This window comes from Oncorhynchus masou, chromosome 13, assembly GCF_036934945.1.
Source record: "Oncorhynchus masou masou isolate Uvic2021 chromosome 13, UVic_Omas_1.1, whole genome shotgun sequence".
Lineage (NCBI taxonomy): Eukaryota > Metazoa > Chordata > Actinopteri > Salmoniformes > Salmonidae > Oncorhynchus > Oncorhynchus masou.
Genome location: NC_088224.1, coordinates 42,323,840 through 42,573,996, shown reverse-complemented (window position 1 = coordinate 42,573,996; position 250,157 = coordinate 42,323,840). Strand labels below are relative to the sequence as shown.

The window sequence follows — 250,157 nt, the reverse complement described above, 5'->3', positions numbered from 1 at the left end:
TACCCAGACAATGAATCTAGGCAATAACACCAGCCTGGTGCTAATTTCTTTCGGAATGAAAAACTTCGATTGGCTCACAAGTGTTGTCACGAACCGGTCTTTCACATCGCAAGTGAACACCTGGTTCCACCTGTTCCTCCCACACACCCATGTGGGATGGAACTCTCTCTCCATTGTGCCAGGTAATCAATCACAACCTTTATCACTGTCAACTGCTGTTAAAACATTCCACAAGTGATTACAGTGGGGCAAAAAAGTATTTAGTCAGCCACCAATTGTGCAAGTTCTCCCACTTAAAAAGATGAGAGAGGCCTGTAATTTTCATCATAGGTACAGTTCAACTATGACAGACTAAATGAGAAAAAAATCCAGGAAATCACATTGTAGGATTTTTAATGAATTTATTTGCAAATTATGGTGGAAAATAATTATTTGGCTGAAATGTCTGAAATGTCTGAATTACCTCCTTATGAAAAAAAACAGTATTTCATGGATGTCTAAATGGCTCAGAATCAGAAACATGATATGGGTACAAACATGAAAAATATCTCTGAAAGACACCCGGTGATAGAATCGTAAAATGTAAGTTAAGTTTCAAGTTTGTACCCATACATTTTTGAAAAACTGATCATACCGAAAAGAAAAAAAATACTTTAGCATTTCCGGCTGTGTCAATGCATTGCAAATAGGCTCAGGATAACGCTTGATAAAGTTGGTTAGCTGATATTCAGAGCTTAAATAGCCAAATTGATTAGTCACAGGAATCAGGACTAAAAAATCCAAGGCAACGGCCTGTTTTACAAATGTATGGGCATTCATATAAACTCAGCAAAAAAAGAAACGTCCTCTCACTGTCAACTGCGTTTATTTTCAGCAAAATTAACGTGTCAATATTTGTATGAACATAACAAGATTCAAAAACTGAGACATAAACTGAACAAGTTCCACAGACATGTGACTAACAGCAATGGAAAAATGTGTCCCTGAATAAAGGGGGTTCCAAATCAAAAATAACAGTCAGTATCTGGTGTGGCCACCAGCTGCATTAACCTCTTGAATCTATAGGGGCGCTATTTCAGTATTGGATAAAAAACGTGCCCGTTTTAAGCGCAATATTTTGTCACAAAAAGATGCTTGAATATGCATATAATGCTACAGGCGAAACCAAGATGAAACTTCAAACAGGAAATGAGCAAAAGTTTTGAAGCTCTGTTTTCCAATGTCTCCTTATATGGCTGTGAATGCGACAGGAATGAGCCCACAATTTCTGCCGTTTCCCCAAGGTGTCTGCAGCATTGTGACGTATTTGTAGGCATATCGTTGGAAGATTGACCTTAAGAGACTACATTTGCCAGGTGTCCGCCCGGTGTCCTCCGTCGAAATTGGTGCGTCATCTTCAGCTGCAAGTATTTTTACATTGTATTCAGAGGAGAAAGTAGACTTCCACGAACGATATATCAATGAAGAGATATGTGAAAAACAACTTGAGGATTGATTCTAAACAGCGTTTGCCGTGTTTCAGTCGATATTATGGAGTTAATTTGGAAAAAAGTTTGCCGTTTTGATGACTGAATTTTCGGGGGTTTTCGGTACCCAAACGTGATGTACAAAACGGAGCGATTTCTCCTACACAAAGAATCCTCCAGGAAAAACTGAACATTTGCTATGTAACTGAGAGTCTCCTCATTGAAAACATCTGAAGTTCTTCAAAGGTAAATGATTTTATTTGAATGCTTTTCTGGTTTTTGTGAAAATGTTGCCCTCTAAATGCTACGCTAAATGCTACGCTAGCTATCAATACTCTTACACAAATGCTTGTTTTGCTATGGTTGAAAAGCATATTTTGAAAATCTGAGATGACAGTGTTGTTAAGAAAAGGCTACGCTTGAGAGATAGCATATTTATTTCATTTCATTTGCGATTTTCATAAATAGTTAACGTTGCGTTATGCTAATGAGCTTGAGGCTATAACTGGATACAGGTTTTTTTCATAGCCAAACGTGAACAAAACAGAGCGATTTGTCCTACACAAATAATATTTTTTGAAAAACTGAACATTTGCTATCTAACTGAGAGTCTACTCATTGAAAACATCTGAAGTTCTTCAAAGGTAAATGATTTTATTTGAATGCTTTTCTTGTTTTTGTGAAAATGTTGCTGGCTGAATTCTAGGCTTATAGCTATGCTAGCTATCAATACTCTTACACAAATGCTTGTTAAGCTATGGTTGAAAAGCATATTTTGAAAATCTGAGATGACAGTGTTGTTAACAAAAGTCTAAGCTTGAGAGCAAATATATTTATTTCATTTCATTTGCGATTTTCATGAATAGTTAACGTTGCGTTATGCTAATGAGCTTGAGGCTATAAATAGGATCCTGGATCCGGGATTGCTCGACGCAAGAAGTTAAGTATTGCAGTGCATCTCCTCCTCATGGACTTGCCAGTTCTTGCTGTGAGATGTTACCCCACTCTTCCATGGACATTTCTGGGGGGAATGGCGCTAGCCCTCACCCTCCGATTCAACAGGTCCCAGATGTGCTCGTCGCTGGCCATGGCAGAACACTGACATTCCTGTCTTGCAGGAAATCACGCACGGAACGAGCAGTATGGCTCATGGCATTGTCATGCTGGAGGATCATGTCAGGATGAGCCTGCAGGAAGGGTAGCACGAGGGAGGAGGATGTCTTCCCTGTAACGCATAGCGTTGAAATTGCCTGCAATGACAACAAGCTCAGTCCGACGATGCTGTGACACACCACCCCAGACCATGGCGGACCCTCCACCTCCAAATCGATCCCGCTCCAGAGTACAGGCCTCGGTGTAACACTCATTCCTTTGACAATAAACGCGAATCCGACCATCACCCCTGGTGAGACAAAATCGCGACACGTCAGTGAAGAGCACCTTTTGCCAGTCCTGTCTGGTCCTGCGACAGTGGGTTTGTAACGATAGGCGAAGTTGTTGGTGGTGTCTGGTGAGGACCTGCCTTACAACAAGCCTTCAAAGCCCTCGGTCCAGCCTCTCTCAGCCTATTGCGGACAGTCTGAGCACTGATGGAGGGATTGTGCGTTCAAGGTGTGACGCAGTTGTTGTTGCCATCCTGTACCTGTCCCGCAGGTGTGATGTTCGGATGTACCGATCCTGTGCAGGTGTTCTACACGTGGTCTGCCACTGCGAGTACGATCAGCTATCCGTTCTGTCTCCCTGTAGTGCTGTCTTAGGCGTCTCACAGTACGGACATTACAATTTATTGCCCTGGCCACATCTGTAGTCTTCATGCCTCCTTGCAGCATGCCTAAGGCACGTTCACGCAGATGAGCAGGGACCCTGGACATCTTTCTTTTGGTGCTTTTCCAGAGTCAGAAGAAAGGCCACTTTAGTGTCCTAAGATTTCATAACTGTGACCTTAATTGCCTAACGTCTGTAAGCTGTTAGTGTCTTAACGACCGTTCCACAGGTGCATGTTCATTAAATGTTTATGATTTATCTATGAAATCTCTTTGAAAGACAGGGTCCTGAAAAAGGGACGTTTCTTTTTTTGCTGAATTTATATATCCATATACACACACATATATACATACGCATACATAAACATTCAAACATATATACGTAAATACAACATAGATACAGTTGAAGTCAGAAGTTTACATACACCTTAGCCAAATACATTTAATTATTTCTTACCCAAATGGGCGGCAGTTCGAAGCAAAGTACTAAGATTTCTGTGAGTATAGTTACAAGTGTATAAGTGTTGTCTCCCCTTTTCTCCACTCTTCCCTCTTTTTATAAACAAGCAGTCATGTTGTCGGTAGTCCACTAGGGACCGGTTTTCACCGTATGAAGTTTCTAATCAATAACCTATGCCATGTGTGTATCCTGTGCTATCATTTCATTAGTTAGTAAATAAATAATTAAATACATTTGTGTGGTACGGAATGATCAGTAAGACTGGTATGTGTGTAGATGCAAGAAGTATGTAACGTTCAGAATTATGAGACTGATATGAGGTAATGATTAATAAATTATATATATCTTATATCATCTAGAGTTTAATTTGGGAGATGGTAACTGGTTAAACAACTTCTTCCGTGGTGCCCCAAATCCTAATGAGTTAATTGTTACATGATTAATTTAATTGAGTAACAATTAAACATAGTTGATTCGATACATAAGTCATCAGATTAATGAAAAGGTACGTCGCAACATATTGGAGCCCCAGTGCAAGTAATCTAAAATAAAACAAGGCCTTACAGTTGAATTCAGTCTATATGAATTGTGTAGCAAATTACGTAATACACCAACAGCACTGTAGGCAGGATTATTGTTGAGAGTGGGGTGCGTGTGTTTCCTTTTCATCCATATACTAGGGAGAGATTGACTCTTGTGTTGTACATCTGACGAAAAGTCAGTGTGTAGGGTAAGTGAATCCTGAATTACTGAATGCCTATGAGCCTATGCCTATGGGCTGGCCGATTTAGGAATTCTGAGAAATAGACACTTTGGGCCAAAAGCGAAGTACTATTTCTGTCGTTCGCGTTTCAGGCGCGATCAGACTCGGTTGTTATTCATTTCTTAAGGACATATGCGCCGGGCTGGCCAATTAAAGAAATTTGAGTAGATATATTAGCTTGACCGAAGGAAAATTATTATCTCTCCATCTCTCGCGTTTCAGTAGCGTGAGTAGATCAAGGCGAGTATTTCTTTATGTTACCACATGTTCCGGTAAAAGATTGCTAGCAAAGAAACACTGATTGGGTTGAACATGAGACGTTGTTAGTTCCCGTATTGAAGGGAACCCTGTTGTGTTTGAAAGTGATATTCCTGTACAAGAAGGGCTAGCTTTGCACTAGATGCTAAGCTATCAAAGGGAGAGTAACCATTTTTCCTTTGTTCACAGTGAAATCCCGCTGATTTCAGCTTTCAGGGATAAATTGTGAAGGTTCGGCAGTAATTTTTGAAAAAAATAATTAATGTGAAGGCACATGCCTTCTCACATTTGTTACAACGGGTTACACTGTATGATATCCAACCAATCTCAACTACTTGCAGCAAGCTGAGTAAGTTATTGAAAATTAAACATGAACTTTCCAGTGACCAACTGCCATTAAGCCCCTGGAAATTGCACAGTAACCTCTTGAAGGGTAGGTAGCATAAACTTAACCACATGTAACATACAGATTTGCATTAGTACAATGACAAGAAAAAGTTTGTGAACCTTTTGGAATTACCTGGATTTCTGCATAAATAAGTCATTAAATTTGATGTGACTTAGATGAATATGAGAACAATAGATAAACACGGTGTGTTTAAACTAAGAACACACAAATTATTGTATTTTCCTTGTCTATATTGAATACACATTTTTAACATTCACAGTGTAGGTTGGAAAAAGTATGTGAACACCGAGGCTAATGACTTCTCCAAAAGCAAATTGGAGTCAGGAGTCAGCTAACCTGGAGTCCAATCAATGAGACGAGATTGGAGATGTTGGTTTTAGCTGCCTTGTCCTATACAAAATACTCATAACATTTGAGTTTGCTATTTACAAGAAGCATTGCCTGATGTGAACCATGCCTCGAACAAAAGAGTTCTCAGAAGACCTCAGATGAAGAATTGTTGACTTGCATAAAGCTGGAAAGGGTTACAGAAGTGTCTCTAAAATCCTTTACGTTCATCAGTCCACGGTAAGACAAATTGTCTATAAATGGATAAAGTTCAGCACTGTTGCTACTCTCCCTAGGAGTTACCATCCTGCAAAGATGACTGCAAGAGCACAGGGCAGAATGCTGAATGAGGTTAAGAAGAATCCTAGTGTCAGCTAAAGACTTACAGAAATCTCTGGAAGATAAATCAAATCAAATTTTATTTGTCACATACACATGGTTAGCAGATGTTAATGCGAGTGTAGCGAAATGCTTGAAACATATCTGTTGACGAGTCTACAATACGTATAACACTAAACAAGAATGGTGTTCATGGGAGGACACCACGGAAGAAGCCACTGCTGTCCAAAAAATACATTGCTGCACGTCTGAAGTAAACGTGCACCTGGATGTTCCACAGCGCTACTGGCAAAAAATTCTGTGGACAGATGAAACTACAGTTGAGTTGTTTGGAAGGAACACACAACACTATGTGTGGAGAAAAAAGGGCACAGCACACCAACATCAAAACCTTATCCCAACTGTAAAGTATGGTGAGGGAGCATCATGGTTTGGGGCTGTTTTGCTGCCTCAGGGCCTGGACAGCTTGCTATCATGGACGGGAAAATGAATTCCCAAGTTTATCAAGACATTTTGCAGGAGAATGTTAAGCCATCTGTCCTCCAATTGAAACTCAACAGAAGTTGGATGATGCAACAGGACAACGACCCAAAACAGAAAAGTAAATCAACAGCAGAATGGCTTCAACAGAAGAAAATACACCTTCTGGAGTGGCCCAGTCAAAGTCCTGACCTCAACCTGATTGAGATGCTGTGGCATGACCTCAAGAGAGCAGTTCACACCAAACATCCCAAGAATATTGCTGAACTGAAACAGTTTTGTGAAGAGGAATGGTCCAAATTCCTTCTGAGCATAGAGAAAACGTTTGGTTGAAGTTATTGCTGTCAAAGGAAGGTCAACCAGTTATTAAATCCAAGGGTTCAAATACTTTTTTCACCCTGCACTGTGAATGTTTATACGGTGTGTTCAATAAATACATGAAAGCTTATAATTGTTGTGTGTTATTAGTTTAAGCAGACTGTGTTTGTCTATTTTTGTGACCTAGTTGAAGTTCAGATCAAATTTTGTCGCCAATTTATGCAGAAATCCAGGTATTTCCAAAGGGTTCACATAATTTTTCTTGCCACTGTATATGCATCACTTGGGCTATACTCGGCCTTGTCTCAGGATGGTAAGTTGGTGGTTGAAGCTATCCCTCTAGTAGTGTGGGGGCTGTGCTTTGGCAAAGTGGGTGGGGTTATATCCTGCCTGTTTGGCCCTGTCCGGGGGTAACGTCGGATGGGGCCACAGTGTCTCCCGACCCCTCCTGTCTCAGTATTTATGCTGCAGTAGTTTGTGTCGTGAGGGGGGTCAGTCTGTTATCTGGAGTATTTCTCCTGTCTTATCCGGTGTCCTGTGTGAATTTAAGTATGATCTCTCTCGGAGGAGGAGGACCTGAGCCCTAGGACCATGCCTCAGGACGACCTGGCATGAGGATTCCTTGCTGTCCCCAGTCCACCTGGCCCGTGCTGCTGCTCCAGTCTCAACTGTTCTGCCTGCGGCTATGGAACCCTGACCTGTTCACCGGACAGGCTACCTGTCCCAGACCTGCTGTTTTCAACTCTCTAGAGACAGCAGGAGCGGTAGTGGTACTCTGAATGACCAGCTATGAAAAGCCAACTGACATTTACTCCTGAGGTGCTGACCTGTTGCACCCTCGACAACCACTGTGATTATTATTTTACCCTGCTGGTCATCTATGAACATTTGAACATCTTGGCCATGTTCTTTTATAATCTCCACCTGGCACAGCCAGAAGAGGACTGGCCACCCCTCATAGCTGATATCTCAAAGTGCTGTACAGAAATCCAGGCTAAAACCCCAAACAGGAAGCAATGCAGGTGTAGAAGCACGGTGGTTAGGAAAAACTCCCTAGAAAGGCTGGAGTCTAGGAAGAAACCTAGAGAGGAACCAGGCTATGAGGGGTGGCCTCTTCCTCTTCTGGCTGTGCCAGGTGGAGATTATAAAAGAACATGGCCAAGATGTTCCAATGTTCATAAATGACCAGCATGGTCGAATAATAATAAGGCAGAACAGTTGAAACTGGAGCAGCAGCACGGCCAGGTGGACTGGGGACAGCAAGGAGTCATCATGTCAGGTAGTCCTGGGGCATGGCCCTAGGGCTCAGGTCCTCCGAGAGAAATAAAGAGAGAGAGAAGGAGAGAATTAGAGAACGCACACTTAGATTCACACAGGACACCGAATTGGACAGGAGAAGTACTCCAGATATAACAAACTGACCCCAGCCCCCCGACACAAACTACTGCAGCATAAATACTGGAGGCTGAGACAGGAGGGGTCAGGAGACACTGTGGCCCCATCCGAGGACACCCCCGGACAGGAAGGATATAACCCCACCCACTTTGCCAAAGCACAGCCCCCACACCACTAGAGGGATATCTTCAACCACCAACTTACCATCCTGAGACAAAGCTGAGTATAGCCCACAAAGATCTCCGCCATGGCACAACCCAAGGGGGGTGCCAACCCAGACAGGATGACCACAGCAGTGAATCAACCCACTCAGGTGACGCACCCCTTCCAGGGACGGCATGAGAGAGCCCCAGTAAGCCAATGACTCAGCCCCTGTAATAAGGTTAGAGGCAGAGAATCGATAGCGTTGCAGGTGTTTTGCTTCCTGATTCTCAGATCATAACAATCGAGCAGGCCAGATGAAAGGGAAAGCTGATGCCAGGAACTGCACTGATTCTACTGGAATAGAACATTTTCAGTGGATGAGGAAGTGAAGGTAAACATAGTGGGGCCTGACCGTCATGGAACGCTGTGTTCAGCAGAGAAAGCAGTGACTGGTTACAAAGATCCATAACTGGCGAAACCATCTCTCTGTTCCAAGACTTACAAGACCATGGAATTTGTCTGCTGGAAGCACAGATTGCCACTGGAGGAATCATTGACCATGTTAACAGCCATCGTATTCTTGTCCATGTAGCCTTCAAGAGGCGCTATTTTGATGAGGAAATGGATCGGATTCTTTATGATCCCGGTAATGACACTAAGGGATTCTTTGACCCCAACACTCATGAGAACCTCTCATACCTGCAGCTTATGGCCAGGTGTGTCACTGATCCCAGGACAGGGATTTGTCATCTTCTCCTCAAAAGCAACAAGAGTCAACCTACAAGATCCCATAAAGGAGACATTCCAAGCTACAAATGTCACTGTTATGCATGGCAGGTTCAGCTTCAACCATGCAGCACTGGGATCTCATCAACTCTGAATATATGTGTGAGGACAAAAGGCAGGAGTTATTAAAACTGTACAAGTCAAGGATGATAAGTTGAGGAAATCATTGTAATTATCCTGGAAATCATTGAAAGCAAGGAGATAAAATGACAAGTTGGTCAGAAAAGACATACAAACGTCTGATTGAAGGGAAACTGACCAACAAGGATATAATGACAATAAACACTGTTAGAACCTATCAGAGAGGAAACAGCTGTGGAGCCGGTGTGATACGCCAACCAAAAACTGAGCATCTATGAGGCCAAGAAAAAGGGCAGCCTGACTCCTGGTATTGACCTCTCTCTTCTGGAAGAACAAGCTGCCACAGGCTTTATCATTGACCCTCTTCAGAACCAGAAACTGACTGTGGACTAGGCTCTGAAATAGAAGGTAATTGGCCCAGAACTGTACAAAAAGCTCTTATCAGCAGAGAAGGCAGTAACTGGCTACAAAGACATCTACACTGTTAAAAATCTCACTCTTCCAGGCCATGAAAAAATATCTGATCCTGCAGCAGCATGACATTAATTTACTTGAATCCCAGATTGCAACAGTTGGCATCGTCGACCCATTGAAGTGTCTTCATTTTCCCCTTGAAGTTGCATACAGAGAGGGATACTTTGATGCAGTGCTTAATCAAAACCTGACAGTCGTCATCTTAGTGATGACACCAAGGGATTCTTTGACCCAAGGACACAAGCAAACCTGACCTACATGGGAATGATGAAGCAGTGTATAAAGGATCCTGAGACGGGTCTGTTTCTTCTGCCACTGATGGACAAAACTAAAATGCAGGAGAAACCAGAGAAAATGTACTCAGACAAAACAGTTTGAAAAGACAACGGTTAGCATTTTAGTGGGGTGTTATTCAGGAATGATATTCTCTCTTTGGGATTTGATTCACTCTGGATACTTTACTGATGATCAGAGACTCCAGTTCCTTGATAAATACAGAACAAAGACAATAACCATACAAGTAATCATCACTTTGTTAAATTTCACTATTACAAAACTGGAGAAGAATCAAACTCTGAAAACAACAGGTCTGAGAAAGTCGGTCTCTGCAAAACAACTCTTGGAATCAAGCATAATTGAAGCCAGTACCTTCAAGAGTTTGGAGGAAGGAAAAGTAACTACTGAACAAGTGGACCAACTGGAATCTGTGAAGCAATACATAAGGGGTACAGGAAGTGTTGCTGGCATCTGGATTCTTCCATCCAAAAAAGTAATGAGCTTTTATGAGGCAAAGACGCAAGATTTGCTAACACCTGGTATTGCACTGGTACTGCTTGAGGCTCAGGCTGCAACAGGGTTTTTTATCGATCCAATCAAGAACAAATAACTATCTGTTGATGAGGCCGCAAGAGAACGGCTAATTGGAGTAGAAATACATGAAAAACTACTTTCAGCTGAACAAACAGTCACTGGATATGTAGATCCATTCACATGCGCCACAATATCTTTATTTGAAGCTATAAAAAAAATATATATCTGATCGAGGAAGGCCACGGGATGCATCTGCTAGAAGTACAAATTGTAAAAGGGGGAATAATTGAGCCAGTCAACAGCCACAGGATACCTGTTCATGTTGCCAAGAAAAAAGGCTACCTTTAAGAAACAAATAGAATAATGTCCAATCCAAATGATGGCAAGAAATGATTATTTGACCCCAATACCAAGGAAAACACAAACAAACCTTCAGAGTGAAAAGGATTCTCAGACAGGACTGTTACTTCTCCCACTAGATAGAGAAGGTGGAGGTGAGTTTCACAGATTAACAGAGAAGGCAGACAAAACTGTGGTCATCAATGCAGGTCAATTAGAAGGCAAACAAGTGTGTTTACTCTCTGAAAATATTTCAAAACTAAAGAGAGATCAGCAATAGAAGATCATTGACAATGGGTGAGATAATATAGTCACCCTAATACCAGAGAGGATATTTTGATGAGGAAATTAACCAGATCCTCGATGACCCTGACACCTACCTGCTGCTTATGGAGAGGTGTGTGAGAGACCCAGATACTGGTCTTAGCTTACTGTCCCTGAAAAAATGATCTTCTTATAATGATTTGTGCAGAAAACCTAGTTGTAATTAAAACTGTGGATATAATTAAAAACTATTTTCATATAATTTTGAATCTACGACATATTTTACTAAATATAATTCATTTCGGTGTTGTTAGGACCAAATTAATCTGAAATTAATATTATAAAAAAATGTTGAACTGAATTTCATAATTGTAAAATAATCCACAGGTATACTGTATCTGAGATACTGTGTACATGCAATAAATACTGACACTAATGTCAGCAAAAAGGTTAAAAAAAACTTATGCTTATTGATATCAATATACCACACACACGATTGTTTTGCTTAGCTCTGTACCCTTAAACAGGAATAATGACGGAGTAAAAATAGTGGAGTGTGCATAAAATATACAATTGGACCCAATTCCAGCACATTTGGTCCTCGTCTGTCAGACTGATGTCTTTTCACTTGAAATGAAACAAAGCCATTAGCAAAGACAAGTCATCCACTTAAGCAGCAAGATACAGTATATACTGGTATACTCATTTGAACAGACTATACCTCCCTCTTGTGGATAATTTGGCACTACTAGAAATAGGAGAAACCCCTGTAATACATTCACAATTATATACACTCTGGGTTTTTGTTACAGATTAGCCCAAGTTTATTTTCAGCTCTAAAGTTGACAAAATAAGTACACAAGGTTCATTTTCTTAATAGTAACACGGAATTTGAGACATATTTAGCAAGGTAATTGAAACCACATTTTATTCAACATATTTACACATCAGTTTAGAGCATTCCAGTCATGTTGAGAGAGTCAAGAATAAAACCAACATACAGATAAAAAAAATTACAAAAATCACAAATTGTGGATTGAGTAAAACATGGTAAAACATTTTTTTAAATAATTCAATAGTATCCATGTGTAACGGATGTGAAACGGCTAGCTTAGTTAGCGGTGCGCGCTAAATAGCGTTTCAATCAGTGACGTCACTTGCTCTGAGATCTTGAAGGAGTAGTTCCCCTTGTGGAGCGATGGGTAACGATGCTTCGTGGGTGACTGTTGTTGATGTGTGCAGAAGGTCCCTGGTTCGAGCCCGGGTATGGGCGAGGGGACGGTCTAAAGTTATACTGTTACACATGTTTTAAAGCTAAGCTATTGGGGGAGGGGGGGGGGATTCATGTTCACTTTTATGATTGGTTTGAAGTGAATGTCCTTTTGCAGGCATTCTTAGAACAAATAACTGGACCAATAGATTACTCTAATTTGTCTAGCAGCTGGTGAATTTCTTCTTGGCCACGATACAGTTTCTTCAGACCTCTTGGAAAGGTAACGGCAGGAAGACAAGTTTAAGTAATTGAGTGCTGTAGACTGGCCTATAACTAACCTGCAAAACAAAGAAAATAAATTTGATCTCCAGTTCAAGCCAATCTAGGTCAATCATATGCTGCAGTGATGTAGTGGTAAAAAAAAGTGGGTAAACACTGATCATGGTTCGCGGTGAGTAAAGTAACACTCCCTATACATAGTTTCAATATATTTGTCCACAAAAGGTGGGTGAACACTCACGCAAAAAAAAAAAAAAGGTGCACTGCGTTGACGTGCGCTTAACCTCCAGTACACCACTGATGTGCTGCCCCTACTTGTGACCTGTTTTAACTAGGTAGAGAAATTCAAATACTTTATATCACAAATTCATGCATCTGTTCTGATAATTCAAAAAAAGGTATTCTGCAGACAATAGATAAAGCGTAATGTATTGACTATTGCATTTCATAGTGAATTTTATGTTGAAAAGAAGACAAATGTGTTGCCTACCGGAGGGCAGGGGTTGTGACCTTGGTCCCACTAAGATTGAGCGAACGTAGGGGGTTTTCTCCAGTTCTCTGAGCTAGATGGCCCATGGCAATCTCCATGTCTTCTTCAGAGAAGAGCTGGTTGGCAAGGTCTAGCTCCTGCAAGGTACCACTCCATTTCTGGGTCAGCAGGTGAATTCCCTTCTTGGACAACGATACTGTGACATTGCTGCTGAAGTACAGTCCCCAGTACAGACACTCAAGCTCTAAGAAAAAACACAGCAGAGAATATAGTAGCATAAATCATAATCAATGTTATCATGAACCTATGTAATCATTGATATTTGAAGCATATGAGTTTACAACATTGACATGAACCAATGTAATTATTGATACAGTGGGGAGAACAGGTATTTGATACACTGCCGATTTTGCAGGTTTTCCAACTTACAAAGCATGTAGAGGTCTGTTATTTTTTTTATCATAGGTACACTTCAACTATGAGAGACGGAATATAAAACAAAAATCCAGAAAATCACATAGGATTTTTAAGTATTTGATACATCAGAAAAGGAGAACTTATTATTTGGTACAGAAACCTTTGTTTGCAATTACAGAGATCATACGTTTCCTGTAGTTCTTGACCAGGTTTGCACATACTGCAGCAGGGATTTTGGCCCACTCCTCCATACAGACCTTCTCCAGATCCTTCAGGTTTCAGGGCTGTCGCTGGACAATAGACTTTCAGCTCCCTCCAAAGATTTTCTATTGGGTTCAGGTCTGGAGACCTTGAGATGCTTCTTACAGAGCCACTCCTTAGTTGCCCTGGCTGTGTGTTTCGGGTCGTTGTCATGCTGGAAGACCTAGCTATGACCCATCTTCAATGCTCTTACTGAGGGAAGGAGATCTCCCAATACATGGCCCCTTCCATCCTCCCCTCAATACAGTGCAGTCGTCCTGTTCCCTTTGCATAAAAGCATCCCCAAAGAATGATGTTTCCACTTCCATGCTTCACGGTAGGGATGCTGTTCTTGGGGTTGTACTCATCCTTCTTCCTCCAAACACGGCGAGTGGAGTTTAGACCAAAAAGCTCTATTTTTGTCTTATCAGACCACATGACCTTCTCCCATTCCTCCTCTGGATCATCCAGATTGTCATTGGCAAACTTCAGACGGGCCTGGACATGCGCTGGCTTGAGCAGGGGGACCTTGCTTGCGCTGCAGGATTTTAATCCATGACTAATGGTTTTCTTTGAGAATGTGGTCCCAGCTCTCTTCAGGTCATTGACCAGGTCCTGCCGTGTAGTTCTGGGCAGATCCCTCACCTTCCTCATGATCATTGATGCCCCACGAGGTGAGATCTTGCATGGAGCCCCAGACCGAGGGTGATTGACCGTCATCTTGAACTTCTTCCATTTTCTAATAATTGCGCCAACAGTTGTTGCCTTCTCACCAAGCTGCTTGCCTGTTGTCCTGTAGCCCATCCCAGCTTTGTACAGGTCTACAATTTTATCCCTGATGTCCTTACACAGCTGTCTGGTCTTGGCCATTGTGGAGAGGTTGGAGTCTGTTGATTGAGTGTATGGACAGGTGTCTTTTATACAGGTAACGAGTTCAAACAGGTGCAGTAAATACAGGTAATGAGTGGAGAACAGGAGGACTTCTTAAAGAAAAACTAACAGGTCTGTGAGAGCCAGAATTCTTACTGGTTGGTAGGTGATCAAATACTTATGTCATGCAATAAAATGCAAATTAATTACTTCAAAATCATACAATGTGATTTTCTGGATTTCTGTTTTAGATTCCATCTCTCACAGTTCAAGTGTATCTATGATAAAAATTACAGACCTCTACATGCTTTGTAAGTAGGAAAACCTGCAAAATCGGCAGTGTATCAAATACTTGTTCTCCTCACTGTAACTAACCAAGAGGGTAGCAACAGACTTGGCCAAATTCTGCATTTGATCGACTGCACAAACAAAGGCCATCCACAGCATCAACAATGGATGGGTTTGTCTGGATATACTGTACCTTCACATGGTAGAGAAGAGAGCCCGGCTGCTGTGATCCGGGAACAACCTCTCAGGTCCAGCACACGCAGTTTAGGAGAGTCGTAGACAATCTTAGTCAAGTCTTGGTCAGTCATAAAGGAAACAGCTGTAGTGGCCATACACAGCTCCTCCAGTAAAGGGAAGCCAGATGTGGAACCTGACCCATTACGAGTCATTTTAGGCATCGGAATGACATTCAGCATCCGAAAAGTCTGAGCCACAAGAGAAAACAAATCAAAAAGGTCTGCAATGTGTTTGTCCCTTTACACAAGAAATAAAAAGCCATTCAATAAGATAAGCCACCCCCCTCTCTGACTTTGCTGATATCTAATTTATTGAGGAAAAGTATATTTACTATGCCTGTGATATATGGTTGTCCCATTTTAAGATGAATCCATTAAGTTGCTCTGGATAAAAGCATCTGCTAAATGACTAAATAAAAAGATGTAATCATAATAAGCAACTGGGTAAAGAATAAATACCTGCAGTTTAGGACAGCCATTTTGCAAAGCTTGGATGCAAATTGGAAGCTGGCAATATCCACTGTCCAGCTTTGTGTTAATTTCCAGCAATTGCAACTCAGGGCAGCATCCTCTCTAGTAAAATGACATACAGTATGGGACATATATTTCAAATATTAATTGAGTAATTGAGGGCAGCAATAATTTAAATCCATTGCTTTCAGAAAGTATTCACACCTTGACTTTTTCCACCTTTTGTGCTACAAAGTGGGATTAAAATGGATTGAATTGTCTTTCTTTTGTCAACGCTCAAAAATTGTAACATTGGTAAAACATTGACAAGAAATAAAAAAACAAATATCTTAATTACATAACTATTCATCCTCCTGAGTGCAATACATGGTAGAATCACATTTGGCAGTAACTATAGCTGAGTCTTTCTGGTTAAGTCTCTAAGAGCTTTGCACAATTGATTGTTGACCATTTAAGGCTTGCCATAGATTTAAGCCGATTTAACTCAAAACTGTAACTAGGTCACTCAGGAAAAGTCATCTTGGTAAGCAACTTGTGTACACCGAGTGTCAAAAATATTAAGAACACCTTCCTAATATTGAGTTAATTTCCCTAAAGTATCCTCTCGGTTTCTTCATTTTTCAATTTTTTTTACATTACAGCCGTATTCTAAAATTGATTAAAATCACCCCCCCCCCCCCCCTCAATCCTCACACACAATAACAAGACAAAAACTGGTTGCGACATTTTTGCAAATGTATTAAAAATAAAACTGAAATATCACATTTACTCAGGAATTCAGACCCTTTAAAATCAGTACTTTGTTGAAGCAACTTTGGCAGCGATCACAGCCTTGAGTCTTCTTGGGTATGAAGCTACAAGCTTGGCACACCTGTATTTGGGGAGTTTCTCATGTTCGATCGGGTTCAAGTCCAAGCTCTGGCTGGGCCCCTCAAGGGAATTCAGAGACTTGTCCCGAAGCCACACCTGCATTGTCTCGGCTGTGTGTTTAGGGTCATTGTCCTGATGATGCCACCAACACGCATCACCGTATCGACGGTATTGGTCAGGTGATGAGCGGTGTAAGTTTTCCTCCAGACATGGCGCTTGGCATTCAAGCTAAAGATTTCCATCTTGGTTTCATCAGATCAGAGAATCCTGTTTCTCATGGTCAGTCCTAGAGTCCCTTGGTGCCTTTTGGAAAACTCCAAGTGGACTGTCATGTGCCTTTTAAGGAGTGGCTGGCTTCTGTCTGGCCACTACCATAAAGGCCTGATTGGTGGAGTGCTGCAGAGATGGTTGTCCTTCTGGAAGGTTTTCCCCATCTCCACTGAGGAACTCTAGAGCCCTGTCAGAGTGACCATCGGGTTCTTGCTCCCTGACCAAGGCCCTTCTACCCCGATTGCTCAGTTTGGCCCGGGAGGCGAGCTTTTGGAAGAGTCCTGGTGGTTCCAAACTTCTTCCATTTAGGAAAGATGTAGGCCAATGTGTTCTTGTGGACATTCAATGCTGCAGAAATGGTACCCTTCCCTAGATCTGTGCCTCGACACAATCCTGTCTCGGAGCTCTATGGACAATTCCTTCGACTTCTTGGCTTGGTTTTTGCTCTGACATGCACTGTCAACTGTGGGACTTTATATAGACAGGTGTGTGCCTGTCCAAATCATGTCCAATCAATTGAATTTACCACAAGTGGACCCTCATCAAGTTGTGGAAACATCAAGGATGATCGATGGAAACATGATGCACCTGAGCTCTATTTCAAGTCTCATAGCAAAGGGTCTGAATACTTATGGAAATAAGGTGTTTATTTTTTTAAATAAATTTGCAAACATTATGGGGTAGTGTGTAGATTGCTTAGGATTTATTTAATCCAATTTAGACTATGGCTGTAACGACCAAATGTGGAAAAAGTTAAGTGTCTGAATACTTTCCGAATGCACTGTAGCAAGGGACATCAATAAGGGATCATAGCTTTCACCTGGTCTGTGAATGTCATGGAAAGAGCAGGTGTTCATAATGTTTTGTGCACTCAGTGTATATTTGGCCTTGTGTTTTAGGTTACTGTCCTATTGAAAGATGAATTTGTATCCCAGTGTCTGTTGGAAAGCAGACTGAACCAGGGTTCTCTCTGAATACAAAACACAAGATAACATACACACTATACACACACGTACACATGGATTTTGTGTTGTAGATAGATGGTAGTAGAGTAGGGGCTTTTCGGCATACACTTAATGTTGTGAATGTATTGTAATGTTTTTTTTAAATGTATAACTGCCTTAATTTTGCTGGTCCCCAGGAAGGGTTAGGAAGGACGCCTATGTCGTTGTAGTGACTGGATGCATTGATACACCATTCAAAGTGGTATGAATAGGGTTGCACATTTTAGGGAAAATTCAGAGGTGGTAACTTTACGTGGGAATATATGGGAAATATTCAAATTAATACCATTTAAAAATGTAGATTTTTTGCATTGGATATATTTACCATATCATATGGAGCCAAAAACAAACCTTTTACCTTATCATAAGTAGACAATTGCAAATGATTAAATCCTTCTAATAGAAGTTTTTTTTTTTTTTACTTTAATTAAATGAGTTGACTCTTCACATGGGACGATTTCATTGTACAACAAAAGGGAATATTGAATGATCCATCACATCTCCCAAAAACATGTTAGTCTAGAAACTAAAGCTTTGGTTGTCTACCTCTCAGGCTTCCACGTCTTCTCAATGTCCACCTCTTAAACATCAGAGTCTGAGGCATCATCCTCACTGTTACTTTCCAACCTTGCTGAGGATGGCTCATTGTCAGACTCAAATTTGCCCAGATGGCCACCAATTATTCAACCCTTGTATTGGTCAGCCTGTTGCGTACTTTGGTGTGTGCGATCCTAAACAAGGACCAGTTGCGTTCTGAGGAGGCTGATGTTGGTGGGATTTGGAGGATGGAGGCAACAGCAGAAAGAGCCTCAGATCCACGAAGTCCCTTCCACCAGTTGGCTGATGAGATATTGCATCTCCATCCCAAAGCCCTTGCTTGGAAGTGTACTTCACCAGACTGCCAAGAACCTTGCCCTCATCCAGGCCAAGATGGCAAGACACGGTAGTGATGACACCATAGGCCTTGTTGATCTCTGCAACAGACAGGATGCTCTTGCCAGCATACTTGGGGTCCAACATGTACGCTGCAGTGTGTATGGGCTTCAGGCAGAAGTCTTCACGCTTTTTGATGTATTTCAGACCTGCAGTTTCCTCTGCTTGGAGCAACAGTGAAGTAGGCAAAGTAGGCAGGGCAGTTTGGATTTCTTCTTACATCTGCAAGCGGAGTCTGAACATCAGACAGGATGGCATTGTCTCCCTCAATCCATGGAATGGCTACTGCTATAGGTTTCAGGAGTTTCAGGCTGCTTAACACTCTCTCCCAAAATACATCATCCAGGAGGATCCTCTTGATGGGGCTGTCTATATCGGCAGACTGTGATATGGCCATTTCTTGGAGAGACTCCTTCCCCTCCAAGAGACTGTCAAACATGATGACACGGGTGTTGCTGGGCAGCTTCATGGTGGTGCTCTCATTCTTCTCACTTTGCTTAGTGAGGCAGGTTGCTGCTATAACTTGATGACCCTTCACATACCTAACCATTTCATTGGCTCTAGAGTGTATCCATTGTTTTTAGTGCCATGATGTCCTTGAGGAGCAGATTCAATGCATGAGCAGCACAGTCAATGGGTGTGATGTAAGGGTAAGACTCCTCCACTTTAGACCAAGCAGCCTTCATGTTTGCAGCATTGTCCATCACCAGTGCAAATACCTTCTGTGGTCCAAGGTCATTGTTGACTGCATTCAGCTCATCGGCAATGTAGAGACCGGTGTGTCTGTTGTCCCTTGTGTCTGTGCTCTTGTAGAATACTGGTTGAGGGGTGGAGATGGATGTAGTAAATTATTCCTTGCCCACGAACATTCAACCACCCATCAGAAATGATTTCAATACAGTCTGCTTTCTCTAGGATTTGCTTGACCTTCACTTGAACTCTGTTGAACTCTGCATCCAGCAAATGAGTAGAAAAGGCATGTCTGGTTGGAGGGGTGTATGCTGGGAGAAGAACATTCAGAAATCTCTTCCAATACACATTGCCTGTGAGCATCATAGGTGAACCAGTTGCATACACAGCTCGAGCAAGACATTCGTCAGCATCTCTGACTACGTTCCTCCATTGAGTCCAAAAAAAAAACTTTGATTCCAGGAGGACCATGAGCTGTTGCTATCGATAAGGTGTCCGAATCATCATTTTCACCTCGAATAGAAGTAGACAGACTTTAGTCAGAGATTGCTTGTTGTGAGCACTGACGGAACTTGGTGCACTTGGCCAGATGATTCTAGATCTTTGTTGCATTCTTCACATATGATTTGGCACAGTATTTGCAAATGGACAACGTTTCCTTCTACATTAACTGCAGTGAAATGTCTCCACACATCAGATAGTGGCCATGGCATTTTTCTGTAAAGATAGAAAAAAAATGAATAAAAAATAAATATAAAACTAAATTCCATGTACAGTCGTGGCCAAAAGTTGAGAATGACAAATATGAATTTTTCAAAGTCTGCTGCCTCAGTTTGTATGATGGCAATTTGCATATACTCACTCCAGAATGTTATGAAGAGTGATCAGATAAATTGCAATTAATTGCAGTCCCTCTTTGCCACGCAAATGAACCGAATCCTCAAAAAACAATCCCACTGCATTTCAGCCCTGCTTACAAAAGAACCAGCTGAGATCATGTCAGTGATTCTCTCATTAACACAGGTGTGAGTGTTGATGAGGACGAGGCTGGAGATCACTCTGTCATGCTGATTGAGTTCGAATAACAGACTGGAAGCTTCAAAAGGAGGGTGGTGCTTGGAATCATTGTTATTCCTCTGTCAACCATGGTTACCTGCAAGGAAACACGCGCCGTCATCATTGCTTTGCACAAAAAGAGCTTCACAGGCAAGGATATTGCTGCCAGTAAGATTATACCTAAATCAACCATTTATCGGATCATCAAGAACTTCAAGGAGAGCAGTTCAATTGTTGTGAAGAAGGCTTCAGGGCACCCAAGAAAGTACAGCAAGCGCCAGGACCGTCTCCTAAAGTTGATTCAGCTGCGGGATCGGGGCACAGCCAGTACAGAGCTTGCTCAGGAATGGCAGCAGGCAGGTGTGAGTGCATCTGCACGCACAGTGAGGCAAAGACTTTTTGAGAATGGCCTGGTGTCAAGAAGGGCAGCAAAGAAGCCACTTCTCTCCAGGAAAAACATCAGGGACATACTGATATTCTGCAAAAGGTACAGGGATTGGACTGCTGAGGACTGGGTTAAAGTCATTTTCTCTGATGAATCCCCTTTCCGATTGTTTGGGGCATCCGGAAAAAAAGCTTGTCTGGAGAAGGTGAGCGCTACCATCAGTCCTGTGTCATGCATCTCAGCCTAGGGAGTGGGCTCACTCACAATGTTGCCTAAGAACACAGCCATGAATAAAGAATGGTACCAACACATCCTCCGAGAACAACTTCTCCCATCCATCCAGGAACAGTTTAGTGAAGAACAATACCTTTTCCAGCATGATGGAGCACCTTGCCATAAGGCAAAAGTGATAACTAAGTGGCTCGGGGAACAAAACATCAATATTTTGGGTCCATGGCCAGGAAACTCCTCAGACCTTAATCCCATTGAGAACTTGTGGTCAATCCTCAAGAGGCAGGTGGACAAACAAAAACCCACAAATTCTGACAAACTCCAAGCATTGATTATGCAAGAATGGGCTGCCACCAGTCAGGATGTGGCCCAGAAGTTAATTGACAGCATGCCAGGGCGGATTGCAGAGGTCTTGAAAAAGAAGGGTCAACACTGCAAATGTTGACTCTTGCGTCAATAAATGCCTGTAATTATACTTCAATATTCAATAGTAACATCTGACAAAAATATCTGAAGACACCGAAGCAGCAGACTTTGAAAATTAATATTTTTGTCATTCTCAAAACATTTGGCCACGGCTGTACAGATAACTCCTTTGAAAGATAAATGTTTTAAAATGAAACGTATGGAAACAGGTGAATTAACACTCAGTTAGCAAAAACTAACTAGCAGAAATTATTAACTAGTTAGAAATTATTTAAACACACTTTGCTGTAGGCTACTATTTACTAGTTAACAAAAACGCATGCATGTCATAAAATATATCCACCCCACCCAGTATTGTAATCAAAACTTACCAGAAAGCATGTAGTCCTTGGCTCAGACAGTGTAGTAGTGTGGGCTCAATAGCAGCTCAATAATCTCATTAGTGTGCAAGATCTTGAGAATCAGCTGTACATGTGATGGAAGACTGCACTGTGCATATAGATGGTTGCGATTCCATTGAATAGGGGATAGTTTAACCAAAATATGCTACATGACCTAAAGTTTCCTTATAAAAGTGAACCTTTGTGGGATACACATACAGTGAGGGAAAAAGTACTTGATCCCCTGCTGATTTTGTAACTTTGCCCACTGACAAAGAAATGATCAGTCTATAATTTTAATGGTAGGTTTATTTGAACAGTGAGAGACAGAATAACAAAATAAAATCCAGAAAAATTCATGTCAAAAATGTTATAAATTGATTTGCATTTTAATGAGGAAAATAAGTATTTGACCCCTCTGCAAAACATGACTTAGTACTTGGTGGCAAAACCCTTGTTGGCAATCAGAGGTCAGACATTTCTTGTAGTTGGCCACAAGGTTTGCACACATCTCAGGAGGGATTTTGTCCCACTCCTCTTTGCAGATCTTCTCCAAGTCATTAAGGTTTTGAGGCTGATGTTTGACAACTCGAACCTTAAGCTCCCTCTACAGATTTTCTATGGGATTAAGGTCTGGAGACTGGCTAGGCTACTCCAGGACCTTAATGTGCTTCTTCTTGAGCCACTCCTTTGTTGCCTTGGCCGTGTGTTTTGGGTCATTGTCATGCTGGAATACCCATCCATGACCCATTTTCAATGCCCTGGCTGAGGGAAGGAGGTTCTCAGCCAAGATTTGATGGTACATGGCCCCGTCCATCGTCCCTTTGATGCAGTGAAGTTGTCCTGTCCCCTTAGCAGAAAAACACCCCAAAGCATAATGTTTCCATCTCCGTGCTTTCTTAAGCAGGGGGACCTTGCGGGCGCTGCAGAATTTCAGTCCTTCACGGCGTAGTGTGTTACCAATTGTTTTCTTGGTGACTATGGTCCCAGCTGCCTTGAGATCATTGACAAGATCCTCCCGTGTAGTTCTGGGCTGATTCCTCACCGTTCTCATGATCATTGCAAATACACAAGGTGAGATCTTGCATGGAGCCCCAGGCCGAGGAAAATTGAGAGTTATTTTGTGTTTCTTCCATTTGCGAATAATCGCACCAACTGTTGTCACCTTCTCATCAAGCTGCTTGGCGATGGTCTTGTAGCCCATTCCAGCCTTGTGTAGGTCTACAATCTTGTCCCTGACATCCTTGGAGAGGGCTTTGGTCTTGGCCATGGTGGAGAGTTTGGAATCTGATTGATTGCTTCTGTGGACAGCTGTCTTTTATACAGGTAACAAACTGAGATTAGGAGCACACCCTTTAAGAGTGTGCTCCTAATCTCAGTTTGTTACCTGTATAAAAAGACACATGGGAGCTAGAAATCTCTGATTGAGAGGGGGTCAAATACTTATTTCCCTCAAAATGCAAATCAATTTATAACATTTTTGACATGCGTTTTTCTGGATTTTTTTGTTGTTATTTTGTCTCTCACCGTTCAATAAACCTACCATTAAAATTATAATAGGTGCCCATCTTTGCGTGGCATGGGAAAACTTCCCTGGTCTTTGTGGTTGAAATTCCCTGCTCGACTGAGGGACCATACAGATAATTGTATGTGTGGGGTACAAAGATGAGGTAGTCATTACATTGTTCTATGTTAAACACTATTAGTGCGCAAAGAGTGAATCCATGCAACTTATCATGTGACTTGTTTTACACATTTTGCCTCCTGGCCTTATTGTCTTGCCATAACAAATGGGATGAATGCTTAAACACTAACAGTGATTATTGAAGCACTATCTCTGAAACCATTAACACTTGTAGCCAATGCATTTACCACATGTGCCAAACTGAATGCTCGTTCTCTGCTTTAACCTCAGGTTGTAATTTTAAACACACTTTTTGCAAAACTGTAAACCTAACTCACTGCTTTACACTCAGTTTGCAATTTAATAACACACTTCTAGCAAAACTGTACACATTGATCTCTACAATGCTACAATGTTAGTTTCCACCGGGCTGCTGTGGTCCACCATTGGATCACAGGTCACCCACTTTTCATCGCACTCAATCTCCCCCTATACTCTCCATTCTTGAATCCTATTGGGGAATTATTCTCTGCATGGCGTTGGAAGGTGTATGATCACCAGCCCCACCAACACATACCCCATCTACAGGCAATGGAGGAGGCATGGATCAGGGGTCATGCCAGGCCTGGATACAGCACTCCAGGCCATACTTTCACTCCATACTTCCACACTTCCTAGCTCAAACAACATGGCCTGTGGATGAAGTCTTATGGCCAGTCCCACGAGATGTAGACACTTTTTTCTGTTGTTTTTTTTCTAGCAGAAATGTTTGTTTTCTCCTACTGTGCTTTTGTTGTTTGAGGAGTGTTAGAACATTGAGAGAACTAAAACCTTTTCCCCCTTATTTGTATTGATAAGACACTATGTTCAGAATACACATCCATACTTTACACATTTGGATACCTGTGTGCATGTGTGTTTACTACATATATGACAAAACTTCATTGTATTATTGACTGTATGTTTGTTTTACTCCATGTGTAACTCTGTGTCAAACTGCTTTGCTTTATCCTGACCAGGTCGCAATTGTAAATGAGAACTTGTTCTCAACTTGCCTACCTGGTTAAATAAAGGTGAAATAAATACAAAAAAAAATAAGAAATTGCAAACTGCTATGCCCTGCACACAGAAAAAGCCACAAGTGTTTTTCATTTATACTATCAGTGCGTGGTTGGTGCTTCGTGTGCTTATTCAAATGATGGTTTGTGTGTACTGTACTGATGCAAAAACAATTTAGAGTTTTGCAAGAATTGTTTGCTTTTGCAAGAGATGTATAATGTAGAATGTTTTGCTGGTTTGGTGTAAGGTTTGGTGGTTAGTGTGTAGAGTTTTGTAAAATCAGCATATAGTTTCAAAGATAAGCAATCATAAAAAAACAGTAGTTTGTCAATTTCTACAAACATAATTCCACTTTGACATTATGGACATTATGGAGTATAGTGTGTAGGCCAGTGACACAACATTTACATGTAATCCATTTTAAATGCAGGCTTTAACACAACAAAATGTGGAAAAAGTCCAGGGGGATAAATTCTTCCTGAAGTCTCTGTATTATACGCAAGTCGTCAAATACTGTAAGAAATAAAATGGCACCTACGGAGATAGCAGTGAGAAGTCGGTCATTCCTGGGCCCATGGGTGAACAGAATCTGTCTAAGTTGACTGCCATAGGATTCCAAGAAGGTGACAAGCCCTTCAACCTGTATCTATAGCAACAAGAGAGAGTATAAGATTTTAGGCATTTAATATATACACAAAGAAGTTCTACCTACTTTAATGACGGTACGTCTAATGAAAAGTGATACAATCAATAGGCAGAAGTGTAGATCATAAGCTCACTCCACTGTCATGTACAGTACTTTCAGAAAGTATACACACCTCTTGACTTATTCCACATTGTGTTAGACTGAATTCAAAATGTATTAAATACATTTTCCCCCTCATAATTACAAAGTGAAAACATGTTTAGAAAGGTCTGCAAATGTATTGAGAATGAAATACATAAATCTAATTTACATAAATATTCACACCACTGAGTCAATAATGTTAGAATCACATTTGGCACTGACTACAAGTGTTAGCCTTTCTGGAAAAGTCTAAGAGCTTTGCACATCTGGATTGTACAATATTTGCACATTATTTTAAAAATTCTTCAAGCTCTGTCAAGATGTTTGTTGATCGTTGTTACACAGCTATTTTTAAGTTGCCATAGATTTTAAAGATTTAAATCAAAACTATAACTAGGACACTCAGGAACATTCAATGTCGTCTAGATAAGTAACTCCATTGTACAGTGCATTTGGAAAGTATTCAGACACCTTGACTTTAACATTTTGTTACGTTACAGCCTTAGTCTAAAAATTATTATTTTATAAATCCTCAATCTACACACAATACAAAATAATTACAAGTATTTAATACAGCCTCATTCTAAAATGTAATGTAACAAACGTGGAAAAAGTCTAGGGGTCTGAATACTTTCCGAATGCACCGTATATTTGGCTTTGTGTTTTAGATTATTGTCCAGCTGAAAGGTCCATTTGTCTCTCGGTGTCTGTTGGAAAGCAGACTGAACCAGGTACACTACCGTTCAAAAGTACAGACACTTAGAAATGTCCTTTGAAAGGTTTAAGATAAAACAATATTATGACCCCATCACTGAAAGATAGGACTCTCAGGAAAATACGTGTGATGTTTCCCTCTACAATGCCCACAAGTCACGCACGGCTCATTAGAAAGGACAATACCAGGAACTAAATCAGAATGGGGGGAGATGATGTCCATCAATGATGGACTTTTCTACACAGAAGATCATACAAAATTGCCTGATGATCTTCTGAACTTTCCAAAACCATTCAGATTCTGATTTAAGTCACTTCGAACCACACTTCCTTCAGATGTAAATACTTGAAAAAGTACTGTCAGACTGATTTGCAATAGACCGTCTTACCCCACTTGAAGAAAAAAACATCTGAAGGAAGTATTTTTTTTTTACATGGTGGGGTTGAAAATAGTTATTTTTTAAATCAAATTGGGACAAAAAAATATTTGGGAACCCTTGCTGTAAAACAACAAAATGTGGAAAATTCAAGGTGTGTGAATACTTTCAGACGGCACAGTATCTGGCCTCCTATGGTGCAGTATTTGGACCTTTGTGTGCTATAGTGTGAGTGAACCATCATTATGTCCACTGACATGCTTTTTGGCCTACCTCAGAGTACTGGACGTTAATGCGATCCAGGGACCGGCAGCTGCCACTGAGGCTCTGAAAGGCCTTCTCAGTCACGCCTGTACAGTATGACAGCTTGAGTGAGCGGAGATGGGGGCAGGACTGGGACAAAACCTGTTAGGTAAACAGTGGGATGTTAAGCAATAAAGAAAACCTGAAACACAATCAGACTTAAACAGGACATTTCATACAGACATTCATGGTGTGAAGTTACTATCAAACACTTAACAGTGATAGCTTTCCTTTCTATGTCAAACTATTTCTTACAATTAGTCTACATTAGTGGAGTACATGGATCCAATAAAAATGTAGAACAGGTATGAAGCAACAAACAGCCTCAATGAGGCATTAAAATGGCAAAACAGTAACATCACAGTTGTATTGTGTAGATCAGAACTTACCTCCACAACATGGTCAACATTATTTTTCCAGTGATTAAGAGAAAAGTCTCTTAATTGGGAGAATCTTCAAAACAAAATAAGAGAAATGTACCATTACTACTTATTTATGGGCATAGTTAAGTCAGTTAATGTTATTTTTTCAATTACTAAAATTGTTGTTAGGGCTTAGAATACATTTACTCTATGGGTCAGTCTGTTACATGGACAAATTATGTCCTGGACTGAGTGCTTTTTAGTCCACGACTTGGCTTAATCAGTGTCCGTGAAACCCCAGAACTAGCCTATACGATCCACATTTTACTTAGCAGGCATACATAGTTTCAGACAGTGTGGGGGACTCTATGTTATTCTGTTTGAAATTTTACCAAATAGTACTGACCTGTTCTGTGCAAGCCAGCTAACAGTGTTCCTGATCTTCAGTACAGTTTTAGGTAAGTGGGTTTTACCAGGTTCCAACCAGCAGTAACCCACAGACACACTGCGCCAGAGAGCAGGACTGGCTGCAGCTGCATTCCATAGGTGGCACACCTTAGCCACCCTAAAACAGTGTGCAGAATATTTACATATCAGTTCGCTCAGATAGTTTCCATGTTCATTGCAGCTTGTATTGAGCTTGATTGTTTATTTCATCTAAGTTTTATGTCTAGAATCTCCCATTTAAGAGAGATGAGACAGAGGCACCGATGAAATTCAACATGAGAAGGGCATGCTACATGAAACATTGCATTACCTGCACAGGAATGGTACTGCACCATCTTGGTGAACTACCATCTTGAAAATATTAACTAACACTTCCACTGGTAGGCTCTGACCCCAGCTGTCAAAGCCCTCCTCTTGGTGGTGTTGCAGTGTGGGCTCCAGTTCACCTTTCTTGATCAGTGGCTTCTTTGTGGCTTTACCCTTTGGAAGAACCGTATTCTTCTTCTTTGCTGGAATGACTTTGGCTTTTCCTTTAAGGATTTTCTTTTTCTTTCTTCCTTTCGTGTTCGGCCGCCATATGTTATCATACTGATTTGTATTTGATATGATCAGAAGCATATCCTCTCCTTGTTCAACAGTGTAGCCAAGCCTTGCGGGGCGGCTGACTTTGGCCTTCTTTTTCTTCTTGGGCTTAGCATCTCTGAGCACATCAGACTTCCTCTTTCGTGTTGATGCTGCTGATGAGCTTGAGGGAGCATCATCAGCGTCTGCAATTCCCACAGATAGTCCTGCAGGTGTACCATCTTCCATCTCGTCCTCAATCTTCACCTTGTCTACACAAACACTTGACGTTTCCTAACTTCAATTATCTTCAAAAAAATCTGTAAGTGTAAACAAACAACAGATATGTAACAGCAATATTTAGAATAAATATCACATTAAAAGTATTATTGTTTATTTAGTTAGCTAAAAACAATGCCAATAATTACAGGGTTAGATAGAAACGATTAGCTAGCTACAGTAGCTACCGGTAACTGGCTAACGTTAGCTAGCTCAACATAACCGCACAACTAGTAAGTTACAAATTTATATAACCAATATTTAGTGGACATACCTGCATGTATCTTCCTTTAAATGAGCCACATCATACATTTTTACTTAAATTAATCAACAAAAGAGGCACGTCATGGAGTAGCTAGCTAGTCTACTTGTAAACAATAAAGGAGAAGCTATAAATACAGTACGCGCCTGCCTGGTGCCCACATTTATTTACGTTCGTCGCGCAGCAAGAGTCGAGTGGAGGGTACTGCCGCGTTCACAAAAACTGAGAACTCCCGAAAAAACGAGCTCCGACTGAAAATTATTTTGAATGGCCACCCAACTCGAAATTCCAGCTTGGAAACTCGGGCCTCTTTCTCGAGCTCAGAGTTTCCGACCTGAAGATCACCGAGGTAATGATTTGAACTCGTATTTGTCAGAGTTCCCAGTTGTCATGAAAGCACCAGACAGACAGAACAATGAGCGAGATATTTCACTGGATGTATTAATGTGAAGCATCTGGTTGACGTTTCCACTCACTACCAAATATGGCGATGAGAAGGAAGCCCAGTTGCCGGCAGTGGGAGAAGATAGCGCGAGATGGATTTTGGCCCAAATTCTGCACATTTTCTCATCATTAAACATTTGATCTCCATACAGTTTTCGGTTTCCAAAAATAGAATTTGTAACAGAGTAGACTATTTTGTAGACGTTGTTAAGGAGCGCAAAATGAGTCATTGCACACACGCACTTCTGAGTAGATGTTCCTTAACTGAAATATTCAAATAAATGCTAGAATATCCCAATTGGATCTCACTAGCTCGTGGTTGGCTCTGCTCACATCCTTTGCGTGTTCTGCCCACTATAATTAATTTGCTCCCATTGGAAACGATAGGCTTATACAAATCTTTGCTAACAGATTCGGGCCAGTCAGTAGTCCCGATGAGCCCTTCACGGCTAGTTACACTGAAGATAAATGCAACATGTAAAGTGTTGGTCACATGTTTCATGAGCTGAAATGAAATAACCCAGAAATGTTCAATAGTCACAAAAAGATTATCACAAATGTTGACATCCCTGTTAGTGAACATTTCTCCTTTTCCAAGATACTCCATCCACCTGACAGGTGTTGCATATCAAGAAGCTGATGAAACAGCATGATCATTACACAAGCACACCTTGTTCTGGGGACAAAAGGCCACTATAAAAATGTGCAATTTTGTCACACAACAAAATGTCAGATGTCTCAAGTTGAGGGAGTGTGCAATTGGCATGCTGACTGCAGGAATGTTCACCAGAACAGTTGCCAGATAATTGAATGTTCATTTCTCTACCATACGCCGTCTCCAACATCGTTTTAGAGAATTTGGCAGTACGTCCAACCGGTCTCACAACCGCAGACCACGCGTATGGCGTTGTGTTGGTGAGCGGTTTGCTGATGTCAATGTTGTGAACCCATGGTGGGGTTGGGTTATGGTATGTGTAAGCATAAGCTACAGACAACGAACACAAATGCATTTTATCAATGGCAATTTGAATGCACACAGATACCGTGGCGAGATCCTGAGGGCCATTGTCATGCCATTCATCCGCCGCCATCACCTCCTGTTTCAGCATGATAATGCACAGCCCCATGTCGCAAGGATCTGCACACAATTCCTGGAAGCTGAAAATGTCCCAGCCTGCAAACTCAAACATGTTTGGGTTACTCTGGGTCAACATGTACGCCAGCGTGTTCCAGTTCCCGACAATATCTATCAACGTCGCACAGCCATTGAAGAGGAGTGGGACAACATTCCACTGGCCACAATCAACAGTCTGATCAACTCTATGTGAAGGAAATGTGTTGAGCTGCATGGGGAAAATTGTGGTCACACCAGATGCTGACTGATTTTCTGATCCACGCCCCTACCTTTTTTAACAGATCTGTATTCCCAGTCATGTGAAATCCATAGATTAGGGCCTAATTAATTTTTCAGTAAAATCTTTGAAATTGTTGCATGTTGCATTTATTTTTGTTCAATATAGTTTTAGCCTAGCAGACATGCGACCCACCTGACTACACAGCAAGCTGTGACTCACTGGTCTGGTAACGCCAGAAGTAACATAGTAAATGTAAATCTGGGATAATCATACTAGGATGATATGTTATATTTGGTATAGTTACATTATACAGAAGGTTACTTAAGGCAAATCTAAAGGAGGGTGGTTGGTCGGGGTGAATGTATAACGCAAACGTCTAGCAACCCAAAGGTTGCGTGTTCAAATCTTGTCATGGACAACTTTAACATATTGCGCCTGCATATGAGAACCAATCTAAAAGTCCAATCCAAAAGTACTGACGTTGCTTCCAGGGGCAGTTTAGAACTTGGTAGTGGGTGTTGCAACCGAGGACAGATTATTTTTACGCGCTACCACAACAGAGGAGTAGAGATCTGTGGGTCTGAAAATGTGTTTTTTATGGCCCCACGCCCCTTGTAAATCTCAGGCCACAGACAAATTCCTTTGTCCTGTCACTATGGAGAACCAGCCTCAGAACATTAAACATGAAATAAAGGGACTTTGGAACAATGGTTTCCGTCAGCCACAATGGTGGTCATGACGATAGGTGGACTATGAAAATGTATGTAATTATTGTTCTGTTATTAAAAGGTTAATAGACGACGTTATTACGAAAACATTGTAATGTGAAGGGTTTTCCTAATCTTTGTTTGATGTTTACACTTTGTACATTGTGTGGAAAATATCCAAATAAAAGAGAATGTTTTGGGGAAGATGAAATGTTAAGTTAGTTGTCTAAAATGGGATTTGAGAAAATCTAGCCTTGCCTCATTAACTTGGTACGTCCAGAGAATTGCCCTCAAGGCGGTTACGCCCACTTCTGACCCAAGGGTATAAAACCTGCAGCAGGGTCTGAAAAGTCAAACAACCCAGAAGGCAACGCAAGTTTGAGGACAAAGAAATCCTTTTCTACCCAAGCTATGGATGAGTAGCTGTGTCTAAGCGGGTGAATTCAAGTCGAACCACCTAGCCTCCATCTGCCATCGAATTGTGGTATCTAAAGGGTTTCATTCCTATGCTGTGAGCTCTGAGCTACAGAGCTGTCTGTCCTCAGAAGACCCCTTCCAGAGAAAGGGGTGAGGGAACAGACTCCTAGGCCAAAAGGGACACTGACACCGGGAGGACGAGCAGGGAGGTGCACAGGAGAAGTGCGTCATCGAACAGAGAATCCACAGTGATTACATCATTATATTCTATATTCATCATTATATTATATTATTATATGCAAGGCTAGGGTTAGAATAGCATAGCTGACAAATTCACCCAAATGTATATTTCTCGTGTACCTCTTTTGAAATTCCCATTGTGGGTAACACGCGCCAATAGTGGGTAACACGCGCCATAGTGTGTTGGCCCGTTATTCTAAGTTCTAATCAATAGCCTATAATGTGTTTTGTCCATGTGTATCTTTTATCATCATTTTAGCTTTTTAGTTTTAGTAAATAAATATTAAATTAAGATTGGTGTGGTACGAATTCATTAGTGGGACCTGGGTCCGTGCAGATGCAAGGGCAATACGACGTACAGATCATGAGACTGATAGAGGCAACTGGTTAATTAGCGGCTGATGTAAAATCAATATTCTGATATTCTTTGAGTTAATTTGGGAAATAGAAACTCAATAAAAACTAGTTTTCCCATGGTGCCCCAGGTTAATGAGTTAATAATTGCTTGATTCAGTTCATCACATAATTAAAAACGTGTAATCATTCGATGAGCAACAGTCGTCACATTAACCAATACAACGTCACGACAGTATGACCTCTTATACACTATATTAGGCCCAGCCTTTGGAACTTTGGTTTTCCTAGATATGGCTACTATATTGTGATCACTGCATCCGATGGATTTGGATACTGCTTTAAAGCAGATTTCTTCAGCATTAGTAAAGATTTGATCAATACATGTTGATGATTTCATTCCTGTGCTGTTTGTAAATACCCTGGTAGGTTGACTGATAACCTGAACCAGGTTGTAGGCACTGGTTAGTTTGAAGCTTTTTTATTTAACCTTTATTTAACGAGGCAAGTCAGTTAAGAACAAAATCTTATTTACAATGAAGGCCTACGCCGGGCAAAACCCTAACCCGGACGACGCTGGGCCAATTGCGCACCGCCTTATGGAACTCCCAATCAAGGCAGGTTGTGATACAGCCTGGAACCCAAACCAGGGTCTATAGTGACGCCTCTAGCACTGAGATGCAGTGCCTTAGACCGCTGCACCACACGGTGGGCCGCTTGATGAAAGCCAGTAAATATTTAGGTCACCCATTGCAGCTTCCCACAAGAATGGGCAGATGAACCTGTAGCCATATTACTTCAACAGCATTTAACATGAGATACTATCCTAAGCTTTACAGGAATGTGGCTCTGAATATAGACAACAACACCGCCCCCATTGGTATTGATGTATTTTCTGTAGATGTTATAACCATGTATTGCTACCATGGATTTCAGAGATAGTCAGAATATGAATGTCATTTGTTACTAGCAAGCTATCAATTTCATGAGCCTTGTTTCTTAGGCTACATACATTAACGTAGGCTATGTTTTAGCACAATTAAAATACACAGTCCACGAATGTACCGTTATTGTAAAACATGATGACTTGTGTTTAGTAAAAAGCACTGATTAAAGGTCTAGTAGGTGGCTATTGCCTTACCGATGAATTAAAAGCCAATCTAATGACTTGTTAGGATATATTGCAAGTAGCCTAGTGTCTAAATGTTCTCCAGAATCCCCCTTCCCCAATTAGACTACTATAGTAGGTATGAACATACAATATACCACCAAAATAGTAGGCCTAACTGGCAGTAGTAATCTACATGATCTGTGTCAGTGTGCATGAGTGTGTCACCCAGAATAGGTTTTGCTCTATAAGCCAATATGTACTCCATATACAGTGATTCGCGTTGTGGCCATTTATTTGACCGTGGAACATTTTACAATCCACATTTAATACAAATGTCACTTAAATATGAAAAAAATATATCATTAATATATCAGGAATAAAAACAGGTTATTGACACGTTTCAACTATTACGTGGGGGACTTTTATTAAGAAAAAAATATGAAATTTGGTGCTTATTTTGTGTTTCTGAGGAGACAGTGCTTCAGTTTGTGCTGATTGTACGGAGATTGTGATAGCCAGTTAAATGGTGTCCCTTGGGAAGGCAAGAACAAGATGTTTGTCAGGATAAGTGCAGTATTATCATAAGGAGATGAATACGAAGGAATAATGGAGGAAAAAAAGAGCGGCAGAGGAGGTCTAAGAGGATGAGCTTGAGTCGGATAAAAATGGCGGTAAAAAGGGACATGGTTTGTTAAAGAAGAATGGTAAAAAGTGTAAGCAGAGTGAGCTGAAGACTGGAGGAGAAATGGAAGTGAATGAGGGCAAAGTATTGGAGGTGGAAGGTATGGTGAACTTGCACTGAGGGTAAGGATAAAGATGAGTCTAACAGTAGGAGTGAAGTTTTTGCAAAAAAAGTGGACCCTTGCCTTTTGGCTGATCCATTTGTGGTTTCAGGTTGGGTGAAAACAGAATCGGGTACTGTGGAATCTGTGAGGGTAACCAGAAGTGGTCTTGTGATAACTGTTTGTGTTTCAGCTGGTCAGAGGGAGAAGGCACTCCGTGTTAAACTAATGGGAGCAAGAAATGCAATTTGTTTTGCTCTCTAGAAAAGGGCACCATTGAAAGGAGTGAATACTGGGGTAGCAGTAAATGTAAAAGTTGACCAACATAAAGGGGTAGACTGTCATTGTTTGTGACGCTCGTTGTTTGGTGCGATGCAGACAGGGTGGCGTGAGTGGTGAAACAGAAGAGTAATTGTCTGTTCTTTTGAGTTTGATGTTGAGTCTTTGCTTGACAATGATGTTAGGATATATACAGTTGAAGTCAGAAGTTTACATACACCTTTAAACTCAGTTTTTCACAATTCTTGACATTTAATCCAAGTAAAAATTCCCTGTCTTGGGTCAATTAGGATCACCACTTTATTTTAAGAATGTGAAATGTCAGAATAATAGTAGAGAGACTGATTTATTTAAGCTTTTATTTCTTTCATCACATTCCCAGTGGGTCAGAAGTTTACATACACTCAATTAGTATTTGGTAGCATGGCCTTTAAATTGTTTAACTTCGGTCAAACGCTTCAGGTAGCCTTCCACAAGTGTCCCACAATAAGATGGGTGAATTTTGGCCCATTCCTCCTGACAGAGCTGGTGTAACTGAGTCAGGTTTGTAGGCCACCTTGATCGCACACGCTTTTTCAGTTCTGCCCACAAATTTTCTATTGGATCGAGGTCAGGGCTTTGTGATGGCCACTCTAATACCTTGACTTTGTTGTCCTTTAGCCATTTTGCCACAACTTTGGAAGTATGCTTGGGGTCATTGTCCATTTGGAAGACCCATTTGCGACCAAGCTTTAACTTCCTGACTGATGTCTTGAGATGTTGCTTCAATATATCCACATATTTTCCTCCCTCTTGATGCCATCTATTTTGTCAAGTGCACCAGTCCCTCCTGCAGCAAAGCACCCCCACAACATGATGCTGCCACCCCCGTGCTTCACGGTTGGGATGGTGTTCTTTGACTTGCAAGCCTCCCCCTTTTCCTTCAAAGATAACAATGGTCATTATGGCCAAACAGTTCTATTATCGTTTCATCAGACCAGAGGACATTACTCCAAAAAGTACAATCTTTGTCCCCATGTGCAGTTGCAAACCGTAGTCTGAATTTTTTTATGGCGGTTTTGGAGCAGTTGCTTCATCCTTGCTGAGTGGCCTTTCAGGTTATGTCGATATAGGACTCGTTTAACTGTGGATATAGATTCCTTTGTAACCGTTTCCTCCCGCATCTTCACAAGGTCCTTTGCAGTTGGTCTGGGATTGATTTTCACGTTTCGCACCAAAGTACATTCATCCCTAGGAGACAGAACACGTCTCCTTCCTGAGCGGTATAACGGCTGCGTGGTCCCATGGTGTTTAAACTTGCATACTATTGTTTGTACAGATGTACATGGTACCTTCAGGTGTTTGGAAATTGCTCCCAAGGATGAACCAGACATGTGGAGGTCTACAATTGTTTTTCTGAGGTCTTGGCTGATTTCTTTTGATTTTCTCATGATGTCAAGCAAAGAGGCACTGAGTTTGAAGGTCATACTTGAAATACATCCACAGGTACACCTCCAATTGACTCAAATGATGTGAATTAGCCTATCAGAAACTTCTAAAGCCATGACATAATTTTCTGGAATCTTCCAAGCTATTTAAATGCACAGTTAACTTAGTGTATGTAAACTTCTGACCCACTGGAATTGTGATACAGTGAATTATAAGTGAAATAATCTATCTGTAAACAATTGTTGGAAAAATTACTTGTGTCATGCACAAAGTAGATGTCCTAACCGACTTGCCAAAACTATAGTTTGTTAGCAACAAATTTGTGGAGTGGTTGAAAAACGAGTTTAATGACTCCAACTTAAGTGTATGTAAACTTCACGACTTCAACTGTAAGTTATCCTGTATGAGCTTTGTGCCGATTACATTACGTTGTTGCAGGTGTAAAACTTATGGGCATGTGGCAGCAGTGTGTAGGAGGGAGGTTCCTAGGTGTGAGAAGTGTGTCAAAGGGCATGAGACAAAGGAATGTGTAGCATTGGGGAAAGTAGTGCTAAGTGTTAATTGTAGGGGTACCCATGGGGCTGGGGATCAGAAATGTGCGAGAGAGGCAGGTTGAGGTTTCCAGGGTTAGAGTAGTGCAGAAGTTGTCATATGCTGAGGCAGTGAAGAAAGTAGAGGAAGATGGGTCAAGGGGGATGGATCTGAGAAGAGTGGTGTGAGTAGTAGATCTGTACCAGTACAGCAGGATAAACCAACAAGTGATATGTGTCAGTATGATTGGATTTTTAACATTTATAGCAATGGTTATCAACTGTACTGCAGGGATGGAACGTAAATTGCAGGAAATTGAGGTTGTGGTGGCAGCTGCAGAGAGGTATTTGGGTGTGCGAGACTTGTCATCAGAAGAGTTTCAGGGTGTGTTAAGTGGTGGTGTCCCATCCTTTCAGGTTGTTGGCCTGAGGTAGGACTAAATCTATTTAAATAGTGGGATTATTTTTTTGTTGTGAGTATTGTTATGGTGGGGTATTTGTTTATTTTTCAAGCAAAGTATAAGGGAGTTTGATGTGGGACTTTACCTTACTATTTTCTTCTGTTTTGTATTTATAACTTGTTTGTATTCTTAACCTCCTGGTTATTAACAAATCGACTTGCAGTCTGGTAGGTGGCAGTAACGCAGCATATTGGATGCCGACCGCCGTTAAACCTCATCGAAGAAGACACAGCTTCACATACGCCATCATGCATTGGCAGGATATCCCTAGCTAACTCTGTGGAGGGGAAACACAGCAGCTGTTACTAGCATTGCGTCTGAAACTCTTGGGGAAAAAATTGACGAGTCTGCCGCCCAAGTATTAAAATTAAAAAGGAGATACGCGGTAAGCGGTTTTGTCCTAAATTGTATGCTTGAAGTGCAGTGTCGATATTCCGAAAAATCTGTTCTCGTTCATAAAATAATACAATCGCACATATCTTTCAAGGTAACGTTAGCTAGCTAACAGTTATCTATATGTAGCATAGCGCGTTAGCTAACTAGCTTGTTCCTTATTTTATATAAAGCTATTTTCATAGTTAACGATATAGTTCCAGCTAAGTAGGTGAGCCCATGCTATTGCCCCTCTAGCTTGTCGCGCTAGTATATTAGCTAGCATTGTTTGGTAGCTAGTCAGTTAGCTTAGTCAACAGGCGTGTGTGTAGTTAGTTATCTAGCTATGTTGCTCGTTTGACCGAGCTCATATTCACGACTACATAGAAAGGTGACAGTTACCTCGGTTTTCCTCCAGATGTTTGTATAGCTGCCTCCAAATCATTCTTGAGCTATCATGGAGGAAGAACAGGACTTTACTCTGAGCGGTCCAAATGCTGCCAGTATTGATGCTGATCTGAGTGAGTATGGATTTATCTAGCTAAAGACAAACTACATGTGCAATTGCGGCCTGCAATTCGGTGCATTACTGCATAAGCAGGAATCCCTATTTGTACTTGTATTGGTCTATTTTTAAACTAAGGACAGGCGGGGGCGCTCCAGGAAAGTAGGTGGCGTTAATGCACTATAAAGTTGAATGCCAGCCGCCTATAAACCCCGCAGAAGAAGGGACGGATGCGACATGCAGGAAAACCCCTAATTGCGGACTGCAGTTGCACAATACTGCCTTTTTTAAGAGTTTAATGTCCAATGTCATGATGCATATAGTTTAAGTACTATTTTAAATTAATCAAATTATTGTAGCTAATCCTGAAAGCAAGTCAGTATTTTTTTTACAAGTCTTATAGGCTCCAGTTAATAACTGATAACGTACTTAACTATATTAAGATGATAGTTCGCTCCAAAATCAAAATGTGTCAGCCTGTTTAAAACCTCAATAGTAGTCCATCAAGTTTGTAGCTCAAGCTGTTCTTCAAACAAATAGGAAAGGTTTGTGCTGGATAGACCACAGGTGGAGTGGGACGTGGACTCCTCTTGACACGAGACCACCTTTGAGATCACTTATTGAATCTTCTGAACAGCATTCAAAACGACACTGTTTGTTGTAGTCTATCCAGCACTGTGTCAAAGATAGCTAATGAGACCCTCTTCTGATTGGTTGTCGTGCTTTGTTTAACTGATAATTAGCTGTGAATGTGATGGATGCCCAATTCTTCTTTGCTTTGTTTCCCTTGCTGATTTGAATGGTCTACCAGGATTTTATCAAATTCATGAAAACACGGTTGTGTGTATCAGTGACTTGTTTCAGGAAACTAGGCGTATGTCATTAACCGAATCTGATTTTTGGCAGAAATCCCTTCTGGAACTTGTGAACTTTCATGTGCCTTAATAAGAAACCTGTATGCCATCTGTAAATACGAATACAATTGTTAAATTTATTAGCCAAGTTGGTTTAGCCATGGAAAAAGACAACCTTCCCGCTAGCCATGATTGGCTGGACATGCTGAGAGATGAGTTCGGATGGTTCTGCCAAGTAGCATGCTTCTGTCTATAATCCTTTTTAATGCAGCTTTTTTGAAAGATATCATGTAGTAGAACTGAATAAGTGTTGCTCTTCACTTACTGGAGGACTGAGTTTTGAAATCATTGGAAGTAGAGTATGATACTAAGGAGATGGAGAATATTCTGGAGTTTGATTGCAAATATGAAGACTGAGTCGAAAAGAGAACACGCAGAAAGCTGTCCGTGACAAGAGGGTGAAGCGTCCATCCATGTAAAATAGTCTAGCTAGCAACAATTTCAGATATTACATGTTTCTAATTTTGTCATTCATTTTCATTTCAAGTTAGTGTAATGTTAGCTAGCTAGCTAATGTTAGCTGACTGGCTAGCTCAGAGCCATTTGCATTGCTAGTTATAGCCTAATGTTAGCTAGCTAACATTGAACCTGGTTGGTTAGCTACCTGCAGATTCATACGGGTAATGTTATGAGTTGGGATTATGGTTAATTGTTTAGCTAGCTAGCTACATGTCTAAACAAAAGACTTCGCTATGCAAGTAAATATTTTCAATAGATGTTGATGTCACTGCGACAACTGTTGATAGCCAGAGCGAATTTACCAGCTACATCTATCTACTCAGATTTCAGAGCACTCTTGTCTGATTGTGCCAGAACGCAGAATAACTGACGAACGCTCAACACCCGCTCAAATATGAAATATATTTAGATATATTTTACTACATGATTCCTTGAGTTAGTTAATAGTTTTGATGTCTTCACTATTATTCTACAATGTAGAAAATAGTTTTTTTTAAGAAAAAAATGTTAAAAGGGGTGGCAGGGTAGCCTAGTGGTTAGAGCGTTGGACTAGTAACCGGAAGGTTGCAAGTTCAAACCCCCGAGCTGACAAGGTACAAATCTGTCGTTCTGCTCCTGAACAGGCAGTTAACCCACTGTTCCTAGGCCGTCATTGAAAATAAGATTTTGTTCTTAACTGACTTGCCTTGTTAAATAAAGGTAAAATAAATAAATGAGTAGGTGTTCTAAAACTTTTGACCGGTAGTGTATATAATGTGTTTGTGGATGAATGTACCAGATGCCTTTTTATGAAGCTTTTGTGCATTTAGGCCACTGAGCTACATTTTTGCTCATTTAAAGATCCATTAAAAAAAAAGTACTAAAGTTGAACAATTACAGGTCTGAGGGGGAAGTCACTACTTCCTGGTTACTTTCAGTGTATTCTCATGAAGTTCAGCTTTGCAGAACACTGATAAATGCATGCCAAATCGACCACCCCTATGTCTTACGATCTTTGATTTTGGAGTGAACCACCACTTTAAAGAACTATCTTTTAGAATCTGTATTTTATTACTTTCTGTTCTAATATAAATCAATTTTTTTCAGGGGATGACAACTTCGATATGCTTGCTGCAGACTACTTTGGATCTCAGACTGGGGAAACATTGAATCTAAATGAAAAACCATGTAAAAACAAACTTCTGATCCAAGTGGGACTTCTGAGAGAAGACAACCAACTCTCCTGGGGGGCAGTGGTAGACTGGCTTCAAAAGATTTTCCCAATGTATCAGTCTGCAGATTTCCGTTGTCTGATTGAAAGAGGCATTGCAACAACTTTAAGTTTGAGTGGAGATGCAAGACAAGCCTTCCTTGAGTCAAATGTTAACTTTGAATTTGTTGGCCCAATATGTGACAGCATTGGAGTTGGTAGAGCTGATCTTTTGGAAATTACAGATTTTTCTGAGCAAGCAGAGTCTATTGAGGTCACAAATGGTTTGATACTTGAGTTGAGTAGCTTTGTCATCAGGGAGAAAATTGACCCCATTGTCTTGGTGTCTTGGTTACGTCAATTTGACCCAGAGTTCTGTAGTGATGGTAACATCCAGAAAGCTAGCAAAATCCTTCAGGCAAAGCTAAAAAAATTCAAACTACATTACCGCAATTACCGAACAACCAGACATAGAAGAAATGCTCAGATGGAAACCTTCCTTCAAAGTCCATTTGAACTTGTTAAAGACCCTACTGACGGAAAGAAATCAGGCAAAAGAGGAAGAAAGAAAAGAGGCTTTTTGTCAAAACTTGATACGCCGGTGGTGAAAGTCTTCAAAGAAGAAAATGAGACTTTTGCCATAGCACCAAACGAAGAGAGTGTATGGGAACCTTACTCTCAGGTGAAAGTGAAAGAAGAATACGAGTCTCCAAATGAAGAAAGTCCTCATGCAATGAACCAAAACTCGCTCAATTTGATAGAGAATCCTGATGCAAGCAAAGGAGAAGCCCTCACACTGCTTGACATCGCTATGCTCTCTGTCCAAAAACTGTCAAGTGTGTATGGTGGAAAAACTGATGCTTCCAAACAAGTTTCCCTTGATCTTCTCAAAAACCAGTACACACTAACATGTAAAGAAAATGTAGCAATGAAATTCTTTGAAGAGAAAGTTGCGTCTCTTAAAGATCAACATTCCATGGCATCACCCTTGCGTTTTCTACACTACAATGCCCATTTTCTTGTTGACATTCATGACGCAATTGAACAGCAGATGATGAGCTTCGAAAATGAGATCATGCAGTCTACTGGAGAAAAACTAGGCCGTGACAGGAACCCAAAATTCCGAAGATTTGTGAACTTTTCTGAAAGTTCTACGTCACGCTACATCCACATGGCCTGTGATGTCTTGAGTCCTCGTGCTGCATCAAAGCAAAACTACAGAAAACACTGGATAGCTTTCTGTGAAGAGAAGAACAATCCCTCCAAACTAACAGTCAACCGCTCAAATCGATTTAATAACTACTTTGAGGCAGCAGCGGGTCTCATTCACCATCATGGTGAGATTGCCCTTTTCTTTTCCGACCTGCTCTTACTGAACAATGATGAATGCCCCAATGTCATTCTGGAGAGTGTTACTGATGATGCCAATGATGACATCATACAGTCACTTGTATGCGTTCTCGCCATTGTTTACTGCAAAATCCTGGGGCCTTACTGGCAACTTCTGAAGAGCGGAGGAGAGTACTCACTTTTTAGCCAGTATATACTCTGCCTCTACCAAAAACTGCTTGAGTGGGCTAAGGATGCCTCAGCCCTCCTTGAGCCAGATACCATTGCAAATGTGTTTCTCCAGTTGCCTCTGCAAGAGAAGACCTTTGATGGGGTTTTTTCATACTTCACAACTGGCACGGGACACATCCATGTTGACCTAATAAGGGTCTGTCTGCAGAAGATGGTGAAAGTAATCGCGGCTGTCACTGAGGTCAATCTGAGTGATTTTCTGCCTGGAGGCGCACATTGTCACAACCCCCCTCTGGAAATTTCCACACAGCTGACAACCTGCACATTTTGCGTCTTGATGGCCGAATACCCCTTTGGTCATGCCTACCCATACAAAAGGAAGAGGCCAGATCGACTTACGAACCTTGCGTCAAGTACATACGAAGAACCAGAGGGCCACTCTATTCCATCTGAAAGTGGTTCTCCTGCTGGTACAACAAATGCAGAGAGGGCAACATCCGACACTGTTCCAAGAGAAGAGTACTCTCCTCCTTCCAAGAAAAAGTCTCTTGACCAAAGCAAGACCCAGAAGAGGCCAGTAGGACGTCCGAGAAAATATCCTGGTTCATTGACAAGGGACCAGCAAGACGAAACAAACAGAAACACGGTCATTGCAGCTGTTGCAAAAAACGGGGGACCTTGCACCTGTGAGCAAGATGTAGACAGACTATTGGCCCGATTAGATGGGACAAGCCATGCTCAAAAGCGCGAAGCAATCCGCTGTGAGATTACTTACCAAAAACTGGTCCTGGACTCCAGAGACACAAGCCTGAATCATATTGGTTTTTCACTCGCAGACATGATCTCTAAGCTGAAAAGTGTGTTGCCTGGCGACGTGTGTAGTTTGGATGATGTCTCAGCCTCTGTACAAGAGAATGAGTATGCCAATGAGGACAATGAACAACAGAGCGAGCATGACACTATCACTATAACCCCTGCTGATGCTCAATCTGGACAGAGTGTTGACTATGAAAGCAACAAAGGGGTTTTGGGAAAGGGTCAAAGTATTGACTTGGGTGGAAACAAAAACATTGTTTCCTACCAGAGCTACAGAGGTAACTTTGATGAATTTCCATAGCTATTGTAGGAAGTTAGCAACAAAACTGACACATGCAACTATAGGGAAAAGCAGATGGTTTTCTTAGACTGTTGATAACATGTAAACTATATTTAGTCTTATGTTTATTGAAAACAAAGTCTCTCAGTGAGCACTTGTCTCTCAAATACATTAGTTAGAGTTATTGGTTCGCCTGCTAGGTAGAACCTTTTAGCCATATTAGCATATATTAGACATCAGTCAAAACATCTCAAAACAAGGCATGGTATGGTATCAAGAACGAGATCAAACGAGCTTACAATTCACCACATGACAGCCAGCAACAATGACAAGAAACTATCTGGCCATCCAGAACCATAACACACAGCCTAGCTTCGCCCGAATCTCGTTCGTTGAGGCCAGCTTGATATGTCACCAATATTGGAGCAGAAGCAAGTAAAGCAACTTCCCTGAGTTTGACAGAGCTTATTGATAGCTGATGACTGTCATTGCTCTTTGTAAATGGTACATGCCCAATACGTCACCCACGCCAATTGTATTGGTTGGTCCTATATGCCCTTTGCCATTTTAGGCAGGGAAGTTTTTTTTGTGGGGAATGTGTGTTCAAGACATGTTTTTACCATCATAAAATTGTATGTTTGATGTTTAATCTGAACAGACATTATCACGTGTGTTGCAACTCCTGTAAGTGACTTGTTTTCTATCTATTTTTTTTATAAATCATCAATATTCTTGTTTGGATTCTAATGAAATGTGATGTGAAATAGTTTTTGTATGATTTCACCTAGATGTATATGTTGTACCTGGAAAGAGAGGATGGAATGCAATATAATAAAGTTTTGTATACTTTCCCTTTTGTCACAGTGTTAATTGATATACATGCACATACAGTCAGGTCCGTTATTATTGGCACCCTTGATAAAGATGAGCAAATATATATTACATTTGTTCTGTCTATCACACTATAACTTAATATAATAGTTAACTCACAGACAGTACCAAGCTTATCTTGTTTGTGGTGCTGGGAGTTACTGCCCCAAAAATCAACATTGTGGAAGAAAGAAAAATAAATATCAGGCCACAATTTCCAGGTGTAAGGTTTGACGGTTTTACACTGAGATGCCATTTATCTTTTATGCAACCTATATTGGACTATTTAAAAGTATTGAATGAACATTTAAACATTCTTTAGAGGGTGCAAAGTGGGTGTCTGTATTCAATTTGTTTTCCCCTTCATGTCACACTGGGTAATCTGCTGTTTAGATATGAACAAAGCACAACCTGCCACTCTTTTGGAAAAATGCTGAGGGATGGGGCTGGAGTAATGTAACCACACTCAAATTCATAGTGCGCTGTGGATACAGACTGACCACGCATGAGATCAAAATGATAGTTTCAGTCATGTTTAAAATTATATTGTTTCCAAATGTAAAACAAGCTTATTGTGGGTTCTGATGGGGTAGGACAGTGGAACTAAGGTCATGAGGCATGAATAGGTAAAATTATTCAAGAATCAATGGGTATCATTCATTTAACTTACATCGATGCACCAAACGCAGATTGCCACTTTTACTGAGTCAACTCTCAGTTCTGAATATTATTATAGGGATCACTGGACATTCTGAAGGGTTTGTTTATGTGGTTATATAGCCCAGTAGGTCAATTAGTTCATTATTATGAAATTATTTATTTGTTAGACGGTGTATTGGGAAGGTGAAGGGAATGTGTATTAGACATACCGACTATAATGCAGTTGTAGTCAATTATGTCAGTGCATTTATGTAGACCGTACTACAATACAATTGCATTGATAAATGATCGATCACTTCTTGTTGAGTAACTCTAATACGTATCAGTGCACTCGATATTCACACCAGCACACTAAATCGAAGCAGTGTTCACTCTGCCTCGGGAAATGTGCCGCACTTCTCCGGTGCCATGCGCGTCGAACTAAATCGCATGCACTGTATTCAGCCTCTGAAGTGCAGGAATGCCCGCCTTCACAATCCCTAGAAGCTCTCTGAATGGCTACATGGTAAGGGGAGGAGAATCTACTCTTCACATAACACGCCACAAATCATAGGCTGCGGACGCGTTTACTCAACTCGAACATCCTTCTGGCTGACATTTTAATAAGAAAGGGCCCATAAGACATCGGCCCCACTTTTCAAACGATACATAACGTACATTTTGTCTGTCTTCTTCGTCAGAGGCTAAATGGCGGGTACTTGGTGGAACAGTGCTGCTTTTACGCACGTCCTTGTGGCTCTTTTCGGTATGGGTTCCTGGATTTCCGTGAACTGTCTCTGGGTTGAGCTACCCGTGGTTGTCAGAGTTCTGCCTGAAGGTCAGTATCTGATTCCAAACATGTTTTCTTTTTTGATATTCTTTCGTTGTCAATGCATGGTACCCTCTTCGTTTATACCATTCTATAAGAAATACTGTTTTGTCCTTTCACAGTATTACTATTGAGTACAGGCACTGTTGCATGAAGTCTAGGCTAAAAGACAGTAGCTTAATCCGGCAGTGTATTCTGATTGACACTGACCATTGTTTTATATATGCAGGGTGGATCCTGCCAGTCTATCTGTCAGTACTGATAGCCTTTGGGAATATAGGTCCGATTGCTGTGACCATAATGCATCACTGTGCCCCAGGACAGTTAAACGAGCGCCTGGTCATCCACAGTATCCAGGTTCTAGCAGTGGTGGCATCAATCTTCCTAGCCATCTTTTGGTCACAGGTGGCTACTGTGGCAGGGGAAGTGAGATCCATACCATATCTGCTGCTCACGTTCATTTTGGCTCTGGTTTGCTGTACATCCAATGTCACCTTCTTGCCCTTCATGTTCCGCTACCCCCCCCAATACATCCGCACATTCTTTGTTGGCCAGGGGCTCAGTGCCCTGTTCCCATGTGTTGTGGCTTTGGGGCAGGGTGTGGGGAAATTGGAGTGCAAATTGAACAATGGCACGGTACGGGCACACTACCTGGATGAGAACTTCCCTGCCCAGGACTTCTTTTGGTTTCTGTTTGTAATGCTGACAATCTCAGCCCTCTGCTTCATGGCGTTGACGCGTAGAGAAATAACAGAGCCAGCATCACAGGAGACCCCAGAGCCTGAAGTGGTGATGACAAAGGAAAATGGGGAGGAGACCCACCCGCTCCAGAATGGAGGAACACTGTTGTCTGAGGACCAGGTGGAGTTGGAGAAAGCATCCCCGGTCCAAACCTTCTGGACACCACGCAACATCTACCTGCTGGTGCTCCTAGGTGTGTCCAACGCCCTGACCAACGGCGTCCTTCCCTCTGTCCAGAGCTTCTCCTGTCTGCCCTACGGCACGATGACCTATCACCTCTCTGTGGTCCTTGGCAACATTGCAAACCCACTGGCCTGCTTTGTGGCTATGTTTGTCCTTTGCAGGTGAGTGGATATGACTGACTTCGACTGCATGATTAGTGTGTAGGCCTATACCACAGTTGTGTGTTGCACCCTCATGTACAGTAATTGATTGATATATGAATATTATAATGTAAGTATGGATGGACACTAGGCCAAGATATGGTTTGGAATAATTGTACATGGTTTATTAATGTTGAGTCAGGAGATCTTACTTGTGGGTGTGTTTTCCCTCTCTGTGTTGCAGGTCATCTGTGGGTCTTGGTTTCATGTCTGTAGCAGGGGGGGTCTTCGCAGCCTACCTCATGGCTCTGGCAGTGCTCAGCCCCTGTCCTCCTCTCTTGAGGAGCTCAGCTGGTGCATCCTTGGTGGTAAGTAATTTCAACCATCATCTATTATTTTACCAGGCAAGTAAGTTAAGAACAAATTCTTATTTTCAATGACGGGCTAGGAACAGTGAGTTAACTGCCTGTTCAGGGGCAGAACGACAGATTTGTACCTTGTCAGCTTGGGGGTTTGAACTTGCAACCTTCCGGTTATTAGTCCAACGCTCTAACCACTAGGCTACGCTGCTGCCCCAAATACTTATGTTCTGTGTATTTGAGTGCTTTCAAATAATGTGTTGCCAAATCAACTACTTTTATTTGAACTATTTTAAAGTATTTTTTTTATTTAATTCTCTATAAATAACCTGCTATTTGAAACTATTTTCAAATAATTGTTTCCAAATACATTATTTCCAATAACCCTAGGACCAAACAGACCCGATATCGAATGTATGGGAGTATTTTAATATTTGCATTTTAAAATACATGCCAATACTTTCCAAGTGTATTTGTAAATGCATACCAAAATACATTCCAATATTGAACTATTTCTATTTTCAAAGAACAAAAACTCCAAATGCTTACTTTAAAATGTATTTGAAAGTAATTAAAATAATGAAAATAACACCCAGGTCTGGTGTGATCAACACAATGTGTAACAGATTTAGTATCTGTAACCCAAACGATTTCCACACAGACACTTCTCTGTTTCTACACAGGTGGTGTCCTGGATCATCTTCACTGGTCTCTTCTCTTATCTGAAGGTAGTTATAGGGACGCTGCTCCACGAGGCTGGCCATGCTGCTCTGCTGTGGTGCGGTGTCTTCATCCAGGCTGGCTCACTGATAGGAGCCCTCTCCATGTTCCCCCTGGTCAGCATTTACCACATATTTGCAAGGTCTGAGGACTGTGTGGACAACTGCAGTTAGTTAGGCACCAGGAACCACAGCTAGCTGGGTGATCACGTCAGGGATGGAAGATGGAACACCCTTTCCAGGCCCAGAAGGGTTGATGGGGGGGGGGGGTTGAGGAAAGGCATTCCGGGGGTAATGGGAGCATTGAGTTGCTGTGTCCTGGTTAAGGGGATGTAAGTGCCTGTGATGCAGTGGCGCAGGGGATTTTTACAATTATTGATCTAGTTTCTTGGTTTGCTGAAGGAGCTGCTATTACCGGTATGTTTTTCCACTAAATCATGTGACAAGACTTGTTTAATCAGGGACTGAATCAATAACACAAATTCATCCAGTTTGGCTGTCCCCAGGCCTTATGAGTTAAGAAACAAACACATTAATGGCCAGTTTCAGAGAGCCAGAATAAGCCCAGTCCTCGACTAAAAAGCATGCTCAACGGAGAATCTCCAGAGAATGCAGAGAGTCCTGGACAGGGCTTAATCTTTGACTTGGAAAGTGGCCCTATGAAACTCAAAAACCACGTTTCCATCCACAGCTTTCATGTGATTTAAAGTCATATCATTTAAAACAAAAATCATGACAGCTGTGATGGAAGCAGGACAGGTCGGTACAATTTTATAAATGCTGACAGATCATTTCCTATTTCGACAAGGTGGGATCTTTATGTCTAAAATTAATAATACGAGAAATGGCAAATATTGACAATCATCATATCGAAGTCAACTTGTGATGATATGGTGTGTGGTCCTCCCACTACGTCTTGTGGAAACCGTGCAGTTCATTAGGCTACAAATGATAAATTAGGCTATAAATGATGAACTTCACAGGATGGTGAAAGTGCAAGGTGATCTTCATGCTTTATCTTATTCTGGTGACATGATGATCGATGCTTGAATGTTGTTTGACAAATTAACAGATTCTCGCTCTTATTCATAATCATCTCATGTGGACTAGCCTACCCGCACAGCCTGTCCGCACTGTATCTGCCGAATGTTGGTACGTACAAAGACCAGAGTAAGCACATTTGCTATTTAACGCAACAGTTTTTGTGACAACTATCGGAGAGTTTAGAGTTTGAAAATGCGATGGAAACCCATTGTACTTTAGGTTTTTATTTGTTACATGAAAACGTACATTTTGTGTGCGCACCTCTTTTTTACCAACAAGTAACAAGTCCGTTTGGTGGAAACATACCACTGGTGGAATTATTTAGTATTTTTTAAATGCAGGTTTTTTAATATTTGGATGGAAATCTAGCTATAGACAGGTTTTAATATTACTGTTGGATGCCTGGTGTCCCAGGTCTAAATCAGTCCTTGATTAGGTGGGAAGAATGGAAATCAGCAGTGGAACTGGCTTTGAGGTCCAGGTTTGAATTTGCCTGTTCTAGGATATATTTACGTCTGTCACTTGGTATGTCATTGTATGCCATGTCAGAATCATCATTCCAGAGAGATTATAGTTGAAGCTTATTTTGTGTTGTCCTGATAATTCTGAACAATTACTTGTTTATTTCCCTCCAGATTATTTCTCCATACACAATGGGATTGTTTCTTTCTACTAATGCCTTCATCTCCTGTTGTGTATTATCATCCATGTAATTTGGTGTTGAATCCTTTTTGATGACCATTTTTTTTAAATGATTAACCTTTCCAAATGCAATGCCAAATGTTAGCCTTCCTTCAGATAACATTTAAATGTTATCTTGCTATCTAAAACATTTTGGTAACGTTGAAGCCTCTGTCTTTAGGCCAAAACACCAGTGCTAAGTCTGATAATGTAAATGCGACCTAAGTTAGCCTACTAAACACATCATGACTGAGACAAGGGGTTTTTGTGATTTCAGATTCGGAAGGAATAAAGAAAATTTAAAAATCTGCTACGCCTTAGTACCTCCTACAGTGACTAATATTGGAAAACTTGCTGCTCAATGGAATTTATAGACTTTATGTTGACAATATAGAAATAGTATTGGTCCAACATGCCTTGACTCTTCAGTCATGTTTATATCGTCACTATCTGATGAAAACATGTTCAGGAAAAAAATACCTTATTTCCCATTAACGAGAATACAATTATGAGACATCAGGCTATTTTGAATACACTTTCTTGGCCCTAGTCTTGAAATGTACATTGAGGGAAGTTTCTGCTTTCAATAATTGTATAATAAAAATTAAAATAGTCAAAAACGGAGTTAAAGGTTTTCGTCAGATTGCGACAATATTTTACTATACATTTTTTATTGATCATTTTTGTTTTATGTTTTTTAATGTGAAATGAAAGGTGGACTAGTTTTTCAGGCACTGATTTTACATTTCTGTTATTAAAAAAAATGTGGCTGTTTGTAAATCTTTCTTTCCTGCCTTCGTCTAAGTCATGTTTTGTTGCCAATAAGTTTATTATCTTTAGATCGCTGTATTAACAATCCTTTTGACTGCCTTTCGGATCTGGTGACTCAATCAATTGACAGAAGTTTGAGATGTTTGGAAAACCATTTTTTTTTTTTAAGAAATAGGAGTGTTGAAGAATCTGTTACATTTTGTTCCTCAGAATGTGATGTTTAATCGCCACATAATGCAAGTCACCTACTCAGAAAAATGAATCAACCTCTGATTCAATCTCAATTAAAACTTCCAACCAATAGCTACTTGTTTTGTAAGCTTTGACAATATGGCAAAGTAGTTACTACTTGGCTCAAATGAATGTACGGGTGGAGGTAGCAGGTTTTCCGTTGCCTCCTGGGACTCATTATTACTCCTCACAGGAATTGCCTTCTATGGCCTAAAGTTACATTGTTATGGGTGAACAAAGCCCTAATGCTAAGCACAGGTCTCATCCTGTTGCTATGCATTCTCAGGAAATGTTATAGGAATATATGAATGCATTTGACGTGCCTTTTTAACCAGGATGGTATTTTGGCCTACATTATCATTAATTATAATTGTTTGGGTCATTCGGTATGTATAAATGTTTCCTATGGAATTTTGTTCAGCTCTCTTTTGTTACATTCGGGACAGTTTTGCCTAGTCCTTAGTGTAATTTGGTCAACATTCCAGTAGATGTCGGTATGAAGAAAGCCAAACAGGGCTTTCACTAGCTTTATTGCTTTGGTTAATCCTTCACCTGTTACTGTGGTTATGGATTGCATTTCAAGATCACCAATTTAACTTTCTCTGTAAAGCAGTTTGTGAACCAAAGTGAAATGAGTGAAAAGTAATCAGATAAAACCTCAACAAGAGATCAAACCATTTTTAAAACTCATTTGAAAATGTGCTCTGGTTAAATGGACGGAATTTGTGTATATCGGGAATAACGAACATTCTAGGCCTTAGCTAGTTCTACTGTATTTCCAGCTTAGCTAGGTTCCCTTGATCTCCTTAGGGAGAATTAGAGAAATGCTTAGATACAAGAATGTGTTGACTCAGCCATAAGTTGAAAAGAAACAATGATAATCTTGGTGTTGGTGTAAACCATTACATATGATTTCTCAATGAAAAATGTCCTGAAATGTGCCTATTGAGGGAACTGTGGATGAAATATCAACTCAGGTGTTGAACAAACATGTGTCTTGGTTGGTTGACAAAAGCACACCCACCAAGGAATGGGGCTATAATCCCCAGGTCCCCTCAGAGGGATCCTTCAGTGCAAAGGACTTTGGCTTCTCTGCACTGCAGAACCTCTGACTGAACTCCCTGCTGTCTACCCAACGTGAGTATATGTGCACGGATGCATGCTATCCTCTTCTTACTGTTAACTTTTTTTTAAACGAAGTGAACAATCTGTACTCTCTCTATCTTTTTGGTTTACTTAGTTTACACTTTTGCAAGTGCACAATCATTTAAATAGATGGAATATATTTTATGATTGTGATGCATGCTTTGTCATGTATGTGTAGTCTACTACTTAGTCTACTTATTTTTTTACCTGAAAATGTTATTTCTGCTGACAAAGTCTGAGACATCTGTTTCAATGTCTTGCTTTTATCTCCTCTTACTTTTAACTTCGAGGACACGCTGTAACAAAATAATTTCCTAGAATTGTTTTCCATTCCTTTTGAGTTGTTTTTGTACCAGATCAAAGACACTGCAGCAAGCTGGTTTCCTTGTTAATAAACAATCTCCTGCTCAGATGTTTTTATAGTAGTTATGCAATACTTTTACATTATAAGTAACCAATGTTACCTTTTGGCTGCTTCTTGGTGATATTTGAAGTAAATTAAGGAAATGTGACCGTGTCCAATTAACTTTGTCATAAAGTATACTGGGCAGGTCTTTCAGTATTGGAAGCATCATAAAGTGATTTCCACTAAAGCATTTTTTACATAAATTTGTAACTTTACATCTGAAGCCTTGTAAGAATCTGTAATGAATTTGACATTGTCACCTTTAGCAGAGAGCTTCAACTAATAAGAATTTTCACCCAGATGACACTACAGGTTTAAGTGGCCAACATCTGTCAACAGTAAAATAACGTTTTACAACACACCTTCAGACAAGACGTTGTCTGGACCTTTTAGTTACAAAACCCAATGTTTAAAAAATGTGTTTGTCAGGCCGAGATTCAATCCGCAGCGCACTACACAGCTCTCATATACACAGCTCTCATATACACAGCTCTCATATACACAGCTCTGTAACACCTGGGATTGAATCCGGTCTTAAAATACTGGGAAATCATTTGGCATGTATTTTTTTACATAACCAGAAGTAGACTCTTCTCAATGAGTTGAGCCACTTAGCGCCTAAATATATTCAGCTGACTAATTAATAACTATCAGGAAAGAGTGTTTGGTATTTGCTTAGCTGAAAGGGGATGAAAATAAGGTGAAATGTGCGGGGTCTGCATCGGATGACTAACGCAATTTTATTACTTTTATGGTTAATGTATGGTAAAGGAACAATGGTTCCCACCCACCATAGGCATCAGGGTGTTTACTGATGTGACTGCATTTTAACTAATAACATCATGGTTTACCTGCATTTCAGTGGAGAAAGTAAAAACACTTTGATTCGAGTCAAGTAGACTTTTTAGATTTTGGTACGAAATGTCATACCAGAGCAATCGTTGAGTAAACAAAAGTCACTAAGCTGGAAGGAGTATTCCATACCAGCTGCACGGGGTGAGTGAGACTGTTTCCTTTTCAAATAGATGTGGTCGAGACGTGTGTTTGTGTCGGCCGTTGTTGTGGATTTGGCATTCTACACTCTTACCTCAAGCGTTGCATCAATTCAACATTGGAACACATTGCTTCTTTTCTTTACTCAAAGTACATTCCTGTGAATAACAGGCAAAGTATAAATATATTCTGTGTTGATTTCATTGTATTTTATGCTGCCCTAACTCTTATTTCTATCTCATTCTAGAATCCACTTCCGAGCGCACCAGTGTTCAATACCCAGATTCACAATGTCACTTTTCATCCATATATTGGCCTGCCTGTTTGGCATGGGCTCCTGGGTGTCTATCAACGGACTATGGGTAGAGCTGCCTCTCATCGTGTCCCAGATCCCCGAGGGTTGGTACCTGCCATCCTACCTATCCGTCCTCATCCAGATGGCCAACGTGGGGCCCCTGTTCATCACCCTCATGCACCGCTTCCGCCCCGGGGCGCTCAACGAGACAGTGGTCATCTATGTGATCATCTCCCTGGGCATGGTGGCCAGCTTTCTCCTGGCCTTCTTCTGGAAGGAGACGCTGGTGGTGGCGGGTGTCCCTCGCAGTGTGGCCCTCCTCCTCCTTACCTTCTTCCTCTCCACTGTGGACTGCACCTCCTCTGTCACCTTCCTGCCCTTTATGATGCGTCTGAAGCCCCAGTACCTCACCACCTACTTTGTAGGGGAGGGTGTCAGTGGCCTGCTACCTGCCCTGGTAGCCCTGATCCAGGGGGTGGGGGTGGTCCACTGTAACAACTGCACTCGGATGATAAATGACACTGGCTCAGTCAGTCTTAGCTACGAACTTCAGGCTCACTACCAGCCGGCCAACTTCTCAGCTGGGGTGTTCTTCTTCTTCCTCAGTGCCATGATGTTGGTGTGCCTGGGAGCCTTCATCCTTCTGAACTACCACCCTGCCGTGGCCCGGGAACGCCCTAATGCCCACTACCCCAACGGGGTCCTGGAGAAAGGCGAGGCAGCTCAGATGAACCCCACAGAGCAGAAGGCCATGATCAAACAGTCTGATATCAAGCCCAAAAGCTGCTTTGGGACCGGGACGTACAGCCGGATACAGGTGCTGTACATGTTCTTCATCCTGGCCTGGGTCAACGGATTGACTAACGTTGTGCTTCCCTCAGTGCAGTCCTACTCTTGTCTGCCCTATGGAAACAGTGCCTACCACTTATCGGCCACCATGGCTGCGGTGTCCAACCCTCTAGCCTGCTTCATTGCCATGTTTTTCCCAATAAGGTCAGCTTTGTTCAAATGCATTTCCAAAAAATATGAATGAATCGTTATTTAATTTACTCATTATCATCTTAATAAATATATACATATATATATATATATGCCTATTTGTAGGCTTATTTTATGGCCAACAAAATGGGACTTTTATTAAACTGCAACCACACTAATAATGGTAATGTTACTGTCATCCTGTCACAGGTCCTTATTGCTGTTGGGGGCTCTCACTTTGTTTGGCAGTGGGATTGGAGCCTACATTATAGGCATGGCAGTGCTGAGTCCATGTCCTCTGCTGGTCAATGAAACCTCAGGAACCTTCCTCATTGTACGTTTCCACAGCATAAATCCATAACTTCAGTGTGGTTGGAAATTATTGACACCCTTGATAAAGATGCACAGTAGACTATAAAATAAATCATTTTAATACTTAGCTGCTGTATATTGTAGACCAAAAAAGGGTCAAAGATCATACCCCCAAGAAATGCTAACCTCCCCCTCTAACTTTCTCATTGATTATTCACAATTCATTCTTATCAGTAATCATGGTAGCATCCACATTAATGTAGAAGTGTTTAGAAACATATTCTATTCATATTTACAATTAGTGACTCCAAAATGATGCAGTACATTATTTACCATGCATTTATATTGGGCACAAATTAATCTGAAACACAACCAAAGCTAACTGCAAATAGATCCAACAAGTTTGTATAGTCACAAACTTGATGTAGTCATTGCGTGCTAGGGACATGGGACCAAATACTGAACTTTTGACTACTTTATGTAAAATAATCTTTAGGGATGTCAATAGTTTTGACAACTACCTTTTTGAGAAAAATATTACGAGTTAAACAAAATCTCTTTCTCTGAGCAATTGTATAAGTATATAATTTCCCTTTAAAAAAAAGTTAGCTCAATATGTGGATTATTTATTTTATAAGGTCATTATTGCTCATCTTTATCAAGGGTGTCAATAATTTCAGAACCCACTGTAGTTCTATGCTACAGATGAAAGCATAACATAGAGGCCTACATCTCATAGAAATAATTATTACACATACAGTATATGGTAAACATTACAATAGATTGAATAAGTAAATGTTATACTTGTCCCTTATCTTAGGTGGGCTCCTGGATCTTCTTCATCCTCACTTTGTCCTATGTTAAGGTGATCATTGGTGTTATCCTCCGTGATGAGGGCCACAGTGCCCTCGTGTGGTGTGGAGCAGTGGTGCAGTTGGGGTCCTTCATGGGTGCAGTCACCATGTTTCCCTTGGTCAGTGTGTATAGTTTATTTTTATCAGGAGACCCATGTAATACAAAGTGCCCTTAAATTATGCTAAACAACGATGAACCAGGCATATTCTGAGAAACATATTTGATTAATTCTTCTAAAGCATGTGTACTTCATTAGTAAAATGCAATTGAACAACTAACTAGTGAGGTGAACAGAATTCAACCAACTCGTGGGAGTGAAGTAAGGTATACCCTATATAAGGTTCAGGGTGATTTACGATTTGGACAACACCCTCCAAGTATCTTGTCATGTGCTATTGATAAGCTATCGTCAGAGCCTCTTTTCACTTTACACTAGCAGCTTGTGGATGGTAAAATTAGGGACTTTTGTCAGCGCATGCAAATAATACCAGGCAGCGAATAAGCACCTTTAGAGAGTAGCGCATACCAGGTAGATAGAAAGAACATTCAGCTCTCCGGAAGATAAAAGCCTAGTGTTTTTGTAGCAGACGCTGTTGAATAAATGGACTTGTGATTCGCTATGTCAACTATTGTGGTTCCCCTAATCTAATGTTGACAGATCAGTGTCTGACAGTTTGGACTTCACAAGAGTTATGCGGAGTCTTGAATGGACCATTCTCACTGTGGAGAATCTTTCATAGGAATTCAGTGATTTATGTAGCAATTTTAACATTTGGTCATTCATTATTTGGTCATTTATTTGGTCATTTGTTTACTTGGCTCCCGAGTGGCGCAGCGGTCTAAGGCACTGCATCTCAGTGCAACAGGCATCACTACAGTCCCAGGTTCGAATCCAGGCTGTATCACATCTGGTCGTGATTGGGAGTCCCATAGGGCAGCGCACAATTAGCCCAGCGTCGTCCGGGTTTGGCCGGGGTGGCAGTCATTTGCTCGTAACTGAGTTAACTCTAATTTGCTCAACCTTTATTTTAAGTGCCTTGGCCAAGGGCACATCAACAGATTTTTCACATTGTTAGAGTATTCTATTCGAACCAGCGACCTTTTGGTTATTGGCGCAATGCTCTAACCACTTGGCTATACCGCTCTGTATTGTAGTATACTGTAAACCTATTACAGTTAATTAATATATTGCAGTGGCTTTAAGTGTTTAGAATGTATTTGACAGGTGATAGCAACAAACTTTACATATTCAAGCACAGTCAACTAAAATGTTTAGGCTATACAGAACCATAAAAGGCCACAAAGTTCATTATTCAAAAAGATAACTAAATTCTAGCTATATTCTAGATCACAATCAAAAGTACCCTAATTACCGCCTTTTCTCTATTCAACTTGTTTTGAACAGGCAAACAGTTTTGCTTGAGTAAATAGGTCAAATATTATATGCAATACAATGAATTGTACAGGTTATAGCAAGATACTAAACGTATTCAAGTGTAGTCAACTAAACTGTTACGGCGCCATAAAATGTCACAAAGTCCATTATTCGAAACGAAAAACCATCTCGATTCTTAACATTTTCTAGTTCACATCAAAAGGCTAGAGTAGACTGTTGCCACCTATACTATTAAATGTTGTTTTTTTAACAGGCATACCGCATTCCTTGAGTAAACGGGTACCGTATTGGATGTGCTAGGCTGGCAGCAGATAGCATGATCACACGCACAGGAACAACTAAACAGTTTAAAAGGTTTTCTGTATAAGTTGACTTTAAGACCAGTAAAATGGTTGTAACACATGTACAACCATATTAGTTATGCGGACAGGTCTATAGGCACACTTTTTGGTTGGGTGCATCTCATCTTTCCCTGGCCCTCATTTCTTTACAGCAAATATAATACTCATGTTGCACCACCACATCACTATAATAAGGAAATTCACAATCCCACATACAATCCATCCATTCTAATCAATTTCTAAGAAACTCTTTGCCAGAGCAGTTGGCAATACTATAACCCACACAGCCACATTGCACACCTCTGTAAACCTGTACATTTTCAGCGATGGGTAGATTGTGGGGTGTGTCAATTCATTGATCCCCCTATAAGCTAATAGCCAAACATAAATGCCCTAGTTCTAAATGAGTGGGAAAATGAGAGGAAGCCTATGAAAGACTGACAGTATTGCATTGCGAGGAAAATGGAAAGATTTAAATTGAGGATGTCCAATGTTCTCTTTGCTGTAATGGAGATACACAGATGTTTTATAATTTACTGGAACTCCAACAAGAACGGTGACAATTTCAACGGTTGAAAAAAGGGCTCCATAGGCAACCTGGGTGTGGCATTTTCCTGTGCTGATGATTGTCAAATTATTGTCATTTGTCAGATTATCAAATTGCTGGGTTACAAACTCCAAGTCTTCAGGTTATGTTAGAAGTCTGAAAGAATAGGTCAGCCATCTGTCACTTTCATTCTGTAGCTTAAGACATTCTGTTGAGATGAATAAAATACCCTGAGAACATTAAAGGGGCCATCTGCAGTTCAACTCAGAGGTTCAACCTAGCACTGTTTTGGTAAATAGCTGAGGGATGGAGCTGGAGAAATGTAACCACTCTCAAATGTATTGTCAGAGCTACAGGCAAAATGAATCTTATATTTTGGGTTCTGATAGGGAATGAGAGTTTGAGTTATATTCTTTAAGAATCAATGGGTATATAACATAATTTAAAGTCCAAAAATGTATGTACCAATCAGATTTTTCTGCATACACTAATTTCTTAAAATATCAGAAAATGTGATTTACACACCAGTGTGTTTAAAATATATTTGAATCTTCCAAAAATAAAGGTATTATAAGCAATTGTATACATTACTTTGTATAATAAAAATAGTAGTTCTTTAATTTGTTACATTCACTGCTAAAATGGACTAAATTTGACTACAAAGATGTCCTTAAGCTCAAATGGTGGTCCTCAAGCTTTTAACTGTGACATGGTGGTCCTTGGAACGGAAAAGGTTGGTAACTGTTGGTCTACACAAATTAATAAAGTTATGTTAATCCCAACATTTTAATTCAAAATATAAAGGTATAATGATTTATGCATCACATTGTTGCTGTGGATTTTCCTTGTACACACAATTTACAGTACAATATGTGAGTGGCAGACCACATGTAACAACACCTGCACAGGATCGGTACATCTGAACATCACACCTGTGGGACAGGTAAAGGATGGCAACAACAACTGCTCAAGTTACACCAGGAATGCACAATCCCTCCATCAGTGCTCAGACTGTCCGCAATAGGCTGAGAGAGGCCGGACTGGGGGCTTGTAGGCCTGTTGTAAGGCAGGTCCTCACCGGCTATCACCGGCAACAACGTCGCTGGTTATACAATGTACCGGCAGGATAGAACAGCAGCGTCTGGTAAGACAAGGGGCAGCAGGCAATGTATTTTTGTAAATAACAGCTGATGCACAATATCTACGGAAGTCTCAAACTGTTGCTCACCTGAGGTACAGTACAACTAAATCTCATGATAAACTGTAGACCACACTCACAATCTACCTGGAGAGTTTATCTGTATTCTTTGTAGTTGTTTACGTACCACCACAGTCAGAGGCTGGCACTAAGACAGCATTGAATGAGCTGTATTCTGCCATAAGCAAACAGGACAACGCCCACCCGTAGTTGGCCAGAAAACTCTGGACAACCTTTACAACACACAGAGACGCAAACAAAGCTCACCCCCCTGATTCCTGCTTACAACCAAAAATTAAAGCAGGAAGCACCAGTAACTAAATCAATTTTAAAAAGTGGTCAGATGAAGCAGATGCTAAACGACAGGACTGTTTTGCTAGCACAGACTGGAATATGTTCTGGGATTCATCCAATGGCATTGAGGAGTACACCACATCAGTCACTGGCTTTATCAATAAGTGCATCGATGACGTCGTCCCCACAATGACCGTACGTACTGACCCCAACAAGAAGCACATGCATGAGAGCACCAGCTGTTCTGGAAGACTGTGATCACGCTCTCCGCAGCCAATGTAAGCTCTTTAAAACAGGTCAACATTCGCAGGGCCAGACAGATTACTAGGATGTGTACTGCGAGCATGCACTGACCAACTGACAAGTGTCTTCACTGACATTTTCAGCCTGTCCAAGTCTGTAATACCAACATGTTTTAAGCAGACCACCATAGTGGCTGTGTCCAAGAACACTAAGGTAAACAACTACCGACCCGTAGCACTCACGTCTGCAGACATCAAGTGCTTTGAAAGGCTGGTCATGGCTCACATCTACACCATTATCCCAGAATCCCTAGACCCACTCCAATTTGCATACTGCCCCAACAGATCCACAGATGATGCAATCTCTATTGCACTCCACACTGCCCTTTCCCACCTGGACAAAAGGAACAGCTATGTGAGAATGCTGTTCATTGACTATAGCTCAGCGTTCAACACCATAGTGCCCACGAAGCTCATCACAAAGCTAAGGACTCTGGGACTAAACACCTCTCTCTGTAACTGGATCCTGGACTTCTTGACTGGCCACCCCCAGGTGGTAAGGGTAGGTAACAACACATCCGCCATGCTGATCCTCAACACGGGCCCCTCGGGTGCGTGCTCAGTCCCCTTCTGTACTCCCTGTTCACTCATGACTGCGCGGCCAGGGACGACTCCAACACCATCATTAAGTTTGCCGATGACACAACAGTGGTAGGCCTGATCACCGACAACGACGAGACGGCCTACAGGGAGGAGGTCAGAGACCTGGCCATGTGGTGCCAGGACAACAACCTCTCCCTCAATGTGATCAAGACAAAGGAGATCATTGTGGACTTCAGGAAAATCGGACCGAGCACACCCCTATTCTCATCGACGGGGCTGTGGTGGAGCGGGTCGTGAGTTTCAAGTTCAATCACCAACCAACTAACATGGTCCAATCACACCAAGACAGTCGTGAAGAGGGCACGACAAAACCTATTCCTCCCAGGAGACTGAAAAGATTTGTCATGGGTCCCCAGATCCTCAAAAGTTTCTACAGCGGCACCATCAAGAGCATCCTGACTGGTTGCATCACTGCCTGGTATGGCAACTGCTCGGCCTCTGACTGCAAGACACTACATCAGTGCATCACTGGGGTCAAGCTCCATGCCATCTAGGATCTCTATACCAGGCGGTGTCAGAGGAAGGCCCTAAAAATCATAGACTGTACCGGAGCCCCAAGTCTAGGTCCAAGGCTTCTAAACAGCTTCTACCCCCAAGCCATAAGACTCCTTAACATCTAATCAAATGGCTTCCCAGACTATTTGCATTGCCCCTCCCCCTCTTTTACACCGCTGTTACTCTGTTATCTATGCATAGTCACTTTAATAACTCTACCCACATGTACATATTACCTCAACTAACTGGTGCCCCAGTACATTGACTCTGTACCGGTACCCCCCTATATAGTCTCGCTATTGTTATTTTACTGCTGCTCTTTAATTACTTGTTACTTTTATTTCTTATCTATGTGTTTTATTTAATTTTTGAAAACTGCATTGTTGGTTAGCGGCTCATAAGTAAGTATTTCATTGTAAGATCTACACCTGTTGTATTCGGCACATGTGACTAATAAAATTTGATTTGATTTGATCTAAAGCAGCACTGAACACCACTGAATTCTATGTACACGAATCTTCCTTCCTTGCCATGGGTTGAAAAACATAATGTGTCAATTTCCTGAATGAATCAAACCACCGTTTTCTGTCTTTCGTGCATAAAGGCCCTCCAAACCAGTTTTTATGATTCATCAATACTTTCCTAAACCTAAATCTACAAGATCAGAGTATTTTTAAATCTACCAATTGGTGCTGAAACAGAGACGAGTAGGCTGTGCATAGCCTATATTTAGATGGCTTTCTTTCATTGATCCCTAATATTCTGGACCAATTCTCTTTATATCTAGTGAGTCTGTTGATAAAATTAGAACTAAAAGGTACAGCATATTTAAAGGGATGGCTTCATTTCAGATTACAAACGCTATTCAATCAAAATTCCACATCTGCTGGCCAGCAAGTGGGAGGTTTGTCAGCGGTTGCATTCAATTTATTCAGAGCACGAATGACAGCTACACCTGCAGAGCGCCTTACATGTCTGAATAAGATAAGTCTGAATACTAAATACTGAGAGGAAAGGCGTGCATAGGAAAGGTGTAATTGCTAAGTCAGAATCGGACACATTATGCATAGCAGGAAGGGTTTGGTGAAAGTCGTAGTGTAAGAGATTTAAGTGGAAGCAGTATATTTGTTCCATATTATGCATTCTGCAATTTTGATAAAGATTTCTTATGCTTTTCATATGCTTACCATGGGCTGGATTCAATACATATCGCGGAAGTATCTCAGAAGCTCAGCAGTATAGCTTGATTGAAATGTAATGTCAACATTCCCTAATACAACAGACAAGGCCTGGGTTCAAATATTTGAGTATTTTCAAACACACAGCCCAAAACAACTACTTTTCTTTGAATGACTATTTGTAAAAACTAAGTAGACTACCAAATTACATTTGACAGTATGTTCAAATACATATTTAAAATACCTGGGTTAAAATGCATTGGAGTGTATTTGAGTCGGGGGATCTGAGTTTTTCAAATACTTCCCGATTTGTATTTCAAAATACATACAAATATTCAACTACTTGTCTTTTCAAATGAAATAATTCTGAGTACTTACTTTGAATGTATTTGAAAGTAATTGAGGTATTTGAACCCAGGTCTGCACCAGTAACGAGTCATGCCTGACAGAGAGAAGCTGGCCACTGGAGGTCAGTATACACCATACTAACACCTTTTCACATAGGAGACATTGGACTTTCAGTCTCATTCAACATCTGTTTATTCTTCTGTTTATTTCCTAACATCTTACAGTAGCCGGAGATAATAAAATAGCTGCCAGTTGAGGACTTGTGAGGTGTCTGTTTCTCAAACTGGACACTGTAATGTACTTGTCCTCTTGCTCAGTTGTGCACCAGGGCCTCCCACTCCTCTTTCTATTCTGGTTAGGGCCAGCTTGCACTGTTCTGTGACGGGAGTAGTAAACAGCGATGTACGAGATCTTCACTTTCTTGGCAATTTCTTGCAATGAATAGCCTTCATTTCTCAGAACAAGAATAGACTGACATGTTTCAGAAGAAAGGTCTTTGTTTCTGGCCATTTTGAGCCTGTAATCGAATCCACAAATGCTGATGCTCCAGATATTCAACTAGTCTAAGAAGGTCACTTTTATTGCTTTTTTAATCAAGACAACAGTTTCCAGCTGTGTTAACATAATTGCAAAAAGGGTTTTCTGATGATCAATTAGCCTTTTTGTCAGGATTTGGCCATGGTTGTTCCGGGTTTTGGTCACTAGATGCCCCCATTGTGCTTTTTGACCTTATGTTTTTTCCCTTGTTCCCCATTATTATTTGCACCTGTGCCTCGTTTCCCCTGATTGTATTTAAACCCTTAGTTTCCCTCAGTTCTGTGCTCTGTGTTTGTATGTTAGCACCCAGCCCTAGTGTTCTGTGTATTCTTGTCGATTCCGGTGGATGCTCTTGTGGAATTCTGTTTTTGTTTTTGAGTATCTCTTGAGGCTTTTTTGTGCTATTCCTACCACCTTTTGGATTTGCCATTTTTTGTATTGAAGGACTTCTCCTTTTTTTCTTTATTAAATACACCGTCTTAAGTACTGCTGTGTCTGCCTCATCTTCTGGGTTCTGCTGACTATTCGTGGCTCAGTTGGTTAAGTGACTGTTTCTCACTCCGGAGACCCAGGTTCGTAACCGGGTCCTGACACTTTTAAAATGATACACTTGGATTAGCTAACACAATGTGCCATTGGAACACAGGAGTGATGGTTGCTGATAATGGTCCTCTTTACGCCTATGTAGATATTCCATAAAAAAATCAGCCGTTTCCAGCTACAATAGTAATTTATAGTATTAACAATATCTACACTGTATTTCTGATCAATTTGATGTTATTTTTATGGGGGGGAAAATGTGCTTTTCTTTCAAAATCAAGGACATTTCTAAGTGTCCCCAAACTTTTGAATGGTAGTGTATATTTACATTTACATTTAAGTCATTTAGCAGACGCTCTTATCCAGAGCGACTTACAAATTGGCTGTCTGTGTGTATATCTATATAATGTATTACTACATTTAACTGAGTGTATTAATTAACTAAATATAACTCTCTAAAATCTAAACTACATGAATGTAATATTCAATATAAATAATTGAGACAATTGTAGCATTCAAAAGAAGGTATTTATTATTGACAATACATACAGTACATGAAGCAGAATTAGAGCCCACAAAAAAAACTGTGAACAATTAATCTGCATATCTGAACAATATAATAGTCAACTTTTCAGTAAACATGGCTTCATGGCTTTGTTAATTTCCTTTAAATTCATGGATTAAGACTTAATATAAAAGAGCAGAAATAAATGCAGTTGTAATAAGGGAACTTATGTGAGCTAATGATACAATGAAGCAAAAATCTGATCATTTTTAGCATGTATTCAGTCTAACTATTGTGCATTCTACAAACTGAACCTTAGAATACTATATATTGTAGTGTATTATATAGTTAACCATTTGGTAATATGAGGAGCTACATGAAACACTTGAATAAACAAAGTACATGCTATAAGAATAAATACATACTTTTAGAAAAATGTAAAAGTTTTGGATCTCCTACATGAGAATATTGCTTTTCACCATTGTTACCAATTCTTTGGATTAAAGGAAATAATAAATGTACATAAGAGACACCTTTTTCTATTACAGTCTTAAATGTATACATTATTTGAGAAACAAACGCTATACCAGCATATTGCATAGGTATCGAGGAATTATTTTCTAATTGACAATTTAACCAAAGTGAAATGATTTCTTCCTTTCATATGAATAAAAGAATGATTGCTAATGTACGTATTATTCAATTTTTCCACTGTTTGTACAAGCGAAACCAAAAAAAATGAATTTCAGGGATGGCATGATTAGTGTGGCGAAAACCTGCTGTATATGCTCTATCCCATTCACATATTTTTTCAAGCATAATTCTTTCCCTCAGTATCTTGTAGACAAGAACTACACAACAATGTAATAACTATGTAAAGGAAATTCATTTGAGTTAGCATATGGCAACCATATGAAGCAGAAGCAAATCAAGCATTGGCCAGTAAGCAACAGAGTTATTATCACAGGCTGACTATTGGCTAATCAAGCATATGAAATGCAAACATTGCATTGTCCCAGCAGGACAGAGGCAGCACTGGTACTTGAGATGAAATTTTGGCTTTCCAAAAGGCACTAGCCTTGAATATCTTCAAAATCCTCTTGACAACATAGCCAACACATTGCCCTAGTTGTATTTCCTTAAAATAAATATACACCTGAGCAGATTGAGGTCTTTGTCTTTTATAAGGCATGTGCTTTTAACTCACTGTACTCAAGGACTCAATGTTGATGCCATTTCTCCGTCCTTGGGTGACATGAAGAGATGGCTCAAGTCACAAACATACAAAGCTGTACTGAACAACAGATCAAAAGTCAAATTGAACATGCAGGTAATGCTATCATTGGTGAGTGTGAACAAGTGCTTAAAGGTCAACTTCCCCTTGGAACCAATTTCACTGGTGTTAAACGGCCTATGTGACATCGATGAGTCAAATTCATTCTAGTGTCAAAATAGAGTGCAAAGTGTAAATAGATTTTTTTAAATTATAAAGTCAGTCTCGTCCAAAACAGAGTATTGTAAGTGCGTTCGTCACAATTTACTAGGAGGCTGGGTATGGATTACATACATGGCCACTTTTGTAGATGATGCCCAATTGCCTAGAGACAACACGTTGTCGTACCATGTGGACATTTGATGTCAAGTCTGCATATGGATACAACACACGCACATTTCGCTCAGCAAACAGGAGTGAAAATAGGCTTCCATAAAGTTGCTGCAAACTCCCAATGCATTTCAACAATATTGCCAGATTACCAGGAATAGATTGTACCCGACACAGTCAATTCTGCTGCCTGTCAACCGTCAAACGACTAGTGTTGGTGAGTATGTTAGCTAAATAGATAAGTGGTACTAGCTATCTAGTAGCTATTTTTGGTTATACATAGGGTGTGAAAAATGCCATATTTTGACTAATGTCGTATTTGTGTTGCTAATTGTGTAGCTAATCCTCTTAATGAAACCAATGGTTCAAACTGCATGTCTCTATCACAATCCGTTCAAAAGTTAATGGTGTTTTTTTCCCTTATAGGATGGCCAAAATTAGGATGTCTAAATCAATGGAGGCCAGAGAAAAAAAGTGGTCTAGTGATACCACTAAAGTTTGGAGGCTGGATCTAGGCTGGATTCTGTGCAAGAATTAAGGCTACTGGCTACCTCACTTTCCTGTTGAAATCATATCTTTTCTCGAATCCGCAGGACATTAAACAATATAGAGGTAAGATGGATATTGATTTTGAGACATGGCATGTAGTATTTTCATATTTTAGTATACGCTTTTCATATTAATTCAAAATTCCAATTTTTTTTTAAATACGATTTCTCACAAAAACAAACGTATCTCTGTGAAATGTCACTGAGCATATACCAAGCATTTTATTTTCAAAGCTTTTTATATTTAATTCACCGCTATGTCAACAGAGCTCGGTGCTTATTATTGGATGTATTAGGTTACTCATGTTAGAGAAAGACCCCATGGAACGATTCAGAACATAAGTAATCATATTTGTCTTGGTAAAATGTATTTTATAACATAAGGAAGTGAAATTTCATCACCAAAGCACGTTTTCACCCACGCTATTATAAAACCTGATTTGATAATGCTAGCGAGCCAGGCTAGCTGTGATACCACAGATGAAAGGGGAATTATACTGTAACTAGATAAATACATTTCTCTAACGTGTAATGTGATGTATAGCATGTCAGAGGAAGATGTGCATAGCTCACATTAGCTAGCTACCTTGGTAACAACTATTGGCATTTGGGGTCAATAGCAGGGCAAGCACTTGGATACTAGCTTGTTAGTCAATCATAGGATGTAGCCAGCTTGTTTTCATGTTTTAACTCGAACTGCATAGCTAATGTTACGTTAGCTAGCTAGCCAATTCATTGAAACTCGTACAAAGATATGATAACTAACCCGGATTTGCAAGTTAGGTCTCTAGCTAGCATTCTCTAGCTTTGTCTGATAACCCAAAACAACATGCCTGTTCTCAAAAAAGTTTATCATGTATGCTCTAGGGCCAAAATAAATGTAGGATGGCACTTGTCTAGTGTAAATATAGCTATGGCTCTGGTAGCAAATAGCAAAACATATCAGTAAACATTCAGCAATGTAGACTGCTGGTTGCATAGCATCAGCGTCACCGGCCTGAATCTATTCTGTAGTTACAGTCTCTCTATTAGCATATACATTACTTACAAACTAGAGAACATTATGTTTCTCGCTATATCATTCAGTGATGATATGTATTCCATTCACAGGCTACATACAAAACCTGGTGGATTTGTTGTTCAGCAGCTTCGTGAGTAACCCCATACCATATTAGGAGCTGTTACAGAAGGCTGAGGCAGTGGTGAGGCACCAGTCCTGCTTCAGAGTAATGGAGGTCACATTTGGTCTGGTCAATGGTCAAAATTACTATCTGTCCTGAAATTCACCTAATCACCATTCATACATAATACAATGAGTGCCATGTATATATATATGCATGTATTGTATGTTGTAAGGAGGTGGCCCCTTCCACTGTGCCAATGGACTACTCCTGGGCTCCAGTGAGTAATGCCAACCAGTCAGTGCCATGCTGGCACGTGTCTCTTGTGAATTAGCTATGAATCAGGATTGGCTATGGCTATGTTCAACCGTGAAATAACGGCAGTAGAGATGCTTTTGAAATGTCGTCCTCTGACTGAAAGACAAGTTGATACTGATGTCTGAATTGGGAGAGATGTTGCACTCAGCATTAAAATTATACAATTATACACATCTATTACTTTGTATCATATTTTGTTACTTTTGAATTGAATGGTACTATCAATAGGGGGGAGGGACCCTGTTTATTCTTCAAACATGTCAGGGACCTTTTGTCTTATACGGGTCACCATAAAGGAAGGTACAATATTTGCACATTATCAGAACACTTCTTCTACAGTATTATGTGAAGTATGGTTTATTATACATAGAACTGTTACACTTGAAAGTTATCAAAACACTTTGTTTAGAATATCTACATGTTTAACAATTGCACTCTTCTCATATTACTCTGTAGGCTCCTGGATGGAGCTTTGAATTGGGCAAACTCTGTCATATCCAGGATGGAGTGTCATGCACTCCACCCCTCCTGCCCCCCGACTGCACTTGTCTATAACCTGTAATACATTACATATATTAAAGGGACCTCCTCACCCAGAGTTTTGCATGTCAGTGTGTGGTTAGACAGCCAAATCTTTAGATTTGGCCAAATAGAATGCCATTCTGGTTAGACAGCTGAGTTGTACTCTACACAACTTATTTTTATTTGCTAGCTAAGTGTAGGCACATCAATATGATATCTACATTATACAATACTTTGTCTTTGTAACACAAACTCATCCCTTTGTGCAATGTCAAGATTTAGGCTAGGTGACACCTGTTGTAGGGATATTAGTAGTTTTGGGATTTGTCCCCCTGGGAAAGATGTAACAGTGGACACAAAGAGAGATGAGACAAAACTAGCCAGTTATAGAATATTGTGTTGGTGGACATCTGAGCTGACTTAAGACCAGGTGTTCAACTCTCGGTTTAAACCATTTCCACGGTAACATGCATTACATGACTTGATGAAACACTGAAACTAAGTTCTAAGCTACTTTCGTAGCAAGGTGTTGTAGAACGAGTGCCTTATGAAACACATTCCAGACACTGGCACTTGCTATTTTGGCATAACTGATTTGACAGAGAAATATTAGCTAGATAGCTGCAGCTGGCTATCCTATCACCAAGCTACGCTAGCTGCTGTCAGCTTGACTAAACACAAGCTCACACAAACTGTAGAACTGAATTAGCTGACCATCTTGAGAAGGTTGAGTCAGTCAGGAGGGGAGAAGTCCTCAACTTCAAATGTTGTTCTCTCCATAGCAAAGCTAGTTTGTTTGTTGTGATTCCGCTAGCATTTCTTTATGAGCATAGATGAAAAACAAGGCCAAATCAGGAAGTGCAGTCGCCCTTTAATTCTCATCATTTCCTATTTCCAGTCAAAGGCACTTATTTTGGATGAAATCATCTCATTGAAAGCCAGATACACAAAACAATCTAAAGCATTTTACACAAAACGTACACTTAGGCACTGAATCATTTACAATATCTGCAGACAGAAGTTAAAAAAAAAACTAAATTCTTGGTCCACTAAAAAGCATACTTATTGGGGTTGAGGCTGGAAGGTGCAGTGCTGCATAGTACGCCCGATTTATTTTCTGACAGATCAGCCCTTTCATTTCATCTTCAATTTGTATACATTGGTGAATCTTCTGAAACGGCATCTTCTGAAAGGCACACATTCGATTCTAATCTTCAAGATGCTCAATCTCTGTTCCCCTTGGTTGTTTTTTTGGCTTCCTGCATACTGTAGTCCAAGCATGCAGACGTTGTAAAAATTATTGGTACAGTATGGTATTTCCCTTTCTTCTGCTTCAGTCCTCCTGTGTCCATGATGAAAGTGGTGCTACGCATGACTGTGGACAGAGATGCTTGAGAGGTCGTTCCTGATGATCTCATTAACTGTGAAGAAAGGAGAAAGATGTCAATATCTCCCAATCTACATCAAAGCATCTCCGGTACATTCTTAGAAAAAAAAGGGTTCCAAAAGGGTTATTCGGCTGTCCCCATAGTGGAAAGGGTTCTACATGGAACCGAAAAATGTTCTACCGTGAACCAAAAAGGGTTCTTCAAAGGGTTCTCCTATGTAGACAGCCAAAGAACCCTTTTAGGTTCTCGATAGCACTTCCTTTTTTAAGTGTATAGTTCATAGTATTTGAGAGATATATCTAGGTGTTTTAGCAGGTAATACGTCATGATGCGTTCAGTGTGCAAAATATAGTCATTTGTTCAAACGGAAAAAATGGAGTCTTGTTAACACAGATAAATAGAAGTCTCAGACTGTTTGGTTTGGAGAGGATGCAGCTTCTTGCCCTCTACAAAGGATCCAAATGCACTTGTCATGCACTTGTCTCTCCCCCTTTCCTGCCTACTGCCACTCTTTCAGTGTTCCCACAGTCGTTGAGCCTGTCCCCTTTTATCAGCTGTGTTCTTTGGCTGATGGGAGGGAAGTGACCAAACACCGAAGGAACCAATTGGAACTAAACAAACAGCAATGTGGCAGTGTGTGCCTTCTGGAAAAGAGGATGGCAAAGGCAGCCATCTTGATTGAGGAGTCCACCATGAACCAGCAGTGTCAGACTCACCAAGAGGACCTGACTCCCTTTACAGTGCTTTTTCTGGCAAGCCTTATCAGATCTAGAGTCTGTCAATATTTCAGAATCTGGTAACATCTGCAAAACCTAAAGCTTTTCGCAAGAAAATGTCTCCTTCATATTAGAACAAGCTATGCCCCTTCATTACTTGTGAGAGCGAATCACCATCTGTGTTATAGTTGCTTCAGTATCTGTATTTAACCTATCTAGGGCTGGCTCGCCAACGAAATTGCAGGGCGCCAAATACAAATCAACAGAAATCTCATAAATCAAATTTCTCAAACGTACAAGTATTAGGCACCATTTTAAAGATAAAGTTGTTAATCCAGCCACAGTGTCTGATTTCAAAAATGCTTTACAGCAAAAGCTCCACAAATTATTATGTTAGGTCACGACCAACTCACAGAAAAACCCAGCCATTTTTCCAGCCAAAGAGCGGAGTCACAAAAAGCACAAATAGAGATCAAATTAATCACTAACCTTTAATGATCTTCATCAGATGACACTCATAGGACTTCATGTTACACAATACATGTATGTTTTGTTCGGTAAAGTTCATATTTATATCCAAAAATCTTATTTTACATTGGCGTGTTATGTTCAGTAGTTCCAAAACATGCAGCGATATTGCAGAGAGCCACATGAAATCACAGAAATACTCATTATAAATGTTGACAAAAATTCAAGTGTTATGCATGGAACTTTAGATACACTTCTCCTTAATGCAACCGCTGTGTCAGATTTCAAACAAACCTTACGGAAAAAGCATAATCTGAGAACGGCGCTCAGAGCCCAAACCAGCCAAAAGAAATATCCGCCATGTTGCGCAGTCAACATTAGTCATAAATAGCATTGTAAATATTCACTTACATTTGATGATCTTCATCAGAATGCACTCCCAGGAATCACAGTTCCACAATAAATGTTTGTTTTGTTCGATAATGTCCATCATTTATGTCCAAATAGCTTCTTTTGTTAGGTTGTTTGGTAAACAAATCCAAAAGCGAGTTCAGGTCCAGTCGGATGAAAAGTTCAAAAAGTTATATTACAGGTCGAAGAAACTTGTCAATCATTAGGATGTTTTTATCATAAATGTTCAATAATGTTCCAACCGGAGAATTCCATTGTCTGTAGAAAAGCAATAGAACGAGAGATAACTCTCATGTGAAATGCGCATGACTGAGAACGAGGCTGCTGGCAGACCCCTTAGTCAAATAGCTCCCATCCGGCCCCCCTTCACAGGAGAAGCTGAAACAATGTTCTACAGACGGTTGACATCTAGTGGAAGCCTTAGGAAGTACAAAATAACCCATATCCCACTGAATTCTATAGGGGCTGAGTTCAAAAACTACAAACCTCAGATTTCCCACTTCCTGTTTGGATTTCTTCTCAGGTTTTTGCCTGCCATATGAGTTCTGTTATACTCACAGACATCATTCAAACCGTTTTAGAAACTTCAGAGTGTTTTCTATTCAATACTAATAATACTATGCATATATTAGCATCTAGGATTGATTAGGAGTGTCACGCCTTGGTCTTAGTATTTTGTGTTTTAGTTAATTAGTTAGTCAGGCCAGGGTGTGACATGGGTTTATTGTTTGTTGTATTCTTAGTGGGTTTTTTTAGTTATTGGGATTGTAGCTGATTAGGGGTGTGTGTTACTTAGGTTTGGCTGCCTGAGGCGGTTCTCAATCAGAGTCAGGTGATTCTCGTTGTCTCTGATTGGGAACCGTATTTAGGTAGCCTGGGTTTCGCTTTGTATTTCGTGGGTGATTGTTCCTGTCTCTGTGTTAGTTTCACCAGTCAGGCTGTAATAGGTTTCACGTTCCGTTTGTTGTTTTTGTATTTATTAGTTATTCATGTATAGTTCGTTTGTTTGTTTCACTAATAAACATGAGTAACCTACACGCTGCATTTCGGTCCGACTTTCTTGCGACAAACGAAGAACGCCGTTACAAGGAGGCAGTTTACTCTGGGCACTCTATTCATCCAAAAGTGAAAATGCTGCCCCCTATCCCAAAGAAGATAAATAAACATTATTTTATTATTTTCCTATGACGATGATAGGATAAAGGGTCAATAGTACAAGGCACTTCTTTTCATTTACACAGACACCTGATTGAGGAGCTTTGAGGAAAATTCCTTCCTTTTTTAATTCAGAGGATATATCATTTAATAGTACTGAATGAACCAGCACCACTATCATTTAACAGCCTCTGTCTGAATCCCAAAATGGCACCATAATCCCTAAATAGTGCACTACTTTTAACCAGAGCGCTATAGGCCCTGGTCAAAAGTAGTGCACTATATAGAGAATAAGGTGGTATTTGGGACTGAGTCTCTAACCACCTCGGCAGCAGCTCCTCCTGGACTCAGGTCTAGCCACAGGCCAAGGATGTGTCTCTCAGCTCCACCAGATAGCAGCCAGATAGGAAATGAGTGAGGGGAACATCCCTGGAGCCTGGTGGTGGAAGCGAAGCCCACAAGCCTACAGAGGAATTCCCTTTGCCCGGACACTGGCCCTGCACCATTAGCTCGCTCCCATTACAGCCAGGAGCTGGGGCCTGGAAAAGCAGCCTGGAATTGTGAGATTCCCTCCCAAAAAATGGGGTGGTGCTTTTTCATCTATTGTGGTGCGGTACAGCTCTTCCCTGTGTGGACCAGCCCAGACACAGCCACTTCCTCTCAGCCTTCTCCCTTACTTCCTTGCACAATAAGAGTGACAGGGTGTGCCTAGCAGCGCTTGGCTGGTCCCGGAGGTGTTTACATGGTAGAGAGAAGTCTTTGTGGTCCAAACAATGTGCAGGTCAAACTAATTTGACATGATCACAACCGGTGGTATAAATGTACAGAGGACAGAGGTGAATGTGAGAAACCGATAAATGTGAGCAACCAATAAACTAAACGAAAGAGGCATTCCATAACATGTTCAGGGATTTCGAAGACAAATCACTTGAATTTTGATAGTAGGGAAGCTCTTTTCTTATGGCTACAGAGTACAGTACAAACGTCCCTGAATCTGAGCTGTCAAGTTGTCTAGACATAAAGTTAATATGTTTGGCTAGCTGATTGACTGCTATTAATAAAGAAATAGGAAAACGATCTGTGTTGGCTAAATGACGGAGTAGAGCTCTCATACGTGTGTGTCATAGAAACACACAGACACACTATTATGTGTCTTTGAGGACAGGCGTGTATTTCAATGTGATAGGACTTCATGAGGAACTTGGCAAGAGCAGATACTTGTTTGTGGAATTATGGCATTTTTATTCAGGTACATTAAATAGTAGATCTAGAAAAAATAGCTATTCAGTTTCTAACAGTTCACTTCTGTGCTTTAAAGTTATATCTTTGTAATACATCACCAGCAGACGATTTCCAAACCCATCTTTCAGATATTAGCAAAGCAATGTGCTAGGAGAGCAGGCTAGCCATCTTTCAGATATTAGCAAAGCAATGTGCTAGGAGAGCAGGCTAGCCATCTTTCAGAAATTAGCAAAGCAATGTGCTAGGAAAGCAGGCTAGCCATCTTTCAGATATTAGCAAAGCATGTGCTAGGAGAGCAGGTGGTGAGGGTAGGTAACAACATCTCCACCCCACTGATCCTCAACACTGGGGCCCCACAAGGGTGCGTTCTGAGCCCTCTCTTGTACTCCCTGTCCACCCACGACTGCGTGGCCACGCACGCCTCCAACTCAATCATCAAGTTTGCGGACGACACAACAGTGGTAGGCTTGCTTACCAACAACGGCCTACAGGGAGGAGGTGAGGGCCCTCGGAGTGTGGTGTCAGGAAAATAACCTCACACTCAACGTCAACAAAACTAAGGAGATGATTGTGGACTTCAGGAAACAGGAGATGATTGTGGACTTCAGGAAAGAGCAGAGGGAACACCCCCCTTTCCACATCGATGGAACAGTAGTGGAGAGGGTAGTAAGTTTTAAGTTCCTCGGCGTACACATCACAGACAAACTGAATTGGTCCACCCACACAGACAGCATTGTGAAGAAGGCACAGCAGCGCCTCTTCAACCTCTGGAGGCTGAAGAAATTTGGCTTGTCACCAAAAGCACTCACAAACTTCTACAGATGCACAATCGAGAGCATCCTGTCGGGCTGTAACACCGCCTGGTACGGCAACTACTCCCCCCACAACCGTAAGGCTCTCCAGAGGGTAGTGAGGTCTGCACAACGCATCACCGGGGGCAAACTACCTGCCCTCCAGGACACCTACACCACCCGATGTCACAGGAAGGCCATAAAGATCATCAAGGACAACAACCACCCGAGCCACTGCCTGTTCACCCCGCTATCATCCAGAAGGCGAGGTCAGTACAGGTGCATCAAAGCTGGGACCGAGAGACTGAAAAACAGCTTCTATCTCAAGGCCATCAGACTGTTATTGAGTGGCTGCTGCCAACACACTGACTCAACTCCAGCCACTTTAATAATGGAATGTGCCATGAGAGCAGGCTAGCCATCTTTCAGATATTAGCAAAGCATGTGCTAGGAGAGTAGGCTAGCCATCTTACAGATATTAGCAAAGCATGTGCTAGGAGAGCAGGCTAGCCATCTTTCAGATATTAGCAAAGCATGCGCTAGGAGAGCAGGCTAGCCATCTTTCAAGGGAGACCTTAGAGTATTCCCATTCAGTCATATGGAAGATCTGTGCTTCTGTGGGGATAATGTACCATACTAGGCCTCAGCTTGAATTTGATTGAAATCTTTAACAACTCTATTTAGGTTCATTGCAAGTCAAATTTACATCATGACATTTTCTAATGCATACACAAGGTGCATAGTTTAATTTCAACATGATCTTCAGAGCCCCGCACTACTTCTTAGTCTTTGTCAGCAGCAAGGTGTATAACTTAGCCTTTCAAAAAGAATAGCCATTAACCACAAAGTGAAGAAATAACCACATCCCCACCTCAATCCCCACCCTTTGACTTTATTCTCCCCAACCCCTGCCACGTGTGTCCTTCCCAGAACTCAGTCCACTGGCCCGGCCGTCAGTCGTCTATTTGATCTGGCATCAACCTTCTCTGCAGCTGGAGATTATGGGATATCCTTTTCCAAACTCAAACAACCAGGGACGAGTTGTGCTCCAACGTCTCCATACATACAGTACATACATCAAGTCATGATGTCAGACATCAATCTGAGACATTAATACATCAGAAACAGACACGCCATATCATCACCTTCCCATTTAATGACCAACATGGTGGATGGATTACGGAGGTTGAATAGATTTGCAGAAATATGCCACATATGGTTCAATAGGTTCTAGATATCTGCTGAATATAGAAAATACACATCTGTAAAAACATTGTATTTTAAACAGATTGACAGCCGTTTACATGAATCTAAATCTGGGATTGATTATTAAATGTAAGTGTTGAGTTTAACACCAACTATGTTGGTGGTAGATCCTACAGCGCTGTAACAAGAACAATGTCCCCCTTTGACTCTGCAAAAGCAAGCTGACCCACTGACTACAAGCAAAAAACACTATGGCTTACCCCCACCAAGCCCACACCGTTGTCTGTTTACATCTGTTGCCTTGGACTCCATTTCATTCTGTTGCCACATTTCATGCGAGGGGTCTAATTGAAAAATTCTAACCGTTGATCTGTGTATGTTTACGGATGATTCAGGCTCCCCGCCCTCAACAAAACATTAAAAATAGCCTCCCGTATGAAAGTGACAGTAGCATGTGGAACTGGTTACTATGCCGATGTTCAATACAGAGTCTTGCAATTGAGACATACTGAAAAAATCTGTGTTGTTCAAAGCAAACAACCCAGATGGGAATTTCCTGTGTGAATGGCAAAGACCACTACTGAAGGAACGGTGGAAAACAATGACTCTGAACAGCTAGAGAAACAAAGTCAGTCACACCATTCACAAAACAATTAGCAGAACAGTGCTGTTAGCCTCATTAAGGGTTCCAGAGCATCAACAACCGTGCCAATAACGAGTGTTTCTGTCAACACAATACTACAGGACAACCGGTCCACTAACATGCTAACTACCACCTTTAAAACCTATTAATATTCACAGAAAAAAACAAGCCCTGAAACAGTGAGGAAGGGTGGTGGACATGCACGCATGTACACACACATCCTCCAGAAGATGGCCACATGGCTGGGCCAGGCCACAAGATGTTCTTGGCCCGTGCGGGCTGGGGCTCCTGCTGTATTACTGTTATTCAGTTCCTGAGTGCAGTCGGCTAGTTCAGCAAGTCACCCTGTATTACGCCAATGAAAACACTTATCCAACCAGGTATTTTATACATGCAAATTGCCTGAACAATGGAGAAATACTGAAATACGGGAAAGGCTTAAAAATATATATATGAAAAAGGAGGGCAAGTGAGAGAGAGCAAAAATGTTACAGTGCGGATAACATTCCATGTCAATATCTGGAAATGCAGCATTGACTGGCTACTTTTCTGTGAACAGTATAAAACCAGTTGGTATTCAATATTGGATCATGGTAATCCAAAAGCCACATCATATCTCCTAACCAAAACTATAAAAGTGGTTTTGTTTCCTTCCTTGCATTGAGAATATTTACCAAAATGTTGAGGGAATCACAATCTCAAGCTATAGCCTTAACCTCCCTCCCCTTCTCTCCCTCGGGTCTCTCTCCTCTACTACCCCTGGCTCTCAGCTGTGACTTTACAGGAACAGTACACTATGTGCCCTGGTCCTCTACTCCTCCACTGCCTCAGGCCACAGTGGCAGCAGGCTCAGGCAGCATCCAGAACGCACAAGCTCCAGTCAGTAGCTTTTATAGCCACGTGGCCTAGTCAGAGTTTCCATGAATAAAGAGGTTTGGAGCCGCCTACAGGAGAATCTGAGAAATGGTAGACAGACAAGGGGGATCCTGAAACTGTAGGTTAAAAGATAGCATGGTGAGGGAGATGCTGGGATGATGGAAGACAGGGATACCTTTTGGTGGTGTGGTAGGACAGTTATTAAGCATGGGGCACAAAATATTGGAGGTCTGTTGTATACAGCTTTGTTTTACACTATAATTGAATGTATGGACATTCCATTAGGATATTCACATCGGGTGACATGGTGGCCTAGTGATTAGAGTGTTGGACTAGTAACTGAAAGGTACTGACAAGGTTAAAATCGGTCCTTCTGTCCCTGAACAAGGCAGTTAACCCACTGTTCCTAGGCCGTCATTGTAAATAAGAATTTGTTCTTAACTGACTTGCCTAGTTAAATTAAAATATATATAATATATATACACTGTCTCACACCATTTTAAACTAATAAAAAGCTAGGAAGTATGACTTCAGCGGCCACATCTAATGATCATTTTTATAAATCAAATTTCCTGTTAGTGCTGAAACTAATTGAACAGAATAAGTTACCAGTCCATATGGACAGTAGGTGTCTCTGCACAAAATAAAAATATTATATTTGTCTATGTGAACTTTAACGAGCATAGTCGACAATGAATTAGCGTACCACCACACCTGAGTGAGTCAAACAAATTCAAATCCACATGTACCCGTGCCAAAACCCCTGTCCACATTACTGTAATTATACCTCTCCTGGTCCAAATCCACATGTAACCATGCCAAAACTCCTGTCCACATTACTGTAATTATACCTCTCCTGGTCCAAATCCACATGTAACCTTGCCAAAATTCCTGTCCACATTAATGTAATTATACCTCTCCTGGTCCAAATCCACATGTAACCGTGCCAAAACTCCTGTCCACATTAATGTAATTATACCTCTCCTGGTCCAAATCCACCAAAACTCCTGTCCACATTACTGTAATTATACCTCTCCTGGTCCAAATCCACATGTAACCGTGCCAAAATTCCTGTCCACATTACTGTAATTATACCTCTCCTGATCCAAATCCACAAGTAACCTTGCCAAAATTCCTGTCCACATTACTGTAATTATACCTCTCCTGATCCAAATCCACATGTAACCGTGCCAAAATTCCTGTCCACATTACTGTAATTATACCTCTCCTGATCCAAATCCACAAGTAACCTTGCCAAAATTCCTGTCCACATTAATGTAATTATACCTCTCCTGGTCCAAATCCACATGTAACCGTGCCAAAACTCCTGTCCACATTAATGTAATTATACCTCTCCTGGTCCAAATCCACCAAAACTCCTGTCCACATTACTGTAATTATATCTCTCCTGTTCCAAATCCACATGTAACCTTGCCAAAACTCCTGTCCACATTACTGTAATTATACCTCTCCTGGTCCAAATCCACAGAAATCGTGCCAAAATTCCTGTCCAAATTACTGTAATTGTACCTCTCCTGATCCAAATCCACATGTAACCTTGACAAAATTCCTGTCCACATTACTGTAATTATACCTCTCCTGGTCCAAATCCACATGTAACCGTGCCAAGAATCCTGTCCACATTACTGTAATTATACCTCTCCTGGTCCAAGTCCACATGTAAACGTGCCAAAACTCCTGTCCACATTACTATAATTATACCTCTCCTGGTTCAAATCCACATGTAACCGTGCCAAAACTCCTGTCCACATTACTGTAATTATACCTCTCCTGGTCCAAATCCACATCCACATCTAACCGAGCCAAAACTTCTGTCCACAGCTAGCCAACGTCTTCCGAATTGAACTTCAACAACCCGGTCAACATTCCGCCTCGCTCCACAGGTAGTATCACATTTTCATTTCACTTCATTACAGTACAACGGTTTGATTTGTTTGATCGTAGCTAGCTAGCTACATAGCCGTCTTTGTATCTAAGACAATTGTGTAGTCTGGAGCGTTTTTCTAGGTTAGCTAGCCAGCTATTGTCGTTCTTTTAACGTAACGTTACGTAATCAACACTGCTAGCTAGCCAGCTAGCCCCCGAATAGCAGCACTGTAGAAACTATTACACTCGACGGAACGACTTGATTAGTGTAGTGTCAACAACGTAGCCACTGCCAGCTAGCCTACCCCAGCAGTACTGTATCATTTCAATCATTTTAGTCAATAAGATTCTTGCTACGTAAGCTTAACGTTCTGAACATTCGATAAGTGTAGTCCACTTGTCATTCCAATCTCCTTTGCATTAGCGTAGCCTCTTCTGTAGCCTGTCAACTATGTGTCTATCTATCCCTGTTCTCTCCTCTCTGCACAGACCATACAAACGCTCCACACCGCGTGGCCGCGGCCACCCTAATCTGGTGGTCCCAGCGCGCACGACCCACGTGGAGTTCCAGGTTTCCGGTAGCCTCTGGAACTGCCGATCTGCGGCCAACAAGGCAGAGTTCATCTCAGCCTATGCCTCCCTCCAGTCCCTCGACTTCTTGGCACTGACGGAAACATGGATCACCACAGACAACACTGCTACTCCTACTGCTCTCTCTTCGTCCGCCCACGTGTTTTCGCACACCCCGAGAGCTTCTGGTCAGCGGGGTGGTGGCACCGGGATCCTCATCTCTCCCAAGTGGTCACTCTCTCTTTCTCCCCTTACCCATCTGTCTATCGCCTCCTTTGAATTCCATGCTGTCACAGTTACCAGCCCTTTCAAGCTTAACATCCTTATCATTTATCGCCCTCCAGGTTCCCTCGGAGAGTTCATCAATGAGCTTGATGCCTTGATAAGCTCCTTTCCTGAGGACGGCTCACCTCTCACAGTCCTGGGCGACTTTAACCTCCCCACGTCTACCTCATTCCTCTCTGCCTCCTTCTTTCCACTCCTCTCCTCTTTTGACCTCACCCTCTCACCTTCCCCCCCTACTCACAAGGCAGGCAATACGCTCGACCTCATCTTTACTAGATGCTGTTCTTCCACTAACCTCATTGCAACTCCCCTCCAAGTCTCCGACCACTACCTTGTATCCTTTTCCCTCTCGCTCTCATCCAACACTTCCCACACTGCCCCTACTCGGATGGTATCGCGCCGTCCCAACCTTCGCTCTCTCTCCCCCGCTACTCTCTCCTCTTCCATCCTATCATCTCTTCCCTCTGCTCATACCTTCTCCAACCTATCTCCTGATTCTGCCTCCTCAACCCTCCTCTCTTCCCTTTCTGCATCCTTTGACTCTCTATGTCCCCTATCCTCCAGGCCGGCTCGGTCCTCCCCTCCCGCTCCGTGGCTCGACGACTCATTGCGAGCTCACAGAACAGTGCTCCGGGCAGCCGAGCGGAAATGGAGGAAAACTCGCCTCCCTGCGGACCTGGCATCCTTTCACTCCCTCCTCTCTACATTTTCCTCCTCTGTCTCTGCTGCTAAAGCCACTTTCTTCCACTCTAAATTCCAAGCATCTGCCTCTAACCCTAGGAAGCTCTTTGCCACCTTCTCCTCCCTCCTGAATCCTCCTCCCCCTCCCCCCTCCTCCCTCTCTGCAGATGACTTCGTCAACCATTTTGAAAAGAAGGTCGACGACATCCGATCCTCGTTTGCTAAGTCAAACGACACCGCTGGTTCTGCCCACACTGCCCTACCCTGTGCTCTGACCTCTTTCTCCCCTCTCTCTCCAGATGAAATCTCGCTTCTTGTGACGGCCGGCCGCCCAACAACCTGCCCGCTTGACCCTATCCCCTCCTCTCTTCTCCAGACCATTTCCGGAGACCTTCTCCCTTACCTCACCTCGCTCATCAACTCATCCCTGACCGCTGGCTACGTCCCTTCCGTCTTCAAGAGAGCGAGAGTTGCACCCCTTCTGAAAAAACCTACACTCGATCCCTCCGATGTCAACAACTACAGACCAGTATCCCTTCTTTCTTTTCTCTCCAAAACTCTTGAACGTGCCGTCCTTGGCCAGCTCTCCCGCTATCTCTCTCAGAATGACCTTCTTGATCCAAATCAGTCAGGTTTCAAGACTAGTCATTCAACTGAGACTGCTCTTCTCTGTATCACGGAGGCGCTCCGCACTGCTAAAGCTAACTCTCTCTCCTCTGCTCTCATCCTTCTAGACCTATCGGCTGCCTTCGACACTGTGAACCATCAGATCCTCCTCTCCACCCTCTCCGAGTTGGGCATCTCCGGTGCGGCCCACGCTTGGATTGCGTCCTACCTGACAGGTCGCTCCTACCAGGTGGCGTGGCGAGAATCTGTCTCCTCGCCACGCGCTCTCACCACTGGTGTCCCCCAGGGCTCTGTTCTAGGCCCTCTCCTATTCTCGCTATACACCAAGTCACTTGGCTCTGTCATAACCTCACATGGTCTCTCCTATCATTGCTATGCAGACGACACACAATTAATCTTCTCCTTTCCCCCTTCTGATGACCAGGTGGCGAATCGCATCTCTGCATGTCTGGCAGACATATCAGTGTGGATGACGGATCACCACCTCAAGCTGAACCTCGGCAAGACGGAGCTGCTCTTCCTCCCGGGGAAGGACTGCCCGTTCCATGATCTCGCCCTCACGGTTGACAACTCCATTGTTTCCTCCTCCCAGAGCGCTAAGAACCTTGGCGTGATCCTGGACAACACCCTGTCGTTCTCAACTAACATCAAGGCGGTGGCCCGTTCCTGTAGGTTCATGCTCTACAACATCCGCAGAGTACGCCCCTGCCTCACACAGGAAGCGGCGCAGGTCCTAATCCAGGCACTTGTCATCTCCCGTCTGGATTACTGCAACTCGCTGTTGGCTGGGCTCCCTGCCTGTGCCATTAAACCCCTACAACTCATCCAGAACGCCGCAGCCCGTCTGGTGTTCAACCTTCCCAAGTTCTCTCACGTCACCCCGCTCCTCCGCTCTCTCCACTGGCTTCCAGTTGAAGCTCGCATCCGCTACAAGACCATGGTGCTTGCCTACGGAGCTGTGAGGGGAACGGCACCGCAGTACCTCCAGGCTCTGATCAGGCCCTACACCCAAACAAGGGCACTGCGTTCATCCACCTCTGGCCTGCTCGCCTCCCTACCACTGAGGAAGTACAGTTCCCGCTCAGCCCAGTCAAAACTGTTCGCTGCTCTGGCCCCCCAATGGTGGAACAAACTCCCTCACGACGCCAGGACAGCGGAGTCAATCACCACCTTCCGGAGACACCTGAAACCCCACCTCTTCAAGGAATACCTAGGATAGGATAAAGCAATCCTTCTCACCCCCCCTTAAATGATTTAGATGCACTATTGTAAAGTGGCTGTTCCACTGATGTCAGAAGGTGAATTCACCAATTTGTAAGTCGCTCTGGATAAGAGCGTCTGCTAAATGACTTAAATGTAAATGTTAAATGTTATACCTCTCCTGGTCCAAATCCACATTTAACCGAGCCAAAACTCCTGTCCACATTACTGTAATTATACCACTCCTGGTCCAAATCTACCATTGTTCACTAAGAGTACAAGAGTAGCACAACTCCTGATAAATGTGGTTGGTGATAACTTGATTATTAGAGGAGTGATATAAATAACCTACTACAACATAAGCTCTGCTGCTTGATTTCCCCAGAAAGACAGAGCAGCCTAACAGAACTTCAGTCAGTGTGTTATTTAACCAGACTGAGCAGGAAGGGAGCAATTAGAATGGTTGGAGCGTAGCTCCAGCATAACAACCAATCCACCAGGGCTAGGAAGGCCCAGCCCAACCCAGCCAGACATTTGAGCTCAGTTCAGTTCAGCTGGGGTCTGGTGCAGATCACATCAAAGAGCTCTACTTTTACTGCTGCTGATAGCTGCTGGTTAGCGACAATCCCAGCTCCAGGTCTGAAGGATGGTTTCCTCCCAGTGATTGATATGGGGCCAGGCAGCACTGTTGTCTAGCTAACCCCAGGGAAGATCATTTATCCCATTTATTGCAAATCAGCACACAGCCCAGAACCCTTAGTGGTTGTGAATTCTGGAATCCCAGACCGGTGAGATCATAAAACTGGGTTTCTAAAATTCCCCAGCTTGCACTCTGCTTGGGAGGAATAAAATAGGTAGAGGAGAGTTGTTTATTTTATCAGTGGACTTTTAAAAGGCCTGGCCATTATTCAGTGGCTTCAAAGTATGATATTTCAACCATAGACCTACCAGGGTTCTATGATTTAACTGTAAGTCCCTGTTCTAGTCGCCGGATAGCAGTGGGAGGACAAGGACCAGAGGGTATTAATCATAAAAGCCTTACTCACCAAGTTCATGAGAAGGCAATTACTGTAAATAGTGACTGATAGTAGCATAGTATTACATCAAGTGTGCATTTACATAGCTTCTAAGCAGCTGGTTATACAAAAAAAATGATTTACTGTATGATTCAATGGTGGCTTTAATCAGAGTGCATTAGGATAATGTGGAGAGGTGTATGATTAATAACGCACCATCATCTAGGTACATCTGGTCCAGTTCCTCTGGCTCCTGTTTGATGTTAATGGCCAGCGTGGGGCTCGACGAGCGGCTGTCTCTCTCTGGCACTTTGGAGAACTGGGTCACTGGGCTGGAGCTGCCACTGATGGGCTGGGGCGGCGTTAGGCAGTGGGTGGGGGAGAACAGGGCTTCCGGGCCGCTGGTGTCAGGGGTGGAGGGCTGTGAGCCTGGTGAGGATGAGGCACTACTGGGTGGGTAGAGGACAGATTGCGGCTGGTAGCATCCAGAACTCTCTTGGATGATGGAGACATGTGGGATCGGAGACTGGGATGGGCCTGCTGACAGGCACTTGGAGAAGGGCGTGGTGGGTGACAGGTCATGCAGTTTGGGACTGGTGCTGGGGGAGGATGAGGAGGATAGTGAGGAAGGCTTCCCTCCCAGTCTCCGTTGGCAGGCGGAGTAGGTGCCCCCCACACATGGCCGGAGTTCTGTGGGTATAATGGAGGTCATGACCTGTGGGGTGTAGTAGGGCTTGGGGCGAAGCGCCAGGCCAGGGCCACGCTGGGGACACACCTGAGGGGGGTCGTAGTCATCATTCGGCTCCATTTTTATAATTGGAACTGAAAGAAGGAGAAAAGGGAGAGGAAAATGAGGAAAATGAATAAACATACAGTTCGATCTCCTGTCGAGGGTGAGTGAGTGAGTGAGTGAGTGAGTGAGTGAGTGAGTGAGTGAGTGAGTGAGTGAGTGAGTGTGTGAGTGTGTGAGTGTGTGAGTGAGTGAGAAAGTGTCAGTAAATGAGTGAGTGAATAAGTGAGTGTCAGTGAATAAGTGAGAGAGTGAATAAATGAGTGAATAAGTGAGAGTGAGTGAGTGTGAGTGAGTGAATAAGTGAGTCAGTGAGTGGGTTTGTGGCTAGGATACCCACAGCCAAACAAACACTCATCAATGAGACTCTGTGTCTTTTCCACCCTGCTGAAAATATTCAAAAATGAAAAAAGGGAGACAAAAGGGATGAATCATCACCACAAGAGACTTCCAGCTGGTTTTACAATAAAAATGCCTATTTTCTTTGGAACATACCCCGGCAATAATATCCTATAAACGTGCATTATGAAATATGTTGCTGCTGCAGAAGTTTCATGCTGTACCCAAACATGAGATACATTACTGCTCTCTCAAAAAAACACACACAATAAACATTTTTACCAAATATGCTATGTACTGCTCCTTCAAACCCCAATATTTCAAGACGTGGCTCAGTATTGAAACAAAATGGTGCCTGCAAAATGCTTTGAAGATTGCAATGATTATGCTTGTGGTGACCATGGTTGAGTTCAGAAGGGCCCTTTCTCCACCGTCTTGTTCTCAGTTCCCAGCCCTTGGCTACCAATACCAAATTCCTGTGTGGATCGTGTTGAACATTACATTTCAACAAGATCCACATGTGTTGAACATAACATCTCCTCCTGTATGATTCTCGGGTCAATCTCGTTAAATGGCTGATGCCGCAGTCCACTGACAACCGGCCGTTAGCACCGGTTTTGAACCTGAGATTTATCGTGCATCAAAAACTAAACTCGATTTGAACACCTAAAACGAGTGAAACCAATTTACATCCTGCAACACCCAGCCTTGCTGAGCCCGCTGTCAAGTGAACAAGGTGAAGTCTGATGAGAAGAGTCATAGCAAACCGCTTCTATTTTAGACCCAGTAGGAGGAGGTGTGTCTGCAAGCGACAGGATAGACTAATGCGCAGACACAACACACAGATGAGTAGGATGAGTGCAATGTTTGTGTTACCACAAAATCTGAGAGCGTGCCTTAGCATCTCCGCAATAACAATCTGTGATGTTGCTGTACTGTAAGCTTACTGTTAGAAATGCCTGGGTAAGTGTACTATAACAGAAATGTTTGTACTTCTGCAGATTTGATTGATATATGCAAGTAAAAAAAACAATAATAACAATAATTTCCATCTCATTAGGTGTAGGCTTAATCCACATATTTTTTTTGGAGGGATATCAAATCTCCTTTTACTGTAGGTTTAGCTGTCTGGACCTAATGTGTAGACTACTAGAGTGTGTGGCATGACACTGTCCAGACAGCTTGTTTAATGAAGAGACTTGAGTCTAACTCTTTAAGAGACACTGACCAGGCCCAGTGTCCCCTCTCTCCCCCCTCTCTGACTCTCACCAGAGGCTGAGGACAATGCTGCACTTTCAGAGGGGAAAGCAACTGAGGCACGTCAGCGCCCACATACAGGACTGGGACTGCAGTTGAATCAGAGCTTTGAACCACCCACTGGATACTAGCTTTCTCTGCAATTAGAAGTGTTTATTTTTTTTACATTTGATCTGGTGTGGCGTTTTTAATTTAGTCTGGCAACAGTTTGGCTATTCAGAAAACACTGTTCCGCTCCCCTTTTCCACTCTTGTGCAGTCCACTCCAAGTGTTCTTATAGCTGCAGGTATGGAAAATAATATATTTTATGGAGATCCATTTTTACAATGGGAATAACTGAAAAAACATCGCTTTGTTCTTCACTTGAAAACCACCAAAGACGGAATACAGAATGCTTGTGTTCTTTTCTTCAGATGTAAAAATTGTGCTCAAAGTGTTCTTATTGGACTGGGATATGAAAGGACAAGGATAGACAAAAGAGGAGTAGGGGATAGGGTGCTGGGTAGAAAAAGAGAGAGAGAAAGAGAGAGTTGGAGACAGACAGAACGAAAGAGAGTTTACCATTGGCAGACATGTAGGTGAAGTGCTGGTACTGGCTCCTTTTCCTCTTGCCATTGCACACATAGAAGTTCACCTGAACAGGATTGGATATCCTCTGGTTCCGATAAGGAGGGATTTCAATGAGAAGAGATGTCTGCAATATAAAGTCAAAGGCAATGCCATCCATAGTGAGACGCAACCGAGTGCCTTCAGAAAGTATTCACACCCCTTGACTTTTTCCAAATGTTGTTGAGTTAAAGCCTGAATTTAAAATGGGATTACATTTAGATTGTTTGCTCACTGGTCTACACACAATACCCCATAATGTCAAAGTGGAACTATGTTTTTCATTTGTTTTAAACAAATGAATGAAAAATTAAAAGCTGAAATGTCTTGAGTCAATAAGTATTCAACCCTTTTGTTATGGCAAGCCTAAATAAGTTCAGGAGTAAAAAATGTGCTTAACAAGTCACATGATAGATTGCATGGACACACTTTGTGTGCAATAATAGTATTTAACATGATTTTTGAATGACTATCTCATCTTTGTACCCAACACATACAATTATCTGTAAGGTCCCTTAGTCGAGCTGTGAATTTCAAATACATATTCAACCACAAAGTGTAGGGAGGTTTTCCAATGCCTCACAAAGAAGGGCATCTATTGGTACAGTGCTTGCGAAAGTATTCACCCCCTTGGCATTTTTCCTATTTTGTGACCTTACAACCTGGAATTAAAATAGATTTTGGGGGGGTTTGTATCATTTGATTTACACAACATGTCTACCACTTTGAAGATGCAAAATCTGTTTTATTGTGAAATTAACAAGAAATAAGACAAAGGAACAGAACTTGAACGTGCATAACTAATCACCACCCCCCCCCCCCCCAAAGTTAATACTTTGTAGAGCCCCCTTCTGCAGAAAATACAGCTGCAAGTCTCTTGGAGTATGACTCTATAAGCTTGGCACATCTAGTCACTGGGATTTTTGCCCATTCTTCAAGGCAAAACTGCTCCAGCTCCTTCAAGTTGGATGCGTTCCACTCGTGTACAGCAATCTTTAGGTCATACCATAGATTCTCAATTGGATTGAGGTATTGGCTTTGACTAGGCCATTCCAAGACATTTAAATGTCTCCCCTTAAACCACCTGTGTGGCTTTGGCAGTATGTTTAGGGACATTGTCCTGCGTGAAGGTGAACCTCCGTCCCAGTCTCAAATCTCTGGAAGTCTGAAACAGGTTTCCCTCAAGAATTTCCCTGTATTTAGAGCCATCCATCATTCCTTCAATTCTGGCCAATTTCCCAGTCCCTGCCAATTTAAAACATCTCCACAGCATGATAATGCCACCACCATGCTTCAATGTGGGGATGCTATTCTCGGGGTGATGATGAGAGGTGTTGGGTTTGCGCCAGACAGAGTTTTCCTTGATGGCCAAAAAGCAATTTTTTTGTCTCATCTGACCAGAGTACCTTCCTTCCATATATTTGGGGAGTCTTCCCCCATGCCTTATTTTGTTCTTTAAAACTTCTTAGAGATAGGGGGCGCTCTTTTAATTTTTGGATAAAAAACGTTCCCGTTTTAAACAAGATATTTTGTCACGAAAAGATGCTCGACTATGCATGTAATTGACAGCTTTGGAAAGAAAACACTGTGATGTTTCCAAAACTGCAAAGATATTATCTGTGAGTGCCCCAGAACTAATGCTACAGGCGAAACCAAGATGAAATTTCATACAGGAAATGGTCCAGATTTTGAATGCGCTGTGTTCCAATGTCTCCTTATAGGGCTGTGACTGCGCAAGGAATGAGCCTGCACTTTCTGTCGTTTCCCCAAGGTGTCTGCAGCATTGTGACGTATTTGTAGGCATATCATTGGAAGATTGACCATAAGAGACTACATTTACCAGGTGTCCGCCCGGTGTCCTCCTCCGAAATTATTGCGTAATCTCCAGCTCCATGCGCGTTTGCATTTGCTTCAGAGGAGAAAGCCAACTGCCACAAATGATTTATCATCGATAGATATGTGAAAAACACCTTGAGGATTGATTCTAAACAACGTTTGTCATGTTTCTGTCGATATTATGGAGTTAATTTGGGAAAGGTTTGCGTTGTAATGACTTAATTTTCGTTGTTTTTTTTACCCAAACGTGATGAACAAAACGGAGCGATTTGTCCTAGACAAATAATATTTTTTGAAAAACTGAACATTTGCTATCTAACTGAGAGTCTCCTCATTGAAAACATCTGAAGTTCTTCAAAGGTAAATGATTTTATTTGAATGCTTTTCTTGTTTTTGTGAAAATGCTGCCGGCTGAATTCTAGGCTTATAGCTATGCTAGCTATCAATACTCTTACACAAATGCTTGTTTAGCTATAGTTCGATAGCATATTTTGAAAATCTGAGATGACAGTGTTGTTAACAAAAGTCTAAGCTTGAGAGCAAATATATTTATTTCATTTCATTTGCGATTTTCATGAATAGTTAACGTTGCGTTATGCTAATGAGCTTGAGGCTATACATAGGATCCCGGATACGGGATTGCTCGTCGCATGAAGTTAAGCAATGGCTTTTTTCTGGACACTCTTCCGTAAAGCCCAGCTCTGTGGAGTGTACAGCTTAAAGTCCTATGCCAGATACTCCAATCTGCGCTGTGGAGCTTTGCAGCTCCTTCAGGGTTATCTTTGGTCTCTTTGTTGCCTCTCTGATGAATGCCTTACTTGCCTGGTCTGTGAGTTTTGGTGGGCGGCCCTCTCTTGACAGGTTTGTTGTGGTGCCATATTCTTTACATTTTTTATTAAGGGATTTAATGGTGCTCCATGGGATGTTCAAAGTTTTGGATATTTTTTTATAACCCAACCCTGATCTGTACTTCTCCACAACTTTGTCCCTGACCTGTTTAGAGAGCTCCTTGGTCTTCATGGTGCCACTTGCTTGGTGGTGCCCCTTGCTTAGTGGTGTTGCAGACTCTGGGACTGTTCAGAACAGGTCATGTGACAGATCATGTGACACTTCAGTAAACTCCACCTGTGTGCAATCTAACTAATTATGTCACTTCTGAAGGTAATTGGTTTCACCAGATCTTATTTTGGGCATTCATAGCAAAGGGGGTGAACCACTTTTCAGGTTTTTTTTGTTTTGTTTTTTGAAACAAGTTATTTTTTCATTTCACTTTAACAATTTTGACTATTTTGTGTATGTCCATTACATGAAATACAAATAGAAATACATTTAAATGACAGGTTGTAATGCAATAAAATAGGAAAAAAGCCAAGAGGGATGAATACTTTTGCAAGGCACTGTGGATGGTTAAAAAATAAATAATCAGACATTGAATATCCCTTTGAGCATGGTGAAGTTATTAATTACACTTTGGATGGTGTATCAATACACCGAGTCACTACAAAGATACATGCATATGGAATCAGTTGCCGGAGAGGAAGGAAACCACTCAGGGATTTGAGGCCAATGGTGACTTTAAAACAGTTACAGAGTGGCTGTGATAGGAGAAAACTGAGGATGGCTCAACAACATTGTAGATACACCACAATAAAAATATTAAATATTAAATAAAAATATTCCAAAACAATACTTCAAAAAGTTATTATCCTGAATACAAAGTGTTATGTTTGGGGCAAATCCAATACAACACATTACTGAGTACCACTCTCCATATTTTGAAGCACAGTGGTGGCTGCATCATATTATGGGTATGTTTGTAAACTGGGGAGTTTTTCAGGACAGAAAAAAAGAAACGGAATGAGCTAAGCACAAGTAAAAATCCTAGAGGAAAACATGGTTCAGTCTGGTTTCCACCAGACACTGGGAGATTAATTCACAGTTCAGCAGGACAATAACCTAAAACAAGGACAAATCTACACTGGTGTTGCTTACCAAGAAGACAGTAAATGTTCCTGAGTGGCCAAGATACAGCTGACTTATATCTACTTAAACATCTAAAGCATGATCTGTAAATGATTGTCTAGCAATGACCGACAACCAATTTGACAGAGCTTGAAGAATCTTAAAAATAATAATGTGCAAATGTTGCACAATCCAGGTGTGGAAAGTTCTTAGACTTACCCAGAAAGACTCACAACTGTAATGGCTTCCAAAGGTGCTTATACAAAGTAGTGCGTCAGGGGTGTGAATACTTACAGTACCAGTCAAAAGTTGACACACCCACTCATTCAAGGGTTTTTCTTTATTTTTACTATTTTGTACATTGAAGAATAATAGTGAAGACATCAAAACTATGAAATAACACATGGAATCACGTAGTAACCAAAAAAAGTGTTAAACAAATCAAAATATATTTTATATTTGAGATTCTTCAAAGTAGCCACCCTTTACCTTGATGACAGCTTTGCACACACTTGGCATTCTCTCAACCAGCTTCATGAGGAAGTCACATGGAATCCATTTTAATTAACAGGTGTGCCTTGTTAAAAGTTAATTTATGGAATTTCTTTCCTTCTTAATGCGTTTTGAGCCAATCAGTTGTGTTGTGACAAGGTAGGGGTGGTATACAGAAAGACCAAGTCCATATTAAGGCAAGAACAGCTCAAATTAGCAAAGAGAAATGACAGTCCATCATTACTTTAAGACATGAAGGTCAGTCAATGCCGAAATTTCCAGACCTTTGAAAGTTTCTTCAAGTGCCTTCGCAAAAACCATCAAGCGCTATGATGAAACTGGCTCTCATGAGGACCGCCACAGGGAAGGAAGACCCAGAGTTATCTCTGCTGCAGAGGATAAGTCCATTATAGTTAACTGCACCTCAGAAATTGCAACCCAAAGAAATGCTTCACAGAGTTCAAGTAACACTCTCAACATCAACTGTTCAAAGGAAACTGTGTGAATCAGGTCTTCATGGTCAAATTGCTGCAAAGAAACCACTACTAAAGGAAACCAATAATAAGAAGAGACTTGCTTAGGCCAATAAACACGAGCAATGGACATTAGACCGGTGGTCTGAGTCCAAAATTAAGATTTTTGGTTCCAACCACTGTGTCTTAGTGAGACGCAGAATAGGTGAACGGAAGGTCTCCACGTGTGGTGCCCACCATGAAGCATGGAGGAGGTGTGATGGTACTTTGCTGGTGACACTGTCTGTGATTTATTTAGAATCCAAGGCATACTTAACCAGCATGGGTACCACAGCATTCTGCAGCGATACGCCATCCCATCTGGTTTGCACTTATTTATTATTTTTTCATTTTTTATTTTACCTTTATTTAACTAGGCAAGTCAGTTAAGATCAAATTCTTATTTTCAATGATGGCCTAGGAACAGTGGGTTAACTGCCTTGTTCAGGGGCAGAAGGACAGGTTTTTACCTTGTCAGCTTGGGGATTCGATCTTGCAACGTTTTGATACTAGTCTAACACTCTAACCACTAGGCTACCTGCTGCTTAGTGGGACATTTGTTTTTCAACAGGACAATGACCCAACACACCTCCAGGCTGTGTAAGTGCTATTTGACCTAGAAGGAGAGTGATGGAGTGCTGCATCAGATGACCTGGCCCCCACAATCCCCCGACCTCAACCCAATTGAGATGACTTGGGATGAGTTGGACCATAGAGTGAACAAAAAGCAGCCAACAAAGCATTCCAGGTGAAGCTTGTTGAGAGAATGTCAAGAGGAGAGTGATGGAGAAAACAGTCTATGCCTTGGGTGAATGGAGTCTGACAATTTTATGGGCTTTCCTCTGACACCGCCTATGATATAGGTCATCGATTGCAGGAAGCTTTGCACCAGTGATGTACTGGGACGTATGCACACTACCCTGCATAAGGCGCTACAGAGGGTAATGCGTACGGCCCAGTACATCACTGGGGCCAAGCTTCCTGCAATTCCAGGACCTATATACCAGGCGGTGTCAGAGGAAAACCCATAAAATTGTCAGAGACTCCAGTCACCCAAGTCATAGACTTTCTCTGCTACCGCACGGCAAGCGGTAACGGAGCGACAAGTCTAGGACCAAAACACTTCTTAAAAGCTTCTACCCCCAAGCCAAAGGACTGCTGAACAATTAATCAAATGGCCACCGGACTATTACATTGACACCCCCCCATTTGATTTATACACTGCTGCTACTCGCTGTTTATTATCTATGCATAGTCACTTCACCCCTACCTACAGTTGAAGTCGGAAGTTTACATACACTTAGGTTGGAGACATTAAAACTCATTTTCCAAGCACTCCACAAATTTCTTGTTAAAGTTTTGGAAAGTTAGTTAGGACATCTACTTTGTGCATGACACAAGTAATTTTTCCAACAATTGTTTACAGACAGATGATTTAACTTAAAATTCACTGTATCACAATTCCAGTGGGTCAGACGTTTACATACACCAAGTTGACTGTGCATTTAAACAGCTTGGAGAATTCCAGAAAATTATGTCATGGCTTTAGAAGCTTCTGATAGGCTAATTGACATAATTTGAGTCAATTGGAGGTGTACCTGTGGATGTATTTCAAGGCCTACCTTCAAACTCAATGCTTCTTTGCTTGACATCATGGGAAGATCAAAAGAAATCAAGAACTCCAGCTGGCTGAAATTTCCAATTTCCTGGGACCACGCAGCCGACATACCGCTCAGGAGGGAGACGCGTTCTGTCTCCTAGAGATGAACGTACTTTGGTGCGAAAAGTGCAAATCAATCCCAGAACAACAGCAAAGGACCTTGTGAAGATGCTGGAGGAAACAGGTACAAAAGTATCTGTATCCACAGTAAAAACGAGTCCTATATCGACACAACCTGAAAGGCCGCTCAGCAAAGAAGAAACCACTGCTCCAAAACCGCCATAAAAATGCCAGACTACGGTTCTCAACTGCACATGAGGAGAAAGCTTGAACTTTTTGGAGAAATGTCCTCTGGTCTGATGAAACAAAAATAGAACTGTTTGGCCATAATGACCATCGTTATGTTTGAAGGAAAAAGGGGGAGACTTGCAAGCCGAAGAACACTATCCCAACAGTGAAGCACAGGGGTATTATGTGGATTATGTGGATATATTGAAGCAACATCTCAAGACATCAGTAAGAAATTAAAGCTTGGTGGCAAATGGATCTTCCAAATGGACAATGATCCCAAACATACTTCCAAAGTTGTGGCAAAATGGCTTAACGACAACAAAGTCAATGTATTGGAGTGGCCATCACAAAGCCCAGACCTCAATCCTATAGAAAATGTATGGGCAGAACTGAAAAAGCGTGTGCGATCAAGGAGGCCTACAAACCTGACTCAGTTAAACCAGCTCTGTCAGGAGCAATGCGCCAAAATTCACCCAACTTATTGTGGGAAGTTTGTGGAAGGCTACTCGAAACGTTTAACAATTTAAAGGCAATGCTACCAAATACTAATTGAGTGTATGTAAACTTCCGAACCACTGGGAATGTGATGAAAGAAATAAAAGCTGAAATAAATTATTCTCTCTACTATTATTCTGACGTTTCACATTCTTAAAATAAAGTGATGATCCTAACTGACAGGGAATTTTTACTAGGATTAAATGTCAGGAATTGTGAAAAACTGAGTTTAAATGTATTTGGCTAAGGTGTATGTAAACTTCAGACTTCAAATGTAAATCAAATCAAATCAAATTTTATTTGTCACATACACATGGTTAGCAGATGTTAATGCGAGTGTAGCGAAATGCTTGTGCTTCTAGTTCCGACAATGCAGTAATAACCAACAAGTAATCTAACTAACAATTCCTAAACTACTGTCTTATACACAGTGTAAGGGGATAAAGAATATGTACATAAGGATATATGAATGAGTGATGGTACAGAGCAGCATAGGCAAGATACAGTAGATGGTATCGAGTACAGTATATACATATGAGATGAGTATGTAAACAAAGTGGTATATACGTATGCATATGAGATGAATAATGTAGGGTAAGTAACATTATATAAGGTAGCGTTGTTTAAAGTGGCTAGTGATATATTTACATCATTTCCCATCAATTCCCCTTATTAAAGTGGCTGGAGTTGAGTCAGTGTCAGTGTGTTGGCAGCAGCCACTCAATGTTAGTGGTGGCTGTTTAACAGTCTGATGGCCTTGAGATAGAAGCTGTTTTTCAGTCTCTCGGTCCCAGCTTTGATGCACCTGTACTGACCTCGCCTTCTGGATGATAGCGGGGTGAACAGGCAGTGGCTCGGGTGGTTGATGTCCTTGATGATCTTTATGGCCTTCCTGTAACATCGGGTGGTGTAGGTGTCCTGGAGGGCAGGTAGTTTGCCCCCGGTGATGCGTTGTGCAGACCTCACTACCCTCTGGAGAGCCTTACGGTTGAGGGCGGAGCAGTTGCCGTACCAGGCGGTGATACAGCCCGCCAGGAAGCTCTCGATTGTGCATCTGTAGAAGTTTGTGAGTGCTTTTGGTGACAAGCCAAATTTTTTCAGCCTCCTGAGGTTGAAGAGGCGCTGCTGCGCCTTCTTCACGATGCTGTCTGTGTGAGTGGACCAATTCAGTTTGTCTGTGATGTGTATGCCGAGGAACTTAAAACTTGCTACTCTCTCCACTACTGTTTCATCGATGTGGATAGGGGGGTGTTCCCTCTGCTGTTTCCTGAAGTCCACAATCATCTCCTTAGTTTTGTTGACGTTGAGTGTGAGGTTATTTTCCTGACACCACACTCTGAGGGCCCTCACCTCCTCCCTGTAGGCCGTCTCGTCGTTGTTGGTAATCAAGCCTACCACTGTTGTGTTGTCCGCAAACTTGATGATTGAGTTGGAGGCGTGCGTGCGTGGCCACGCAGTCGTGGGTGAACAGGGAGTACAGGAGAGAGCTCAGAACGCACCCTTGTGGGGCCCCAGTGTTGAGGATCAGCGGGGAGGAGATGTTGTTACCTACCCTCACCACCTGAAGGCGGCCCGTCAGGAAGTCCAGTACCCAGTTGCACAGGGCGGGGTCGAGACCCAGGGTCTCGAGCTTGATGACGAGCTTGGAGGGTACTATGGTGTTGAATGCCGAGCTGTAGTCGATGAACAGCATTCTCACATAGGTATTCCTCTTGTCCAGATGGGTTAGGGCAGTGTGCAGTGTGGTTGAGATTGCATCGTCTGTGGACCTATTTGAGCGGTAAGCAAATTGGAGTGCGTCTAGGGTGTCAGGTAGGGTGGAGGTGATATGGTCCTTGACTAGTCTCTCAAAGCACTTCATGATGACGGAAGTGAGTGCTACGGGGCGGTAGTCGTTTAGCTCAGTTACCTTAGCTTTCTTGGGAACAGGAACAATGGTGGCCCTCTTGAAGCATGTGGGAACAGCAGACTGGTATAGGGATTGATTGAATATGTCCGTAAACACACCAGCCAGCTGGTCTGCGCATGCTCTGAGGGCGCGGCTGGGGATGCCGTCTGGGCCTGCAGCCTTGCGAGGGTTAACACGTTTAAATGTTTTACTCACCTCGGCTGCAGTGAAGGAGAGACCGCATTTTTCAGGCAGGCAGTGTCAGTGGCACTGTATTGTCCTCAAAGCGGGCAAAAAAGTTATTTAGTCTGCCTGGGAGCAAGACATCCTGGTCCGTGACTGGGCTGGATTTCTTCCTGTAGTCCGTGATTGACTGTAGACCCTGCCACATGCCTCTTGTGTCTGAGCCGTTGAATTGGGATTCTACTTTGTCTCTGTACTGACGCTTAGCTTGTTTGATAGCCTTACGGAGGGAATAGCTGCATTGTTTGTATTCAGTCATGTTACCAGACACCTTGCCCTGATTGAAAGCAGTGGTTCGCGCTTTCAGTTTCACGCGAATGCTGCCATCAATCCAAGGTTTCTGGTTAGGGAATGTTTTAATCGTTGCTATGGGAACGACATCTTCAACGCACGTTCTAATGAACTCGCACACCGAATCAGCGTATTCGTCAATGTTGTTATTTGACGCAATACGAAACATGTCCCAGTCCACGTGATGGAAGCAGTCTTGGAGTGTGGAGTCAGCTTGGTCGGACCAGCGTTGGACAGACCTCAGCGTGGGAGCTTCTTTTTTTAGCTTTTGTCTGTAGGCAGGTATCAGCAAAATGGAGTCGTGGTCAGCTTTTCCGAAAGGGGGGCGGGGCAGGGCCTTATATGCGTCGCGGAAGTTAGAGTAACAGTGATCCATGTCAATAGGTCACGCTGGCACTATGAAGACATCCTTTACCAACAGCACAATTTGTTGACATTGGGAACTGACACAAAATGAACACCTCATTAAAAGACCTAGAGCTTTTTGTTTTACATTGTGTTTCACTTTGAAGACACAATCTATGAGTGGCGATGGCCCCTGGTAAAATAGACAGTCAACTTTGGGCTATAATCTATAGTAAGTGATGCCTTCTCATACAGTATATAGGAATCTAATTTTCTTTCACCAAAGAAAGCAGTTCTACAAGCTTGGTGAAACTGGACTGGGTGATGTCAGGTCGAATCAGGGTCACCCTACTCCCGGAGTCCACAAGGGCTGTGGTGTGGCTCATACCGGGGTGACGAGAAGAATCACTCTCCTTAGCCCAGCATGCCATCATCAAGCTGCAGGGCCGCCCTGTGACTACCTCACTAGCTGAGGCTGAAGGCATCGGGACATCGCGGTTTGGACAGTTCCAGGCGATGTGTCCCGACTCGCCACACTCATAGCATTTCCTACTGTCCATGTTCAGGAAAGGGCGTCGTCTTGGGGAGCTGGCTGTTGGTGTCCCCCCATCCTTGGCTGGGGTCCTTGGCTTTGTGCCCTGCTAATCAGGGTGTAACCATACCGCTGCAGGATTTCCTTTTTTCAGTCCCTCGTAATGCGTCGCATTGTCAGCCTTCAGATCCTGATAGGTCTTCTGTGCTGCACCTGACAGGAAGGGTGCTAGCAGGCTGGCCCATTGCTCATGGGAGCATTTCTCCCTAGCCACCGTCCTGTCAAAGGCTTGGAGGTAAACCTCAATGTCGTCAGCCTCTCAGCTTCAGTATAAACTTATTGGGTTTGGGATGAGAGATTGCTGCGCCTGCCGCCCTGCCGGCCTGTACAGCTTTCAGCTGGCTGAGTGCAGCTCGCAGGGAGTGCGGTCTGCTGATGCTGTTCCTCCAGCAGCTCCCAATACATAGCCTGCTGGGCTATGTTTGCATCCACCAGCTGTTTCACCAATGCTTCCATGGTGCTCCGTGTCTATTTCATTATTGAGCTTGGTTTGGGGTCCCCGCATTCTCCACCACATGTGGCAGGTTTAAGGGTGTGGGGTTTCCACATACGTTTCTTCACAACACTCACTTCCCTCTCCATTTTCTGCCCCTTTGTTCAGGCCGCTTCCTCTTTTATCCCCAAGCAGTCCCTGGCTTAATTATCCACAGGCTCAGTATTCAGACCCCAAATTTTGTTACGTTAGTCTTGTTCTAAAATGTGACCCGATTCAGGAAACTAGGTGTATGTCACAAGTCACAGCTTCACAGGAGAGCCTTTTGAAAGTAAAAAAACAACCTTTTTTAACAAAATGCGTTTTTTGGCAGAAATGCTTTCTCGAACATGTGAACTTTCATGTGCCTTAATATCAAATGTGTATGTCATCTGTAAATACGAATAAAATTGTTAAATTATGAGCCTAGATGGTTTAACCACAGAAAAAGTCAGCAACCTTCCCACTAGCCAAGATTGGCTGAGATAATGAGTGAGCTGGACATGCTGAGATGAGTTTGGATTGGTCTGCGGTGTTGCATCTTGTGTCTATAAAATGAGCTGCTCGAAATGCGTAAATAATCCTTTCCACTGCAGTTTTTTCAAAAGATATTATGTTACCCATGGAGAACTGCAAATATGTTGCTACTGCTCTCAATAACATTACTGCCCTGAATTTATCAGTCGCTATCGACAAAGGTCAGTGGGAAAAAGTGGTGATGGATGATCGGGCCATGCTAGGCTGACTCTCATTTCATAACACTTTTTGAAATCAGTGGAACACAACAGGCCAAACAAGTTGTGCAAACTAAACGGAAACAACACAGGATGTCTTATAAAAGGGGATGCAGTCTGCTGTGAAGCTTTCATCCATGTATACATGTAAGAATCTAGCTACAGATTCAGGTATTATGTTTCTAATTTTGTCTGAAGGTTGTTTTCATTGCAAGCTTAAGCTTGCTGTTAGCTAGCCAGCTGGAGTTCGATGGCTGGCTTGTTAACTAACAATAAGCCATACGTTATTTGGTTAACTTTAGCTTGCTATGACAATTGTTTTGTATTGCTAGTAACGTTACTCTATGGATTGGGATTATAATTTTTTAGCTAGCTAGCTAATGTTAACGTGACATGTCTAAACAAAAGATCCCAAGTTAAAGCTTGCTGTTAGCTAGCTAATGTTAGCTGTGGTTAGGTGGCTGGCTAACTAGCTAACATTAACTTATGTGTAGGAAGTGTGTGTAACGTTAGTGATGTTTTCTCAGAATGCCATTTTGCATTGCTAGTTATAGCCTAATGTTAGCTAGCTAACATTGAACTTATCAGTTAACTTTAGCTAGCTATGACAATCTGTTTGTAAGCTGTTAGCTAGCCAGCTGAAGTTAGATCGACCCAGTTTCCAACAGGGCAGACGGAGAGGCAGGTTTCAGGTCGAGAGCCAGACCCTGTCCACTGCGGTGACGGTCTGCGCCAACTTTCTGAAGGTGGACATGAGAGGCGTCCCATGTTTCCTCAGCGTGCCGGAACCAGTCGCCCACCGCAAGATCCTCGGTCAGACTCTAATGCCAAAGAGCCAGAACCGGCTGATACCCCAATACACACTGGAAGGGAGAAAGGTTAGTAGAGGAGTGGCGTAGTGAGTTCTGGGCCATATCTGCCCAGGGCACGAAAACCTGAGGTAAGGCTGACCGAGACCCTCAGACGTTCCATGAACGCCTTCCAGACCCTTGACGTGAACTGGGGACCTCGATCAGACACTATATTCTCAGGCACTCCGTAGTGCCGGAAGACGTGTGTAAACAGGGCCTCCACAGTTTGTAGGGCCGTAGGGAGACCAGGCAAAGGGAGGAGACGACAGGACTTAGATAAAAATGATCCACAACGACCAGGATCGTGGTGTTACCATGTGAATGTGGAAGATCGGTTAGGAAATCCACGACAGGTGCGACCACGGCCATTGTAGAACGGGTAAGGGTTGTAATTTACCTCTGGGAAGGTGTCTAGGAGCTTTGCACTGAGCGCACAACGAGCAGGAGGAAACATAAACCCTCACGTCCTTAGCTAAAGTGGGCCACCAGTACTTCCCACTAAGACAGCGCACCGTCCGACCGATCCCAGGACGACCAGAGGAGGGTGACATGTGGGCCCAATAGATCAGCCGGTCACGGACAGCTGGACACTGAGGGGGAGACGCCCAGCTGGACACTGAGGGGGAGGGGGCTCTGCATGTGACGCCCGCTCAATGTCTGCGTCCAGCTCCCACACTACCAGCGCCACAAAACAAGAGGCGGGGATTATGGGAGTGGGATCCATGGGCCGCTCCTCTGTTTCATACAACCGGGACAATGCATCTGCCTTAATGTTCTGGTAGCCTGGTCTGTAAGAAAGGGTAAACACAAAACTGGTGAAAAACATGGCCCACCTTGCCTGGCGAGGGTTCAGTCTCCTCACCGCCCGGATCCAAATTGCGGTGGTCAGTCCAAATGAGAAAGGGGTGTCTAGCCCCCTCAAGCCAATTTCTCCACGCCTCAAGGGCCTTGACGACAGCCAACAACTCCCGCCCCCCCCCCCCACGTCATAGTTTCGCTCCACCGGGCTGAGCTTCTTCGGGAAGTACCCGATCGCTGAGAGAGCACAGCTCCTATCCCAGCCTCGGACGCGTCCACCTCCACTATGAATGCCAAAAGAGGGATCCGGACGGGCCAGCACGGGAGCCGAGGTAAACAAAGCCCTCAGGTGACTGAAAGCCCTGTCTGTCTCAGGTGTCCACTGCAAGCGCACCGGGCTCCCCTTCAGCAGTGAAGTAATGGGAGAGGCTACCTGACCAAAACCTTGGATAAACCTCCGGTAATATAATAATAATAATATATCCCATTTAGCAGACGCTTTTGTCCAAAGCGACTTACAAGTCGGCTGGGGCCACTACTTTTGCATATGGGTGGCCCCAGTGGGAAACGAACCCACGACGCTTGGCGTTGCAAGCGCCATGCTCTACCGACTGAGCCACACAGGACCCTTAGTAGTTGGAAAACCCTAAGAATTGCTGCACCTCCTTTACCATGGTGGGAGTTGGCAAATTACGCACGGCTGCAATGCGGTCACTCTCCATCCACCCCTGATGTGGAAATGCGATACCCTAGGAAGGAGACTGACTGTTGGAAGAACAGGTATTTCTCAGCCTTGACGTACAGGTCATGCTCCAACAGGCGACCAAGCACTTTGCGCACCAGGGACACATGCTCGGCGCGTGTAGCGGAGTATATCAAAATGTCTTCAATATACACCACTACACCCTGCACGTGCAGGTCCCTGAAAATCAAAAAGCTCTACAAAAGCTTGGAAGACTGATGGCACATTCATCAACCCATACGGCATGACGAGGTACTCATAGTGCCTAGAGATGGTACTGAAAGCCGTCTTCCACTCGTCTCTCTCTCGGATACGCACCAGATTGTAAGCTCTCCTGAGATTTAGTTAGAAGCGTGCCAGGTGCATTGACTCTAACGCTATGGCTATGAGCGGTAGCGGGTAACTATACCGCACCGTGATCTGATTTAGACCCCGGTAGTCAATACACAGATGCAGACCTCCCTCCTTCTTCACAAAAAAAGAAACTCGAGGAGACTCATCTCCCTCTCGGGTACGCACCAGATTGTAAGCGCTCCTGAAATCTAGTTTGGTGAAGAAGCGTGCCATGTGCATTGACTCTATCGCTATGGCTATTTAGACCCCGGTAGTCAATACACAGACGCAGACCTCCCTTCTTCTTCACAAAAAAGAAACTCGAGGAGACGGGTGAAGTGGAGGACCGGATGTACCCCTGACGCAAGGATTCGGAGACATGTTTCCATAGCCTCCGTCTCCGCCTGTGAGAGGGGATACACGTGACTCCTGGGAAGTGCAGCGTCTACCAGGAGATCTATTGCACAAACGCCCCATTGATGAGGTGGTAATTGAGTCGCCTTCTTATTAGAGAAGGTGAGAGCCAAATCGGCATATTCAGGGGGAATGCGCACAGGGAGACTTGTTCTGGACTCTCCACCGTAGTAGCACCAACGGAAACCCCTAAACACCTACCTGAGCACTCTCGCGACCACCCCGTGAGAGTCCTCTGTGGCCAAGAAACAGTGGGGTTATGAGAAGCTAACCAGGGTAGGCCCAGCACCACGGGAAACGCAGGAGAATCAATAAGGAAAAGACCAATTTTCTCTGTGTGGCCCCCCTGATTCACCATGCCCAAAGGAGGGGTGACCTCCCTAATTAACCCTGACCCTAATGGTTGACTATCTAAGGCGAGAACGGGGAAGGGCACATCCACGGGAACAATGGGGGTCCCTAAACTATGAGCTAACGCTCTATCAATGAAATTCCCAGCCGCGCCTGAATCTAAGAGCGCCTTATGCATGGAATGCGGGGAAAACTCAGGAAAAGTGACAGACACAAACATATGTGCAACAGAGGACTCTGGGTGAGAATGGTGCCAGCTCACCTGGGGTGACGCCAGAGCGCCCTGCCTGCTGCCTCGATTCCCAGAGGAACCAACCCGGCACTGAACAGCAGTGTGACCTCTGCAGCCACATGAGTGGAAACCCCCTCCGGACTCCATGCGCACTGCCCCTCCCAGCTCCATGGGTATTGGAGAGGGGTGCAAGAGGATGGAGCCATCAGACCCCGATCTGGACGTCTGCGAGTAGCCAGCAGGTTGTCCAGTCAGATGGATAGGTCCACCAGCTGGTCGAAAGTGAGGTTGGTTTCTCTGCTGGCCAGCTCCCGACGGACGTCCTCGCGCGGACTGCAGCAGTAGTGGTCGATCAGGGCACTGTTGTTCGATCCCGTGCCGGCAGCCAGGGTTCTAAACTCCAGGGAAAACTCCTGGGCGCTCCTCGTCTCCTGCCTCAGATGGTAGAGGCGCTCACCCGCTGCTCTGCCCTCGGGAAGTTTGTCGAAGACTGCCCGAAAACGGCAGGTGAACTCCTCAAAATGGTCCAACGCCGCATCTCCCTCTCTACACAAGGCGTTGGCCCACTCCAGGGCTTTCCTGGTGAGGCACAAGACGAGGGCGGACACCCTCTCACGGTCCAATGGAGCTGGGTGGACCGTGGCCAGATAGAGGTTTAATTGAAGGAGTTGGCAGCACTCCCGTCGTACTCCTGTGGCAAGGAGAGACGGATCCCACTGGGTTCAGGCGGGAAAGGGGCACTCAAGGGGAGACCCCGGTTGTGCTGGTGGAGACGCTGGAAGAACTCCCTGTCTCTCCCAGCGGTCCATTGTCTGGACAACACGGTCAATTTGATGGTAAAGTATTACTGCATGCTCATGGACGCGCTCATTCACCTCTATGGCCGGGGTACTTTCTCCTGCTGACTCCATAGAAGGGTCGGAGATTCTATAATGGGTGCGTGTATAGGTGGCAAGGAAGTCAGGCGCAGGTGAACAAACTTGGTATAAACGGAGTCGTTTAATAAAAGTTAAACACAACTCCAAAACCAAAATATAAAGATAATCAAAGTGGGTACAAAACTCGTCATGCACCAACACATAACTTGCACAAACATACAATCAAACATTCTCCGACAAGGACATGAGGGATAACAGAGAGTTAAACACACAACATGTAATTGATGGGATTGGAATCAGGTGTTAAGGAAGACAAGACAAAACCAATGGAAAATGAAAAATGGATCAGTGATGGCTAGAAGGTTGGTGACGTCGACTGTCGAACACCGCCTGAAGAAGTAGAGGGACCGACTTCGGCAGAAGTCGTGACATCTTGTACAAACTGTATAAAAAAGAAGAGGGATGCTGGCCTTCTAGGCAGAGCTGCAAGGAAAAACCATATCTCAGACTGGCCAATAAAAATAAAAGATTAAGATGGGCAAAAGAACACAGACACTGGAAAGAAGAACTCTGCCTAGAAGGCAAGCATCCCGGAGTCGCCTCTTCACTGTTGACATTGAGACTGGTGTTTTGCAGGTACTATTTAATGAAGCTGCCAGTTGAGGACTTGTGAGGTGTCTGTTTCTCAAACTAGACACTCTAATGTACTTGTCCTCCTGCTCAGTTGTGCACCGGGGCCTCCCACTCCTCTTTCTATTCTGGTTAGGGCCAGTTTGCGTTTTTCTGTGAAGGGAGTAGTACACAGCATTGTACGTTTCTTGGTAATTTCTCGCATGGAATAGCCTTCATTTCTCAGAACAAGAATAGACTGACGAGTTTCAGGAGAAAGTTATTTGTTTCTGGCCATTTTGAGCCTGTAATCGAATCCACAAATGCTGATGCCCCATATACTCAACTAGTCTAAAGAAGGCCAGTTGGATTGCTTCAGATCAACAATTTCCAGCCTTGCTAACATAATTGCAAAAGGATTTTCTAATTATTAATTAGCCTTTTAATATGATACACTTGGATTAGCTAACACAACGTGCCATTGGAACACAGGAGGGATAGTTGCTGATAATGGGCCTCTGTACGCCTATGTAGATATTTCCAGCTACAATAGTAATTTACAACATTAACAATGTCTACACTGTATTTCTGATCAATGTTATGTTATTTTAGTGGACAGAAAACATGCTTTTCTTTCAAAAAACAAGGACATTTCTAAGTGACCCCAAACTTTTGAATGGTAGTGTATATTGATTGACTAATTACAACGTAACCGGAGGACAGTTAGCTTCCGGCCTCCTCTTGGTAAATTGACTTAATACAAAACGTAGGAGGCTCTTGGTTCTCACTCCCTTCCATAGACTTACACAGTAATTATGACAACTTCTGGAAGACATCCTCTAAACCTATCATAGCTCTTGCAGCATGACATGTTGTCTACCCTATCAATGGATCAGAGAATGAATCTAGTACTGAAAACATGAGCTATACCTAGCTAGCACTGCAGTGCATAAAATGTGGTGAGTAGTTGACTCAAAGAGAGAGAAAGACAATAGTTGAACAGTTTTCAACAAATTAATTTCTTAAAAAATGAAGGAGAAGCAAGAGAAAGAGAGAGAGAAAGATGGTAATTTTTTTCACTTTCAGTTCACTTACTTAGCTAGCAAATGCAGCTGGCTAGTTTAGTTACTCAAACACCCGGCTCAAACAAAGGGATGCTATGTTAGCTAGCTGGCTATGACTATCCAACACAACACTGGAACTCTTCCAAGTCCAAGGTAAGCTTTTGATTTTATTAATGTATTGCCACCGTGGTCTGCCGGTGTAACTGCTTACCGACTCTACACTGCAACGTTACTGCATGATCATAGCGGGTTAACTAACGTATTAGTTCTATTAGCTATTTTGACTAGGACGTTACTTTAGCTAATATGGGAACAACGATGTAGGCTGTGTGCAGAAGTTATGACATGGTTTATCTTGGAAAGGTTTTTTCGCAGGTAACATAGCTGAAGGGAAAGGTGAGAGGAGAGTGCATAGAGGCGAGAAGGAATACAGTGTGGCTGCTATGAAAGTGAACTTGTTTTATGTGTGATCGGAGGTGTATTCATTCCGCCAATTCCGTTGAAAAACGTTTCTTAAATGTAAGCAAAAACAACGGGATGTTTGCAACTGTTGGACTAATGATTATGTATTTTGTGTATATACTGTATGAGTGTGTGAGAGATTGAGAAGAGAGAAAGAGAGAGGGATAGAGAGAGAGAGAGTAAAAGGAAGTAAAAAGCACATGACATCCCGTTTGGAGTTTGCCAAAAGGCACCTAAAGACTCTCAGACCATAAGAAAGAAGATTCTCTGGTCTGATGAAACCAAGATTGAACTATTTGGCCTGAATGCCAAGCTGAGATGTTCGATCGTGTTCAAGTCCGGGCTATGGCTGGGCCACTCAAGGACATTCAAAGACTTGACCCGAAGCCACTTCTGTGTTGTTTCGGCTGTGTGCATAGAGTCGTTGTCCTGTTGAAAGGTGAACCTTCACCCCAGTCTGAGGTCCTGAGCACTCTGTAGCAGGTTTTCATCAAAGATCTCTCTGTACTTGACTCCAACCTAAGTGTATTTAAACTTCATACTTCAACTATATACACACTCTAATCGCCTAGTCTCAGTCTCAGTCTCCCAGAAGAAAAGAGTGCTCTGGGTGACTCCCCCGGCCCCTGGCCTACCTGCGGCAGCATCCAATCCCCCCCTGTACCAGACCAAGACAGCTAGCACACCCTGTCAAACATACACTCCAACAAGGAAAAGCTGAACTCCTCAGAACCTTTTGAAATATTTTTGCTCAACACCGTTTCCCCAGGAGTATCCTTAATACAGAAATGAAAATAATCAGAAGTGTGTCTACTGTACTGTCTTTTCCAGACGCAGGTCATATGCTGGGTGTTTTAGAGAGAGTAACAGAGACTCAGCAGGGCGTCTTCCAACTAACACAAACATTGCTGTGAAATACCTATAAAAAATGAAGAATGTCTTATTTATTGAACTTACAGACTTGCAGGAGTCCTTGTCAACTTTGGCCTCTGTCTCCCATAGGTGATGGCCATCTATAGAAGGGAGAGTAGAACAGAGAGGGTAAGCATGTGGAAAAATTATATGTGACAAATTTGCCAGTATTCAGATTTGAAAAAATGAGTAACTACCGAAACTAGCTAGACTAACTCATGTAAATGTTGACATCATAAGCCATGATGTTGTGAATGATTTTATTATTATCTCTGTCTGAGATCAGTGATCTATTAAAAAGCTTCAACAGAACTAAGGCTATCGCCAACATAAGTTGAGTCTGCCGATGAACTCATATCCTCAGTCTCAGTCTTGGCTAAACCACTTGGGCCAAGGGGGCCATTCTGATGCACCTCTGAGACCCGAGTCATAGGCCATACCAAAGGGATCTCTGACGTCTTTGGTCGATGAGAGAAACACTGAATTCATTCCTTTGTGGAATCCCATACTGCATGACCAATTGTGACTTGTGGGCTTGTTAATGAGGTTATAAAATGGGGATTCCGATAACCAATGGGCTGTGAATGACTGGAAAGTGAAGCCTTGGCATTAAGTTTCTCTCCCAAACCCACCGTTTTAAATAGCTCATATTCAAATATCGGTGCTTTTGTCATGCTCATTAAAGTATTATTAAATGTTTTACTTGTTTTATATTCTGTTAATGAAACTTCTTTTAACACTCAACTTGTCGAAAACAAATAGGCTTTCCCATCAGGCAATAAAATAGTGCATCACAGCTGTTGGAAACATGGGTCCTAAAAAAGCTCCTATTTTGCTATTCTTCTATGAGACGTCAACATAAAGTCATTTTCACACAGTTTATAAGAAACAGTGTAACCACTGCACTATTTTCTCTTACACCAATGACTCGTTAACAAAGCCTGAAATAGAAATGAAATCACATAAAAAATGTCCTTAAACTTTCTCAGAAGTGCCTTTGTAACAATTCTGGTCATGTAATATATTATAAATTAAAGAAAACTGTATGGAATATGGGGAAAAATGCACCAAATTATTTTTCAATCTTCAACATAGAAATAGTACCAAAAACAAAATACTGAAACTTGTTGCACATGATGGAGCGGAGTCACCCATGATTCACCAAATTATATTTTGAAAGAGTAAGCAAAGTACTTTAAGCATATGTCTTCGTTTCAGTCTCCTCAATCTCCTCTAACCAAAGCTAATTGTATGGATTTTCTCCTATTAATAATGTAAAATTAACAGCCGTACAGAAAGACTCATGTGAAGGACAAATTACAGAGGAGGAACTTCTTGATGCAATTAAAGCCTTTAAGGCTGGGAAAACTCCAGGGCTGGATGGCATACCAGTTGAGGTAAAGTATACCAAACTTGTTTTGATATACTCAGAGGACCGTTATTAGCATGTTTTAACCACTCCTATGTAAATGGTAGATTATCAGACACTCAATAAGAAGGTCTGATTTCACTATTACTGAAACAGGATACAAGTGGGATATATAAAGATCTAGTCCATTAAAAAAATTGGAGGTCCCTTACACTTCAGAGATGTGATACAAAAATACTTGCAAAAGATATAGAGCATATAATTAAAAAGGTATTGTCGGACATTATTCATTCTAATCAGACAGGTTTTTTACATGGAGAATACATTGGAGATAATATAAGGCAAGTACTGGAAACAATAGAATACTATGAAAAATCTGGGAAACAAGGCCTGCTATTCATAGCTGACTTTGAAAAGGCTTTTGATAAAATACAACTGGAGTTTATATATAAATGCCTGGAACATTTCAATGTTGGAGAATCTCTTATAAAATGGGGTAAAATCATGTATAGTAACCCTAGGTGTAAAATAGTAAAGAATGGCTAATTCTCAGAGAGTTTTAAACTATCAAGAGGCGTAAAACAAGGTTGTCCACTATTGGCAAATCTATTTATTATGGCCATCAAAATGTTAGATATTAAAATTAGATTGAACAATAATATCAAGGGATTTTAAATCTAGGGCTTTCAAACAAAGGTTTCATTGTACGCTGATGATTAATATTTCTTTTAAATCCACAACTTGGATCCCTCCACAGCCTCATAGTGTATCTAGATAATTTTTCCATCCTCTCTGGATTACAAGCAAATTATGATAAGTGCACTATATAATGTATTGGATCCCCCACCCGTAGCACTCGCTCCAGCAGGTATATTTACTGGTCACCCCCAAAGCCAACTCCTTCTTTGGCCACCTTTTCTTCCAGTTCTCTTCTGCCAATGACTGGAACGAATTGCAAAAATCACTGAAGCTGGAGACTCATATCTCCCTCACTAACTTTAAGAATCAGCTGTCAGAGCAGCTTACAGATCATTGCATCTCTACATAGCCCATTCTGTAAATAGCCCACCCAATCTACCTCATCCCCATATTGTTATTTATTTTGCTCCTTTGCACCCCAGTATCTCTACTTGCACATTTATCTTCTGCACATCTAATACTCCAGTGTTTAATTGCTAAATTGTAATTATTTTGCCACTATGGCCTATTTATTGCCTTACCTCCCTAATCCTACTTCATTTGCACACACTGTATATAGACCTTTTCTATTGTGTTATTGACTGTATGTTTGTTTATTCCATGTGTAACTCTGTGTTGTTTGTGTCGCACTGCTTTGCTTTATCTTGGCCAGGTCGCAGTTGGTTAAATAAAGGTGAAATCAAATAATCACAAAAAATACAACTTTTACATTACCGTGTAGTGTACCAATAAAATGGTCTGATGGTGATGTGGATATACTCAGTATAAATATCCAGAAAGAATTAAATGATCTCACTCCAATACATTTTTATAGAAAGTTAACAAAAATAGACAAGATCTTGATAACATGGAAAGGAAAATACCTGCCTATTTGTGGAAAAATCTCCCTGATTAACTCTTTAGTCATATCCCAGTTTACCTATCTGCTTATGGTCTTGCCTATACCTAGAAAACCGTTTTTTTAATGATATGAGAAAAAAAAATTACATTTTATTTGGAACAGCTAGCCAAACAAAATTCAACGGACCTATTTATATAATGAATATGAATTTGGAGGGCAGAAATGATTAAATATTACATCATTAGATCTCTTACTAAAGGCTTCAGTCATACAAAAGTTATACTTACATCCGAACTGGTTCTCTAGCAAATTAGTAAAAATGTCGCACCCAATGTTCATGTTTTCCCTTTATTCAGATTACAACCTCTCACGTTCAGTTATTTGAAAAGGAAATCATCTAACAAATAGCGCTATTTTAAAACAAGTCATAGAAAGTTGGTTGCAATTTCAATTTAATCCACCAGAAAAGACAACAAATATTGTGGTTAAACTCAAATATATGAATTGATTAAAAAAACAATCTTTTACATTTTTTAAAGGTATAATCTTCACAAATGATATCATAAACAGGACTGGTGGAGTTATGTCACACATGCAGCTAACAAAAACATTTGGAAATGTCTGCTCTACCCAAAATTACAACCATCTACAGTGTAATAACTAGCAAGTTAGTGCTAGTTTGACCACCAGAGGGAATATTTGAAAAGTATTTGATAACCTTCCATATTGTTATTACCAGAGACGGGGTGGGCAAGCGGGAGACCGGGGTTCAATTCCCCGATGGGGAGGAATGAGTAGGCTGTCCTCGTAATAAATAATTTGTTCTTAACTGATTCCATATGTGTGGAATGAGCAGGTGTGTCCAAACTTTTGACTGATAATTGTAAAGTGGCTGTTCCACTGGATGTCAGAAGGTGAATTCACCAATTTGTAAGTCGCTCTGGATAAGAGCGTCTGCTAAATGACTTAAATGTAAATGTAATTGCTTAATTAATTTGAATAATATTATGGTGTTTCTATTCCAAGAAAAACGAAAAACCCTCTTGGTTTCTGTTAGGATGGAACAGAAAATATGGCGCTGTACAACGTGACAGTCGGCAGTACAGTACCGAGCAATTTAGAGCAATTTAGCTAAAGAATCCCTGTGTTGTGCGTACCGGACTGGAGTCAGGGATTCAATTCCCCGACGGGGAGGAAGGAGTAGGCTGTCCTTGTAAATAAGAATTTGTTCCTAAATGGCTTGCCTAGTTAAATAAAGTTTACACTAAGAGCATAACATTTCTACACCCTAATTGTATAATTGTAGTCTAACCAATACCCAAACGGAGATTCAGTGAAAATAAAAAATCTCATTGATTTATCACGATCAGTCCCCATGCTTGTCTCAGAAACCAAAAGCCCCTTTATGGGTCTCCCGGTGGCGGCCAGCACGGGTATCAAACCTGCATCTGTGGCATCTGTGGCATTTTGCACTGTGGGAGCCCCCATCCACTCTGGAGCCCCCATCCACAAAGAATCAAAATACAGAGAGGTGTTGGTAAAGGTATATTTGTCCTGCTAATAGCCCATAATGGGCTATTATAATACTGTACATGGTGTCCAGGTCAGGATAACCAAAGCATTTATTTATTAAAGACTATCAGAAAGAATGTTGGTACTTATTTATTTTGATCCAAAGCCATGAATGAGTCACTCAGTTTTATGTAGGTGCCGAGGCTATATGACTGCGCCATCAACTTGATAATATATAACGATATTTTGGAGGTTATTTAATTTTAAAAAGTGAGCGATTGTAATCTGAATGAAGGCCAAAATAATATTTGTATTGGGCCAAAACATTTATTTCTGTTTTTAGAGGGAGAGAAACGCTGGGCCAATTATGCGCCACCCTATGGAACTCCCAATCACGGTCGGGTGTGATACATAATAGTAATACGTTTTGTTGTATTATTTGTTTAGTATTTTCTGGTGGATTAAACTGAAACTGCAACCAATCACGGCCGGTTGTGACACAGCCAACCTAACTAAGAAATACATTTGAAGATAGAATTCTCCCCCTTCTCTGCTTCTAGGCTAGTCTATTGTCCAACTACCTGCTAATAACCATAATGGCGCTGTACAACATGACCATGTGTGTTTGAAAGAGTATTTTCCAGTTAAGCAACCATTTGTTTACCTTCATTAGACAACTTTTTTCAATAATTCTGTAATTCAGTGATGTTTATTCCCATAGTAATTTGCTAACTAAATAAACATTGGCATTTTGAAAGAGTATTTTTATCATTATTTTATTAACGAAAGCATGAAAGATGCCATTATTAGTTCCATTGTTTTAGTATGAATGTGCAGACTGGCACTAAGAACAGCGGGAACGTTTCCCTCGCCATTATTAGTGCAATGTCCCTTAAAGTGTTGCTCTGTGCTACACAGTGGGGCGGGGTGGGGGTCCACCCCCCTCCCCCTTCCTCCCTTCCCCATGGGCTAGGTCCATCTTCTGTGCACAGCTCTGCGGCCCATCCCGTGCCCTCGTGCCTTGAATCTCACACGCTTTGAGTGGATACAACTGGAGAACTGCAAGGCAATCCCATTGTGCGCCACTCGGGAGCCATGACCAATATGACCAATATACTGTATATATTTATATATATATATATAATAAAAAATTGTGTATATTTATGTTGTATCATACAGTGCATATTTGAAAAAGAGACATACTGTAGGTCGCAATATGTGTTTCCTGTTCAAATAAAGGTTACAAAAAATGTCAGAGGGAAAAAACAGTGTTCGTTGTTTGCAGTAACACTTTGTTGTTGTAATGTTGTAAACGCACGTGGCAGTTTTCCCATTAAGGATTACAACTCCACAGATAGAAACACTCTTGATTATGTCTATATTATGACAGATGTTATTTTGAAGGCTGTCTGGTCTTATAAAGTGAGACAGAGGTAAACACAGACACAGGCATTGGAGCAGACAGCCCATTGCAGATAGGGCATCCTTGGTTTGGGTCTGCTTAGGCTGTGATGTGGCAGAGACTGAAGCTGGCACTGACTGATAGCTCCCAATGCCTCCCATTATGTTTGAAGACTAGAGGCAGGAGGGGCCCTCTCCACGTCCACCTCCACTCTCTCCCTCTCTCTCCCTCTCTGGGAACCACTACAAAAGGGAAACCTTAGATGGCTACGCAAAAAGTAAACATGTTTTTCAGATCTCTCCTCTCATTTCCTATCTCCCTTTTTTTCAATTTCGAGATATCCAATTAGTAACTTGTCTTGTACCATTGCTTACGGACTCGGGAAAGGTGAACGTCAAAAGGGTCATGCGTCCTCCAAAATACAACCCTGCCAAGCCACATGGCTTCTGAAACACTGCGTGCTTAGCCCGGAAGCCAGCCGCACCAATGTGTCGGAGGAAACACCATCCAACTGGTGTCTGATGTCAGCTTACATGCGACTGGGGGTCAGCTTGCAGGCGCCCGGCCCGCCACAGGCTAGAGCGCGGTGGGACAAGGAAATCTCAGCCTGCCAAACGCTCCCCTAACCCGGACGACACTGAGCCAACCACCTCATGGGTCTCCCGGACCGCTGCACCACTCGGGAGGCCCTCGTCTTCCCTTTTCTTATCTCTCTCTCTCTCTCTATTGTATAATAATTTTTTTAATGCAGAAGCAAAACATTTAATTGAGCAATTTGTTGTTGCCCCTCTGCCTGAAAAAGTGTCTGTAGGCATCACATGCGTGGGATACCTTTAACCTTTACTTTGATGGCAAGAGGTGTTGTGCAGAGTGTACTGGGGAACTGATAACCACCGAATGTTCCATTGGGCCTGAGCAACATCTGCACAATGCCTCTCACCATCAAAACCCTTGGTAACAGTACCAACCAGACCACTCCCTCACTTCAACAAACCCTGGTCTACAGGAGTAATGACCTTTCATAAGGCAGACATAACACAAGTTAGCCAAATAGACACTGGTGGTGTACTACACTGTTATGGCAGCCAGCGTGGATTTGAATGAAGTAGTATACAATACAGCTACTTGTCATGCAGAGTTTATAAAGGGAATCAAACAGCTCCTTGTGCTCTTTAATTGGAGTGGGGTGGAGTAAACTCTAGTGCCCGAAGCCAAACAGCAGGGTGGCGTATACCCAAAGCTCTCATAACTTACAGTAAATATAAACACATGCGCTACCCAGGCCCATGTGGCATGGTGAAAGAGAACCCTTGTCCTGGTTCTGATGACTGTAACTTCTTCCTTCCAGTGCTACCCCCAGAACACGTGGATTGTGGGTATTGCATGCAAGCATGCTGTCGCAGGGAAGGGCGTTAATTGAAGCAAGCCAGCTCTTCAAACTGCTTCAATCAATTGCAGCTGGAGGGGATACTGCATTTGCTATAGTGAAGTTCACTACTCAATACAACACACTGTCTGTCTTCTACATTACAATATATCACTTTACACTCTATGCCACCATTAATTCCTAAAAAATATGTCTCTTGTTTTCCTCAAATATGAACTGTACACTGTAATTTATAAAAACATAAACTCCCTGTTTATGTGCATTTAATTGATTTGTTTATGAAAACAGCAATTGTTCTCTGAAATGTCAAGGCTGGCCAAACCGCTGAACAGTTTCAAAGTGGAAGTCATTGTTCTGAGAATGCAATTAATTAAATCCAGAAGCACTGACCAGATAAGTAACACAGAGCACCCCTCCCACTGAGTGTAGGCTAATCATTACTCTGAGGAAGACGGATGGTTATGCCACGTTTACTCCCGCTCCCCGGTGCTCGACGTCGCCATCATTACACACATCTGCCACCATCATTACGTGCACCTGCACCTTATGACACTCACCTGGACTCCATCATCTTCCTGATTACCTAGCCTATATCTGTCATTCTCCTTGGTTCTTTCCTCAGCTGTTATTGACTCTGTTTCTGTTTCATGTCTGTACGTTTTTCTTGTTTCTTGTTTTGCATGTTCTATTTATTATTACATTTGCACCCCCTGTACTTGCTTTCCGACTCCTGATTATTAGCGTACACGTTACAGGTTAGCTATACTTTTCTCAGGTAATTCCAGACACCATCTGGCAAGGTTCTTGCAGTTTGATAATCCTCACAGAATTCAATTTGGAGGTCCTTGATCATACTGTAGACATAGACGGCTCCTCTGGCCAAGAACAACCATGCCTGTATGGGTCTGTTGCTGTTCCAGGGCAGGTCTGTACAGTACCTGGTTAGACTGACTGTCCTCATTGGCTCAGACTCACAGGGAGACGGTGAACTTTGGGTCATGTGTCACAAAGTAGTCAGTCGATTCAGGCAGGGGAAACTGGTGAAACTGAAGTCCAGTGGGTCTCTGTCTGACACAGTGAGTTTTTCTCCATGGTTGCTCCAGCCTGCCTGCAGTAGACCAGGCAGCCATCCAGTCAGCCAGGCCCAGATGTGAAAGCACTCTTTTTATGAGCGACTTTCTCACCATGTCTGACTTTTCTGCTAGGAGGATTCCCTCACAGCTTCTTTGCTCTCAGCCATAACTCATGTTTGCTAGGAAATACTGTGCAGACATAGACACACGCCATGCAAATACTCTTACTGTGGTGTGAACACACGCACGCAACTTGACACACAACTCCACATGCTTTAAAAAAAGTTTTTATGATTTTCAAAAGGGTAATATTATTCTGCATTATTTATGGTCTTCAATAAAATGTCAGAAGTGTGAATGATTCCGGTGACCATCCTTAATCTATCAATCTTGGCCTGGAGATGCAAATCCAAACAAAATCCATCTCTATTTTTAGACATTTACATAATGTTGTGTTTTGAGTCAACAAACTTCAGCCACCAAAATCAATTTGAAAACAAATTCAGGGGCAAAACCTTGAGAAAGTGACTAAACGATTAATAATTTCCCCAAGCGGTACTGAGGCTAATCAAAGAGCCCATCTCTGGGCAGGCTGAGGCTGGAGAGAAGCAATGTCAGATTGAAGCAGTTTCAGATTACAGCCTGACTTCTGGGAGCTCTGAGGGATGTAAGTGTCATTTCCTATAAGGCTCTCCATGCTCTACGCCAGTGCTATTCAAACTTTTCAGCGGGGACCCCCATTTCTTGGGACCCCACCCCAAATCTAATGACACAATGTGAAAATCGGTAAATTGACCTTTTTACATCAACAAATAACCTTCAACTAATCTCTTATTGGAATGAAAAGAAACCAATGAATACATTTACTCAATAAAAGTGTATTTTTCAAATGATCTTTCTTAAAGATGTTTGTATAATAAACCCCGCCACCCCGACATTGAATACTACTGATCTACACTGTAACCACAATTAAAATGATGTTATCTTTTGTCCCTCTAACTGTGCTGAGACAGAGTGGACAGGGAGCTTCGAGGCAGGACAGCGTCTGCATAATAAGCTGCAGTTTTATTATGGGGCTGGAGTGGTTCTGAGATGCAGGTAAATGTCAGTGGGCCTCTCTACAGGAACATTATTCCTTAATAAAACTCTATTGTTTGCAAAGGAAAAATAAATCTGGCAAAAAAAAATTCTGACAATTATTCTCAACAATAGAAAAAAAGAGTTTCAGTCAATATTGGCTAGTTATTCTCTACAGTAGGAGCCTCAACATTTTGGGTGTTGTTTATTTGAATATTCATAGGATATTGGTAAAATGGGTAAACCCTCTGTGGCAGGATTTATGAGAAGGATCGTTAAACAGTTTTTAGACCTATGCCTTGGCATGGACCAAAAAATGATAAAAACATTACAATTAAAACAATATAAAAGAACAAGCACTACAATTTAAAATACTACTTGAGTATAAGTCTAAAAGTATTTGGTTTTAAAGTATCAAAAGTAAATGTAATTGCTAAAGTATACTTAAGTATGAAAATGTGAAAGTAAAAGTATAAATCATTTAAAATTCCTTATATTAAGCAAAGCAGACCCCACCATTTTCTTGTTTTTAAAATGTATGGATAGCCAGGGGCACACAACCCAAAAATCTAAGCAAATAAAATGTAATTTGCCACATGCGCTGAATGCAGTTTTAAGAAAAATAAGTGTTTAGTAAAAAAATAGATAAGTAAAAACCAACAAATTATTAAAGAGCAGCAGTAAAATAACAGTAGTGAGACTATATACAGGGGGTACTGGTACAGAGTCAATGTGCGGGGGCACAGGTTACTCGAGGTAATTGAGGTAATATGTACCTGTAGGTAGAGTTAAAGTGACTAGGCATAGATAATAAACAGCGAGCAGCAAAGCAAAAGCGTAGAAAAGGTGTGGGGGGGGGGGGTCTGGGTAGCCATTTGATTAGCTGTTCAGGAGTCTTATGTCTTGGGGTAGAAACTGTTAAGAAGCCTTTGGACCTAGACCTGACGCTCCGGTACCTCTTGCCGTGCGGTAGCATAGAGAACAGTCTGTGACTAGGGTGGCTGGAGTCTTTGGCAATTTTAAGGGCCTTCCTCTGACATCGCCTGATATAGAGGTACTGGATGGCAGGAGGCTTGGTCCCTTTCAGTGATGTACTGGGCCGTACGCTCTACCCTCTGACACAGTGAGTGCAGTGTAGTGCCTTGCGGTCGGAGGCCGAGCAGTTGCTCTACCAGGCAGTGATGCAACCAGTCAGGATGCTCTCGATGGTGCAGCTGTATAACTTTTTGAGGATCTGAGGACCCATGCCAAATCTTTTCAGTCCCATCAGGGGGAATAGACTTTGTCGTGCCCTCTTCATGACGGTCTTGGTGTGTTTAGACCATAATAGTTTGTTGGTGATGTGGACACCAAGGAACTTGAAGCTCTCAACCTGCTCCACTACAACCCTGTCGATGACAATGGGGGTGTGCTCAGTCCTCCTTTTCATGTAGTCCACAATCATCTCCTTTGTCTTGATCACGTCGAGGGAGAGGTTGTTATCCTGGCACCACATGGCCAGGTCTCTGACCTCTTCCCTATAGGCTGTCTCATCGTTGTCGGTTATCAGGCCTACCACTGTTGTGTCGTTGGAAAACTTAATGATGGTGTTGGAGTCGTGCCTGGCCATGCAGTCATGAGTGAACAGGGAGTACAGGAGGAGACTGAGCATGCACCCCTGAGGGGCCACCGTGTTGGCAGATCAGCGTGGCAGATGTGTTGTTACCTACCCTTACCACATGAGTGCTTCCCAGGATCCAGTTGCAGAGGGAGGTGTTTAGTACCAGGGTCCTTAACTTAGTGATGAGCTTTGAGGGCACTATGGTGTTGACCGCTGATCTGTAGTTAATGAATAGCCTTCCCACATATGTGTTCCTTTTGTCCAGGTGGGAAAGGGCAGTGTGGAGTGCAATAGAGATTCCATCATCTGTAGAACTGTTGGGACAGTATGCAAACTGGAGTGGGTCTAGGGTTTCTGGGATAATCGTGTTGATGTGAGCCATGACCAGCATTTCAAATCACTTCATGGCTACAAATGTGAGTGCTACAGGTCCGTAGTAAATTAGGCAGGTTAGCTTAGTTAGGCAGGTTAGCTTTAGGCAGGTTAGATTAGTGTTCTATGGTGCTCTGCTTGAAACTTGTTTGTATTACAGACTAAGTCGGGACAAGTTGAAAATGTCAGTGAAGACACTTGCCAGTTGCTCAGCGCATGCTCCGAGTACATGCTAATCTGTCTGGCCCTGCAGCCTTTTGAATGTTGACCTTCCAGCGCTGACAGAGATGGCCGCCTCGCTTCGCGTTCCTAGGAAACTATGCAGTTTTTTGTTTTTTTACATGTTATTTCTTACATTAGTACCCCAGGTCATCTTAGGTTTCATTACATACAGTCGAGAAGAACTACTGAATATAAGATCAGCGTCAACTCACCATCAGTACGACCAAGAATATGACTTTTGCGAAGCGGATCCTGTGTTCTGCCTTTCAACCAGGACAACGGAATGGATCCCAGACGGCGACCCCAAAAAACTACTTTGTAAAAGAGGGAAACGAGGCGGTCTTCTGGTCAGACTACGTAGACGGGCACATCGTGCCCCACTTCCTAGCATTCTTCTCGCCAATGTCCAGTCTCTTGACAACAAGGTTGATGAAATCCGAGCAAGGGTAGCATTCCAGAGGGACATCAGAGACTGTAACGTTCTTTGCTTCACGGAAACATGGCTCACTGGAGAGGCGCTCTCGGTGGCGGTGCAGCCAGCGGGTTTCTCCACGCATCGCGCTGACAGAAACAAACACCTTTCTGGTAAGAAGAGGGGCGGGGGCATATGCCTTATGGCTAACGAGACGTGGTGTGATCACAGAAACATACAGGAACTCAAATCCTTCTGTTCACCTGATTTAGAATTCCTCACAATCAAATGCAGACCGCATTATCTACCAAGAGAATTCTCTTCGATTATAATCACAGCCGTATCTATTCCCCCCCAAGCAGACACATCGATGGCTCTGAACGAACTTTATTTGACTCTTTGCAAACTGGAATCCATACATCCTGAGGCTGCATTCATTGTAGCTGGGGATTTTAACAAGGCTAATCTGAAAACAAGACTCCCTAAAATGTATCAGCATATCGATTGCGCCACCAGGGCTGGCAAAACCTTGGATCACTATTATTCTAACTTCCGCGACGCATATAAGGCCCTGCCCCGCCCCCCTTTCGGAAAAGCTGACCACAACTCCATTTTGCTGATCCCTGCCTACAGACAGAAACTGAAACAAGAAGCTTCCACGCTGAGGTCTGTCCAACGCTGGTCCGACCAAGCTGATTCCACACTCCAAGACTACTTCCATCACGTGGAATGGGACATGTTTCGTATTGCGTCAGGCAACAAAATTGACGAATACGCTGATTCGGTGTGCGAGTTCATTAGAACGTGCGTTGAAGATGTCGTTCCCATAGCAACGATTAAAACATTCCCTAACCAGAAACCGTGGATTGATGGCAGCATTCGCGTGAAACTGAAAGCGCGAACCACTGCTTTTAATCAGGGCAAGGTGACTGGTAATATGACTGAATACAAACAGTGCAGCTATTCCCTCCGTAAGGCTATCAAACAAGCTAAGCGTCAGTATAGAGACAAAGTAGATTCTCAATTCATGGCTCAGACACAAGATGTATGTGGCAGGGTCTACAGTCAATCACGGACTATAAGAATAAATCCAGCTCAGTCACGGACCAGGATGTCTTGCTCCCAGGCAGACTAAATAACTTTTTTTCCCGCTTTGAGGACAATACAGTGCCACTGACCCAGCCGCGCCCTCAGAGCATGCGCAGACCAGCTGGCAGGTGTGTTTACGGACATATTCAATCAATCCCTATACCAGTCTGCTGTTCCCACATGCTTCAAGAGGGCCACCATTGTTCCTGTTCCCAAGAAAGCTAAGGTAACTGAGCTAAACGACTACCGCCCCGTAGCACTCACTTCCGTCATCATGAAGTGCTTTGAGAGACTAGTCAAGGACCATATCACCTCCACCCTACCTGACACCCTAGACCCACTCCAATTTGCTTACCGCCCAAATAGGTCCACAGACGACGCAATCTCAACCACACTGCACACTGCCCTAACCCATCTGGACAAGAGGAATACCTATGTGAGAATGCTGTTCATCGACTACAGCTCGGCATTTAACACCATAGTACCCTCCAAGCTCGTCATCAAGCTGGAGACCCTGGGTCTCGACCCCGCCCTGTGCAACTGGGTACTGGACTTCCTGACGGGCCGCCCCCAAGTGGTGAGGGAAGGCAACAACATCTCCACCCCGCTGATCCTCAACACTGGGGCCCCACAAGGGTGCGTTCTGAGCCCTCTCCTGTACTCCCTGTTCACCCCATGACTGCGCGGCAACGCACGCCTCCAACTCAATCATCAAGTTTGCGGACGACACAACAGTGGTAGGCTTGATTACCAACAACGACGACACGGCCTACAGGGAGGAGGTGAGGGCCCTCGGAATGTGGTGTCAGGACAATAACCTCACACTCAACGTCAACAAAACTAAGGAGATGATTGTGGACTTCAGGAAACAGCAGAGGGAAAACCCCCCTATCCATATCGATGGAACAGTAGTGGAGAGGGTAGTAAGTTTTAAGTTCCTCGGCATACACATCACAGACAAACTGAATTGGTCCACTCACACAGACAGCATCGTGAAGAAGGCGCAGCAGCGCCTCTTCAACCTCAGGAGGCTGAAAAAATTTGGCTTGTCACCGAAAGCACTCACAAACTTCTACAGATGCACAATCGAGAGCATCCTGGCGGGCTGTATCACCGCCTGGTACGGCAACTACACCGCCCACAACCGTAAGGCTCTCCAGAGGGTAGTGAGGTCTGCACAATGTATCACCGGGGGCAAACTACCTGCTCTCCAGGACACCTACACCACCCGGTGTTACAGGAAGGCCACAAAGATCATCAAGGACAACACCCACCCGAGCCACTGCCTGTTCACCCCGCTATCATCCAGAAGGCGAGGTCAGTACAGGTGCATCAAAGCCGAGAGACTGAAAAACAGCTTCTATCTCAAGGCCATCAGACTTTTAAACAGAAACCACTAACATTGAGTGGCTGCTGCCAACACACTGACTCAACTCCAGCCACTTCAATAATGGGAATTGATGGGAAAGGATGTAAAATATATCACTAGCCACTTTAAACAATGCTACCTAATATAATGTTTACATACCCTACATTATTCATCTCATATGTATACGTATATACTGTACTCTATCATCTACTGCATCCTTATGTAATACATGTATCACTAGCCACTTTAACTATGCCACTTTGTTTACATACTCATCTCATATGTATATACTGTACTCGATACCATCTACTGTATCTTGCCTATGCTGCTCTGCACCATCACTCATTCATATCTTTATGTACATAGTCTTTATCCCCTTACACTGTGTATAAGAAATTAGTTTTGGAATTGTTAGTTAGATTACTTGTTGGTTATTACTGCATTGTCGGAACTGGAAGCACAAGCATTTCGCTACACTCGCATTAACATCTGCTAACCATGTTTATATGACAAATAAAATTTGATTTGATTTGACCTATTTAAAGGTCTTACTCACATCGACTATGGAGAGCTTGATCACACAGTCGTCCGGAACAGCTGATACTCTCATGCATGCTTCAGAGTTGCTTGCCTCGAAGCGAGCATAGAAGTAATTTTGACACGCCTACTCCCGCTCCTCCTCTCTGGCGCTCGAGGGTGCCAGGCTGCCCATCATTACGCACACCTGTTACCATCAATATGCGCATCAGCGCACATTGGACTCACCAGGATCCCATTACCATGTTGATTGCCCCTCCTATATCTGTCTGTTCCTCGGTTAGATCCTTGTGTCAACATTATTGTCGTTTTGTTTTCCCCTGTCCAGACACTGTCCGTATTCTGTTCCTGTCCGTTTCATTAAGTGTTCACTCCCTGTACTTGCTTCTTGTCTCCAGCGTCGTGCCTTACAAATTGAGCTTGTCTAGTAGGCTTGTGTCACTAGGCAGCTCGCGGCTGGGCTTCCCTTTATAGTCTGTAATAGTTTGCAAGCCCTGCCACATCCGACGAAAGTCAGAGCCTGTGTAGTACGATTCAATCTTAGTCCTGTATTGACGCATTGCCTGTTTGATGGTTCGTCGGAGGGCATAGCGGGATTTCTTATAAGCCTCTGGATTAGAGTCCCGCTCCTTGAAAGCAGGTAGCTCTACCTTTTAGCTCGGTGAGGATGTTACCTGTGTTCCATGGCTTCTGGTTGGGGTATGTACGTACATACACTCACTGTAAGGACGACATCATCAATGCACTTATTGATAAAGCCAGTGACTGATGTGGTGTACTCCTCAATTCGATCGGAAGAATCCCGGAACATATTCCAGTCTGTGATAGCAAAGCAGTACTATAGCTTAGCATCTGTGTCATCTGACCACCTCTTTATTGATTGATTCACTGGTTCTTCCTGCTTTAGTTTTTGCTTGTAAGCAGGAATCAGGAGGAAAGAATTACGGTCAGATTTGCCAAATGGGGTGCTAGTGAGAGCTTTGTATGTATCTCTGTGTGTGGAGTAAAGGTGGTCTAGAGTTTTTTTCCCTCTGGTTGCACATTTAACATGCTGGTAGAAATTAGGTAAAACTGATTTAAGTTTCACTGCATTAAAGTCCCCGGCCACTAGGAGCGTCGCTTCTGGATGAGCGTTTCCCTGTTTGCTTATGGCAGTATACAGCTCATTGTGTGCGATCTTAGTGCCAGCATCAGTTTGTGGTGGTAAATAGACAGCTACGAAGAATAAGATGAAAACTCTCTTGGTACATAGTGTGGTCTACAGCTTATCATGAGATTTATTTTTTATTTAACCTTTATTTATAACTAGGCAAGTCAGTTAAGAACAAATTCTTATTTACAAAAACGGCCTACCCCGGCCAAACCCTAACCCGGACGACGCTGGGCCAATTGTGCACCGCCCCATGGATTCCCAGTCACGGCTGGTTGTGATACAGCCTGGAATCTAACCAGGGTCTGTAGTGACGCCTCTAGCACTGAGTTGTAGTGCCTTAGACCACTGCACCATTCGGGAGCCCAGATGCTCTACCTCAGGTGAGAAAAACCTTGAGACTTCCTTACTATTAGAATTTGTGCACCAGCTGTAGTTTACAAATATACACAGACACCTCTCGTCTTACTGGAGGCGGCTGTTCTATCTTGCCAATGCAGAATAAAACCCGCCATCTGTATGTTATTCATGTCGTCGTTCAGCCACAACTCTGTGAAACATAAGATATTACTGTTTTGAATGTTCAGTTGGTAGGATATTCATGATAGTAGTTTGTCTATTTTGTTATCCAATGATTGTACGTTGGCTAATAGGACTGATGGCAGAGTCAGATTACCCACTCGCCGTCAGATCCTTACAAGGCACCCCAACCTACGTCCCCGATATCTCTATCTATTTCTCATGCAAATCACAGTGATTTGGGCCTTGTCAGGTGTCTGAAGTAAATCCTTGATGTCCGACTCGTTAAAGAAAAAATCTTTGTCTATGACGAGGTGAGTAATCACTGTCCTAATATCCAGAAGCTCTTTTCGGTCACAAGTGACAGTGGCAGAAACATTGTGTACAAAATAAGTTACAAATAACGAAAAAACACACACAATAGCACAATTGGTTAGGAGACTGTAAAACAGCAACCATCTCCTCCAGCACCATTATAATATTTTTGTTGTCACGGAAAATTTATGGAGTAAAAAGTACAATATTTTCTTTAGGAATGTAGTTAAGTAAAAGTAAAATTATAAAAATAGAAATAGTAAAGTACAGATACCCCAAAAATGTCTTAAGTAATACTTTCCACCACTGGAGACAAGGCAACAGCTGAACTGAAGATTCACAGGGTATTCCACAGCACACAGTGGTAATGAATTGGGATATTGAGGCTGAAAGGGAGACTCAATGGAGGGAGGGAGGCAGAGGAGAGTGAGAAGGGGTGGAAGGCTGGCTTAAGGGTGTTTCCATGGTAGGATTGCCCAGGAATCCTAATTCTAGTGCCAGATGCAGGGAAACCCTCATCAAATACAAGGGAGCATCAACGCCAACCCAGAGGCTGCACTAGGCCCTAAAGACAGTCTGCTAAACCTCAACAGATCTGAGGGAGCCACTGATCTTCTTCAAACTGACAAAAAACTATAAACCAAAAAGGGAGTTATGTAGAATTCTAGGCAAGGTAAATATTTTGAATTTCACATACATAAATCAATAGCAATCCCCTAGTTCCTAGCTAGAAGAGGTTAAGATGTTAGCAAAGCTCTCACACAATCACTTCTTGTTTTGAAAAACAATCTCACACTGCTGTATTGTATAACAGTGGGGCTTGAGACCCCACCCAACCAACCTAGAATTCCTCTCCTCACAGGTGGAACAATGGCAACGGATTCCCCTCTGTTCTGAGTGACTCACAGAGAGATACAATTAGATGTGTTCACATTGCACAGCCTTGGCCCAAACCATACCTCAAGATACTTTTCTAGCAAATCAAGGACGTTGCTGTAAGTAAACCCTAAGCGTCAACATCTCGGAGCAGTCCCTCCCTCCCTCCTTCCTAACTGAGAGGGCTTAGAGAGAGGATAGGAAACAAATACAGAACTGTGAGGGACAGCACACACAGCCTATAGTGCATTTGTGATCCATTCCTGTGCTGAACAGGCAATGGAAACTTCTGCAAATGTAAATCTGCTGTGTTAAAAATACAGCGCATTAATGTGCACCACATGTGGCACTCTGGCAGGATGGGGGATATTTTGACGGCGGGGAAAGAGGAGGGAGGAAGGAGGGAGGGAGTAGTCCTGAGGTTTCTCCAACCCAGAGAGAGAGGGAGGAGAGAGAGTTGGAGCACGCACCCACACACATTTGAGTAGACACACACACAAGCGTGCAAGCACACACACACGCACACACACAACACACACACACTTGTGTAGACACGTGCACACATACACTTGCACACTAACCCACATACAGCTACATCTGCACTGCGTTAGCTCCTGCTCCATCTCCAGCTCCTACCTTGGGCTTTCTCCACGAACACCACCTTGGAGTCGTGCTGGAAGTTGTGTCCGCTGAGGAGCATCCTCTCTCCCCCAGCAGCAGGGCACGTCTCCAAGGTCTGCTTATCCACCAAGGGCAGCTCCTGGGCTGATCTCTGGGCTGTAGGAGGGGGACAAACACTATCCTCACGAAAGAGTCAATACAAACCCATTCCCCATGCAGCCCCGAGCATCCAGACCAAGTCATTATCACAAGCCTGACAACTCTTAAAAGAATCATCACAACTAGCAATGCCATAAGCCGTTAGCTCTAGAGGCATAGGGTTCCTCTGACCTGAGGGTGAGGGCATTGATCCATTGAGCATTTGTTATTGTATCATTTTCTCAAATTATTGTTTTTACAAATAATTTCTTGGCATCATGATCATACTTGGCCATCACCTCCTGGTTAACTTCAACCGCCTTGAAGTGTGTTATATTCCTTAATAAAAGTCTAATGTTTGCAAATGAAAAATACATCTGGCAAAGAACCTTTCTGACAATTATTCTCGACAATAGAAAAAAAGAGTCTCAGTCAATAACAGTTTTGTGGCAGTGTATCAGCGACCGACAATGGTCTATTCTTAAGAGCTGAGATCATGGTTTAACCACATTTCTCATTTACCTCATAGCACTTGATCTCTGTGGTGTGATTCTCAGCCATAAACCCATGAGATTACCAGATCTAGTTCTTTCAAGGTCAATGGTGCTTATCACCAAAGTCAAAAGGATCTGCCATGTTTAACCATTTCCCCCCTGTATAAGACATTGCACAATTGAGAAAATTGTTCACATGAAAGACACTTCGTAGCATGGATGTCAGCCCAAAAAGGCATCCATACATTTTAAAGCAGGCTGGTAGTGAAGGTGTACTCACAGCACTCTATGGGGTTGGATGCAGCCTGCAAGGACAATGTCCTTCCTGTGGGCTGGTTGATGTGAACCCGGAACACCATCCTCACACGTGTGTTCTTACGCCCAATGTCCGTCTCGCCCTTCCTCAGCTCGATATCCGAGTTGCGGAGTTTCAGGATGCCAGCGCAGTCAATTCTAGATGAAACAGATAGAAAACAAACTGAGTTAGACCTTAGAGAGGCTCATAGCTATCATCACGTTAGATAGATCCCATCATTATTGAGATCCCAAATAATTATCCCTGTGACACTTACCACATACAGTAAATGTCAACACTCAGCTAATTAAGGTATAGTTTAAGAGTTTCTCTCTAGCACCACAAAGGGATTTTACTGTAGAATCATGCAACAGTATTTCAGCAGAATTATGCTTTTTACACAGTCTCCGAGCCTTCATCAGACACTTTATAAATGTCTCATTTCTCACCCCCTCCTGTTTATGCTGTGCACTCAGTTTTAACATTTCAGACTTTTATGGAGTTAGCTTTTACAAACAAATGTTAGTTTTCCCATGGCAGTACTCCTCGACGCTACATTCCTTATAATGTAGTTCATGTCAACTTTTACACTGACTGAACATTCCAGAGAATTCTTTGTCAATCACTGGGGACTGATCCGCTGGTGAGGCAATCAGGTGTTGAGGCTAAGGACCCCAGCTGTTCAGCTCTCCCTCCGCCTACAGCCAGACAGCTTGGGGTGTTATGAGTGAACAAAGCACTGGCTGAGGCTACTGAGGCGTCTCTAGTAGCCTGAAAAGAAGGTTGCATCCCAAATGGCACCTATTCGCTATATATTGCACTACTTTTGACAAGAGCCTATGGGGAATAGGGTGCCATTTCGGAAACGGACGACGTCTCAGTCAACTGTGCCAAGGGTTCAACTCAATGCCAATCTCAGGAGGAAAAACATTTCTCCATTGAACCCTATGCAACCCGTGTTAAGAGTGTTTGGCTTTTGGAGGGTTGTCGGTCATTGGTAACAAAAGCATTGAATTTATCTCTAATCGAGTCAAATTAAGTTGGCAGCATTGGTGGCAAATAATACTGAAATACTTGTCAAGTGTTCAAGTTGATTAAAACTTTACCATAATTGATGATATGCTATTACTGGTAACTTCCCAGATCACGATGAATTAATCCTTGTGATATATAATTTTACTTGTATAAAATATACGAAGTCACATGGGAATATACTTCAAAATGTATAAACCCCTTGCTTACACAAACATCACATTTCGGGCTCCCGAGTGTCGCACCGGTCTAAGGCACTGCATCTCATTGCTAGAGGCGTCACTACAGACCTGGTTCGATTCCAGGTTGTATCACAACCGCCGTGATTAGGAGTCCCATAAGGCAGCGCACAATTGGCCGAGCGTCGTTTGGGTTTGGCCGGGGTAGGCCGTAACTGTAATAAGAATTTGTTCTTAACTGACTTGCCTAGTTAAATAAATCAAATAAAATCACTTTAAGGTGCGTTCTCCAGAAAGACTACTGAAACCAAACACTGAAGTGAAAATGGTTCTATAAGTTTACGTGTTACATCCATTAAAATGCAGTAGAACTGCTACTGCCTTGACAGACCCCAGTTAGCAGCTTTGAGGTTCCCCCTGTTATATGAGCCCCAGGGATTATTATACCGTGTAGGGGGAAACCCATCCATCTGTCCACACAGACAGACACACCCAAGCCGGTGCTGATCAGCCGTTATGGACACAACTCTACAGATGTTCATTCATCATTTGAGTTGCTTGAGGAGGAGCATAAATGTCTGACTGGCTGATAGGCGCAACAAAAAGACATACACAGTGGCAAATAAATGCACACTCACACACACTACTCACATGGCGCGCATTTTGTTCTCGGGCAGCAGTGGAATCTCCAGCACCTTGGTGTTGGACTGCAGGACCTCATGGCTGGGGGTGGAGACGGTCTTGCCGGTGATGCGGTGGACCTGGTAGAAGGCATGGGGCCGCAGGAGACGGTCGTCTGCCGTACCAATGAACAGCTGCAGCGTCAGGGGCTCACTCTCCATGTAGCCTTGGAGCTGGAGGGAGAAGACATAGAGATTACATTCCATTAAATTGTATTAAATTAATAACTTATTGCCAATCAACAATGGTTAATAGGAATTTGTTTTACAATGTTAATAAATAAGAAACAACTTATGTCTGGTATCGAGTATCCCCCCACAAACACAACTCTTGACAACTTGTTAAAAAAAAACAGGGTTACCTTTCAAACACAGTTTACATTTTTTCCCCCACTCTTTATCCAAGGCCAACAACCCATACACATATTTCCTCTATTAATGTCAGTCCGTGTCAGTACTGATAGGCTGCGACACAGCATGATATTACAGTAGCTCCATCCCCAGCATTCCGCTGGCTGCCCAAGAGCCAGTTAACCATCTGAGACAAATGTCCCTGTGATTTCACAGGGTAGTTTACCCTGCTGACAGAACTAAGCCCGGGTTACAGTGAATTAAAGGTTATGGGTGTCTCCCAAATGGCATCCTATTCCCTATATAGTGCACACCCTATGTAGTACAGTGGGCCCTGGTCGAAAATAGTGCACTATAGAGGGAATAGGCGGCCATTTGGGACGTAAATCCATGTCACTTACACATGCTCTCATTGACCAAGATCAGGGATAGATTTTTGGAGCGGTGGACGGAGTTAACTTTTTATCAGCGAGACAATCACATCATTATTTAATTGGACAGGATTCAGAATGTCTGCAGTACAAAACGGTCCTTAAAGAATCCCAGACCTCCATAGGTGTTGCTTGACAGCCACACAGAAAGCTGAGCAAAGGCATGGAGCCCAATACACACTCTGAAACCTGATAATAGAGACCACAACCGACACAGAGTGTGGAGCTATGCATGTTATCTGTACGCTATGACAGTGGAGGAATTAGCAGAGGAAACTTGGAATGGGGGGGTCAGACTGACATAGTAATTTAAAAAAAGCAAAGGCAGCAAAGCCATTGAGTTACGGTGGTCTACTTTATGCATTAACTTAAAAAGAAGTTACCATACCATTTTTTTTAAATTTACATTTATTTAAACAGGGAATGCTATTGAGATCAATTCCTCTATTTCAAGGGCTCTCTGCACTCAATCATAGAATGCAATAAAAGCATACAATATTTACAAGCAATTTAAGAGGGGTATGCCAATCTAAATTAAAATCCCCAAAACGACTAATTCAGATGACATAACAGGTTTAAAACACTCAGAAATAGGACCAACAGCGCTCCGCTAGTGCAGGGGGGTGGTAAATTCCTGCAACAGATTAATGTGTATTTTGGTTTATGGCCACATCTATAACCAAAAGTTCAATTGTTGGGGGGATAGTGATATTTAGAGTACCTGATGCCACAAGAGTCGATTGCATGCCAAAATGGCTTGCAAGCCAAAGAACACCATCCCAACCGTGAAGCATGGGGGTGGCAGCATCATGTTGTGGGGGTGCTTTGCTGCAGGCTGGACTGGTGCACTTCACAAAATAGATATCGTCATGGGGATGGAATATTATGTGGATATATTGAAGCAACATCTCAAGACATCAGTCAGGAAGTTAAAGCTTGGTGGCAAATGGGTCTTCCAAATGAACAATGATCCCAAACATACTTCCAAAGTTGTGGCAAAATGGCTTAAGGACAACAAAGTCAATGCATTGGAGTGGCCATCACAAAGCCCTGACCTCAATCCTATAGAAAATGTGTGGGCAGAACTGAAAAAGCGTGTGCGAGCAAGAAGGCCTACAAACCTGACTCAGTTACACCAGCTCTGTCAGAAGGAATGGGACAAAATTCACCAAACTTATTGTGGGAAGCTTGTGAAAGGCTACCGTAAAAGTTTGACCCAGGATTAACAATTTAAAGGCAATGCTACCAAATACTAATTGAGCGTATGTAAACTTCAGACCCACTGGGAATGTGATGAAAGAAATAAAAGCTGAAATAAATGATTCTCTCTACTATTATTGATATTTCACAGTCTTAAAATACAGTGGTGATCCTAACTGACCTAAGACAGGGAATTTTTACTAGGATTAAATGTCAGGAATTGTGAAAAACTGAGTTAAATGTATTTCGCTAAGGTGTATGTAAACTTCCAAATTCAACTGTATATAGTCACCCCTCCCCGTTTTTTCAGTCTGTCACACCTGAAGATGTTGTAATCAGCAATGTCAATGTTCTTATTTGGGATGGAGTCAATTATCCAAATCTCTGTGAGAACCAAAATATCTGGGCTCGTGTTCATGCACCAAGATATCAAGAAGGTCCATCTTTGACATCAAACTTGATATGTAACAGCCCAAGCCCTCTTCGTGATTTGAAATCCATATTTATGTTATTTGAAGTATTAGCACTGGATGAGCTTACCACAGTGGGCTTCCCATTGGGCGAACAGTAACAGAGCTAACACAAGATTATTACTGACAATACCCCTGGGAATATGGTAGCAGTACGATGACAATGCTGCGAAATAGTGGGAATAGGAAGAATTACCTGAGCAGGGGTTGCGCTGTCATTAACTCACTGTTTTATAAGAGCCTCCTCGATGTTGGACAAGATAACTTTTTCCCCATTCCTATTTGGATGCTAGACATCCCTCTTGTTAAACTGGAGCCTCTCCCAAAAGTAGTCAAAATTGTCAATGTACTCCAAATCCATTGAGTATCTGTAGAATTCAAGACAGTACCGTAACCAGAGGAGACGACTAAAGTGTTCCATTCAGTGACCTATTGTTGGTAGAGGCCCGGGAAAGAAAAAACGCTTCTGTCTCCTTTAGTCTATCTGTAAGCCCTATAAAGTCATCTTTGAATTGCTTTGTGAAGATTGATGTTGTTTGTACCAACATGAATGACTACTGTGTAAGCATTTGGGTGCTTTTCCATCACAGCGGGGACCTGTTGATGTCTGTCATGAGCACGGGCTCCAAGGGAAGCAGTGGCCCCTTGCTTCCGCGACTACCACATCCCTAACTATGGAGCTCCCTATAACAAACACCACCGCTTGTTTCGGCACAGGCAGTGCAGTCTCCCCTCCCTAGATTGTATTATCACCTACTAGTGGAATGTCAAGACTGGCAGCTCAAGGTACCAGAAAGAGATTAAAAAGGGAGAGAGGGAAGAGGGCAACAGGAGCACCCTCTTTCTCATTCTCTCTTTCTCTCCAACCTTCCAGCTGACTTCACAGTCCTATCGTGCTTTTGAAAATATGGTTCACATGACCTCAAATGTTGTTTTCTTTAACACAAAAAAAAGCCTTAGAATTTAAAATAACATGGTTACATGACGTTCATAGTTAAGATTAAGAAAATCAACATTTAGCTAATGAAAAATGAATCTACCAGTAGTTACATTTATAATCTTTGGCCAGTTTTAGATATTTTCACTCACTTTATTTGACATCACTTAATGATTTTTGCCATAAAAGCCCCCCCCACAGACTTGAGTATGGGGTATTCCCTCAGACCCAGCTATGAAAGCTAAGCCTAAAACCTAGAACATGCAGTCCTTTAGGAGAGCATAACTCAGTCTGCCATCGGTATAATGGCGCGTGTGGTCTGCAGCAGCAGCAGCTGTGGCATTAGAAAAAAACAGAAAACACCAGGCTTAGCTGTGCTCGACATGGAGGGAACCAGTGACTTCCAGAACAAACTCTGCACAGTTTGGGCAAGGTTTGACTCCAAGGAAGAGAGAAGGGCCAGTCAGCCAGTGTCCACAGCTCCACAGCCCACAGTGTACCATGTAATCAGGAAGCTAGGGAGAGATTGAGTGGCCTTAGGCTCCCTCTAACATCTCTATCAGGCTGCCAGAAACGTGTGTGGTTTGAGCCCGGCCTGGACTGGCCGCCTCCACAGGACGCCACTGTTGATGATGTCAGCATTACAGACGGGAACTTTCCTAAACAAAGGGAAGTCTGTGTGTTTGGTCGGAAGCTGGCGGGGGGAGGGAAGGAAGAGGAGGGGAGGGAGGTGGAGGTTTTGAAAGAACACACTATATCATGATGAGAGTAACCCAGAGCCCATGTCATTAAATCATTAGCACCTAATCACAGAGAAAAACATGCTACCCAGTACAGATGTGAATTCTGATATTCAGACACACAGGACCATACAACATGCTTAGCTAGCCACATTCTCAGGTTCTCATTCATCCCCACTGCAGCCTTCCTGGTTATAATCCCAGGTTGGTCGCAAACTTTGGGGTGTTACCACACAAGGATATGTGAGAAGTTCAACCGTCCAGATACTATTCAGCACATGTAAACTTTGCCTGCTGAAACCTTCGATGTCTTACTTTCTCTTCTCAACGTAGACACTGTGGTTTATTCAGAGGTTGAAGTCAAGTCAGTGATGTGGTACAATGATTTGGAAGACCGGCCTTGTAGTCCAAGAATTACAATTGCTCAATGCTTCTTCTGAGTTGACCACCAAAGCTACTGTGGTTTAAACTCATGACTAAGCTTTACTGGCCACACTACCTCGCTTTGCGACTGTCTGTCTGCACTTCAGACGTAATGGAAAAGTTTGAGTCACCATCGTCTGGACAGGAACTGACTGAGCGCACTGGTCTGTCTATTAGCATACCTATGGTATTTCATTCAGAACTATGACGTCTTTCGGATAACATCATAGTCGTGGAATGATAAAACACATACCCACTAATCTATTTAAGCGCTGGAGATATAAATAGGTTGGAAAGAAAGTGATCAGAGAAATACAGTGAGCTCCAAAAGTATTGGGACAGTGACAATTTTAGTTGGCTTTGGATTTTAAAGTTACAAATGCACAAATATCATACCCCCCCCTCCAAAAAAAAAAAAATGCTAACCCCTGTTATTGTAATGGTGAGAGGTTAGAATGTCTATATTTGTGCTTCTGTAACTTTCTCACTCATCATTATTCACGATTCATTCAGGACTATCCCTAACCATGGTAGCATCCACATTACAGTAGAAATGTTTAGAAACGTATTCTATTCTTATTTACAAAAGGACACAATACATGATTTACCATTCATTTATATTGGCCACAAAATAATCAGACACACAACCAAAACAAACAGTAAATGCACAAACACGTATGTACTTTCCCCATGCTTGTGGAGCTCACCGTAGGTCGGAGAAGTGAAGGGGGTAATAGTATTACCTCCAGACAAGTCTATATTAGAGTATGTTAGTATAAGGAGGATAGCAGACCTGCACCACAGGGTGTCCTCCTGCCAGAGCCTTGACTGCCCCTCTGCTCCCTTCGGTCTCATAGTGGGCCCGGTGGTGAGATTTGGGCTGCACCTCGATCTGTAGGCTGTACGGCCCCGAGCTGGACGGCAGCTGCCAGTCAAGGGCTGGTAGAGATGGGCTAAGGTGGAGAGAGTATTTTTCAAGTTTGCAGTGTAACAAGGCACAACTGCAGATTGTCAATGCTTTGCTTGTATATTTCGGAGTTGACTTCACTTTGACCTCAAAAACTTTCCGTTGTTAGGAGCTGTCAACCTTATAATGAATATTCTTTCAGTCAGTCAAAGTCTTTCCTCAGCTTACCTGACATATTGCTTTGGCTTTGACCATGAGTATGGGTGCTGTGGCACATCCAGGAATCCCCCACAGTAGTTCTCCTTCTTAAAGGGCATGCGGGAGAAGGGGTACTCATCCTGACCGAGCTCCCCAGGGCTGAGCTCCTCTCCTCCAGGCTCTACCTTCAGGCAGACTGCCCCAGGCTCCAGGCTGGTCTTCCGGGCCTTCAGAGGGATGCCCTCCCCCAGGTCTGCCACACCGTCTGTGGTCAGAGCGTTGATGGCTGCAACTATGGCTGAGTTGGTGTACTGGTTGGTGTTGTTAGGCATCCAGGACTCACCTGTGACGCAGAGGCGTGGGGAGGTGTGAGGGGACGGCCCGGGGGAGTGGTTAGGGGAGTAGGGGGACTTGGAGGTTGTGGTTCCGTTGAAGCTGTATTTCCTCTTTCCACCACTAGGGGAGTTGGGCCTGGAGCCCCGCTGGCCAATACAGCTGTCGTCCGTGACACTGGTGCTGGGGGAGGTGGAGGGGGAGTGCCGGGGGGAGCCCGCATTGGCGCAAGCATCACCCGGAAGGGCGAGAGAGGAGGAGCCACTGGGTGAGACGCAGGGCGACTGCCAGGGCGAGTTTTGGGGTGAGTTTTCGTAGTTGTAGGAGAAGCCCGACTCATAGGACGAGCCCTCAGAGTGACAGCTGCGTGACGACACACTGCTGGCCGGGCTGAGGCAGCTGGGGTCACGGTAGCCATCTGCATTGGGCAACGTCAGGGTCACGATGGAGTTGACCCGTTTAGCCACAGTAAGGTTGTTGCACTCTTCAACTTTGTCCTCAGGAAACTGCCCGTAGGCTGTGATCTCAATACGAGGGCTCTCGAGGGCTGGTGCCCCATTTGGACGGATGCTAGGCGAGGAGTAGTAACCCACTGTCCTCATGTTGTTGTGGGTGCCGTAGCTGGGAGGCTGGCTGATGGAGACTGAGATGGTGGGGCCAGACTGGAGACTGTGGTATTGGGAAGGCATGCAGGGGTTGCCCTGGGAGAGACTGACGTTGGGGGTGTGGCTGTATGCATCTGAAAAGCAAATACATGGAATGAGTTAGAATTATGGTCCATACACACTCTCATTGGTTCACACACTGAAACACATACGGTAGTTGCCAGTGAATTACAAAGAAAGCTGCTGCGATGGTGTTGCTCATGATGGAGTGTAAACTGCACCTACACGCTGATGCAGAAAGTAAATATGTTCCTGTATCCAAATAAGAGCAAGACCAGAGAACTCAAAACTAAATGGGTTTCCAATCACAGAAGTAAAACTACCACCAACACACCATCCCTGAAAGACACAACCTTCACAAAATAACTAAGGTGAGACGTATACAAATAATTGGCAAAAAGATTTACACAAAAAATAACCTATATTTATTTATTTATTAATAACCAAAATATATTTTTTTATTTAACCCTTATTTTATCAGGTAAGTTGACTGAGAACAAATTGTCATTTACGGCAACGACCTGGGGAATAGAGGGGGCATGAATGAGCCGATAGGAAAGCAGATGTAGACGATAACTTTTTTCCAATTTCACATTGCCTCTGGTTTTATATACCACAGCAATCAAAACATTGAACCAATTACTACACTTTTTCCTGGCTAGTTTATTTTCAAAAGCTTTAGGAAAATGTATCACTTGTGTGTACCACATGGCTAGTTTGTTTGCATGACTAAAGGTGCAAGCTCAACCCAACAGGGGAGCCTCATGATGCCAGCTAAGATGCCAGCTCCCCCACTGGGTATGAGGGCATAAGAGACAGACTGACTACCTATGTGGCACAGACAGAAGAGAATGGGGGAAGTTGTGGTTAAGGGTACAGGGACCTGAGTAATCTTACTACAGTCAGCTCTTAAGACTATTCCAGTCTCAGGCAGTATGCTGTTGCCAGAGCTCCTGTCTGCTGTGAATTAAGAAACATAATCACAACCATAAAGACATGACATCACTGCACCAACGTATGACTCCCACAACATAATCACAATGTAATAGCCTTAACATCACAGTGGTGTCACAGCATTGCTATGTCTTTATGAAAATTCTTGATGGATTGCAGAAGATGCCACTTTACCAATGAGAACCACTGGTAGTTATGTGTATGTTCTCTGATTCAATTGTAGTAAATCTAGACATGCACACTGAAACACTGCCCATTTGGTGTAAATGTATCTTCAAATGGGGTCTGTTGACTCATGCAAGAAGAGGCATTGAGGCATGGATTACCAATTTGAGTAAACCCTCCTGAATGTGAGTTTTGGTGCCACCACTGCCACTCCCACCACTCCCTACTCATAGGAGAGGCACCTCATAATGTAATGTAGAGCTCATAATAATGTGTTTCATGTTCATTCTTCCTTATGGCGATCTCAACATATTTCTTCTTTCAATACATACAATGTTAGTAGGTACTTTAAATAAACCTTTTGGTTTCCTTCTCACCCCCCCCCCCCCCCTTAATGAGTTAGATGCACTATTGTAAAGTGGCTGTTCCACTGGATGTCAGAAGGTGAATTCACCAATTTGTAAGTCGCTCTGGATAAGAGCGTCTGCTAAATGACTTAAATGTAATGTAATGTAAATTTATTTCAAAATGTAAGTAGCCACCATGAATAAAAGAACAATGACGTAGCCTATCCTATAATCATCTCGGTATTCAGTACGCTGCATTACATTGTAATACCTGTATAATAGTAGGCTATCTAAACAGAGAATAAACCCATTGACTGACACCTGAGGAGCTCCTGAAGTGCGCCACTAGACAAGACAGGCAGCTATCCAATATGCAGAAGCATCTGTTCAAATGTCGATTGAATTACCGTTTACGAATGCTATATTACTCTTACACACAGTCTGACATTCAGACGTAACAGTAAACAGCCTACTCACCCTCTTCAGCAGACTTCATTTTTTTTCTGTCAGACAGGGTAACGGAATGTCTGAAATCGAACTTTTGTCTGCGTACTCCAATATCCATAAAACGGCGCTTTACCCCTCCAATGATGATGGCGATGCTCGCTCGCTATATTCTAACAAACCTCGAAACTATAGAAAATGTCCTTAATGAGAAAAAATAAATACACGTAGATTAATTAAAAAGTGACTCGAAGAAAAAATACAAATCGTATCTGCAGAGTGAAAAACTTTTGGATACAATTGGATAGCGCAAAGAAATCAAAACGATGAGTCGGGATTCAGATTATGATTGAGAGTAGATATTATTTTACTGCCTGATTTGAAATATCGGACTTGATTTTGTGAAAAGGAATCCTAGCTGGTATTGTTCTGTGTGACGCACTGCTTGGTTGCAGAGAGCTCCTCAGCACTTATAAACCTGGGGATCACCTCCGGGGGGAGCGCACCGCCCCTCGAACAGTGACGCATCTCCACGTCTGACCAACCAACAGACCCGTTGAATTGAGATTCTCTCCACTCTCTGGGGTTTCCAGCTGCTTTCAGACGTGGTTGACTAGTTGAGCTGGCAGTGTACAGTTGCAGTTCAGAGAGAGATGCAGGCTAGTGGAAAACGTTATGCAATATTTAGATGTACAGATAATGAGAAGAAAGATCAGATAATGGATATGCCGTTGTCCAGTGCCACAGCTACATCAGCCTTAAAAATCTTGTTGACATTAATCTATTCTCTAATATATTAATAAGCAGTTGCAGGAAATACATCCACATCAAATATATGGACCCTGTCCTTTCCATGTACTTGATTTTGTGTCCATGAGAATATCATATACCTATTTACAAGCTTGTCTCTTGGGCTCTAAAAACAGTGGGCAGGACCAACATTAAACTTTAATATGGCAATACCCTTAACTAATATTTTCAATGCTTGTATTATTTTCACTCCCCCAGATACCTGGGTCATTCGAAACCCTCCCTGCTCCGAGTCATAATTCACCCAACATCGTTCCATCTCTTCCTTCTGGCATCACACACGTCTGAGCAGTCATTCATGCCTCATGGTATGATGGAGCGTGACATTATACAGAAGGAATGTTCTTAATCAAGATTTGCAAGCAGCTTAATCCTGGCAAATGTTTTACATTAAACCACTGCCATGTTCACCCTGATACAGACATTCATCACATGGCAGCAGGCAGGTGCTTGTCTGTTCAGTTAAAGAGCTGCATTAAAGAGCACCGTCTGCTTACCTCCTCCAGAGGAAGGAGTACAGCGCAGTATGAGGACCAGCTGAACCAAACATGCATGAGCTTAGCTTGGCTCTGATCTGAAGCTGAAGATAAATCTGAAGATAAAGATGGCTGCTGCATCTTCAAACATCATACAGGATGACTTCCTTCGGATTTTCTTATGGACGTTGCTGAACTTGCAAGACCATTCCCACTTCCTTTGACTGAACAACTAAGTGCATATCTGCTGGGCAAGAAACCCATAATTATCTGTAGTTACCAACGGTATAAGGGACGTATAAAGTTAGTGCCATACCCAGTAATTTGGCATTTGGAATCTTTTTTCTTTCTTATTTCCATAGAGAACTATCTATGGTGGTGTACTGTACACTTATCCAACCTCATAATGCAGTCAGATGTCGTTGGCAGGTCTGGACATCTCAGGGCTTTGGGAACTGCTTCTGTGACAACACACAACATTAGTCACATGTCTATCACATGGTGGCTCTCAGTCTGCCCATCTCTGTAAGTGGGAATCTCTGCAAAACAGTGGAATGTAATCAGCTGTGTAGGTCTTCGTGATGCAGAGGTGCCATGCAGTAATCACCTTCAACAGACACTATGTGGGTGTCTTTCAGAACACAGCACAGCTTGCCAACACTGCTTGCCTCATTCAGATGTTGAAGTTGCACTTTTCAGAGTAGGTTATGATAGTGGTACTTCACTCAAAGTATTTCTCTACACAACAATGCGCTGTGAATGCCAAATGTACAAAAAAAAATGTTGGGTCAATTATGACCCAATTTGGGTCCTTTCTGTGACCCAACACTGCATTATTTTAACCCAGCACTGTTGGGTTATGTGAATTACCCAACATGTTGGGTCCTTTCTGTGACCCAACACTGCATTATTTTAACCCAGCACTGTTGGGTTATGTGAATGACCCACCATGTTGGGTCCTTTCTGTGACCCAACACTGCATTATTTTAACCCAGCACTGTTGGGTTATGTGAATGACCCAACATGTTGGGTCCTTTCTGTGACCCAACACTGCATTATTTTCCGATATTCATTTCAGTTACAAAATGAAGTCATGCGAAAGTTAACAAATTAGGAACACACAAATAAACAAAAACCTTAGAAGCACAGTCTATCATTTGAAAATCCCAGCAGCCCTACTGGGGAACGGGGCTGAAGAATATTTAACACTTTACCCTCTACTCCCCCAACCCCTACCAGGTACACATTTTCAATATGAAATTATGTAAAACATTCAAATAAAAAAAATGCTGAAACAATGTCTTCTGCTCCAGAGCCTGATGGTGAATGCCAGGGATTAGAGGCGATTGTCCCCGAGAGTCAGAATGAAGGGGCTGGGTCTCTTGTTCTTCTAGTCGCCTGGCAGAGATATTCAGCCATATTGGTTCCAGCCTGAAGATTAGAGAATTACTAAAATGTTGAACAATAATCAAGAGACTCATCACAATCTTGCACAGGCCCGCGCGTGCACACACACAAATTGAGGCATTTCCTATTGCTCAGAACATGCTATACTCCTATACAGTCTATTGCTCAGGACATGTTATACTCCTATACAGTCTATTGTTCAGAACATGTTATACTCCTATACAGTCTATTGCTCAGAACATGTTATACTCCTATACAGTCTATTGCTCAGAACATGTTATACTCCTATACAGTCTATTGTTCAGAACATGTTATACTCCTATACAGTCTATTGCTGTGTGCAGGATGTTGATATGCATTGAGTTGAGTCCAGCCACTTTGTGTATTGTTTACAGCAGGGGTGGGAAGAGTAATGAAATATCCTACTCAAGTAGAAGTACTGTTACTTCAATGAAAATGTACTCTATTAGAAGTTTAAAAAAATACTAAAGTAAAAGTAGCTAATTTAAAAAGGTACTTTTAAAATAAAAACATTGACCTTGACAATTAGCACATTTCACTAAGGTTACCTGAATGTTGTTACACATGGTCTTTTTCATGCATTAAATTGAAAAAGAGAGAGGAAATGAATGTACATTAGGAACTAATGTTGCAATTAGACATCTATCTGTATGTCTAAAAAACAAAGGATTTGTCCAAATTAAACTATTAACATTTGAAAAAATAATAAACATTCAAAGAAATTATAATCAGTGGTGGAAAGAGTACTGAAATATCTTGCTCAAGTAGAAGTAAAATGGCTGACTTTGAAAAAGACTCAACAAAGTACAAGTGCTTGGAAAAGCTACTAAATTACCAACATTACGACCAGGAATACGTCTTTCCTGAAGCGGATCCTTTGTTCGGGACCTACATCCTGGACATGCGATCTTATCCCAGAGCATGCGCAGACCAGCTGGCTGGTGTGTTTACAGACATATTCAACCAATCCCTATCCCAGTCTGTTGTCCCCACATGCTTCAAGATGGCCACCATTGTTCCTGTTCACAAGAAAGCTAAGGTAACTGAACTAAATGACTATCACCCCGTAGCACTCACTTCCGTCACCATGAAGTGCTTTGAGAGACTAGTCAAGGACCATGTCACCTCCACCCTACCTGTTACCCTAGACCCACTCCAATTTGCTTACCACCCCAATAGGTCCATTGACGATGCAATCGCCATCATACTGCACACTGCCCTATCCCATCTGGACAAGAGGAATACCTATGTGAGAATGCTGCTCATTGACTACAGCTCAGCATTTAACACCATAGTACCCGCCAAACTCTTCATTAAGCTCGAGACCCTGGGTCTCGACCCCGCCCTGTGCAACTGGGTACTGGACTTCCTGACGGGCCGCCCCCAGGTGGTGAGGGCAGGTAACAACATCTCCACCCCGCTGATCCTCAACACTGGGGCCCCACAAGGGTGCGTTCTCAGCCATCTCCTGTACTCCCTGTTCACCCATGACTGCGTGACCCTGCACGCCTCCAACTCAATCATCAAGTTTGCAGATGACACAACAGTGGTAGGCTTGTTTACCAACAACGACGACACAGCCTACAGGAAGGAGGTGAGCGCCCTCGGAGTGTGGTGTCAGGAAAATAACCTCACACTCAACGTCAACAAAACAAAGGAGATGAAACAGCAGAGGGAGCACCCCCCCCCCCTCTATTTCTATGTCTGGCCTGATATGGTTCTCAATCAGAGGCAGGTGTTAGTCATTGTCTCTGATTGGGAACCATATTTAGGTAGCCTGGGTTTCACTGTGTGTTTGTGGGTGATTGTTCCTGTCTCTGTGTTTTGCACCAGATCGGGCTGTTTTCGGTTTTCGTACGTTTTGTTATTTTGTTAGTTTCATCGTGTATAGTTTCCTTATTTAATAAAATGAATCACAACGAAAGCCGTGACAGAATCACCCACCACAACATGACCAAGCGGCGTGGTAACAGGCAGGAGCAACAAAGGGAGGAATGGACATGGGAGGACGAATTGTTTGGAGAAGGACCCTGGGATCAGCCTGGAGAATATCGCCGCCCCTGGAGGCGGTGAGAGCTGAGAGGTGCTGGTATGAGGAGAAGCAACAGCGGCAGCAGTAGCAACAATATCGGGACTACACTACTTGGGAGGAAATAGACAGGTGGGTCGACCCAGGGAGAGTGCCGGAGCCCGCCTGGGATTCACTGGAGCAGTGCGAAGAGGGTTATAGGAGAATGGAGATGGCGAAGCAAGCACGGCGGCGCAGAAGGAAGCCCGAGAGTCAGCCCAAAAAATGTATTGGGGGGTGGGAGGCTCACAGGGAGTAGGGCTACGCCAGGTAGGAGACCTGCACAAACTTCCTGTGCTTACCGGGGGGCTAAAGAGACCGGGCAGGCACCGTGTTGTGCTGTGGAGCGCATGGTGTCTCCAGTGCGGGTGCATAGCCCGATGCTGTACATACCAGCTCCTCGTATTGGCCAGGCTAGAGTGGGCATCGAGCCAGGTAAGGTTGGGCAGGCTCGGTGCTCAAGATCTCCAGTGCGCCTGCACGGTCCGGTCTATCCAGTGCCACCTCCACACATCAGTCCTCTGGTGGCATCTCTCCGCACCAGGCTTCCTGTGCATGTCCTCGGCCCAGTACCACCAGTGCCAGCACCATGCATCAGGCCTACAGTGTGCCTCGCTTCTCCAGCGCTACCAGAGCCTTTCTCCTCTCCTGCGCTGCTGGAGTCTCCCGCCTGTTCAGCGCAGCCAGAGCCTTCCTCCTCTACAGCGCTGCTGGAGTCTCCCGCCTGTTTAGCGCAGCCAGAGCTGCCAGCCTGCATGGAGCAGCCAGAGCTGCCAGTCTGCATGAAGCAGCCAGAGCTGCCAGTCTGCATGAAGCTGCCAGTCTGCATGGAGCAGCCAGAGCTGTCAGTCTACATGGAGCAGCCAGAGCTGTCAGTCTGCATGGAGCAGCCAGAGCTGTCAGTCTGCATGGAGCAGCCAGAGCTGTCAGTCTGCATGGAACAGCCAGAGCTGTCAGTCTGCATGGAGCAGCCAGAGCTGCCAGTCTGCATGGAGCTGCCAGTCTGCATGGAGCTGCCAGTCTGCAAGGAGCTGCCAGTCTGCAAGGAGCTGCCAGTCTGCAAGGAGCTGCCAGTCTGCAAGGAGCTGCCAGTCAGCATGGAGCAGCCAGAGCCGTCAGTCTGCCAGGATCCGCCAGTCAACCAGACTCTTCCAGATCCGCCAGTCAACCAGACTCTTCCAGATCTGCCAGTCAGCCAGACTCTTCCAGATCTGCCAGTCAGCCAGACTCTTCCAGATCCGCCAGTCAGCCAGACTCTTCCAGATCCGCCAGTCAGCCAGACTCTTCCAGATCCGCCAGTCAGCCAGACTCTTCCAGATCCGCCAGTCAACCAGACTCTTCCAGATCCGCCAGTCAACCAGACTCTTCCAGATCCGCCAGTCAGCCAGACTCTTCCAGTCAACCAGACTCTTCCAGATCCGCCAGTCAACCAGACTCTTCCAGATCCGCCAGTCAACCAGACTCTTCCAGATCCGCCAGTCAACCAGACTCTTCCAGATCCGCCAGTCAGCCAGACTCTTCCAGATCCACCAGTCAGCCAGACTCTTCCAGATCCGCCAGTCAGCCAGGATCTGCCAGAGCCTTCCTCCTCTCCGCTGCTGCCGGAATCTCTCGCCTGTCCGGCGCTGCTGCCGGAGTCTCCTGCCTGTCAGGCGCTGCTGCCGGAGTCTCCCGCCTGTCCGGTGCTGCTGCCGGAGTCTCCCGCCTGTACGGCGCTGCTGCCGGAGTCTGAGGAGCCCCTCTGTCCCGAGCTGCCCCTCTGTCCCAAGCTGCCTCTCTGTCCCATTTTATTAGCAGGGTTGCCGTGGCTAGGAGGTCACGGAAGCGGACAAGGTGGGGGAGGACTACGGTGAAGTGGGGGCCATGTCCAGCACCGGAGCCGCCACCGCGGACAGATGCCCACCCAAACCCTCCCCGATAGGTTCAGGTTTTGCGGCCGGAGTCCGCCCCTTGGGGGGGGGGGTTCTCAATCAGAGGCAGGTGTTAGTCATTGTCTCTGATTGGGAACCATATTTAGGTAGCCTGGGTTTCACTGTGTGTTTGTGGGTGATTGTTCCTGTCTCTGTGTTTTGCACCAGATAGGGCTGTTTTCGGTTTTTGCACGTTTTGTTATTGTTAGTTTCATCGCGTATAGTTTCCTTATTTAATAAAATGAATCACAACTACGCTGCATTTTGGGCCGCTCCTCCTTTCCACAACGAAAGCCGTGACACATCCATATATTTATATGTACATATTCTTATTCACTCCTTCACATTTGTGTGCATTTGTGTGTATAAGGTAGTTGTTGTGAAATTGTTGGATTTCATTTTGCTACACTCGCATTAACATCTGCTAACCATGTGTATGTGACCAATAACATTTCATTTTATTTTATTTGAAGTACAGTGTAGACATTGTTAATGTTGTAAATGACTATTGTATTTGGAAACGGCAGATGTTTAATGGAATATCTACATATGTGTTGAGGCCCATTATCAGCAACCATCACTCCTGTGTTCCAACAGCACGTTGTTAGCTAATCCAAGTTCATCATTTTAAAAGGCTAATTGATCATTAGAAAACCCTTTTGCAATTATGTTAGCACAGTTGAAAACTGTTGTTCAGATTAAAGAAGCAATAAAACAGGCCTTCTTTAGACTAGTTGAGTACCTGGAGCATCAGCATTTGTGGGTTCGATTACAGGCTCAAAATGGCCAGAAACAAAGAACTTTCTCTTGAAATTCATAAGGCTATTCCATGCGAGAAATTGCCAAGAAACTGAAGATCTCGTACAACGCTGTGTACTACTCCCTTCACAGAACAGTGCAAACGGGCCCTAACCAGAATAGAAAGAGTAGGAGGCCCCGGTGCACAAGTGAGCAAGAGGACAAGTACATTAGTGTCTAGTTTGAGAAACAGATGCCTCAGCTTCATTAAATAGTACCCACAAAACAGCCTCCTATGAACCCAAGCACCCAACCTTGCTCTGTTTAAAGAAAGCAACACAACTTCGTTAACCAATGCCTGTAACCAAGCAAATGGGACATTCAAAGTAAAACTACTTGTGTAAAAAATGTGTCATCTAAACAACCCAGTATTTTTTTAGTGTAATATTTCCTCTCACACATGGGGAGGGAATCCCATTTCAATTGAGTATATTAGAGTATCCTTATGAATGACAACCCCTGTGTTGCAGCCTGGTCTCATAGAGTAGACGTAACATAGTAAACGTAAATCCAGGATCTCAAATTAGTATAATATGTTGTTTGGTATGGTTACATAAGACAGATGGTTACTTAACCCTTTAAGCTAACCCTAACCTTAGCTCTAACCTAGATAACGTTATCCAGATAACTATAATTTGTAACATATCCTACGTTTTGCAAATTCGTAACATATATTACTTTTTTGAAAATCAAATTGTAATTTCTAACATATCATACAAAATGGGTGATGGACACAAATTAATACAAACCATATGAAACGTAACACTAAATGGACTGGCATGGATTTATGTACAGAATAATGAGGCGGCAGGGTAGCCTAGTGGTTAGAGCGTTGGACTAGTAACCAGAAGGTTGCAAGTTCAAACCCCCAAGCTGACAAGGTACAAATCTGTCGTTCTGCCCCTGAACAGGCAGTGTTCCTAGTTCTTAACTGACTTGCCTAATAAAATAAAAATACAAAATGCTCTGAGACCAGGTTGCAGCCAGCCATGAAATGGTAGCCGTCTATTTCATCATGGGGTCATTGGCTCAGTGCACTTCATTCATTTAAAGAGCTCCCCCCTTATTTGTTTGACCTCATGGAAATCTCTCTCCCAAAGCATGGGTCCTAATTGTGGCAGAGGGTATCATTGCTCCCCCTGCTCTCAAGCCATGTGTCACTGAAACATGTGCTGCAGTAAACACTTCCCCATCTGCAGTTAATAAATAGCACCACTGTTGCTGATTGACGCGCAGCTCCAACTACGTCAGGGCAGCGTCGGATCACTGTGGTTTTCCCACCCATGCCTGCTCCTGGTTAGCAGGCACTCTGGTCAGGACCATCCCTGAAAGCAGGATACTGTAACTAAGAACAGATCATCAAAATCAAAGCAAATTTTATTTGTTACATGTGCTGAATACAACAGGTGTAGGTAGACCTTACTGTGAAATTCTTACTTACAAGCCCTTAACCAACAATGCAGTTATAAGAAAACAGAGTTAAGAAAATATTTGCTAAATAAACTAAAGTAAAAAATAAAAAAGTAACACAATAAAATACAAATAACGAAGCTATATAAAAGGGTACCGGTACCAGGTCAATGTGCGGGAATAAAAGTTAGTCGAGGTCATTTGTACATGTAGGTAGGGGTAAAGTGACTATGCATGGGGGAATGCAAATAGTCTGGGTGGGCATTTGATTAATTGTTCAGAGGTAATGGGTAACAACGCAAGTGTCTTGTCTTAGTGGCGTAGTCGGTACAAGACCCAATACTTTATAAACATTCTGATGTAGTAGTAGTTCTACCCCAGCAGACCCACCACTACATTATCAAAGTTCACTTTCATTAGCTGTGTGTTATGGGCTTGATACATACATGACTTACATTCCAATAATTAATGTGGATTTTGCAGATCAAGTCAAGTGCATTCCTCAAAAGTTCAAAAGGACTGGGACCCTCACATCTGTGAGATTTCTTCCTCAAAACTACTACACACTACATTTCAGTATGGTTTATGGAGAATATTTTTGCTGAACCATACAAATGATTATTACAGATAAACAGTGCCATGTTCACAACCCCAAAACCTCCCCTTACCCACCCCTCTCTCCCTGACAGCCCTTCAGTCTGGACCGAGTAGGGCCCTTTGAGGGGGGTCTCTGATGTCACAATCCTAATCACCTCGCCTGCTGTTCCGTATCTGGCCTTAACCATTTGGTGGGTTAACATCCCTGGTATGACGTGGGTTGGCCGGCGCATAGTGGGAAAGACCTTGACTCACATTTCTTTCCATAACGTTTGCCTTAAATCCAGTGCCCGGCATTATTTGTCTATGGACAAAAACATGGTAGAAAATGTCAACATTGAACAGATTTCCAAACAGAGCTATGATCAACACAAATGTTGGCCATGATGCTGAATCACCTGTTTGCTTTGGAAATATGATTTGGTACGAAATTGAATATCCCTGATTTTGTGTTTGTGTGCAGAGGTTTTCTTTCCATAAAACTAGCAATAAATTCATCATGACTGGGATTTTATGATGTGTTTCTTGATTCAATATCATAAACATTTTAAATGATCTTTCCACTTATAAGTACTTTAGGAAAGTTCAAATGGTTACAGCCCAATGACCCTAAAAATAGAGTAAAATGACATTTATTTTGTCATCTGGATGGGGAGGGGATGTGGGTTAGGAGTGGATTGGAAAGGCTGGTAGATGGATGGAGGGGCTGGAGGGTGCCCTGCCCACCCTCCGACCTCCCTCCCACTCAGCCTTCCTGTCTCCCATCAATGTGCTCCATTTTTCTCTGGCGCTGTGACGGAATCCCCCAGTTCATTTCCTGTTGTGTAGGGTGGTTGCCAGGCAACAATGGCAGGAATCCAGTGGAGAGGGAGTTTTCCAAAGCAGCGATTCCCCCAAGGCTGAGAGAGAACTCACAGCTCCCCAACACTGCACTAAACACAACCTCCACTAAACACACAGTATGCTTCAGCATTTTAATAGGTGTTTAGAGATCTTCCTTTCCTTGAGCACAAAGAATTTCCCTATCTTACAGAGTATAGTTTAAATACTGGCAATGTCAGACTACTATACTGAGATATCTTCTTTAAGCATCCCTAAAGTGAACTCCTGCCAGAAGCCTGGACATTATATCTGGTCATTTTACTTATTTTGTACATCATTTTGCTGCTACCATCTCTTATGACCGAAAAGAGCTTCTGGATATCAGAACAGTGATTACTCACCTCGAACTGGATGAAGATTTCTTCTTTAATGAGTTCTTCCCAGGGACCAAGCCCAAATCCCTGTCATTCGCGTGAAGAAAAGACGGAAATACAGGGAGCGGAGATCGGGGTGCCTTGTGAGAATTCATCAGCGAGTGCGTAACCTACCTTTACCATCCGTTCTATTGGTCAACGTGCAATCATTGGAAAATAAACTGGATGATCTCCGTTCGAGATTATCCTACCATCGCGACATTAAATTATCTTGTGTTTCACCGAATCGTTGCTGAACGACGACACAGATAATATAGAGCTGGCTGTTTTTTCCGTGCATCGGCAGGACAGAGCAGCTATGTCTGGTAAGAGTGTCAATGTCAATTTGTCAATAACAGCTGGTGCGTGATGTCTAATTTTAAAGAAGTTACGAGGTATTGCTCGCCAGAGGTAGAATATCTCATGATAAGCTGTAGACCACACTATCTACCTAGAGAGTTCTCATCTATATTATTTGTAGCCATCTATTTACTACCACAACCCGATGCTGGCACTAAGACCGCACTCAATGAGCTGTACAAGGCCATAAGCAAACAAGACAACGCTCATCCAGAAGTGGCACCCCTAGTGGCCGAGGACTTTAATGCAGGCAATCTTAAATTTGGTTTACCTAATTTCTACCAGCATGTCACATGTGCAACCAGAGGGAAAAAAAACTCTAGACCACCTTTACTCCACACACAAAGCACTCACTAGCACTCCATTTGGCAAATCTGACCGTAATTCTATCCTCCTGATTCCTGCTTACAAGCAAAAACTAAAGCAGGAAGTACCAGTGACTCGCTCAATACGGAACTGGTCAGATGACGCGGATGCTACGCTACAGGACTGTTTTGTTAGCACAGACTAGAATATGTTTCCGGGATTCATCCAATGAGCAATGACGAGCATACAACCTCAGTCAGCAACTTCATCAATAAGTGCGTCGCCGAAGTTGTCCCCACAGTGACCATGCATACATATCCCAACCAGAAGCCATGGATTACAGGCAACATCCACACCGAGCTAAACGCTAGAGCTGCTGCTTTCAAGGAGTGGGACACTAATCCGGAAGCTTACAAGAAATCCAGCTATGCCCTCAGATGAACCATCAATAAGGCAAAGCATCAATACAGGACTAAGATTGAATCCTACTACAACGGCTCTGACGCTCGTTGGATGTGGCAGGGCTTGCAAACTATTACAGACTACAAAGGGAAACCCTACCTGACGAGCTAAATGCCTTTTATGCTCGCTTCGAGGCAAGCAACACTGAAGCATGCATGAGAGCACCAATCCGTTCCGGACGACTGTGTGATCACACTCTCCATAACCAATGTGAGCAAGACCTTTAAATAGGTCAACATTCACAAGAACACGGGGCCAGACGGATTACCAGGATGTGTACTCAGAGCATGCGCAGACCAACTGGCAAGAGTTTTCACTGACATTTTCAACCTCTCCCTGACCGAGTCTGTAATATCTACATGTTTCAAGAAGACCACCATAGTCCCTGTGCCCAAGAAAGCAAAGGTATCCTGCTTTGACTTCCGCCCCATAGCACTCATGTCGGTAGTCATGAAGTGCTTTAAAAGGCTGGTCATGACTCACATCAACGCTATCATCCCAGAAACCCTAGACCCACTCCAATTCGCATACCGCCCTCAACAGGCGGATGACGGAATCTCAATCGCACTCCACACTGCCCTTTCCAACCTGGTCAAAAGGAACACCTGTTCATTGACTACAGCTCAGCGTTCAACACCATAGTGCCCAGAAAGCTCATCACTAAGCTAAGGACCCTGGGACTAAACACCTCCCTCTGCACCTGGATCCTGGGCGGGCTGCCCATGGGTTGTAAGAGTAGGCAACAACACATCTGCCAGTCTGATCCTCAACACGGGGGCCCCTCAGGGCTGAGGGATTAGTCCCCTCCTGTGCTCCTTATTCACCCACGACTGCGTGGACAAGCACGACTCCAACACCATTATTAAGGTTGCTGACGCCACAACATTGGTAGGCCTGATCACCGACAATGATGAGACTATGGGGAGAAAATCAGAGACCTGGCAGTGTGGTGCCAACAACCTGTGACAACAACCTCTCCCTCAACGTGATCAAGACAAAGGAGCTGATTATGGACTAGAGGAAAAGGCTGGGCCGAACAGGCCCCCATTAACGTTGATGGAGCTGTTGTGGAGCGGGTCGAGAGCGGGTCGAGAGTTTCAAGTTCCACATCACCAACGAACTATCATGGTCCAACCATACCAAGACAGTCGCTACCCATTTGATATTGGCCAATTTACATTGATACCCCCCTTTAGTTTTACACTGATGCTATTCACTGTTTATTATCGATACATAGTCACTTGATTTGTGTTTGTCTTGCCTACTTAATTCAAACAGGTTGCATTGGAATTAGAACAAACCCAGTCAAATGGAATAAGGCATTTGGCCATTTAGTAACAGGATACAGTAGCATAATAGCATAATGGTAGGTCTTTCCAGCGTATAAACAGCTGTAATTGAAAATACACATTTGACAAAAAGTTTCTCCACACATCTAACATTCTGTAATGTCTTAGTATTACACCCAGGGTATGGCTAACATCATTTTGTCAATAAATGTCAAATAGATGCATCATCCTGCAGCATTTAAAATTATCTCACTCACAACCATCTTACAAATGATTGATAATATGAATTCGCTGTTTACTGTAAAATCCAATTTGGACACTTATTACAGCTCTTTGATAATTTGCTCCAAGAGACCTTAGTTTGTGCTGATCATTGACTAATACTCCCTAGTACCTTCTATTTCATTATTCTTTGTGTGTAATTTTCACCCTCTTTTTCTCCCCAATTTCGTGATTATGATCTTGTCTCATTGCTGCAACTCCTCAATGGGCTCGGGATAGGGAAATGTCGAGTCATGCATCCTCCTAAACATGACCTTTCAAGCTGTGCTTCTTAACACCCGCTCAACTTACCCGGAAGCCAGCTGTACCAATGTGTCTGAGGAAACACCGTTCAACTGATGACCGAAGTCAGCCTGCAGGCTCCCGGTCCGCCACAAGGAGTCGCTAGAGCGCGATGAGACAAGTAAAGCTCCCCCACCGGCCAAACCCTCCCCTAACCATGGACGATGCTGTGGGACTCCTGGTCACAGCCGGTTGTGACATAGCCTGGGATCAAACCCCACGCTGTAGTGATGCCGCAACACCTTAATGCAGTGCCTTAGACCGCTGCGCCACTTGGGAGGCCCAGATTATATTTCATTCTAATGAAGGTAACTATATTATTGGGAGTAATGGGTTTACAGTAGCTTTGACATTGTGCACTCACCTGTGTAGACTTTCCACAACATGTGTACAGAATCTGATTTGACTGCCAAACCTGTTGACTAACAAAGAAAACATCCAAACCAGGGAGTCATAGAACACATTAACTAGTTGTGTTATTAAGCAAAAAAGGTCACAAAATAAACAAGCTGATTTACAGTGCTTGAAACTCTGTATTTATCTTTAGTATACTGCAATGTCAAGTAAACCGGCGGTATTGCCATTTTCCAAATAACCACATAGAAAAGGCTATTCTTTCTACTTACAGTACCTTTTCCTCTTTGTGAATGTGAAGCTGTGTGTGAAAACAAGGGGGAGATGCTTCCTAACATGAGCCATCAGACCATCATATTCATCGCTGGGTCACCCACCATCCAGTGTTTCCTAGTACTCTCGAGGGAGAAAATTGACATTGTTTTCTGCTTAGTAAGCAGCTCAAACCTGAATACTGTTTTTACAGTATATCGTAAACCCCCTCTCTGAAGGTAAAATATAAGAAAGAAGTCTAATTATTGCTTCCACATAGTGATGAGTTTTCTATTGATCAAGTCAATCCTTTGTATTACTATACATTCGGAATTAATTACTGCCTTGGGAAAAGTTGATTAAATGGTTAGTCTGATTATTTGGAGGTGCCTAAGGAGGAATAGATGAGCCCACAGACTAACATGAGGCAACCTGATGGGCCCATGAGGGATGGGTACCACAGAGATCATTGCAGAAACGTATACCACACCACAAATGTTAAGAGCATAGTCCTGCATACACTTCAGTTGCTTCGACCTCAACGAGCCATTGTTTAGAATGGCTCGTTGCGGGACGACGCAAACACCTCAACAGTCTTCAAATGTACTGGATTCTTAAACAACCTTTTCAGATTAATTGTCATATCTTTCCAATGTCTGGTCTTTGCCACCATCTTGTGGTCAAAAATGATTTTCCATCAGCATGAATACAATACTGAGGGTTACCAGTATTGTAACCAAAGATAGTACAGTAGCTAGATTTTTAAAACTCTCTGATACAACAGTTACCACTCAAATCAGACAAAGTTTTTAACGAGATATAAAATATCCACTTAGTTCCTTGAGCATGATGACATTAGATTTTACATTACATTTAAAGTGTGCCAATCTAAGTGACATAATACAAAACCCCATCCAAATCTGTCAGTTTAAGCTGGAGATACACTACATGTCCAAAAGTATGTGGACACATACTCGTCAAACGTCTAATTCCAAACTCATGGGCATTAATATGGAGTTGGTCCTCCATTTGCTGCTATAACAGTCTCCACTCTTCTGGGAAGGCTTTCCACTAGATGGGTCTTGCTTCCATTCCCTCGATCGGACTGCCAGATGGTGAAGCGTGATTCATCATTCCAGAGAACGTGTTTCGACAGCTCCAAAGTCTGATGCTTGGCATTGTGCATGGTGATCTTAGGCTTGTGTGCTACTGCTCGACCATGGAAACCCATTTCATGAAGCTCCCGACAAACAGTTATTGTGCTGACGTTGCGTCCAGAGAGAGTTTGGAACTTGGAGATCACCATGGTGTTCGTGAGTTTCCCCTTTCCATAGTGGGTTCATATTAGTTAATTTTAGAACAAGGCTGTAACGCAACAAAATGTTGATAAAGTCAAGGGGTCTGAATATTCAGACCCCTCAGACGGGACTCGTCAGAAGTCAGTAACGCTGATGTGCCAACTTCTATCTGCACTGTTTGAGCTAATATGACGCCACTATGGAAAGTTGAGACTCACAAACACGGTGGTGTTCTCCGTTTTGCTCTCTGACCCCCACAAGTGTCATTGGACTAGTCTGAATGTAACCCATGCAAACAAATGGAAGTATGGAGGTAGTTTTGTGCCAATTTTTAAAATACATTTTAGAATAAGGCTGTAACTTAACTCAACGTGGAAAAAGTCAAGGGGGTTCAAACTGTCAGCAGGGGTTCAAACTGTAGAACCCAGTTCCTACATTTGAATATTAAAATAGATTTTATCAAACAAACTTTTATTTTTATTTGTTATCTCTGGGACCCTCAGGAGGACAAATCAGAGCAAGATTACTGAATGTAAGTACATTATTTACCTTCAGAGATGAATGTATCAAACCAGTTGCCGTGATAAGTTTTTTGTTGTTGTTTACTCTCCTCAAACAATAGCATGGTATTCTTTCACTGTATTAGCTACTGTAAATTGGAGAGTGAGGTTAACAATAATTTAAGCTTTCTGCACATATAAGACATGTCTATGTCCTGTGAAATTTTTGTTGTTACATACAACGTCATGCTAATCACATTAGCACACGTTAGCTCAACCGTCCCGCGGCGGCAACAATCCCGTATAGATTAAACAAATGTGGTTTCTACTGATAATTGAGATGTACAAACTATTGCACAAGGGGACAACAAGCGGATAAGAGGCAATTCGTCATTTTGATTTAGACAATAATGAGCGAGCTAGGACAGACGTAGTGTGACGGCCCTGAATTTTTCTGAACCATCTCAGTGCATCTCCTTCCAATAGGGTGTTTTCCCTTTAATTCCCAATTAAATAGCCAGCACCAGCTGCGCAAAAGTGGGGTTGTGATGGAGACGTGAATGAGGATGTGTTCAACCCTCAGTTCAGAAGCTTCTCTATTCCATTTGTTTTAAATAAATAAATATATCCCATTTAGCAGACGCTTTTGTCCAAAGCGACTTACAAGTCGGCTGGGGCCACTACTTTTACATATGGGTGGCCCCAGCGGGAATCGAACCCACGACGCTTGGCGTTGCAAGCGCCATGCTCTACCGACTGAGCCACACAGGACCCTATGCCTTTAAATGTATGTTTTGTAGCCTCAGAGTTTTACCCAGCATCGGATCCTCCGCTGGAGATCTGTTAGCGGATTGGATTGTCTGACTGACAGACTACAACCTTTTTGTATACGGTATTTCATTTATTTTGATGTGGTGTATACTGTGATGATTTATGTAGTAAGTTGTCGTTGAGAACTTAGTCAAAGTTGATACGCTTTAAAGTTCTGTGGTAAAATAATTGTTATATTGTTTGTATGATTAATACTGGGTTTACGCTACACTTGTAGGAACGGACAAACATTGCGTGACTAAGGTCACTTGAGTTCCCTGAACTTCTTTACCGGGCTGGACTCTTTTTAGGCCCGAGGTACAGGACATTTCTGGAGGAACCAGAACTCATTGTGTTATGTTATTATATGTGTGTGTAATCATTTATGTTGGTAATACAACCCACGCAAAAGAATATAATTTTTTTGAAGTTCTTTCCAATGTTTTAAGGGTTTATGAAAAGTTTATTTCCATCCTGACTTTTACATAAGTCCTTTGTATTGGTGTAGACTTGACGGACCAGATGGGACTCATTCCCTCCCAAACCAAAAGGAGAAACCAATGTTTTCGCTGGTAGGCACAACCTACCTGCCACTCCTATAAATAATAACCTCAAGTCAAAACCGTTACAGTAGTCAATATAACTATTTGTTCAGCACTTTTGAAATGTACAGCGACAGAATTCAGAACATGGGCCGTTCTTACATAGTACTCCTGTACACCAAGTCAGAACCGTAGGATAAATAAAGAGGACATATAAGCAGAAAATGAAAGCTCTTACAATATTCAACGATTACATTTCTTTAAAACAGGTTATGTGCACCACCAAATTAGAAGAGTAGGCGAAATTAAGAGATAAAAATAGACCAAATTATGAGGGTGAGGCACATTGAACGCTGTTTGGGTCTTTGCGTGTCAAAAAAGATACACGTCAAATAACACTACTTGACGTGTTAAATAAGCATTTAATTTCACATGTCAAATAACACAATTCTATTATAGAATGCTGCGTGTGCTGAATTTGCATGTGCAAGCCAAGCGCCACTACTACAATCAGTAGCAATGTCAGCTGTACAAAAAAAAAGTCTGCAAACAAGCACACTGTCACAGATCCCTCTGGACCTTACATTGCGCACACCTGGCCCCACTGATTGTATTTGTATATATTAGAGGTCAACTGATTATAATTTTTCAACACCGATACTGATTATTGGAGGACCAAAAAAGGCCGATACTGATTAATCGGCCGTTTTTTATATATATTTGTAATAATGACAATTACAACAATACTGAATGAACAATGAACAATTTTATTTTAACTTAATATAATACATAAATAAAATCTATTTAGTCTCAAATAAATAATGAAACATGTTCAATTTGGTTTAAATAATGCAATAACACAGTGTTGGAAAAGAAAGCAAAAGTGCAATATGTGCCATGTAAAAAAGCTAACGTTTAAGTTCCTTGCTCAGAACATATGAAAGCTGGTGGTTCAATATTCCCAGTTAAGAGGTTTTAGGTTGTAGTTATTATAAGAATTATGACGCATTGACTATTTCTCTCTATACCATTTTTATTTCATATACTTTTGACTATTGGATGTTATTATAGGCACTTTAGTATTGCCAGCCTAATCTCGTGAGTTGACAGGCTTGAAGTCATAAACAGCACTGTGCTTCAAGCATTGCTAATAGCTGCTGGCAAACGCAGTAAAGTGCTGTTTGAATGAATGCTTTCGAGCCTGCTGCTGCCTACCACCACTCAGTCAGACTGCTCTATCAAATATCAAGTCATAGACTTAATTATAATAAAATAAACATAGAAATACGAGCCTTTGGTCATTAATATGGTCCAATCCGGAAACTATCATTTTGAAAACAAAACGTTTATTCCTTCAGTGAAATACGGAACCGTTCCGAATTTTATCGAATGGGTGGCAACCCTAAGTCTAAATATTGCTGTTACATTGCACAACCTTTAATGTTATCATAATTATGTAAAATTCTGGCAAATTCATTACGGTCTTTGTTAGGAAGAAATGGCCTTCACACAGTAGGCAACGAGCCAGGCGGCCCCCAAACTGTTGCATATACCCGGACTCTGCTTGCACTGAGAAGTGACACAATTTCCCTAGTTAATTTTCCTAGTTAATATTGCCTGCTAACATGAATTTCTTTTAACTAAATATGCAGGTTTAAAAAAATATACTTCTGATTTTAAGAAAGGCATTGATGTTTATGGTAAGGTACATTTGTGCAACGATTGTGCTTATTTCGTGAATGTGCTTTTGTTAAATCATCAGCCGTTTGTCGAAGGTGAAGTAGGCTGTGATTCGATGATAAATTAACAGGCACAGCATTGATTATATGCAATGCAGGACAAGCTAGTTAACTTCTTGAAACTCCCCATCCCGGATCCGGGATCGTGACTAAAGCCTCAGGCTCATTAGCATAACGCAACGTTAACGATTTCTGAAAATCGCAAATAAAATGAAAATAATGCGTCTGCTCTCAAGCTTAGCCTTTTCTTAACAACACTGTCATCTCAGATTTTCAAAATATGCTTTTGAACCATAGAAATTGACTAATTTGTGTAAGAGTATGCAAAGCTAGCATAGCATTTTGAGTAGCATTTAGCACGCAACATTTTCACAAAAACCAGATAACCAAATAAATAAAATCATTTACCTTTGAAGAGCTTCTGATGTTTTCAATGAGGAGACTCTCAGTTACATACCAAATGCGCAGTTTTTCCTGAAAGCGTCTGTGTGTAGGAGAAATCGTTCCGTTTTCTACATTGCGTCTGGCTACCGAAACGAACCGAAAATTCAGTCACCTACAACGTAAAACTTTTTCCGAATTAACTACATAATATCGACCGAAACATGGCAAACGTTGTTTGGAATCAATCCTCAAGGTGTTTTTTCACATATCTCTTCATTGATATATCGTTCGTGGAAGCTTGCTTTCCTCTCTGAATCCCATGGAAAAATACTGGCAGCTGACTTTTGCGCACCAATTTCGGCGCAGGACACCGGGCGGACACCTGGTAAATGTGGTCTCTTATGGTCAATCTTCCAATGATCTGCCTACAAATACGTCACAATGTTGCAGACACCTTGGGGAAACGACAGAAAGGGTTGACTCACTCCTCTCGCGTTCACAGCCATATAAGGAGACAATGGAAAACAGAGCTTCAAAAATCCTGCTCTTTTCCTGGATGCCGTCTCATCTTGGTTTTGCCTGAAGCTCACGTTCTAGGGCACGCACAGAAAATATCTTGGTAGTTCTGGACACGTCAGAGTATTTTCTTTCGAAAGCTATCAATTATATGCATAGTCGAGCATCTTTTTGTGACAAAATATCTTGTTTAAAACGGGAACGTTTTTCATCCAAAAATGAAATAGCGCCCCCAGAGCATCAACAAGTTAACCTAGTAATATCAACCATGTGTAGTTAACTAGTGATTATGTGAAGATTGATTGTTTTTTATAAGATAAATATAATGCTAGCTAGCAACTTACCTTGGCTCCTTGCAGCCACAAGGTCCTTTTGACGCTGCACTCACGTAACAGGTGGTCAGTCTGCCACGCAGTTTCCATTACTGATTGTTATGAAAACTTGAAATCGGCCATGACGATTTATCGGTTGACCTCTCATATATTCGTGCCCTTTGTTCACCATGGTGGTGTTGATTATTGCTACTATGTCCGTTGGTGCGTGTGAGTACTTGTGCTCTGTGTGTTTTGGGCTTTCGTGCCCTTGTGGATTGCCAGATGATTACGGGTCTTGTCCCGTGGGTTAATCATTGTGCGAGTGTGTATTTCTTCAAGGTACTCCTCACTCTTTTGTTTGGGTTTCAACCCTGTGTTTTTGTAGTGTTTGTTTGGTCTTCGTCCCCGTGTCTTTACACGGTACGCCGTCATTTGGGGTATAATAAAAAAAACTATTACGCATTCCAGCACCTGTCTCCCGAATCTCTTTATACCAGAGTGACACACACACCGGCCACGAATGATGTGTTCATAATACCGCGTTAGGGGGAAAAAAATACTAAATTATTAGGGTGAGGCACATGGGCTACTAAAAGCTTACTACACAATATACACAATATATTACTTTCTTAGCAACAGTATACACATCTCCCTGGTATATTACATCATTTATGCATCAGTATAACATTACAAGACATTTTTGGACTCACCTTGTGCTGTGCTCACTTAAACAGGAAGGTGGTGCGGCGGTCTTGTGTAGGCAAATTTTGTCATCAAAGTCTGGCATTCTCTGGATTTACGGTGGGAACTCTGAAAAAAAACACAGCCAACCCATTAAATAGCAGGCTAATGATTGCTTTGTAATACTTGCAGTTAGCCACTGATTCCTTCCAAACCACTCATTGTTGAATTAGCGATTTCCAACTTGTTGTGTAATGTTTATGTCCAATGGCCGATGAGCACCGATACGTTTCATCTATAATTTTTCTTCCTTATTTCTCTTCATATGACAAGGATTAAAAAGATCTGCCAGAAGATTGTCGACTTAATTCATGAGGATGACTGCTAGCTTACTAGCTAAGACTTTGAAAGAAATTACATGATCAATCCAATCAAAGCTACTGTACATATTTTGTATTTGTATTTATTATGAATCCCCATTAGCTACTGCCAAGACAGCAGCTACTCTTCCTGGGGTCCAGCAAAATGAAGGCGGTGTCTACAATTTAAAAAACATTACAATACATTCACAGATTTCACAACACATCGTGTCCCTCAGGCCCCTAATCCACCACTACCACATATCTACAGTACTAAATCCATGTGTATGTGTGTATGTTTGTGTTGCTTCACAGTCCGCGCTGTTCGATAAGGTGTTTTGTAATCTGTTTTTTAAATCTAATTTTACTGCTTGCATAAGTTGCCTGATGTGGAATAGAGTTCCATGTAGTCATGGTTCTATGTAGTACTGTGCGCCTCCCATAGTCTGTTCTGGACTTGGGGACTGTGAAGAGACCTCTGATGGAATATCTTGTGGGGTATGCATGGGTGTCCGAGCTGTGTGCCAGTAGTTCAAACAGACAGCTGGGTGCATTCTACAATACCTCTCATAAATATAAGTAGTGACGAAGTCAATCTCTCCTCCACTTTGAGCCAATGAGAGATTGACATGCCTATTATTAATATTAGCTCTCTGTGTACATACAAGGTCCAGCCGTGCTGCCCTGTTGAGTCAATTGCAATGTTCCTAAGTCCTTTTTTGTGGCACTTGACCACACGACTGAACAATAGTCAAGGTGCGCCAAAACTAGGGCCTGTAGGACCTGCCTTGTTGATAGTGTTGTCAAGAAGGTAGAAACTAGGTCCTGTAGGATCTGCCTTGTTGATAGTGTTGTTAAAAAGGCAGAGCAGCACTTTATTATTGTTGCAGTCATTTCAGTTGCTGCAGTAGCTGACGTGTATAGTGTTGAGTCATCCGCATATATAGACACTCTGGCTTTACTCAAAGTCAGTGGCATGTCATTCATAAAGACTGAAAATAAACAGCTACCCTGGGGAATTCCTGATTCTAACTGGATTATATATGAGAGCCGTCCATTAAAGAAAACCCTCTGTTGTTCTGTTAGACAAGTAAGTCTTTATCCACAGTATAGCAGGGGGTGTAAAGCCATAAAACATACGTTTTTCCAGCAGCAGACTATGATCGATAATGTCAAAAGCTGCACTGAAGACTAACAAGACAGCCCCCACAATTTTATCATCAATCACTCTCAGCCAATCATCCCTCATTTGTGTAAGTGCTGTGCTTGTTGAGTGTCCTTCTCTATAAGCGTGCTGAAAGTCTGTTGTCAATTTGTTTACTGTGAAATAGCATTGTATCTGGTCAAACACCATTTTTGCCAGAAGTTTACGAAGGGTTGGTAACAGGCTGATTGGTCGGCTATTTGAGCCAGTAAAGGGGGCTTTACTATTCTTTGGTAGCAGAATGACTTTAGCTTCCCTCCAGGCCTTTCTAGTAGGCTTAAATTGAATATGTGGCAAATAGGAGTGGCAATATCGTCTGTTATTATGCGCAGTAATTTTCCATCCAGATTGTCAGACCCTGGTGGCTTGACATTGTTGATAGACAACAATACTTTTTTCACCTCGTCCACACTGACTTTACAGAATTCAAAAGTACAGTTAGTCTTTCATAATTTGGTCCGATATACTTGGATGTGTAGTGTCAGCGTTTGTTGCTGGCATGTCATCCCTAGATTTGCTTATCTTGCCAATGAAACAGTCATTAAAGTACTTGGCAATATCAGTGGGCTTTGTGATGAATGAGCAATCTGATTCAATAAATGATGGAGCAGAGTTGGCCTTTTTTCCCAAAATGTCATTTAAGGTGTCCCAAAGCTTTTTACTGTAATTCTGTATGTTATGTATCTTTGTTTTATAGTATAGTTTATTTTTTATTTCGTCACATGATTTTTAAAATTTGCAGTACGTTTGCCAATCAGTTGGGCTGCCAGACTTATTTTCAATACCTTCCCCTCATCAAATCAAATGTATTTAAAAAGCCCTTCTTACATCAACCGATGTCAAAGCGCTGTACAGAAACCCAGCCTAAAGCCCCAAATAGCAAGCAATACAGGTGCAGCAGCACGGAGGCTAGGGAAAACTCCCTAGAAAGGCCGGAACCTAGGAAGAAATTTCACTTAAAATTCACTGTATCACAATTCCAGTGGGACAGAAGTTACACACACTAAGTTGACTGTGCCTTTAAACAGCTTGGAAAATTCCAGAAAATGTCATAGATTTAGAAGCTTCTGATAGGCTTATTGACATCATTTGAGTCAAGTGGAGGTGTACCTGTGGATGTATTTCAAGGCCTACCTTCAAACTCAGTGCATCTTTGCTTGACATCATGGGAAAAATCAAAAGAAATCAGCCAAGACCTCAGAAAAAAATTGTAGACCTTCACAAGTCTGGTTCATTCTTGGGAGATATTTCCAAATGCCTGAAGGTACCACGTTCATCTGTACAAACAATAGTATGCTAGTATAAATACCATGGGACCACGCAGCCATCATAGCGCTCAGGAAGGAGATGTGTTCTGTCTCCTAGAGATGATCAATCCCAGAACAACAGCAGCAGCACGGAGGCTAGGGAAAACTCCCTAGAAAGGCCGGAACCTAGGAAGAAATCTAGAGAGGAACCAGGCCATGAGGGGTGGCCAGTCCTCTTCTGGCTGTGCCGGGTGGAGATAACAGATAAGATGTTCATAGATGATCAGCAAGGACAGATAACAATAATCACAGTGGTTGTTGATGGTGCAATAGGTCAGCACCTCAGGGGTAAATGTCAGTTGGCTTTTTCATAGCCGATCATTCAGATTATCTCTACCACACCTGCTGTCTCTAGAGAGTTTAAAACAGCAAGTCTGGGACAAGGTAGCACGACCGGTGAACAGGTCAGGGTTCCATAGCCACAGGCAGAACAATTGAAACTGGAACAGCAGCACAACCAGGTGGACTGGGGACAGCAAGTAGTGATCAGGCAAGGTAGTCCTAAGGCATGTTCCAAGGGTTCAGGTCCTCCGAGAGAAAGAGAGAGAAAAAGAGATTGAATTAGAGAGAGCATACTTAAATTCACACAGGACACCGGATAAGACAGGAGAAATACTCCAGATATAACAGACTGACCCCCCCCCCCCAGGATATAACCCCACCCACTTTGCCAAAGCACAGCCCCCACACCACTGGAGGGACATCTTCAACCACCATCTTACTACCCTGAGACAAGGCAGAGTATAGCCCAAGAAGGTCTCCCCCAAGGCACAAACCAGAGGGGGGGCGCCAACCCAGACAGGAAGATCACGTCAGTGACTCAACCCACTCAAGTGGCGCACACCTCCGAGGGACGGCATGGAAGAGCACCAGTAAGCCAATGACAGCCCCCGTAATAGGTATTGAGACAGAAAATCCCAGTGGAGAGATGGGAACGGCCAGGCAGAGACAGCAAAGGCAGTTTGTTACTTCAGTGCCTTTCCGTTCACCTTCACACTCCTGGGCCAGACCAGATGAACCTGTAGCCATATTACTTCAACAGCATTTAACATTAGATCATCTCTAAGATTTACAGGAATGTGGTTCTGAATATAGACCGCAACACCGCCCACCGTTGACATTTCTGTATTTTTGGTAGATGTTATAACCGGCTATTGCTACCACTGCATCGTCAAATGTATTATCTAAGTGATGTTTCAGAGATAGAATATGAATGTCATCTGCATCCTCCGGGTTATGATAATATGAGCTATTTTTAGCACTTTTCTTTTGCTTGGTTGTTTTTAATGCTTTACTGGGAAGCTTATCTGAAGTAGACTTACTCATGTATTGGAGCTGATTGTGCAGGGTGAGCTGCACAAAGTGGTCTTCCTACTAGGGCACACCGCCTCAGTGCAAGCAGTCTAACTCTGGTTCATAGGCTAATGATTACTGCATACAATAACTGTAGGATAAACAGAGGTATTCGTGCAATTCGGGGCACATAAATTAAGTTACTTACATTGTGTTTGCCAATGCCCCTAGGATCACGTACAGTTGAAGTCGGAAGTTTACATACACCAAGGTTGGAGTCAATAAAACTCAACATTCAACCACTCCACACATTTCTTACAAACAAACTATAGTTTTGACAAGTTGGTTAGGACATCTACGTTGTGCATGACACAAGTAATCTTTCCCACAATTGTTTACAGACAGATTATTTCACTTAAAATTCACTGTATCACAATTCCAGTGGGACAGAAGTTACACACACTAAGTTGACTGTGCCTTTAAACAGCTTGGAAAATTCCAGAAAATGTCATAGATTTAGAAGCTTCTGATAGGCTTATTGACATCATTTGAGTCAAGTGGAGGTGTACCTGTGGATGTATTTCAAGGCCTACCTTCAAACTCAGTGCATCTTTGCTTGACATCATGGGAAAAATCAAAAGAAATCAGCCAAGACCTCAGAAAAAAATTGTAGACCTTCACAAGTCTGGTTCATCCTTGGGAGCAATTTCCAAACGCCTGAAGGTACCACGTTCATCTGTACAAACAATAGTATGCTAGTATAAATACCATGGGACCACGCAGCCATCATAGCGCTCAGGAAGGAGATGTGTTCTGTCTCCTAGAGATGATCAATCCCAGAACAGCAAAGAACCTTGTGAAGGTGCTGGAGGAAACCGGAACAAAAGTATCTGTATCCACATTAAAAATGAGTCCTATATCGACACAACCTGAAAGGCCGCTCAGCAAGAAAGAAGCCACTGCTCCAAAACCGGTTTGCAACTGCACATGGGGACAAAGATTGTACTTTTTGGAGAAATGTCCTCTGGTCTGATGAAACAAAAATAGAACAGTTTGGCCATAATGACCATTGATATGTTTGGAGGAAAACGGGAGGGGCATGCAAGCCGAAGAACACCATCCCAACCGTGAAGCACGGGGGTGGCAGCATCATGTTGTGGGGGTGCTTTGCTGCAGGAGGGACTGGTGCACTTCACAAACTAGATGGCATCATGAGGATGGAAAATTATGCGGATATATTGAAGCAACATCTCAAGACATCAGTTAGGAAGTTAAAGCTTGGTCGCAAATGGGTCTTCCAAATGGACCCTAGTTAAGCAATTTAAAGCAACCAAATACTAATTGAGTGTATGTAATCTATGGCAGGACCCAAAGGGCTTAAATGTTCGATGTCTACCCTTACTAAGGACTTAGACTTGGCCTGTGATGTAGTGTCCCCATAAGTGACAGAACACTGAGCCAATCACAGCGCAATGCTCCTATTTTCTGCTGGCTTGCCCCACCACCACAGAATGCACTGAGCTAGACTGAAACACCTGCATTTTGGAGCTGCCTTACTCAAGTAAGCAAAAAAAGAGACCATGTTTGTATGCAGCTTTATTAACTCAATGATATATATTTTTTTACATTGTTTGCAAACTTCATGTGTGACAAGTTTTAATGCCAAAATAACATGCAAAATTGTCAAGACCCCACTCCCAAAAAATATATATAGATCATTTATTTTGTTGCTAAAAATGTAGGGCTCAAAACAGGTGGGACTCTGAATGATGGTCGCCACTGATTCTGATCTACTTTCTTTCCGGCTGTCTTTTTAGCCATTTATGAATGCGTTTCTATGGGCTAAAGTAGTAAAGGACCTTACGGTTGTTAAGCAATCACACCATATGAAGCAATTATTTGTTAAAATGTCAATTTATTGCTCATTAATCAATAGTAATACCATAAATTGCAGTCTATGACATAGAATGCATGTCCTCAACAGATTAAACCTGATTAACACCATACAAACCGAGCACAAGTATCAACAGAAAACACATCGTTAGACAATTGGGATCAAGTTAACTTAGAAAATATATATTTGTATTACAATGACAGCCATGTCCATACTTCACTCATAAATAAACACAACAGCCCAGTCTGTCTCATACAGCGTTGCTGTGTACAGTATGGTTGCCACAATTCTATTCAGACTATTCAGGACATACAGGAATGATTTACCTGAGTTCAACTCAAATGGGATACAAAAACATGGCAACCTCTCCCACAGAGAAATATACAACACTTACTGTACAGACAAAGACAATCAGGAAAATAGATCAGTGTGAGCATCGTGATACATGTATTCAATTGTGTTTGGACTAGGCATTTATATCTAACTAAACACACACACTAACATGGCAAGAATGATAAAACTCATTCCCCCAAACCGCTGTCAGGTTTCGTCTTTGCGTCCATAGCAGGGTGAAGTCAGCTTCATCTCAAGCCCAGAAGACATGATCAGAGGTTAATAAAGATACTGTCATATTAGTAATTGTCAGAGGATGCCTACAAAACTACAGCCTTAATATTCTGTGGTTGTTTAAGATTGAGAAAGAACAGTGGTCATTGTGAAATATTGTCAGAAGTGAGTGGTTACAGCAAGGTATATATATCCCTTGTGGTCAAGCTGCTGGCCCAGGAGATCTTTCAAATAAGAAACAGAATTACTCTAGCTAGTCTATCTTATCCTGTGATTGACAAATCGGAGCTATGAGAGCCGTTTTCCAAACGCAACAATCAAACAATGAGGCACAAACGCAAACTGGCATGTCCAGCAACCAGGGCTGGCAGCCAATGACAAATACACATCCCGATAGCGTAATACACTGTGTTCAAGGCCAGGATGCAAGGAATACAATTGCCTAAATCAAATTAACTATGGAGTGCTGGTTTCTACTCTCAGGAATTCATGAAGATATTTGATATGATATTCAGCATCTGGAAATGTAAAGGACTTATTGTACAAAGAGAGAACATCCAAAGCCAGTTGGGTGTTGTTCCCAGAACAAATAATTTGCACTTTTATTTGCAAAATGTAGCTTATTTTGGTTAATGTACATTTTCCCTAAGTACACTACCGGTTAAAAGGTTTAGAACACCTACTCATTCAACGGTTGTTCTTTATTTTTACTATTTTCTACATTGTAGAATAATAGTGAAGACATCAAAACTATGAAATAACACATATGGAATCATCTAGTAACCAAAAAAGTGTTAAACAAATCCAATTATATTTTATATTTGAGATTCTTAGCATTCTCTCAACCAGCTTCATGAGGTAGTCACCTGGAATGCATTTCAATAAACAGGTGTGCCTTGTTAAAAGTTAAATTGTTGAATTCTTTCCTTCTTAATGTGTTTGAGCCAATCAGTTGTGCTGTGACAAGGTAGGGGGGTTTACAGAAGATAGCCCTTTTTGGCAAAAAAAACAAAGTCCATATGATGGCAAGAACAACTCAAATAAGACTAGAGAAAATACAGTCCATCATTACTTTAAGACATGAAGGTCTGTCAACGCGGAACATTTCAGAGTTAGTTCTGCTGCAGAGGATAAGTTCCTTATAGTCACCAGTCTCAGAAACTGCAGCCCAAATAAAAAAAACATTCACAGAGTTCAAGTAACAGACATCTCAACATCAACCGGTCAGAGGAGACTGTGTGAATCAGGCTTTCATGGTTGAATTGCTGCAAAGAAACCACTAGTAAAGGACACCAATAAGAAGAAGAGACTTGGTTGGGCCAAGAAACAGGAGCAATGGACATTAGACCGGTGAAAATTTGTCCTTTGGTCTAAGGTCCAAATTAGACATTTTTGGTTCCAACCACCATGTCTTTGTGAGACGTGGTGTGGGTGAACGGATGATCTCCGCATGTGTATTTCCCACCGTGACGCATGGAGGAGGTGGTGTGATGGTGTGGGGGTTATTTGCTGGTGATACTGTCTGTGATTTATTTAGAATTCAAGGCACATCTAACCAGCATGGCTACCACAGCATTCGGCAGTGATACGCCATCCCATCTGGTTTGCGCTTAGTGCCACTATCATTTGTTTTTCAACAGGACAATGACCCAACACACCTCCAAGTCTGTGTAAGCACTATTTTGCCAAGAAGGAGAGTGATGAAGTGCTGCATCAGATGACCTGGCAATCCCCCGACCTCAACCAAATTAAGATGGTTTGGGATGAGTCGGACAGCAGAGTGAAGGAAAAGCAGCCAACAAGTGCGCAGCATGTGGGAACTCCCAAGACTGTTGGAACAGCATTCCAGGTGAAGCTGGTTGAGAGAATGCCAAAAGTGTGCAAATCTGTCATCAAGGCAAAGGGTGGCTATTTGAAGAATATCAAATAGAGAAATATATTTGTTACTACATGATTCCATATGTGTTATTTCATAGTTTTGATGTCTTCACTATTTTTTCTACAATGTTGAAAAAAGTAAAAGAAAGATAAACCCTGACCGTTATTGTAAGTACAGTTAAGCGTCAGGGTACAGTAGTAAAATGGTGCACGCGTTAAGTTCGTAGGAATCAAAGTTGTAAATCACAAATTAAACCATCATACTGGTATCTCCTCTACTCAGCACAGAGATTAATAAAGTTGAATAAAACACTTTTTAATGCAGAACTACATATACAAAAAGTTAAACGCGGAAACCATAGTTATCGAGTTATAAAAATTAAAAAGACACTTGAAGCAATTGGGTTGGAAGTGCAGAAGGCAAATTGACTCGAGCCTTCCCGTCCAGTGCCTCAAAGGGTTATTTGTTCTGTTTTTACCCCTTCCCTGTCCCTTTTTAGCATTTGTGTGGTGCTGTCTTTACAAGTATTACCACATTCCAGTGACATGAATCCATACAATACTCTACTCATGTTGTTGCTTCTAGTGACCTCTTTAGGTTCCCTGTCTGTCAATCACTGTGGACCAGTTCAAAAAGCACTGAAAAGAAAGGTTGGAATCATAGAGAGCACGAGAAAGATAATTAGGGGAGTTGTCTGAGCAGGATAGAGCTTAAAATGGCTCATGAGGACAGCTTGGAGTAGCTGGGTGGTGAGAACTTGCGCTTCAGGTATTTGATGATATAGAGAGGGAGACAGCTGACGACGGTGATCACTGACACCTTCCAAAGGAAGGCTGGTGTCGTGATGAAGCCCAGGTCTGGGATAAAAATAAAAAAAACACAGGTTAGAAATCTGTCCAAATAACGGCACATACAATATGTGCAAGGCACTAACATGTTGATATACATTAATTTATTATCACTTTATTCAAAAGATTTGGTTGATAATTATGGATCCATGCTATCTGTTTAAAAGAGCTTTTGCACACATGCCTGGAATGAGACATCACTGAGTGGAATGGTAAAACAATATAAGTAGCAGGAAAATATGCTCAATACGTCACATCAAATATGGCTGCAAAAGACATGGTCAGAGTCTGGTCACTAAAGGAATGTGAACAGTGCTGAGCAGTCACAGCATGGTCAAAAACAGTGATGAGAAGAGAGTGTGAAAAGGAAGTGGAAGAGAAGAGGTAGCGTTTCCAGTGCTGCACACCTACCCAGAAATGCTCCAAAGGACACTCTGCCTATGCCTGTCCCAAGGACACATACAGTAGCAAAGGAGAGGATAAGCAGCAGAGAGAGAGAGACCAAATGAGTGCATGAGAGAGAAAAAAACAGGGAAAGTAATACAGGAGCGAGCGAGGGAGAAGGGGAGAGGGAGAGAAAAGATGGCAGACACGAACAAAGCACAGACCTCCAAGGTATAATTGGGTTAACTCATAAACATAAGTGCATCAAACTAAAACACACAAGCTGTAGTGCAAAGGCTGAGACTGTTCCACTACAAGATTAAAGTGTTCGTAAAAAACTGCCCTCCACATAACAAAAAGCAAAGAGCAACAACAAATAATTTTCCCTCAACACTTATCAGCACAATAGCAAACAGCATAATATTTTTTGTTTTTTTACTTTGGCCCTAAGGGGATAAATAACATTTAATTGAGTTGTTTTTTCCCCTCAGGTAAACAACATTTGCTTACCGAAGTACTCATTGAGGAAGGCAAGCGAGGCTATGTAGCAGCCCAGACTGAGGAACTCTGCTAGCACCATGAGCCAGTGCCAGGTACGGATGTTGAGCGCCACCATGAGCAGCTCGGTGAGGATCAGCGCAGTGAAGGAGATGGCCACCACGTGCACAAACTCAGACTCAAACAACACCAGTGCGCCATACATCAGGATGCCACCTGGGGGCGCCACGAAGAAGTGTTAGTGACGTAGTACTGGTTGAATAACAGGTTAACTTCATTGGCTGTTGGCGAGGGGTTCCGCTACCAGACAGGTTAACCAGCTTGAGAAAGAAACTAGAGAATGATCAACTACAATGAATTCTAGTCATCAACTACAATCAAATTGTTTCTAGTTAATAACAATAAGACCTAAAATAAAATGTACCGGCTTATTCTTTTAGGGAACCAAATATGACAAGTACATTAGGCCTTTGTTTTGGTTTACTTCTTAAGTTACTTTGATCCCCATTGCTCACTGAAAGTCTGTTATTCAAAATATGTATTAGGATTCAAGTAAGTCTTAAGACACAGGATCTGACTCAATTACAGTATTTATGAGGGCAAACAGACAATAGGTCCAAGTGTATCCAAAAACCAACCAGGTAAACCACTGAGTACTGTAGCTTGACACTCATTCATCAATTCTATAGTGGTGCCTACTGTATTTTGATAGCCTTTCATGTAATTATAACACACAGCAAATTGAGCTTAATGGCCTATTACTGATCACATAATTGCCTTTTCCATACAGTCTACATACAGTGCATTCCTGGGAGTTAAACTCTGTAATAAATTAAAACCAACGATCGTGGCCTGATATTTCTTCTCCCCCCTCATATCTCCCTGTTTTTCATTGGACTTTGGTAATAGACCTTTAATTAAAAAACGAGAGCTGTCAGGAAGTGACGCTTCAGTGAGAACATAGATCTTTCTCAATACGCTGCATGGCTTAGCGATTACAGAAATATCGATTTACTGGACAGACAAAAGCCTGCGTGTAACTGCAGATGATGCTTGGAAACCTAAGCTACTGAGAAACAGGACTGTCTGAGAGTCAGGGAGCCAGGGGACTGACGGTATCGCACATAGTAAAAATGATGAAATATAAGTGTGGTGCCTGGACGGTCAGTAATAAAAGGTGTTTAAGCTGAGCTTCGTTCAGGTTGCTTTCAGAAGAGCTGCCTTATTGTGCGGATGGATCATTTGGATATAAGAGTTGTGCACCTGGCCAACATCTTCATAATATCCGTAATGTTTAGAAGCACCCTCCCGTGTGTTTAGTATCCAACATCTTCATAATATCTATAATGTTTAGAAGCACCCTCCCCTGTGTGTTTAGTATCCAACATCTTCATAATATCTATAATGTTTAGAAGCACCCTCCCCTGCGTGTTTAGTATCCAACATCTTCATAATATCTATAATGTTTAGAAGCACCCTCCCCTGTGTGTTAGTATCCATCTTCATAATATCCATCATGTTTAGAAGCACCCTCCCCCGTGTGTTAGTATGCAGCATCTTCATAATGTCCATCATGTTTAGAAGCACCCTCCCGTGTTAGTATCCATCATCTTCATAATATCCATCATGTTTAGAAGCACCCTCCCCCGTGTGTTAGTATCCATCATCTTCATAATATCCATCATGTTTAGAAGCACCCTCCCTCGTGTGTTAGTATTCATCATCTTCATAATATCCATCATGTTTAGAAGCACCCTCCCCCGTGTGTTAGTATCCATCATCTTCATAATATCCATCATGTTTAGAAGCACCCTCCCCTGTGTGTTAGTATCTATCATCTTCATAATATCCATCATGTTTAGAAGCACCTTCCCCTGTGTGTTAGTATCCATCATCTTCATAATATCCATCATCTTCATAATATCCATCATGTTTAGAAGCACTCTCCCCGTGTGTTAGTATCCATCATCTTCATAATATCCATCATGTTTAGAAGCACCTTCCCCTGTGTGTTAGTATCCATCATCTTCATAATATCAATCATGTTTAGAAGCACCCTCCCCGTGTGTTAGTATCCATCATCTTCATAATATCCATCATGTTTAGAAGCACCCTCCCCTGTGTGTTAGTATCCATCATCTTCATAATATCCATCATGTTTAGAAGCACCCTCCCCTGTGTTATAGTATCCATCATCTTCATAATATCCATCATGTTTAGAAGCACCCTCCCCGTGTGTTAGTATCCATCATCTTCATAATATCCATCATGTTTAGAAGCACCCTCCCCTGTGTTAGTATCCATCATCTTCATAATATCCATAATGTTTAGAAGCACCCTCCCCTGTGTGTTAGTATCCATCATCTTCATAATATCCATCATGTTTAGAAGCACCCTCCCCTGTGTGTTAGTATCCATCATCTTCATAATATCCATCATGTTTAGAAGCACCCTCCCCTGTGTGTTTGTATCCATCATGTCCATCATGTTTAGAAGCACCCTCCCCTGTGTGTTTGTATCCATCATGTCCATCATGTTTCGAAGCACCCTCCCCTGTGTGTTAGTATCCATCATCTTCATAATATCCATCATGTTTAGAAGCACCCTCCCCTGTGTGTTAGTATCCATCATGTCCATCATGTTTAGAAACACCCTCCCCTGTGTTAGTATCCATCATCTTCATAATATCCATCATGTTTAGAAGCACCCTCCCCTGTGTGTTAGTATCCATCATCTTCATAATATCCATAATGTTTAGAAGCACCCTCCCTTGTGTGTTAGTATCCATCATCTTCATAATATCCATCATGTTTAGAAGCACCTTCCCCTGTGTGTTAGTATCCATCATCTTCATAATATCCATCATGTTTAGAAGCACCCTCCCCTGTGTGTTAGTATCCATCATCTTCATAATATCCATCATGTTCAGAAGCACCCTCCCCTGTGTGTTAGTATCCATCTTCATAATATCCATAATGTTTAGAAGCACCCTCCCCTGTGTGTTAGTATCCATCATGTCCATCATGTTTAGAAGCACCCTCCCCTGTGTGTTAGTGTCCATCATCTTCATAATATCCTTAATGTTTAGAAGCACCCTCCCCTGTGTATTAGTATCCATCATGTCCATCATGTTTAGAAGCACCCTCCCCTGTGTGTTTAGTATCCATCATCTTCATAATATCCATAATGTTTAGAAGCATCCTCCCCTGTGTGTTAGTATCCATCTTCATAATATCCATCATGTTTAGAAGCACCCTCCCCTGTGTGTTAGTATCTATCATCTTCATAATGTCCATCATGTTTAGAAGCACCGTCCCCTATGTGTTAGTATCCATCATCTTCATAATATCCATCATCTTCATAATATCCATCATGTTCAGAAGCACCCTCCCCTGTGTGTTAGTATCCATCTTCATAATATCCATAATGTTTAGAAGCACCTTCCCCTGTGTGTTAGTATCCATCATGTCCATTATGTTTAGAAGCACCCTCCCCTGTGTGTTAGTATCCATCATCTTCATAATGTCCATCATGTTTAGAAGCACCCTCCCCTGTGTGTTAGTATCCATCATCTTCATAATATCCTTAATGTTTAGAAGCACCCTCCCCTGTGTGTTAGTGTCCATCATGTTTAGAAGCACCCTCCCCTGTGTGTTAGTATCCATCTTCATGATATCCATAATGTTTAGAAGCATCCTCCCCTGTGTGTTAGTATCCATCTTCATAATATCCATCATGTTTAGAAGCACCCTCCCCTGTGTGTTAGTATCTATCATGTTCATAATGTCCATCATGTTTAGAAGCACCCTCCCATGTGTGTTTGTATCCATCATGTCCATCATGTTTAGAAGCACCCTCCCCTGTGTGTTAGTATCCACCTTCATAATATCCATCATGTTTAGAAGCACCCTCCCCTGTGTGTTAGTATCCATCATGTTTAGAAGCACCCTCCCCTGTGTGTTAGTATCCATCATGTTTAGAAGCACCCTCCCCTGTGTTAGTATCCATCATCTTCATAATATCCATCATGTTTAGAAGCACCCTCCCCTGTGTGTTAGTATCCATCTTCATAATATCCATCATGTTTAGAAGCACCCTCCCCTGTGTGTTAGTATCCATAATGTTTAGAAGCATCCTCCCCTGTGTGTTAGTATCCATCTTCATAATATCCATCATGTTTAGAAGCACCCTCCCCTGTGTGTTAGTATCCATCATGTTTAGAAGCACCCTCCCTGTGTGTTAGTATCCATCGTTAGAACTGTACACCTGGAAATTAACTCAGAAAGCTGCAGTATCCTGTCAATTCTCTTACCTTGGTAAATACTGATCAACACCCAAATGAGAAAAGTCTTGAAAGACAAGGAACGACCCTAGAAGAAGAGAAAAATACAGAATTGCAGACATCATAATCTAATTCCTGTCAAACCACAAAACACAACTTTTGAATTCACTTTAACCTGTTAAACTCTTAATGAAAATAGAGTAAATTGACCATCCATTCCCCGTCAGCCTGTATTATATAGGAGAGGTTGCCATTTTACCTTGGTGAGGTCTTTGTAAAGCTCAGGGTATAGCAGAGCCATCTCTGGCTTCACGTCCTGGTCAAGCACCAGGGAAAATACAGGGAACATCGTGTAGATGGTAGAATACCTGCACAGAAGGGGAGAACACAGGACTGAGGTAATACAGAACACTGGACCAGTGCATCAATAGAAAGGGTCTCACCACCTCATGTTTAGATGCATGCACATACTGTACGCACCAATGGAAACAATTGCAGTAGAAATATAGACAACCACATACCCAACCATGAGAAAACCCTGGTACAAAGGGACTGATGCAAAGTAGAAAATGGAGGAAAACACTGCCTGCAAAGAGGGAGAGATGAGGCACATTTCATTCAAGTCCTTCCATATTCAGTACTAGTAACAAACATGTTCAGGTATGTTACCTGCATGGTTGATATGATCATGCCTCGGTGCATGACAAACTGGCCCAGGGCTGCTGAACGCTTGTAGCTGTTCCTGCCGTGGACCATGAGCAGCCGGCCAATGTGCTTAAACTGAGTGATGGAGAAATCTGCCGCCAGGGATGCCTGCTTCCCCTCCTGCATGGGGAGAGCATAAGTGTGTAATGTTACTGTACGGAAGGACACACCCCTATAACCGACTCAATACGGCACCCATAACAGGTTTAGCATTTGATTTGACTATTTAACGTTATAATATGTGGATAGGATAAGAGGAGTGATATGGTGATATGGGTTGTTTACCTTTCCTTCAATGCCGATGCCACAGTCTGCTGCCTGGATCATACTGACATCATTACCTCCATCACCTGGGAGAGACAAGAGAGGACCACACATCAGCCACAGGCTCAATAATATTACGTAAAAGAGCCATATGGAAATAAGGCTTACGCTCCAGGATGATGACAGAACAATGTTAACAATGATGCTTGTGCTGTTTGATTGCCATCTTGTGGACATAATAGGTGTGTGTACCTTCTCGTACTGGGTCTAGTTTCTTCTTTTTCAATTAGTGAGGTATTATTACTGGTAGAAATTTTCTACAATTGACTTATTTAATCATTTGGCATTCATTGTACACAGATCATTGTAGCAGTTGTGTCTGATACAAAGGATGAGAGTGGTTAGTTGTTATGCATCTGGGTCTTACCCAGGATGCAAAGGGGCTCACCTATGGCACAGGTTCTGTTGGCTGTGTGCTGCTTGAGAAGGTGGACAATCTGGGCTTTCTGAGTTGGGGAGCATCGACAGCAGACTACTGCTGGACACTGACACGCCAGCTCCACAAACTCATGCTCATAGTACCGCAGACACACCTGTGGGAAGAGAAACATACTGACACGCCAGCTCCACAAACTCATGCTCATAGTACCGCAGACACACCTGTGGGAAGAGAAACATACTGACACGCCAGCTCCACAAACTCATGCTCATAGTACCGCAGACACACCTGTGGGAAGAGAAACATATCGATTTGGAAAATGCAAACACATCGGGACCCACACAAGCACATTTTCATAATTAAGTATTTACTGTACCATCTCTTCAGATCCATTATTATTTTTTTTACCTTTTATTTAACTACGTAAGTCAGTTAAGAACTAATTCTTATTTACAATGATGGCTTAGGAACAGTGGGTTAACTGCCTTGTTCAGGGGTAGAACGACGGATTTTTACCTTGTCAGCTCAGGGATTATATCAAACAACCTTTCGGTCACTAGTCCAACACTAACCACTAGGCTACCTGTCGCCCTGTCAATCAATGATGTTATAATTAAGCAACAAGGCCAGAGAGGGTGTTCAGCCAAGGGCTGTTCTTCTGCACAACGCATAGTGCCTGGAAACAGCCCTTAGCCGTGGTATATTGGCCATATACCATAAATCCCAGGTGTGTCTTATTGCTATTATAAACTGGTTACCAATGTAATTAGAGCGGTAAAAATAAATATTTTGTCATACCCGTTGGTATACGGTCTGATATACAGTGAGGGGAAAAAGTACTTGATCCCCTGCTGATTTTGTACATTTGCCCACTGACAAAGAAATTATTAGTCTATCATTTTAATGGGATGGTTTATTTGAACAGTGAGAGACAGAATAACAACAAACAAATCCAGAAAAATGTCAAAAATGTTAGAAATTGATTTGCATTTTAAATGAGGGAAATAAGTATTTGACCCCCTCTCAATCAGAGAGATTTCTGGCTTCCAGGTGTCTTTTATACAGGTAACAAGCTGAGATTAGGAGCACACTCTTAAAAGGGAGTGCTCCTAATCTCACCTTGTTACCTGTATAAAAAGACACCTGTCCACAGAAGCAATCAATCAGATTCCAAACTCTCCACCATGGCCAAGACCAAAGAGCTCTCCAAGGATGTCAGGGACAAGATTGTAGACCTACACAAGGCTGGAATGGGCTACAAGACCATCGCCAAGCAGCTTGGTGAGAAGGTGACAACAGTTGGTGTGATTATTCGCAAATGGAAGAAACACAAAAGAACTGTTAATCTCCCTCGGCATGGGGCTCCATGCAAGATCTCACCTCGTGGAGTTGCAATGATCATGAGAACGGTGATGAATCAGCCCAGAACTACACGGGAGGATCTTGTCAATGATCTCAAGGCAGCTGGGACCATAGTCACCAAGAAAACAATTGGTAACACACTACGCCGTGAAGGACTGAATCCTGCAGCGCCCGCAAGGTCCCCCTGCTCAAGAAAGCACATATACACATATACATGCACAAGTTTGCCAATGAATATCTGAATGATTCAGAGGACAACTGGGTGAAAGTGTTTTGGTCAGATGAGACCAAAATGGAGCTCTTTGGCATCAACTCAACTCGCCGTGTTTGGAGGAGGAGGAATGCTGCCTATGACCCCAAGAACACCATCCCCACCGTCAAACATGGAGGTGGAAACATTATGCTTTGGGGGTGTTTTTCCTGCTAAGGGGACAGGACAACTTCACCGCATCAAAGGGACGATGGACGGGGCCATGTACCGTCAAATATTGGGTGAGAACCTCCTTCCCTCAGCCAGGGTATTGAAAATGGGTCATGGATGGGTATTCCTGCATGACAATGCCCCAAAACACGCGGCCAAGGCAACAAAGGAGTGGCTTAAGAAGAAGCACATTAAGGTCCTGGAGTGGCCTAATCCCATAGAATATCTGTGGAGGGAGCTGAAGGTTCGAGTTGCCAAACGTCAGCCTCAAAAGCTTAATGACTTGGACAAAATCCCTCCTGAGATGTGTGCAAACCCGGTGGCCAACTACAAGAAACGTCTGATCTCTGTGATTGCCAACAAGGGTTTTGCCACCAAGTACTAAGTCATGTTTGGCAGAGGGGTCAAATACTTATTTCCCTCATTAAAATGCAAATTAATTTATAACATTTTTGACATGCATTTTTCAGGATTTTTTTGTTGTTATTCTGTCTCTCACTGTTCAAATAAACCTACCATTAAAATGATAGACTGAACATTTCTTTGTCAGTGGGCAAACGTACAAAATCAGCAGGGGATCAAATACTTTTTTCCCTCACTGTACCACGGCTGTTAGCCAATCAGCATTCAGGACTCAAACCACTCAGTTTATGTTTTTTTTGGCTGCATCTACATTACAATCTGCTTTGAGAGGTCTGTGAGAAGTGTTTGTGCTGTAGTACCTCCAAGGAGTCTCCAGAGATGACCAGAGCACAGTCGTGTTTCCTTCTGAAGGCATTGAGCTCCAGATGGGCCTCTCCTCTGTTGGAGACCTGCTCGAGAGCCAGGCAATACAATTAGTGGAAGGACAGATACAGGACCATTTCTTCATCCCTTTAACACTCATCAAGTGACAGATTATTATCTTAAGATGAAAAAGAAAGAAGCGTACCGATCTGAATACATGAATATCTTGGCTTCTGGACACTAAATGGGAGCTTTTAGCGATACAAGTAGCTGTCTCCAGCTTATCCCCGGTAAGCATCCATATCTGAAGAGATAACAAAACCATGACATGGAATCAGTGACAGCATTAAAAGCACCATTTTACCATATTTCATATTATACAAGGACTAGTCAGATTTTGGTATGACATGGAATACGTTTTTTTCACAGCTAACATTATACTGTACATGGAAAGGACAGCGCAATATAAATGCAGCCAACATATAACAAGTTCACAGGTGTAGTAAAACACAAAAGAATATTGTGGTCTCACACCTTGATCCCAGCGTTTCTGAGGAGCTCCAGGGTTGGCCTGACGTCAGCCTGTAGTTGGTCCTCAACCCCAGTCAAACACAGAAGCTCCATCTCCCTCTCCAGACTCTCTACCACTGCTGACACCTTCAGAGCCCGGTCATGGATACTCAGCTTGGCCTGGTTGTAACGGTTCTACACAGAGGGAAAGATAGTCAGTCAGTGAGGGAGGCAGAGAGGAGAAAGGAAGTGATAATGAAAGAGATAGGGAGGTCGAAATCCAGTCAAAAGGAGAAAATCAGAGAGCAATAAATAACCGTTGCAAAAGTGTGTAGCGCATAGGGCAAAAGAAGAAAGGAAATAAGTGGAATGAGGGCAAGTTGGCAGCTCATTCGGTTTGAAGATTATTTTCAATTCAGCAGGACATTAAGTTTTGCACCTCAAAGTCTGTATACTGCTCTTCAGACAGAGATTTCTTAGCCACCACCAGGGTCCGAAGCCCTTCCCTGGCCATGTTCCCACACTGAAAACAAGAGGGGATAGTTAGGAAAGAGTGATGTAATATGATAAAACCAGAAATTACTGAACATTTGTAGAGACAAACTTACTCTCTATAGTCCACTCAGATACATATTTATTAAACAAACACTATGTTTCAACAAATTTCATATGGCATACAGTAGGTTTAACATACGCTGAATAGCATACAGTACAGGGATAGATCATTTCATCTAATTGAGAGTCAGCTGCATCAGAACAGCACGTACAGTCAACCAACAAAGACAGAAATCAATGGGGAATAACGTCGCCTCGGGAGAAAGTTCAGAGGACACAAAACCACATTTTATTGTTTTATATGAAACGCCAATGAGCTGAAAGTGACGCGCTGATTGCTTATTGACATGGTACCCATATAGCACCACTGCTTGGACAGTCTACGGGATATTACAGTCAATGGAACATCATTAACACCATTGTTAAGAATATGACATACTGGATGCGTCCCAAATGGCACCTTACTCCCTATATAGTGCATTATATTAAACCAACGCCCTGGTCAAAAATAGTGCACTAAATAGGGAATAGGGTGCAATTTGGGATGCATACATTAATGCCTCCTAGGAAAGGAATCCACTTCATGTTGGTCACTAATTAAATCAAAAACAGCCCCTGGTCCTAAATGACTCAATATTGCCAATACAATTATGAACATACAGTATTGCACACCCAGTCATGGGTGGGCCTGTTGATCTTGTGATGAATGAATGTCCTGGTTAACAACAGAGGTAATTACCCTGCATGTGTTCGATACATTTTGTTCATACGTACAACAGTCTGGATGGAAGCCTTACCTCCTCCTCCAGCCAATCATTGTACTGCACGATACTCGCCATGGCAACATCAGCACCCTTCATATAAAACGTGATGTCACCTGTGGTCTCCTCCTAGAGCAAAATATGAGAGAAAATGTAGATGTATAATCATATAAAAAGCATTCCAGTACATATAGTACGAACACCAGACCTGAATTGAAATATAATTTTTGTTAACATGTCTAGATGGGGTTTGCACCATTCTGACTTTTCTACGGGTTCCATTAGAGCAGGAAAACTCAACCAAGCACAGCTTAAGTATTTGAAATGATTTCAAATAGTATTTAAACCCAGGACTGACTAACACACACACACACACACACACACACACACACACACACACACACACACTACCAGTGAAAAGTTTGGACACGCCAACTCATTCAAGAGTTTTTCTTTATTTAAAAAAAATGATATACATTGTAGAATAATAGTGAAGATATCAGAACTATGAAATAACACATATGGAATCATGTAGCAACCAAAAAAGTCCAAATACAGTTGAAGTCTACACTTAGGTTGGAGTCATTAAAACTCATTTTTCAACCACTCCACAAATTTCTTGTTAACAAACCATAGTTTTGGCAAATGTTTACAGACAGATTATTTCACTGTGTCACAATTCCAGCGGGTCAGAAGTTTAAATACACTAAGTTGACTGTGTCTTGAAACAGCTTGGAAAATTCCAGAAAATTATGTCATGACTTTAGAAGCTAATTGACATAATTTGAGTCAATTGGAGGTGTACCTGTGGATGTAGTTCAAGGCCTATTTTCAAACTCAGTGCCTCTTTGCTTGACATCATGGGAAAATCAAATAGAAATCAGCCAAAAACTCAGAAAACAAATTGTAGACCTCCACAAGTCTGGTTCATTCTTGGGAGCAATTTCCAAACACCTGAAGGTACCACGTTCATCTGTACAAACTATAGTACGCAAGTATAAATACCATGGGACCAAGCAGCCATCATACAGTTCAGGAAGGAGACGTGTTCTGTACTTTGGTGCAAAAAGTGCAAATCAATCCCAGAACAACAGAAAACAACAAAGCACCCTGTGAAGATGCTGGAGGTAACAGGTACAAAAGTATCTATATCCACAGTAAAACGAGTCCTATATTGACATAACCTGAAAAGCCGCTCAGCAAGGAAGAAGCCACTGCTCCAAAACCGCCATAAAAAAGACAGACTATGGTTTGTAACTGCACATGGGGACAAAGATCATACTTTTTGTAGAAATGTCCTCTGGTCTGATGAAACAAAAATAGAACTGTTTGGCCATAATGACCATCGTTATGTTTGGAGGAAAAAGAGGGAGGCTTGCAAGCAGAAGAACACCATCCCAACCGTGAAGGGGTTGTGGGCTTGCTTTGCTGCAGGAGGGACTGGTGCACTTCACAAAATAGATGGCATCATGAGGTAGGAAAATTATGTGGATATATTGAAGCAACATCAAGACATCAGTAAGGAAGTTAAAGCTTGGTCGCAAATGGGTCTTCCAAATGGTCAATGAACCCAAGTATACTTCCAAAGTCGTGGCAAAATGGCAAAGGACAAAAAAGTCAAGGTATTGGAGTGGCCATCACAAAGCCCTGACCTCAATCCTATAGAAAATGTGTGGGCAGAACTGAGAAAGTGTGTGCGAGCAAGAAGGCCTACAAATCTGACTCAGTTACACCAGCTCTGACAGGAGGAATGGGCCAAAATTTACCCAACTTATTGTGGGAAGCTTCTGGAAGGCTACCCAAAGTCTTTGACCCAAGTTAAACAATTTAAAGGCAATGCTACCAAATACTAATTGAGTGTATGTAAACTTCTGACCCACTGAGAATGTGACGAAATAAATAAAAGATTAAATAAATTATTCTCTCTACTATTATACTGACATTTCATATTCTTAAAATAATGTGGTGATCCTAACTGACCTAAAACAGGGAATTGTGAAAAACTGAGTTTTTATGTATTTGGCTAAGGTGTATGTAAACTTTTGACTTCAATTGTATATTTGATATTCTTCAAAGTAGCCACCCTTTGCCTTGATGACAGCTTTGCACACGCTTGGCATTCTCTCAACCAGCTTCATGAGGTAGTCACATGGAATGCATTTCAATTAACAGATGGGCCTTGTTAAAAGTTCATTTGTGGAATTTCTTTCCTTCTTAATGCATTTGAGCCAATCAGTTGTGTTGTGACAAGGTAGGGGTGGTGTACAGAAAATAGTCCTATTTGGTAAAAGACCAAGTCCATATTATGGCAAGAACAGCTCAAAAAAGCAACAACAAAAAAGACAGCCCATCATTACTTTAAGACATGAAGGTCAGTCAATGTGGAAAATTTCAAGAACTTTTACAGTTTCTTCAAGTGCAGTCACAAAACCATCAAACACTATGATGAAACTGGTTCTCATGAGGACTGCCACAGGAAGTGAAGACAAAGTTACCTCTGCTGCAGAGGATACGTTCATTAGAGTTAGTAGCCTCAGAAATTGCAGCCCAAACAAATGCTTCACACAGTTCAAGTAACAGACACATCGCAACATCAACTGTTCAGAGGAGACCCCGTGAATCAGGTCTTCATGGTCAAATTGCTGCAAAGAAACCACTACTAAAGGACACCAATAATAAGAAGAGACTTGCTTGGGCCAAGAAACACAAGCAATGGACATTAGACCGGTGAAAATATGTCCTTTGGTCTGGTGAGTGCAAATTTGAGATTTTTGGTTCCAACCGCCGTGTTTTTGTGAGACACAGAGTAGTTGAACCGCATTTGAGGTTCCCACTGTAAAGCATGGAGGAGGTGGTGTGATGGTGCTTTCCTGGTGACACTGTTATTTATGTTGAATTCAGGCCACTCTTAACCAGCATGGCTACCACATTCTGCAGCGATAAGCCATCCCATCTGGTTTGTGCTTAGTAGGACTATCATTTCTTTTTCTCCAGGCTGTGTAAGGGCTATTTGACCAAGGAGAGTGATGGAGTGCTGCATCAGATGACCTGGCCTCCACAATCCCCCGACCTCGACCCAATTGAGATAGTTTGGGATGAGTTGGACCGCAGAGGAATAGTGGGCCAACAAGAGCTCAGCATATGTGGGAACTCCCTCAAGACTTTTGGAAAAGCATTCCAGGTGAAGCTGGTTGAGAGAATGCCAAGAGTGTGCAAAGCTGTCATCTATTCAAAAGGTGGCTACTTTGAAGAATCTCAAATATATTTTGATTTGTTTACAACTTTTTTGGTTATGACATGATTCCATATGTGTTGTTTCATAGTTTTGATGTCTTCACTCTTAATTCTACAATGTAGAAAATAGTAAAAAATAAAGAAAAACCCTGGAATGAGTAGGTGTGTCCAAACTTTTTACTGATACTGTAGGTTTGTTGACCATTACATGGATGGTAACTACGTCCATACCCTGATGATGATGCCCATCCTCTTGCTCTCTGAGGTGAAGGGGAAGATCTGCAGGATGTAGTAGGTTAGGACCTGTCCTGCTGGGGTCTTCAGCTGCAGGGAGGTCAGGTCCCTGTTCACCAGAGTCAGCCCTACGCTCTCCGTCCACCGCACCAGCGCCACCTGAAGAGGAGCAACGCACACACACACACACACACACACACACACAGTAAGGTCAATGTTCAGGAACACACCTGCACTACTACACAGACCCAGGCCCTCTGTGCCTCTCACTAGGGGCTAGCTACGGGTCCACATAGAGGGTTCAGAGGTCAAGGTTAGGGGCTCTGTGTACGCTCACAGGGTCAACTTCATGATCGCCTTGAATCAAAGGAAACACACAGGAAAGTAACTGTTTCATTGTTAAGTATCATTCACAGCTGAGAGGGAATACAATGAGAGACAGAAGGAGACTGTTGGCCTCATAGTAACAGAAGGACTAACTATAACTCAGTGGCCAATTATTACACAATAGAAGAATGGTGAATAATCCTGAAGTCATAGGCTATGCTTTAGATTAAGACATATGGTGAAGGGACAAATGTGTTATCCAGGACCATTATAATGGTTGATAAACAAAAAAATATACACATTTGGATACTTTGTTTTGTCCAATTATCTTAAGTATCACTTGCGGTCAAAAAGCATAAAAAGGTGACATGGCCAATAATTGAAACAGAAAGGCAAGTAGTAAAACTAGGCTCTACTTAGTTATCATAATGAATGGGGATCTTTGTGTGCGTGTCCCTTCCCCAATAATGGGGCATATGCTCAACCACAGTTTCATGTAAACAACCAACACATCCATGCTCAGTGTGCCAACATAAATACGTTCTGTGGTTTAACAACTGGTTGTATTACACATTGAACTACAAGAACATGCTTTGCATTTCAAAATAGAGTCCAGTACACTATTGTGATGCAGTACAGCCCTTTACTGGATATAACCCAAAATCCTGAAGCATCCACAGTTGTTATATTGATAGTTTGTTGCCTTACAAATACTCTGTATACAATGCTCTAGGTGCCTTATCTCTGGAGTGGAGTCCATTCACAAACAGATGAGTGTTTTTCCTGTTGTCTTTTCCCTCCTCTCCTCAGCAGGAACTCCTGCCCCCCAAGTGAGTGTTCAGCTGCACACGACTCAATTCTCCACGGGTTCATTTTCAATTTGCTCACTCAAAGGTTGTTATTATACTCCTGACCTACAAATTGGAACTTCCTGCTAATACCCCATCATTTCTTTCTGTTTCCCCTTTGAGGTCCGTGCTAGAGCTGGCTGTATTTACTTAACACACATCTGTGAATCATAATCGCATGGGCGTACGTGCGGCACATATGTGTGTACAAATGCGTACAGAGTCAGGATTTAATACCTACCTCCTCAATCAAGTTTATCAGCTCCATGGGAACTGTTTAAAGCCATGTCAACTTTGATACAAACTGTATGTAAATCATGTGTTACACAAGTAATGTAAGAGACTACCCGTGACTACTTGACGACAATGGCAGACCGGTTTAAAGTACCCAATCAATCATTTCAATAGCATTCCCAAAGTTCTAGTGATCATGTATATCAACATGGCAGAGCTGCATTTAAAATGAGCGGCAGCTAAGCATTTCATGATGAAAATGGATCTGTTATAGCTCAATTCTTCCCACCATGTCATTACCAATCAGAACTAGGATTTTAACAGCACTTACTAAATATCATTTTCTTAATTGATTTAGTGTGGTCAAAATTCAAAATACTAGCTTGTAGCACTGTAGCTAACACATGCATTTATGTAAAACATTCATACATGCCGACTCTGTAGATAAATGTCCATATTTGCAGTTTTATTTGGTCACCTATTGAAAAGGTCAATCAGGGACTTGCATATGCAAGTCAAACAGCCAAACCAATGCATTGCTCCTTTGCCTGGTACTCCCATTGGGGTCCCCTTTTTCCATCGGATATCCTATTACCTCCTATTGGAGATGATAAACTCCTACTTCATGAGACTCCACGATCATTAAATGCCATGGTCAAACATTCTCGGGCCAGTTCCGAATGGCACCCTATTCAATGTAGGCCCTGTTCCAAAGTAGTGGACTATATAGGGAATAGGGTGCCATTTGAGATGTAGCCCTTCTCTGACATCACAGGGTCAGAGGTTAGAGCAGGGCCCTGTTCATAGCATGGTTGACCAGAAGGTCAACTGACCCCTGACCTCGGGTCGGCCCATTTCATCTCCTTAATGACGGCTCATTACATTAGAGAGAGTCAGCTAATTAAATATGGGCCTCATAGCGCTGCGCTGACAGGGCTCTGCCACTGTTGTCAATGAGGCTGAGGCTAGAGAGAGAGGGAAAGGAGAGCTAAGGGGAGAGAGAAAGAACAAAGAGAGCGAGAAGGAGAGAGAGATGTGAGCAGAGATGGAGAGGAAAAGAGACACAGATAGGGGTGGGTGAGGGGGAACTGAACAACCACAGACCCTTCCCACCGTCTCTCAGAGAAAATTAAATATTGATCAATCCAAGCAGTGCCAGACAACAGAGGGAGATAGAGCCGAGTGTAAAGGGAAATAAATAAATATACACATGAAGGTGGGACAGGACGGGCGAGCAGGCAGGCAATTCCAGAGCAGACAAAGAGGGAAACCCAGATATATCTTTTGTAACCGTTTTATCTTCATTTGGACTGCTAGGTTGAGCTCAAGCCCAGTGCAAGTCAAGGTAAGTTTCACAAAGGCTTCACAAAATCATTGGGTCATGGGTGAGAAACACTTCACTATATTGTGGGATTAGCAATACTTTGATATGTATTGCATATTTATGACAAAGTCATATGGCGAAGACTCCTCCTCATCCAGCAATCTGTCCCTGTGCCCTGTATGTATTCAATATTCATCCAGGACTTTCTTGGATTTCTCAAAAAAATAGCAACCATATTTCCATCAGAATGGAAATAAATAATTGGGTAAGCAGCGCCTGGTACTCATAAATGGCCCTACTCTAGGATTACAGACAGGCAGTGGAAGGTGACGCCATAGGACTGCCGTTGGGGTCTTTATCAGTCCAGATTCTTCCTTAATTAGAGCTATAAATTCTAAAGGACACAAACGCCGCTGATTAAAATAGCTTAACCTCTGACAACTTTATGGCCTCTGCGTTAACCTGGGCCTCAATGGAATGGCCATTATGACAAACTACAAAGATAATTTAGTGTTGAAGACAGACATCAGAGAGAAACCGGGTTTGTATTCAGTAGCGACTAAATGGAAAACAATGGACTGAAACAGGGAGGGGCTACATGTACTTGTCCAATAAGAAACGCTTGTTTCGGTATTCCGTTGCAAAACATTTTGCTTTGGTGTGAGTAATAAATACAACTCGAGTTAAGTTAGAGTGGAGTTAGAGCTGACCTCGTCAGGGCTGGAGGCCTGATAGGTGCGGTTGTCGTCGCTGAAGTCCTGGTCGGCCTCGGCGGCAGTGGACTCCGTCTCCCCGTTGGCGCGGGACTCGTAGACGGGCGTCACGTTGTGGCACAGTGCAATGGCCTTCACTGCCTCGTGGATACGGCTGCTGACGCTCCTGCGGACCTTGGGGGCCGCCGCCTTGGGGGCCTGGGCTGGCTGGGGCTTCCTGGATGGGGAGGAGCTGTTGCTGCTGTTGGACTGCTGGGTCTGGGAGCTCGGCTGTGGAGGCAAAGTACACCACATTTATTATTATTCTGCATACAGGGAGTGGACTATGATGACATGAAAAACAGATATTCCCTATAGGGAATTCCAAATAGCACTGGGCCACATTCAGTTGCCAAACATTCTCGAATGTTGCAGATAGAAATGCCATGGCTAGAATCGACATGACTCCTTGTTCTACATGTCTGATTAGCATGCTTGTTCTTGTTCTTCATAGCATATTTCTATCTGAATGTTCCAAAACGTGTTCTCTGACAACTCCCATCAATTCAACTCAGTGGCGTCTCACGGCAGCCCACTGTGCCAGCTAGGTTTGACAGAGTTGATGTGTTCCACTGAAGCGGATGGTTTCGCCTTATTAACCCTTATTGCTGCTAGAAAGAGACTCCTACAAAGACGCAAAATGGAAACACTTCAGCAAGCCTACTACAATGGAGTGCTCACTTCACTATGAAGAATGGGAGAGGTGGTCAGTCAAGTTATGAGAGCTCCTTTTATTGCCAGCTGCCATTAACATCATGTTTCATTTCATCCCTCTCTTTCTTTTCAGAAAACCCTTCACTCTCGCTCTCTGTTTCAATCACTTACACCGGGGGTGGGTAAAAAATGGTCTGATTAAAGGGATAAACATCTATTTGATTCCTCTATATCTACATTGACATCTGTAGTTAATAGATTACTTCCACCGAGTTGGCAGATCTGTGCACAACTGCGCGCTATAGTGTACATTCAATGTAACAATGGCATCACCATAGCTTTGCACATGATATTAAATTGATTTATTCCTATGAATTACATAATGTTTACAGATGCCTGCATAATTCAATTTCACACATTGATATCTATATGCCCTTTGTTCGTCACAAACCATTACCCGCAGGGACCTATAATGAGGTTATGATAGATTTCCACGTAGCGTTACAATCAACCTCTGACCCTCTCTGTCATCTCAGTAATAAAGGGAACATGAAACACACCAGCACGACAAATCAATGGCGCTGAAGCGCTAGCTGCTATTGAGTAATGTGCTAAAAAGACTCATCTTTCATTAGCCAAGCTTAAACAGAGTGCAGGCAGATGGTTCCATCCTCAGCACAGCTGTTAGGGGCCTGCCTGAGTGTGAACAATATAATTCAGTCATGCCTTCATCTAGAGATCAACCACCTAGAGGGAACGCTGTATTTTACTGTATGTCAGTGTAACGCTCAGGGACTGAGCTTGAATGAACAATGAAAAGGCCAAGAGGAGAAGTAGTGGAGAGAGAGGTTTAACTAAGTGTCTCTTTATGAGGAGTTGTGAGCCATGATCTCTCCTGGTACCTATGAAAGTTAATAAAACAAAGACATCAATAGCTAATCTTTCTCCTGTTTATTCCCCTAAATGACAGGTGATGTTTGCACATGTTTACTAAAGTTTCTCAAATTCAGTGAACCATTTAGGACAACACTAAGAATGTGGGATCACCTGTGCGTATGACTGCCTTATATGGCTCTGGATCTCGTCCATGGTGTCCGTCCCATAGGACACTGTCCCCAGGTGCAGCCGTTTGAAGATCATCTCGTTCTGTGTCAGAGTGCCTTCAATTCACAAAGCAGAATGAAGTGAGATTTGCATTAGAGGCAAACAACAGGTTAATGAGCAAGTGTCTCTCTATACCAGCACATAATTCACATACTGCTGCTCATCGAGTCATTTTTGAGTGGGTCATGTATGCATTCTTATAGCTAGTGTTACCCCTAGGACTTCTTTCAGCATTGGTGGCAGAGTTTAGTGGGGGGGACAGACATTTGTCCTCAGAAGAATGTCTAATGACCACGTACTATCATGCATCTCATTACCGTATGGACTCCGTCCTCTCCAACCAACCCAACACAGCATACAAGAGATACTGAGTGTTCCGACTAAAAACTACTGAAAATGGAGGCAGCGGCTCTCGTTTAATGGATGCTGCTTGCCAGAATGTGTATTGATACAGTGTAAACCTGATTAGGGGGCAACTACCTTCCAATAACATCACGGGCCCACAAGGTTATCCAATTCTAATGGATTGATAATTTTTTGCTTTCTTTCCATGTGACTTAACTATCAACTGGGATAAATAGGTAAGGAGGCTGGCTAATCTATTCCTTCTCTGCCTGGTAAGACAAAGAAGCGTGTCGGGACCACTTTGATATAAGGTTTGGTTCTTGGAAAGGACACTCATTTGTTCTAAAAGAGTCAGAGAAAGAATAAATGTAGAATAAACAAAAGAGAAATTAACTAACAATTTCATGTGAATTCTATATTTTCAGGGATGCAAACAGGTGAGGGCCCCAAAAGGTGACCACATTTTTTGGGCACGGAAATGAGTGAAAAATCCATGTGGAGTGCAAGAAGATATGGTTATTTTTTGAGAATAACAAGTCCATAATACAGATATAAAAATAGTGTCCAGGTGTAAGCGGGAGTAGGGCTCATCATGACATCGCCGTACATATACTATTCTTCAGATATACTACATATTCTATCCATATACTGTCGATATTGTCTATACATTCCATATACACACATATACAGTACCAGTCAAAAGTTTGGGCACACACTCATTCCAGGGATTTTCTTTATATTTTACAAATTTTCCACATTGTAGAATAATAGTGAAGATATCAAAACTATGAAATAACTCATATGGAATCATGCAGTAACCCAAAAAGTTTTAAACAAATCAAAATATATTTTATATTTGAGATTCTTCAAAGTAGCCACACCTTTGACACTCTCAACCAGCTTCACCTGGAATGCTTTTCCAACAGTTTTGAAGAATGCCAAGAGTGTGCAAAGCTGTCATCAAGGCATATATATATACACACACACACAGTCGGAAGTTTAAATGCACTTAACTTGGAGTTATGAAAAGTAATTTTTCAACCACTCCACAAATTCTTTGTTAACAAACTATAGTTTTGGAAAGTAGGTTAGGACATCTACTTTGTACCTGGCACAAGTAATTTTTACAACAATTGTTTACAGACAGATTATTTCACTTAATCACAATTCCAGTGGGTCTGAAGTTTACATACACTAAGTTGACTGTGCCTTTAAACAGCTTGGAAAATTCGAGAAAATTATGTCATGGCTTTAGAAGCTTCTGACAGGCGAATTAACATAATTAAAGGTGTACCTGTGGATGTATTTCAAGGCCTACCTTCAAACTCAGTGCCTCTTTGCTTGACATCATGGAAAAAACCAGCCAAGTCCACAGCAAAAACAATGGTAGACCTCCACAAGTCTGGTTCATCCTTGGGAGCAATTTCCAAAAGCCTAAAAGGTACAATAGTATGCACGTATAAACACCATGGGACCACGCAGCAGTCATACCGCTCAGGAAGGAGACGCGTTCTGTCTCCTAGAGATGAACGTACTTTGGTGCAAAAAGTGCAAATCAATCCCAGAACAGCAGCAAAGGACCTTGTGAAGATGCTGGAGGAAACAGGTACAAAAGTATCTATATCCACAGTAAAACGAGTCCCATATCGACATAACCTGAAAGGCCGCTCAGCAAGGAAGAAGCCACTGCTCCAAAACCACCATAAAAAAGCCAGACTACGGTTTGCACATGGGGACAAACATTGTACTTTTTTGGAGAAATGTAGAACTGTTTGGCCATAATGACCATCATTATGTTTGGAGGAAAAAGAGGGAGGCTTGCAAGCCGAAGAACACCATCCCAACTGTGAAGCACGAGGGTGGCAGCATCCTGTTGTGGGGGTGCTTTGCTGCAGGAGGGACTGGTGCACTTCACAAAATAGATGGCATCATGAGGTAGGAAAATTATGTGGATATATTGAAACAACATCTCAAGACATCAGTCAGGAAGTTAAAGCTTGGTCGCAAATGGGTCTTCCAAATGGACAATGACCCCAAGCATACTTTCAACGTTGTGGCAAAATGGCTTAAGGACAAGAAAGTCAAGGTATTGGAGTGGCCATCTCAAAGCCCTGACCTCAATCCTATAGCAAATGTGTGGGCAGAACTGAAAAGGCGTGTGCGAGCAAGGAGGCCTACAAACCTTACTCAGTTACACCAGCTCTATCAGAAGGAATGGGCCAAAATTCATCCAACTTATTGTGGGAATCTTGTGGAATCTACCCGAAACGTTTGACCCAAGTAAAACAATTTAAAGACAATGCTACCAAATACTAATTGAGTATATGTAAACTTCTGACCCACTGGGAATGTGATGAAAGAAATAAAAGCGGAAATAAATCATTCTCTATTATTCTGATATTTCACATTCTTAAAATAAAGTGGTGATCCTAACTGACCTAAGACAGGGAATTCTTACTAGGATTAAATGTCAGGAATTGTGAAAAACTGAGTTTAAATGTAAACTTCCGACTTCAACTGTACATATAATCAGGACTCCGACATTGCTCATCCTATATTTCTTAATTCCAATCTTTTACTTTTTATATGTGTATTATTGTGGATTGGTAGATATTACTGCACTGTTGGCATTAGGAACACAACTATTTCTGTACACCCGCAATAACATCTGCTAAATATGTGTATGCGACGAACACAATATTATTTGAAGTATTTGAGGGATTTAATAATAAGACACGAGAGTTAATGAATAAAAGGTTTTTGGAGTGTTCCATGCTCAATCAAGCACATTTTACCCTCAAATATGAGTGACTTAGGTGAGAGAGAAAAATGTTCAGCTGCCCCTTTAAGGAGGGTAGGTTGCCATGGTAACTGTCGAGAATCTCTGACATCTCTTGGTTCATTAGCAGTTGCATCAATCGCAAAATAACATTGAAAAATAACCTAGCAAAACTATATAAATAGCCAAGAAACTCTAACAAAGTCACACTTTAATAGACCTTCTGGTAAACCCGACCAACTATGCCTATGTGCCAATTTGTTTTATTTCAGCACCACACTCACATCACATATCTGACAACCTTTCTTTGACATTCTTTTTGTAGGATGCATTGGGATGCATTCTGCGCACAGTCAATGATTTCAAAATGAGAAATTACACAGATCTACACAATTCAGGTGGATGGCCTATTTTGACATCAAAACAGTGAATATCGCCGAAAAGCGACAAGCTTGCATCCCTGATGGTTACATTTGGTCATGCCACAGTGGCTATGTGTCCTGTCACCTGTTTTGTCAGTCAGTAGGTACACCAGGCGGCCCAGCTCCTCGGGAATGGTACTGGTCCGTACCACAGTACCAGGGATGTTTTCATCTTTCATGATCATCCAACCGTAGGCCGACTTCCCCATGTCCAGATTGACACGCAAGCTGCAGATACAAATAAAACAGAGGTCAAGTCAAATATGTGTTAACCTTTTGCGTGTAGGGGGCAGTATTTCTGTTTTTGCCTAAAAAAAACGTACCCATTTGAAACTGCCTATTTCTCAGCCCCAGAAACTAGAATATGCATATAATTGTCATATTATGATAGAAAACACAAAAGTTTCCAAAACTGTAAAAATATTGCCTCCATTTGAAGGTATCAACCAGATTCCTTTTTCTATGGCTTCCCTAAGGTGTCAAGTCTTTAGATATAGTGTCAGGCTTTTATTTTGAAAAATGAGCATGAAAGATCACATTGCGTAAGTGGATAGGTGGGGGCTTTGTTTCTCCCGGTGTTTTTGAAAAACCTAAACACCCGTTTGATATATTATCAAATATATATTTTAAAAACAACCTGAGGATTGATTATAAAAAAACGTTTGACATGTTTGTGGACATTATGGATATTATTTGGAATATACATCTGCGTTGTTGTGACTGCTCTTTCCTGTGGATTTCTGAACATAACACGACAAACAAACGGAGGTATTTTGGGTATAAAAATAATATTTATGGAACAAAAGAAACATTTGTTGTGTAACTAGGAGTCTTGTGAGTGAATACATCCGAAGATCAAAGGTAAACGATTAATTTGATTGCTTTTCTGATTTTCTTGACCTAGCTACTTAATGCTTAGTGTACATAGCGTAATTGCTGGACTATTAAGCGCACCTGAATATAAACCGCACCCACTGAATTATTAAAAAATATGTATTTTGTACATAAATAAGCCGCACATGTCTATAAGCAGCAGGTGCCTACCGATACATTGAAACAAATGAACTTTACACAGCCTTTAAACGAAACACGTCTTGTAACAAATTTAAAACAGTAGCCTACCAAGAAAGTCATTGGTCACTATCGTCCTCCTCCTGTGCACTGAAACCACTGAAGTCATCTCCTTCGGTGTCGGAGTTGAATAGCCTCAGAATTGCTTCATCCGATGTTGGATCATTTTCATTGTCGCTCTCGTCACTTTCATCCGGAGGCAAATACCCTGCTGAGCTCATGCTGCCCCTTCAATACGCAGCAGTCCAGCCTTTCGAAACCCGTTAATGATAGTGGATTTTTTGACAATGCTCCACGCTGTCAGGACCCACTGGCAGACTTGACCATAAGATGCTATTCGCCTGCGGCCCGTTTTAGTGAAGGATTTCTCCCCACTTGTCATCCAAGCCTCCCACTGAACAAGGAGCGCCACCTTAAATGCACGATTTACACTGATGTCGAGTGGCTGCAAATACTTTGGGCCATCTGCTTTTCTTCCCTCTGAAAGCTTTTGTTGTCTTTTTGCACTGAGTCAGTTCCTCACGCTGCTGTTTCCAACGTCTTATCGACTAATTAAGGCCAAGCTCCCATGCAGCAGCTCTATTTCCTTTTCCAACAGCCAGATTGATCGCCTTCAACTTGAAAGCTGCATCATATGAATTTCTCCGTGTCTTTGCCATGATGAGGGTGACAAAATTACTACCGTAATCAGAATGATGGGAAGTTTGAGTGCGCTCAATTTACGTCACATTATGTGACGGCGCTCAGTTTTTTGGCAGCCTGAATCTTGTGAAAGCGGGAAAAATCCATAAATTAGCCGCGTCATTGTATAAACCGCGAGGTTCAAAGTATGGGAATAAAGTAGCGGCTTATAGTCCGGAAATTACAGTAATGTTATGCTTTGCTATCGATAAACTTGCACAAATGCTTGGATTGCTTTCGCTGTAAAGCATAATTTCAAAATCTGAGACGACAGGTGGATTAACAAAAGGTTGAGCTGTGTTTTGCAATATTGCACTTGTGATTTCATGAATATTAATATTTTTTAGTAATATTATTTGACTGTTGTGCTATGCTATTCAGCGGTTGCTGACGAAAATGATCCCGCTAACGGGATAGGTAGCGTCAAGAAGTTAAGCAAAATACACTGCTCAAAAAAATAAAGGGAACACTAAAATAACACATCCTAGATCTGAATGAATGAAATATTTTTATTCAATACTTTTTTCTTTACATAGTTCAATGTGCTGACAAAATCACACAAAAATGATCAATGGAAATCAAATTTATCAACCCATGGAGGTCTGGATTTGGAGTTACACTCAAAATTAAAGTGGGTAACCACACTACAGGCTGATCCAACTTTGATGTAATGTACTTAAAACAAGTCAAAATGAGGCTCAGTAGTGTGTGTGGCCTCCGTGTGCCTGTATGACCTCCCTACAACGCCTGGGCATGCTCCTGATGAGGTGGCGGATGGTCTCCTGAGGGATCTCTCCCAGACCTGGACTAAAGCATCCTCCAACTCCTGGTGATGGAGCGAGACATGATGTCCCAGATGTGCTCAATTGGATTCAGGTCTGGGGAACGGGCGGGCCAGTCCATAGCATCAATGCCTTCCTCTTGCAGGAACTGCTGACACACTCCAGCCACATGACATCTAGCATTGTCTTGCATCAGGAGGAACCCAGGGCCAACCGCACCAGCATATGGTCTCACAAGGGGTCTGAGGATCTCACCTCGGTACCTAATGGCAGTCAGGCTACCTCTTGGCGAGCACTTGGAGGGCTATGCGGCCCCCCCAAAGAAATTTCACCCCACACCATGACTGACCCACTGCCAAACCGGTCATGCTGGAGGATGTTGCAGGCAGCAGAACGTTCTCCACGGCGTCTCCAGACTGTCACGTCTGTCACATGTGCTCAGTGTGAACCTGCTTTCATCTGTGAAGAGCACAGGGCGCCAGTGGCGAATTTGCCAATCTTGGTGTTCTCTGGCAAATGCCAAATGTCCTGCATGGTGTTGGGCTGTAAGCACAACCCCCATTTGTGGATGTCGGGCCATCATACCACCCTCATGGAGTCTGTTTCTGACCATTTGAGCAGACACATGCACATGTGTGGCCTGCTGGAGGTAATTTTGCAAGGCTCTGGCAGTGCTTCTCCTTGCACAAAGGCGGAGGTAGCGGTCCTGCTGCTGGGTTGTTGCCCTCCTACGGCCGCCTCCACGTCTCCTGATGTACTGGCCTGTCTCCTGGTAGCGCCTCCATGCTCTGGACACATGGCTGACAGACACAGCAAACCTTCTTGCCACAGCTGGCATTGATGTGCCATCCTGGATGAGCTGCACTACCTGAGCCACTTGTGTGGGTTGTAGACTCCGCCTCATGCTACCACTAGAGTGAAAGCACCGCCAGCATTCAAAAATGACCAAAACATCAGCCAGGAGGAATAGGAACTGAGAAGTGGTCTGTAGTCACCACCTGCAGAACCACTCCTTTATTGGGGGTGTCTTGCTAATTGCCAATAATTTCCACCTGTTGTCTATTCCATTTGCACAACAGCATGTGAAATGTATTGTCAATCAGTGTTGCTTCCTAAGTGGACAGTTTGATTTCACAGAATTGTGATTGACTTGGAGTTACATTGTGTTGTTTAAGTGTTCCCTTTATTTTTGTGAGCAGTGTATGTTTTAAGCAAGCAAAATTAAACTACCATGATTCTACTCAAACAATGTAACCCAATAATATACGATTAGAAAGGTTAAAAATGTAAAACATCACAGCACAACTGAAAAATATATGGCACATGGTGATAGGTGGGATGGGCTGAGAGTGGCTGAGATTGTAAGTCGCTCTGGATAAGAGCGTCTGCTAAATGACTTAAATGTAAATGTAAAGAGCTTATGTTTGGTAATGTATTATAGTTATGTGACTGCTTTATTTAAAAGTACCATGTATGTGAAATGTATATGTAGCAAAAAAGCTGTAAAAAAGAACAACGAAATTTGTCCTCCGAAGAGGGGTTAATAAACAAAAAATAATAATGTTACCCAACAAGAGTCAAAGACTAATTAGAGCAGTGAAATGGATGCCATGCTGTACCATAGTTAGATACACTATCTATACTGTGTGTACCTCTATGTGCTGTACCTGATGGGGATGATGTAGGAGAATAGCACGATGAAGCGGAACAGGTTGCGAAACCAGGGGCCCACAAAGCCCTGCAGCGCTACCATGACAATAGACAGGACAACCTGAGCCAGGAACAGAGCCTTGGTAAGGCGGTTCAGCTCCAGGTCCAGCAGACCCACCTGTTGAGGCGAAAGAGGTCAGGGTTCAGAGGTTAAAGGTTAAAAAGACAGACAAATCATCGACTGGGACTAGATATGCTTGGTTTCGTTGACTCTTTATGCATGCATGTATTTATTATGGATCCCCATTGACAGCAGCTACTGTTCCTTGGGTCCTGCCATATTATGGCATTTATATACAATTAAAAACATTACATTTCATAACACATTAACTGTGTACCCTCAGGTCACTACTCTACTACCACATATCTGCAACACAAAATCCATGTGTAAGTGTGTGTATAATGCTTATGTTATCATGTGTGTGTCTGTGTGAGTCTTCACAGTCCTCACTGTTCCATAAGGTGTATTTGTATCTGTTTTTTAAGATCTGATTTAACTGCTTGAATGCGTTACTTGATGTAGAACAGATTTCCATGTAGTCATGGTTCTAAATAGCACTGTGCACCTTCGAGACTCTGTTCTGTACTTGGGGACTACGAAGAGACCTCTGATGGCATGTCTTGTGAAGTATGCAGGAGGGTCTGAGCTGTGTGTTAGTAGTTTAAAAACAGACCGCTTGGTGCATTCAACATGTCAATACTTCCCACAAATACAAGTAGTGATGAAGTCAATTTCTCCTCTACGTTGAGCCAGGAGAGATTGACTTTAGCCCTCCATGTACATTTAAGGGCAAGCCGTGTTGCCCTATTCTGGGCTAATTGTAATTTTCCCAAGTTCCTCTTTATGGCACCCGACACGACTGGACAGTAGTCCATGTGCGACAAAACTAAGGCCTGCCTTGCTGATAGTGTTGTTAAGAAGGTAGAAACTATGGTCTGTAGGACCTGCCTTGTTGATAGTGTTGTGAAGGTGGTAGAAACTAGGGCTTATAGGACCTGCCTTGTTGATAGTGCTGTTAAGAAGGTAGAAACTAGGGCCTGTAGGACCTGCCTTGTTGATATTGTTAAGAATGTAGAAACTAGGGCCTGTAGGATCTGCCTTGTTGATAGTGCTGTTAAGAATGTAGAAACTAGGGCCTGTAGGATCTGCCTTGTTGATAGTGCTGTTAAGAAAGGAGAGCAGCACTTTATTATGGACATACTTCTCCCCATCTTAGCTACTGTTATATCAATATGTTTTGACCATGATAGTTTATGGTCCAGGGTTACTCCAAGCAGTTTAGTCATGTCAACTTGCTCAATTCACACATTATTCATTACAACATTTCGTTGGAGGGTTAGGGTTTGTGAATTATTTGTTTTTGAAATATTTAGGACTAACATTTCTTGCCACCCATTTAAATACTGACTGCTCTTCCGGCGCCGACAGAGATGGCCGCCTCGCTTCGCGTTCCTAGGAAACTATGCAGTTTTTTGTTTTTTTACGTGTTATTTCTTACATTAGTACCCCAGGTCATCTTAGGTTTCATTACATACAGTCGAGAAGAACTACTGTATATAAGATCAGCGTCAACTCACCATCAGTACGACCAAGAATATGTTTTTCGCGACGCGGATCCTGTGTTCTGCCTTACAAACAGGACAACGTATTGGATCGCATGCAGCGACCCAAAAACGACTCCGAAAAAGAGGGAAACGTGGCGGTCTTCTGGTCAGACTACAGAGACGGGCACATCGTGCCCCACTTCCTAGCATTCTTCTTGCCAATGTCCAGTCTCTTGACAACAAGGTTGATGAAATCCGAGCAAGGGTAGCATTCCAGAGGGACATCAGAGACTGTAACGTTCTGTGCTTCACGGAAACATGGCTCACTGGAGAGACGCTATCCGAAGCGGTGCAGCCAACGGGTTTCTCCACGCATCGCTCCGACAGAAACAAACACCTTTCTGGTAAGAAGAGGGGTGGGGGTGTATGCCTTATGGCTAACGAGGCATGGTGCGATGAAAGAAACATACAGGAACTCAAATCCTTCTGTTCACCTGATTTAGAATTCCTCACAATCAAATGTAGACCGCATTATCTACCAAGAGAATTCTCTTCGATTATAATCACAGCCGTATATATCCCCCCCCAAGCAGACACATCGATGGCTCTGAACGAACTTTATTTAACTCTTTGCAAACTGGAAACCATTTATCCGGAGGCTGCATTCATTGTTGTTGGGGATTTTAACAAGGCTAATCTGAAAACAAGACTCCCTAAATTTTATCAGCATATCGATTGCGCAACCAGGGGCGGAAAAACCTTGGATCACTGTTACTCTAACTTCCACGACGCATATAAGGCCCTGCCACGCCTCCCTTTCGGAAAAGCTGACCACAACTCCATTTTGCTGATACCTGCCTACAGACAAAAGCTAAAAAAAGAAGCTCCCACGCTGAGGTCTGTCCAACGCTGGTCCGACCAAGCTGACTCCACACTCCAAGACTGCTTCCATCACGTGGACTGGGACATGTTTCGTATTGCGTCAAATAACAGCATTGACGAATACGCTGATTCGGTGTGCGAGTTCATTAGAACGTGCGTTGAAGATGTCGTTCCCATAGCAACGATTAAAACATTCCCTAACCAGAAACCTTGGATTGATGGCAGCATTCGCGTGAAACTGAAAGCGCGAACCACTGCTTTCAATCAGGGCAAGATGTCTGGTAACATGACTGAATACAAACAATGCAGCTATTCCCTCCGTAAGGCTATCAAACAAGCTAAGCGTCAGTACAGAGACAAAGTAGAATCCCAATTCAACGGCTCAGACACAAGAGGCATGTGGCAGGGTCTACAGTCAATCACGGACTGCAGCCGAGGTGAGTAAAACATTTAAACGTGTTAACCCTCGCAAGGCTGCAGGCCCAGACGGCATCCCCAGCCGCGCCCTCAGAGCATGCGCAGACCAGCTGGCTGGTGTGTTTACGGACATATTCAATCAATCCCTATACCAGTCTGCTGTTCCCACATGCTTCAAGAGGGCCACCATTGTTCCTGTTCCCAAGAAAGCTAAGGTAACTGAGCTAAACGACTACTGCCCCGTAGCACTCACTTCCGTCATCATGAAGTGCTTTGAGAGACTAGTCAAGGACCATATCACCTCCACCCTACCTGACACCCTAGACCCACTCCAATTTGCTTACCGCTAAAATAGGTCCACAGACGATGCAATCTCAACCACACTGCACACTGCCCTAACCCATCTGGACAAGAGGAATACCTATGTGAGAATGCTGTTCATCGACTACAGCTCGGCATTCAACACCATAGTACCCTCCAAGCTCGTCATCAAGCTCGAGACCCTGGGTCTCGACCCCGCCCTGTGCAACTGGGTACTGGACTTCATGACGGGCCGCCCCCAGGTGGTGAGGGTAGGTAACAACATCTCCTCCCCGCTGATCCTCAACACTGGGGCCCCACAAGGGTGCGTTCTGAGCCCTCTCCTGTACTCCCTGTTCACCCATGACTGCGTGGCCACGCACGCCTCCAACTCAATCGTCAAGTTTGCGGACGACACAACAGTGGTAGGCTTGATTACCAACATCGACGAGACGGCCTACAGGGAGGAGGTGAGGGCCCTCTGAGTGTGGTGTCAGGAAAATAACCTCACACTCAACGTCAAAAAAATAAGGAGATGATTGTGGACTTCAGAAAACAGCAGAGGGAACACCCCCCTATCCACATCGATGGAACAGTAGTGGAGAGAGTAGCAAGTTTTAAGTTCCTCGGCATACACATCACAGACAAACTGAATTGGTCCACCCACACAGACAGCATCGTGAAGAAGGCGCAGCAGCTCCTCTTCAACCTCAGGAGGCTGAAGAAATTCGGCTTGTCACCAAAAGCACTCACAAACTTCTACAGATGCACAATCGAGAGCTTCCTGGCGGGCTGTATCACCGCCTGGTACGGCAACTGCTCCGCCCTCAACCGTAAGGCTCTCCAGAGGGTAGTGAGGTCTGCACAATGCATCACCGGGGGCAAACTACCTGCCCTCCAGGACACCTACACCACCCGATGTTACAGGAAGGCCATAAAGATCATCAAGGACATCAACCACCCGAGCCACTGCCTGTTCACCCCGCTATCATCCAGAAGGCGAGGTCAGTACAGGTGCATCAAAGCTGGGACCGAGAGACTGAAAAACAGCTTCTATCTCAAGGCCATCAGACTGTTAAACAGAAACCACTAACATTGAGTGGCTGCTGCCAACACACTGACTCAACTCCAGCCACTTTAATAATGGGAATTGATGGGAAATGTAAATATATCACTAGCCACTTTAAACAATGCTACCTAATATAATGTTTACATACCCTACATTATTCATCTCATATGTATACGTATATACTGTACTCTATATCATCTACTGCATCTTTATGTAATACATGTATCACTAGCCACTTTAACTATGCCACTTTGTTTACATACTCATCTCATATGTATATACTGTACTCGATACCATCTACTGTATCTTGCCTATGCTGCTCTGTACCATCACTCATTCATATATCTTTATGTACATATTCTTTATCCCCTTACACTTGTGTGTATAAGACAGTAGTTTTGGAATTGTTAGTTAGACTACTTGTTGGTTATTACTGCATTGTCGGAACTAGAAGCACAAGCATTTCGCTACACTCGCATTAACATCTGCTAACCATGTGTATGTCACAAATCAAATTTGATTTGATATTGTAATTACTTCGTCACCATGGCCTATTTATTTCCTTAACTTACCCCATTTGCACTCACTGTATTTAGACGTTTTGTTTTCTTTTGTTCTACTGTATTATTGACTGTATGTTTTGTTTATTCCATGTGTAGCTCTGTTGTTGTGTGTGTCAAATTGCTATGCTTTATCTTGGCCAGGTCGCAGTTGCAAATGAGAACTTGTTCTCAACTAGCCTACCTGGTTAAATAAAAGGGGGATTAAAATAAAATAAAGAGAAGTGACACAATTTCCCTAATTATAAGAAATTCATGTTAGCAGGCAATATTAACTAAATATGCAGGTTTAAAAATAAATAATTGTGTATTGACTTTAAAGAAAGGCATAGATATTTATGGGTAGGTTTGGTGCAACGACAGTGCTAAATCGTCACCCGTTTAGCCCCCCCCAACCCCTCTTTTACGCTTCTGCTACTCTCTGTTCATCATATATGCATAGTCACTTTAACGATACCTACATGTACATACTACCTCAATAAGCCTGACTAACAGGTGTCTGTATATAGCCTTGCTACTCTTTTTTGAAATGTATTTTTACTGTTGTTTTATTTATTTACTTACCTACACACACACACACACACACACACAAATTGCTCCCCAGGATGATTCAGACTTGTGGAGGTCTACAATTTTTTTTCTGAGGTCTTGGCTGATTTCTTTTGATTTTCCCATGATGTCAAGCAGAGGCACTGCGTTTGAAGGTAGGCCTTGAAATACATCCACAGGTACACCTCCAAATGACTCAAATGATGTCAATTAGCCCATCAGAAACTTCTAAATCCATGACATAATTTTCTGGAATTTTCAAAGCTGTTTAAATGGCAGTGTATGTAAACTTCTGACCCACTGGAATTGTGATACAGTGAATTGTTTCTTAGGATACATATGTTGATCTGGACAATGTTTTTGCACTTTTCTGGGATTATTGATTGTTTTTATTGCTAAACTGCTCGGCTCATCAGAGAGAGACATGACGGTGATGGTTGTGTTTGAGCTGATAGCACTGAAGTCTACTGTGTACTAACAGTATAACTCAGGTTCATAGGCGCATGATTACTGCTGACAATAGCTGTAGGATCAACAAAGGCATTCATATAGAAGTATTCCTTCATATAGAGACAGCAGGTTCTCTAGTGTATGAACTTATAAAGCTAGTTACTGATAGGCAAATAATGCTTAAGCCATTCCTTAAGTCTCACTTTCAAGAGGACATGTTTTTTTTATCCCCTCCAAGCATAATGAGTTCCTCAACCTTATTACGTCAAGGGTGAAGAACACGGGAATAATCAGGCGAAAGTCTCCACTGCAGTCTTTTATCATGCAAACCGTGTTGTTGGGCAGAGATGAGTTTCTTGGTGGCACTTCCTGGTAAACCATAAACTGAATTGTCACAAACCTCCTTGAATACCACAAAAAGAAGCCAAAAAAGAGAACGTTCCCATATTGAAATGGCTTTTCCTTCAAAAGGTCCGAAGTTTTCTTTTATTTCTCAAGTGCATCGCTCAGCCAATGGAGCATGTGGGAAAATGATGTCAAAAAAAGAAGTGCCCTTCCCCTCTCTGGCAGGGCTCGCAGCAAAGCACCGAACACAGAGGTCTTTCATCTCCGCACCATGCAAACAAAAACAGCAAACCATAACATCTCCCCCTAAATAAAGGAACTTGGATTGAAAAGGGGGGAATAGGAGGATGGGGGGTGTATATAAAGCAGGTGAATTCCAGTGCTGCTAAGCCCCTACCAGCCCCATTCCCCAGAGAACTGAGAGCACTGAGAGAGCAGTGAGTGACTTATCTGCTGTCGTTAAACCCCCACTGTAGAGGGGGGAAGAAATATCCCCCCCACCCCAGTGCCTCACTACAAGGTTCATGCTTGAGCTATTGAGAAAAATAGGGGGTTTGGTAGATTAAAATTAAGAAAAATTTAAGACAGAGGACACAGTTTAATGGCTGAAAAGCAAAGGATACCCTTTTGCCTGAACAATGGACCAACCTTCATTTTCGGAGGCTCGCTGAGGATCAGATGAAGTCACTATTCATTCAGTCAGGGGGGGAAAGGACTCAATTACCTCAACCTAAAGATGCTATCAATGAATAAAAGTGCATATTTTACTCCATTCATCCCAAACCCATTAAAAGTGAAAGGAATTATTTAATCTGGCTGCACGGCTGTGTTTGTGTGAAATTTGATGATGAATTACAGCCAAGAGACATGCATATTCATTGAGCAAAAGCCAAATAATCCTAACACTAAGACCATGGCAAAAATAACAAGCAGGTAGTATATTCAGTAACATTCCACATGATTGTGCTTAAAAGAAAAGGGAAAAAGACAAAAACAGCAGGAGAAAGCATTTCGGATCCTTTTGTATATCATGTTAATCATTCTAGTAACTGCCAATGTGCTCTGTGAAGCACCAGTGGAAATAATAAGTACAGGGTTCAATGAGGAATAGACGTTGGGGAATGTCTCAAATCACAGAATGTTGATGTTCTGTTTTAACAACATCAAAATAAAAAGAGAGAAGCTACACCTGATGTCCTGTCACTCAGATCAAGTGCGTTGTGCTGGCTTGTGTCACAATAGATTATGAGGCAAAAACCTTCTTGTGACTTTAGCCACACTGTATTGACTTTCTCCCCAATCTCAGTCTCCATATTGGCACTTCTGACATCTCCTTGAAATATTGAATTCCTCTCAGCCGCGGAGCTTACACAAAACACTGGCCCTTGCTGTTCGACCGGCAACATCAGCGATCTTATTAAAAGGAACTTGTGTCAAAAAATGTCCATAGTGAGGAGAGTGTCAACCAACAAATAAGGTTCACACAGAAGAGTGTGGTTGTGGCAAAGATCTTTAGGTAAGAACTCTGTACACATGTCAGTGCATGCCAGAGATATTCTTCCTTCTACTGTTGCCAAAACAGTACCAGACAGGGGATCTAATCGATAGCTCTCTATCAGTTGACCCACGTCCATCTAATCTGAAGATCTTGGGTTTGAAATCTTATATTTAGAAACGCGTTTTCATTAATCTCCTCGTTCTGGGGAGAATAAACGCTCAATGGGGATTCTGCAGGATTAACTTTGTGCTGAAAATGTAATTTAAATCCTGGGTTGGTTAATTTCCCTCCAGGTTAATTAGCATGGGGGTGACCTTTAGAATTGACAGGTCATCAGTGATTGATTACTGATTAGAGAAAGGCAGCGGAACAGAGAGAGGAGTTCTGTGGTTCTCAATGCTGTACGGGCCTTGAAACTTTTGAGGCTTATAATCTTACAAATCTAACACCACTGAAATTTTATATAAATGGTATAACAACATTTCAGTTTTTTTGTAGCTGCTTACTGTATATCTTTAATAAAAGGGAGCCTTAAAGGGATACTTTGTGATTTTGGCAATGAGGCCCTTTATCTACTTCCTCAGAGGCAGATGAACTCATGGACAACATTTTTGTGTATGAAGGAAGTTCGATGTAGTTTCAACAGCCAGTGCTAACTAGCGTTAGCGCAATGACTGGAAGTCTATGGGTATCTACTAGTATGCTAGCAGAGACCCATAGACTTCCAGTCATTGCGCTAATGCTAGTTAGCAATGGGTATTTACTTGCATGCTAGCAGACACCTATAGACTTCCAGGCATTGCGCTAACACTAGTTAGCAACTTCCCTCAAACAACATGCAGAGACATAAAAATGGTATCAATGAGTTCATCTCACTCTGGGGAAGTAGTTAAAGGGCCTCATTGCCAAAAGCCCAAAGAACCCCTTTAAATAAAATAGAGGGGTTATATTTGGTGGGTTATCTGTTCATACAACAAACACATATAAACACACACAAATCTCCAACTTCTTTCTGCCTGTACACAAAAAAACATTTACCTTATTCTTGGGCGAGGACGTGTTCAGTACACTCCTGGTCTCTTTTCCTGTGTAGATCACCACCCCTATCACTGTGCCTGTCAAACAGAGAGACAGGAAAGCAATTCTGCTCATTAACTGGAACACACACACATTTCAGACTCATCTTTGTCAAGTAAGCGAGCGGCAGGTAGCCTAGTGGTTAGAGCGTTGGACTAGTAACCGAAAGGTTGCAAGATCGAATCCCCGAGCTGACAAGGTAAAAATCTGTCGTTCTACCCCTGAACAAGGCAGTTAACCCACTGTTCCTAGGCCGTCATTGAGAATTTGTTCGTAACTGACTTACCTAGATATGTAAAAGGTAGAAAAAAACAATGCAAAGCTCAGAGAGCGGCTATGCTCTATGGTTGTAGCCCCACAGACAGAGACAGATGTTTAATGTGCTAGGCTCCTGGTCCCTGGCCGGACTTCCCATGGAAGCAGCTCTTAAAAGCCAATCGATACTCCACCATCTTTATTTGCAGATTCATTAAGGCACCCTTATTACAGAAGACGAATGTGCCATTAATATTAAATGAGCTTAAATGGGAGAGAGCAAGACCACTAATAAACTTAAATACAGCCCATGCAATCCCCCAACTAAAAAGGCTAAGAGGAAGAGAGAGAGGACACGACTGGGTGAGAAAAAGGGTAAAGAGAAAACTATTGAAAGATTAGGAGAGAACATTCGGTGAGGAAACAAATCAAATGTAATGAATCACCTTGACTGAAGATAAAAGGGCAAAAATGCGACAAATGGTTTTGGCAGAGACAAGATTTCATTTAAATACAGTGGGGCAAAAAAGTATTTAGTCAGCCACCAATTGTGCAAGTTCTCCCACTTAAAAAGATGAGAGGCCTGTAAATTTTCATCATAGGTACACTTCAACTATGACAGACAAAATAAGAAAAAAATCCAGAAAAATCACATTGTAGGATTTTTAATGAATTTATTTGCAAATTATGGTGGAAAATAAGTATTTGGTCACCTACAAACAAGCAAGATTTCTGGCTCTCACAGACATGTAATTTCTTCTTTAAGAGGCTCCTCTGTCCTCCACTCGTTACCTGTATTAATGGCACCTGTTTGACCTTGTTATCAGTATAAAAGACACCTGTCCACAACCTCAAACAGTCACACTCCAAACTCCAAAGAGCTGTCAAAGGACACCAGAAACACAATTGCCCCACTGTATGTGAATAACTTCTCACAACTTGACTTCTCACACCTAATAGAGCAAAACTGTGATCTGAGGAGTGCTTTACCAGTCCCAGACAAAGACCTAAGTCTATCGAGTGTCCTTCTGATGAAAGCCAGGGAGAGTTATGTGGTGGACAATGACAAAGCCTTACAAGAATGATGTCAGAGGTCTAAGTTAGGTGTGTGTGTGAGTAAGTAAAGGTGGGTTGGGGGTCAATAAAGGATGTGTGTTTTTGTGTTCAAGGTCAGGCCAAGGGAGAGAGGGAAACCGCAGATCAATGGTGTGGAGAATGACTGAGAAAGTGTCAAACACTTTCTACTGAGACAACTGTGGTGTGGGGAATTAAGCTTAGCAGGCTGAGGTAGGAGAAAGTTATACACTGTAAGCTCACAAATTTAACTTAAATGTATTTAAATCTCCCATTTCCAAATCATTGTATCTCACTACAAAAAGTCATTGGGTTGGACAGAAAATGTGATCCCAAGTCATAAACAACTACACATCAGAAATGTCTTGATAAAGCTTAACTGCAAACTTTGCATGCAAAATGAAAATTAAGAGTCAACCTATCATAAAAAAACTTCTCAACTGTGTGGTTTAACTTACCAGATGCCACAATAGTGCTGGCCCAAAGGGTGTGGTCAATGCTCAAACTCTCATGGATTTGTGGATCACCGTCTTCCTAGAGGGGAAAACTCAAAAAGATGTTTATCTTCGCTCAACATTCAAGAAGTAAAAGGTTACTTTATAGGGTAATACCTGACCGCCCATCCTCAGACGGTGCAGTCAGAATACCAGACTGCCATTCAGTACCATTAATTTCCATAAACACCTGCTACCATGGGTCCGAGCTACATACTGTAGCTACATACTCCCTTATCGATACTTTCACAAGATGTGGCAATAGTGGGTAAAGAGGCTCCTTTAAAAGAGTCCTGTGTGGGGTTGCAGAAGAGATTTCAGTGATACATAAGCCCCCAGAGGGCCTCGATTCAGAGTAGTACCCCCACCCCCGATGCTCTTAAATAAAGACGTACGCTGAAAACAGCTCAAGTCAGAATGAGTGCCGAGGCCGAGGATCCGATTTCAGCTCAAATTGCATGCCTGATATGATAACTATGATACCCAAGCGCCCACATCTGGTCAATTCATTAAAACGGGGGAAAAGGTGCATGAAAAATAAAAAATGGCAGGTTGGTTGAATGCTTGCCCACTCTGACATTGACATAATTTCCCACATCGTTCTCAGAGTCTGACCACTGAATGTTGAAGTAGGGAACACTGAAAGAAACAAAGCTTCATATCCGTCTTGAGGAAGGAAAGCCTCATAAATAGGTACGTTTAGTTGAAGGGGGTCAGTGGGAATGGCCGGGACCTAAAGTACACGTTATGCAAAGGAAGGCCGCGGAGGATGAATGAGCAGAGGAAGTGCTCGCTCACTAAGCCTGGTGTGGCGCCAAGAGTGAAGGCGATACACAAAGCCCCTCTGTGTTGGGGCTCTACTCTCTCTGGGGGCTGCACTAATCTGCTATTAATAAAATAAAATAAGTGAGGGGACGGATGGAGGAGAGCAGGGAGGACCTTCCTGTGATGTCAGCACTCAGCACCATGCCTCCTGGAGATACTGCTGCTGCTGCTCACACTATTCTTTATTGTTGCCATTTGTCAACGTGGTATATCCCTTTGTGATGTTGATCCTATTTTTTGTGTATTTTTTGTGTTGTTTATTTTTGTGTTCATGTCATGTACCTTTCACATTTGTTTGACAGTATGATGTCAGTGAGCCACTTACCCTTGTGAAGTTTCCCTCAAAACTGTGGATGTCCAGCTGAGGCTTCTGGGCATAGACATAAGCATTGATGGAAAAGAGGTCCTGAGAGAGGGGTAGAAATGACCTGAATAAAGTAATCAAGTAAATATTTCCCTTCATAAAAAGCCTTCCTAACTCTCCCAGAGAGTATCAAAGTGTCAGGAGTTGAAGAAACCTGTGAGGCTTGCCAAAGATAACACCTGCTATAAAAGGATGCGATTATCATGTCAGCGAAAAGTAGTGTGTGTGTGTGTGTGTGTGTGTGTGTGTGTGTGACACAGTAAAAAACAACCCAAAACATAAAAAATATGTAACTGCAAACACACATACAGTACAGACACTCCCTTACTCTCTTCTATTATCCCAACTCCCTTAAAAACTGTATCAAGTTGGGGGCTCCCGAGTGGGGTCTAAGGCACTGCATCTCAGTGCTAGATGCGTCACTACAGATCCTGGTTCGATTCCAGGCTGTATCACAACCGGCCGTGACTGGGAGTCCCATAGGGCGGCGCACAATTGGCCCAGCGTTGCTAGGGTTGGCCGGGGAAGCCATTTATTGTAAATAATAATTTTTCCTTAACTGACTTGACTAGTAAATAAAGGTGCAAAAGCTCAATTTCAGTTGTGTGACCTGTCGCCGATCTTACTGCAGCCCCCTCCCCTTGTGGAATAGAATTGATTGTAAACATTAAATTATTCAGCCAGGTTGCCTCTATGCACCAGGTACCCTCAGTTATGCTCACATAGTGCTCTCAGGGTGAGAACATGCAGGGAGGGGAAGATTATCTTCCTCAGCCCCAGTGTAGAGCTGTTGCCAGTAATTGCCTCCCACAGATGAAATACAGACTCTCTAGAGCCAGACACAATAGAGGCAGAATTATGTCACTTTCTGAGACACAGTTGCAGCAAGTGTCTTACCACATAGCATAATGTCTCATCAAGATAGGAAATGAAAAAGGAAATGAATGGAGTTCCGAATCAAACGTTCAAATAAATAAAACTCTCTTGTCCACATAAGCAAGTTATGAGAAAAGTGTATCCGAAGTTAGAATTTGTAACCTCGATTAGTAATCTGGTCAAATAGCGATACTGAATTATGTTGTTTTCCCGCTCTGTCCAACATAATTTCAATTCACTCTCAAGTGTTATTGGGTGAAAGGTTATCCCTGTATAAAGATCATTCAATCATAACACATGGGACATATAACTAATAAAATAGAACCAAGCAGCTCAATAGACCTCATCAAATTGACAGAATATGATTTGGTTAACAACTGTATGGATCTTCTCAAAAGCTTGTCACAATTCACTGAACGTTAAAATGACCCCACAGCCTTCTAAAAATTATCCTGTTACAATAAGTAGGGAGGATGGGTTTAATTGGGGTAAAACGTAATAAAGAAGTGATTGCCATCCCCCATCGACTGGAAACCTTATATGGTAAGGAAATCGTCCAGTTGACTTGCTGAAACTTGAATTCTGTGGTCACATTAAGTAGTGACAGAAAAACAAACATAAATATGAAGTGTTTAGTATCATCTCATCGTAGAGAAAGAAGGTACTGTGTACTATGGCATTCTGGCTATCATGAGGATAAGGCTTCCATGCCTCGTTAAAAACAACCTAATACTGACAATAATGTTTTTAATAACAAAATATAATCACTGAATATAACATGACATTTATCAGTTATATTAGTCACATACTGTGAACAGGTCATGTACATACCCCAAGAGCAGGTAGTCTTTGTGTGCAAACAACAGCAACTTTCAACTTCCAGTCTGTCTCTCCGTCTAATTGGTCCGTCCTGATGAAACATGAACCTAGAAAAACAAAACGTTTTACAGTAGGTATGCTTTTAATCCCTCGTAAAAAATAACTGTGTAATCAGAGACGTTTGGGTTTAGTCAGTACCTAAAATATGAAAGATATGCAGTACAGTGAAAGAAGATGTATACATATTATAAATATCAGTTCTTAGCCTGAAAGTATCAATGTACTAATGGTCAAACCATTACAGTATGTCTGCTTTCAACATGTGTGCACTGCACAATATAGAGCCATGAGAAAGCCACTTAGCCGTCCACAAGAGCCTAACAAATGCTTAGAGGTCATGAACTGTATGGATCTGAGGTAATATTCTATATGAAACTGATGGACGAGGACGGCTATTTGACAGAGAGGCTAAAGGTCAGCTTTAAATGGGCCCAGGGGGTTAAGCATGATGGAAAACATATCGCCGAGGATGATTCATGGCTGCTATGATGACTCTGCACACATAACACCACTGAGATGTTGTGAGGGCATAAAGACATCAGTGCTCCCTGCGAGGGCATATTGACACATAGGAGATCGATGTAAATTATGTCCAGAGCCTTTATTTCTCATGATACCTCTCAGAGAGGAGCCCGAGACCCGATGGAACCATTGATTAATTGATATTTAAATCATCAGTCACTGGAGGAGTCTGGCATATGGTTTCCATTCCCCAGCCAATCAGTTGATGGTAGAGAACACAGAGGCCTCTGATGAGACGAGTCCGTAATACCACACTGAGCTCAATACTGTCCCTTATCGCCAGTCAAAGGCTCATTTCACTCATTACATTCTGTAGTACTGTATCTATAATAAAATCATGGATTGATGTTGAGGTTTCTTTATTAGTTCTATTCAAAAAGGTGGACATGCTTTTTGTTTTATTGCTTTTTGATTAATACTGTACTTTCGTGGGCAGGGTTTTTCATTACACATATAGGTCACAGGACAGTCCCTAAATCTACGATAAATTATAATCTGTGTTTTTCTGGACAGAGAGCCAGATCTAGGGTAAATCCTGCTACTTTACTATAATGTGACAAGAAAGCAGTATTTAATTCTTTGAGGACAGGCTTTGGCAGTCCTGTATTTGAATATCTAATGCTTTCGAAATTGGAATGTGTTTATATCTAATACATTTCATCACTATCATAAATGTAAAGAATTTGTTCGGATCTTTATCATTCCCAAATCCAATATCTTTATTCAATCTAGAGTACTTTTTTCTAGTAAAAGTTGTATGAAACTCAACTTTACTTTTCAGGAAAGGTTTGTTTCAGTGAGCTACAGCTGAATTAGATAGAAAGACAAGGTGGGATATTTGAACTGTCATGACTTTACTTTCTCTGCTCTATTGTATAACCAAAATTGCCCGTAAATATTAGCCAGGATAAACATGACAGGGGAAAGCATAAAGTTACTGACTGGATAATGTAATAACACTACTATAATTGAACAATCCCTTCCCCTAATCATTTATATGGACTACATAACTTTGTAGTCTTAATGTCAAACTTTATTATCTACACTATAAATGCCCAATGTAAAGTGTTGGTCCTGTGTTTCATGAGCTGAAATAAAAAAAATGTAAAAACTTTTTTTTAAATCACAGAAATTCTTCATGCACAAAAAGCTTATTTCTCTAAAATGTTGTGCACAAATTTGTTCACACCCTATTAGTGAGCATTTCTCCTGAGCCAAGATAATCCATCCACCTCACAGGTGTGGGATATTAAGAAGCTGATTAAACAGCATGTTTATTACACAGGTGCACCTTGTGCTGGGGACAATAAAAGGCCACTAAAATGTGCAGTTTTGTCACAACACAATGTCACAGCTGTCTCAAGTTTTGCAGGAGCATGCAATTGGCATGCTGACTGCAGGAATCATTTCTCTACCATAAATTGCCTCCAATGTCATTTTAGAGAATGGCAGTATATCAAACCACAACAGCCCAGCACCTCCACATCCAGCTTCTTCACCTGCGGGATCATCTGAGACCAGCCACCCAGACAGCTGATGAAACTCAGGAGCATTACTGTCTTTAATAAAGCCCTTTTGTGGGGAAAAACGCATTCTGATTGGCTGGGCCTAGCTCCACTCCCTTGCCCAGTCAAGTGCAAATCAATTGATTCAAGCCTAATTTATTTATATCAATTGACTGATTTCCTTATATGAACTGTAACTCAGTAAAATCATTGAAATTGTCATATGTTGAGTTTATAGTTTTGTTCAGTATAATTACACTGATGGTATTTGTTGTGCTTTGGGAATGTTGTGTTTATTCCATGTTACAGACACTGAGACCCTACAACCCACCAGTCTTCTCTGATGTCCTTAGAAATATCATATCTGCAGGGATCCTTTGGTTCTGCAACAAAACATTATGAGATAAAAACAGAAAAAGATGAGGTGAGAACTAGCTAGTCAACTAAGGCCACTAAGTGAGCTTAGTATGGTTGTCAAAATGTTAGCGAGCGCAGTAACAGTAGTCCTGGGATATTCCTGAATAATTGAACAAGGTCACTTCCCTGACTAGGCAGTTACGGTGATCCAGTCATATGAATCACTTAGGGCAATATGATACTCAAACAAAGTGAATTTACAGGATTGCAACATTGCTCACAAGAGCTATAAGAGACCCACCTTTTCAACTATGATGAGGTCTCCAACTTGTATGTCAGAACTCTTCACTTGAACTTTACCTGAGGGAAAAATAAAGAGAACCAAGATCAAATGTCTGTAAATAGACAGAAACACAGAAAGCAGTCTCTAAAGTGGCTCCTTTGCAGACACATTGACTGTAGATTGACTACCTCATAAGACACACTATGAATGTTTAAACAGAGGTGAAATAAAATGCATGTATTGATCTTTGGTCATTGAAAGTGATGCTGACTCTTAAAACCACAACCCTGTTTTTCCATCACTCTTCTTCTCACTCCCTCAACTTTGAAGAGATTGATTACCTTGCCCATGCAAATGTAATACCCTTCTGTTCTGATCCCTGGTCTGAGGCATAGACAAAAACATGGGCACACCAGGTCACTCTCAATTATATCCATTCAATACCCTCTTTCCGACACATAGACACACTAGACAGAAAGACAGAGAGACAGACAGAGAGACACACACACAATAGACCAGGTGTGGGAAACTGTCGACCCGCATTCCTTTTGTGGGCCGAGGACCAATTACAACAAACAAAACATTAATTCATTCATTTTTGGGGGATTTCTTTTTAGGGGGGGGGGGGGGGGCTCTTGAGAGTTAGAACAAAATACGCGTGCAATTTCAACATTTGATTGCTGATGCACAACCAGCAGTCACTCAATTTGCCCATGTCAGCTAATATTTTTTAGATTGGTAAGTTAGTATAGTGGCCAGCTATCTAATCGTGTATTAAGCATGGTCGAATTACCGACTGGGGTGGGGCCCACTGATCATCAATGGCCAGCTATCTAATCGTGTAGTAAGCATGGTCAAATTACCGACTGGGGTGGGGCCCACTGATCATCAGTTATCATATTAAAAACTAAAAATATTTGCTTCCATCCTATGGCAAAATATGTGGAATTGCAGCGAACTTGCTTTAAAAAACAACATTTTCTCTACACCCCATGGCAAAATGTGCAGAATATCAGGAAACTTAAATGCTGTTATCATTGCTGTCACGAGGGCGGCCGATAAAATGTTTTTCCCGCAAGGTGTGGGGGGGATGTGTGTATGCAGACCCACGAGACCCCTTTTTGTGGCCCCCACCCAAGTTGCCCATCCCTGCACTAGACACACACACATTCTGTGTGTGAAACTGACATCCCTCTCCCGTGTCATGGATATCACACTAGAGGATATCCACACACACACACACACAACTGTTTGCAGTCTTGGAAAGAAATCAATGCAATTACAGCAAGTAGAATGACTTTCGTTAGAATGCAGAACCCTGTGAATGCAGAACCCTGCATGGGGCAAGCTTAAGTACAACTACAATATCATTCAGCATCATGTGACCAATCAAGTGTGAGCAGAGGAGTAGCTATTTCCATAACAGTTACAGTAGTATCTTCATCCATACGGAGGAGGAAACATGTTTTGTTATGAACCTCGCACTGTGAGCTTGCTGTAGAGCTGGGAGTTCATCTCCTTGTCCCGCTGGTACCGTCGGACCTCGTCCACGGCCTCACGTACCATTGTAACAGCCATCACAAAGCCCTGGGTGGCAGAAATAAAAACACACCGTTGACATTTAACACACATAACAAGTACTGACAGGATGTAATACAAGTGTGTTCATATTTAGGACTTGGGACAACGTCAGTTTGTGTGTTCAAAAACAAAGGTTAGCCTACACAAAGCATTCACACTAATCCTGAAAAGTGAAAAACACATTTACCAGAGGTGCCCAGTAGGTGTACAAGTACCCTATTTTTAGGGATGGCACGAACTGGGAGCAGGCCACCACTAGAAAGTACAGGTTGAGGAAGAACTTGAACTGCTGGTAGAGAACCTGAGAAGAATAAGAAAATGAGTGAATATCTGCACTGAAGAAAGAACGCAGATAACAGTCATAGCACACCGGATGGGTTAGATCAAATCAAACTGTGTCACATGATCCTAATACAACAGGAGTAGTAGACCTTACCATGAAATGCTTACTTACAAGACCTTAACCAGCAATGCAGTTCAAGAAAGAGTTAAGAAAATATTTAAAGTAGAAAATTATAAAAAAGTAACAATAAAATAACAATAACGAGGCTATATACAGGTCCTAGACTTGGCGCTCCAGTACCGCTTGCCGTGCGGTAGCAGAGAAAACAGTCAATGACTTGGGTGACTGGAGTCTGACAATTTTTGGGGCTTTCCTCTGACACCGTCTACTATATAGGTCATGGATGGCAGGAAGCTTGGCCCCAGCTTCCTTGGGCACAGGGACTATGGTGGTCTGCTTGAAACATGTAGGTATTACAGACTCGATCAGGGAGAGGTTGAAAACATCAGAGAAGACACTTGCCAGTTGGTCTGCGCATGCTTTGAGTACACTAGTCTCCCATTTAGACTCCCAATAGTCCCACAGATAGGCAAATTCATTTTTTTTTGTAATGATCACAATGATGAGCGCTTGCTTCCAGTCCCAGATTATTAGAGCCAATGGGATCAATGAATGACGCTCTATAGTTAATGAACTCCTTGACCTTTAGGATAAAGCGTACTGCTAAACCATTTAATAATTCAAAGTGTAGGAGAAAAGCAGAGTGTTTGGCTCAATATGGATGAGAATATGTTTCTGAGAGACAGTTGACATTTTATGACTCATACTGCTAAACCATTTAATAATTCAAAGTGTAGGAGAAAAGCAGAGGGTTTGGCTCAATATGGATGAGAATATGTTTCTGAGAGACAGTTTTATGACACTGGCTGAAGACCAGTCTCTTCATCATAAAGCCATTTGGTAAATAAAACTGAGCTTTGGTTGATCTGAGCTTTGTCGGAAACTTAACATTACACCTCAGTTCATGACAGCAATTTCTTCACAGCATGTTCTTCTATACATTTTTCTAAATATATGTTGGAATTGTATGCACCCTGAACTATTATAAATTGGTACATGACACATCTAATATAAACGTTCGTAATACGTTTTAACTTCGTCCTTTAGAATAACACATTTCAAATATGTCTAAAGCGCATCCTGATAGATAAGCTAACATTCAGCACTGTGTGTAAACTCACCCCAGGCACAAAGGTGAAGAAGTTGTACTTCTGGTTTTTAATGGCGTTCTTGGGGTACTTCTCCTCACACTTCTCGGGGTGGCCCAGCCACACTGTCCGGGCTTTCAGCTCCTTCGTCCTCCGACACATACGAGCCAAGCAGTCACAGCAGCTGAGGGACAGAATGAAGAATGTCATCACCATCACTAAGAAATGTGCTGTGAAAAACAAGCCACGGGTGACGTTGTCATGAGAATCCCTTATTTCCTGTGAGTAGTAGTCCAAGAACAGATGAAACAAAAGGTGTTCCAGACAGGTAATCCAAACAAAAGGAGAAAGAATGACATCTTAAGAAACATAATTGGAGTATAACTACATACGTCCCAAACAAGGTTTTCTTCAATTAAACAGAAAACCCTAAATAAATAGCCTAACACTAAACACGTTTTGTTCAGACGGCCTTCCTCATGGACGGCCTTTGCAAAGGTCTGAAGTGTGGCATCTCTGCTATGGAAATAAAATAGGTCAGGTGAGCTACCAAAGGAAGTTGCGTAATGTTTACAGGTAGATTTTATAATGTAAATAAACCTCTAGCTATGGAACGGTTACTTTACACAATTATCGTGGGATTTGTACTGTATTACTGGGGTTCAGCCTGGATACTGCAAAATAGAGACTAGGGCAGATTCTTGAGTACACATTCACATTCTCCCAGAGCAGGCTATGTCTCTCATCGTTCATAGCATCGCTGAGGAGAAACAATGTGGTGGTCCAGCCTGCTAATTATATCCTAATCCATGTCACTGTTAATTAGATCTACTGGGTTGCTTTGACACAATTTATAAGAAAGCTCTTTTAGCACTTTAAATTAACTGAAAAGGTTAGGAGCACTCCAGGGCAGATTCCCATGTGAATGTTACGGCAGCCAGACTTCATTGCCAGCTGAAGAGAAGAGTCAAGTCTCACTCAAGAGCCAGACATATGGAATAAATGCTTTTTAGGGCATTATGTAATAATTGCATATAGTCTACTCCATAGGTTCTTTGTGAGTTTTGCCCGGGGTGGCTGAGTGGCACTGGTAACATCCAGGGATGAGCCATTTCCCATGCATCTGAGTCTACAAGAGGTTGCAAAGAGGCCATAATATCAGTTTCAGTACAGTCTCTACAAACACATTTGACATGCATAATGGCTACTTCATAATGGCTGAGTGATGTGGAGTGTGTGTGATACAACTGCTTGTCTTTAGACAACTAGCTAGTGGTAGGGATAGCTAACACGTATGGGTCTATATTCAGATGCATTTGACTAGGCCTCTGCCCTAAACTCTGGCACTAGAGAGAAGAGAAAGTCTGGCCTCATGGTGTACACCGTCATGCTGATTGCCTTGGCATTTACACTCTTTAAGCACATTGGCAAAACACAACATAAATCAACTTTGAAAAAAATATGTGTTTGTGTTGGCTTCTATGTAACCCCTCTCTACATGCCACCGTCCAGATTCATAAGTGAGATTATTTGCACAAATGAATACTATTTAAATAATAGGACATTTGAATAAGCAGGGGTTATTCTGCGTGAATTATTTGTGTTTTATAATCCTCGGCTAAGCATACATAAAATTACTGGAAAGCATCAAACTGGTCAGCTGTGAAAAATCCGATTTGTTCATTAGGGAAAAGATCAATACGCAGTTTTGGGCTGGAGATGCACCACTGATAACCAAACGACACTGAAAACATAGTATTCTATCAAATTCATACATAAACATTGCAAAAAGTTATTTGTTTAGCATTAAAATAACCCTCTTCCATTTGTTTACACACCTTATTACATTTTATTGGTGTTAGTGCTGATAAATATTTCACTCTAACACATTGTAAATTGTATTTTAGTAGAGGACAAAACCCATCAAATAAATCATTAGCTGGATAAGCCGCATTGTATTGTTTGACCTCAAAGTATTTTGGGACTGGTAGTGCGTATCGAGGAACTCAACCAAAAACATCCCCTCTGCTCACTTCATGCACAGCTACCAGTGCGTTGGAAATCCAAACTGAGCTTCTCTGGCATACAATACAAATATACCAATAATGCCCCCTCCCCTCTTCCCCAACACACACACTTTGGGGCAGGGAATGACTATATTTTTGTGATATGAAATGAAGTCCTTAAAACTACATCGCCATATAGGGCACCCGAGTAGCGCAGCGGTCTAAGACACTGCCTCTCAGTACAAGTGTATCACATCCGGTCGTGATTGGGAGTATATAGTATAGCTCATCTTTCAATAAAGCCACTGGTTGCTTGATGAAAAAACTAAAACCTTTTGAGAGTCCCTGGATGACCAAGGCTGAATCCCAATTCTGCATCCTCCTCCCAAAGTGTGCACTTACACATTCAGGACATGGATATAAAAGCATTGGATTTGTGCAAGCATTACTTAGAGGAAGTTTCCAACATTGTTAAATCTTTGACAGGGAGTGTGCAAGTCAGAAGAAGGGTGGAGAATCGGGTTGCAGCCCAACAGTTAGTGGTTCCACTTCCCACCTACCTGCCACAGAGGATCTTCCAGCCTCCCATGAGGAGCCACCCCAGGCCTCTCTGTCGCTGGTTGGCCCTGGCCCGAGGCAGGGTGTGGTAGTCACTCTCATCATTCTCAAAACCTTCCTCAGACATCATCAGAGGCATCTCATCCAAGTTAGAGTGTTCATCTTCTAAAGAATACCTGGAAAGGAAAAACAACATGTTTACTGTAAATAATACAGCTATATACAAGTTCATTTCAAGCAGGCACAGATACTAACAAACCTGCAGTGAACATGTTGACAGAAGAGACCTTACAGCAAACGCATGCATGCCTACAAAATACAGACGTTTGATAACTGGGCTTGTTGTTACAGCAAAATATTTACAAAAACAGGAAGGAACTCATGGTAAAAGTGAGAACTTGGGAACTAACAATAATGAAGACGAGGGCAGAATATTCTAGACAGTTGTTTACCCAGACAACAACAAAGGCCTATCAGGGTGAGGATCTGTATTGATTGCAACCTTAAAGCAGGGGAACTTGAACATTTGTCAGTTGGTTTCACTGATTCACTACCACTCTGATAAAGAAAAGGTTCAATTAATTAATTTGCTGACACATTCCTCCTACTTTATTGCATTACATCGATTCCACTGGGCCACATTTTTCACTTAACAAATAGGATCCTAGCATCCCGATCCAAACATGTATGGACCCTAACAGTCTTGATGCATGTAAACTAATCTCTACAGCATTTTAAAGCTTTAACATCACTGATGTAGGAATGAAAGACTACTGACAAATATAATTAAGCCAGATGAGAGGTTGGCTTGGTTCCTATGTCCTGGAGTAGCACACAATTCACATGAGCACTAAGAGCACACAGGAAAGTCTCCTGGGGACATAATGTCTTAAGCATAAGGACTTAAGGAATTAGGAAGCAGATCTTCTACAATACCAGGTAAAGGAGGGCCTCTCAATGAGCTGGACTAACTACACAACATACTGTAGATTCTGTTCATCTTGCCTCAGTCATTGAATGGGTCCACAACTCTCCAATGCAACACAGACACATTTTGATAGATAAGCTACAATGCAACTGGTTTAGTCCCATGAGGGTATCAGATTCCCTAACACTAGGCTATACTGGTGATTAGAAGAGCTTCTTCCTTGGTTACTGTAAACCCCTTGCTATTTTCCTTTCTGTATTCACATTATTCTATAAGTAGGTAATAGCTATTCTATTTCTTCAATTGATCCTTTGTAAAAAAATATATAAAAGATTTACAAACCACTTTGCTTGAGTAATAATTGGCCAGTTCAAAATATCAAAGGGATAATGGATAAAAATTTCAAGTTGCTAGCAAGTGCAAAGGACCCACTAATTTGGGTCAGCCTATATTGTCTAGCATTTATTTTCAACAATGCATAGTCTCATCATGAAAACGTGCAAAATATGATACCTGCACTGTATCAATTCCAATGCATAGCCAAGGCCTACATAATGCAACATTGAAACAATGGTTCCCCTACATTCGAATGGAGAAGTGAGGAGCCATGCCCAAGACAAATGCTAGGCCTTGCATAATAACCTGGCCAAGCATTTGTTGATTAATCGTCTCATTCCACCAACAACTACACAAAAATGGACAAAGGCAACAATTGATGATGAAAATGTGGTGTTGTTGTAATTGTAAAAGACATTAACATGAAGTGCAGATGGAGGGGTTTAGTACAATCGCAGGGCCAACCCATCCAGTAGCACTTGATGCATTTAAACTCTACCGAGCAGTGCAATACGCCAAGGCAGACGATTCTATGAACTGGGAAATCAGGGAGATTCCCTACTAATGTTCCTGCTTATCAGAAATGTAAGATTTTCTGTCAGACATATGCTGTGGTAGAGAGTTTGTCGAGTTGGAAGTCATTCCAGAAGAAACTGCACTGCTGACATCATCATTGAGGATTTGATTAATTGGAAAACCAAAATGATTAGGACTAAGCTAGGCATATATAATAAATATCTAGAAAAAAATGAAGTGTGACGTTTTCACAAACTCAGACCATGCAGAATGTCCATGGCTAGATGAAGAGGAGTGAAAGTAAGGGACAACACCTTTTCAATATAAACCACCTACAGAGATTCAAAGAGTCATGGAAATAGGATTGTGATGGTGTACGGAGGTAGGGAAGCACGTTTGCTGGCATTGTTTTTTTTTAAATGCACTAATAGACTCAGCAGTGAATGTCTTTACAATGGCCACATTCGGGGTCCATTAGCAAGGACATATCCTCAGCAGCAGGTTATTGATCAGTGAGCTAGACACGCACTCTGCCTCCAATTCTCTTCCTACTCCGAGCCAACCCGGACCAGCAGATGGGGTCGCATTGTATTTCATTAGGTAAATCATTAGTTATCACTTGGAAATGTGGAATTATAAGCACTTTGCTAATAAATAAGAAATTGTTCTTATGACTTGTCTAGTTAAATTAAGGTTACATTTAAAAAAATAAAAATGTTTAATTATCTAGCCAACCTAGATAAATAACCAGACGACAAAAGAAGGGGCGAAAACGTCATGTGACGCTTGGCGTGTCAGCAAAGCTGTTCTGTTATCTGGCGGTGCTTGGCAAATAAAGGGCTCCTGAGTCCTAGTCATGCCTAAAATAGCAATAGGTCTTGTCTACTTTTCCTAGTCAAGAGAGATTAGCGGTTATCATACAACTAACATTAGCTTGCAAAGAAGCCTGCTTCGTTTGTTGAAGCCAGCGGTAAGAATTGCTTATTAGCTCACGCGGCTAGTCACAGAACAACTAACGTTATTGTATCAACGTCCCAAACTACTGAAATGCAAAATAAATACTTATAACGATGTCTCCACCGGTTGAACAAAAAAACGTGTCCCATACCTAGAATGTCTTGGAGTGTTGTAATAAGCTACTTTTTTCGAGCCCTTCCGCATCGAGTTTAGCTGGATGCTGTCAGCCATCTTGGCTGGACTATACACATCTTGACGTCACTGCCAGCACCGGAAAATGATTTTCTTACAGTATGCTGTGTTCAACGTATCTGGGAACTCGGAAATCTCTGACCTCCGACTTCAGTGCGTTACGAACAACTGGGAACTCGAACAAAAACGAGCTCCGAATAGAAAAAATATATTTTGAACCGTCATCCAACTCGAAAATCCAACTCGGGAACACAGGCCTCTTTCTTGAGCTCCGACTTTCCGACTTGAACATCACTGACTGACGCCGTGATTTCACCTAGCATTTTTCCGAGTTCCCAGTTGGCTCGAATGCACCGTTATTCGGTTTGACTGGATTGACAGATGCGAATGTGGGATTTTATTAGCTCAGTTCGTTATGTAGTCTACAATTATGAATTAATGTCACTACATGTTAAGCAGTAATGCTTAACACAGTAAAAGTTGGAAAAATCACACTTCTCAAATTGTAGATATTTATTTAAAGTAGCATGAAATATTGTAATCTAGACAAATAAATTATTTTCTTTCAGTAGATGTCTGTCAGCCCAGCAAATTTTGCTTGTAAAAATATTTGCTGAGATTGAGATGATCCACTTCCATTGCTTTTTAGCTCATCCTACCATAAGCACACTAATTTTTTGTTGTTGTCTGTAGCCTTCATGCAGAAAAGAGGCAAATGTCTCTAGTTTGTATCTGTGATGCCTCTTCTGTACATCAAATTCAGAAATCTAAAAAACAGTTCTCAGTGTAGGAGATAAAATGATTCAATCTCTAACAACAAGATAAACAAAAAATGCAACTTTTTGACTAAACCATATAGTTTACATTCTGTTTATGTATGCATCTGTAAGCCAATTGATTGTTTTCACATTTTTATCTAATATACATTTTGGATGCAGAGAAAATAACCTAAATGATGAAGCTGAAATAAATGCTGATAGACTGCATAAAGTCAAGAGTAAAGTCCAGTGAAGAAATGGGACATGCAATTTAAGCTGAAGTAAATTCAATAAATGATTGTCCAACCTTAGGCTTGCTCAATTACTTGCACAAATTCTTCAATTTGAAATGCTGCAGGCCTACATGTGAGGCCTCGTTATAAAGACATTTGTGCTTTGCACCAACTAGCAGCAGTGAGTAACCGACAGATTCATCTCTTTGCATTTCTATATCACATTTTCCATGTCACATTTTCCCTTTTTAGAGTAATAGAGTGTTTGTCTATAGTAAGCACCATGGACGAAGTGAAACAACCTGTTTGTGTGGGCAAAACCAACATTTGCATATGGACAATTGAATAAAAAAAATGAAATACTGTAGGTCTGTGAATTCATTTAAAAAAATGTATCTCTATATAATACATAGTCAACTTGTTTTTACAAATAAATCAATCATTTATTCTCTACATTGTTTGTATAATCTATATATTTTATTAATCTGCCATTCAATTTATTTAAATTGATCTCAATCTCTTTACTGTCACCAATTAACATAGAAAAGTGTCGGGTCGGTTAATTCCAAGGTCCATGGCTGTCTTTCCAAGACTGGTCATTGGTGGGCTACCCCCAGTGCTGACTCTGTCCATGCCTGCCGTCATGGGATAAAGCTGTAGAATCCCCCCATTCTGGATCACTGAGATCTCATTCTTCTTCATGGCTAGGCCGTTGGTTATAGCTGATGCGTAGCGGTTCCAGAACCCTGGATCCACGTTCATGGCCCGTTCCGTCAGGTCCTTCTGAAACATCTCTCCGAACTTCATGGCAGCTTCCCCACCCAGCAAGGCCAAGGGGTTCTCCACCGACAGACGCCTGCCTCGTCTGGCTGGTGCGTTGTTCCACATATGAGTGCCCATGTGTACCTAAAGAGAAATGGGGGAGAGGAGATGGAGGACATAAAACCCAAATACATGAACATTAGTCATAGCTATTAGCTAAGCTAAAAATATGCTGAAATAGTTTGAACCGCAGGTACTGAGTCTTAAGAGTGTTTGGGGAGAAAATACAGTCATTATAATCCCATTAAAATGTGTAGTACCTTCAGGTTTCCTTTAGTTGTGAATGCCCTGCCACAGATGGAGCAACCGAAAGGTTTCTCCCCTGTGTGGGTCCGCTCATGGATCTGTAGAGCGCTGGCTGAGGAGAAGTTCTTTCCACACGCATGGCAGTTGTGTTGCTTCGGGGTCCGTCGAAGTTGAGGTGGCCCAAGCAGAGAGGTGATTCCTGGGCTCACCAGAGATGGAGGAGCAGCAGGGACCTGGAGGCTGAATGGATGATGCAGCCCCTCGTTGAAGTTCATTGGTCGATGGTGCCCATTCATTTCAGATTTGATCATCCTTGGCTTAATGCTGGTAATCAGGCTAGGAATGCTTTGGCTGGAACCTAAAACAATTAGATAAAGGGATGTTTAGAGTGTTAATCAGTTGTGGGGATAACTTAATAAGATCGACATTTGCTAGATAGTGAAGGGGGAAGACAACATTTTCAACAGTTGTAGTGATAAAGAGCATTTAAAAAGGGAACACCTTTTTACATTGTTATTACACCTACTCTACACAACAGGTATTATCAGTTGATATTGTTATCTTACCACGTTCTTTACTCAGGAACAGCGTACTGTAAGGACTCTCCTGTTTCACACACTGCCTGTTAGGTTGCAACCCTCTCAGATCCAAAGTCACTCCATTTTCCAGTACCGGAGTTGAGGTTGGCGAATCAAATTGCTCACTCTTCACTGAGGCTGTGATCTCTTGGGACTCTCCACTGTGCTTCCCAGATGGGGAATTGCAGAGGTGGACCTCAGAACTGCTTTGCGCAGGTGACACTGGTACATGGATACAGGTGGACGATTCAGACACAGTTGGGCTGCCGGCTGCATTGTGATTCTGTCCTTCTCCCACTATAGAGGAGTGGATAGCTGCACGGCGCTCACTGTCCATAAAACCATTCATCATTGACTTTAGCCCAAAGGAGTGGTTTAGGTTCATGGTGGAGTCTATCATTTTCATTTGGTTCTCCAGTGCAGCTATGCTGAAGACAACAGCATCAGAGTTGGGAGGAGAACTAGAGACAGAGCTCAGGGGATTAAGGGTATCAACACACCCCTCCATTTTATCTACCTCTTCTTCTTCTTCATCATCATCCTCTTCCTCCCCCATGGAGTTGTCATACATGAGGTCATTGTCATAGTTATTCAGGCTGTCAAAGTTCTTCTTGTGGAAGGAGAGATCATTGTCAAGGTCCTGTAGGCAGTCCATTAAGGGTGAGTTTGAGATCTGACCCCCCATATGCATGCGGATGTGCTGCTGTAGAACTACAGCGTTGGTGAACTTCTTCTGGCAGATGGGGCATGAATGTTGAACCCGGAGAGGAGGGTTTGCTCTGTGGACACCAATGTGTGTATTCAGGTTTCCTTTGGTTGTGAAAGCCCTGCCACACACCTTACATTTAAAGGGCCTCTCCCCAGTGTGTATACGGTAATGCATCTTCAGCGCGCTTTGGCAGCTGAGCACACGGTGACAGAGGATACACTGGTTGGGGTCTGTTATCTTCTTGTCTATGTTCTCCACCAGCTGCTGGAGCTTTGAGGTCTCTGATGTTTGCATAGAGTCCAGGAGGCCACCGAATGGAAACTTTGCTTTGAACGGGTCAGAGGCCAGGGAAAGTGGTGAAAAGTTGGAAGTCCGAGCACTGGGCTCAGGTGTGGATGTGGTAATAGTCATGGCTTTACTTGTTGCCACAGTAAGTGGACTCACCCTGGGTCTAGTCATCCAGTTCTGGGACAGATGAATTTCCTCCGCTTTCAAGACATGGGAGGATTCCCCCTCCTGATTAGACTGTGGAGACTCTAAAGCTGTGGGAACACTAGTTTCATTGCCTGTAGTGTTCAGCGACAAAGACACACATTCACTTAAGGCTGGGGAAGGCCTAAAAGGAGATTTGATGGGTGGTGTGACACTTAGAGATCCACTTGAGCTTCCCATAGTAGTGAGAGTGAAGGGAAGCTGAATGCCCATAGAGGTGGGTACCGTCGCTGAAACAGGCTTGCTATCCAGCCAAGTGGCTCCTGTTTTTTCAGGAGGGAATGACATGCCATAGGGAATGCCAGAGCTTGTTGGCACATTGTCTAAATATTCCGGCACTGGATAAGGGTTCATCTGAACACGGGGATACTTTTCTTTGTGTCTCTGGAAGTGGACTTTCAGGTTCCCTTTAGTGGAGAAGCGATTGCCGCAGAGGTTGCACTTGAAGGGCCTCTCCCCAGTGTGAGAGCGCAGGTGGATCTGCAGCGCGCTGTCGCTGCCAAACACTTTGGCGCAGAACCTGCACTTATGCTTGAAAAAGGGCTCCTCGGGGCTGGGCTTGGTGTCGAACATGGACACACTGGGCAGCTTGCCATTCCGGTGGTGCTTCATCAGGGCGGAGAGGGGGTCGAGGGCATTAGTCGTGGCTGCGATGCTGGCCAGGGGGTTGGGGAAGATGACACTGCTGGGGGGGCTCTGAGGTAGAAACGGCAGGCTGGATGGTGAGCTGAGGAGACTGTTGCTCTGGTCCTGCATGGAGAGTGGGCTGGACGAGGTCAGGGTCTGAGTACAGCTACTGCTTGTGTGTGAGTATGAACCCATGCAGGGAGGATGTAATGAGGAAATATTGTTGCAGCTAGTAGGGGGAGGGGCAGAGTTGTCAGAGGGAGCTGAGGTACATCTAGTGTCCCTCATGTGGGCCTGTCCATATGAAGTTTGTTTGGAGAGTGTGTGGGACCTTTCAAGCACAGATGCCGAAGACACAGACGCTTGCCCATTAACAGCAGAGGGTATGGTCCCAGACAGTGGTAGGACAGGGGGAGCGACGAGGCCTTGGGAGGGGAAAGGGTTTGGTGCCAGTGATAGGGCCCTGGAGACTGGGTTTAGTGCTGTTTGTGTGGGCTGTCTGTTCATGAAGGCCACCTGGCTACGGATCTGCTCAATAAGCTGCAACTGGTGGACCTGTTGCTGCTGCAAAGCCAGCAGGTGCTCTAGGATCACTGGGATGGCCGCTGTGGCCGCCTTCCCTCCTGCCCCACTACTGTGGAGGCTCTGGGAGAACTGGGCAACAGCCACCCGGGTACCGTGGAGGATCTCCAGCGTTACGTTCGTACTGGGCATGCTGCTAGTCACAGAGGACGACTGAGCTGAAGGGATAGCCAATTCAGTTATATCTGGGGGATTCTGGGGGCTAGATGACTTATATTTGTCGTGGTGCTGCTGCTCCACCTCCATGGATTCATCCTCCTTCTCACCCATGTTCATCTCCTCTAACATATCTGTGCTGTCATTATCATTATAATTCATAGACTCCACCAGTTCAAGGCCCCCGTCCGCTGACTCCATGTCTGCTGAGTCCCTGTGGGCCAGGCTAAGAATGGCCAGGCTGAGGGTTGGAGAGGATCCAGCTGGGGACCCCTCAGGTTCAGGGATCCTCTCATCTTCCTTCACAATGAGGACCTGAGGAAGGTCCTCTGTGCAGCTTCTCTGGTGCTCATACAGTTCAGCCCAGGTGAAGTACTCAGCAATGTTTCTACACACATGGGTTTCCTCAATGCCACTGCGGCGCTCCTCCTCATCCATTCCCTCCAATAGAGCTGCATGGAAAACAGGCGGGAGAAGAAAATAATTGTTAGTTAATATAACTAGGATGACAGACTATAACCCTGCAACTACAGCAAGAGTAAACATTTTCAACGATAAACTAAATCTATAGTTTTCATTCTAAATGTGTAGATTAATTGCATCATATTAGACCCAGTTTCTACTCAATTCAATCTCCTTGTATGCAGCTGCTAATTTGATTTGGTTAATCAATCAAATTATGTGACCTACCAATTGTGCATACTGAAACTTAATGAAATGTATTGATTATTGATTCCCAATGCATTCATACAGTTAAAGTGCCATGTCCGTTGAGTACAAATTGGGTCTTTGAATGGCTCATTCCCTATTGCAATCAACCACTCTAATTTCCGCAGCAGGAATTTCAAATGCTATTCCACAACGCTTGGCTCTGTCAAACAAACAAATCACTGTCTATTAGAGCATGCCTGGGAAAAATGCACCATTATCTTTGTGAAATTGTTTACAAAATGACCTTCTGAAAACAAGTTCATAAAACAGCAATATTTCCAAATAATATTTCATAGTTCATTCGAATTACTACATTCTGTGAATTCATGTGAGATTATATTTATAGTGTAGTAATTTAAAGAACAAAACAGGGAAAACCCAATATTTGATCTTCATTTAATAAATTCTATAGGGAACCTTTTAAATTATTCATCTATAATGCTGCTTCTATTTGAAAGTAATAATTAGTTTAACATGTTATCAATGTAGATCATTAAAATATGTATTTATTGGTCTGATGTTGATATTAAATAACTTCACTAATACCTAGCTACACAATCCAGCTATAAGCACATGGCAAACCATTTTTTTTTTAATTCCTGGCTGCAAATACCTCCCTCGCACAGACAAAACATTATATTTTAACATGATATTTATCTAGATCTTGGACATGCAATAGCTACTGCTATGTTGATGTAAATTATATAAGGAATAAACAGACGTTCCTACAATCTCATGGACTCTTGTTCAGTATCCTCAGTGATATTCTAGCAGCTGCAGTAACTGTAAAAAGTCTAGAGAGCTTAATTCTTTTAGACATTAAGCTTCTCCTAAATGCCCTCAAATCAATGCAGTTGACAGGGAAATCACCATGGCATCTGTTAAAGCTGTGTGTTGTTAGGAGGCTGGCTGATGAGCATGCCAGCTGGGTAATGTTGGGAAGTTCCAGCGAAACAATACTTTATGTGCATCCAAAATGGCATCCTATTTTTCCTATATAGTGCACTTTTGACCAGCGCCCATAGGGTTCCATTTTCAACCTTTCTTTTATTGCACATACACCCAAGTTGCTTTTCAATGTGCATTGAAACAACTTTTCAATGGGAATTGTGTGATGAATAAATTCAGTCTATAAATCTATAAAATCAGAAAAAAGGGATAACTGTGCATGTTTACCCTTCTATAGAATAAGATCGAATGGAGATATAGCTTAAACTTATCATCGAAACATGTGCTGTGATCTGTCCAAGGTTTAGTCTTTTCAGTACATCAAATAAATAAAATTGACATGTTTTTTTGATCACTGTTTGTTAAAAAACTAAACATTGTAGCAAAAACATTTTTGGGGGGTGCTTAAAAAACTTAGTTTCTTACCTTTTTTGAGTGCCTTCGTGGGACTGGTTGAAAAACAGGGCCATTGTAACAGCGAATACACAAAGCAGCTTCGATAATGTGTGTGTGTGTGTGTGTGTGTGTGTGTGTGTGTGTGTGTGTGTGTGTGTGTGTGTGTGTGTGTGTGTGTGTGTGTGTGTGTGTGTGTGTGTGTGTGTGTGTGTGTGTGTGTGTGTGTGTGTGTGTGTGTGTGTGTGCGCGTGCATGTCCAACAATGTCTGGCATACGGTGTGGTAAATAAATTGTAGTTCTGAGGGATTAGTGATGAGTGCTTTTTGAAGTCAGTTCGGTTTCAGTTTGATAATAAAATAAAAAACGGTTATCAATTTCAGTTCCTATTGTTTTGTTTTTTTTAACATTAAATGCACTATGCATCATGAGAGTGCAATGCTGTAACAACACATAATAAAATAATTAATAAAAGTCCCATGATAGTAGTTACTGCTTCTCTCTTATTAACCATAATTTGTTCACATTACTAGACTTTCATAAAATATTTCAGTTGTGTTTATTACATTTGTTTTATTTGAAGACTTTATTATTTCATTCCAAGTCATCATCTCATCGCTATAGATCTGCTGCCTATGCTGTCTGACAAATCACTATTTAGTAGTTCTTCAAAGTAAATAAGACACACTTTTATGACTGCTGAATACCAACTAACAATCATATCATGTATTTTCAGATACCTTAGATATTTTCAGGTAGAGATACCAGCGAAACAACTGCTCTCTATCCCTCTTGATCACACATTCTTCTATCACTGTCAGTGTCTAGACCACACTAACCTAACGTGCCAGGCGTAAAAGAAACACACAGACTGGACAAGTAGGCGTGCAATGGATTATGGGCATTGTAGTTAATTAACCTTGTTTCCTACTCAAAACTATGTAGAATATTAGCATGTTGGAAACTACAACTCCCTACTACATGACACAGTTCAGGATTGATCTGATTTATCTTTAGAGAAACTGCCAATGTGAGCATTGAGCTCACAGAAAAAAAAATAAACGAAGGCGAATAAAAATAATTGAACCGATGTTGGTCAATTAGTTGTTTAAAACCTAGAAAATAGCAGACATTTCTGCACTAATTTATTGTCACACCAAGTTCAATAATAATTGATCGTGGACTACAGGAAAAGGAGGGCCGAGCACACTCCCATTCTCATCGACGGGGCTGTAGTGGAGCAGGTTGAGAGCTTCAAGTTCCTTGGTGTCCACATCACCAACAAACTATCATAGTCCTTGCTTCCTGCCATCCAGGATCTCTATACCAGGCAGTGTTAGAGGAAGGCCCTAAAAATTGCCAGACTCCAGCCACCCTAGTCATAGACTGTTCTCTCTGCTACCGCACGGCAAGCTGTACCGGAGCGACAAGTCTAGGTCCAAAAGGCTTCTTAACAGCTTCTACCCCCAAGTCATATGACTGCTGAACAGCTAATCAAATGGCTACCCGGACTATTTGCATTGACCCCACCCTTTAAAAAAATATATTATCTATTATCTATGAATAATCACTTTACATATTACCACGACTTACCTGTACCCCTGCACATTGACTCGTTACCGGTACACCATGTATATAGCCTCGTTATTGTTATTTTATTGTTGCTCTTTTATTTTTTTAAATTTAGTTAATCTGTACATATTTTAACTGCATTGTTGGTTAAGGGCTTGTAAGTAAGCATTTCACGGTAAGGTCTACACCTCTTGGATTCGGCACATGTGACAAATACAATATTATTTGTTTTGATTTAATAACCTAAACAGCATACAAAACATTTCAGTAGAGAATAAGTGTCATTGGCTCAACTAAGTGGGTGGCCTCAAGATCACCAATGGTAAGTTACTTAGCAAACAGAAGTAAGACAACGATGCCATGATTAGCTAGAGTTGGATTTTCTAAAAAATATTACAAATATTTTTCGAATTGATAATTCAAATACTATCAGTCTTCATAGTTAATATAGGGAAAGTTGTTGCTGTATCAGAAAGCTACCTCAACAACAAAAACAGAAAAACTTTTGACAATCTAGGTGGATATATTATGACTCTGACGGGAAATAAATGACGCAATGCACTATCCAAACACATGAACAAAGGATGGCCAAAATATATTTGAATTGTTTGTTTACAGTGGAGAGCAAAATCATTCAGAGCAATTGATATTTTGATATGAAAACAAACAGATCAGAGTGAGGAATCAGTTTACACAGCAATACATGCTTCAGAGGTCAATGGCACAGATGTACTAATTGCATTATGATTCTGACATGCAGCACTTGCCCCTTGTAGGGTGAGGTGGACAAAGGTTAAATCAGCAGGCTCAATCAAAGCTCATCTCAGAACACACCCCCTGCCTGGTGGGGGAAGGGACAAAGAAGAGCCTTGTTGGCACTCAATGCAATCCCACCTTTTCATCCTACTAATCTGCCACATTTGTCAACAATACAGGCCAAGCACGAAGACCCTAGAAAAAAAATGGCCTGATGGGTTCCCTAACATTGAATAACGGATAAATCCTACACAATCTTTGACTGAGGTGGGGGGAAATATTTTAAAAGAATTACTAAAATAAATACTGTGCAGATAATGTAATAAACCTGATAGTAATGAATCATTTTGAGTTTAAGGACCTCTGAGCAAGATTCTGATGATTCTGATTGAATCACCATAACGCTTCTAAAACATATCAAAACTAGATTATTTAATTATCACAAATTAATGTTACCATGAAATATATAATATATTATCATAAGGATAAATGTGTTATTACTGTAAAATATATGTATTTAAGTTGATATATCCATCAGCCATATGAGAACAGTATTGGCCTACACTTATGTGCTGTCCAGAAAACTTTAAAAACATTTAGCCTTTGATTTGGAGGGAGGGAATAGCATTGGTACAAATGATGAATATCTTAAACAAAACAAAAACTGTCATCTAGAATTTTTATCTATGGAAAATTGAAAAAAAACTACTTTAAGACTATTTAGGAAATGTGTAGAAAGCATAAAATATGTTGTCTCAAATATAACTCAATTAAAATAGTCATGTTTGAGTGTGGCTCAGATAAATATTTAAACAATGAAATTTCTTGTCTTGAATGGATTGAATAGTTTAACGGGATAAATACTATATTTTTGTTGATATTCATATTTTATACATATAGGCTACTGTATCTGTAAAATATGAATCTAATCAGGGAAACATTTTCTGACCATTAGCCTCCCACCGGGCACACCACGTCATTTCAACATGGATAATTTGCTAATATTTGTTTGAGTCATTGATCAATGAGATTACAACCTATATTCCTCCACTCAAAAAGACAGCCAAAATATAGTTGAATTTCCATTGTGTTATCACTACGCTTTCAACCATCTAATAGCACAACCAAATTCCATTGTTAAAACAATATCAGATTTTTGGTTTAGTTACCACCCAAATGTCTATCACTACGCTTTCAACTATTTAAAATCACAGTCCTATTGTTTAACTTTTTGGATGAGATGGAGATGTGATTCCAACATATACATCATTCATTTGTAGACAAACTGGAACGAAGTCAGTGGCACAGAACTATCTAATTAGAACATACATGGCCTTCAAATGTTGATATTTGGTTGCGTTGACAACCAAACACAATTGAATATCACTAAATATCATTACATTTGAAATCAACCCGAGCTTGAAACCCTAAGCCTCTGGATTGTTGATTGTTTTTGGTTGAATCCTGGGTGAATTGAAACAATAGCTGTTGACAATTTTGCAAATGCTATATAGGCCTAAATAGCATAATTGATGATGTGGGTGATAAAGTATGGTCACATTTTGTTTGCTCTATTAAACTAACCCTTTGGAATGACATTGATAGCAACAGAAAATCTATTTCATTTTTAAGTGGAGATCTCTCAACAATCATTCTCTCCATAGCACATTGGTCATAGTCAGTGACAAATATCATAGCTCAGCAGGGCTTGTTTAGAACCTTTGGTGGGAGATCAGAGGGTAGCTGTAGATAGATCAATTCTCCAGTAGGAGGTGCTGCCCAGCCTATTGTTTTTGTCTGATAGTGGAAATAATGTTGAAGATCTGACATTGTTTTAAAGGTACAAATTCAACATATTTTATACTAGGTTTGTCTATGTTAATATTTGGTTACCATGATGACATCCCGTGGTTTAAATTTCACCCTCAAAACAACAGTTTACTTTTATGCTTTTTTTTCAAATACAATGTATTTTCCATGTAGATTTTGCGTCACTATATGTTGACCAAATACCTTGAAACAATGTTGATTTAACCAGTTTGTGCACACTTTCAATTGCAGTAGAATATGAAAAATTATATGACATATAGGTTTTCTTTTCCACACCTGAGGATCAATATAGTCTAATAAAAAAACTAAAATAGCCTATAAAGCCTACCTCTTTCAAAAAACGAAGTAGGCTAGTGGACCTGCCCTAATTATCTTGGACACTTCCATAATCCAAAACCGAACTCTCATTCTAGACTTGTAACTCCTTGTGTAAATCATATGTCAATTGTACCATAGTTGCCTACCATATGTGTGACAATGAAACATTTTTATGACATAGTTTTTCATTAACATTATACAGTTACACTAAAGTATAATATACACAGAGAGGGAGCTGACGTGGATCCTCTTTGAAACGACTTCCTTTTTATAAATGTGTCAAAATAATGTCATATGACTTCATGATAAATATAATAACAACAACAATACATTTTTTATGTACATGTAGGGCCAAACTGTTTCAATATTCCTTCACATCGAAAGGATATAGCCTATAGATATATAGATATATATATATATAGATATGTAGCCTATATAGATATAGGCTACACATCTCTCAGGACACATTTCTACCATTACCTGTGGGCAAAATTGCACGCATAGCTCATGATAGTGTGCTTTGATATCGATCAGACAATAATCTATCCGGAGTTATTTTATCATATCCGAGGGCTTTTTAATGTATTTATGCTAATGTATATTATTTATCCAGGCTATAAACGATCATTTATTTATAACACTTTCCTATATTGAATAAGAAATATCACACTGAGGTGCAGGATAAAGACCGTTGAACATCTGCTCCCATTCACAGTAGTCCTGAATTTTTGTGACAACTTGGGAAGTAAAGAAATAATAAAATCATTTTTTTAAAGTCCCTGACTCTAATAAAAAAATATATAAGGCAAAGGGTTATAATAATATATGAATTGTTATGAAGGATTATAATAAGATATTAATTAATAACTATTCAAGCTAAATAGGCCTGCTGTAGCCTAGTATAGTCTGGCAATCAAATATGCATATGAGAACTTTTTTTAATGCTTTTTTTTGTTGCATAAAAGTGTGTGTGAATCTCACGTACCATGTTCTGTGGCGACGTCAGTTTGCAACGCTTCTTCGTCCAATTTGTGATGTTGTGGCTTCGCTTGCTTGCGGCGGGACATGTTGTCAGTTCTCTGCTAGTTGCTCTTGTTGCCTTTGGCGGATACATCAGCATCTAACAAATAAAACCCGTCAGAGAGAGTCGGGTCTGTGAAATAAGGGATAACCTATTCGCTGGTGTTACTTACCCATGTGCAGATTGCGCATGTCGGTGTAATTATGATGGAGGATAATGCTTGATGACTCTTGGTGGCTTTCGATGGGGGATTGGCTTTCGATGGGGGATTGGCTAAGGTCCAGCTGACCCACACTAGATATGGAAATGAGGGATGGATTTGATAATTACACTATACTTTGCTTCCTATCCACCTGTCTTTCCGCACGGTCCACCATACAACATTGATGGACATTACTAAGTCGAGAACATTTCTCTCCCTTCCGGTTGGTTTGTTCTGTTTTTACCCGCCACAGTTTTGTAAATGTATTTGTGCCATTCGTTTTTATTGTAGCCTACCTTTTCCCCAACGCGTCTTTAAGTTTAAGTCCCATTGTTATCACAAGTCCTTTCTTTTAATTTACTCCACTTCCATTTCAGTTTTTTTTCCCACGCATTGAGTATTGTACTTTATTATGGAGGTCTACACATGGATAAGAAAGTCCTGGCTGGAAAAGTGTTGCCCATTGCCTTTATCCTCCTCGTCTTCTATTTCTCATGAAGCTGAGCGGAGGAGGGGGAAAGTAAAACAAAAAAAACGAAGATAGCAAGAGTCCGGTTCAGGTGCCCAAAAAGATGTCACGGGGCCGTGATCGAATCCCTATCTCTGTTTTCGTGCATAACAATCTAGTTATTGCGTAAAAGTCATGTTCCTATTCCCAGACCGACGGCGAATCTCATTGCGATGGTCGTTCCGTGGAGCGGGTTCTTGGTCTTCCTTGCCCGCAGCTGCTATTCTTTAGAAGCCTCCGCCTCTAGTCCATTATGAGAAGCCCTGCAGCCGTATGTGATAGGCGACCGCTAGGATGCCACAGAAGGTGTTGGAAGCGTTACTTCAGTTTCAGCGACCTCCCACAGATGATGTTTCAGTTGGCTTATGGAACAATTTTACTGGGTTGATAAGTTGTTTTCCCAAACAACCAAACTGAGTGTAACTAACATTAGCCTATAGATAATTAAATTACAAATGTCACTTTTGAGGTTTCATGTCTTACTAACAATACACTGTTGTAAGAGTTGTGTGGATATAATTCACTAATCATTCCCTGTCTGGGATAATATTATGTTTTAAATTAAATGTATCAAAGTGGGTGTTTTAGTTAAGGCCCTCTCATCAGCTATTGTTTAAAAGTCTGTAATTATGGTGTTAAAATATGTGGCCTGCCTGGAGAGGGCAGAATCAGCTGTTAATAACTGCATATAGGACTACTACGCAATAGCCTTGTATTGATCGCCTTGTCTCCCATTCCCTTGGTATAGAGAGGTAAGAAGACCCACTCCTTGAGGAATACAATTTATTTTGACCTATCAGCTTCCTACAGACTTATGATGAGTAGCGAGAGTGGTTGAGAGCTGTCTTATCTCGAAACTTAACCCTCCTTGATATAATATTGATTCTTTATAACTAGCTCGGCACACAAACTACCTACTTGACCACTATCACGTCCAACTACAATGCTGGAACACTGATCTCCTGCTTCTGCAAAGCAAATCCTATTTTGAAACAGTTTGTATGATTTCATTTTAGTACTGTACTTTTACCAAAGAGAAGCACAGTACAGTACAGACACAGATCAGCCTACTTAAGCTGAATGTATGATCCTACTTATCATGAGTAAATGATTTAATCCAATAGGATAGTGCATCACATGCATGCTATAACAAAGAAGTGCATGAGCTCCAGTAGAGGGAGGGGTTTAGGGAAGTGTTTCTTTCCCAGGGACCAGGGAGATTTGTGGTGTTCTGTTCATTCAACTTTATGATTAAATAGATTTACATTTTATTTTTTTACAGTATCAGCCTACTTTAGATTGTTTTCACCGTGGGGCACAGTTAGACTTTCTCAATCCTGATATGTGCATGCGAAAAAATGTTTATTTTCCAAAATACATTGTTATAGATGGTAAACAATCGTGGTAAAGTATGTATAAAAAAAAACATGTTTACTGCATTTTGTCTGTGCCACTAAAGTCTCAACGAAACAAGAAGCTCGTTTCAAGGTAAACACCGTCTTGGAGGCCAGTGCTCCAGTGTCCATATGGAAGTGCTTCCTGTGGCATGCTTTTGTGTGCATTGATTACAGTGGGGTGTGATTTACTACTGGCCAAACGGATGAGCAGATTTTACCCCCCTCGGTCAGGATCTGTCAGCTGAGGAATGTGTGTACTATGTGGGTTTGGTGACCTACAATGAAGATATGACATCCTGTGACCCCTGTCTCTGCTCAAAGACACTGATCAGCAAGACAGCAACTGCAAAATGCTAAGCTTTGCATTATGGGTTAGACAACAAATGACTGACAACAACAAGCCTGGTGAGGGCTGTACAAGGAAGAACAATTAAATTATTTTGGGACACTTTCAAATCTATTTGGAGAGACAACACCATTTCTCTGACATTGAGCAACATTGTAGGTGTTTTACTATTTACCACATAAGGAACACCTTACATTAACTTGCACCTGTGTAGTAACGCTGTAAATACTATTGTAGCAACATTACATAAGCATGTTACATATCAGTTTGGCACTATTGATAGTAAGCTTCTATAGTTATCACTTGCTATTACTTATTTGAAAATATCATTCCACAAAAGGGTTATCAGAGGAGCACCATGTTTGGCAACATTCTGTGCAGTCTGCCTGCACGCTACACCGTTACAAAATAGATAACAAAATAATTACACACATACTGAGGGTCTGTTTCCTCGTATAATCACACAAAGAGATTTTTCTTGAAAATGATCATCAATCACAGCCTGGATCAATACAGTGGGGCCTGGCTGCAATGGCCTGATAACACAATCAATACTGGGTATTTGGATTTTAATTAATACATGACAGAGAGTCAGACTTTATATCATGAAATATTATGATCTAAGCTCTGTCCCTTTAGTGCACCAAAGGTGTTCTTGATATCTGTAACCGTTAATCAGATGTAGTTGGGATCAAGAACCTATAGGTGTAAAGAGTTTGTGAAACAAGAGTCGGTATAGTGTGTGTGTGTGTGTGTGCTTCTTCAGCTCTGCCTTCTATACATGATGGCATGTGCGTGGGAAAGAAGGGTTTTGTTTTTGTCCAAACATCCCTTGACATGAAAGTGAGGGGCTCCAGAGTGGTGCAGCGGTCTAAGGCACTCTATCTCAGTGCTAGATACGTCACCACAGATCCTTGTTCGATTCCAGGCTGTATCACAACTGGCAGTGATTGGGAGACCCATAGGGAGCCGCAAAATTGGCCTAGCGTCGTCCGGGTTAGGGTTTGGCCGGGGTAAGAATTTGTTCTTAACTGACTTGACTAGTTAAATAAAGGTTAATATATATATATATATATATATTTCTCCAAGTAATGAACCCATTATTTTAGAGGCACAACAGCCTTTACCTGCATTCTAGAGCCATAATCATAAAAATATATTTTATATATATTTTTCTGCATACGTTATCTAAGTATACCTCTTCACCTGTTCAATTATGATTTTAATGAGGGTATCATTCTGACCGTTGTAAATCACACATCTCAATATACTGCACTAATGCCTAGGATATTTCATCCAAATTAAAACACAGTATATAGAATCACAACATATGCTATCAATAGAGGCATATAACATGGCATCATAATTGATACACAAATGTGATATTGTCATAATGTGCCAGATTACATTTAAACCAATGATTTTTCTGTATATCTAAGCATACCTCTTGAGCTGTCTGTATCCTCCTGACTGGTGGTTCTTTTTTTTAAAAGAAAATAAATATGCTTCTCTGCATCTCTGCTATAATCTGGGGAAAATATTGAAAGGAATGTGAGTCTTACTCAGTACATTTAGTAATTGCTTGCTTTTCTAAAGTCTAGCAACCTTTCCAGCAGGCATGCCAGCTAAGATAGTTACACAAGCTGCTTGATTGATACCCTGAATTGGCTTGATAGCTACACTAATAGAACCATATAGGGTTCTTCGGTTTGTCCCCATGGGAGAAACCTTTTTGCTGTTATGTAGAACCTTTTGCAAATGGTTCTACCTCAAACCCTATATGAAGGGTTCTCCATAGAACCCTCTATGAAGGGTTCTACCAAGAGCAATTGCTGGAACCATCTATGAAGGGTTCTACCGAGGAACCCTTTTATCTTTGGAGGGTTCTTTCTAGAATCGTCTATGGTTCCACCAGCCTTATTAGCCTTTAAAATAAAATTCTTTATGACAATAAGTACAAAAGGCTTTTCTTTGAGGGCCTAGTTCTACCCTGACACACTGTTCTGCATGTGTCTATATAACCCTGACTTGTTCACCAGACGCGCTACCTTGTCCCGTACCTGCTGTTTTAGACTCTCTCTCTCTCTCTCTCTCTCTCTCTCTCTCTCTCTCTCTCTCTCTCTCTCTCTCCACACCTGCTGTCTCTGACTCGGCTATGAAAAGCCAACTGACATTTACTCCTGAGATGCTGTCCTGTTGCACACTCTACAGCCACTGTGATTGTTGTTATTATTTGAACCTGCTGGTCATCTATGAATTTTTGAACATCTTGGCCATGTTCTGTTATAATCTCCACCCGGCACAGCCAGAAGAGGACTGGCCACCCCTCAGAGCCTTGTTCCTCTCTAGGTTTCTTCCTAGGTTTCTGCCTTCCTAGGGAGTTTTTCCTAGCCACCGTGCTTCCACATCTGCATTGCTTGCTGTTTGGGGTTTTAGGCTGGGTTTCTGTATAGCACTTTGTGACAACGGCTGATGTAAAAAGGGCTTTATAAATACATTTGATTGATTGATTAGGAAACTCCTGGTTTACAGGCCACGTCAGGCCTAGTTTAGAATTTATTTATTTATTTATCTTTGTGTAGCATTAAATGAATCAACCAATCAATGCACATGTAAAAACACAATAGAGCATACCGGGAAATATGGCTAAATGTAGAACCCTTCTTGCCTTCCAAAAAAATCATTCGTGCCTTCTAAATAATCATCAAAGAACCCTTTCCTCCAAAATCAGTTCTTTGGATGTTTAAAGGTTCTGGGTAGAACCCTTTCTTCCAAAATCAGTTCTTTGGATGTTAAATGTTCTGGGAAGAACCCTTTCTTCCAAAATCAGTTCTTTGGATGTTAAAGGTTCTGGGTAGAACCCTTTGCCTTACAAATAACCCTTTTTTCCTATAAGAATGTAGTTATGAGGTTGGGAGGTTGGAAACCTATCTAGCTGGCTCGCTAAAGCCAACTTCATAACATTGCTAGGTGGCTAGTATTACAGAGAAATAACAAAACATTGTTGTTTTATTTATTCATCAAGAAGGAATCAATAGGCTACAAATTAATTTACAAACATACCTCCTGCGAGTCCTGTACATCACCAGCAGCTAAAATCAAATCAAACGCAGTGTGTATCACTCTACACTCTTTCTCCCCCACTGACGATACTGTCTGCACGCACTAGAGTATCTAGCGCCCTGCCAAGCATATCTTTGCTCTGTGGTGCACCTCGGAAGGAACCACTTGCTAGGGAGAATACGGGAGGGTACTTTTTGTCTGGTCCAGCTAGTGTGCCCCCTCCGCAAAATACCACTGACAAATAGTTGTATAAATAATTATGATCGTGGGCTTAAAAATTAAGTCTGGAAGTTAATTTAACTTGTGAATCTTTTTTTTAAAGGACAGATCTGAGGGGACACGTGCCCTTGTGCCCCCTATCGGCATGACTTGTTTGAATGAAACTGTAATGTTGTTTTATGCTACAGGTACAGTATGCCTTTGCCCCAACAAGGATGAACAAGAAGGAGAACTACATATGTTTTTCAAGACCCCAATATAATATTGTTAAGTTGATAATACAGCTCGGAAAGGCAAGCTAATATACCAAACCTGAACTAATCTGCCATTGAAACTAAATGGGTGCAGGTACTGTACCTCATCACAAAGCTCAAAAATAAATCACAAGTGAACAAAGAAGGGAAATGAACAAAGAGTGATAGACAGTTTTCGGTTATGTAGAGCGGGGCTGAGTGGAATAGACATTTCTGATCGCTTTAATTCACCATATCCTACCAGGGAGCCTCTCTCTCTCTTTCTCTCTCACCCACTGCTTTTATCTGGCACTGTGTTACAGTATTGATTTTTTTTATTTTTTATCTTTAATGCTGGATAACAGGACAGAGCGCTAAGGGAGCCAGAGTGAATGGTGAGCTTTCCTCCAGATTGCTGCTATTCTCCACCTTATTGCCTCCTGTCGTTCATGGTTTCACATGATGTCCAGTGTGTCAGGATTGCCTTCCAGAAATAAACAAGCTGGATGACGATACCACTGGCCTGGGATAGAGATGATGAGAGGAGCTTAGATGGAAACTACAACAAAACAACTTTTTACACCCAAATCTACGTTCTACCTCTGCATGGCTGTTGTAAATATTTGCTCTGACTCTATGAGTATAACTATCCTGGGACATTGTTATTTCAATTCACAGCATATGGTCATGACATTGTCATGTATTTGTCAATGTATCAATCAAATGCCCAGTTCCAATTATGACTATGCAAATTCCTTATAACCAACATTATGGTTTATTTAACATACAGGTGTGATTACCTCAGAAATATACAACACTTTTCTAATTATTAAGTGAGTGGATTTCCTCATTTTGTAGTGACACAAGAGACAAGGCGTTTAGCTAATTCTCTAATTTAACACAAGGTGAATTCACCAATTTGTAAGTCGCTCTGGATAAGAGCGTCTGCTAAATGACTTAAATGTAAATGTAAACACATTTAGTAACAGACTGGATAAACATTATAACACCTCTAGGACTGACATCCTCAAACAAGTAGGTGACTTTTTATGATAGGGTTGGGAGTTTTGTTGGCATTTAAGCTTGCATAACAACCCCATCTGAAACAAAATGGTGGATTTATGGAAATCATTTATTTTAACCACCTCCAGGGACTACATGGAAATTACAACAATGAGTGCAATGTAACAGTGGTTAAATAAAGCCTGTGATCACATAACATCTAACAGTGGTAAAATAAAGCCCGTGAGCATATAACATCTAACAGTGGTTAAATAAAGCCTGTGAGCATATAACATCTAACAGTGGTTAAATAAAGCCTGTGAGCATATAACATCTAACAGTGGTTAAATAAAGCCTGTGAGCATATAACATCTAACAGTGGTTAAATAAAGCCTGTGAGCATATAACGTCTAACAGTGGTTAAATAAAGCATTTGAGCATATAACATATAACAGTGGTTAAATAAAGCCCGTGAGCATATAACATCTAACAGTGGTTAAATAAAGCCTGTGATCATATAACATCTAACAGTGGTTAAATAAAGCCTGTGAGCATGTAACATCTAACAGTGGTTAAATAAAGCATGTGAGCATATAACATATAACAGTGGTTAAATAAAGCCTGCAAGCAAATAACATCTAACAGTGGTTAAATAAAGCCTGCGAGCATACAACATCAAAAGAAGACTCAAGGCACAATATTATTCAGACACATTTAAGACTTGAACTATAGTAAAGACCCTGTTATTACAGAGAATGGTTAAAGTATGGGAAGGTATCAAATCGTTTATGTGTTGATCTCAGTGTGTCTTAATGTGGCAAAGGTTATTTAGTAGCACCCTATATTGATACCATGTGAGACTAGCCTCTCCAAAAGTTACAGGATATATAAGGTCGTTGTAACTATTTTGAACAGTACAAATGAGAGTATTGTAGACCTTTATCATAGCTGTTTTCTTGGAGAAAAAAGGGAACTATATATTCTTGGATGTACCAGTAGGATGTCGTTTGTGTTGTTTCAGGATGTCCCGTTAATGTTTTTCAGATAAAAGGACAACCAAGGAGTCCTTTCGTAGCCTTCCTCAAAAAGCATCCTATACTCTTAGAAAAAAGGTGCTATCTAGAACCTAAAAGGGTTCTTCGGCTGGCCCCATAGGAGAATCCTTAGAAGAAACCTTTTTTGGTTCCATCTAGAAACCTTTCTAGAGAGGGTTCTACATGGAACCCAAAAAGGTTCTATCTGGAACCAAAAAGGGTTTTCCTATGGGGACAGCTGAAGAAGCCTTTTGGAACCCTTTTTTCTAATAGCGTACCTACTGATATCCCTTTGTTGATTTCTAGCTTTAGCAAAACCAAGTTTTTATACCAGTCCAGTGGTAATTTAGCTGTCAATATGTCCAGACAAACGTTTTAGAGAGGGCTAAAAAGTCAGAGAGGGCTATTGCAAGAAACTACATAAGATATCTTTTCAGTTAATATTAATTATTGCTTTTCTGGAGAGTTTAAAATTGGGATCCTTTGCTCCCGAGAATGGCATTTCTGGGCATAGAGTCGACATGGAAATGAATAATATAGAAAATATTTAGAATATTTCAAAAACAGATCTTTTCCCTTTTCCCTAAAATTCCACTACATTTATTTTGTATCTCAAATAATGCAAAATCAAAATAAATCAAGTTAACAATTAATGTTCCCTGCTGGACAAGGATTGTCCTGAATTTCAAGAATCCTACTATGTTTTCAATGTCGACATTGGCATATGTCACTGAAATGGAAACTGTGAAACATTTACTGAAGTTGTAACGCTACACTAACTAGCATCTTTGACACATTAAAGCAACATATGTAAAGATTCTGGAGCCTCTATCCAGCATGTGAGTCTCAGTAGGAGACAGGGGACAAGATAACGATTTGGAAACTCATCCCTAAAGCATGCTGGGAGAAACACATAACCATTTTTAAGTACTCATAATTCACCTATACAACTCTCACCTGATTACCCACATAAATGAATGACTCATGAACGAGGATGGTATAGCATGAACACCGGAAACTAACCAGAATGAAACCACTTCCTCCTGCACTTTTACATACAGAAATGTCATTCTACATTCGTACATCTACACTTTTCATAAGTACAGCAAAAGTAAATCACAGTGCATTTCAGATGCATAAAATAGTTTTTTTTTTTTAAATGCTCGACAAGATGGTGTGTTTGAAAATAGTTCCCCCTACTTACATGCCACTGGTGTGAGATCACAGATGCTTGCATTTGTAGTTTTGAAGCTCTGTACACCGATCGGGAATAAACAGACGGTGGCAATGACGTGTCTGAATTTATGAATTAGCTGGATTCCTCTCTGCCTGTAAAATCTCCTCAAACAGACATTTCAAACAACACAGAACCTGGGAGGACTAAACAATTATTTTAGTAGGATTGCATTTATTCTTCACGGAAATTAGTGTTACCTTGCCCCCAAAAAATATGTTGAATTAGTGTAGGTTATAAACAAGAGATGGCTAGGGCAATTTGAAAATAAATAGAATTCAATGAAGTTCAGCAAGGCTGGCAAACAAATAGTGAATTTACTCCTGCCCATTCAAACGCTTTTACACTCTAAAACTTTTGTCACTGTCTGCATACATTGAAAAAGAGGCATGAAAAAAGTCTCAGACCCATTTTTATGTGAATGTTGACTAAGAATGGTCTCCATCTGTGTAAACTGTCTCAAATGGGGACTTCCTGTGAGTCAGTCTGAAGCCTGAAGCAATCAAAGATATTTATCATGCAAGATGGCACACATTCCAATGGTTACGCTTTGTTACTGGTCTCCAATACATTGAGTCCCAAATATATTCTTTAGTGTTGGAAGTTGGGACAGGTCAGTGTGTCTTATACCTCTAAAATGCCCTAGTTAAATCAAAGCTCACTTTTAAAGCGACAATCAGCAGTTGAAATAATAACAAAGCTTACTCCCACATCACTGTTTGGCAAATGTTTTTGACCACTCTCAAATTCCTACACAGAGTTATGGAGTCAAGGAGTCACCATGCATGATATCAAAAGTATAGTTTTGACCATGTTTTGAGGATATAGAGTGGTTGTTTACATTACGTTTGTTTACAAACATTGGAATAAAACAAGTAAATGTGAACAACCACTCTATAGCCTCAAAACACAGATTGCCCCACTAAGATTGTAAGTATGACATTACTGTACATTTCAGTGCCTGGAAGACATCTTTTTTTTATCCAAAAGTCCAAAGATATGATCATAACGCTGCCTTCTCATGTACATTTGAGATAAACAAGAACAAGATTCATGAATATATTAGTCTCATATACAAGGTAGGGTCATACCTAATGTTTCAGTGATCAAGAGAACTCAATAACAGGTTCAACAGCAATGTTTTCCCATATCCCCTCATTCTTACTATGGGCATTTACAGTGCCTCTATAAGTCTGTCACAGGCCATCCTTCACATGTTCTTCTGAATATCCTCATTAATGCAAGCTTTGTTTTATAGGGTTCCACATAATGACATGTTCGGCGGTTCAGAGAAAAAATGAACTAGTCCAAACAAACCCAGGGGATCATAGGACGGAGGGGGACGGAGGACAGGAGCCATAAACAGCACGACGGCTTCCCAGGGTCTCTTTTCCTCTCCCTTGCTCTCCTGTCCTCTTCGGTGATATTAGTGTTTCTCTATGACACCACCCTTAAAGTTAGCACCCTCCATTTATCAGGGAGGATACTGGAGTGATGGGTTTCTGCAACTACTTATTGAGCTTGTAAATAAATGCCACAGCATCAAAGGGCTAAGAAGATGGAGACTAGATTAGGAAAGATTAGGAGCGACTGTAAAGGTTCCATCCATAGACTTTATGACAGTTTTCCTCTGCTACAGTGAGATGTTCTTCTTTTACAATCCCACAGTAAAATATATAATTTGTTTGTTTTGGAAAATTCATAAATTGGGGTCATCATTTCTCGGTAGGAGTTTTCTTTTTTAATACCTGTGAATTTCGTATATGTTGTGCAATTTAAGAGCGGCTGCCCCTAAAAAGCAACTTCTCGTTTTGAAATGGCCTATGGTGAATCAATATGAGTCTGAAACATTTATTGTACTGTCAAAATTGACTACAAAGTGTAAATGGGATAATTTTGGTCATAAAGTCATTCTTGTCCTAAACTGAGATTTTTAAGATGATAGATGAAAAGTGTATGTCACAGGATGAAGGGTACTGTACAGTTTTCCTTGGGTTGGGTTTATTTGAATCCTGCCCACATACCCACAGTTGGCAGCACCCAAGTAATCATCAATTCGGAGAGCAGCTGCACACGACCCGATTGTAATGCCCTCTCAATTGGGTTTGAGATTCCATATCCCTATGGGGCTAGTTAGGGACCATCAGGAAATTATACAATGTATGTATAGGGGACAATATGTTTAAAATGTCAATAGCCCCAAATTTCAATAACTTAAAAGCCTCAAACCAACTATAAATTGTAAAAATTAATATTGAAAGCATTTAATGAGGTAACTTAAAGATGTGCAACATGAAAATATTTTTTTTCGTTTACATTGTGTAATTTATTGACGGTCTCTAACCAGCCCCAGAGATAGGCTATGTAATGTCAAACCAACTATGTCACGGTTGCACACCTGCAGGCTGAAGCTAATTGGCTAAAGAGGTTGCCTAGCACTAGCTAGCCTAGGCTACTTTAAGACACGAGACCTGGTTAGACTGGTTAGACTGTTTCAAGCTATCTAGAAGGCGGAGTTACTGTGTACTGTTTTGGCACAGGGACTGTACACTTACCATGTATGAACACACATACACAAGAGACACCCACATTAAACCACCACCCTAAGACAACTCTCGTCATGGCCGCTGCATTTCTTAACGACCAAAATGAAAAACAAGGCCAAATCAGGAAGTTCAGCCTCCCTGTGAGCATTTTTCTCTGGCTCTTGTAGTTTTTCTTCGGTTGTGTTTAAACACATATGTGTCAAAACATATAAAGACAGACTTTTAGAAAAAAGTATTAACGTCAAACAATGTAATCTTCTATCTTCTATCACCACAAGGAGTCGCTACAGTGCGATGAGCCAAGTAAATTACCCATCATCATCTGGGCACAATGAGCTTAATACTCATTGTGCCCAAATTAGTCCTAAAGATCAAACAAATCAAATAAAACATGTTTCTTGACTAACTCCATCTACCATGACTTTTTTACCCCCCTATATTTTATTGGATCATCAATGCGTGTGTGAGCTAGATAGAGGTCTAAATTAGTCCTAAAGATCAAATAAAACATGTTTCTTGACTGGTTTTAGACCTCTATCTAGCTCACACACGCATTGATGATCCAATAAAATATAGGGGGGTTAGTATGATTTATTTGATTAACCTCAAGTGACAGGTCAGATGTTGTGAATATATTTTGACCCAGATGATGATGGGTAATTTACTTGGCTCATCGCGCTGTAGCGACTCCTTGTGGTGGGCCGGGCGCCTGCAAGCTGACCTATGTAGTCAGTTGAACGGTGTTTCCTCCGACACATTGGTGCAGCTGGCTTCCGGGTTAAGCAAGTGGGTGTTAAGAAGCATGGTTTGTTAAGGCATTTTTTGGAGGACGCATGACTCGACCTTCGCCTCTCCCGAGCTCGTTAGGGTGTTGCAGCGATGAGACAAGATTGTAATTGGATCGCAATTGGATATCACATAATTAGGGAGAAAAAGGGGGTAAAATCTAAAAATCCAGAGATAGGCAGCTGGACAGCATAGACTGCTTGGACAAAGTCTGTCATCAATGTAATGTTTACAATATGTCTGGTCATCCTGCACTGGATGTGTGAACACCAGTAATATCACACCACCTTGACATATGTTTTGCAGGGCTGATGCTTCGTGAATGCCGATTTAATCGCTACGGCCACACACATCCACATGCACACACTTGCACGCATGCATTCTCCTGTAAAACCTAAGGCAAGAACCACTGATGTTTATCTCTTGTTACCTGGTTATATGCCTTTGCTCTCATTTAAAACACGGCTGACAAACACACAAAATGGCAGCATGTGTGTCAAAGAGGCCAAAAAACGTTGCGTGATGTAAACAGTAAAATAGTCCAATATACTTTACAACAGTTTTACAGCACATCCTGGGCTGGATCTGACTGACTGCCTGCAGTCAAACCAGCCTCATATCCGGCCCCCTTCAGAAAAACAGCAATGTGTTGTTCTCCGCCTCTCTGAGCCATCCTCACTGGGTGCTACACTTAAACCGCCACCCGCTTTGACTTCCTAACGGTTGTAAACAAATGCAATTTCACATTTCCTGTAGTCTAGACACAACAAAGGAGGTAGAGGCATAGTATAATAGGAGTGCACTGCAAATCTTTGACAGGCAAATTACAGTAAAAAAGGGAAAATGAAAGAAAAATCGGAATAAAAAATACATAAACAGCTACGCCATTTGTAAAATGTTACGTAGAATGTAATTAGTTTATTTTCTGGCTTTGACATGGCTCACTTGTCAACGGCTTACTTTACTCAAATGTAATGTTTTTAAACATATTCTATATTCCCATACATTAATTCATCATATACTTTTGACAGAACCGGTTGTTGTTATACGCAACAAAAATGCATATTTTTTTGGGTGAATGATACCAACATCCTTGCTTTTTACTGAGGCAAATTGCTAAGCCTCAGAACTACACAGGAATGAATCAAGGAGCGATCATTGATTTAATCACACAATCAGCTGCATCCACTTCAGGCAAAAGTAGCTAATCCATAACTTCCTTCGACCACTAATAGATTTACAACTGAATTTAACAAACCCAGGTCAGCTTGGCAGATTCACTAGGGCTACATCCATATGTAGTGGAACAGTACCTATGTAGTGGACTACATTTGACCAGAGCCATAATTTTTTTTAAATATATTTTTGTCACCTTGTCAACTTTTTGTGACAATAATAATTTAACATAGTTGTTTTGCAAGATATTCAGAAAATAAACTTGGATAAAGATAGAGCTCAAATGGTGTTCATGGCACATACTGTAAGATGATAATAAGAGACATTCATGAAAATAAAAAAAATTGCAGTGGCTTTTGTTTAATATTTTCACTTATCTTATGCTTACACATATATTTGTTATACATGTTTATGTTGAATATGTGAGACAAATAAAGTAACACCTCACGGCACAACGCCTTGCAGGTGACCTACTTGGTGTTTGTACAATATGTACTGACATGTATGTGCAATTGATAACTGCACACACACACTACATGTTAAAATGTTTTTTGAAAGTACAGTACGAGTCAAAAGTTTGGACACACCTACTCATTCCAAGGTTTTTCTTCATTTTTACTATTTTTTACATTGTATAATAAAAGTGAAGACATCAAAACTATGAAATAACACATATGGAATCATCTAGTAACCAAAAAAGTGTTAAACAAATCAAAATATATTTTATGCTTGAGATTAATCAAATTAGCCACCCTTTGCCTTGATGACAGCATTGTACACTCGTGGCATTCTCTCAACCAGCTTCATGAGGTAGTCACCTGGAATGCACTTCAATTAACAGGTGTGCCTTGTTGAAAGATAATTTGTGGAATTTCTTTGTTTCTTAATACAATAACACCCCTACCTTGTCACAAAACAATTGATTGGCTCAACAGCATTAAGATAGCCCTATCCTCGACTAACCTGTACCCCTGCACATTGACTTTGTACCCTGTAACCTGTACCCCCTGTATATAGCCTCGTTATTGTTATGCTATTGTGTTACTTTTAATTATATTTACTTTAGTTTATTTGGTAACATTTGTATTAACTATTTCTTGAACTGCACAGTTGGTTAAGGGCTTGTAAGTAAGCTTTTCACGGTAAGGTCTATATTGTTATATTCAAATAAGCAAAGAGAAACGACAGTCCATCATTACTTAAAGACATGAAGGCCAGTCAATCAGGAAAGTTTCAAGAATTTTGAAAGTTTATTCAAGTGCAGTCACAAAAACCATCAAGCACTATGATGAAACTGGCTCTGATGAGGACTGCAACAGGAAAGTAAGACCCAGTTACCTCTGCTGCAGAGGATAAGTTCATTAGAGTTAACTGCACCTCAGATTGCAGCCCAAATAAATTATTCACAAAGTTCAAGTAGCAGATACATCTCAACATCAACTGTTCAGAAGAGAATGCATGAATCAGGCATTCATGGTCGAATTGCTACAAATATTCCATTACTAAACAACACCATTAAGAAGAACAGATTTGCTTGGTTCAAGAAACATGAGCAATGGACATTAGACCGGTGGAAATAAACTCAGTAAAAAAAAGAAACGTCCCTTTTTCAGAACCCTGTCTTACAAAGATAATTTGTAAAAATCGAAATCACTTCACAGATTTTCATTGTAAAGGGTTTAAACACTGCTTGTTCAATTAACCATAAACAATGAATGAACATGCACCTGTGGAGTGCTCGTTAAGACACTAACAGCTTACAGACAGTAGACAATTAAGGTCAGAGTTATGAAAACTTAGGACACTAAAGAGGCCTTTCTACTGACTCTGAAAAAGACAAAAAGAAAGATGCCCAGGGTCCCTGCTCATCTGCGTGAACGTGCCTTAGGCATGCTGCAAGGAGGCATGAGGACTGCAGATGTGGCCAGGGCAACAAATTGCAATGTCCATACTGTGAGACGCCTAAGACAGCACTACAGGGAGACAGGATGGACAGCTGATTGTCCTCGCAGTGGCAGACCATGTGTAACAACACCTGCACAGGATCGGTACAGCCGAACATCACACCTGTGGGACAGGTACAGGATGGCAAAAACAACTGCCCGAGTTACACTAGGAAAGCACAATCCCTCCATCAGTGCCCCGACTGTCCACAATAGGCTGAGAAAGGCTGGACTGAGGGCTTATAGGTCTGTTGTAAGGCAGGTCCTAACCAAACATCACTGGCAACAACGTCGCCTATGGGCACAAACCCACAGCCGCTGGACCAGACAGGACTGACAAAAAGTGCTCTTCACTGACGAGTCGCGGTTTTGTCTCACCAGAGGTGATGGTCGTCTGGGACCTGTTGGATCAGAGGGTGAGAACTAGGACCATTCCCCCCAGAAATGTCACTTGCAGGTGCCTTGGTGGAAGAGTGGGGTAACATCTCACAGCAAGAACTGGCAAATCTGGTGCTGTCCATGAGGAGGATATGCACTGCAGTATTTGATGCAGCTGGTGGCCACACCAGATACTGACTGTTACTTTTGATTTTGACACCCCCCCCCTTTGTTCAGGGACACATTTTCCATTTCTGTTACTCACATGACTGTGGAACTTGTTCAGTTTATGTCTCAGTTGTTGAATATTGTTATGTTCCTACAAATATTGACAGATGTCAAGTTTGCAGAAAATAAACGCAGTTGACAGTGAGATGATATTTCTTTTTATGCTGAGTTTATGTCCTTTGGTCTGATGAGTCCAAATTCAAGATTTCTGGAGGTGTGACGGTGTGGGGATGCTTTGCTGGTGACACTGTCAGTGATTTATTTAGAATTCAAGACACACTTAACCAGCCTGACTACCACAACATTCTACAGCGATACGCCATCCCATCTGGTTTGAGCTTAGTGGGACTATCATTTGTTTTTCAATTGGATAATGACCCAAAACACATCTCCAGGCTGTGTAAGGGATATTTAACCAAGAAGGAGAGTGATGGAGTGCTGCATCTGATGACCTGGCCTCCACAATCACCAGTACCTCAACCCATTTGAGATGGTTTTGGATGAGTTGGACCGCAGAGTGAAGGAAAATCAGCCAACAAGTGCTAAGCATATGTGGGAACTCCTTCAAGACTGTTGGATAAGCATTCCAGATGAAGCTGGTTTAGAGAATGCCAAGAGTGTGGCTGCTGGGCCAAAGTGAGGAATCGGGTGGAAGGGCCTCGGGTACCTGGGGAAGGGTATCAAAACAATTCTGCAGGATTGAAGATCCTCTAGAACATAATGGTTTCCATCATTCTGAAATGGAAGAAGTTTGTAACCACCAAGAATCTTCCAAGAGCTGGCCGCCTGGCCAAACTGAGCAGTCGGGGGAGAAGGGCCTTGGTCAGGGAGGTGACCAAATAGGGCTATCTTCTGTATACTATCCCTACCTTGTCACAACACAACTGTTTGGCTCAAAGCATAAAGGAAAGAAATTCCGCAAATTAACAAGGCACACCTGTTAACTGAAATGTATTCCAGGTGACTTCATCATGAAGCTGGTTGAGAGAATACCAAGATTGTGCAAAGCTCCCATCAAGGCAAAGGATGGCTACTTTGAAGACTCTCAAATATAAAATATATATTTGATTTGTTTAACACTTTTTTGGTTACTACATGGTTCCATTTGTGTTATTTCATAGTGATGTCTTCACTATTATTCTACAATGTAGAAAATAGTCAAAATAAAGAAAGACCCTTGAATGAGTAGATGTGTCCAAACCTTTGACTCTTACTGTATGTAAATTGTCAAGTATTTTGTCAGTAATGTATTTTGTATTATGTATTGGACTAACTGTCGCCATTGACGTCAGCTAATGGGGATCCTAATAAATCAAATCAAATAAATTATGTTTTCTATATTAAAAACCTTAATGTCCTATTAGTTACCCAAGACTAGAAAACGTCAATTAAAAGAAGAAAACAAACTATCTGAGAGCAAGAGAAAGACTCCTGCCTTCCTATCTGATCTATTAAATTGAATCTTGGGTGGAAAATATAGTCCTGGGAAAGCTTAGCTTAATATTGGACATCCATTCTAAAAGTATTTTTGAACAATTCAGTGTTGTACTCCAACACAAAATCTATGAATACTTCTCAGGGGTGGAGGACAAAGCTAGGCTTGGGTCGTACATCTCGGAGTTTTGAAACAATGGTTTGTTTGTATGCCTCGATCACTTGTGCTCATGAAAGCAGACACTTGAAAAACTTTTTTTTCCAGCAAAACACTCTAAACCTACATCCTGGTATAAATTTGCAAAACGCAATACAGACCTTATTGTGTGTGGAGTAGACGCAGGATGCATACAAATAGAAGCCCCTCTAAAATGGCCCATTCCTTGCATGGCTCAGTGGTTAATGTACAATAAATCAACAAAAGAGGGCTTTAATACGAGCACTGGGCAGTGCCGAGGCTACTGTTATTTTATCTTTTTTGCAGTATTTAATTGGAAGGTTTTCCTGAAACATTACACCCCGCTTCCAAATGACTTTGCCCAAATCTAAGAGGAGCTTGATAAGAATTTCCTCCCTCCCCCTTCACTCCTTCTCTCTTAAAGTTTTTCTTTCCCTTGTCTTTCACGAGAGAGCAAGTTTTTACCCAGGGAGAATAAAGTTACAAGTGTGTGGCATTTTGCAGAGGGGAGAATGAAATCGGAGGCTCAGTGGGATGGATAAGGACAGGCTGGGAAAAAGGGAAGTTGGCAGTGATGACGGGTCAACAGCCCGCCTCAGAGTCTTAGCCACTGCACCAGGTGTCCACTTAATTCAAATGATACTATTATTCATAGAGACAGAGGCAGAGCATTTAAACACCCCCCAAAAATAATTTGCAACTGAATACAGATATAATCCTGGAAATATAAGTCTCCATTAAGGCTATCCCATTTAAGCAAACAAGGCTCCCTTTGTGCAACATGTTGTGGATATAAATCAAGAGGCTGAGAACAAAATGAGGAGAAAGAAAAACACTCTCTCTAAGATGAGAACTGAGAAAGTCACGTTCCCTTGATATCAGAATTAGAATATTGTGTATGTTTAGTTCTTAAAAATTGTATTATAGCATATAGCAACATTTAGAATGGAAATCTTTAGCATCCTATTATAGTCATTTTTGAATATGAATTATAATTTGTTTCTGTTCAGCTTGATTTAGTCATGGTCTTAGTATTTTTGCTTGTTTTTAAAAGGATTATTTGTTACTTTTGTATAGTTCTTAACCAGTGCGGTGCATTCGGAAAGTATTCAGACCCCTTGAGTGTTTCCACATTTTCTTACGTTACAGCCTCATTCTAAAATTGATTAAATATTTTTTTCCCTCATCAATCTACACACAATACCCTATAATGACAAACTGAAAAACAGGTTTTGAGAAAAATAAATACCTTATTATCATAAATATTCAGACCCTTTGCTATGAGACTCGAAATTGAGCTCTGGTGCATCCTGTTTCCATTGATCATCCTTAGATGTTTCTAAAACCTGATTGGAGTCCACCTGTGGTAAATTCAATTGATTAGACATGATTTGGAAAGGCACACACCTGTCTATTTAAGGTTCCACAGTTGATAGTGCATGTCAAAGCAAAAACCAAGCCATGAGGTCGAAGAAATTGTCCAGACAGCTCAGAGAAAGGATTGTGTTGAGGCACAGATCTGCGGAAGGGTACCAAAACAATTCTGGAGCATTGAAGGTCCCCAAGAATACAGTGACTTCCATCATTCTGAAATGAAAGAAGTTTGGAACCACCAAGAATCTTCCAAGAGCTGGCCGCCCGGCCAAACTGAGCAATCGCGGGTGAAGGGCCATGGTCAAGGAGGTGAACAAGAACCCGATGGTCACTCTGACAGAGCTCCAGAGTTCCTCAGTGGAGATGGGAGAACCTTCCAGAAGGACAACCATCTCTGCAGCACTCCACCAATCAGGCCTTTATGGTAGAGTGGCCAGACGGAAGCCACTCCTCAGTAAAAGGCACATGACAGCTGCGGAGTTTGCCAAATGCACCTAAAGGACTCTCAGACCATGAGAAACATTTTCTGGTCTAATGAAACCAAGATTGAACTCTTTGGCCTGAATGCCAAGCGTCATGTCTGGAGGAAACCTGGCACCATCCCTATGGTGAAGCATGGTGGTGGTAGCATCATGCTGTAGGGATATTTTTCAGTGGCTGGTAGACTAGTCAAGATCGAGGGAAAGATGAACAGAGAAAAGTAGAGAGAGATTCTTGATGAAAACCTGCTCCAGAGCGCTCAGGATCTCAGACTGGGGGCAAAGGTTCACCTTCGAAGAGGACGATGAGACTAAACACACAGTTAAGACAACGCAAGAGTGGCTTCGGGACAAGTCTCTGAATGTCCTTGAGTGGCCCAGCCAGAGCCCAGACTTGAATCCGATAGAACCCGATCTCTGGAGAGACCTGAAAATAGCTGTGCAGCAACTCTCCCCATCCAACCAGACAGAACTTGAGAGGATCTGCAGAGAAGAATGGGAG

General features: G+C 42.0%; 7 protein-coding genes and 2 pseudogenes across 7 annotated transcripts; 5 read left to right on the top strand and 4 right to left on the bottom strand.

The window, feature by feature from the left end:
• Window positions 1-9,238: 9,238 nt before the first annotated feature.
• LOC135553340 (plectin-like) lies at window positions 9,239-9,841 on the top strand (annotated as a pseudogene).
• Window positions 9,842-9,881: 40 nt separating this feature from the next.
• On the top strand, window positions 9,882-11,061 carry LOC135553339 (plectin-like; annotated as a pseudogene).
• Window positions 11,062-11,777: 716 nt separating this feature from the next.
• fbxl6 (F-box and leucine-rich repeat protein 6) lies at window positions 11,778-28,920 on the bottom strand. Its single transcript, XM_064983932.1, is given in 11 exon segments — window positions 11,778-12,365; window positions 12,367-12,427; window positions 12,859-13,102; window positions 14,867-15,098; window positions 15,369-15,482; window positions 24,847-24,954; window positions 26,460-26,591; window positions 26,879-26,942; window positions 27,258-27,416; window positions 27,609-28,179; window positions 28,413-28,920. Coding segments are annotated over 10 exon segments (1,683 nt in total). The 5' UTR covers window positions 28,109-28,179; window positions 28,413-28,920; the 3' UTR covers window positions 11,778-12,296.
• Window positions 28,921-36,750: 7,830 nt separating this feature from the next.
• Window positions 36,751-43,415, top strand: LOC135552362 (uncharacterized). Its single transcript, XM_064983931.1, has 3 exons — window positions 36,751-36,893; window positions 37,299-37,401; window positions 39,845-43,415. The coding sequence occupies exons 2-3, from the start codon at window positions 37,338-37,340 to the stop codon at window positions 42,583-42,585; spliced, it is 2,805 nt and encodes a 934-aa protein (XP_064840003.1). The 5' UTR covers window positions 36,751-36,893; window positions 37,299-37,337; the 3' UTR covers window positions 42,586-43,415.
• Window positions 43,416-44,638: 1,223 nt separating this feature from the next.
• On the top strand, window positions 44,639-49,553 carry LOC135552366 (solute carrier family 52, riboflavin transporter, member 2-like). Its single transcript, XM_064983934.1, has 4 exons — window positions 44,639-44,911; window positions 45,132-45,987; window positions 46,211-46,334; window positions 47,009-49,553. The coding sequence occupies exons 1-4, from the start codon at window positions 44,782-44,784 to the stop codon at window positions 47,216-47,218; spliced, it is 1,320 nt and encodes a 439-aa protein (XP_064840006.1). The 5' UTR covers window positions 44,639-44,781; the 3' UTR covers window positions 47,219-49,553.
• Window positions 49,554-49,648: 95 nt separating this feature from the next.
• slc52a3-2a (solute carrier family 52 member 3-2a) lies at window positions 49,649-57,812 on the top strand. The gene is made up of 4 exons (XM_064983933.1): window positions 49,649-50,908; window positions 52,564-53,604; window positions 53,800-53,923; window positions 54,722-57,812. The coding sequence occupies exons 2-4, from the start codon at window positions 52,607-52,609 to the stop codon at window positions 54,929-54,931; spliced, it is 1,332 nt and encodes a 443-aa protein (XP_064840005.1). The 5' UTR covers window positions 49,649-50,908; window positions 52,564-52,606; the 3' UTR covers window positions 54,932-57,812.
• Window positions 57,813-63,055: 5,243 nt separating this feature from the next.
• On the bottom strand, window positions 63,056-135,018 carry LOC135552361 (nuclear factor of activated T-cells, cytoplasmic 1-like). The gene is made up of 10 exons (XM_064983930.1): window positions 134,624-135,018; window positions 131,713-132,754; window positions 131,371-131,530; window positions 125,997-126,199; window positions 124,120-124,292; window positions 123,223-123,363; window positions 104,811-104,866; window positions 85,262-85,394; window positions 82,531-83,136; window positions 63,056-68,573 (listed from the first exon to the last, which is right to left on the bottom strand). Exons 1-10 carry the CDS (start codon window positions 134,709-134,711, stop codon window positions 68,518-68,520), a joined length of 2,658 nt encoding a protein of 885 aa, XP_064840002.1. The 5' UTR covers window positions 134,712-135,018; the 3' UTR covers window positions 63,056-68,517.
• Window positions 135,019-161,439: 26,421 nt separating this feature from the next.
• atp9b (ATPase phospholipid transporting 9B) lies at window positions 161,440-217,210 on the bottom strand. The gene is made up of 29 exons (XM_064983929.1): window positions 217,103-217,210; window positions 214,217-214,390; window positions 211,684-211,834; window positions 210,347-210,460; window positions 210,057-210,165; window positions 208,597-208,655; window positions 208,270-208,321; window positions 205,864-205,958; window positions 204,118-204,198; window positions 202,932-203,007; window positions 201,106-201,182; window positions 192,410-192,570; window positions 188,294-188,436; window positions 184,606-184,718; window positions 182,863-183,135; window positions 179,417-179,578; window positions 175,988-176,080; window positions 175,075-175,158; window positions 174,660-174,830; window positions 174,331-174,429; window positions 174,122-174,211; window positions 171,626-171,770; window positions 171,199-171,263; window positions 170,878-171,033; window positions 170,730-170,794; window positions 170,468-170,576; window positions 170,239-170,296; window positions 165,939-166,142; window positions 161,440-165,053 (listed from the first exon to the last, which is right to left on the bottom strand). The coding sequence occupies exons 1-29, from the start codon at window positions 217,180-217,182 to the stop codon at window positions 164,917-164,919; spliced, it is 3,396 nt and encodes a 1,131-aa protein (XP_064840001.1). The 5' UTR covers window positions 217,183-217,210; the 3' UTR covers window positions 161,440-164,916.
• Window positions 217,211-218,588: 1,378 nt separating this feature from the next.
• Window positions 218,589-230,980, bottom strand: sall3b (spalt-like transcription factor 3b). The gene is made up of 5 exons (XM_064983928.1): window positions 230,068-230,980; window positions 229,860-229,994; window positions 219,769-222,798; window positions 219,217-219,560; window positions 218,589-219,040 (listed from the first exon to the last, which is right to left on the bottom strand). Exons 2-5 carry the CDS (start codon window positions 229,939-229,941, stop codon window positions 218,669-218,671), a joined length of 3,828 nt encoding a protein of 1,275 aa, XP_064840000.1. The 5' UTR covers window positions 229,942-229,994; window positions 230,068-230,980; the 3' UTR covers window positions 218,589-218,668.
• Between the last annotated feature and the right edge of the window lie 19,177 nt (window positions 230,981-250,157).

Excerpts from the sequence above, each read along its gene's own strand:
- LOC135552362 (XM_064983931.1), top strand. The coding sequence starts at position 37,338 with ATGGAGGAAGAACAGGACTTTACTCTGAGCGGTCCAAATGCTGCCAGT. Across the intron at positions 37,402-39,844 it reads CAGTATTGATGCTGATCTGA|GGGATGACAACTTCGATATG; the intron begins GTGAGTATGGAT and ends AATTTTTTTCAG.
- LOC135552366 (XM_064983934.1), top strand. The coding sequence starts at position 44,782 with ATGGCGGGTACTTGGTGGAACAGTGCTGCTTTTACGCACGTCCTTGTG. Across the intron at positions 44,912-45,131 it reads TGTCAGAGTTCTGCCTGAAG|GGTGGATCCTGCCAGTCTAT; the intron begins GTCAGTATCTGA and ends TTATATATGCAG. Across the intron at positions 46,335-47,008 it reads CAGCTGGTGCATCCTTGGTG|GTGGTGTCCTGGATCATCTT; the intron begins GTAAGTAATTTC and ends GTTTCTACACAG.
- slc52a3-2a (XM_064983933.1), top strand. The coding sequence starts at position 52,607 with ATGTCACTTTTCATCCATATATTGGCCTGCCTGTTTGGCATGGGCTCC. Across the intron at positions 53,605-53,799 it reads GCCATGTTTTTCCCAATAAG|GTCCTTATTGCTGTTGGGGG; the intron begins GTCAGCTTTGTT and ends ATCCTGTCACAG. Across the intron at positions 53,924-54,721 it reads CCTCAGGAACCTTCCTCATT|GTGGGCTCCTGGATCTTCTT; the intron begins GTACGTTTCCAC and ends CCCTTATCTTAG.
- LOC135552361 (XM_064983930.1), bottom strand. The coding sequence starts at position 134,711 with ATGGATATTGGAGTACGCAGACAAAAGTTCGATTTCAGACATTCCGTT. Across the intron at positions 126,200-131,370 it reads GAGGACACCCTGTGGTGCAG|CTCCAAGGCTACATGGAGAG; the intron begins GTCTGCTATCCT and ends TTCTCCCTCCAG. Across the intron at positions 83,137-85,261 it reads CACCTACATGTCTGCCAATG|TTCCAATTATAAAAATGGAG; the intron begins GTAAACTCTCTT and ends TCCTTCTTTCAG.
- atp9b (XM_064983929.1), bottom strand. The coding sequence starts at position 217,182 with ATGGCTGACAGCATCCAGCTAAACTCGATGCGGAAGGGCTCGAAAAAA. Across the intron at positions 211,835-214,216 it reads TGGAAGATCCTCTGTGGCAG|CTGCTGTGACTGCTTGGCTC; the intron begins GTAGGTGGGAAG and ends TCTGTCCCTCAG. Across the intron at positions 210,461-211,683 it reads TCTTCACCTTTGTGCCTGGG|GTTCTCTACCAGCAGTTCAA; the intron begins GTGAGTTTACAC and ends TATTCTTCTCAG.
- sall3b (XM_064983928.1), bottom strand. The coding sequence starts at position 229,941 with ATGTCCCGCCGCAAGCAAGCGAAGCCACAACATCACAAATTGGACGAA. Across the intron at positions 219,561-219,768 it reads GTTCCTGAGTAAAGAACGTG|GTTCCAGCCAAAGCATTCCT; the intron begins GTAAGATAACAA and ends TAATTGTTTTAG. Across the intron at positions 219,041-219,216 it reads CAACTAAAGGAAACCTGAAG|GTACACATGGGCACTCATAT; the intron begins GTACTACACATT and ends ATTTCTCTTTAG.